General features: G+C 31.1%; 30 protein-coding genes across 35 annotated transcripts; 14 read left to right on the forward strand and 16 right to left on the reverse strand.

The window, feature by feature from the left end:
- The first annotated feature begins 8,465 nt into the window (after positions 1 to 8,465).
- Positions 8,466 to 10,217, forward strand: LOC107923327 (transcription factor TCP18). Its single transcript, XM_041080436.1, has 3 exons — positions 8,466 to 8,627; positions 8,790 to 9,937; positions 10,023 to 10,217. Exons 2-3 carry the CDS (start codon positions 8,981 to 8,983, stop codon positions 10,044 to 10,046), a joined length of 981 nt encoding a protein of 326 aa, XP_040936370.1. The 5' UTR covers positions 8,466 to 8,627; positions 8,790 to 8,980; the 3' UTR covers positions 10,047 to 10,217.
- A 16,625-nt stretch (positions 10,218 to 26,842) lies between these two features.
- LOC107923515 (CLAVATA3/ESR (CLE)-related protein 12) lies at positions 26,843 to 27,515 on the forward strand. The gene has a single exon (XM_041080437.1). It carries the CDS (start codon positions 27,074 to 27,076, stop codon positions 27,398 to 27,400), a length of 327 nt encoding a protein of 108 aa, XP_040936371.1. The 5' UTR covers positions 26,843 to 27,073; the 3' UTR covers positions 27,401 to 27,515.
- A 5,314-nt stretch (positions 27,516 to 32,829) lies between these two features.
- LOC107923660 (inositol polyphosphate multikinase beta) lies at positions 32,830 to 34,735 on the forward strand. Its single transcript, XM_016853841.2, has 2 exons — positions 32,830 to 32,982; positions 33,668 to 34,735. Exon 2 carries the CDS (start codon positions 33,702 to 33,704, stop codon positions 34,548 to 34,550), a length of 849 nt encoding a protein of 282 aa, XP_016709330.1. The 5' UTR covers positions 32,830 to 32,982; positions 33,668 to 33,701; the 3' UTR covers positions 34,551 to 34,735.
- Positions 34,736 to 55,685: 20,950 nt separating this feature from the next.
- On the forward strand, positions 55,686 to 56,807 carry LOC121209571 (uncharacterized). Its single transcript, XM_041080439.1, has one exon. It carries the CDS (start codon positions 56,024 to 56,026, stop codon positions 56,477 to 56,479), a length of 456 nt encoding a protein of 151 aa, XP_040936373.1. The 5' UTR covers positions 55,686 to 56,023; the 3' UTR covers positions 56,480 to 56,807.
- Positions 56,808 to 57,725: 918 nt separating this feature from the next.
- On the reverse strand, positions 57,726 to 58,883 carry LOC121209570 (oleosin G). Its single transcript, XM_041080438.1, has one exon. The coding sequence runs from the start codon at positions 58,416 to 58,418 to the stop codon at positions 57,912 to 57,914; it is 507 nt and encodes a 168-aa protein (XP_040936372.1). The 5' UTR covers positions 58,419 to 58,883; the 3' UTR covers positions 57,726 to 57,911.
- Positions 58,884 to 60,121: 1,238 nt separating this feature from the next.
- On the reverse strand, positions 60,122 to 64,489 carry LOC121209572 (zinc finger BED domain-containing protein DAYSLEEPER). The gene is made up of 6 exons (XM_041080440.1): positions 64,173 to 64,489; positions 64,000 to 64,073; positions 63,871 to 63,918; positions 62,509 to 62,730; positions 61,324 to 62,204; positions 60,122 to 61,247 (listed from the first exon to the last, which is right to left on the reverse strand). The coding sequence occupies exons 3-6, from the start codon at positions 63,908 to 63,910 to the stop codon at positions 60,345 to 60,347; spliced, it is 2,046 nt and encodes a 681-aa protein (XP_040936374.1). The 5' UTR covers positions 63,911 to 63,918; positions 64,000 to 64,073; positions 64,173 to 64,489; the 3' UTR covers positions 60,122 to 60,344.
- A 2,533-nt stretch (positions 64,490 to 67,022) lies between these two features.
- LOC121209573 (mitochondrial intermediate peptidase, mitochondrial) lies at positions 67,023 to 73,126 on the forward strand. Of its 2 annotated transcripts, none has more exons than XM_041080442.1 (17): positions 67,023 to 67,343; positions 67,478 to 67,559; positions 67,666 to 67,718; positions 67,830 to 67,872; positions 68,105 to 68,243; positions 68,332 to 68,386; positions 68,499 to 68,721; positions 68,998 to 69,093; positions 69,848 to 69,967; positions 70,079 to 70,204; positions 70,332 to 70,487; positions 70,978 to 71,094; positions 71,228 to 71,353; positions 71,436 to 71,503; positions 71,764 to 71,899; positions 72,012 to 72,177; positions 72,500 to 73,126. In XM_041080442.1, the coding sequence occupies exons 1-17, from the start codon at positions 67,153 to 67,155 to the stop codon at positions 72,766 to 72,768; spliced, it is 2,166 nt and encodes a 721-aa protein (XP_040936376.1). In that variant the 5' UTR covers positions 67,023 to 67,152; the 3' UTR covers positions 72,769 to 73,126. The 2 variants fall into 2 exon arrangements, with proteins under 2 accessions (XP_040936376.1, XP_040936375.1); XM_041080441.1 differs by having other exon boundaries at positions 67,024 to 67,343; positions 67,830 to 67,884.
- A 1,291-nt stretch (positions 73,127 to 74,417) lies between these two features.
- Positions 74,418 to 75,949, reverse strand: LOC121209574 (protein EXORDIUM-like 3). Its single transcript, XM_041080443.1, has one exon. The coding sequence runs from the start codon at positions 75,755 to 75,757 to the stop codon at positions 74,609 to 74,611; it is 1,149 nt and encodes a 382-aa protein (XP_040936377.1). The 5' UTR covers positions 75,758 to 75,949; the 3' UTR covers positions 74,418 to 74,608.
- Positions 75,950 to 80,289: 4,340 nt separating this feature from the next.
- LOC121209576 (40S ribosomal protein S20-2) lies at positions 80,290 to 82,441 on the forward strand. The gene is made up of 4 exons (XM_041080445.1): positions 80,290 to 80,590; positions 80,918 to 81,048; positions 81,406 to 81,519; positions 82,176 to 82,441. The coding sequence occupies exons 2-4, from the start codon at positions 80,937 to 80,939 to the stop codon at positions 82,316 to 82,318; spliced, it is 369 nt and encodes a 122-aa protein (XP_040936379.1). The 5' UTR covers positions 80,290 to 80,590; positions 80,918 to 80,936; the 3' UTR covers positions 82,319 to 82,441.
- Positions 82,442 to 86,030: 3,589 nt separating this feature from the next.
- LOC121209577 (uncharacterized) lies at positions 86,031 to 86,983 on the reverse strand. Its single transcript, XM_041080446.1, has 2 exons — positions 86,809 to 86,983; positions 86,031 to 86,723 (listed from the first exon to the last, which is right to left on the reverse strand). The coding sequence occupies exons 1-2, from the start codon at positions 86,980 to 86,982 to the stop codon at positions 86,145 to 86,147; spliced, it is 753 nt and encodes a 250-aa protein (XP_040936380.1). The 5' UTR covers position 86,983; the 3' UTR covers positions 86,031 to 86,144.
- A 3,614-nt stretch (positions 86,984 to 90,597) lies between these two features.
- LOC107903071 (probable (S)-N-methylcoclaurine 3'-hydroxylase isozyme 2) lies at positions 90,598 to 92,368 on the reverse strand. Its single transcript, XM_016829127.2, has 2 exons — positions 91,415 to 92,368; positions 90,598 to 91,322 (listed from the first exon to the last, which is right to left on the reverse strand). The coding sequence occupies exons 1-2, from the start codon at positions 91,754 to 91,756 to the stop codon at positions 90,702 to 90,704; spliced, it is 963 nt and encodes a 320-aa protein (XP_016684616.2). The 5' UTR covers positions 91,757 to 92,368; the 3' UTR covers positions 90,598 to 90,701.
- Positions 92,369 to 102,735: 10,367 nt separating this feature from the next.
- On the reverse strand, positions 102,736 to 104,377 carry LOC107944293 (labd-13Z-ene-9,15,16-triol synthase, chloroplastic). Its single transcript, XM_016878119.1, has 2 exons — positions 103,433 to 104,377; positions 102,736 to 103,353 (listed from the first exon to the last, which is right to left on the reverse strand). Exons 1-2 carry the CDS (start codon positions 104,375 to 104,377, stop codon positions 102,736 to 102,738), a joined length of 1,563 nt encoding a protein of 520 aa, XP_016733608.1.
- A 4,544-nt stretch (positions 104,378 to 108,921) lies between these two features.
- LOC107923322 (cytochrome P450 76T24) lies at positions 108,922 to 115,881 on the reverse strand. Its single transcript, XM_041080447.1, has 3 exons — positions 114,872 to 115,881; positions 114,541 to 114,797; positions 108,922 to 109,437 (listed from the first exon to the last, which is right to left on the reverse strand). Exons 1-3 carry the CDS (start codon positions 115,847 to 115,849, stop codon positions 109,074 to 109,076), a joined length of 1,599 nt encoding a protein of 532 aa, XP_040936381.1. The 5' UTR covers positions 115,850 to 115,881; the 3' UTR covers positions 108,922 to 109,073.
- Positions 115,882 to 129,800: 13,919 nt separating this feature from the next.
- Positions 129,801 to 131,495, forward strand: LOC107923035 (protein PSK SIMULATOR 1). The gene has a single exon (XM_016853244.2). The coding sequence runs from the start codon at positions 129,957 to 129,959 to the stop codon at positions 131,340 to 131,342; it is 1,386 nt and encodes a 461-aa protein (XP_016708733.1). The 5' UTR covers positions 129,801 to 129,956; the 3' UTR covers positions 131,343 to 131,495.
- A 2,475-nt stretch (positions 131,496 to 133,970) lies between these two features.
- LOC107922701 (LRR receptor-like serine/threonine-protein kinase ERL1) lies at positions 133,971 to 140,218 on the reverse strand. Its single transcript, XM_016852834.2, has 27 exons — positions 139,986 to 140,218; positions 139,728 to 139,865; positions 139,169 to 139,307; positions 138,998 to 139,069; positions 138,844 to 138,915; positions 138,698 to 138,769; positions 138,533 to 138,604; positions 138,363 to 138,434; positions 138,165 to 138,236; positions 138,007 to 138,078; positions 137,824 to 137,892; positions 137,661 to 137,732; positions 137,475 to 137,546; positions 137,330 to 137,401; positions 137,149 to 137,220; positions 137,002 to 137,073; positions 136,843 to 136,914; positions 136,677 to 136,748; positions 136,506 to 136,577; positions 136,351 to 136,422; positions 136,197 to 136,268; positions 136,035 to 136,106; positions 135,876 to 135,947; positions 135,718 to 135,791; positions 135,172 to 135,639; positions 134,713 to 135,083; positions 133,971 to 134,625 (listed from the first exon to the last, which is right to left on the reverse strand). The coding sequence occupies exons 2-27, from the start codon at positions 139,837 to 139,839 to the stop codon at positions 134,251 to 134,253; spliced, it is 2,976 nt and encodes a 991-aa protein (XP_016708323.2). The 5' UTR covers positions 139,840 to 139,865; positions 139,986 to 140,218; the 3' UTR covers positions 133,971 to 134,250.
- Positions 140,219 to 148,464: 8,246 nt separating this feature from the next.
- On the forward strand, positions 148,465 to 149,320 carry LOC107923172 (CDGSH iron-sulfur domain-containing protein NEET). Its single transcript, XM_016853390.2, has 2 exons — positions 148,465 to 148,875; positions 148,955 to 149,320. The coding sequence occupies exons 1-2, from the start codon at positions 148,631 to 148,633 to the stop codon at positions 149,055 to 149,057; spliced, it is 348 nt and encodes a 115-aa protein (XP_016708879.1). The 5' UTR covers positions 148,465 to 148,630; the 3' UTR covers positions 149,058 to 149,320.
- A 9,418-nt stretch (positions 149,321 to 158,738) lies between these two features.
- On the forward strand, positions 158,739 to 160,880 carry LOC107923878 (xyloglucan galactosyltransferase XLT2). Its single transcript, XM_016854046.2, has one exon. It carries the CDS (start codon positions 159,288 to 159,290, stop codon positions 160,689 to 160,691), a length of 1,404 nt encoding a protein of 467 aa, XP_016709535.1. The 5' UTR covers positions 158,739 to 159,287; the 3' UTR covers positions 160,692 to 160,880.
- Positions 160,881 to 163,468: 2,588 nt separating this feature from the next.
- Positions 163,469 to 167,929, forward strand: LOC107923877 (DEAD-box ATP-dependent RNA helicase 7). Its single transcript, XM_016854045.2, has 14 exons — positions 163,469 to 164,127; positions 164,422 to 164,556; positions 164,646 to 164,786; positions 164,906 to 165,017; positions 165,115 to 165,185; positions 165,327 to 165,481; positions 165,590 to 165,701; positions 165,798 to 165,899; positions 165,989 to 166,049; positions 166,125 to 166,293; positions 166,373 to 166,469; positions 166,615 to 166,709; positions 167,023 to 167,156; positions 167,397 to 167,929. Exons 1-14 carry the CDS (start codon positions 163,651 to 163,653, stop codon positions 167,621 to 167,623), a joined length of 2,088 nt encoding a protein of 695 aa, XP_016709534.1. The 5' UTR covers positions 163,469 to 163,650; the 3' UTR covers positions 167,624 to 167,929.
- Positions 167,930 to 170,078: 2,149 nt separating this feature from the next.
- Positions 170,079 to 173,589, forward strand: LOC107923876 (3-ketoacyl-CoA synthase 5). The gene has a single exon (XM_016854044.2). It carries the CDS (start codon positions 170,135 to 170,137, stop codon positions 171,632 to 171,634), a length of 1,500 nt encoding a protein of 499 aa, XP_016709533.1. The 5' UTR covers positions 170,079 to 170,134; the 3' UTR covers positions 171,635 to 173,589.
- Positions 172,488 to 173,438, reverse strand: LOC107923518 (cytosolic sulfotransferase 10). Its single transcript, XM_016853714.1, has one exon. It carries the CDS (start codon positions 173,436 to 173,438, stop codon positions 172,488 to 172,490), a length of 951 nt encoding a protein of 316 aa, XP_016709203.1.
- Positions 173,590 to 175,416: 1,827 nt separating the features above from the next.
- Positions 175,417 to 182,644, reverse strand: LOC107923875 (MADS-box protein AGL42-like). Of its 3 annotated transcripts, NM_001398438.1 has the most exons (7): positions 181,827 to 182,229; positions 177,337 to 177,421; positions 176,692 to 176,753; positions 176,491 to 176,590; positions 176,348 to 176,389; positions 175,859 to 175,900; positions 175,417 to 175,750 (listed from the first exon to the last, which is right to left on the reverse strand). In NM_001398438.1, the coding sequence occupies exons 1-7, from the start codon at positions 182,006 to 182,008 to the stop codon at positions 175,667 to 175,669; spliced, it is 597 nt and encodes a 198-aa protein (NP_001385367.1). In that variant the 5' UTR covers positions 182,009 to 182,229; the 3' UTR covers positions 175,417 to 175,666. The 3 variants fall into 3 exon arrangements, with proteins under 3 accessions (NP_001385367.1, XP_040936383.1, XP_040936384.1); XM_041080449.1 differs by lacking the exon at positions 175,859 to 175,900 and having other exon boundaries at positions 175,442 to 175,750; positions 181,827 to 182,644; XM_041080450.1 differs by lacking the exon at positions 175,417 to 175,750 and having other exon boundaries at positions 175,859 to 175,895; positions 181,827 to 182,644.
- Positions 182,645 to 184,655: 2,011 nt separating this feature from the next.
- Positions 184,656 to 187,130, reverse strand: LOC107923256 (protein HOTHEAD). Its single transcript, XM_016853470.2, has 5 exons — positions 186,832 to 187,130; positions 186,086 to 186,727; positions 185,615 to 186,012; positions 185,000 to 185,541; positions 184,656 to 184,907 (listed from the first exon to the last, which is right to left on the reverse strand). Exons 1-5 carry the CDS (start codon positions 186,911 to 186,913, stop codon positions 184,850 to 184,852), a joined length of 1,722 nt encoding a protein of 573 aa, XP_016708959.1. The 5' UTR covers positions 186,914 to 187,130; the 3' UTR covers positions 184,656 to 184,849.
- A 27,754-nt stretch (positions 187,131 to 214,884) lies between these two features.
- Positions 214,885 to 217,195, forward strand: LOC107922709 (post-GPI attachment to proteins factor 3). The gene is made up of 5 exons (XM_016852845.2): positions 214,885 to 215,282; positions 215,663 to 215,924; positions 216,018 to 216,214; positions 216,388 to 216,575; positions 216,673 to 217,195. The coding sequence occupies exons 1-5, from the start codon at positions 215,179 to 215,181 to the stop codon at positions 216,957 to 216,959; spliced, it is 1,038 nt and encodes a 345-aa protein (XP_016708334.2). The 5' UTR covers positions 214,885 to 215,178; the 3' UTR covers positions 216,960 to 217,195.
- Positions 217,196 to 218,986: 1,791 nt separating this feature from the next.
- On the reverse strand, positions 218,987 to 220,350 carry LOC107922903 (dehydration-responsive element-binding protein 1D-like). Its single transcript, NM_001327212.2, has one exon. The coding sequence runs from the start codon at positions 220,155 to 220,157 to the stop codon at positions 219,489 to 219,491; it is 669 nt and encodes a 222-aa protein (NP_001314141.1). The 5' UTR covers positions 220,158 to 220,350; the 3' UTR covers positions 218,987 to 219,488.
- Positions 220,351 to 234,421: 14,071 nt separating this feature from the next.
- On the reverse strand, positions 234,422 to 235,486 carry LOC107923000 (ethylene-responsive transcription factor ERF027-like). Its single transcript, NM_001327214.2, has one exon. It carries the CDS (start codon positions 235,413 to 235,415, stop codon positions 234,735 to 234,737), a length of 681 nt encoding a protein of 226 aa, NP_001314143.2. The 5' UTR covers positions 235,416 to 235,486; the 3' UTR covers positions 234,422 to 234,734.
- A 10,790-nt stretch (positions 235,487 to 246,276) lies between these two features.
- On the forward strand, positions 246,277 to 248,023 carry LOC107923302 (protein DETOXIFICATION 49). The gene has a single exon (XM_016853507.2). The coding sequence runs from the start codon at positions 246,339 to 246,341 to the stop codon at positions 247,938 to 247,940; it is 1,602 nt and encodes a 533-aa protein (XP_016708996.1). The 5' UTR covers positions 246,277 to 246,338; the 3' UTR covers positions 247,941 to 248,023.
- Positions 248,024 to 257,843: 9,820 nt separating this feature from the next.
- LOC107922764 (BAG family molecular chaperone regulator 1) lies at positions 257,844 to 260,552 on the reverse strand. Its single transcript, XM_016852921.2, has 4 exons — positions 259,675 to 260,552; positions 259,311 to 259,567; positions 259,070 to 259,216; positions 257,844 to 258,437 (listed from the first exon to the last, which is right to left on the reverse strand). The coding sequence occupies exons 1-4, from the start codon at positions 259,889 to 259,891 to the stop codon at positions 258,120 to 258,122; spliced, it is 939 nt and encodes a 312-aa protein (XP_016708410.2). The 5' UTR covers positions 259,892 to 260,552; the 3' UTR covers positions 257,844 to 258,119.
- An 8,101-nt stretch (positions 260,553 to 268,653) lies between these two features.
- Positions 268,654 to 274,205, forward strand: LOC107923489 (probable transcriptional regulator SLK2). Of its 3 annotated transcripts, none has more exons than XM_041080454.1 (10): positions 268,654 to 268,787; positions 269,708 to 270,471; positions 270,807 to 270,938; positions 271,151 to 271,199; positions 271,761 to 271,975; positions 272,057 to 272,125; positions 272,321 to 272,421; positions 272,735 to 272,828; positions 272,915 to 272,984; positions 273,084 to 274,205. In XM_041080454.1, the coding sequence occupies exons 2-10, from the start codon at positions 269,842 to 269,844 to the stop codon at positions 273,914 to 273,916; spliced, it is 2,193 nt and encodes a 730-aa protein (XP_040936388.1). In that variant the 5' UTR covers positions 268,654 to 268,787; positions 269,708 to 269,841; the 3' UTR covers positions 273,917 to 274,205. The 3 variants fall into 3 exon arrangements, with proteins under 3 accessions (XP_040936388.1, XP_040936387.1, XP_040936386.1); XM_041080453.1 differs by having other exon boundaries at positions 268,667 to 268,787; positions 269,476 to 270,471; XM_041080452.1 differs by having other exon boundaries at positions 268,673 to 268,787; positions 269,433 to 270,471.
- Positions 274,206 to 275,331: 1,126 nt separating this feature from the next.
- LOC107922778 (DNA-directed RNA polymerases II, IV and V subunit 6A) lies at positions 275,332 to 277,153 on the reverse strand. The gene is made up of 6 exons (XM_016852945.2): positions 276,888 to 277,153; positions 276,529 to 276,562; positions 276,266 to 276,441; positions 276,112 to 276,163; positions 275,684 to 275,751; positions 275,332 to 275,586 (listed from the first exon to the last, which is right to left on the reverse strand). The coding sequence occupies exons 1-6, from the start codon at positions 276,920 to 276,922 to the stop codon at positions 275,517 to 275,519; spliced, it is 435 nt and encodes a 144-aa protein (XP_016708434.1). The 5' UTR covers positions 276,923 to 277,153; the 3' UTR covers positions 275,332 to 275,516.
- A 3,209-nt stretch (positions 277,154 to 280,362) lies between these two features.
- On the reverse strand, positions 280,363 to 281,529 carry LOC121209578 (CEN-like protein 1). Its single transcript, XM_041080455.1, has 4 exons — positions 280,988 to 281,529; positions 280,840 to 280,901; positions 280,710 to 280,750; positions 280,363 to 280,614 (listed from the first exon to the last, which is right to left on the reverse strand). The coding sequence occupies exons 1-4, from the start codon at positions 281,186 to 281,188 to the stop codon at positions 280,397 to 280,399; spliced, it is 522 nt and encodes a 173-aa protein (XP_040936389.1). The 5' UTR covers positions 281,189 to 281,529; the 3' UTR covers positions 280,363 to 280,396.
- Positions 281,530 to 288,358: the final 6,829 nt, after the last annotated feature.

Here is a 288,358-nt window from a genome sequence, read left to right on the forward strand (position 1 = left end):
AGTATTTAATATTTATATATTTTGTCAATTTAATTTTTTTTTTTAATTAAGTTTAGACTTTAACCTTTTAAAAATAGTCGAATTTGATTATAAACCTTTTAAAAAAAATTTAGTTAATCTTTTTAACAGAAATATTAACTAAAACGTTAATTTTTTAACATGGTAGCCCACATGATAATTCACGTGTACTTTATGCTAATTTTTTTAAACTTTTTACAATTTGTTTGAATTTTAAATTTTTTATAAAATTTAAATTACTTATCGAGGTGACATATATGATAAATAGTGTTATATTAAAATGAAATGTATGTAGATTATCACATGAGCTACCATGTCAATATTGTCAAAAAATTATTGTTTTAATTAGAATTTTCATTAAAAAATTATTTGACACTTTTTTTTAAATAGATTAAAAAACTTTACAATAAGCTAGAAAGAATCAGAAGGAAGGTCTGCAAATAATTGTAAGCCTTCCTCCCCGTCAAATGCCAACTTGATAATACAACTAACTTCATCATTTTATTCTCCAGAGATATGTTCAAGCGACCAACTCTCCGCATTCTTCAAGAATTTGCGTCTGATTATATTTATACATTTTTAAAGATTAATAGTTAAATGTAATTAAAAAGAAAAATACTAAATTGATAAAAATATAATTATTAATTATACTAAAATATTAGTTTATATTGTTAAAAGAAGTTACATCTTGGGATCAATGGAATTTTCATGTGATGGAATATTGTATGGTTAAGAACCTTCTCCTTCATCTTTCCATGAATATGGTAACAAAACTAATTGCATGTTTTTCTTAATTAATCTACGAAATTGGCAAAAATATTGGCAAAAAACATAATTTTGGTCTTTGAAATTTTTTTGTCTATGTTAGTCTACGAAATTCATATTTTTTTTTCCTAAATTTAGTCCATGTAATAATGTAGTGCTAATAGTATAGTGATTATTTTATAATTTTTTGAAGTTGAATGACCAAAATATAAAATTATTAATAGTTTAGTGACTTTAGATGTAGTTTATCCAAAAAACTTTTTGGGTTGGTTATTTTGGGCAAAGGGAACTCTTTTGGGTTTGAAATAGTTAACCATTTCCCGGCAGCCCACAAACATTGCTGTCATTTTTGGAACAAAGCAAAACGATGCGTTGTGGTAAACAATAAAATAGAAAATATATTTTATGAACACAATAAAGACAAAAGTGGCCGTATATTTGATAAACTTTCTTTCCATCATTCCAACCCCAACAATGTTTGGGCAGTAATTATGGGATGGGATGGTGTGGGATTGTAATAATTATTTTTCGTCTTACATTTTTATTAATTTATTATATTATGATTTATTCGTCAACATAACACCCTATCAGAAACATTGATAATATAAAGAAAGCTAATTGCACAAAACTTCACTAAATTATGACCCTTATTCTTAATTGGTCTCTAACTTTTAAATCATTCTGATTACATCATTAAACCATTGAGATTATATCAATTAGCGTTACTAAAATCTTAATTTAACTGTCAAACGACACTTAGAATCTTATTTAACGTGACTTAAAATGAAGAATTTAAATTCATATTGTAAAAATAGATGTTTCAAAAATATGAGTTATGAGATTTTTCGAAGCTTTTATAGAAATTTTATTGTTTATTTTTTTTTCAGTTTTACTATATTTTAGTTTTTATTTTTAAAAGTTATGCAATAGCATTCTAGTTCTTTAAATGTTTTGTTTTAAATTTAGCTACATGAGATTTGACATGTAAATCGATGATTTTAATAATGAAATGATCTAATTGATATAACATTAATAGTTTAGAGATATAATTAAAATGTTTTAAAGTTTAAAGACCAACTTAGAGTGAGGGGCATAGCTTAGAAATGCTTGGTGCAATTAATTCAAAAAATAACAATTTTAAAATGCGAGACAAGATGGAGCAATACGTATGTTAGATTAATCCATGTACCGGGAGTTAAATTGCATTTTGCCCTCTCTACTATAAATGGGCAAATTAGTCAATGTATGTTAATCAAAGTGAAAATTGATCTTTCTATTAACAATTCCATCTATTTTTACTATTAAAAACTGGTCATGTATGTCAGCATAAGATACACGTGGTATAGCACATGTAATTATCTAGTTATTTTGTCCGCAATATTAATTTTTAACAGTAAAAATAGATAAAATTTTTAATAAAAATAATCAAATTACTCTTGATTCAATATATAAAAACTATTTTATTCATTTTTTAAGTAAATGAGACAAAATACAATTTTACTTCTGGATTTTTATGATTCTTTTACCCAATAAAACCATTTATCAAAACTGTCTCCCATGTTCTATGGTGGGCTGGTTGGATGAAATAACAAAGAAAAAAAATGAGTAACAATTACAAAAGTAATGGTGGTGTTTCATCCATTGTATATATGTTTGATGGTAATGCAAAAGTTACCATATTTAGCTGTAAGTTTGAAGTTTATTATGCCCAACTTGCCTAAATGTTTAGCTTGTAATGAAAATTGCATTTTGCCCTATTTACTAAAAAAATGAATAAATTAGTCTTTGTACATTAAATAAAATAAAAAACTAGTTCTTTTAGTTAAAGTTTTCATCCATATTTACGATTAAAAACTAATGTGGCTGACAGAATAACCAGTCAACTACATCTGGCGTATCATATGTACCCTATGCTGATATATAAAGATCAATTTTTAATAATAAAAATAGATAAAAATTTTAATAGAATAATTAATTTACTATTTGACCTGACGTATAAGAATTAATTCGATTTTTTTAATAAAAAAGACAAAAAATAATATAATTTCTAATACAAAAACTTTCATGATATTTTTATCCCTCTTCATATATTAGACAATAAAGCTTTGACTAAAAAATGAAAGAAAACCACATTCGAATCCCATCACATATAACAATCATATGTGGGTTTAATTATAAACTTATTATGAATTTAATTCTCATTATATATGGATGTTATTTAAATTTGTTATGATTCTATTATAAAAAAAATGTTTAAGTGTTTGAGATAAACACTCGCTTTGAATAAACTTGTCAACTATTATGCCAAAAGATAGCAATGGTATCAATCATAGGAGAAATTATTAAATAAGTTATTCCCAGAAATTAACCTATCAACTAATTAAATTAATCTATATCATATTATATTTTTTTTCATATTCACACACACATGTATTTTTTATGTCTTATAATTTTCAATGCATTTTTTTCCAAAATAACTTACAAGATTTTCGTCACCCACATAATAATAGATATAAATTCATAATTTGACTTAATTTTATCATAATTAAGTTAAATCAAATTTCTAATGAAAACTCTTAAAAATTTAAGTTAATAATACTAATAATATTTAGCTATTATAAAAATAATTAACTGAATTTTGCGTCACTTAACTTAATTAAAAAGTTAAGTAAAAATCAAATCAGGTATAATGTCAAATTTAATGCTTAATGTTTACATATTTTGTTAATTTGATCATTTCTTTTCTTTTTTTGAATTAAATTTAACCCAACCTTTTGAAAAGGGTCAAATTTGACCATCAATTATTTGAAAAAAAAGTCAAAAAATTTTTTTGTAATGGAAATACTAATTAAAATTTGAAAATTTTAAACATATCAACCTACATAATAATCTACGTGCGATTTCATTTTTTTAATTTATGAACTTTTTATAATTCTTTTTGAATTTTGATTTATTTTTATTTTTATAATTTTTAAATTATTTATTGTCATGTTATATAAAACAAACATTGTTATATCAATATGAAGTACACGTGAATTATTATATGAATTGAGATACTAATTTTATTAAAAAATTAATATTTTTATTAAAAAATTATTTGGCAATTTTTGAAATATTCATAGTGAGATCAATATTGATGACTGGACACCATTTCCTTTTGCAGCCAGAATTCAGAATCCAAGTAAAATTCATTGAACCACAACTATACATAGGCACTTCCATCATTATCTATGTTTTTTTGTTTTTGTTTTTTCAATGTGGGAGAAATAATTAATTTTTTAGTTCGCTGAGACATTAACTCTTTAAGGAAACCACACGCTAAAAATTATATTCGGAAGCGGAGATAGTAAAAAGGAAAAAAATTGCTTTAGGGCTAAAGATTGAATTAAAGAACAATTTTACTATTATATATAAGGGATTAAATGATAAATCTACAATTTGGAGGGGTAATAAGGTCATGATTTGTTCTATTTGTCTTTGTCCATGATAGAAAGAGTTATTGACAACAACTATCAATCCATCATATTTAGTAGACACTTCGATTTGTCTCATTTTAATCGACTCTAACAATAGTTTAGATTAATATAGACCACCCTATCATTGCATTTACGGGTGAGAGGATAGTAACTCAATGATTGAGACTTACATCCAGTTCTAATTTATCTATAAATACTCCTCATTAAGTATCTTTACGTATAATGTTTCTGCACCATTCACATTGTGAACTATCTTCATCTTAACAACTTTTTACACTTAAATTACGAACTATGATCATAAACCACCTTTATAATTTGTGTTAGATATATATATATGTGTTGATTGTTATATTAGAAAATAACCTAAGAAAAACCGAGATCATCATCAGTTCCATGTTATGTGGTCCTGGTAGGCTGACTCAGAGAGTGATGCATGGACCTAAGTGGAAACAAAGGTAGGCATAAATGAGAATGCATAAAAAGATAAGCAGAAGGCATAGAGCAGGAAAGGGGTTTCCATTTAATACTGGATAAGAAAAAGAATCTTTCAATTGGACGACACAGATTTTGTACTTCATTGGCTATTTCCGATTGTCTAGGGTTTTCTATGACACAACCACCCTTCTGAGTTGTAGGTGGCAACGCTAGTACAAGCAAAAGAATCTCTCTTTCTATTCACTTAACTATGCAATTTCATGCCTAATATAATAATGGTAATCATAATAATATTGTATTAATTGATGCTTCTTAGGTAGACTTGATTGTTATATTTTTAAATTATTAGTAAAGTTTAAGTTTGAGTCTCATTTGCATAGATTATATGTAGGTAAATTGATATTAGTTTTAAAAATCAATTAAATCAATAATTGACTCAGCCAATTCAACCTCTATATCCAGGTTAATACACTAATTGTTTTCTAATCTAATTGGTCTGATTGATTCGATTCAAATAAAACCGATTTGAGTTGAATTAGTTATGCAATTCAGTGTTTATCATAATTAATTCTGATGATAAATATTGATAAAGTTATAACTTATAATTAAAAAAAATCCAAAATATATTAAACATGCGTGAATTTAAAAGTCCTAAATTATTGTAACAACAATATTAACTAAACTGCCGAAATTTATTTTTTATACGTAATTATATTATTTTATGTGTTATTAGGATTGACATTACATGTTAATTGTTTTACGTTTATAACTTTTTTATATTTAATAATAAATGATCCTAAAATTTTATATGTCACATTGAAAAATATTTTTAATTTTGATTTTAAGAGATGCACACAATCTTAAAATATCTTTTAGGCTGTCAATTGACAGATTTTTTAGACGATAAAAGAACATAATTAATAAAGACTACATATACTAGATTTTGATTGGATGGGAATAAAAAGAATAATCTAGATTACTAAAGTAAGTGAGTTGTTTCTTTCATACTAAATGACATTAATATCATTTCTCTAATAATTTTGTCATAATTTAGCACTTAAAAATTAAGTAGTATTTTTAATTTATTAAGAAATCTCAAATCAATCGTTAATATTGTTCGTATTCCCATCAAAAGTAAAACAAATTTGAATGATAAGTATTTAAATCTGCATCAATAATTTGCCAGAGTGAACTAAATAGATTATGAATATATTTAAATAAGTTATTTATAAAAATAAAATAGATATCCAAGGGCTAAAATCTACATCAACTTTGAATTAATGGTAGATTGTAATTAAAATATCCTATTCGAATTAACATTTGAGTTTGTAAAAGCAAATCAAACATTTTAAGATATCCGAATCTATGCTATCTATTATCATTCTTACAAGAAAAACTCAATGGAATGTTACTAGTAAGGAAAACAATTATTTTTTATTGAAAAATATTTTTGGACAAATTTATTGACTTAATTTTCTATGATTTTTCTCTCTTGATTTAATACGTTAAAAAGTTTTAAAATTTGCTTGTTTTTTTATTTTTATAAGATTTTTAATTATAAATAATCATTGAAAGTAAAAGAAAAGTGAAAGGGGCACAAGAAGGGCCATGAAAAAGGGGCAGGTAATTTCTATCCCTTACATTACTACCAAAAGAATGAAATTTCTTAAATAAATTACCATTAAAAGCTTCTTTGAATAATTTTTAAAATTTTATCCTACCTTCATTTAATTTATTAATAAAATATTAATATAATTGATAATTTAAATTTAAATATATTTTTTATAAGGTGAAAAATAGCTTTCTATAATATCCAATTGTTGTTATAGATGTATAACAACCATCTCTTTACAATAAATAAAATCTTGTTAAATAAATGAGGTTGTTATAGAAATGATACAATGCTAATGGAATATGTTTGTATATTTATATTTTATCCATAGAATTTCAAAGTTTATGCTAACGAGATCGTGGCGTTAGCAATAAAACTCAAACACCTAGAGATTTCGAGCATATCACTATATGAAAATTATGATTTCGTGTTATTTGAAATTTTTTATTTTTCAAGTTATAACGTTTTCAATAGAATCAATAATTACATGCACTGAATTGAGTAACTATTTCATTAATCTATTACATTCAAACTATTTGCAATAAATTTGAAAGAGAACTCATACATTTACATAGAGACTTGAACACAATTCTTAAAGTTGGGAAAGCTTTAACCTTGTCACTAAGTACTTCATTAGTGTTAGAGTATTTATGGATTGGGTCATGTTTAAGTATGATGGTAACACAATTTATACTTACCCAAGCTCAACTTAACCTGAAATACAAGTTTAAAATTTTATTCGAGTTTATTCGTATTTATAAATGGTTAAACCAAGTCCATTTTAGGCTCACTCGTATTATTTTTAACTTTTTTTTAAAATATTTATATTACTTTTAATTTAACATTTAATAATTTTATTTATTTCATCAAGTATTGAAATTTTATATATAGAAAACTTAACAATTCTTTAATGTTTACATTACCATATTATATATTATTATTGATTCAATTTAATGTGATGTAAATTACACAATACATATAAAAATAACATAATATAATATATTAAAAACTTAGAGATCGGGTCAAGTCAAGTTGTACTCAACTCTTAAATATTTGATTTCAAGTCTAGACTATACTTTAATCGAGCCTAATTTTTTTTTATCTATTCTCATTATTTGAGTTTAATAATTTTATTCACACCCACGAAATTTCAAACGATCATTCGAACTTGAATGGATGCCTTGAACAAATTAACTAGTGCATATAAAATCAAACTGCATGTATATCTTCAAATAATCACTTAATAAAAAATTAAATTATTATAATACAAATAGATTAATAATGAAAATAAATAATTAAATTAGTAAAACAAAAATTATCAACTAATCAGGCTAAAACACACATATGATGACAACTAATGATAGGACTCGAAAAATTAAATAAAGTGAATCTCGAAGTTAGATATTTAGAAACCAAAACCTTTGCCATTATCTCAATTGAAAAAAAACACACACACATAAAATTTAAATATATTAAAATACATTCTTTTTTCTGGTTAAAATCTAATCACAAAGAACTAAAGAAGAAAAAGCTAAATGGATAAGCACGCGTGGGAGGAGAAGACCAACAAATACAATCTCACACCAAAAGACTTGATGGAGAAAAAAAAGAAAACTACCCTCAAGTCTCTAAATTATTAATAAATTTACATTTTAGTCATTCAATTTTAAAAATTATAAAATATTATTAAATTATAAAATATAATTAAATTATTCAAATGTTTTCATTTAAATTATTGGACTGTTAAAGTAATTATTGTATGGTATTCTATATTTATACTAGTTGCCTGACTTAAATGAAATTATTTTATAATTTTTTTAAAGTTAAATGATTAAAACATAAAATTATTAATAAATTAGTGACTTGGGTACAATTTTCCCCAAAAATATTAGCAAGTGAAAGGAGAGAGAGAGAGGGAGGGGGGGGAATTGGTACCTTCTCTTTTTGGCGAAAGCGACGTTTCGCTCAGAGATGCTTAGCTAGTCAAACCACCATTGCCCTTTCATGGCTACACCCAACTGTAAGTATCCCCACCTCACCCCCCCCCAACTCCACTCACTTCCCCACGGCAATGCCATGCCCCCCCTCTTCTTTCTTTCATTTTCAGGGTAAAGATAATGCTACTTGTTATACTAAAAAAAGATTAAGAAAAAGATGGCTCTTTGTCCCCAATAAATTCCCCCCCCTTTCTTGCCCCTTCTTTAGTTCCTCACAACTAATTCCTTTTTTTTTTCTTTTTCTTACAGTCACAGAGACAGCCCCCATAGACATAGAGAGTACATGCACATCATCAGCTTTGCTGTCCTTGTTTTTCCAAAGGGGTAAATAGACTAACTCACTTATATGATGTATATCTCTGTGTGTGTCTCTCTCAGATTATTTGGCTGCCTTTTTTAGATCCTAGCTAAAAATAGACATTGAAACACACTTTGGGTTTGTTTTGGGTTCAATTTTCTCTTACAAGACCACCTGTTTTTTTTCAGATATGGAAACTGATCTGAAACTTGGAACTAGTAGAGCTGTTTCTCAAAAACGATGTCTTTTAGATTCAAATTAAAAGGGTTGTTTTTCTATATGTGTCATTCTCAAGTTTCCTAGTCCCACTCATCTATAATAGCTCTTTTGAGGCTAGGGTTTTCAAATTTATTTTTTTAACAAAGGGGGGTATTTTCAAATGTTTCCTTCAAACAGCAATGGTAATAACAATGACCCAATCACTTATTTTGACAACTCGATTCTCCCTCTTTCCTTTTTTCATTTCCCTTCTTCTCCGTATTACAATCAATGCGAGCTATTACAACTTGTTGATGACTATGATGTTTTATGGAACCAACAACAACAACAACGCTTTGATGATGATGATGATGATCAGTTCCTTCATCAAACAACCTTGTTGACTGATAATTCAGTGTCGGAAACTATCGTCAACTTGCCTGATTGTCGTCATAATAATACCACAACCGATATTCACCAACAGCCGATGCCACGAAAGAGACCAGCTGCTTCAAAAACAGATCGGCACAGTAAGATTAACACGGCGAATGGACCGAGAGACAGGAGAATGAGGTTGTCCCTTGATGTCGCTCGAGAGTTCTTTGGTTTACAAGACATGTTGGGGTACGATAAAGCCAGTAGAACCGTGGAATGGTTGCTTATTCAAGCAAAACCGGAAATCAACAAGCTAATGAATAACAACAACAACAGCTTTGGCTTTGCTAAGAGTCCATCTTCGACATCCGAGACCGAAGTGGTGTCCGGGATCGATAAAGCAGCTGCCATTGATGGAAACATCCCTAAAGGGACACCTTCAAAGAAAGAGAAAAAAGAAAGACGACAACGTAAAACCAGTTTCCGTCCTCTCGCAAGGGATATGAGGGTAAAGGCGAGAGAAAGAGCAAAGGCAAGAACCAAAGAAAAGAACATGTCTTTAAGGTTAAACAATGAAACAAGAGACAATGATCCAAATAGGTTCGGTTCTTCTTGGAGCTCAACTTGGACCAAACAACCTGGGATTCAACATCACCACAACAACAACAACACTGTCCTTCAGGCCAACAACATAAATATCAATGGAGATCGCATGATTTGGAGCCTGAATTGTCTGCAAAACACTGGATTAATTAACCAAGAGGTAAGTCATAAGTGTCCACTTAGCCAAATATATATATATTTCGAACATGTGTTTTCCGTTAATAAACCTTTATATTTGTTTGCAGCTTACAGGCTCAGTCCTTTGGTAAACCACGGGAGGCTTAATCAACAATAATAAAAACGAAACCTATGAACAAACATGTTTCTTTGTGTGGATAAACATTAGAAACATGCTATGTATTTGCTTTGTTCATGTACTATAAACATATTTCTTTGTGGACTTTACTGTTCAATGATTGTTGTTTAATGTTTTAAGCTTTTTTCTTGTTTCTGTTTTACAAGTAATTAAATAATCTTTAGAACAGTTTGTTATTTGACAATTTTGGGTAAAAGCACAATGAAGGCTCCTATACTAAGAATTAGATTGGATTTAGCTCTCTTTATTAAAAATTTGGGCAAATTAGTCCTGCACATTATATCAAAGAGTAAATTGTCTTTTCAGTTATAAATTTTATCCATTTCTATCGTTAAAATTTGGAGTAGCTAATGGAATAACCAGACTGTTACACATGAACTAACATGAATGGAATTTTTAACAAATGACCAATTTATTTTTTGGTCTAATATACAAAGACTACTTTACTTATGTTTTGAGTAAAGAGCAAAATGTAGACCGACTCTTAATATAGGACCTCCACGATCAATTTACCAATAACTTTGCTTTCTCTCTCTTTCTAGTGGGAAGTTGAAGTGAGTACATAAGTGCATTTCTATTGAAAGAAAATGCAGCTTAACTTTTAAGAAATGATTGAAATAGATGCATGGATGATCCACTTTCCCCTTTCAATTCATGTTGGTTTTTTCAAAGGCTATACATAACCTAAGAGGATATATATTTCAACATGTCAATCATATGTTTCAATCCTTAGATAAGGTGCACAAAGCAAGATATAAAAACTATAGGGATTGCAATAGAAATGTATAATATAAAGCATGCAAGACATGTACTTTAATCACATAAATTAATTAACTAATACATAGCAAGGATCCGGAGTTCATCCATTTTGATTAAAATTAGCCTTTAAAGATGTATGATATAATTTTTTGGGTATTTTTGAAAATTAAGTGTTGAATATAAAACAAATTGATTGACAAATGTAAAATTTTTTAGTTTCGAAAATTAAAATATCCAAACAAGTTAAATATCAATAAAAAATCATAAAAGTTAAAAATATATATCTATATCCAAACTTAATAACAAAAGTAATTAATTTAAATTGTTATGATTCAATTTTAAGATAAAAATTATAAATTAATAATTCATTGAATGTATTCTCTATCTGAGTGGTTAGTAGCCCTTAATTTATTTATTATATTTCGTGTTTTTATTGAAAAATTAATTAATTTAATGATTTTTAATATCTGTTATTAAACTCATTAAAAAGAACTTAAATTAGCTGATGAGGAAAAGAACAACTTAAATCAAGCCTTGATGTAAGGTGCCCAATTGAGAAATAATGGGGGAAAACTCACCCGTTCAACGGTTCAAAAGGACTAGACTACTAAAATGTGAAAGATAAAAGAGCTTGACCAAAATAAAGATTTTCAAAATTTAGAATAATGCTACTCCTTAATGTTTGGTAACATTGATTTAATATTATAATAATATATTTAAAGTTTGAATTTGTCTTTTTTCTCTATTAATATAATATTGTGTGTTATTAAAATAATAATCGTAATTATTATATTCATAAATATTATTACTCAAATGTAGTTCAAATCTAAATTCTAAAAATTAAGTTTTTAAACATTAAATTGATTTGATAAGAAAATTTTATTAAAGTAATTTAAAATTTTAATTTGATTGAAAGGATTTTTTATATAATTCTTAAATTAATTATAAATCTCTATTCTTTTAAGTGAAAAATAATTACATTTTTAAATATGTTAAATTCCCAATTTTTAAAATACTATGTCGACAAAATTAAAAAATTCAATATTTAATAAAAGTACATTCAATTTTAATTTTTTTTACCAGCATGACTCTATCCTGTCTCCTTTTATAGTCAACGAATGGGGGCGCATGAGTTAAATTTGTTGTATTATGTGATTTTGTTGTTTTTGTTGGAAAGAAAAAGGTATCAATTCTTCCTCAAAATTTAAAAAAAAAAAAAAGTTCGAAAAAATAATGAATTGATGGATGGCAAACAGAAGTGTACTACATTGTTTACTTTTAAGGATTTGTTTGTATATAATTTGATATGCAACTCTTACTTGTTAACAAATTTATTTACCATTGAATAAAATACAAACATATAATTTAATTTTTTATTTTAATAGTTGAAAAATGATTAAAAATTAAATTTTTATAAAAATTTAATAATTATTATTATGAGGGTTATTATTATTATTATTGCGTGAGATTTGAGATTTGAAGTTAAGAGATTAACTTATAAAATTTCATCTTTTAACATTTTAACTAAAGTTTTATTTAGTTATTATATAAATTTTTACTAAATATTAAACTAAGAGAGAAAAAAATCAAGAAATCAAAAAAATTTAGATAATTTAGGAAATTAAAGTTAAAAAACCACCGTTATTTTTATTTATTTTAATTAATCTTAAAAGTTAATAAAAACGACACATAGACAGTGTCAATTCGTGTCTAATTGATTTTCCCGCTTGAATTACTAGGGAACTGAAATTTAAAGTAATGCATTGATAGCAAAAGCAAGCAATCTCCTTTTTTTTTATATGACAAAAAATTATTTAATATATGATTTTACGGTTTATAAAAATTAATTTATTTAGAGTTCATGTAATTCTTGTTATCCTTATAGCAACAATGATATCTCTAAAATTCAAATCTAAACTATTTTCTATAAATATAATATATTTTACTATTATACTCAATAATTATTTATATATATTCATTTTATTAGATCTATTAAAAAATAATTTAATGTTTAGTTTGAGTTTGTAGATAAAAAAAAAACTTTTCAGCTCGATTTCAAAAATTTAATGGAAAATCGTATAGCTAGAGTTCTCTTATCAGAAAAAATCTCAGCATTTGAAACTAGTCCCGATAAAGAGACTTATGTGAGTGACATAAAATGGTTAGAAATCTACAGAGCTATGTAGCTTAAAAAAAAAAGGCAAAGGACACCATTTAGAACCCAAAGGCCAAGGGGTACATGGCCTATGTAGCAGTGCAACAGTGAGAACAAACTTGAGACAATAGTGTTTTGCTTTTCTTTCAATACCTTATATTTTTAATAAATTTAAAATTTAATCACTATACTTTTATTTATAAATATTTAATTTTTTTACTTTTTATATTTTGAAATTTATATTTAACTGTTAAAATTATTTTGTTAAATTTAATTCATTTATTACATTATAATATTATTTTTTAGTTACATTGTTACTAAATGAGCATTAAAATTTTTATTTCAAAATATTAAAAATATTACACTAACTAAAACGTTATTAATAATTAGACCTAAATTTTGAAATCTTGAAAAATAGAAAGACTAAATTCCTAAATGTAAAGTTATAAGGACTAAATTTCAAATTTATTAAAAGTACAAGGACCCTATAACATATTTTTTTACCTTTTTCTAAAAATATCTTTAATGAAAGAAAGAAAAAAAAGGAAAATGAAAGACCTACATCAAACCCCATGTGAGCAGAAGGAAGAGAAAGAGCTAGAACCGTATATATGACCCACAAATATATTTTTACAAAAATAATTGAAATGGGTAAAGAGTTGATTGAAAGAGTAGGATAAATTGATTGATTCTATTTTTTTTTTTTGCCTTTTCTTGTATTTAGGGCTCTCAACAAATATTAAAAAGATGCACCATTTTCATGGATCTGTTAAATTATCAATGAAAATTTTATGAAACTTTGACCAAATGTTTGGAGGAGATGAGATCCACTCAACTTGGCAAATCCCAAAGAGAGGGAAAAGAAAACCTAAAGCCCCCCCAAAAAAACCCTAAACCTAAACCTAAAACACAGATCACCCACAAAGAAGAAGAAAGATAGTATATTTTTAAAGAACCCTAAGAAGCATCTTCATTTGCCTTTTGCTACAAAAGGCGTAAGGGATGGTAGTGGCAAAGTACTGGTTTTTCTTTAGATGCTTTTTTTTCTTTTCTTTTTTGCCTTCTGCATTTTAATATACATTCAGAATTTCAAATATTTCCAGTTTTTTTATTTTCTGCAGCTCCTTGTAAGAAAAAAAAACAAGAATTCAAAATGGATTAAATATGATTCTAATTGTAAATTCCAAAGTCAAAACTCACCCACCCACACTCCCATATAATATATATGTATGCCCACAGTCACCAAATTGGGGTTTCTGAAAACCCTAGCTCGACAGAGAAACAGCAAAAACCCTAGAATTATGCCATAAAAGATACATAAAAGATAAGAGATTCTGATTCACCCACCAATTTCAAAGAATACCCAAAGAGAGAGAAAGAAGAAGAAAAAACAGTACAGGAAGTGGAGGAAAAAGCTTCAAGTTCCATCATCAATGGAGGAAAAGACAAGCTATACTTTTTTTTTTGTGTGTGTGTGTGTGTGGCAAATGCTATAGGGATAATATGAAGAGAGGGAGGAATATTTGTCTGTGAGTGGTTGGAGCAATTGTAGTAGTGGAGAGATTGAGAACAATACCCCAATGAAGAGAGTGACTGATCCGACCAATTTAAAAAAAACATTATCTGTACTTGTTTGCAGAAACGCAAAGATATATAGCAATAAAAATAATACTACAATTTTAGGTGAGATAGTAAGGGTTTTTAGGGAAAAGTAAGGATCTTCACACCCTTAAAATAAAAAATTGTGCCTTTAATCCTTAAAAATTCATAAAATTTTAAGCAAATAAATAACAAATTATTATTTAGTTTTTTAAAATGATAAAATTTTAATTTAATTCTTTTAAAAACTATAAAGATATATGTCAAAACAATGGTAAAATCATATTTTAACTCTCATAAAAAAATATAACTCAATTTTGACCCTCTTGGAAAAAAAAATTAGTTTTGTCCTTGCACAAACTCTGAACATGTTGTTAAGAACATCCACAAGTCCTATTTGCCATAAAACAAATATAAAAGATATTAAAAAAATAAAAAAGGGTAAAATGTAGGATTTATCTCAAGTACCAAAATGTTCTTTTTATAAGAGTAAAAATAATACATAAATTATTAATTTTGTCTCATTTTATCCCCAAATTATGATACTAATCAATATGTACCATATTTTTATTGGATGTTGTGCATTTTTTGATAAGTAAAATGAGACTAAATTTATAATTTAAACACCACTTTTAAAAAACAAAAACTAAACACTTGGAAAAAAAACCGATATATTTAGAGTTCAATTTTATAATTTAAGGGAATGACCGTCTTTCCTTCTCTTATGTCTTTTCTTAAGAGGAGTGTGGGTGTATGTACTATGTATACCCATTATCAATGCAAGCAAAATAATTGCACTTTGTATTGTTAGTCCCTTTCTTCTTCTTGGAAGTACCTAACCCACCTATAGTGTCTCTAGCTATTTTTGTGACTTTGAAAATCATCCATTTTTGATAGTCATATCAAGTTCGATTTTGTTAAAGTCAATCTGAGTTAAATTGTAAATGAGAAATAAAATTCTCTAGACACTTATTATCTTTGTTTAAAATAAAAAAAATCATTACTTCAATTAAAAAATAACAAATTTCTGATCACTCAGTTGAACAAACTTTAACAAGGTCTTAAATTAGAGCCACAAATATGCACTTAATGAAGTTATTCAAGAAGTTGTGTCTATAATCTTACCCATTTTAATCACTTTCAATTTTTTTTTCGATAATCATATTGAGTTCGGTTATTCTAAAATCAAATTGGGCCAAACCCTAAACGAGAGAAAATCTCTTCCGGACACCTATTATTTTTATTTAAAAAAAAAACAAAATCGATACCTTATTTAAAAAAAACAGTAACTCCTTATCACTCTGTTCTAGTTGTTAAATTAGGGCCACAAATTATGCATTCAATGAACTTATTCAACAAGCTGTCTCAATCTTGTTTTTTAGAGGTTATCTGTATACATTGGAATATGGTTAATGACGCTGCGAGCTTAGATACCACATGCTAGAAAAAGGAGCATCTTTGATATTTTCATTTTTTATCATGACAACATTCAAGTGCAATTTTCTTTTGGGATTATGATTCCCTTAATGCATGTAAAAATGAATTTTGATGTTACATTTTAAAGTTGGAAAGTACGAATGGTTCCTTTTAATTTAGTCACATCTAAAAGCAATACAAGGAAAAATTACACAACTTTCAACTCAGCTACAATTTGGAATTAGGGCACAAGGATCGATTAGCTCAGTGTTATGACTCTTGCCCTAAAAAGAAGATGTGTGACCAAGTGGTTTTAGAAAACTAGGTTCTCGTTGTTTCCTGGGCACTGTCTATTCTTAATTATTATTTACAAAGATTGATTCTTTCAACATTTGTAGTTGATCATCTTAAATAATATTATTTTCAAGTTTTGCATATGAGTTATTGTATTTATTATTGCACTCAGTGTCAAATTTAGAATCTTTTTTAGAGAGAATTGGAATTGAATAAATTTATGATGTATTAATCTATATTTTTATATTTTCGAACAGATTAAACACAATTTTCTTCATTTTGAGAGTTAAAAGTGTACTTTTATTATAAATGGTAATAAAGAGTTTGATTCAATAATTATTATTTCCAAAATTAACAATGGCGAAATCAAGAACTTTTGATTGAGGGGTGAAGATAAAAATATATATTATTGGAGAATTAAACTTAATGTGTAAGTTAATACATAAATTTTGATTTGACTCAATTATACACGTAAAATTTTAATTGTAGTTCAAATATATGCACGTAGTTTTTATTTTCATTCAATTATACACATTTACAAAAATAAATACACTAAATTATTTTTATATTGAATATATAATTTTTTATATATGCAATATATAAACATAAAATGATACTATATCAATAATTATGTTAATAATTTGTGAAAATTCGATAAATTAAAAAACTTTATACAAAAATTACACTTAGAAACTAAAATTAATGTATAATTTTGAATTTATCTATTTTGTTAACATTTGAATATGGTGGCTCACCGACTGGACAACCCGCCTCGGCCCATTTCAATTACAGACGTATATTTCAAAGTCCTTTGTTTAATCGGATTTTTAAGTTCAGCAATAAGCATATTACATCCATATTTCATCTATCATAAATGTATATAAAAATGACTTCATATTGGGTTCATGATTTTAAGTAAGGGTTGAATTTAAGGGGTCAAACAAAGTCTGATTACAGAAAATTGAAAGAAAAAAAAATCAAAATAGGATAATTACGTACATTTCGTAATACGAGTTATATTTATAATTTCTCATCATATATATAACACTATTTTACTTAGTTTAAAATTTTTTTAATGAAACATTATTATAAAAATATCATTAAAACTTTTAAATATTAAATCGTAATCATTAAATAAAAGAAATCATTAGAACAAAGCTTTATTACCTTTTTTCGCTTCATGGAAGGCAAGTAGATACCATCAAACCATGGCATGTCTGTTGTCTGAAGGTGACATCTATGTATATGCTCCAACAATGAAACCCAAAAACAAGAAATAGGGTTCAATGTTTGTGAAGACAATATGTTTACATCAGTGAAAATAAAAAACAAAGGATATGTAGTCCACTACTATATATAGAAATAAGTTATTTAACTGTTGGACCATAAATGAATAATGATTTATTGGATTTGACAAATTATGATCTATGAAGAAAAAATGTATAGTCTTAGGGTCGTAAGCTAGAAAACAAAGAAAATCCTTAGTCAAAAATCTTGGAGAAAATCTACCCTTAGATATGGTACACATTTTATAATCCTTTCATACGAATAGGGTGTTTCCGACTATGGTACACGGCGCCTCCTCTTCCGGTTTGCTCTGGATTTTTTTCCTTGTTTTTTGGGTTCCTGTGCTTTGAGCTTCCATTTCTGGCCTTTTATGTTTCTCATCTGTTTTTTCCTTCTTTAACCTATTGCGTCATTCTCTATTTTTTATACAGTTACTTTAATTTTAAAAAATTATAACAGGATATTTGTTCTTTTAAAGCTTAATATAATATTTGGTACTTGAACCTGATATTTTTTCTTAATTTGATACTTAAATTTGATACTTTTTTTTTAATTTGGTACCTAAGCTTTTTTAAGTTCAATTTGATACCTAAATTTATTAAATGTTATACAAATTACGCAAAACACTAACGATTTTTTTTTTGTTATTCTATCAAAAATATTGTCCTTGTTAAAAACATAGATATTGAGCTATACTTGACGAATTAATATTAAATAAGAAAAAAATTTAAACCCCAAATTAAAAAATATTACTTTCAATTAATAAAATAAACAAATAAAAATAATAATTGAACATATATAAATATATATATCATATCATCTGTCACATGCCGGTCATACAATGATTTTTTTTTTGTTTCCTCATAAAAAAAAAACATTGTCAGTATATTGGAGTAATTTGTAAAAGTTTGATAAGTACCAAATTGAACAAAAAAAGAGATTAGGTATCAGATTAAGAAAAAGAGTTAAGTTCAGGTACCAAATTAGACCCTCTAAAAATTTAAGTATCAACTTAAAAAAAATGTCAAGTTTAGATACCAAATTAAGAGAAAATATCAAATTTAAGTACCAAATTAAAAAATATATATTAAATTTAAATACCAAATATTATATTAAACCTTTATTTAAGGTATAATAACTAAATTACTCCATTTTTTAATAAAAATACATAAGATAGGATTTAATACTTTTACCCTAAATTTGACACCCACAACCGCATTCCCCGCACACCAAGTCTTTTCTAGCAATAAATTTATGATGGAAACTCTAGATTAAGAGATTAAATGCATACAAATGGAAGATGAAATGTCAAATATGGGCGATATATTGTAGGGCTTAGGACACATCAAGCTTGAGAGCCTACGCAACCTTTTGCGTACAGTTGTAGAATCAACCGTAACTCTCTAGCCTGCACTTTGAATCAGGACAAGCCTTCTTTTTGACTGTCCGTACTATCCTTTTGTAGACCAGAGATTTGCAGAATCCAGCCAAACTACAGCTAGCACGTAGAGAAGCTCTTGGTTCGTCAGCTCGGGTTTATGTATAAAATTAATATATTTTTGATGTTTGTTTAATTCTATTGTAACACAAAATTTAAAAGTTATAAAGTATCAATTTTGTCGGAATATGATTTTATTTATGACTTAAAGTTTATTTTAAGCTCATCTATTTTTTCTTAATTTTATAGTAAACTATATTATTTGTAACTCAACTAGGCTTAAGTTTTTTTTTCCACTCAATTATAAAAATTATAAAATAATTATTTAACTAATTGCATTTTTTTTAATCCAACTTCTTTAACTATGGTTAACTTTTTTATAGAAATATGAGATGGCAGTCAAGAGTTGATATAGGGAGGGTTAGGTGCAATGGACTTAGATTTTTTGTTTCGTAATCTGTGTGGTTTGAGATCGTTTTTCACTTCAAAAATGTCTAAGTTAACCCCCAACAATTGAGGATTTAATAGAATTCTTCTAAGACACCAATGAAGAACAAACTAAAAACAACATAAAAGTTTAAAAGAACTCGAAAGATGAACAAAGCCACAGAAAAACAAGAACATTAAAGAGAATGTCTGAGTGAATATTCTTAAAAATTCTATTACTCAATAAATGAATTGCAATAAGTGGGAGAGACCTCCATTAAAATTTGAGTCTTTCCAAAATTAACGTTACATATCAAAGTACATTAATGGTTAAGATTAAAAGCTATTTATAAATTAAATCTCTAAAATTACAAAATCATATATTTTAATATTACATATCTTTGAAGATCACGTTCTATATTTGTTATGCTTTGTAGATGGGCCTTCAATCTCTCTAAGCAACGAGCCAATCCGATTGGACTAAATGATCTCCTTTAAACATGTTTGATCGCACAAGTGCCTCATAGTTGCAGGCTCCCATGCGCAACCCATGACATAGGCAGGACATTGTGTCCCTTCTCCCAAAAAAAGCAAAATTGTAATTATAACCCCTCATACATGATCATTATGAACTAATATAGGGGAAATCACACTTTGACCTCTCTAAAAAAATTTTAAAAAAATATTTAGTCCTTTAAAAAATTATAAAATCTTAAATTAATGCATGATAAAACCTATATTTTACATCTCAAATATTTATAATTAGATTTTATCCCCTCTAAAAAAACTCTAAACTCACCTCTAAATTGGCTGTTTAAAAATTAATTTAATAACAAATTTAACTCTTAATATTTACATATAATATTAAATTGGTCATAATGTTTTTTTTTAAAATAACCTTTCACTTCCCCCACTGTCATTACCAATGTTGTCTCAAAAATGTCACGTTTTTAAATATAAAATTTTATTAAGTTCCAAGAAAAAATTTACCAAATTTAAAAGTTAAAAGTAAATGTTGTTCCTTTAATTATTATTAATAATTTTACCATGACCCCTCGGTGTAAAATTTGTTACTTAGCCCCTAGAGGCAATAACCATAGGCATGAAGCGGTTAAGTAGAAGGTCAGCAAATCATAGTGAGTCAATCGAATCACACAAAATCTGCATTCCCAGCAACCTCAAATCTAAACCACCCTGCTAGCTTTAAGACTTAGACAAAATCTGTCATCTAATATATATATATAATGAAACTAGGTTCTGTTCATCTTTTGATGCATAAATTTGGAGCTTAAGGAAAAGAGAGAAGTGAATAGTAAGCTTTTGCTTATCTCCTCCCATAAATTCAAGATTTATTAAAGATTTTGGGAGTATCTTTGTCTCATTATTTTACTTCTTAATGGAATTCAATTATATTTCACTCAAAAAAGAGAGTAATCTTGTATGATAATAATGATTTTCTTTTTTTAAATATGCATATAAAATAAACTAAACGATCTATACAATTTTAATTTTATTTTATTTCCATTTATTTAAAAATTTTTGTGTAGATTTTATTTAAAAGAGGTAAAAACATTCAACTCTTTTGAAATAGAGATTAGGGTAAACTATCAAAATAGTCACTCTTATTTACCTTAGGCTACATTTTAATCACTTACATTATCATGTTGTAACATTTTAGTCACTAAGATGTTAATTGCTATTAACGGTATAACGGTAAGCTGACGTAGCACGTTAAATTATCATTTCAAACGAAAATTTTAGCTTAAATTCTACAATTGGCCTCTATATTTTTCATTTTAGGCAATTTTTTTATATTCTTTTTAACTTTTTTTTTCCATTCTCTTTTGCTTCCCCCTCTGTTCTCCTCTCTTCTTCATTTTTTAATGTAGTTTTTCTATGTTTTCCATTAAAAGAACATAAAAGAAAAAATTAAATTGCTCAAAATAAAAAAAATACAGGGACTAATTGTATAAATTAACCTAAAATTTTTGTTTAAAATGATGATTTAACATGACAATTAAGGGCTCAGTGACTAAAATGTTACAACCTGATAACATAAGTGACTAAAATATAATATTTCAAATATAAATGACTAGAATGTAAACTGAGATAAACAAAAATGATTATTTTAATAAATTACCCTAGAGATTATATGGTGAACATTTTGGGCCGCTATATGATCAAAATCCCATAAATGGGCTCGCCGCTTAGAGGGAAGCCTATCACTTGAACTATAACCAATTCTCAATATTATATAATTTTAGGTAAAAGTATTATGAGGCCCTTGTATTAATAGATAAATTACATTTTGCCCCTTTATTAAAAAACTGATAAATTAGTCTATGTCTGTTAGGTTAAAAAGTAAATTGGTCATTCTGTTAAAAATTTCATATATTTCTATTATTGAAAATTAGTCACTGTATGTCAATAAAAGTAACATATGGCAATTCCATGTGTAATTGTCTGGTTATTCCATCAAACTCGTCAATTTTTAACAATAAAAATAGATAAAATGATTTAACAAAAATAATTAATTTTCTAACATATATAAATTAATTTGCTTTATTTTTTGAATAAAGAGAACAAAATATAATTTTACTTATTTTACTTTCTGTAATATTTTTACTTGTGAAGTGATAGTTTATAGGAAACTTTTTTCATTTCATATAGTGGATTATATATAATCCCACTTGAACCTTGGTGGGGGGTTTGACTTTGATGAAGTTGGTGATCACCAACAACTCATTTTGACATTATTTCGGCCTTTAAAAGAGTTTACATTGTACTCCAAATAGTTGGCCTTTAAAACAAAATGGATGGTCAACATCAACATCAAAATAATAATAATAATAATATAAAATGGATGTTTTGCAAAGTCAAGACCTTCCCCACATGGCATGAAGTGGAGATTAGTCCTCAAAGCAAAGCATCATGGGATTTTGCCGACCACAGCTCCTCATTTTTCAAAGCCCATCCCGCACTTTGAGAGGAAATGGGTGAAGTTTTATTTTTATCAATTTATATTGATTTTCTCAAGTAGTATTTAAATTATTAAATTTATTTCATTTTATCTTAAATCACCCTATCAATCATTAAGAATGTAATAGGTAACGTATTTTTATTGGATGTTATACATTTTAAATAAGATAAAATGAAATTAGTAATTTAAATATGTTTGTTTGGTTTACTTATTTTTTCATATTTGTTTTCAGAAAACAAATTTGATCAATGTAACAAATAAACCCAATTTTCTTTTTATTGGTAAAATGTAAAGAGTAAAACATTTTACAAAAACTAACCCGTGTAAGTTGTAACCCTCTTTTTCATTTTTCATGGCATGAATTTTCTTTCATGCCATTTTCACCCCCTTATGCATTTTTTTTTATCAATTTTCTTGTAATTTGATTTATATTTTTCATGCCGTTTGCTATTTTTTGTTTTCATTTTTTATATTATCAAAAGTTTAGAACTTAGGTTAATTATGAAAAATAACTCTCGTTAATATTTATTTGTTTCACTAAAAATATTTGTTAGAAAATGATTTCAAGAAATTTTATGAAATAACTAAAAATATTTTATACGAAATCATTCAAATATTAGAAAATATCAAATTTTCTAAAAAAAATTAATACATTTTCGGTGAAAATAAAATTACACCAAACAAACATATGCTATTTTGTAGTTTAGATACCACTTTTTGATTAAAAAAATGATTTCAAGTACTTAAGTGATAAAAACGACATAGTTGGAGGCTAATTTTGTAGTTAAAGAATTATAATAGAAACAATTATTATAAGCACCAAATATAATAACCAATTTAATAACTAACTCGATTCAAACTTGCTAGAATAAATTTAAGAGGAAATCTACGTATTTATCTAAAGCAAAACTCAAATATTATTTTTTCAGAATAAAATTAGATTGACCTGCTGAATCGATTGAGATTTAATCAATTGACTTACAAATCACTACGAATCAGTTAAACTAATTATTTATATTTTAAAATTTTTTAAAATATAATTTTATTAATAATTTATTTAATTAAAAAAAATCAATTTTACTATTAATTCAATTCTAAAAATCTTTGATACTAAAATTCTGAGACCTTAACTTTACTATGCGTGACTGGGGAAGTGTAATTTTTGTGAAGTGGTGGTGTTGGTTCAGCCTCACCTGCCCACTGGCCTCGGGGTTAGTGTGACCAGTTGTATGCACTGCACACTCGACCATGATGGATCTTTGTCTTCCACTCTTTATTTATTTTCACGTGCCATAAGTGTTGAGTGTCTAATTGTAAGAGTTCTGATAATTAAACTTGTGAAAATTTCTAACTTAAATTATTTTTATTCATTCGAGTTAGATTATATTTTATCACTTTTATTTGAAGGTAAATAAATTAATTTTTATATATTATATTAAATAATAAATTGAATAATTTTTTTAAAATTTTATTAATTTTTATTGTTAAAAATTAATATAGTTGACAAAATAATTAGATAGTTACACGTGACATGCCATGTGTATCTTATTCTGACGTGTATGGACCAATTTTTAACTGAATAATAAGTTTACTCTTTCATCTAATGTATAGAGGCAAATTCACCTATTTTTTAAATAATAAATAAAATATAATTTGACTCCTAATATAAATAAGTTGATAGTAATTTTACTACTAATCGTTGTGTCCCAATTAATATTTTTTTCTAAAAAAATATTAAACTAGAGTGGATAAACAAAGCAACAAATGGACATATAAGTAACAAAAAATCAGGATGAAAACAAAGAATAAATTTCTTTACAAAATATTTGCCAAAATAAAAAATCCTCATACTTTAATATTTGTAGAATAATCCACTTTCAATTGTTATAAAATGAAAAGTCAACTTACTATATATTCTATGGCAAAGAGGTCGGGGTATACAAAGCTTTAAATATAGATTATAATTTTTAGTTAAATATTTCCCACATTTGAATGTCGGTTAATTTAATAACTTAAAATTAGGATTTCATTTTTTATTTTTTGTTCTATGTGAATATAAAGAGCTGCCATTGGTAGCTTTCCCACGGCCTTTGTAATAAGGGTCAATTATACCCAACTTCATTAAGTTTAAGTTAGTAGTAAGTATACATTTTGATCATTTAATTTTAAAAAATTATAAAATTATCACTTAAGTCATTAAATTATTTAAAAATTTTTATTCAAGTTATTGGGTTATTAAGTTTTTTTTTTAAAGTCCAACTAGCAAGCTTCGACCTCCGAGTGATGATTCGATATTTTGTAAGTGGATCAGGATCTATGAATAGATAGAAAAGCATACTTTAGATTCAAGTCGATTTTATAATTAATGTCAAATATTGAAAAACAAAGTTGTTTAGATTTTGATTTACAAATTCGTGAGGTCCAAAGTTATTTCATGGAAAAAGTTAAACTATAGAAAAGAACAAGAATGATAACTACTGATTAATGCAGGCAGTGTGAACAGGGAAGGTCATATAACAGTAATTTTTTAAAGCCCAATTACTTAGATGATAACTTTCGAATAGATTATTAACTGTTTTATAACTTTTCGAAATTAAGTGACTAAAATATAAACATACTAATAGTTTGATGACTTTGGATGTAATTTATCCTTATAACAAACAAAATTCAGTAACGTGTTTACGAAGTAAATCCAGACGGTTAATAATGCTTTGAAACAATATACACCCTGCCACAGCAGCCGCGTAACGTGTTTTAGGATAAAACATCCTTAAAGGGATATTTTTTTTTCTTTTAATTTTGGAATATTATATTTAAAATATTATATTGAATAATAACTTAATTATTCGCAACAATATATATTTTAAAATTTATTAATGTTTTTAATCTTAATTAATCATAACATTTATTTTTAATACATTAAATTACTTAAAAAATTAGAATGATTGCAAGTCCTGAAAATATACTATTTAAATTATTTAGAATTACCATTAATTAATTTAAGTTTAATAATTAAAAATATATATACTAACAATTTTTTAATATAATAGTAAAACATATTATATTTAAAAAAAACGAGATTTAAATCTCAAAGTAACTTTATTAAAAAAGATAGTGAGGATCTCAAAATATAAATAGTAAAATAGATAAGGAAAGTAAAAACAGAAAACCTTAAAAACATACCCATTTTACATTAAAAAGATACAAAATATATTCAGCCCGATTTGATGGACTCGACTGTTGTTTAATTGGGTGTCAGCAGGATTATTCTTACAATTTAAATGGCCACGATGAATTATACTTTTCATTAAAAGTATTCTATAATATATTAGTATGGGTTAATTCAGAAAACATCCTTTAATTATGATTTATACTTTAAATTGGTCCTTAACCTTTAAAATTTTCTAACTGAGTCCTCATAATATCATTATCAATAAGTTCTTTTGTCAACTATTACTTTGAGTGTTAAATCACATCTTAAATTTGCCGTTGAGTATATTCAAAACACATGTTCTTGTATGGACAACTTAGATCTGACATATTTGTTGAGGGGGTCAACTTTTTTTGAAGAAATCTTTGAAGTGTCATCCATCGGACAGTTGACAGGTCATCTAACAACAAAAGGTATTGTTCCCCATGCTCTGTTGAAAGCTAGTGTGCCACGAGCAGCTACCTTAAGGGCTTGATTTATAAAGTCAAGAGTGTCATGGTCCTACGTGGGTGTATGATAGCTCAAGTGGTACCATCTTCCTCAACAAGTGACCTATATGCCATAGGTCACGATTTGAACCTCGCCAAAGGCGAGACACTCACATACCCTTAGTGGGTGGTCGTACGTTTATGTACATCGTGGAACTCCTAACTTTGTGAACCAAACCTTTAGGGTAGCCTCTCATGGGACACTAGCTCTTGACAAGTACAGGAGAGAAACCCCTCCAAGGGACAATACCTTCAATTGTTGGGGAATCAGTTGGTTGCTTAATGAACAACACTCCAAAGGTTTCTTCGAACGGAGTCGACACCTCAAAAAATTTATTGGCACTATTTTCTTAATACATTAGTATTCAAACTAACAATATGGTAAACATACAAATACACCTAATTTAAATATACTTTACACCTGATTCAAACTTAAACTTAACACCTAAACTAAAGGCTATGCGGACAAAAGGACTCGATTGATATATGTTGATACTACAAAGACTCAATCATAGGGACTAATTTAAAATTTAAGCAACAAGTCAGGGACCCTTTTGAAGTTAACCCTAACTACTCTTATTTTCTAAAAGAATTATATGGGTTATCGAGTTTATCCAGACCCGGCCCGGGCCATTCACATTTTCCAACATATATAATTCAAGGTTTGACAATCTGTGCTTTTAATGGGCAATGTGTTCCTTGACCGTAAAGGAAGCTTCATCGGTACAAGAAATATGTAGAAATGGTCCGCATATACTGGACCTTCCATTTTCTCTCTTCTTCTTCCTCCCCCTTAATAATAATAATAAACAGCCATTGAAGCACCACCTCAAAGCTAACATCCACCCTTTTTTTTAAAAAATCTCCAATAAAAACCCTATGCAAAACCTTTCTCTTCTTCTACAACCCTAATGAATCTCCTCAACAATGGCCATCAAAGTTAGCACCCAATACCTTTTCACCACCCTTCTTTCCCTCTCCTTATTGCTTTTATTCTTCGGCTGCTCCACTTCGTTCGCCGATGACGTTAATAACGGCCGCACCACTTCGAGCAACCGGAAAATTTTGGCGGCTACCAAATTCGACTTCACCCCATTTCTACATCATCATCACAATCATCATCGATGGCATCGTCCGAGACACGTTCCGGTTGACAACATCCGACGACCCGAACCTTCCGGTGACGAGATTGATCCGCGTTACGGCGTCGAGAAACGGCTTGTTCCGACGGGTCCAAACCCATTGCACCATTGAGGTTTTTCTCCTCTTGTTTTTATTTTTTATTTTTTTGCAATGTATCATCTTAATTATTTTTTTATAAATTGTATGAATTTTAAATATACTTGTTCAAAATTCCATAAAATCTTAAATCAGATACAGTGCTGAAAAAGAAAACTATTGGATCTCTCGTTTATTTATTTTATTATTACTAATGTTTGTAATTTTGGGATACTAATTATGTGTATAATAATTACAATCTTATTTTAGCAGTTAAATTATGGTAGTTCATGGATTAGCATGCAAAATAATTTATTGCATTTTATTCTGTGCTGATAAGAAATAACGGGAGAAAGAGTAGCTGTGACGGCACGGCACATTACGGGAAGCGTAATTTTAGCGACTCTGCCCTTAAGAAATTATCTACATATTAATTAAGATTAGTTACAATAGTAGCTTTGAAAATACTTTACTACTACTCTAAATGGTTGACTTTGGATTGAGATCTATAAATATTTATATTTTAATAAATTAGTAATTAAGAAGCCAAACCATGATAATTTCATGTTTTTCACTTTTAATTACTTAAAATCTGTTTTTTTTTAAAACCCCATGTGATGGTTTGATGGTTAAGGATGTTCATTGCCTTAAGTGTGGCTTGGGTTCAATTTGTTAAGCGTCACTCATAGGTTCACTAATTATTGACTATTGGCGGGTCTCTTTGTATGTGTTGTCCGGGAAGATCTGAAATAGCGGAGGCTTGGTTCGATCAAGCCGCTGAGTATTGGAAACAGGCTATAGCGCTTACTCCTGGTAATTATATTGAAGCGCAGAATTGGTTAAAGATCACGCGGCGTTTCGAATAAGAACAAGAGCTCTCTGTTTATTTATTATTATTTTAGTTTTAGGATTCGAAATTCGAATTAGAAATTAGAGAATTCTATTTAATTCTATTTCTATTTAATTTCTATTAAATCCATTTATTTAATATTTAATTTAACTAAATAAATTACGGTACTATTTAAATTATTAAATTTGATTTTCTAGTCAATTTGAATATTTAAATTAAATAGTAAAAAATATTAATTTAATTGGAATTGTTAATTGTGTAATGGTTTGGTTTTGTTGGACCCATGGGTCAAATAAAACGGAGCATTTCTCTCTTTGGGAAAAACCAATCAAAGAATTTCATTATATCCTTTCTCAAATCGTTCTATTTCGTTTGATATTTCGTAAGGATAAGTAATACACGGATATAGCAAAATAAAGAACTCAATGATTATTCATTCACCAGAACCAGAAGTAAAAATTTTGGTAGATAGGGATCCCGTAAAAACTTCTTTCGAGGAATGGGCTAGGCTGGGCCATTTCTCAAGAACAATAGCTAAGGGACCTGATACTACCACTTGGATCTGGAACCTATATACTAATGCTCACGATTTCGATAGCCATACTAGTAATTTGGAGGAGATCTCTCGCAAAATATTTAGTGCCCATTTCGGCAAACTCTCCATCATATTTCTTTGGTTGAGCGGCATGTATTTCCATGGTGCTTATTTTTCCAATTATGAAGCATGGCTCAGCGATCCTACTCACATTAGACCTAGCGCCCAGGTGATTTGGCCAATGTGGGCTAAGAAATCTTGAATGGCGGTGTGGGTGGGGGGTTCGAAGGAATACAAATAACTTTTGGTTTTTTTTTTCAGATTTGGCCAGCATCTGGAATAACTAATCGTGTTTGTTGTTAAGATTTTGCCTCGTTATTGTAATTCACTAAAAAAAATTGATTTTATTTTTTAAATTGAAGTGTTAAGTTTTATCTAAGCTAATTTCATATATGCTGGTTGAATCGGATCAAATCAGTTGGATTGAGAATCGATCAAGATATCAGTCTAAAGAAAGTTATTAAACCAGTTGAAATGAGAAACGGTACAGACTGATTGAACCAAGCAGAAAATTAATTGAGTTGGTTGAACCGATTTTTTAAAAATTTATTTAATCGAATAGAACGAATCGATCAAACTAATTGCATTAACAAATTGAAGATTTGATGAATTAAATCACCCAAAATTGAATTGATCTTAAAACTTAAAACTATGGAAATTAGTAACACAACTTTGGATTCCAATCCTAAAGGAAGGGAAGAATACTTTATTGCTGAAAATAGTCAAATTTCATATGGTGTGTTTGTTGCACTTAAAAGGTCTTCAATTTGATGAACAAAAAAACACTTAATACCTTTTGAATTTCATCATGAGCTGGTACGGGCTAAAAATAAAAGTATCGATTCTTAAACAATGTCATTTCTGTAAAACCTTTTTCTTTTTTAATGATTGTTGAAGAGGTCTTTTATGATGAAATAATTTCTTAGCTCCTAGTCACAGCTCTTGTCTCTCCCTAAATTGAGATTTGCCTAAATCACACTACTTCTTCATTGGATGTAACCTTTTGTCATCATTTTGTCTTGGATATGATGATACGATAAGTTTTTTTTTTTTTAAATTACTAATTAGACACATTAATAATTCACATTCTATAATTTTTTATATTTACATTTTCATACTTATATTATTTTTCCTTTTTAATACAATATTAGGAGGGATAGGGAAGGCAATAAGGCGGGCGGATATTGCTAAATTATTTCATAACCAATAAATTAAAAAATATATTTTATAATCATGAAATCTATTATCATACACTCTATTTTACTATCTGTCTTACTTCATTATAGATGTATAATCTTGAAATTCACTACCATCTCTATGGATGTTGGATGTATCCATTTCCCGTTCCACCTCGCTACGCTTCAGTTTAATTGTTGCTACTTATTTTAAAATTTTTCAATCTTTTTAAAGTCAATTAATTATTCAAATATAATTCTTCAAAAAATATTTAAACAAAAAATATATGATTTTTGCTATATTGCATTATTACATTTTTATCCCTTTAATAGTTTATATATTCAAAAATAAAATGGTAAGTGTACATAATGGAGCGAGGCAAGAAATTATCATAACTGTTCTAAACCAACTATCCAAATAAAAATAAAAAATCCACCTCGCCGCTGCATCCATTTTTTAGCAAAAAATTCCATTCCATTCAAAGCAAATCGATTTGAGGTTTGCCATCCCTAAAGGGAGATAGACGTATCATAATTTAGAATCATGACAAACGAGAATTTGACAAAAATATCAACCACTACTCTATTCAAGTTAAGACTATATATATATAATGATTCAAATCATTATATTGACAAAAACAATAAACATGCTTTCTATAATGATTCAAATCATCCAAGTTTGCAACACCCGAACCTCAATTTATAAGAGATGAACAAATTATTCAATCTTTAAACAAAATTTATATTGACACGTATTTAAAGTAGTGATTAGAGCCTGATTAAATATCCAACTGATTCGAGCTCAAATACCGTGAATCCCATCTAACTATCCCAGTATTATTTAGATAAAAAAAATTAATATTAAAATCTTAAATTTCTCCTCTTAATAGTATAATTATTTAATACATTATCAGTAAAAAAAGTCACAAACAAAGTATTAGACTATAACAAGTATCTTTTAAGTTAGATGTTATATAATTTTGCTTTCACAAATGTATCATAATTCAATATATTTTTGAGATATTAGCTGAAGGAAGACATATGTAAGTCAGGCCTTAAAGTCCAAATATAGAGACTGGCCCAATTTTCAAACTTGTTTGGGTTTCAATTGGTCTAATTTTCTTTTTTTTTATTAGATTTTTTAATAAATTACAAATAATATGATTAAATTATTAGTAAGGTCACGTTTTAGTACTTAATTTTAAAATGTTATAAATTGGTCACTAAACTATTCTATAGTTTTGATTTAAGTCTCTGGGCTATAAAATAATAGTTGTATTGTCTTTCTTGTTTGCACTACATACACCAATTGAAAGCTCTCATTCTCTTTCTATTTTATAGTTTAGTTTTTTTTTCATGAAATAACTCTAAACATCACGTATATGCAAACCGAAATCCAAACAATTTTTTTTATTTTTTCTTTGACCGTCAAGTCTACTTAGATCTAAGGTGTGTTATTATTCATCGAGGGTATTGGTCTATCTTACCAATTGTCGTATTATCATTTGGAGATCATTAGTCTAACCTTAAAAAAAACTTAATAACCCAGTGGCTTAAACAAAAACTTTTGAATAGTGCAATGCCATGTTGTAACTTTTTGCACTTTTCAAAATTAAGTGACACAAAAAAAATACTAAAAATACAAACTGGTCTTAACAAAGAAGCACTCACTTGAAGAATAAACCCAAAAAAATGAACAAATATATATATATATAAATAAAAGAAAGAACAAATGAATAGAGATATCTTGGTACCGTCGGGTAGGGGGTGGCGGACGAATGAAGATGGTGGGTTGATGGCTTGGAGGACGTCGGACGCCTCCGGTAGTGGGTGAACGTCGGGGAGCAGCTGGTGTGGTGGCTACCGGCTGGTGCTGCTTTTAGTTTTAGGGACAAATGAAGGGAAGACCCGATGGTTTTATGGATTTTTTAAATTAACTTTAAAATTATAATTAAATTAACAGTTTTTTATAAATATAATTAAATTAATTATTAAATTAGAAGTTTGGGTAGGATTAATAATGGATTGGCTATAATTATAAAATTATATTTTAACCTTTAAAAAATGAGTTTATTCGGTTATTTTAATTTAAATTTTTATAATTGAAACCGAAATAATCATTTAAACTGAAATAATTAACCGAAATTTTTTATTTTATTTAATTCAATATAATTAATTTAACCGATATTTTAGGCACTCCTAATTGCCATCACCATTCCTTTCAACAATGTCAATGATGGTGGGCTATGGATTTGGCCCATGTTTCAATTTACCCCTAAGAAGGGTTGAAATATTTAATGTATTATTGTGTACAAGTCTATCGTATAATCAATGAATAATAATATAATAATTTTTTACTAGATAAAACAAAAAATAGTAGAATATTTATAAAAAAACATTATAATTAATTTAAATATAATTAATTATTAATTAATTATAACAATTATAAATCTATATTATTATTTAATTAGTGTCATAAGTCAATTAAATATTAACTCGATTAGAAAAATTATGAAATAATTATTTTTTTAACTTTACTGATTTGACATAAATGTGAATTGCCATGTGGATGACACGACAACGTATAATTAATTCAAAAAAAAATATAAAAATAAATTTTAAGTTCAATTATTAAAAGATGTGAAAAAGTTAACAAATGACTAAAATGATATTTTATAAAAGTGAAGGATAAAAAAAATATTATATCTATTACTAATTAGTTCGGTTATTAATTATATGTTATAATTTCCATAGCGAAATCATGCATTAAGTCAAATGTTCTATGAACTTATAAAGTCATCCACCTTGACTTTATAACCGTATAATGAATTTTAGGCGGTTAATGAGGACCGGCAAAGCTTGCGTTAGGTTCAAAACGTTTCAGTCACGTAGCCCAGCATTGAATTCCAAACCCAACAGTATGTTCAACTTAGATTCTCTCTGTTTCTTTAAGACAAATCTGCAAAGTGCAATCATCATTCTTCACCCTGTTTCAACTGTAAGTTCATCTTCTTCCCTTTTTCTTTTTATTTCTCTTCATCTCTTTCAATTATTGCTATTTTTCATTTATTTCTTTGAGTTCATTTTTACTCTTTTTTTTTTTGGTGGTGTTTGTTGCCTTTTATCTGTTTCTCGAGTTCCCTTGTTTGTAGAAAATGATTTTTAAAAAAAATCTTTTGTGTTGCTTTTATGGCAATAATAGTTTCAAAAAACAGAGGTGGTTTTCGATTTATTTTTTTAGAACTGAATAACATAAAAAAAAAAGTGCTTTGTTGAAATTTAAAAAAAAAATCGAAAATTGAAAATTAAAAAATTGTTTTTATTATTTTAACAAAAAATGCTTTTAAAAAAATGAAAAAGATGAAAATAATGATGAATTGGCTCTAGTTATAACCTAAGGCAAAGAATTTTTTTTTTAACAATTTTTTAAATATTAAATTTGTTACTTTAATGTAATTTTTTTTATTTTATTTCTATTTGAAAAAAGTAGTTGTTATTTTTATGTTTCCTTTATTAAAAATACTTCTTTTATTTTCTATTGATTAAAAGTCTTTTTCACTTTTAAAATAATATTTTCAAAAACCAAAGTAACTTTAAAGTTTTTTTCTGAGTTTGTGGTTTTCGGGTTAACGTAATTTTTGGCATTTGAATTTACTAATTAGTTCCGTCCTTGTTATTCTCAGGTCACCGAAACAATCGAGCCCCTATTCTATCACCATGCTTAAGGTCCCAGAGCATCAAGTCGCCGGTCGTCAAGCCATCGACGGCAAACTCGGCCCTCTCATAGACAATTCGGGCCATTTTTACAAGCCTCTACAAGACGACGACGAACGCGGCACCGGAGAACTAACCTTCTACCACTCATTCTCATCCAACACCCGTATTCCACACCACATCCGCCGATTCTTCCCTGTTTTCTACGGCACCCAACTCTTAAAAGCCTCCGATGGGTCCGGTTTACGTCCCCACCTCGTCTTACAAGACATAACTTCCGACCACCTCAACCCATCCATCTTGGACATCAAAATCGGTTCCAGAACATGGTACATCGAAGCATCAAATGATTATATCCAAAACTGCTTCCACAGAGACAAAACAACCACTACTGTCTCTCTAGGTTTTAGAATATGCGGACTACAAATATACAATGAATCGGCTTTTTGGAAACCGGAAAGGAAATTAGTCCAGAGCTTTACAGCCGATGATGTTAGATCGGTTTTAAGGATGTTTGTTTCCTCGAATGTTGGACCGGAACCGGATTTTTGCTTTGCTGATAGCGTATACGGTGGTTGTGACGGGATTTTGGAACGTTTAATGGAGCTGAAAACATGGTTTGAAGATCAAACCATGTACCATTTTTGTTCGTGTTCGGTTCTGCTCTTGTTCGATAAGGAATCGTTTTTGAAAGGAAAGACACCATTTGCTGAAGTTAAGCTTATTGATTTCGCTCATGTTGTGGACGGCAATGGTGTTATCGATCATAACTTTTTGGGCGGATTATGCTCGTTTATTAAGTTTGTTTCTCAGGTTCTTGCCGATTCAAAGGGATCCACGATGGAAGATTAGTTTTAAAGACTCGGATAAAAAATATGCATGCATGTGTACGTACGTACTTAGAGATAAACATGAGACCTCTGTAATATCAAAAGTACTCGAGGACAATTTAGAATGTAGTTAATATTTATTGTTTAAATTTATTAATATTTTTAAAAAATTTTATGATTTTATATAAATGAAATATTTTGTTTTGAGTTTTTTTTTTAATTCAAAAAATTTTGTATATAATAAATGTTAACTATGTTATAATTTAGACTTATTTGATTATTTTTAATAGTATAAAGATAAAGTTAATTCAATTAATAATCAAGGGACTAATTTAATCTAATTCCTATAACATAAGGATCTCCAAATACTTTAATTTACAAATAAATGAATAAATAGATGAATTATTAATTGCAATTTTTTTTCCTAATCCCTTAACCAACTAAATCCCTATGAATTATTTCTAGAGATGGGGATAAATATTTTTTAAGGTTAAAATTAAATTGAAAGATTTTGTAAATATTAAGGGTTAAATTTATTGATTTTTTTTAGAATTAAAACTACAATAACAAATTTTGTAAGCATCGAAAGCTAAATTTGAACATTAGAGGATTAATTTTATCATTAAACCAATAAAAAAATTATATTAACTCAAAGTGACTAAAATGGAACAAAAGGTGTAATTGAGTGAACATTATCCAATAAATTATTATACATACTACTTGAGGCAAAACAATGTAAGTCGTGCCTCAAAGTCCAAATACAGAGGCTGGTCCATATTATTGATTTGTTCATTCGGCCTATTTCTAAAACTTGATAGGCTTTTTAATTGGCCTGCTTTTCTTCTTCTTCTAAACTGTTGTTTTGTTTTTGTTTTTTAGAAAAATCTAAAAACAAAGTTCCAAGAAAAAAAAAACGAAATATCAAATAAGAAATTCGAGAAATCTTCAAGACCAAAAATCCGTGGGAATTTAGGATTTTTACACACATGTTGAATGATTTCCCTTTTTTTAATGCTTTTGGGTTTGAAAAGGTTTGGGTTTTTATTTAAAATTTTAGAAAATTTAAGTTTTTTTTATTTTTTTAATTTAGATTTATAATATGAAAAGACTAACTAATGGCTTAACAAAACAGTGGGTAAGATGTTTTGTTTACACTAAAATTCCAAATTTCTTTTAATATAAATTCGGTATAATAATAATAAAAGAGAGGCCAATTTTCTCGTCGCCGTTGCTTTGGGCAATGTCAATGATGGTGGGCTGTGGGTTTGACTGTATTTTAATTTTGCCCCACAAATTCTACAAGTCGCCCAGCTCCACTCTATGTATAATTTATAAGGTTAGTGAGGACCGGCAAAGCTTTGCGTTGATTTCATAATTGTAAATAAATCACTTTTACTATGCTCTAATACTTATCCATCTTAGGTCTTCAATATTTAAATTCGAAATTTATTATACATAATTATATGAGTATGTTTTTAAGCTTCATCATATATCATGATCATATACGGGATTTAGTCTAGTTAGTTAGTAAAATAATTTGATGTTATTATTTTTTTTGAAGTGTAATAAAATACTATACAATCAAATATCTGAATAATCACAATTTTGAATCAAGTCATTATATTATAAATAACTAAAATTAATAAATTGATTAAACTAAAATCTACCTATGACAATCTCACATGATAAGACTCAGAAATCTACATATATAATTGTACATAATAAATCTTAAATCTGAATGCTCAATATCTAAAATCTTATTATTAATATGAATTTTAAGTAGATTTGTAACAACAAAGAAATGACCTAACTCCCGCACGCCAAATGACTCTTTCATTATCAAATAACAATAACATATATAGGCACAAACAATTTGGTGATGAGATGCCTTTGCCAATTTGCCGTAGTCAATTAGGTTCTAAAAATGAAAAACATTTCCACCCCTTTGGGTGGAGAATGAGTCGACCCTTTTTACGAGGTGATAGTGACAGTATCCATCTCCATATATGAGTTGAAGGATAAAATAATAATAATCAAATTTGACTTAAAATTATAAATTAAATGGAAGGTAACCTACCACTCTACTTATGGTTTAATATCAAACTACATTCGTTTTTCACCTTAACATATATATTATATTCGGGGAATATGCTTAAGAGTTCCTTTTATTACAATGATCTGATTAAATTGATCACTTTACTATTAAATGAATTGATTTAATTTCTTTAAAATAATCAAATAATTTTAAATTAGCATAGAGTTAATGTTTAATGTTTAATAATATCATTTATTGTTTAATAGATTTAATATTTTAAAATTTTTATAGTCACGTAAATGATTTTTTTAAATTGAACTACAACTGAAAAAATAATTTCAAGATTTTTTTATACAGTATATATTAACTTTGTTATAATTTGAACTTATTTAATTCGTTTTAATAGTATAAGGATTAATTTAATCCATTTAAAAAATAAAGGGACTAATTTGATTTAATTACTATAATACAGGGACCTCCTAAGTATATTAACCTATTGTTTTTATTGTATGGCACCACCATGAAGCTACCCGTTTTAGGGTAGCACGTAGTTTATGGCTCATGCCTTTCTTTTCCTATGTTTTTCAGAAGGAGAGTTGACATTCACGTTTACTTGGGAGCATTAATTCTTCATTTGGTCTAATCTTCGGGGATCTTCATTTTTATTTGTAGGAAAAAGAAAGGATAAAGAAAACTTTATTCAGAATTACGTAAACTTTTGAAGATGATATCATAAATCAATCTAATATTAAAATAGTAGTAAATATTGACACAAAAATATTGATTTTTTATATTTTTATAAACTGAATTTTGAATTTAAAGTACACCATAAAATTCAAAGATTTAACATAATAATTTAAATCAATTTTTTTACCAATCTCATTATAGGTTCTAATCATATGTGTACTTTTTGACATAATACTTAGAACTACTGATAGTGTAACACCCCTTACCTGTATTCGTCGCCAGAATAGGGTAGGAGGCATTACCGGAGTTTACCGAATTAATTTTCCATTAATACGAGTTAAATACTATTCATTTACTAAAACATGTCATGGCGTCCTTTAGATGGGCCTCCAGAGCCCAAAACATACTTCGAGACCAAACCAGAATTAAATCGAAACCATAGGGAATTTTTCGCAAAATCCCAAAGTTTTTTTTTCTGCTCAATATAACCCCTTTATAAATATCTAACCTTCCTTGCAAATTTTAAAACCGAGACCAATCCAACCAACCAATTCATTTCAATCAATTTGATACCAAATTATACTACTATTATAATTATACTATTTAACATATTCATCATTCTTTACTTTAATGTATATTTCTTAAACAAGTCTTAGTATTTATATAATCATCAAACCTTATACATGCCATATAAATAAAAAAGAAATTTACAAAAGCTACCGGAGATAATCTGGATAGTGTGATCCTCTGTGTTGATCCGATTCTCCATATACTTCCACGTCAATCTACAAGAGACATTGATTACACTCATGTAAGTTTTATAGAAGCTTAGTAAGTTCATAGGCATAAAACATAAATCTTACCAAATATTTATACACTTATACAATATACACAATTATTAAGTTCACCTGTCAACCACAGCCATTGGTGAGTTCCCTTGTATAAACTTACTACCACTTATCTATTTCCTTTAATTCTTTTGGGCCCATTTGTCACATATCATTCTTTAACCAAATTAGGGAATGGTTACGGAAAATTGAGTACTTCACTTTCACTTTGCCATAGTATAACTATGGTCTTGCGTATGATCACTTATCACCTTTTGAAGTCATAGTCCTGCCACGGTCTTACACTGATCACATTTATCACTTGTCACTAATCAGATAAGTGTAGCTAAAACTACCACTTATCACTTATCACTTATCACTTGTCGCTTGTCGCTTGTCACTTATCACTGATCAGATAAGTGTAGCTGAGGCTACCACTTATCACTTGTCACTGATCAGAAGTACTCAAATCTGACATTCCGCTCAATTTAATCATTTATTCGATTTTCATGTTGTTATTTTATTCTCTATTTATCAATAAATATATTTCATCATACATATTACATTATATAATTCATAAAATTAACATATAATCATTAAACTTCAACCATATGAACTTACCAGGGTCGATTTGCAAAATTTGTGAAAGTTCAGGGACTAATCAGCTACTTTTTTCTTTTCCTCGACTTGCTTCGGGTTCTCGATTTGCAGTAAAAATATGAAAAACCAGCTTAAGAAAACCCTTCTATGGTGTTTTTGCTGATGAGAATGCAGAAAAATAATGAGAATTCTAGATAATTCCACTTTAGTCCTAGTTTATTAAGTAAATTTTGCAATATTCCAATTTTGCCCTTAATTCATCAATTTTCCTGCTGATTTCATGCACCTTGCCATCCAGCCCAAATAGACCTTGGGTCTATTTGCCTTTTAAACCCTCTATCTTTTATCATTTAAGCTATTTAATCATTTCCCATAATTTTACATTTGTTACAATTTAATCCTTTTTATTCAATTAACTATCGAAACTTTAAAATTTCCTAACGGAACTTTAATACTAACTTATTAACACTCCATAAATATTTATAAAAATATTTATGACTCGTTTTAAAATTTTCAAACTCTCGATATCTCATTTCTGATTCTAATTTTTTAAAATTTTTATTTCTAGTACACTATTCGCTATTTCAAAAATTTTCCTAACTTCACACTTAACTTATATTCACTAAATTATTAATATTTCTACTCATTTGTTGGATTTAGTGATCTCGAATCACTATTCCGACACCACTGAAAATTTAGGCTATTACAATTCTCCCCATCTTAAGAAATTTCGTCCTCGAAATTTGTTACCTGAAAATAGGTTCGGATATTGTGATCTCATTGATTCTTCTGTTTCCGAGGTTGCCTCCTCCACACCATGTCGATGCCACAAACTTTTACTAACGGTACCCGTTTGTTCCTTAACTCTTTAATTTCCCAAGCTAGAATTTTCACCGGTTCTTCTGAATAAGTCATGTCGGGTTGGAGCTCTATGTCTGTATAAGGGATTACATGTGATGGATCTGATCTGTACCGTCTCAACATAGACACGTGAAACATGTTATTAATCTTTTCAAGCTCCGGGGGCAAAGCCAATCTATAAGCTACCGGACCGATTCTTTCAATGATTTCATACGGCCCGATAAATCGTGGGCTGAGTTTTCCCTTTCTACCGAACCGCAAAACTTTCTTCCACGGTGACACTTTCAAGAATACACAATCACCCACATTAAACTCTATATCTCTTCTCTTTAAATTTGTATATGATTTTTGCCGATCAGAGGCAGCTTTTAAACAATCTCAAATAATACGAACTTTTTCTTCGGTTTCCTGAATCAAGTCCACTCCCACTAGTTTCCGTTCACTTAATTCAGACCAATATAATTGGAGTTCTACACTTTCTTCCATACAGAGCTTCAAATGGTGCCATTTTAATACTAGTTTGATAACTGTTATTATAAGCAAATTCGACTAAAGGTAAATACCTTTCCCAGCTGCCGCCAAACTCAAGTACACAACACCTTAACATATCTTCTAAAATCTGAATCACTCGCTCTAACTGCCCGTCTGTCTGAGGATGAAAAGCTATGCTGAAATTTAATTTAGTGTCCAAAGCCTCCTGTAATTTACTCAAAAATCTCGAAGTAAATCTCAGATCTCGATCCGGAATAATAGATATTGGAACTCCATGTAATCTCACAATCTGAGAAATATACAATTCTGCTAACTTCTCCAATGAAAAAATTTGATCTGACTGGAATAAAATGTACCGACTTTGTCAATCTATCAACGATAACCCAGATTGAATCTTTCTTTTTCGGAGTCAAGGCAATCATGATACAAAATCCAACGTAATGTGTTCCCACTTCCATTCAGGAATCATAATAGGTTGTTATAAACACGTTGGTACTTGATGCTTTGCTTTTACCTGCTGACAGATTAAACATTTTGCAACAAATTCACAAATCTCTCGCTTCATACCAGACCACCAGTACATTCTTTTTAAATCGCAATACATTTCTGTACTACCCGAATGAATAGAATACTTACTATTATGAGCTTCAGCAAGAATATCATTTTTCAATTCTGGATTATTCGAAACACAAATTCTATTACGATAACGCAACATACCACCATCATCAACGCTATATTCTGAACTCAAATTATCCTGAACCGTTTTTCGTTTCAGCACTAGTTTCGGATTATCACTCTGTAATTCACGGATCCGTTGAAGGAATGTAGATTTTGCTTTCAATTCTGCTAATACTGAGCCATCTTCATTAACAGACAAATGAACATTCATTGCTCGAAGTGCAAACAATGATGATTTTCGGCTAAGTGCATCAGCGACCACATTAGCTTTCCCCGGGTGATAATCAATAACAAGATCATAATTTTTCAATAGTTCGAGCCACCGTCTCTATCTCAAGTTCAGCTCTTTCTGTGTCATCAAATATTTCAGACTATTGTGATCGGTATACACATAACATTTTTCCCCATATAAATAATGTCTCCAGATTTTTAAAGCAAACACAATTGCGGCCAACTCCAAATCATGGGTAGGGTAATTTTTCTCGTGCGGTTTTAATTGTCGAGAAGCATATGCCACTACTTTCTCTGATTGCATTAAAACACAACCCAAACCATTTAAAGATGCATCACTATACACAACATATGGTATACCTGATTCTGGCTGAGTTAACACTGAAGCTTCTGTCAACATCTTCTTCAACAGGTCAAAACTTTGTAGTATCCCGCTAATCCCAGGAAACTTCGCACTTCTGTTACATTATTTGGAGTTTTCCAATTCACCACTGCTGACACTTTACTTGGATCTACTCGAATTCCTTCAGCTGAAACAATATGACCTAGAAATCCAAACTCATGTAGCCAAAATTCACACTTGCTGAACTTTGCATACAACTGCTTCTCTCTCAAAGTCTGTAACACACTTCTCAAGTGTTGTACATGATCAGGCTCGGTCTTCGAATAGATCAGTATATCATCAATAAATACAACCACGAATCTATCCAAATAAGGTTGAAAAATCCAATTCATCAAGTCCATTAATGCAGCAGGAGCATTAGTTAAACCAAATGGCATTACCAGAAACTCATAATGACCACACCGAGTTCTGAAGGCAGTTTTTGGCACGTCACATTCTTTAACTTTCAGCTGATAATACCGAGATCGAAGATCTATTTTTGAAAACACAGCAGCACCTTTCAATTGATCGAACAAATCATCAATGCGGAGCAAAGGATATTTGTTCTTGATTGTAACCTTATTTAATTGTCTGTAATCTATACACAATCTCAACGAACCATCTTTCTTTTTCACAAACAAAATAGGTGCACCACAAGAAGATGTACTCGGTCTAATAAACCCCTTATCTAACAATTCTTGCAACTGAGTATTTAACTCTTTTAATTCAGTCGGTGCCATTCTGTATGGTGTTACGGATATTGGAGCTGTTCCCGGGATCACATCAATCACAAACTCAACTTCGCGATCTGGTGGTAAACCCAGCAATTCCTCGGGAAACACATCAGTAAATTCATTAACAACTGGTAACTGTTTCAACTTTGATTCAGAATCACGAGTATCAAGAATATAAGCTAAATATGCTTAATTATCCTTCTGTATTAGCTTCTGAGCTGAAAAGGCTGAAATAATTCGGACATTATCTTTCATATTTCCAAACTCAGCCGAAATCATTTCTCCTGTCTGATTTTTCAAATCAATCCGTTTCTCTCAACAGTTCACAATAGCGTCATGTTTTGTTAACCAATCCATCCCCAGAATAATATCAAATTCCCGAAAAGGTAACAACATCAAATCAGCAGGGAATTCACAGCCTTTCACTTTCAGTTGACAATTACGACATATTAAATTAACCATCACACTTTAACATGATGGATTAGTGACTTGTATATCATAATTAGTGTACTCAACAGATAATTTCTTTTCAGATGCTAGCATATTGCAAATATATGAATGAGTAGACCCAGGGTCTATTAATGCATAAACAGTAACATCATAAAGATAGAAAATACCAGCAATTACATCAGGAGCCGTAGCCTCTTCCCTTGCTCAAATGGCATAGGTACGTGCTGGTGCTCTATTCTCTGATTGACTAACTGGTTCTCTCATACCTGAACGGGTAGCCCCTGTAGCACTACTCTGGCCCGAACGTCTACTTATTTGGGGAGTGGTTCTCTATATCTTTTTCTTATCCACTTCATCTTTTTGCAGTTGGAAACAATCTCAAATAAGATGATCAGTACCCTCACATTTATAACAAGCCCCCATCTTAGGCCTGCATTCACCGAAATGATGTCTTCCACAATATTGACACTTAGGCCGAGGAGTATTCTGAACACTGTTCACACTTGCTGCAGGTCTATCAAATACCCTGAAATCATATTGTCTTGATCTACCTCTACCCAATCTTCCCGGCACGGATGTAGTTCGACTAATTTCTTCTCTAGATTTCTTCACCGGTAAATCTGAAAATGACTTAGAAGCACCTCTTTTAAATGACTCTTTATTTTTCTAATCTCGTTGCATTTTTCTATTATATACTTATTTGAGCTTTTGAGCACGGTCTGACAGAACAACGAACTCCCGTATTTCATTACCCCCAATCATTATTCTAATCTCATCATTTAACCATTCTTGAAATCTGATACACATTTCTTCTTCAGTAGGTACAATGTCTCGAGCATATTTGCTGAGGTAGACAAATTCTCTTTCGTATTCAGCTACTGACTTATTTCCCTGCCGTAGATCAAGAAATTCTCTCTTTTTCTTATCTAGATATCTTTTCCCCACATATTTCTTTTTAAACTCGTTCTGGAAAAATTCCCAAGTAAGTTTCTCTGCAGGTACTACAGCTTCCACAGTTTCCCACCACATATATTCTTCTTCTTTTAACAATGAGACAGCACATCGTAGATAATCCTCCGAAGAACAAGCCATCTGTTTAAAAATTCTTACCAAACTCTGTAGCCAATACTCAGCTTTTACAGGGTCATCATCTGATCTCCCTCGAAATTCCTCAGCTCCAAACTTCCTAAACTTTTCAATCGGAGAACGTTTACTAGTTTCAATTATTGACGGAGGTGGAGGAGCAACCGGATGTACCACAGGTGGTGCAGTAGGGGGAGAAGGTGGTTGAGCCGGACTTCTTTCTTGTATATCTCCTTATACCACTGATTCATAACTCCATAAATCATATTTTTAAGTTCTCGCTCTCGCATCATAGAAATTGGAATATCACTACTTGTTCATTGTTCAGAAGTCTGCATTCTACTGTTAGCTTCCTCCTGTTCAGTGCGTTCAGGTCTATCTGACATCTTTATAATCGAAGAATATCTATAAAAATGACAAAGATTAGATCGGATCATACACATCACACTATCACAGATTTATATGGCATGTATTTCTAAACACTTTACACGTAACACATGTTCTAAGAATCGGCTAAACCGGGCTCTGATACCACTAAATGTAACACTTCTTACCCGTATTCGTCGCCAGAATAAGGTAGGAGGCATTACCGAAGTTTACCGAATTAATTTTCTATTAATACGAGTTAAATACTATTCATTTACTAAAACATGTCATGGCGTCCTTTAGATGGGCCTCCAGAGCCCAAAACATACTTCGAGGCCAAACCAGAATTAAATCGAAACCATAGGGAATTTTTCGCGAAATCCCAAAGTTTTTTTTTTCTGCTCAATATAACCCCTTTATAAATATCTAACCTTCCCTGCAAATTTTAAAACCGAGACCAATCCAACCAACCAATTCATTTCAATCAATTTGATACCAAATTATACTACTATTATAATTATACTATTTAACATATTCATCGTTCTTTACTTTAATGTATATTTCTTAAACAAGTCTTAGTGTTTATATAATCATCAAACCTTATGTAACAGCCTAATTTTCAGTGGTGTCGGAACAGTGATTCGAGATCACTAAATCCGAAAAATTAGTAGGAAATATTATTAATTTAGTGAGTATAAGTTAAATGTGAAGTTAGGAAAAATTTTGAAATAGTGAAATGTACAAAAAATATATATATTAAAATAATTAGAATTGAAAACGAGGTATCGAGACCTCGAGAATTTTAAATCGAGCCATAAATATTTTTATAAATATTTATGGAGTGTTAATAAGTTAGTATTAAAGTTTAGTCAAGAAATTTTAAAGTACTAATAGCTAATTGAACAAAAAGGACTAACTTGTATCAAATGCAAAATTGTGAGAAATGATTAAATAGCTTAAATGATAAAAGCAAAAGGGTTTAAAAGGCAAATAGACCCAAGGTCTATTTGGGCTGGACGGCAAGAGCATGAAATCACCAAGAAAATAAGGGCAAAATTGGAAAATTGTAAAATTTACTTAATAAAGCTAGGACTAAAGTGGAATTATCTAGATTTCTCTTTATTTTTCTGCATTCTCATCAGCAAAAACACCATGGAAGAGTTACCTTAAGCTGGTTTTTCTTATTTTTACTGCAAGTAAGTTCAATTCTTGATTATTTCTTGAAATTTTTGTGTTTTTGTGACTTTTACAACTAGGTCCATTTGTTGAATTCATTAGTTCTTGATTCTATGAAAGAAATTGAAAGTTTCTATGAATATGTGCTGGAAGTATATGATGATTTGATATAGAATTAGAGCTTTAAATTGTTTATATGCTGATTTTATTGAAAGAATTGAATAGAAAGTGAATGTTTGGGACCTAAATTGTAAAAGAGTTTGAAGTTAGAGTTTTATGTGGAAATTCTGAATTTCAATAGTTATGAAATAACTTATAATGTCTAGGAAAAGTATTAATTGATAAAATTAGTTTAATTGAGGGGTTAATTAAGTAAGGACTGAATTGTATGAACTGTGAAATTTGGGGCAAAATGAAAATCAACATTTTGCACTAAAACAGTTTTGAAAACACTGTAGCATCCTTAAGCTGATCGAATAAATCATCAATACGAGGCAAAGGATATTTATTTTTAATTGTTACCTTATTCAGCTGCCTGTAATCTATGCACAGCCTCAATGAACCATCATTCTTTTTCACAAATAAGACAGGTGCACCCCATGGTGACATACTCGGTCTGATAAACCCTTTGTCTAACAGTTCTTGCAACTGCGCTTTTAACTCTCTTAATTCTGCTGGAGCCATTCTATACGGTGTCACTGATATGGGAGCTGTTCTTGGAAGCACATCTATCACAAACTCAACTTCTCTATCGGGTGGTAAACCTGGTAATTCTTCAGGAAAGACATCCATGAATTCATTTACAACAGATAGTTGCTCTAAATTTGATTTAGAACTTCGAGTATCAAGAATATAGGCTAAATAAGCCTCATTTCCTTTACGCAACAATTTCTGAGCAGACATAAAGGAAATCATTCTAACCATGTCATCCAAATTCCCAGACTCAACCAAAACAATATCTCCTGTTTGACATTTCAAGCTAATTCGTTTTTCTCGACAATTCACTACCGCGTCATGTTTCATTAACCAGTCCATGCCTAAGATAATATCAAATTCACGAAAGGGTAGCAGCATCAAATCAGCGGGGAAATCACAGCCCTTAACTTTCAGTGGACAGTTATGACATATTAAATTAACTACCACACTTTGACCTAACGGATTTGTAACTTGTACATCATAATCAGTAGGCTCAACAAATAAGTTCTTTTCAGATGCTAACATAGTGCAAATATATGAATGAGTAGACCCAGGGTCTATTAAAGCATACACAGGAACATCATAAAGATAGAAAGTACCAGCAATTACATCTGGAGCTGTTGTTTCTTCTCTCGCTCGAATGGCATAAGTACGAGCAGGAGCCCTAACCTGTGATCGGCTAGCAGTATCTTTCATACCCGAACGAGTAGCCCCTGTAGCACTGCTCTGACCAGAGCGTCTTCCTTTTTGAGGAAGAATTTTCTGTTTCTCCCTCTGTTCCACTTCTTCTACTTGTAATTGGGGACAATCACGAATAAAGTGATCAGTGGCCCCACATTTATAACAAGCCCCTAACTTACTTCTACATTCACCGGGGTGACTTCTTCCACAATGTTGACACTTAGACCTTTAGGTATTTTGTACACTACCCACACTAACAGCAGGTCTGTCAGATGCTTTGTAATCAGATTGTCTTGGCCTACTTTTTCCTGATCTTTCCGGTACTGAAGTGGCTCGACTGAATTCCTCTTTAGATTTCTTCACTGGTAAAGCCGAAAATGACTTAGATGCACTTCTTTTGAAAGATTATTTACTTCTTCTATCTCGTTGCATCTTTTTATTATATACTTCTTCAAGCTTCTGAACACGATCTGATAGAACAACAAATTCTCGTATCTCAATGCCCCCTATCATCATTTTAATCTCATCATTAAGCCCTTCTTCAAATCTGATACACATTTCTTCTTCTGTGGGTATTATATCTCGAGCATATTTGCTCAGATAAACAAATTCTCTTTCATATTCAGCCACTGACTTGTTTCCCTGTCCCAAGTCGAGAAATCCTCTTTTCTTCTTATCCAGTTATCTTCTACCGACATATTTCTTCTTAAATTCATTTTGAAAAAATTCCCAAGTGATCTTCTCAGCCGGTACAACAGCTTCTATTGTTTCCCACCAGTTATAAGCTTCTTATTTCAATAATGACACGGCACATATTAAGTAATCATCTGGTGAGCACGCCATTTGCTTAAAAACCCTCATTATACTTTGTAACCAATATTCAGCTTTAACGGGGTCATCATCTGTTCTTCCCCGAAATTTTTCAGCCCCATGTTTTCTGAGCTTTTCAAATGGAGAACGTTTGCCAGATTCAGTTGTCGGAGGAGGTGGAGGAGCAACCGGGGGTACTACAGATGTTGAGATAGGGGAGGAGGTTGTGTAGTCTGATTTCTTTCTCGCACATTCTCATTATACCACTGATTCATGAATCCATAAATCATATTTTTGAGTTCTTGTTCTCGCATCAATGAAATCGGAGCTTCACTACTTGTTCATTGTTCAGAGGTTTGTACTCTGCTATTAGCTTCTTCTTGCTCAGTTTGTTCTGGTCTATCTGACATCTTTTCAAATCGAAAATAATCTATAATAAAAAAAGGATTAGATCGGATCATACACAGCACACTATCACAGATTTATATGGCATGTAATTCTAGACACTTTTCACATCATACATATTCCGAGAATCGGCTAAACCGAAGCTCTGATACTAATAAATGTAATGCCCCTTACCCGAGACCGTTACCGGAGTCGAGCACAAGGCACTACTAAACTTATTTGAGCACTTAACCAAATTTAGATCATTTATATCATACTTTTCAGACAAGCTGTCCAACTGCGTCATAGTTGCTAAATAATTCATATCTCGAGTTATAAAACTCGAAACCCAAATCCGTAAATTTTCCCCGAATTTATACTCATATATATACTTACCAATTTTTTTTATAATTTTTGGTTGGTCCAATTAGTACAGTTTATTAGTTAAATCCTCCCCTGTTTCAGGGTTTGGCTACTTTGACCCCTGTGCACTACGAACCAAATTTCTCTCTGTAAAAAATTTAAATAACCATGCTGTTTGTTTCTCTTAAAAATAGACTCAATGAGGAATCCATACATATACAGTATGACTCATAATTATTTTTTTGCAATTTTTAATGATTTTCTAAAATCAGAACAGGGGAACTCGAAGTCATTTAGACTCTGTCTCACCACAATTTAAATATCTCATAACATAAAATCCAATTTCATGCACCGTTTCCTCTATATGAAACTAGACTCATTAGGCTTTAATCTCATTTTTTCCCAGCCCTTAACTCAATTTCCACAATTTATGGTGAATTTTCAAAGTCAAACTACTACTACTTACCAAAAACTGTTTTAGTACAAATATTGTTAACTAGTTCATAACATCTTTACTTCAATTCATTCAAACTCTATACATGCCATATAAATCTTTAAACATAAAACAAAAACTACCAGAATTGATCTGAATAGTGTGCCCTGTTGTGTTGATCCGATCTACCCACTTCACTTCAAGTCAATCTACATAAAAATATTAAACACACACAAGTAAGCTTATTGAAGCTTAGTAAGCTCATAGGCATATAAACACAAATCATATCAAATATCGTACACAATCATATATCTATTAGTTTAACTATTTCATCCTCCAAATCACAATTTCATTAATAACTCATTGGAATAATTTCCATATGGCTACTCACAATTTAACTCCCTTAGGCCCATTTCTCATTTACTTCATTTTCAAATTAAGGAACAATAAGGGAATTGAGTGCTTCATTATCACATTGCCATAGTAAACTATGGACTTTCACATTGTTACGCATCACACACCGAAGCCATAGCCTTGCCATGGTCTTACACGGTTCACATATCATACCGAAGCCATATCCCAGACATGGTCTTATACGGAATCACATTACACATTATACCGATGCCATAGCCCAGCTATGGTCTTATACGGAGTCACATTATCACATTGCACCGATGCCATAGCCCAGCTATGGTCTTAAACAGGCACACTTATCACATATTTTTCGTCAATTCATCAGGGTCACAGAATAGAAGCACTCAAATCCATTGTTCCTACTAATTTGTACTTTTAGTTACACATTATTCATTAGTTAATGCAAATTGATAGTATTCATCAACAATAAAATACTTTAACAATCATAAGATTTTCATATCAAAACATTGAACTTTGCCATATGAACTTACCTGGACTAATTTGCAAAAGTCGTAGAAATTCAGGGACTATTCTTGAATTTTCTCTTTTCCACGATTCAGTTCGTTTTCTTGATCTATAATTATAAAATCATTCCTTCATTAGCATCCATTTCAATTCTATTTCACTTCACAATTTATGCTGTTCAAATTTCGAAATTGCACTTTTACCCCAAAATTTACAGTTTTCACAATTTAGTCCCTACTCAATTCACCCATCAATTGAACTAATTTTTCTCAATTAACACTTTATTTTATCATTATAAACTATTTCAAAACCTTTTATATTCTTAATTTCAACAGAAACCTTCAATTCACAACTTTTTCACAATTAGGTCCTAAATATCATTTCCTATCAAAATCACTTAATAAAACCACCTTAATATGAAATTAGAACTTAAATTTCATAATAATTCATCATAAAATTCCCTTATCCATCCAGGGTAACTTCCAATTTCACCCATAAAATCAAAAACTAATGAATTCTACATGTGGACCTAATTGTAAAAGTCATAAAAACATAAAAATTATCAAGAAAAGTAAGAATTAAACTCACATGATGTAAAAATATGAAAACCCAGCTTTCTCCAGACCTTCTATGGCGTTTTGGCTGAGAAAATATGAAGAAATGTCTAGATTTTTCAATTACATCATTATTTAACTATTAACTTTTATGCTATTTCCAATTTTGCCCCTTGTTCACATTGTTTTCTTGCTTATTTCATACCCAAACCGTCCAGCCATTAACCTTTGGGTCTAATTGCTCTTTAAATCCATCTTTTTAAATACTTAAGCTATTTACTCACAATTTAGCAAATTTTGCGCTATTTTCAATTTAGTCCTTTTTAATTAATTAGCCATCCAAACGTTAAAATTTTCTAACGAAACTTTAATACTAACTCAATGACACTCCATAAATATTTATAAAAATATTTATAGCTCGATTTTCAACTTTGAGGTCTCGATACCTCATTTTTGACTCGTTTGACCTAATAAATTCTTTTAATTCACTAATTTCACCATTTCACAAATTCTTCTAAATTCTTACTTGACTCATAAATATTAAATTACTATCTTGTTCAATCTTATTTGTCGAATTTAGTGATCTCAAATCACCATTTCCGACACCACTGAAAATTAGGCCGTTACACATGTTATATAAATTAAGGATGTGGAATGGAGAGGAGGAGGAGGAAAATATGTATGAATATTCAGCTAGCATGGCTAATTTGTATGTTTTAGGCTAATGGACTAAATTGAATAAAAGTAAAATTTTATGGGTAATTTTGTAAAAAAATGTTAGAAATGACCAATTTGCATGAATTGAATTATTTTATTATTTAAATTACAAAATTGAATGAAATTATTAATTTAGCTCAAGATCAGGGAAAAACATGTTTTAAGGATTAAATTGAAAATTGTTGAAATTATAGAAAATTCTGACATTTTATAGAATTCATAGGTTGTTATCAATTTGTGTGAGAATAACGGCTGGAAATAAGGATTAAATTGCAATAATTGTATTCTATTTTAACCTAAGGATGAAATCGTCATTAATTAAAAGTTTAGGGGTAAAATGATAATTTTGTTTAGAGCATTAGTTGAATGTATTATAACATGAAATAAATGAAAACGATGATCAAATTTCTTTATAAAGATCTGGATGACTTGAATACGAGACTTGAACGTGGAAAAGAAAAGATATTGGATTAATGAAATATCTGATAAATGAATCGGTAACTCCGGTAATGCTCCGTAACTCTATTCTGGTGACGGATTCGGGTTAGGGGCGTTACACCTTATACATGCCATATAAATCAAAAAGAAATTTACAAAAGCTACCGGAGATAATCTGGATAGTGTGATCCTCTGTGTTGATCCGATTCTCCGTATACTTCCACGTCAATCTACAAGAGACATTGATTACACTCATGTAAGTTTATAGAAGCTTAGTAAATTCATAGGCATAAAACATAAATCTTACCAAATATTTATACACTTATACAATATACACAATTATTAAGTTCACCTGTCAACCACAGCCATTGGTGAGTTCCCTTGTATAAACTTACTACCACTTATCTATTTCCTTTAATTATTTTGGGCCCATTTGTCACATATCATTCTTTAACCAAATTAGGGAATGGTTACGGAAAATTGAGTACTTCACTTTCACTTTGCCATAGTATAACTATGGTCTTGCGTATGATCACTTATCACCTTTTGAAGTCATAGTCCTGCCACGGTCTTACACTGATCACATTTATCACTTGTCACTGATCAGATAAGTGTAGCTAAAACTACCACTTATCACTTATCACTTATCACTTGTCGCTTATCGCTTGTCACTTATCACTGATCAGATAAGTGTAGCTGAGGCTACCACTTATCACTTGTCACTGATCAGAAGTACTCAAATCCGACATTCCGCTCAATTTAATCATTTATTCGATTTTCATGTTGTTATTTTATTCTCTATTTACCAATAAATATATTTCATCATACATATTACATTATATAATTCATAAAATTAACATATAATCATTAAACTTCAACCATATGAACTTACCTGGGTCGATTTGCAAAATTTGTGAAAGTTCAGGGACTAATCAGCTACTTTTTCTTTTCCTCGACTTGCTTCGGGTTCTCGATTTGCAGTAAAAATATGAAAAACCAGCTTAAGAAAACCCTTCTATGGTGTTTTTGCTGATGAGAATGCAGAAAAATAATGAGAATTCTAGATAATTTCACTTTAGTCCTAGTTTATTAAGTAAATTTTGCAATATTCCAATTTTGCCCTTAATTCATCAATTTTCCTGCTGATTTCATGCACCTTGCCGTCCAGCCCAAATAGACCTTGGGTCTATTTTCCTTTTAAACCCTCTTTCTTTTATCATTTAAGCTATTTAATCATTTCTCATAATTTTACATTTGTTACAATTTAATCCTTTTTATTCAATTAACTATCGAAACTTTAAAATTTCTTAACGAAACTTTAATACTAACTTATTAACACTCCATAAATATTTATAAAAATATTTATGGCTCGTTTTAAAATTTTCAAACTCTCGATATCTCATTTTCAATTCTAATTTTTAAAATTTTTATTTCTAGTACACTATTCGCTATTTCAAAAATTTTCCTAACTTCAAACTTAACTTATATTCACTAAATTATTAATACTTCTACTCATTTGTCAGATTTAGTGATCTCATATCACTGTTCTGACACCATTGAAAATTTAGGCTATTACAGATAGCCTTTTCTCAAACTATAAATAGGAAGATAATGCGCTTCAACACATTTAAACTCACGTCCTCCTACATTAACAATAATACCTGTACCAATCTAGTTAAGACTCAATCCACATTTAAACCATACTCTTGTTTAGTAAATATATTTTAACATAAAAAAATTCACTTATATAATAAGTGTGTTATAATCTAATTTTAATAATCCTTCTCTTTTTTTTTTCTTATGTATTAGAAAAAAGTTAGTACGAGAAATTGTATAAGGAATTTTAAATTTCTAGATAAGAATATATATATACTTAATATTTTTGACCGAATTAATATAACAAGTATTAACTTAATTGAAAAATAATTTTAAAAATTATATTTAAGAATATTTTTATTTTTTAATAATTTTTTACAAAATTAATAAAAAAACATATATATTTATAATAAGAATTGAACACAATATGTTATGCTTTTTAAATCTTTAAAATTATCATTTCAGTCAAAATTTTATTTATTTATTTTTATATGAAGTTACAAATATATTTTCACCCACATAAGGTGTCATACGTAATATAATGTAAAGGAATGGTTATAGGTTATTGTTGTATTTAAAACTTATGATTGAAAATAAAGATGTTTTGATGGTTGAAAGATGCGACATATGTGGGGTGCTTACACAACTTATGATGACACTGAACACTCCCAAAATAATAAATTAAAATTGTAAACAATGTGATTGTATTCCAGAAATGTATCTGTTGAGGGTTGCGAGAGAAATAAATGGAGAGTGGCTGTTTGGTCTTAACTGATATTTTGGAAAGTGTTTGATTTTCGATGTTGAATTTTGAGCATTTTTTAGGGGTTTAAGTTTGTTCAACGAAGAGGTCATGATAGTGTAATAATATTTTCGGACAGTCTGAATGTCATTCGAGCCATTTAAGGAAATATTTCAGTCACATTGAACTCTGTTTTGATTCGGCAAATTTAGAGTATTCTATCTCAGAAGAAATTATGGTTATTATGTTACATTCCTAGTGAACAAAATCAAGTTATTGATTGCTTAGTAAAAGAAACTTTATTCTCTAGAGTTGATTTGCAATTTTTTGAATTTCACCCTATTATGATCTAGAATTTCTTAGATTTGGACCAATCTAGGAGTTTTTTTTCGAACCTCCCCGATATAATTAATTAGTTATTCCGGTTTGTTTTAAAAAAAAGAATCTTTTCAATTAACACCATTTTTATATTTCTTATTTTATTTCTAAAAAGAAAATATAACTATTAAATATAATTTTTACTTTAATTAATAAAAGAATTTCACAATATTAAATATTATTAATTAATGATTAAAAGTTCAAATGAAATTATAATCAAACTAAAAAATGATATTTTTTAATATTTAATTTAGGGTTTACATAATTAAATTAAAATATATAAATAATTAAAAAGTTAAATGTAAAAAATAATAAAAGTTAAAAACATAATTTTAACCAAAGCTGAATAGCTAACTAGCAGTGGAGTTGTAGTAGAATACCAAGGAAGCTTAAGTTAAAATACTATACAGAATTGATAATCTTTTCAATTTTCAATTCAGTCCACCTAAATACCAATCTTTTTATTATTTCTTCCAATAATAGCATGACCACACCCAATAATTTATGTTATTAAATAACATATCCTGTGATAATAAACTACTTTATACCATAATAAATTTGGTGGGTCCAAAACAAGTGCAAAGCACACAAATTTGTTCGTTTGGATTATCAAGATAGATGGCTTGGTGAGTCAAGTGAGAGATATTCCCCACTACCCAATTTTAAATATTATAATAATAAAAGAGTATGGTTGGGCACTGATCATGCTCAATTTCATGCCAAATCAGTTGACTCAACCCCTTGCTTTTCTCACCTTAACAGAGTGAAAGACACGTTGAAATCCTCGATCTCCTACTTCGCTTCCTCAAACTGTCCATCCCAATCACATCATTCCACGTGGATTCTTAGTGCTGTTTTTGCCCTCTCCACTTTGCATTTGTGGTCGGGAGGAGGAGAATCGGAGAATTGAGAAGATATTTTTTCCTCATTATTAATTTAGGCTTTATTCACGTTTTAGCCCTTAAACTATACTAGCCTTTTCATAGAGGTATATAAACTTTTTTTTATCCCATATAGGTAATTGAACTTTGACTCTGTTAATAAATTCAGATTTATTTGGCAAAAGGCGTTAAGAAAAATTTGAGAGCCAATCCAAATTGAACATGTGTACTATATATATCCCAAATCAAATGTTCTAACAAAAATCAAAATAGATTTCGATTTTCAAAGAAAATAGGTTCAAATATAGGTTATTGGGAACCAAATTAACATGCACTAATTTTGAGGTTTGCGTAACGACTTGACCAAAAAATTGAAGAGAAAAATATTCGGATGAAAGACTAAAATGTGAATAAAGTCATTAATTTGTTATATTTAAAAGCTTAATCTACCACGTGAAATTATGTATGAGTGTATTTAAATTTCATTATGTTCTATTACCATACTTGAATTTTAGTTGGATTAGTTTAAATTATTTTATTTTTAAATTTATTTGTGCTATAATAATTTAATTTCACATTTTATGGTTGTTTATATATACACTCATATTTGTAAACTTTTAAATTTTTTTACTGAAATACTTAAAGTAATTATGTTAAGTCTTTAGTATTTAATTTAAATTGTAGGATAAATTTGATATTAGTATTATTAAGTTTGAAATTTTATAATTTTATTAATATAATAAATTTTGTGTTAATCGTAATTTTATTTAAATTTGTTATCAATTGGTCTAATGAGTGTTGTTTTTCTAAATTATGGGATGATTTGATTGACAATAGTTATTAATGTTATTAATTAATTATGAAATTTGATAAATTAAATTAAATATTAAATATTAATACCTTGCCGTGATTTATAATTTTTTGTTAAATATATGTAGTTGATTGAAAAAAAAAACATAAATATCATAGTGGGGGAAATAAATGTGAAACTCGATTTTATAAAAATAATTTTATAATCACAAGTTAATAGAAAAATAAAATATTATACGTGTAACCTAACTATTCGGTCTACGACAATGCTAAAACATGCCAAATAAAAACATAAAATGAGCAACGAAGCACCCAACCATCTCTCAAACGTCCCCTCCACGGCTCCATCTATAAGAATAAAAAAATTTAATTCAAAAAATAAAATAAGAATAAAAAATTTCAGAAATTCCACGGCTATAAACTGGTCAGCCGACCGTCATCCTTTCGCCTATATATATTTCAAAACCCCTCTAAACCCGCTAAATTTTCATTCTAAAAAAAATATATATATATATAGTTGAGGAGCATAGCATGGATTCATCGGAACATGGCTCTACCTCGCCGAAGCAGCGGTTAACTGTCGGCCTCGTCGTTTCATTCAAGGCTCTATGGGCCAAGCACGCCGGCCGAGTTTCAAAAAAGCTGAAGCCAAAGCATAATGAGTTCGGCTCACTTTCCGATTCTCCGAGATCCTTGGCTGTGAAATCTCCGGGACCGAAGCGGCTATTGACGACTCTTAGCAACAAGGCGATCAAGCTGGTGAACCGGAAAAAGGCCGGTGAGAAAACCGGGAAGGAAGAGGAGGAGATCGGAGACGGCGGAGTATGGCAAAGAGCGATCCTGATGGGAGATAAATGTCAGCCGCTAGATTTTTCAGGTGTGATCTATTACGATAGCAAAGGAAATCAAGTGGAAGAGTTGCCGTTTCGTTCCCCACGTGCTAGTCCGATGCCTGCTTACCTCACCTCAAAGAAGACTTTCTGTTAGGACACCGCTCAAGGTAGTTTGTAAACAAAAACTTTATTTTTATTTTTTTTGGTTTACGTTCATCCTTTTCTAGACTCGAAGGTAGTACGTGTTACGTTCTTATAGGTGGTTGGGTGTCAAAATTCAACTCTTTGAATTGGGCCTTAATTTTTGAATGCATTATCATGGGTATTGGAAAACAATAAATTGGGACGCCCATATGGAAATTAATATACTTGTGGATTTACTCGAGTGAGTTAAGTTTGGCTCTAGTTTCTGTTTTTCTCCTCTTGGAGTATATATGTATAGTTACCTTTATTAGAGGTAAAGTGAAATTTGAATTTGTTTACTTGACATTCCATTCAAACTCTTTGTTTTACGGGTTGAACGAAATCCAAAAAAGCATTACAAAATTAACTTCGGAATTTTCTTGATCCTTTGAGCACATAAATGAACCGGTTATCATCAATAATAATAATAATAAAGAATCCAAATAAAATATTGCATGTCATTAAGAAATGAAAAAATGTGTACCCAAACCATATATTTACCATTTCCAGTTAAACTGAGACGAGTTCCACAAATTTCATCAATTTTTTTATTTTTTATTTTGTCTTCCTAAAGGAGCTTATAAAATTTAGATTTAAGACTAACTCACAAATTAATTATCAGCAAGGAACATATATGCCACTAGTGCTTCTTCTTTTTTATAAAAATTTTGTTTAGTTGACATTTGAGTCCAAAGTTTTACGGTTTTAAAGTTTATTAAAATTGTGAGAAGAAAAACTTACATTTACATTAATATTTATATATTTGTAGATAAATTTGGTAGTTCATGTATATTTACCAATTGCCAATGAAAATGAGGCCCAAGAAATCTTCATAGATTATCTATCTCAATAATAAATCTTAATAGTCGAGTTTATTTAGATTAAATCATTATTCTTGTTGAAGCCTATGCTTGACAATGGTAGGCTCAGAAAACAATTGAATTTTAAGAAATAAATTCAAGCCTCAATTTATGCAATTTAAGGAAGTTATGAGACCAAAAAGTTATTTTTCCATTACCTCTTTTATTAGAGGAAATTTGTTTCCATATTGAAAAACAAAAGAAAAAAGAGACAAAAGTTACTATTTCTTGTCATTTTGCTGTCTCTAATAGAAAGTTCCTAATTTTTTGTCTGAATTTTGAAGATCCAATCTTGGATTTTTTTATAAGCGTTTCAATAAAACCCATCAAAAAACAACACCATTCGATCTTAAAAGATCTTTCAAATCAACAAATCTCATATATCCATTATCAAAATTTTCAGCTAATTAAAAACAAGAAACAAAATTAAAAAAAAAAAATCCAACACTCAAAATCACCATCATCACAAATCGAAAAACAAATATATATATATATAATCTTTGTATATTGAAAAAAAAGGAGGGGATGGGAGTCCATTGCTAATCATGCACCAGGAGCAGCATCCTTAACCTTGCTTTGCAAATATCCACCATATTCCATAGCATAATCCTTAACATGGCTAGCCGTGTCATAAATCCGGGTCCGAGCTGAATCAACCCGGTCCGACCCAGGTGGATGCATTCCCCTAAAGTAACGGTACATCCATGTCGACCCCGCCGCGACGGCGACTCCGAAGCCACAAGCCGACATGAACCCAACGGCGGTGAGAAACAGGAGAGTGCATATCGGGAACCAAACGGGGCTAGAAACGACGATCACCGGCATGAAAAAAACGAGCCCGAAGACGGTGGCGGTGAGAGTAAGTCCAGTGAGGATTAAGAGAGTGGTGGCGGAAACGAAGAAGAGGAGTAAGAAGCCGAGAAAGTGGGTGGTGTTGGGTGCATGGGATTGGATTTTTTGTAGGAAAGTGGAGGATGGGACGACGGTGCGGTTGGCTCTCGACGGTCGTTGTTGTTGTTGCTGGTGGGTGGGATTGTTACGTTCCGCCATGGGGGGGGGGAATGGTTGTTGTTGAGAAAGTGGAAATGGGGGTTGAAGTGTTTAAGTGTTGAAAGAGAAGGTGAGGAGAAAAAATAGGGCAATTGATGATGACAAGTGTGAGGAAGATATGTATGTGGCATGCAAGGGATACACATGGATTGCGACAGTAGTTTCTGGAGTTCTAAAGCTTTGCCGGGAGGCCACGTCACTGAATAATTTAAAATATGCTTAATTCACCATTTAGGGTCTTAACTAGGCAACTATTCTCATATTGAAGTCTAAAATTTTTCCTCCTAAATTAGGCCTTGAATTTAATACTTGTTCTTGTATGGAAGCTTGAACTAGATTACTGTTATTACATTTGGGCTTGAACTTTTTTTTATCTAAGTTAGTCCCTGATATTTTCTTGTAAACCTTAAATTTTAGACTCCAATGTGAGAACAATTGTCAAGTTCAATTTATAATATGAGAACATTGTCAAATTCAGGGGTTCCGTTTTTCTATTAATAAGAGTTTTGGGTCTCGGTTTATACGGTTTTAATGAAACAACATTAAATTTTGAAACATTAGCTAATCAATCATATCTTGTCGCACTGGAAATAATATTCTATATTGGATTTCTTATTGCTTTTGCTGTCAAATCGCCGATTATACCCTTACATACGTGGTTGTCGGATACCCACGGGGAGGCCCATTACAGTACTTGTATGCTTCTAGCCGGAAATTTATTAAAAATGGGAGCATATGGATTAGTTCATATCAATATGGAATTATTACCCCATGCGCATTAACTTTCTTGTAAACCTTAAATTTTGGACTCCAATGTGAGAACAATTGTCAAGTTCAATTTATAATATGAGAACATTGTCAAATTCAAATAGTAACTTGTAAAAAAAAAAGTTTAAACTCCAATGTAAACACAATTGTCAAGTTTAATTTAGACAAAAAAATTTAAGCCCAATATGAGAATAGTTATCAAGTTCAAACCCTAAATAGGTATTTAACCTTTTTAAATATTGATAAAACGAGATCTAATTCTTGATAATCACATTCGGGTTGATAGATGTGCTTGGTTTTCCCGGATCCTACTTATAATTTGTAATTGATTCTGTTTTTCCTATTATATTTTTTTTTTTGAATTTGTCAACCTTTCTCTACGTGTATCCTGCATTTTTATTTTTATTTTTTCTTTCATTAGTCTTAGAATTTGACAAATCTTTTTTAATTTGGTCTATAAAATTAGACTTTTTTTAAGTGTGATAATGTGGTACTTTAAGATTATACAAAGTTATCACTTAAAAATTTTAAAATATAATAATAAAAAATTATCGAGAAATTATTTCAAAAATCCAGGTTATAGTATGATTTAAAACCTGGGGGTTAAGAGTATTTGAAGTTTTAATTATACCTTTAAATTTTCTTATAAATTTTAATTAGATTAGAAAATTCTCATTAAACCTTTGAAAGCTTTAAAATTTTCAATTAAACGCTTCACAAATTTTGTTAATTTTAATTAAACCTCTGAAATTTTTGAACGTTTTAAATTAGACCTATTAAAATTTAGAAAATTCTCATTAAAAACCTCAAATTTTTTAAAACTTTAATTTAGCCCTCCAAAACTTAATGTCAAAAATCCGCCACCGTCGAGTAAGCTTCCCATGTGCGGCAATATTAAGAACAATATAAAAAACTGATACACTACAATCATCATGTAATATCAATTTGTTCATCTTTTTTCACAGGTTAGCATTCTAACAAATTTTAAGCTGTACATAAGTACATAAATTTTTATATCATACATTACAACAATAAAGAAGGAAAAATATAAATGAAAATTCAGTTCCCTCTCGTGGGATAAGCTACATTACCAACTTAACTAAGTCAGACAGTCCTTTACATTACTTGCTAAACAAGTCAATCAAAGTAACTTCAAAATCATTTTTGTTTCTTATCCATACCAGCCAAGCTAATATCCGCAGCTGCAGCGGCTGCCATTTCCATCAATCTCTCATAGTCGATCTCGGTTGACTTATATTTTAACTTGAGACCTCCTTGAGTCCATGATTTAATACAAAGGATAGCTTGTGTGCTATCATGTGGCATGCAGAATCGTTGCTTATCGATCTCGTCACCTTTACTGCAAAACAGTTCATCGGGTTTAACTGAAGTTGCTTGGACAGCTAAGAAATCTCTAGCCATCGCGGAGAGCCGAGGGTAACGCGTACTATTGACCTTCCACCATTCCAAGACATCCGTCTTTGTAGGAGCTGGTGACTCGGAAAGATACTGGGTGAGTTCGTCGGTGGCATTGCTCATGCTTGCTCTTCGTTTCTTTCGTGCGATCTCCTCAGCAAAAGAAACAGCTCCTCCATCTTCTATATCTTGAGAAGAGTATCCACTTGTCATGGATGAAAAAGGGGTGGTGTAATAATTTCTTACAAAATGGGCTCGTGCTTCTTCTAAATAGTTTTCGGAGTTGAGACTCTCAGGTATGAGTTCACATTTAATACGGGGATCGAGAATGGCTGTCATATAGATGAATATGTTGCAAACTTGGTTGTTGTAACTTCTGAGCTTTTTGGCCATGTCTTCGGCAGGATTCTTTAGCCAATCTGGTGGTTGTTGTGTTGTGATTGTATCCGAAATGTGATCCATGTAGACAATAACCATCCCGATCGTAGGTGGGGTGTTTACACCTATCTCACTAATGACTTTGTAGAAAGGCTCCAAGTAATTGTGAACAATATTGACAACATTCTTCTCTGCAGTATTCAGCAACATCCGATTACCCAACATCTCTTCGTTCTTCCTTACAACGGCATCCATCGACTTCCCGGCCTGCTTCAATGTTTAAAAATATTAAAAATAAAATTTTATCATTAGTCACCAAACTCCATACAAAAAGAAAAAGTACCTTCTGAACAATATCAAGCATTTGGTAACTGCCACTCCACCGTGCTGAAGCATCAAGCGGAAATTGCCAACTACCTTCTTTATAAGCTGTTGCTAATTGAATGAAATCCTCTGAGATATCTAAGGATGCATTTAACTCTTGTACAAATTCCCGGACCTTGGCAATAACGGGTTTCGTTGTTCTTAATGCATCATCTATAATCAAACTCAACGTACGAGCGGCACAAGGGATAAAACAGAAAGGCCCCATTTTCTGACCATCCAAGTCCTCCTTTAAAGCATGGCAAGCATGGATAGCATTTTGACTATTATCATGGGTGCATGAGAGAACTTTATTCTCAATATTGTACATCTTAAGAACCTTTACCAGCGAGTTATATATTTCGGAGCCGGTACAAGGGTAAGGTACCTGACATATATCGAGAAGCACCTTTTGGAAGGACCAGTTTTCGTCAATCCACTGACATGTGATGCTCATGTAAAATATTTGCTCATATGAACTCCAGAAATCAAGAGCAATCGAGACTTTGGAAGAAACCTGTTCCAAAGATGCTCTAACATCTTCTCTCATGCTCCTGAAAACTTCGCAGAATACTGCCTTGTACTTCTCACCTGGCCATAGTTGTATTGATGGATTCAAAAATTTAAAGGAGTTTGCTAACCACTTTTCCTCTAAAGTTGAAGGAGGTAGAGTAGCTAAAATAAGCCATTTAATAAGCAACCAGTTCAGATGATCATAATCGACCTGAGGTGCTCTTCCTTGAGGTTGAGGTTTCTTGATTACGGTGGGGGTGGTGGACGGCTGTGGTGCTGAACTAGAAACATTCTCCCCTGTCTTATCATACCCAGGATGCCGATTACTAAGGTGTCTTCCTAAATTGCCTTCACAATGAAGGTGGAACATCAGATTGATGAGATAATAATATAAATAAAAAGTAGCCATATTATCATATCCATTAACTCAAATCATGGTAAACACCCATGAGCCATCTGATTACCAAGGTGCCTACGATTATCAGATGAATAAGATAACTATAATGAGTGCCATATGATCATAGGCTAAAACAAGGCAATATGCTTGCTAAATACCATATCCATAAACCCAAACCACAGTAAAAAGCCACAATTGTTAAATGGAAGCATAAAAAGGCAAAGGGCAAAACGAAGCAATTCTGGAGTGCTTTACCTGTTGCAGTTGCAATAGAATAGCTCTGACCACAAAACTTGCACCTCCTAGTTTTCCCATCAGGAGCTGTCTCGAAATACTTGAGGTAAACCGATGTCATTGTCTTCTTCCTAGGCTTTGCCGAGGGGACAACATTTCCCTTTTCTGAAGAACCAAGTACAATATCAATTGTATCCATATTAGGAATGAGCACCATATCCATTGTGCTTTTGGGTTCCATATCTGCTACAAAGGCAACAATTAAAAGTATAAATACACTCATAACGGAAGTAGTACTTACGTTCACAAGACTTCCAAATTCCAACGTGAAATAAACCAAAAACAAGCTAAAAGCTATTAATATTTAAAAGAAATCAATAAAAATCCAACTCAAATGTGAATATTAAGTTTTTATCCTTTTCAATAACTTGAACATTCCGTTTCCCTGACCTAAGGTATCAATAAGTCTCTTATACAATGTAATATACAGAGAAAATCCTCTTCTCTTCATAGTTCTAGTTCAAAGGTCAGTCATAACACTGTGTAGGAAAAAAGGGCCCTGGTGTAGTTGAACCGAATAAAAGGAAACAATGGAGGCCCCAACACACACACTGTAAATCTACATCATTTTGACTCTTCGTTTTAAATATCCATGTCTGGTACCTGTTCAAGACGTATTTGAACATTGGTATAGAGATAAGATCCTCCAAAACTCCTCCAAATACATGGAAAAACTAAGAGAAAGTTGACGATTCTGGTGTTGAACGTATACCCATATTGGATACTCAAGTCCGGGTCCGGGTAACATAATTGTAAAAAGAATAACTCAAATAGTATTCCATTTCTCATTATCCCAGTAAACATCACTGCAACCTCCAACTAAATATGATTAAATTTAGAATCAGTTTGTAGGGTTCATATCATTTAGAATTATTATGGACCATTGAGGGACTTCATAATTATATACAATTAATTGAAGAATCCCAGCTCGTAAACTGAATTCCAAAAACAATTAGCTGAAATCCGCGAAGTGAGTGAATTACATAACGTAAACACAAAGAACAAAGCTAGAAGATGACCGTAATTGAAAGAATATCTCACACAAGGTAATAACTACTACTAAAAATTACTCATGAATGAAAGAGATGATTCTAGCTTAAATTTCATTGAATAGAAGAAGGGTATATATACACCTTAGCATGAGAGAAGCTAAAGCTTACAACCGATTAACTGATTCTTGAATTGTATAACTGAATCTAGTTACAATAGTTCTAATAGTAATTAATATCTTATCCTGAATCACATTTATAAGTTTAAAATCACCGTGAATTGATATATATATCCAGCTAAATTACTTGAAAAAGGGAAGGGATTAGAAGATACCTTTGTAACTCTTGAAGGCATTGTTTACACTCCACTCCATTTTATTCCCTACAAAAGATACAATTTGAAGTAAGTGCAGCTAACCAATAAAAAAGGCTTAAAATTTAATAAAATAAAATAAAAATTTACCCCAAAAGTCATAGACAGTGCTGAAACCAGCAGAAATTCAGCTTAATTTGATATCCAAACCTAAAATTAAAATCCTGAAAACAAATTAAAAGGAGATTAGAGCCGGTTTTAAAGAATGGGTTTTGCTTGTTTCGTAAGAAAAAAATTAAAAAATATCTGGGTTAGAAACAAACCCCGAATCAAATCTGGGTTATTGTTCTTCACTTATAGTTCGGAGCTTTGAAATTGGTGAAATAAGCAAAAATAAGAGGAGACAAGGAGAAAAGGAGGAAGAAATGGAGGGAAATAAAAGAGATCGGCGTAGATCTAAGCTGGATCTAAGCCGATGAAACCAAAGAGAGAGAAAAAAAAACAGTAACTATAAGAACAGAGCCGAGGAGCGAGTTGAGTCTACGACACGGATGACTTTTTTTACATCTAATAAAAGCAACCACTTTTATTATTTATTTATTTTATTTTTGGCTCGGCTGGTGTGTAATGATATCGAATCAATGCCATTTCTTTTTGTGATAAATAAAAAATAAAAAGAAAAAAAGGGGAAGTGGCTGGCTGGCTCGAGGTTAGGAACAGTAAGTGAAGCTTAATGGTTCGATTTGTTAAAGACCAAGCCAGGCCAGGTTGACCTCGCTGGAAGCTATTTGAAAGGTTGCGCCAGTATGGCTCAATTTGAAAAACTCTTTTAGCTTCAACCTTTTTTTCTTTTGGACAATAACAAAATGCATCACTTTTTTATATGTTTGTAAGAGGTAAAACGCCCTGTAATAACATTCAAATTGTGTTATATCTCTAGAAAAATAAAATTTATATTGGTTTTTTTTAATTTTATTTATTTTTACCGTTAAAAATTGATATAATTGACGGAATAATCAAACAATGACATATAATATGTCACGTGTACCTTACTTTAATGCAAAAGCATCAGTTTTTAATAATATAAATGGATAAAGAGATAAAAAAATGATCAATTTACTCTTTAATCTAACATACACAAATTAATTTGATATTGTTTTAATAAAGAGAGTAAAATGTAATCCAACTCATTATATAAGTATCTCTGTGGTACTTTTGCCATTTATAAGATAATATATTTTCGTTAAATATAAATATTTAAATTTAAACAAATAATATATAAATTTTTTAATTAAATTATTTAAATGGATAGTTTTTAAGAATCTATTACTAATTCATTTTAATCTTTATTTTTATGACTACTTTTTTCTAGCTAATAATATTAATCATGATATAATTTTTTTTTATTAGAATTATTAATGAAGTTTCAGGTAATGAGTTAAGTAAATATTAATTTCTGGGAGGATATTTGATTATTTAATTGTATAAATTTTATGCATTATTAGTGAATAATAATATGGTACATTATTATTAATAAAAAATAGGGAAAGACCTATAAATAAATAGTAATAACTTTATTTTAATGTAAATAAATACTAAAATTCTAAACCCCAACCCAAATACATGAACTCAAGTTGAAACCTTGAATCTTAAAGTCAAGATTCTAAACACTAAACACGGTAACCTAAACCCTGGACACGAGAGTTAATAATATTATTTATAAACGTATAATTAAGTACACAATGGAGTTGAAACTCGGTTGATTGGTGACATCTACTTTGTTAAACACTTAAATAATACTAAATGTGTCATACCCATGACGTGGGTGGAAAAAATAATATTAAAATTGTATCTATAAAAAAAACAATAATTGAGTTATAAGTAAAATGTTTATGGTTAAACATTCTTTAGGATTGGATTTGTTCATTAGACATTGATTTTTTTTTTAGATGAAGAAGCTAAATACATTTAGCCATAATAGGAATTATATATAACACCAACACTATTTCGTAGGATATTCATCTCTATTGTATTGGGAGGAACATCGTAAGTTCTCAAGCCAATAGGAACATTTCTTTTTAATGCTGCCATAGAATCTGCAGCCATATCTGTTGTACGTAAAGTAAACATCACATTCACGTGCCAATCCCTTGCTAACAACTTTTTGACGATTCATGCCAGACTCCTTTATATCTCCTCTATCTGACCATTAAGCACATTGACCGCAACCAAATAATCACTTTTCACCTGTAATTGCTTTATGCCTCTTTTCCAATATATATCTAATCTGTTCATGATTGCACATAGTTCCGCATCAAGTGGAGAGCAAACGCCTATATTCTGATTATAACTAGTAACCCATTTACCTTGATGATCCCGAAACAAACGTTTAGCAAATGCTTGACTGGTTATCAAGTGCATTGATCCATCCGTATTCAATTTGCACCAGTCGTTAAGCGGTGCTGCCAACTAGTAAAAGATATTACCGAGTCATTCTATTGATATCTCCTATTGTTCGCCAACGTGATTGACTTAGCAAAGGCTATTATTTTAGCAACCTCAATTGAAACCTCACCAAATTCTCCATTGAAGAGCAAATTGTTTCGTCGTTTTCATATTCTCCCAACTATAATTCTAAATAACTAGACATTTCATATAAAAATAGTAAAAGATGAAAACATATTGTTATCTTAACATTAAATTATTTATTAAAAGAGATATTTCAAATAACTTTCTATTTAAAAGCGTGATTGACAACCTTTAAAATAAACATGATCATTTGGATATTTATTTTTTTAAATGATAATTTAATAAAATAATTTTAACATAATGTTTTTTTTCATTAAGTTTGTATCGAATTGATTTGTGATTCACTAAAATATTTTATATAAGTATATATATAGAGATAGATGGATTTTAGAAGTATAAAAAAAACAAATTATTTAAAAAATAAATTTCAAAACAACTGCCAACTACAAATAAAATTATTGATTTATAAATAAATAAAATAAATAAAAAATCAATTGCACCATTTCTGCAACAATAGCTCAAATTTTTATCTCGTGAAATTACCATAAAAAATAAATTAATGAAAAAGAAAACAATATTTGAACCGGGCTTGGACCTATCTTTAGCCATTACTTGATATTTGTTGATCGGCTTAGGTTCAAAGCCCAATCACATTTTCCTTTTCCTTTCGTGAAAGCACCCATTTTCAGCACTCACGCGCGCCCGTTTCCGCGCCTTTAATAACAGCACAAAGCAGTGGCGGCCGGAGGGACAACGCCGCTAGTACAGCACGGAATGTGGAGCTTTATCAAGAACCGTGAGCCTAATATCCATATGAATCGTCTATTTGAGCCGTTCCTTAGTTACCGCCATTTTCGAACCCGCGCCGTCGACAGACAAAACACATCCTCCACCGGTCTTTACGGTTTTGACCACTTGAAGTCCCCTAAAGGCTTCCAACGCTTCGTCGATGAAGCCATTGAGAGGTAAAGTGTCGCTCCAATTTGCTTCACGAATAGCCTCAAAAAATTTCAAAGCCTCGTCACTTATTCGGTTGCTTTGAGATTCAAAACTTCACCGAGCTTTAAATAATCATTTTATTCTTTTGATCAATTATTAGGTTATCGGAGCTGATTGATTATATATCTGGCATGCCATCTTCAGTTGAAATAATCCGAGCCATGGACGAGATTTCGGACACTGTAGGTTCATTGCAATATTCATACATAGGATACACACAGACACACAGACATTCCTTAGTTAATATCACTTCTAAGAAATGCCTTTATTAAAACTTCGATTTCGTAGGTCTGTTCTGTTGTTGATTCCGCTGAACTCTGTAGACAAACTCATCCAGCTAGGTATTTAATTTTAATCTTGAATGAATGTATTGATTGTATGTTTGATTTAGAATAGAATTTTACTTTTATTCAGATAATTATTACTTTTTCTTTTTTTTTTTTTTGTTTCAGAGGATTTGTCGAGGAGGCTAACAAAGCATCGATGAAAATTAATGTATATCTACATGTGAGGTGACCGATGATGTTAACCATAGTAGTACTTTTTTGCCTTGTGTTTGTGATTTATTTTGAGGAAAACTACATTTTGAAAATAATTTTGTTTGTAGAGTTGTTTGGTTAAATTGGCATATTTTTCATTAACCTCTTTTTAAAACATTCATTGTGCTTGATGATTTATGTGCTATTGAATGGTAACAGCTTTGTTGCATTTTGTTGTTGCATTACAGTTTCTCAATACAAATCATACTCTTTATAATGCGGTGAAAAAGGCAGAGCAAGATGGTCATTTGCTTACTGAGGAAGCTCGTAGAGCAGCTCTCCACTTACGTATTGACTTTGAGAAGGGTGGCATTCATCTCCCTTCTGGTATGCATCCTTTTCATTTGCAATTATGTAGGAGCATAAATTTTCCCTGTTTAGGGTCTAACATGCAAATATCTGCTTCCTATTGCAGGAAAATTAGACCGAGTTAATCAGCTAAATATGGACGCTCACAAGCTATGCAGAGAGTAAGAATCCTCTGGTGCTTTTTCTACGTCTCAGTAGCATATCATATATTGTTTGAGCAGGTGGCTATTGTGTTTTGATTTATATTTTCTATATGTTATTACTTCCTCCCAGGTATGGTGAAAATATTATTAACGACCCAGGTTATGTGGATATCTTTCCAGCATCACGCATCCCAAGACAAATACAACATCTCCTTAAGCCTATCTATCGTCTGACATCTGGAGTGTCAAAGGAGTCCTTAGGCTCATATGAAGATGAACAAGAAGAGGGTTTCCGGATCATGACAGAGCCACGTACTCTATTCTCTGTTCTACAATTGACACCAGATGAACAGGTAGCTTTCATCTTTTAGATTCAAGAAGCCAGCAACTCCTTTCTGCATTTTATTGAAGTTAAAACTGGCACAGTTAGCAACATCTGCGTTCCAGCTGCTGTATTTGCGCAAATAACATCTTTCTGTTATTGCTATTTATATATATTTCTTCTAATAAGTTTAATTAGCTAAGACAGTGAGTGATCTTAAGAGAGCAGAGTAGAATTTTGAATGAGGTATCATTTAATTTTAATTTTGTGGAACTAACCAAGTCTGTCACCTCATTTACTTTCTCAGGTTAGGAAAATGGCATATTTGAAAGGGAATTCCGTCCCACATGCGAACCATGAAGTTCTTGATAAACTTATAAATTCCAGGCATGAGCTTGCTCAGGTAATTTATAATCACATAGGAGTTTGGCAAAAAGCAACTATGAAATTGGATTTTATATGGTGTGATGATTTGATACAGTAATAATTTCATGCATATGTGAATATTTTCAATTGTTGGATTGGTACTATAAGCTTTTCTAAACTTTAAAAAGTGAAGAAACCTCTGACATTGCCTCTAAAACTTGTTTAGTTTTTTCTATGTTGGTTAAAGTTCGTGAGGAAATTTGAGGCTAGTTTAGGAGGAAAATGTCAACAACTAAGCGGGAAGGTGATTTTTTTGAGCATCAAGATCAAGATATGCTTCTAGGATCAGGTTAACGTTCATGTTTCAGGATTATATTTTCTTGTCGTAGCAGCAAGTCATCCATCATTTTCCTGGCTTCTTTTTAGTAACTCAAAAACTATTTTTGATGTTCCAGTCTTTCTATTATCATATAATTACTTGGTATCTACTGGAATTTTGCCATAGTCTTTCAGCAACATAATTGTAACTAATTTTAGGATACTTGTGTGCTTGATGAGAAGGATATTTGTATGGACCCAGTTTTAAATGGTTGCAGCTATATGTCTACAAATAACTTTGAATATCTTCTTCTTTTTTCTTTTTTGAAAGCCAATATCTTGAAATGATTGGTATGGGGAAAAAAGTTGCTGAATGATTATAAATTAGTTTCTCAGTTTAGAATTGGATTTTTTTTTAAAAAATAAATTCTTATTATTTGAGTTACTAATATCTTGCTCTCTGAATGATGCAGATAATGGGCTGTAAATCCTATGCTGAATTTGTAATGCAACTAAACATGGCTTCATCACCGGAGGTGGTGGTATCCTTTTTGCTTGAGATGAGCAACATGGTCAAAGAAAAGGCAGATGAGGTATAATGGGTTTCTTATTAGAACTTGTGAGATGTGAAGGTGTTGATTCATAGGTGGTTCTAGATTCTATTTTTGTTGCATTACTCCACTACTCAGTGATTTTCCCTACAGGAGTTTAATACAATCAGAAATTTGAAGAGAGATGTATGTGGCCAAAGATGTGTAGATCTAGAACCATGGGATGAGGCATACTACACAACAATGATGAAATCTTCTGCCTATAGTTTGGACTCCGCTGTAGGTTATAAACTTTTTTATCTTTTGCTTAGAATTTGTCACAGCCGAAGTTCCATTACACTTATATTTTTTAGTGTCTCAAAGTTCTAGGTTTTCTTAAGACCGTTTGCTCCTAATATTGTGGCAGGTTGTGGCATCATATTTCTCTCTGCCACAGTGTATTGAGGGCTTGAAACTTCTGGTAAAGTCACTCTTTGGTGCAAGATTTGATAGCGTTCCCATGGCACCTGGTGAATCATGGCATCCTGATGTGCTTAAAATGTGTATCCATCATCCTGAAGAGGTATGTGTATGTATGTAGTCTAGAGTAGTTTGGGAAAGAATTTTCATATTGTGAAGAATACTGAGAAGACTGATAGTGATAGTCCCTTTAAGATATTTAATTCTGTTTTTTTTTTTTTTTATCTTTCCGAAGTTTTTCTTGCCTCGACTTTTAAATTCTTTTTTTTCACAGTAGCACTGAGTCCTAACTTTTGTTTTTCTATATTGATGTTTGTGTTGAATACATTCTTGCACTAGTTGCATTCCAGTTAACTTCTGATGCTGCAATAGTCTTGCATTTGTTTTATGGTGAGATTTAAATTTAGTAATCTACCTTTCAATTCGAGACGACCACCTGCTTCAATTTATCTTTTTTAACAGAAATACACTGGATATAAGAAACATGGATGCTTCTTTTACAAAGTTTATGCATGTTGGAAATGTTCTGCCAACTTCCCTTCATTTTTATTTATATTGCAGCATTATAATGAGGCATTTTGCATTTGCTTCAGGGTGACTTAGGGTTTCTGTACCTTGATCTATTCTCAAGGAAAGGCAAATATCCAGGTTGTGCCACTTTTGCAATTAAAGGAGGACGAAAAATATCTGAAACCGAATATCAACTCCCTGTATGTAAATAAACACTGGTTAATGTTGTTTGTATAATTTATTATATTTTTCATTTAAACTTTGTTTACAAACTCTTTTGATGTCTGAACATTAGTTTCATTTCAAAGTTAACTTAGATTGTTAGTTCTGCAGGTTATGGCCCTTGTTTTCAATTTTTCAAGGTCGCATGATTCATCAATTGTGAGGCTTAATCACGGTGAACTAGAAACTTTGTTTCATGAGTTTGGACATGCTCTTCATGCATTGCTCTCAAGAACGGTAGTTTGTTGAGACTTTACCACTAAACAAGATCAGTATAAACCTGTCATTTTCATCATAATCATTTTGGCTATCCATGTAGGATTACCAACATTTTGCAGGCACAAGAGTGGCTCTTGACTTTGCTGAGACACCTTCGAACCTATTTGAGTGAGTGCAATGCTGCAGTTTCTTCATAGCAAATTTGCATGAATGTTGGTAGAATGCACGGGGGAGTTGTATCTATTTGTGGTTCATAGTTGAATATTATATATGGTCTGTTTTAAGCTTTATATGCTCATGTTTGTTATTACCAAACTGATATTCTCGAGGGGGAGAGAGACTCCATGCATGTGTTTACTGCAATTTTATATTTTCAACATGTTTCCGGTGCCTTTATAACCACCTGACTGATTTAATAATGCTTCTAGGTACTATGCTCGGGATTACCGAGTCCTGAAAAAATTTGCTAGACATTATTCAACAGGAGAAGTAATACCTGAGAAGTTGGTAAAGTCGCTAAATGGTGCAAGAGACATGTTTGCAGCAACCGAATTGCAACGTCAGGTTTATCTAATCTTCTGAATGAATCAGGATTTAATGTTTTAAAGCACATCTAATGTATCGGCATGAACAAAAAATTGAGCAAGCTTTCTGTCTTCCATTTGGCATTTATTAGATATTTTATTCTTTGGTTGACCAAACACTTTTCGGAGAACAATTGTCTGTGCCAAGAGACACCAATTCTATTGTTGCCCATTTGAAAAGACAACACAGCAATGAGAAGCATGTTGAGGGGACACACATGCATATCCGATTCAGTCACTTTCTCACCTACGGTGCTGGTAAATTTTTAATCATAAGTTTTTGATGTACAATCGCTTTGTTCTTCGTACACGAAAGTATAAATTTGATCCCTAGTGGTATATTCTCACTCAAGCTCAGTTGCTGAATACAGCAACTTTAGATCTCAAATTAAGGCACTAGGGGCTAGGGCACCATAATTTGTGTCTTCGCATGGATGTCTAATGAAGTTACATGTTTTGCATTTCCTAGATGCATTCTTTAAGCTCGGCATGTTCCTCGGAGCAGAGTGGTTCTTCTAACCAGGATTCAAATATGCGTACACCTCTCTTAATGTATGATTTTTTTTCTTCAATTCGGTAGGTTACTACAGCTACTTGTATGCCAAATGTTTCGCGGCAACCATATGGAAAAAGCTATGCCAAGAGGACCCTCTATCACCGACAACCGGAACATTGCTTAGAACAAAACTTTTGCAATACGGAGGAGCCAAAGAACCCGCTGATTTGCTGACCGATCTAGTTGGTGATGGGATCGTAAGGTATCATAATGGAGGGATTGTTCCTGATGTCACAAGTTGTTTGGAAGAAATGAAACTCCTTGATGACAAAAATCGGCATATAGGTAAGTGACTGGAGATAGAATTCGACCAGAATATAGAGGAAAAAAAAAAGAGAATAAAAATAACAAACATGGAGGAGAACATATTGACATGATGGCTGCGAAATTGCCAGGTTTTTTTGTTAGTTTCTTATTATCATTAGAGCATTATTTGGGGGTTGTAGAACTAGAAGTTGGTAATTGATATGTGCCATGTAAGTCAAGTTTTTGTAATATGAACATTACTTTTGTACACATTCTTTAGTTTTACTTGGCAAAGTAGTACTCTTAGCTGAAGAAATATTCAAATTCCCAATTAAAAGAGATTTCAAGACTATTGTTTTAATTTTGATTTGGAATACTGGCAAGGATGCTAGCCTTTTGTGTTAATCCAATTTTAAAGAGCACTTGGCATTTAGGTGAAATTAGTTTGTACCTTGTCTTTTGTTATGGTAGTAGTATGTATATTTTTTATCATTATAATATCGGGAGAGGGTACCACATTAGATAAAGAAAAAGTTAAAACATCATTTTCATTTGTTATTAAACATATAAGCATCATTTGATTACTTATTTATTTATTACATATGTTTTCTAATATATAGATATAAAATAAAGAATAGTTAATATAAATTTAAATTTGAAAATAGAAATGAGTTAAAACCTCTTGTAAGAAATAAGTGGGTTTTTTTTCTCTTTCATTAAAATTTATAAATTGAAATTAATTTATTATTAATTCATATATTAAAATAATAATATTTCTACTAAATGTATCATAAATTTATATATTATTTGAAAAGTTTCTCATTGTAAATCAAATTTTGATTAGCTATTTATTATCACCTTCAAGAAAAGAACCTTTAATATATAGTCGTAATACAATAATTAAAAAAAAAAACTTTTGAATAAAAAATAGAAAAGGAAAAGAAAATGTACATCACCATAGCCCTCGCGGCGCAAAGTTGAATAAAGTTCCTTAGAAAAGGCATAAAAAAGTTAAAATTTGCTGAGTCGATATATTCTTTAAATATTTGGAATACTCAGCAAATTTGAAGTTCTTTTTATTATTAATATAATTTCTTTTAAATTTTATTGATATAATATCAAAAATGCCTACTTAATAATTATGTAATAAAAATAAAATAAAATTTATTAAAAAATTAATAATATTAACTATTGGTAAGATTATGTTGAAATAAATTTAAATTTAATAAAAAATTAATAACGTTAATGATTAAATTTATAATTAAAAATAAATAAAAGTGAAGACATTAGCGAATATTAAAAAGAAAGGCGGTGATACTTTGCGATTTGTTGACATCGTAGGCAATTGCAGAGTGCGGGCAGGCAGGTTGCGATTTGTACTCAAATATATTACTCTTTGTTAAGAGTTTACCATCTTAAAATGACCAAAGAGGTATTTGATATATTAAGAAAATAATAATTATTACAAAATTACATATTTAAAATAAAGTATTCAATCGGTAACATCTATTTAAGATTTTATTGCGATATCTTTCTAAATTAAACATTTGAAGAGAAAAAAAGAAGAAAATAAATATTAATCTACCATTAATTATGTCATGTAGAATTTACATTAAAAAAAACGAGTTTCTCTTTTAACTAATTTAATTGGTCAATGTTAAAAGAAAAAAAATATTTCTAAAAAAAAGAACTAAAATATTTAATTACTAATTTAATAGATTTTAAATTACCAGTACAATTTTTTAATTTCTAACGTGACAATTACATATTTATCGTTTTTCTTCTTTTTAACCATAACCAATAATTTTAAAAACATCCCGCGGTAACCCACTATAGTAAGATACAATCTTAAACCTTACCCATGCAAAAGGAAAAAAGATAAGATTACTAATCAAGAGCATTAGGGCCAGTACAGTAACTTACAACATGGTTCCAAAGCCACTGAACCAAATATCTCCGTCTGATCCCATTCATATTATACGTGGCACCATCTTTACCGTTCAATAACTGTCCCATGTAAGAACCACCACCTCCAGTTCCATAAATACCCTCGCATAAATCCGCTATTTCCACGGGAGCCACGGGATCTTGCCCCGCGTACCAAGCATTCACCAATGGGTTAGTTGCCAGCTCAGCAACCTCGTGTCCGATCACACTTATCATCCCGTCCACTCCCACGTCACCGTTGGGTGACTTTAACGGCTTCAACCCTTGCATGTACTCCGGTACGGCGAACGGGTAAGCACATATTCCCGGACAAAGCTTCGCTGAGTTACCCACCCACGCAAACGGGAGCGTGTATCCCACGATGGACGGAAATGTGAAGTAATGGAACCCGCAAACTTGGCCGCAAAAATCCTCGACGTACACGTCATCTGATGTGAGCAATAAGTAAAGCCCATTGCTGGGATTTATAGGCAACGGCTTGGTTTTGGCGGTTACCGCGCTTTTTATAACGGACTGTATCGACAAGCGAGTGAGTGACTTCCGGTGGGAGTAAAAACGGTCGTTTTTCTCTTCCCCTAAACGCACCGTACGGGAAATATTGGCTCCCGTTTGGTCGGTGTAAAGCCGTACGGTATCCCACCATCCGGCAACCGAAGGATGCTTAGCATTGACGGCGGAGAACGAACCGATGAACTCACGGATTATCTTCTTTTGGGATTTCTGCCACTTGCCGTACCAGATCGTGTGAACGGTAATGCTACCGGTGAGTACTGGACCCATGTGGTATCTTAAATGGACGAACTCCGAGGAACCCTCGTATTTCTTGGAGTCACCGAATCTTGTATCGGAGCTGTTGGGTTTTAAGTGAGGCAATGGACGATACCCAATGGCCGGAAGTGGAGCTGCTGTTAGCAGTGTAAGAAGAGTGAGGAGGGTTAGAAGTAGTGAAGGACGGTGCATTTTGAGCAAATGGGGTTTGACAGAAAGTAGTTGAGTTTTCTGGTGGCGATGAGCATATATAGAGAGAGAAATTATGTTTACTTTTGAAAAGCTACCGCAAAAATGTAATATTAGATGAGTTTGATTCATTAAGAAATATTTTTACAGGGAAGTGAGATTGTTTAGTGTGAAGAATGAAGCAACACACAATTAACGAATGAACCAACAAGACGATTACAGTTGTGGACCTTCCACCTTCCACCTTCCACCTTTTCTTTCACTATCTTACTTTAAATTCTATACTAATTTTGTACATTTTTTTTTTGTAATTATTTAGACACCCATGTAGTACCCTGAATCTATTTTTATATTCTATAAATTTTAATATAATTTTTATTATATTTATACTATCATAAACTGTTTTTTAGAGTACAAATACAGATATAATACAAGTCATATCCAAACATATATAGCAATAATCAAACTAATAAAAAACACAAAGGAATGAAAAAAGGAAAAAACTTTACACATGCTATACACACATAATTAATACATTTTGGATTACTTGATGAGCAGCACATTATTTTTAAGGGTATAGAGCGTGTAAATCACGAGAAATGTTTTAAAATTCTTCTAAAATTTTGTTACTTCCTTTTCATCAATCTGTCACGTATTTTTTTAGATAAAACATTCCAAAATTCTACATGAATGAGAGTGCAAGTAATGTGGTCATAATAACATGGGCTATAAATCTTTGAGAAAATAAATTTGTAGCCAACTGGAAGGAGAAGGAGCAATTGAGTTCATGACTTGCATGCCTCCCAGAATGGCTCCATAGACTATAAATGAGAAATATGGATAGTGAGGGAGGCTCCTTTTTTACATTTTTGCATGTACACAAATATATTATTTAAATCATGAAGAAAGGAAAATATAGTGTTGTCAGAGATGGAAATGTCAATGAAGTAGGTGGCAAAAAATCTACGGAGCTTTCCCTTTTAAGCTGGCATTCCTCATAGTCATAGGCTTTTTTATTATTATTAAGGATATGATAAAATTTATCATAATTTTTGAGAGACCAAGCCACCCACTTAGTAGAGGTTGATATTTTGTTTTTGAAGATCGATAATATATTTTATCCAATTATAGAGAAAAAAAAAAGGATAATTATGGTGAATGGAACTTCAATTTAATACGATTTTGAAATTGTCGACAAAAAAATTATTCGTTAATAGAAAATAAATTGTAATTTTTTACTTAAAAAATAAATAAATTAATCTCTTGTGTTAAATCAAAAACTAAATTGACTATTTTTATTAAAATTTTTATCAATTTGTACGGTTAAAATTAATGTAGTTGACATATGACATGTTATATGTACTTAATCTTGACATATAAAAATCAATTTATAGTAACTAAAAAATAAATAAAACTTTTAATAAAAACTTTATTTATTAATTATTTTAACAAAAAATAAAAACAAAACGCATTTCAACCCCTTATAATTTTTAACGAGATAGGTGAAATTTTCAAGGCTACAATGGTGGTGGGGCTTTGTCATAAACTGAGATAGCTGAAACATTGACAATGACATTTGGCTGTTAACACTATTTATACGGTGTTGTTTTTCAATATTATGAAATTTCTTTCGGTGCTTTTGAGAGAAATTATCCCTATTGGAAATTTGACCATCGTATTGAACTTAATACGTCCTCCAACTATTAGTTCCTTTTCAACGTTTTACATGATGGGAAGTCATTTTCACAAATATCTCTTTTTAAACATAACTATATTCCAATTTTAAGTTAAAATAAACCCTTTTAACTTTATTTAAATTTTAAAAAAATTACATGGAAACATAAATATTAATTTAAAAATAGCATATACTAGGTATGGTTTGAAATTAATTAACCCAAACATATAGAATATGTACAATATTAAAATAAAATATATATTAAATTACGAACAAAATGAAATTTAAACATATAAGTACATTATATTAGTAATACTAAATGTACTATAATTGTTTTTCAATCAAGTTGACTTGTAACACCAATTTAATTAACAACGTTATTAATATACAATTTATGGACGTAATAACTTATGCATAATACAATTAAAATGTAGTTATTATATTAAAATAAAATTTTAATCTAATAATAAAATTAATGTTTTATTAATGTAAATAACATGATTTCAAATCTAACGATAAATAAATTTTTTATTAAATACAAATATTAAAATACTTTTAAATAATATAACTTATTTTAATTATAAAATGATATATTTATAAATTTTTTAATCAAATTAATACCTAATTTACTTATCACATTAATATATCCTATACATATGTGTGTGAACAAGTCATTAGCATTTTGACTTTTACTGAAATAAACTCTTAATAATATTTACCTTAATATTTTTGTTTGAAATATCTACGAATACTGCAGTAAATAACACTTCAACTAATGCTCATTAGAGGAAAAAACAATGATTTTTTTTTTATCACGCAAAGTATGAGATTGTAGATCTTCACGAGCAAAGAGAAAAACTTATTTTTATTCATTGAAATTAAATTATATATTTTTACTATAATTAATATATAAATTTATTATTTTTATAATTTTTAAAAAATAAATATAAATTTGTATCATTTTATTTTGCTAAAAAAAATGAGTTGATACGTGAGCAGATCCCTTGGATGTTTAGCTTCATGTTGAAGCCAAATAATGATTACAGACCAAAAGAAAAGAAAAGAACCCAGAAATCAAGGAAGCTTTCCCCATTAGTAATTTTGCATTTATAACAAACAAATATATAAGAATTCACTTGACATAGAATTATATCTGACCTGACTGATATTATAAGGAAAAAAATTTCAGTTAATTACACTAAATATTTCTAAATTATAACTTTCAGTTTAAATTAAAGTTTTAGAACTCAATATTTTAATTAAGTTTTTTTATTACCAAAATTTGTTAACTTAATTATGGACAATGTTTTATTTCTTTAATTTTTCATTTTAAATTTAGTTATGAAAGATTTGATTTATCGTTTAAATTAATAATTTTAATAATAAAATAATTTAATTAGTCTAAAATTAATAATTTAAAGGTGTAATTAAAAGGTCATAATTTGCAAATAAAAAAAAATGGAATATAGGTAAATGTCATTTTGACTATGTTAGAGTGGTTGCTAAAGGGGCATATCCCCGAAATGAAAGAATGCAAGATTTTGTAAGACTCAAAAAGTGTAATAAAGTATGGAGTTAATTTACAATATAAAGTTAGTAAAACAAGAATCAAATACCACAAGTGTTGATACGTTAAAACCAATTGGTAAAGAAAAATAGTGATAAATAAAATCAAAAGGAAAATGGCAATCAGAAAAGATCATAAAGCAGGATGTGACATAACACAGTCGTTCTTTGTCACGTACTGTTCATGTGCTGATTCCTGCCTTCAATCTCGGTACGTGACGTTTTCCTTAAATCAAACTTTTCTTTTATTTTTTTGGTAAAAAATATTTTATAAGTTGTTATATTTTTTAAAAATTAAAAATTTAATTTTTATATTTTTTAAATTTTAAAATTTAAGTTGAATAGTTAATATTGTTATTTTTTATTGAATTTAAGCTTATTGAAAACATTATCTTTTAGTTAAATATTTATTGATTGAATATTTTTTTAATTTTAAAATATCACACGAATAAACTTAAATTTAACAATATTATCCACCAAAACTTAAATTTTAAAACTAAAAGAAGGAGAAGAAAAAAACTAAATTTCAAAAAAGTATTTTTTTAGTATGAAAATTTGGTCAATGTCAGAATCCCGAGCAGAGTAGAAAAATGAGACACATAACAATGAGAACACGTTGAAAATTTCATTATGCCTTGCCTGTTAATGCAAGGGTTGACAAAGGAAAATTGAAAAATTAAAAATCTTACTCGAAATGTTTGAAGGGTTTTTGAGATATAAGTTCAAGTTTGTGCTTACTTTTTATTTTAATTATAATTATTTTTATCTTTCAGGATAAAAATAAATTTTATATACAAATATTGAAAATAACTTAAAATTTCTAGATAAAGAATAATTAAAATTTATTTAATTGAAAAATTATTTTTTAAATATTTATGAAGAAAATAATTTACAATTTTACTAAATAGAAATAAAATTTAAAATTATACATGAATTTTAATCTAATATACATATTATGCACTGTTAAATTTGTTTTATGCCAATGAAAGTTTGTCTGATAAAGTGTTTGAAGATTTTCAATATATTAGGAATTTTTTTTTTAAAAAAAATTCACAGTGCTTGAAATTTTATTTGAAATAAATTTCCAAAAAAATGAAATTTAAAATAAACTAAACACCCTAATTTAATGGGCTTACCCCTGGAGCCCAAAAGGCTCGTTTGGGCCGTGAAATTTAAAACGATGCGTTCAAGAAATATCTGCATCCGACCCGCAAACCCAGTCAAGTTGAGAAAAGGGATAAATTAAAATATAGTCCCTAAACTTGAAAACCTTTTCCATATTGATCTATGAACTTTTTTAGCCCATATAATCTTGAAACTTGACAGTTTTTCTCAATTTAATCTCTAAATTTAGATTTTATTAAATTAGGATGACATGAAATAATGAGATTGCATCATTTCATTAAAAAATATATTTTATATAAAATTTTCAAGTGGTGACTAAGAAAATCTGAGAGAACTATGTCATTACACCAAAACGAAATCCAAATTCAGTGATCAAATTGAGAATATTTGCTAAATTTGGAGACTAAATTGAAAAACAATACTAAGTTTAAGAACTAATATTGTTTTTTCCCTTGAGCAAAAAACCCTAACTCCAAGCTCATCACCTCCACGTATATAAATCTTCTACAGAGCCTTCTTTCCCGTTTCGCCGTTCGTTTTTTTGAGCAAAGCGGCAGCACAGAACATAGCTTGAAACTTCCCATCTCTCACTTCTTCAGGTTTCTCTCTCACTTTTTTTTTCTTCGTATTTTTTTTATATACGAAATGCTTTCATTAAATTAGTGGCATAGATTTTTTTTTCTTTATTCTGGTTTTTCTTTGTTATTCCATAAACCAGAAGATTTTTGCTTTATATTCTTTTACTGGATTTGTAATGAATATAGTGAAGTTTTTTTTCAATCTCTTGTACTTTTGAACTCAGTTATTTGAATATTGAATCCCATGTTGTGATTTGTTTCCATCGCTTTAAGATTTTATCAACTTTGTGATTTTCTTTTAGATTGGGATATTTTATTAATTTACTGGAATTGGGTGTTCTTGAATAGAAACTAAGAGTCGAAAACGATGGCGTATGCTGCTATGAAACCGACCAAGCCTGGTTTGGAGGAATCCCAAGAGCAGGTTCACAAAATCAGGATCACTCTCTCCTCCAAGAATGTGAAAAACCTCGAGAAAGGTACAATAAAATTTTGGTTCATATGTATAGATGAAAATTTGATTTTGATTCAATTGTACACATTTAAAGAAACGAATACATACAATGATTTTCATAATGGATTTATATAATTGTTCGTGTATGTAATACATCAATGTAAAATAGTGCTAATTCGGTAATGTTTTTAGTGATTTGTGAAAATTGAATCAAATTAAAAATTCATGTATAAAATCGCAAATCAAATTTCATGTGTGACATTGCAGATCCTCGGTGTAAAATCGTATAGGAAGTACCTCAATATGATAGTACTTTCGATAGATTGATGATACCAATTCAATTAGCATTAGTTATCCTAATATTTTTCTTTTTGATTTATAGTTTGTGCTGACTTGGTCCGTGGTGCCAAGGATAAGAGACTGAGGGTTAAGGGACCAGTGAGAATGCCCACCAAGGTTCTTCACATCACCACAAGGAAGTCTCCCTGCGGTGAAGGTATTTTACTTACCTTGCATGTTGCGGTATTTTGTACCTTACTTTTATGTAGACTTTGTTTCTTATCTTGAAAGCATCCTTTGGGAACTTATAATGTTTATGATTCCCCTGCTCTATACTGCAAATCTGAATTATTCATCTGTACTCTATTATTATTTTATATTAGAAAAATCATTAAGAACTGCCTTCTCTTCGTTTTTGCATGTTTAAACACATCAAACTTGCCTTGGTACTGGAAGAATTTAATGTTTGAGCTACTTGGTGCATTTTTTTTCCCCTACATAACATGGAGTTTATATATTCATTGGTTACTAGTGAATGTGATACTGTAACTCTCAATTATATCAGTTGATTGTGGTAAAAGATTGCACTTTCCCCCCATTCACTCAAAAAATGGGCAAATTTGTCCTTGTATATCAAATTGGTGTGTCTCTTTGATCTAACGTATAGGGTCTAATTTGCTTATTTTTTGAGTGAAGGGGGTAAAATGCAATTCGACTCCTAGTGTAAGGGCTTCCACAGTACTTGTATTGATGATTGTTGGCTATGGTCGGGGTTTGATTTGCAGGCCAATAAAGTGAAGTATGCTCCAAGGTTTTCATGTATAGTGAATAACTTGTATGGACAAGTAATGATACTATTTGTGTGCTTTGTAGGAACTAACACATGGGATCGGTTTGAACTCCGTGTTCACAAGCGAGTTATTGACCTTTTCAGCTCTCCCGATGTGGTTAAACAAATTACTTCCATCACCATTGAACCCGGAGTTGAGGTCGAGGTCACCATTGCAGATTCTTAAATGTGTGCCTCATTTTGCCTTTTTCGGACCTTAACTAGTTTTAGTTGATTCAAAGGGCTTTCGTGTCACAACTGCAGATTTTGTTTTCTTTTGTTATTTAAAAGATTATGGTTGCATTCTCTATTTATGCATTATTTTGACATTGAAAAAAATCATGAAATTACCATTTTGACCTCTTCATTTTATCTACACATTAACTATCATATCTATGAACAATTAACCTATATTCATTGGTATTGCTCTAAATTAGGAAGGCGTGCATAGATATGGCAACAAGTGGTTCTGTTTTCTTCAAAACAAACCCGAAATTCTCTTCTAAACTGGGCTTCGCCCCTTCCTGTCATACCCATTCGAACGATTACACATATTTCTGCCAATAGAATTCCGACACAAATCCTCCTTCCAACCCAAATGGCAAATACCGGAAAACTGTTCCCTTGGTAATCAATATAGGTATCTAAGAATTTATTGGGCTGAAACCAAAGGAAATCATCCTACAACTCAGGGTCTTTTTGCATGGGACATGCATTAATGAAAACCCGGGGTTTTTTAGGGAATGTATATCCGGCAATAAAATTAACTACAACAATTAAACTCAAAACCTAAAGAAAAACAGGATTAATTTCCAGAAGCACAGAAAACAGGATTAATTTCCAAAAGCACAGCCTTTACTTCAGTGATGGATAAAGAGTCTTTATCATCTCCTCGCTGATGCAGCTCTAACAATTGCTGCATAAAATCACACTAATTTCATCCCTTCTCTTTCCATCATCACCGATCTTTATTCGGTTCATCATCACTGATTCTAAAACCCCATAAAACTACGACAAATGGTTCTTCGATTTGGATCCAATTCCTTGTATATCAAACGGGGCAAGAACTGGAAACAGATCACAAACATTGGGTGCTGTAAATAATCTTACAAATTCATTTAATCGTTTCCTCAACTCAATCAAATCCTTGCTTTCCTCTTCGTCCCATTCCGATGAACCACCCAAAAAGCGTGTACATTATCACTCTGATGAACGGAAGGTTTGCTATTATAGGCAAGCCTCGAGGACCAGGTGGCAAAGGTGGGTTTGTTTTGGTGAATTTCATACCCGCCACAATCACCATCCACAGCAGAAAATTGCTAGCCCCGTCGCCATAAGAAGAGCGAGGGCATGGCAATCCCATGACCAGCCTTCGTAGGCAAGAATTGCGAGCTTATCATATAAGTTGGACATATTTGTTTTTGATGATAGAATGCAAAAGAAATGGAGCTATATATAAAGCAGTATGTATAGCTCGGAAAAAAGCATTACAATCCAAACTGGCATTTATTAATTTCTTACAACCTCTTTAATGTTTAAGTTAATCACTAAATATAGTTATTTTATCGGTAATAGTTACTCCCCATTTTTTTGGTATAATTATAATTCCAATTCCAATTCCAGATATAAGTTTTATTTAAAAAAAATGTATTATTTCATAATTTTAATTTTATTAATATGATATTATTTAATATATTTTGCATAGTTTTAAATAAAAATTAAAGATAAATTTTGAATATTTTAATTTTTAATTAAATGAGAAAATAATTTATGCCAAAAGTAAGTGATGGGTATTGAATTCAAATAAATCTTATCAAACCATCATTGATAATAAGTTTTCTCCTAATTTAGTTACACCATTCACATATACAACATTCAATTCAAACATATAAATATACAAAATTTAGTTACACGAACTTATCTCAATAATTGTTCTTGTATGCAAAATCTACTAATCTGACACTTTTTCTTTTCCTCGAACTAACTCCGTATTTGGTCTATTCGGATCTAATTGAGCCAAATAAGCTTGCTACCTCCAAGCTCTTCTAACTATGATTTCTATGTAAAATAATTTTGGAAAGATGATGCCAAATATGATATTTTGTTATTTAATCATTTATCATCTTTTATTATTTTCACTTTTCAATTTAGTCCTTTTCTTTATTAGATTTTCCCATGATGACTAATTATGTTTATCTACTAACTCCACTTAATGGTCTATTTCACATATAAGGACCTCAAATTTTGAATTTCATAGCTATTTGATACTTATAGCTACTAGAACTCAACTTTTGCATTTAATGCAATTTGGTCCTTTTATCAATTAAACATGTAATCGGTAAAATTTTCCTAACGAAATTTTTATACAATATTACTATCATAATGCAGATAATGAAATAATATTAAAATAATTTTCCTTCCGGACTCGGATTTGTGGTCCCAAAACCACTATTCCGATTTCACTGAAAACGGGCTGTTACAGTAGAAATAGATGAAAATTTTAACAAAAGAACCAATTTACTCTTTTATCTAACATACAGAGATTAATTTGCCAATTTTTGAAATAAAAAAAAAAATGTAATCTAACTGCTACTGCAGAAAATTCCATAATACTTTTACCCTCCTTAATGCTTTCCTGATCATTAATGCTAACATGCAATAACCTTGTGACTAAATTGTAGCATTGTTGTTCATAATCCACTATTATAAACATATTAAAAGCTGTATAGCTTGTTTATTTTACATATATATTTAATCTATTCTAAAAATCTATTGCTAAAATAGTTATCAACTTACATGTGATGTCCAAAATAAGAGGGACATTGAAAATAAACAACTTCCAACAGTGCATTAATTACTTTTGTTAATCTCCATTAAAGATAGATTAAGCAAACCACCCCCACGTTCTTTTGTTCAAGACAAACCCAATTTAAAATTTGATCACTATATTTAATTAAAGATTAAAATAAGATTGAAACTTAAAGCTCTCTGCAAAATCTAGCTGGTCTTTCTATGTTTGAGCTGTTCTGTCATCATTTTATATAATTTACTTAATTATACGTTAACATTTTCTTTTTCTAGTTTATAATATCGATTTTAAATTAAGGTAAAAGCAAAACATAGGTTAACTTTACATTGTCATGTAATAGCATTGTCTTAAATTATGTCTTTCATATTGAGAACTATTATTCTTTAAATATATATTTACATAAGGTATCCACTTGAATTTAAATAATAGCTTAGTATCAAGGGGGAAATCAAAGGGGTCAAAATAAGAAATTTATTTACAAAAGTTTTAAATTCTATTCTTTATAACTAAGAGGGACTAAAGTTTATATTAATCCACTTAACTAAAGGGACCAAAGACCCTATTTGCCCGTAACTAATTATTCCAAAATAAGGGCATAGCCAGAGGGAATATAGGAGCTTTGGCTTTAAGAGATATTCTCAAAATTAAAACCGATTTGTTTAGCATTTGATTAAATGCAAAATTTTCATTTTTGGCTTCTTTGAAAATTAATAATTAAATTAAATATTTCAACACAAAATTTTATATTTCTTTAGGCAGGTAAATTAGAGTTGGTAAAATTAAGATATTTTTTATTATCATTTTATGATTAATTGAGATTAATCTTTTTGAGATTTATGATTGTTTCTTTTTGTAATGTGATTGAGAAGGTTCAAACCTGAATCTTTCTTTAAAATTGCTCTAATAATTTGTGAAGGGTGTTGTTTCAAGAAATTCTTTGCAATGGGCCAAAAATATAGTCATTTTTAGAATTTAATCCATTGATTATCTTTCGATCATATGAAAAATTAGCTAATATTAACTCCATCAAAACCAAAGCACAGTGCAATGTTCAATCTTTTTAATTAACACTTCGAGACAAATGATTTACTATATATTAATCGCTATATACAAATTAAAACTCTCCATAAACTAATTTTAACCTATGCTAACCCCCTTTTTTTTCCGTTTGGTTTGCAGGAAAAAGCAGTGGAACAATGAAAATCTAAGCTTTGATGCCTTTCCCTTGTGGAAACCTGACCCTGAACACATGTTCTTCCCCAGTGCATTTATCCACCTTTACAATCCATTGGCTTCTCTTCACCAAAGCATTTGGTTTGATCCTAGTGACCAGCAGCCCTTCTCCTATAGGCAACAATTGAGTTTTCGATCCACCGGACCACCACGAACCTTTAGCAAATGCGTTATAACCCACAACGACAGCTCCATTTCGTTTCGTGCCAGCCGGCACTGCTCGAACCATGCCTTCATGATTCTCTAGGTTGCAATCAATAAGCACGAAATCGGCTTCTGTGTATTGGCTTAGCAGTAGATTTCGAGCATCACCGACTACGAACTCCACACGACAAGCGTCGTAACCGAGGATTTGCTTTGATGATCGGAGTTGTTCGGTGCCGGGGAGGATGCAAATGACACGGCCGCCTGTTTGATGAGCGGCTGCTACTAGAGCTAATGTGGTATAATCGGCAGCATCGGCACATGCTGCGACCATTAGCTGCGCGTTGTTGCCCGCTGCAAGGGCGGATATGAATTCGGCTGCGTTTGGTTCTTTAGCGTTTTGGCCCTGCATACTTGAAACCAAACTCAAAATGGGGAACTCTTAGACAATTGCAAAGCAAAACTTGTATGTATGTATGAAGGAAACTTACCATTTTCAAGGTTTTGAGGTATGCTTTTGTGGCATTCTCAGCAGACCAGAAAGCCATTTTCGTTTCTTGTTTTGTTGCAGGTTTTGGATTGAAGCGACTAAAGGGTTTTACAAGCCTTTGTTCAATTGATAGAGATGTGTTGGTTAATGGAGAATGGGTTATATATATATACATATATATATATATAGGAGGAATCTAAGGAGGATGATATACTTTTGAAGTGTGCAATTTAAGTCCAACTGGCCATGTCTATTAGTTAAATTTAAAAAAAAATAAATCCAACTATTGTGTCAAATTTCAAGATAGTGGATTGTTTTGGGTTAATAACATCAATTTTGCCATTTCTAAACTTGAAATTAATTTGGGTTAATATAAAATTTGGTTAATGAGTTTAGTTTTGGTGTTTAATTTGATACTTCTATATCAATTTGATACCTAAGTTTTGTTTCAATGTTTAACTTGGTACACAGATCAAATGTTATCATGTCACCCAATGAATGTTTGACACGTGTAGTTTCGTAAAAAAATATAATTAATTGAGATAAAAAAAAACTAAATACCAAATTGAATAATAAAACAAAACTCAAGTACTTAATTGGGATAGGAAAAAATTCAAGTGTCAAATTGAAAAACCAAGTATCAAAGTGAACATTGAAACCAAATATAAGTACTAAATTAAGACAAAAAACTTGAGATACTAAATTAAACATTAAAGTCGAACTCAAATACTAAATTAATATAATAACCTAATTAGTTTTGATTTTAAAATATATATCTATTTTGCAACTATATATTAGTATCACTTACGTATTTTAACTTCTAATATATATTTTCAATTCGAAATTTGTTAAAAATTTAACATAAATAAAAGGGATCTAATATAAGCTTCGTGGAAGCAACTTGATATACAATTATTATAATAAATTCGGAAATGATCTGCACAAGTCAGTAATTAATGTTAGATAAGCTGTTGTGTCCTTTATGAAGAGACAATTTAAATTTTCAAATGAAAAAAAAAAAAAAACCCACACAGCAAAGCATTAAATTGTGTTGATAATTTCTTACAAAAAGAAAAGAAAAGAAAAAAAGACAAGGCTCCCATGTTTAACTCTGTTCACAACCCAACAAAACTCCTATTAAAAGTGATATTTTAAGAAATTTTATAATTACAACAACAATTAATAGACAACTTCTACATTGTTGTTTCTTGACATTGACGTGTTTTTGAAACTGGAATCTAAACATGAAATCTAAATGTTTTTAAAATTTGAACTTACTAATGTCTCATTAACAGTTTTTTATAATTTAATTGATTACTATCATTTATAAACAAGGAATAAAGTACTTTGAGCTGTACTTTTCCTCATAATTATTTATATAGTTTTTTTTTGTTATTTTTATATTATTGAGAACGAAAAACGAATATTATAAAGAAAAAAAATTAAAAATGCATCCATCTTCCTTTAGCATATATATTTTCTTTAGTATTATTTATTTTTATTCATATATCTTTAGCTCATAAACGAGAGTAATAATGTATTTAAATACGTTTAAACTCACGGTTTCTTAATTAATTTGAAAAAAATACGAATTAGACATAAAAAAATTTAAAGAAATAAAAAGTTAGAATAAAAATAAGATGGTTGGGAATGATTCTGCATACATATTTATTTGCAGAAAATGCATGAACCTACCCGACGCCTTAGTGTTTTTTTTTTTTTTTTGCCGACGAATGCTGTTATGTTGCTATTACAAAAATAGAGGGATCCCTAAGATGACCTTCTACCAACACGAAAACAAGCTCTTGGAATCTGATTACGAAATATTAAAGAGGAAATTGTGATAAAATATTGCAATATGAATCATAGACATGCAAATTTGTCCATTTAATGCCATCCAAAGATTGTTCCTTTTTTTTTTCTTTTGTTTTGTAATATTAAATAAACGAACAAAGACTGTAAAATTAAAACTCTGATGCAATTTGCCCCCTCAAACCCCAAACACTACAGATGTAGATCAGATCAAGATGTCCCCCCCCCCCCCCCGCCCTTCCCCCACATGGATTCATGTTATACCAAATCCATTCATATTTCCTCCCTCACTGCCATGCATTATGAGATGCTACCCAATTTGTCTGTTTCTAAAAGTTAATGTTTTATTTAGGATTTGACCTTGAAATTGTATTTTTATCGTTAATTTGGTTAAAATTTTTATATTTGCTTCTGTTAATGACGTAAGCTCTCTCTCTCTCTTTTGTCAGCTCTTGTTTTCGTGGGTAGATACTAAATTGAATAATTAATTTAATTATTGAACTGAATTTAAATAAAAAAATGAATTTTTGGATTAGACTAGATTTTTCAAAATTATTCAAAACTTGAAATTTTTTGAAACTTTGTTGCAACCCAATCCCTCCCCTGGATACCTGTAATCTTAATCAAAACTTTTAACTTCAAGGGCCACATGTATACCTATACTATATATAATTTTTTAAAAAAAATTAACTAATATTAAAGTAATGAAATATTATATAAAAGTAATATTAAGTTAAAAGCAATGAAATATTAAAATAATAGTTATTTGTAGGTGAAAATTTGACTAATATTCTAATCATAAATAATTCTATCTAATTACTTAATATTTACTATAATCTATTTTCTAACTTTTCATTTTCATTACTTTTAAAGTTAAATCAATTGTCATTTAATTAGGAAATATATTTTTAAATTATAAAAATATATTATTTAATATTTAAAAATAATAAAATAATCATGTGCAATGCAGATGATATATTGCACATGATATATGAACTAGTTAATTAAAGGCACATGAATTATTTTATAATTTTAATTAATATTATCATTTGTACAAATTAAATTATTTAAACTTACTTATTATAACTAATTATTTAAGTTCCTTCGGCTCGAAAAAGGATATCCCGTCGTTAGTAGCATCAATAAACTCTCTCCTGAAATGATAGAGAATTCATCGATCCAATTAATTTGAAGGCATTGCGATAATTAAAGTCATATTTAATTCAATCTATTCATAAGAATAAATATCATAAGCAAGCAAACACATACCAACAATTGTACAATATAAATGCAATTAAATCGTAGGAATGAACATAAGCATATTAAATGTGTCCATTGTTATGGACTGAGCTAAAACAAATTTTCTTGTTCAACAGTATGAGCTGAAACATATATATTTACAAACATTTTAAAATTAAATTCCATCATTTCCATCAACATTACCAGACATAAAAAGTGGGAGCTACTAACATGTTTTTAAACACCACCAAGGGTAAGCGACAATCATGCTCGATATTACATGAAATGGTGAAGCAATTCTTGGCAGACTTAAAACAACGAAACAAGGAAGACATTTATACCCAAAGGCCCGAAACGTTGAATTGGAGTACGTTGTTGGACTTCGATTCCACGGCCCAGGGCCAGCTTTTTCTACTGCTCCGCGTTTCGTTCCCTGTCTTCTTTGCTCCATATCTTAATCCTTCTAAAGAAAAAGTCCCTTCTTTTCTATTTTGTTTGAGCGTAGGCCACCCTGAGGGTATACGACCACCACTTCAGATCCTCCGCCACTTCATCGTCGTTTAACATAGCATATCATCTGAGGCGAAGCCTTGAAATTTTTAAGTGGTACGAAATTAAAATTTAATTTTCAATAGTACATATTTTTATAATTTTTATATGATCAAATTAAAATTTTATTATTTTAAGGGGTTAAAGTATAATTTTATTTTAATTAATTTAAATTTTTAAAATTTTAAAATATTTAAATGTACAATTTTCTATTTTAGGGGCTGAGCCCCGTACAAGTCCCTAGATACTCCACTACATATCATATAGTTTATGAATATGCAAAACCCAACATATTCATTTGTATTGCTCCAAATTAGGAAGTCGTGCAATGGGTATAGCAACAAGTGACTCCCTTTTCTTCAAAACAAGTCCAAATTTATCTTCTAAACTAAGCTTGGTCCCCTCTGGCAATCTCCATTCAAACGAGTGCACCAAAGAGCTCACGAGCAGCGCTGCCATCTTCTTCGCCATAGAAATCCCAACACACATCCTCCTTCCTGACCCAAATGGAAGATACCTGAAATTGTTGTCCCAATGGTTAATGTCGGTTTCCAAGAATCTCTCAGGTTGAAACCGAAGAGGATCATCCCACAACTCAAGGTCCCTTTGCATGGCCCATGCATTAATGAAAACCCTACAACCTTTAGGGATAGTATATCCACCAATTATGGTGGTCTCACTGGGCACGTGAGGCAGTAAAAGTGGAGCAACCGGGTGAAGACGAAGTGTCTCCTTTATGACAGCATCCAAATAGACAAGTTGAGGTATATAACACTCTTCCATCGTGTTCTGGTTTCCGACCACCATATTTAATTCCTCGATTAGTTTCGTCATTTTATCTGGATGGCGTAATAGTTCGGTCATTGTCCACTCTACAGTAGTGGGTATTGTATCTGTACCGGCGACCATCAGATCCTATGAGATATGGAGATTAGTATTGTAAAATGGAAAATATCAACAGTTTTGTGGATTTTAATATGTTACAATGTTAAGTTAAATTTATTTACCAGAAGCAAAGCCTTCACTTCATTAAGGGATAAAGAGCTATTATCATCTCCTCGCTGGTGCAGCTCCAACAATTGTTGCATAAAATCCTTGCTAATTTTTTCCTTTTCTTTTCCATCATCTCCAATGTTTCTTCGGTTATTTATCATTGATTCAAAAACCCCATAAAACCACGACAATTGCTCCTTCGCTTTGGATTCAATTCCTTGTAAATCAAATGGGGCGAGTATTGGGAAAAGATCAGAAACATTCAGTGTTGCAAATGTTATTATAAATTCATCCAATCGTTTCCTCAACTCAATCAAATCTTGCGATGGATCATCACCCCATAGCGTGCTCGTCATCACTCGTAGAGCTGTTGCTGATAATTATTCATCAATATTAACTAATGAACCAACTTTTCCATGAATTTCCGTCACCATTCGTCGAACCTCATGTCGACGAAGCACGTAGCAAGCATCCAAGCTTTGTTTACTCATGATTTCACAAACAATAAGCTTACGCAAACTGTCGTATCCAGGGCTCTTGGGTCTCCATGCGATGTTGAGTCCACCAAAGGTGCCGACCACGCCAGCTGCTGGAATATCACGGTTAGCAAAGATGGCATCCTGGACTTTGAGGACCTCATTGGCAAGTGAAGGCGAGTTTATGACTATTACAATCATTCTCCCCATCCGAAGTTTTATGATGGGACCATAGATTCGAGACAGGTCTGAAAAGAAACGGTGCAGTTGGGGTTGGATGAAAGGAAGGTTGCCTATTATAGGCAATCCTAACGGACCTGGTGGTAGAGGTGGGTTTATTTTGGTGAATTTCATACCCCGCCACAACCACCATGCACATCAGAAAATTGCTAGCCCCGTCGCCATAAGAGGAGCGAGGGCATGGCAATCCCATGACCAGCCTTCGTAGGCAAGAATTGCGAGCTTATCATATAAGTTGTACATATTTGTTTTTGATGATAGAATGCAAAAGAAATGGAGCTATATATAAAGCAACTGTATGTAGAGCTAGGAAAAAAAAGTACTACAATTCAAACTGGCATTTATTAATTTCTTACAGCCTCTTTAATGTTTAAATTAATCACCTGGTATAATATATTATAATTCCAATTCCAGATAAAAGTTCGATTTTCTTAAAAAATATATTATTTCATAATTTTAATCTTATTAATATGATATTATTTAATTTATTTTTCATAATTTTAAATAAAAATTAAAGATAAATTTTGGAATATTTTAATTTTTAATTAAACGAGGAAATAATTTATTTCAAAAGTAAGTGATATGGGTTTTGAATTCAAATAAATCTTATCAAACCATCATGATAATAAGTCTTCTCCTTTAATTGATAAGTCAATAATAGTATTCGATGACACCTTAAATCTCCAACCATTCAATGTGTAAATTAATTGCAGAAATATCCAACAACTAACTTTTACTAAACAAACAATCACAAAACAAGCGTCCATGATTTAGCCCTTCGGCAACCTTGTGACTTATAATGGCCCAACCTGGGCCAACGACCTCAACCGCGCAAGTTGTTTAAATTTGATTGCTATTTCCCTTGACGGATCCAACAAACCACTCAATTGGATGTGCCAATGTGTTCCTTGATAGATCAAATACAACAACCAATCGTATTGGTTCTTCCAATACGCCGTACAACACCGAATCAACGGATTATTTTTTACTTGTTGCCAATACAACTTTCTAAAATAATGATACCTATATCCTTAACCAGAAAAATGACAACCGCTAGAATAAAAATTTTTACTCATGATTCCAGAAATTAGATAAAAAATCAACCTAAAACTAGATCAAAACTATTTCATAAATTTAAATAACAAGAACATACAATAATATAAAGGGAAATTTATATTAAAAATAAAAAACAATAGTTTTTGTTAGGTGCTGCGCCTACCCCTTCTACTATCTTAATGTATATATATAATAATAAATAAAATAAACCCTAAAAAGTGTTCATCATTCAACTTTTTCTTAATACTCAATAAGTTCATCATAATTTTTCATAGATAATGTATAATTAATATACTTATGAAATATTAGCATAAATGTATTATTTATAAAATTGTATGCATGAAAAATATTATATAAATACTATAAAATTTCGATTTAAAACAAAAAGTAATATATATTTTTTCTTTTTTCTTTTTCTTAATGAAAACGTAATAGTTTAAATATGATCTAGTAAATATAAAGTAAATTAATATTAGAATTATTTATTATTATATAAATTCCTTTAATAAAATTAGAATTTTTATTTATAAGGTAAAAAATTTATAAAAAAAAAAACCAACAGACATTATTGTCAAAACAATTACCATTCCAGCTTACAAATGCACCAAGTCAATGTCATAAGGAAAATGCTTTTCTTCCAACCCTTTGTGCAAAAAGGAATGAACCACTCATTTCATAAAACAAATAAAAAAAATATTGTACAACTACCCCAAAATTATAAAAATAAAAAAATTTAAAGCAACGGAAAGGAACATGCATCCATGATATTAATACCCTATTTATATTATTTCAATAAAATATTATTTAACTCATATTATTTAATGGTATTTTAGTGTTTTTATTTTTAGAATAACTCAATAAAAAATTTACATACGTTGAATTTGAACTTGTGCTATTTACGTCAATAAAATATTAATATTATTTACATATTTAAATTTTATTTTACTCACATCTAATCTATTTTTTTTCATTTTAATATTGTATATATTTCATGTGTTATTATTAAAGAAAACTATTTAATATACTGTCAGTAAATTTTTTAGACTCCACAAGCAAGGTCAGGGGGTCCAAGTGTCCTATAGAGATATAGTAAAATATTAAAAATTAAATACTTAAAAAAGAAAGAAAGACACATGTAACTTTTTTAAAGCTTATGGAATAAAAAAAGTACATTATCAGTCTATCAAATACTCCTCTTATTATTAATTAGTTTCAAATCATTTGTTTCATTATTTATTATATGTTATTTTTAAACATATCTACTTGTTCTAAATACGCAATTTCCACAAGCATACGCATATATTATTTTATTAAAATGTATTCGACTATTAATAAAATATATGGTTGTGTTTGATAAATTGAAAAGTTAATCTTTTAAAAGTTAAGTACTAAATTTTATATTAAATAAAAAGTTAACATAGTTATCAATCACAATTAAAAAAGTAAAGGGAAACTACACTAGTGGTTATCCAACTATTAGTATTTTTTTAATCACTCAATTAAGAAAAATTACAAAGTGGTCACCCAACTATTAGTAAATTACTTTTTTGGCCACCTTATTATGAAAAGTTACAAAATGATCATCAACTATTCAATATTGTATTTTTTTGTTACTAATTAACTAACGGTGACAATTTTTAAAATTAACAAAATAACAACTTTAATCCTTTATATACTGTGTGAATTTAATCATAACAATAAAAAATCTAATCCTCATGTTTTTGAGTAGAGGTGATCATGGGCCGGTTCGGGCCGGGCCCAAACAAAATTTTAGGCCCGTCTACTAGGCCCCGGGCCCGGCCCGAAATATGGGCCTAAAAATTTGTCCAAGCCCAGCCCGAAATAAAATTACCAAGCCCGAGCCCGGCCCGGCCCGACCCATATTAATTTTTTTCTTATTTCATTAAATAAAAAAATTAAAAATATAATAAATCAAATATATTTAAAAACATAAAAACAAATATTAAAACAAATAAAAATGATACTAAAACAATTATTAAAACAATACACAAATTGATAATATAATAAAAAATGGTTATATTAAAATTTTAAAATGATTAAAAATAAAATAAAAAATATATTAATATATAATTCGGGCCGGGCCGAGCCTGGGCCAAAAAACTCTTACCCGAGGCCCAACCCGTTTTCTAAACGGGCATTGTTTTTTTGCCCAAACCCATTTTCGGGCCTATATTTTTACCCAAACCCTCCCATTTTCGGGCGGGCCTTCGGGCCGGGCCGGGCCGCCCAGCTCATGATCAGCTCTATTTTTGAGCCGCTGCTGTCTTTATATCAACTTTGTAGAGTTGCGTACCATTTAGGCATTCATACATATTAAACGATTTTATAATAAACAAAAAATCCTTAAGAACAAACTAAAAACCCAATTAAGCTAATTAAATTAATTCCCACATTATTGAGCATTTCTTATTAATTAAAAAATTTAATTAAGTTGGTTCATTAATGGTTTCTGTCTTTGACCACGTTCATTGTAATATTTCATATTCTAATAAAAATATTAAAAATTATAGAATTATAAAAATATTTAAATTTTATATAAACTTAAAAAAATTCAAATAAATTATAAAAAAATTTATGATAGATTAAATCGAGAAGCTTAATTTATTTAATTTTTTGGTTTTAAGGTTTAGATTTTATAATTATTTACTACCTCGTTTATGTCAATCAATTTTTTTAATTAATAATTACTTATCCTTACCAATAATTTAGAAACAAGCAGTCGACAGCAGCAACTAAGTAGTAAGCATAGAACTTTAGAAAAAGCAAAATATAAACATGAAACAACAATCTATCTCCGGTCAATTTAAGGGAAAACAATAATTTAATGCATTCCAGTCAATTATTTTATTCAAAATGTAATTGTATGTCCATTTACGCCCTAAACCATTCAACATTTCTTTATTAATTTCCATAATTTAAATTCTACTCATATTAGTTATTAATCTTTATACTTTTTAACTCAACAATAACTATTAATCTAAAATATGACATGGCAAACATGTTATCATATGTGTAATGTCACGTCAGTTTGTTATTTCCACATGTTAGTCACTTAAAATCCTTAAAATGGATTAACGTTAAACATTTACGTCAAGCTTGAAATTTTAAACTTTTGAAAAGTATAAGAACATAATATGATCCAATTGAAGAATTTGGGTTAAATCTACAATTAAACATATAGTATAGTATAATATAATATAATATAGTACTAGTAATTGTATTTAACCAAAAATTATAATTAATTAAAATTTAATTATATTAAATAAAATTATTAGTATTTATTTATAAAGTTATAATGAATGAGACTCAAATATAAACAACGCATGGAATATTATTTGATAAATTATTAATATAAATTAAATAACAAATCAACTCAATCTAAAAATACGAAAGAAAACTCATATATATTAATACATGGCGGGACAAATCTCAAAATTCCATAGCTAGATTGAATCAAATCCTGGAAGCATTCAAATATTTTAAGCTGATTTGTTACTATCAAAATGGAAAACAGTCATTGTACATAACCAAAACTTTCAAGGACTAATTTTGCTTTTTGGTACCTACATAGGAACCATTCAACTTAAAAAGACAAAATGTTGGCATGAATAACATTACAAAAGTCTAATGGTCTTATCTCCAACTTTCTGATCAACTTAATGCATACTATAGCCAATTATTTTACTCAAAATATGATATGTGCACCCTTAAATGTCATCATATTTTTTTAATCAGAAGTATTCTTCATGAAGAAACATCCAAAAAACACACATTTAAATTTGTCTTTCTTCTAAGGCTGAGCTAACTGATACGTTAAATTTGACGGCCAATTATTAAAAATGTGTTTTTATTATTAAATTTAAATAAAATTTTATTATTAAGCCATCATCTTTTCCACTATAGAAATCCCAACACACATCCTTCTAGCTGACCCAAATGGAAGATACCTAAAATTGTTGTCTCGATAACTAATGTCGGTTTCTAAGAATCTATCGAGCTGAAATTGAAGAGGATCATCCCACAAGTCAGGGTCTCTTTGCATGGTCCATACATTAATGAAAACCCTGCAACCTTTAGGGACATTATATCCTCCAATTATGGTGGTCTCACATGACAGCATCCAAGTAAACAAGTTGAGGTATATAAGAATCTTCCATCGTGTGTTCTGGTTTCCAACCACCGTATCTAATTCCTCGATGAGTTTCGGCATTTTATCTAGATGGCATAATAGTTCGATAATTATCCACTCAGTAGTGGGTATTGTATCTGTTAGAATTAAGTGACTCAAATTCTTATTTAAATAAAATATGATGGAAAATAAAATAAAAGTAAAATCCATATAGAACTAGACTTCTTTTATTTTATTTTAGAATAAGGTATTTTAAACCTTATTAAACTCCATCTATTTTATATTGATTATGATAAGGTGTTTCAATCCTACTAGAATATGGCTTTACAAGCCTATAAATAGGCATAGTTTATTCCTCTTGTATTGATTCAATTTTTTGACATAGTGAATTTTCTTCTCCTCTGCCCGTGGCTTTTCCCGAAAGGGTTTCCACGTAAAATTTGCGTATTCTTTATTTTTATTTTATTTTATTTTATTTTTTCTCAAATTGGTATCAGAGCTTCCAGGTTATTCATCTCGATCACAGTAATGGCGTCTTTGAAGTATGAAATTCTGCTGTTGGATCGCAACACCAGATTTGCGTTGTGGTAAAATAAGATGCAAGCAGTTCTTGCACAAATGGATCTGGAGGATGCCCTGCTAGGGATAGATAAGATGCCTTCGATATTAACAGATGAAAAGAAGAAGCGTAAGGATCGAAAGGCGTTAACACAATTACATCTGCATTTGTCCAACGAAATTTTACAGGATGTGATGAAAGAGAAGACTACCGCTGCATTATAGAAGAGGCTAGAACAAATATATATGTCGAAAACTCTAAGAAGCAAGTTGCATATGAAGCAGCATCTTTATGCTCATCGTTTGGAGGAAGGTGCGTCTGTACACGAACATTTAACAGTGTTTAAAGAAATTCTATCAAACTTGGAGGCCATGGAGGTTCAGTATGTTAAGGAAGATCTAGGGTTGATTCTACTTTATTCGTTACCCCCGTCTTATTCAACCTTTAGAGACACGATTTTATATAGCCGCGAGTCTCTCACAGTTGATGAGATTTATGATTCTTTAACCTCGTATGATAAGATGAAGCATCTTGTGGTTAAACCCAACTCTCAGGGAGAGGGTCTCATTGTCCGTGGGAGACAAGATCGAAATGCTGATGATGATCGTGGTAGGACACAGGAACGGAATCCTCGTGGTAAATCTAAAGGTAGATCGAAGTCTTCAAACAGAGGTAAAACTTGTAACTTCTGCAAGAAGAAAGGGCACATTAAATCTGAGTGCTATAAGCTACAAAATAAAATTAAAAGAGAGGCTGCGAATCAAAAGGGAAAACAACCAGAAAATTTCGGTGAAGCTGATGTTGTAGAAGATTACAGCGATGGTGAACTTCTAGTTACTTCTATCAATGATTCTAAAGTAAGCGAGGAATGGATACTTGATTCAGGCCGCACCTTCCACATGAGTCCTAATCGGGATTGGTTTACAACTTACGAAATAGTGTCTGAAGGTGTTGTTTTGATGGGAAATAATGCTTCGTGTAAAATCCCAGGTGTTGGAATAGTTAAAGTTAAGATGTTTGATGGAGTTGTCAGAACACTTAATGAGGTTCGACATGTTCCAGAATTGAAGAGAAATTTAATTTCGTTGAGTACTTTTGATTCAAAAGGGTACAGATATACAGCTAAAAGTGGGATTTTAAAGATTTCCAAAGGTTCCCTTGTTGTGATGAAAGGGCAAAGAAAAATTTCCAAGTTATATGTTTTGCAGGGCTCTACTGTTACTGGTGATGCAGCTGTCGCTTCCTCTTCCTTATTAGATGATAATATTACTAAACTTTGGCATATGCGCCTAGGGCATATGAGTGAGAATGACATGGTAGAATTGAGTAAAAGAGGACTTCTTGATGGACAAGGAATTTGTAAACTAAATTTCTGTGAGCACTGTGTTTTTGGGAAGCAAAAGAGAGTTCGATTCACTAGAGGAATCCATAACACGAAGAGAATATTAGAGTATATTCATTCTGATCTATGGGGGCCATCCAGAGTGCCTTCGAGAGGTGGAGCTAATTATATGCTAACCTTTATTGATGATTTTTTCAAAAAAGTTTGGGCGTTTTTCCTGAAGCAGAAAAGCGATGTGTTTTCCGCATTTAAGTATTGGAAAATTATGATTGAAAAACAGACATGAAAACAGATAAAATACCTCCACACAGACAATGGCTTAGAGTTCTGTTCTGATGAGTTTAATAGATTGTGCAAGTCAGAAGGGATCATGAGATACTTGATAGTTCGTCATACTCCACAGCAAAATGGTGTTGCAGAACGAATGAATAGAACGATTATAAGGAAGGTTCGATGTATGTTGTCAAATGCCAACTTATCGAAGTCATTTTAGGCAGAAGCAGCCTCTACTGCATGTTTTTTAATCAACCGATCTCTATCCGTTGCCATTGAAAAAAAGACTCCATAAGAGGTATGGTCTGGTAATCCTGCTAATTATTCTGATTTAAAGATTTTTGGGTGTCCTGCGTATACTCATGTTGATAATGAAAAATTGGAACCGAGATCCATTAAATGCATTTTTCTTGGTTATAAAGCTGGTGTAAAAGGGTATAAGTTATGATGTCCTGAAAATAGAAAAGTTGTGATTAGCAGAGATGTTGTTTTTGATGAAACTGCTATGCTACCTAACTTATCTCTTAAAGACTCTTCCAATAAAGAAAATCAAAAGCAGGTGGAGCATCAGATTAATACAGAGTCAACTCCTCAAGCCAGAACAAAGGTTGAGAATAGAGTTGCTTCTTCACCACAATACTCTATCGCCAAAAACAGAACTAGCAGAGAAATTAAACCTCCAAAGAAGTATGCCGAGGCTGATTTAGTTGCTTATGCTTTAAATGTCGCTGAAGATATAGATGCGAATCAAGAGCCATCTAATTATTCTGAGGCGGTTAGCTGTGAAGACTCACAAAAGTGGATGTTTGTTATGCAAGAAGAGATGGAATCACTTCACAAAAATAGAACATGGGACCTTGTGAAACTTCCTAAAGGTAAAAAGGCTGTTCGTTGTAAATGGGTGTTTAAAAATAAAGAAGGGACTCTAGGAGTTGAAGAATCTAGATATAAAGCAAGGCTTGTTGCAAAGGGTTACAGTCAAATTCCAGGAGTGGACTTCACAGATGTGTTCTCTCAGTTGTTAAGCATAGTTCGATTCGAGCTTTGCTTGGTATTGTGGCCATGCATGATTTGGAGCTTGAGCAGTTAGATGTAAAAACTGCATTTCTGCATGGAGAACTTGAGGAGGATATTACATGCAACAACCAGAGGGTTTTATAGTCTCAGAAAAAGAGAACTATGTTTGCTTGCTGAAAAAATCCCTTTACGGTTTGAAACAGTCACCAAGATAGTGGTACAAGAGGTTTGATTCCTTTATGACTTCTCATGATTTCAAAAGAAGTAGTTTTGATAGTTGTGTTTACTTTAAGAAAAACAGTGATGGTTCTTTTGTGTATCTACTTCTTTATGTTGATGACATGTTGATAGCAACAAAAAGATAAAGAAGATATAAGAAATGTCAAAACCCAACTAAGTAAAGAATTTGAGATGAAAGATTTAGGACCAGTAAAGAAGATACTTGGAATGGAGATTCTCAGAGATAGAAAAACAAGTAAATTGTACCTAAGTCAGAAGGGGTACATTGAGAAAGTTCTTTGCAAGTTCAATATGCAGAGTGCTAAGCCTGTTAGTACTCCTTTAGCAGCCCATTTCAGACTTTCATCAGTTTTGTCTTCACAATCAGATGATGAGATTGAGTACATGTCACATGTTCCATACTCTAGTGCAATGGGATCTCTCATGTATGCTATGGTTTGTTCACGTCCAGATTTATCATATGCAGTCAGTGCAGTTAGCAGATACATGGAGAATCCCGGTAAAGAACACTGGAAAGCAGTTCAGTGGATTCTAAGATACTTACGAGGTACTGCTGATGTTTGCTTACAGTTTGGAAGAACTAAAGATGGAGTCATAGGATATGTTGATGCTGATTTCGTTGGAGACCTTGATAAAAGAAGATCTCTCACAGGTTATGTCTTTACAATCGGAGGTTGTGCAATCAGTTGGAAAGCCACTTTGCAGTCTACAGTCGCTTTGTCTACCACTGAAGCTGAGTACATGGCGATTACTGAGGCTTGTAAAGAAGCTATTTGGTTGAAGGGACTCTTTAGTGAACTCAATGAAGACCTTCAAATCAGCACAGTATTTTGTGACAGTCAGAGTGCCATCTTTCTTACAAAAGATCAAATGTTTCATGAGAGAACAAAACACATTGATGTTCGGTATCATTTTGTTCGTGATATTATTGCTCGTGGTGATATTGTTGTGAGCAAAATTAGTACTCATGAAAATCCTATAGATATGATGACTAAGTCACTTCCTATAACCAAGTTTGAGCATTGCTTAGACTTGGTTGGTGTTCATTGTTGAAGTTAAACCCTTAAGGGGTTTTATGGAAGAGGTGGAGAACTTGTTTATTGAAAGTTCGCGATGAAGAACTTGTTCATTGAGAATTTGTGTCAAGGTGGAGATTGTTAGAATTAAGTGACCCAAATTCTTATTTAAATAAAATACGATGGAAAATAAAATAAAAGTAAAATCCATATAGAACTAGACTTCTTTTATTTTATTTTAGAATAAGGTTTTTTAAACCTTATTAAACTCCACCTATTTTATATTGATTAGGATAAGGTGTTTCAATCCTACTAGAATATGGCTTTACAAGCCTATAAATAGACATAGTCTATTCCTCTTGTATTGATTTAATTTTTCGACATAGTGAATTTTCTTCTCCTCTGCCCGTAGTTTTTCCCGAAAGGGTATTTCCACGTAAAATTTGTGTGTTCTTTATTTTTATTTTATTTTATTTTTTCTCAGTATCCGTACCAATGACCATAAGATCCTATGAGATATGAAGATTAATATTGCATGGTCCAAATGTAGGACTTAGTGCAAAAAATCAACTTCATTCTTATTTTTTGTCAAGTGCCAAAATGTATCATTATGCTATCAATTGTCAATGCCATGTTATTGCATTTTAATGGTGTTAATTTGGTACCTAAAAAAAATATCAAGTTGGCTTATAATTTTTAAATTTAGGTACCAATTAGATTCAAATAATTTAGATAACAATAAATATAAATTGTCAAGTTCAGATATTCATCTATATTAACTCTAATAAAAATAAATATTCTCTAAGCCTTATATTTCTATTAGTGATGGTAAACTATAATAACTCAACTTTATTATTTAAAGTCTTATTTATTTTCTCACATAGTTAATTATTTTTCCACATAGTAACAATTATTTAACATAGCATGACATATAATTTATGAATACGCAATAACCTAACATATTAATCAGTATTGCTCCAAATTAAGAAGTCGTGCAACGGGTATAGCAACAAGTGATTCTTTTTTCTTCAAAAAAATTCCAAACTTATCTTCTAAACTTAGCTTGGTCCCCTCTGGCAATCCCCATTCAAAAGAGTGCCCCAAAGAGCCCAAGAGCAGCGCTACCATCTTCTCCGCCAAAGAAACCCCAACACACATCCTCCTCCCCAAACCAAATGGAAAAAACCTGAAATTGTTGCCTCGATAGCTAATGTCGGTTTCCAAGAATCTCTCGGGCTGAAACCGAAGAGGATCGTCCCACAACTCAGGGTCCATTTGCATGACCCATGCATTAATGAAAACCTTGCAACCCTTAGGGATGATATATCCATCAATAACAGTGGTCTCACTGGGCACGTGGGGAATCAGCAATGGAGTAACCGGGTGAAGACGAAGTGTCTCCTTTATGACAGCATCCAAGTAGACAAGTTGAGGTATATGAGAATCTTCCATCATGTTCTGGTTTCCGATCACCGTATCTAATTCCTCGATGAGTTTCGTCATTTTATCTGGATGGCGTAATAGTTCGGTTATTTCCCACTCTACAATAGTGGGTATTGTATCCGTACCGGCGACCATCAGATCCTATGAGATATGGAGATTAATATTGTAAAATGGAAACTATCAACAATTTTGTGGATGTTATTAGGTTAAAGTTATTTACCAGAAGCAAAGCTTTCACTTCGTTGATGGATAAAGAGTTTTTATCATCTCCTTGGTAGTGCAGCTCCAACAATTGCTGCATAAAATCTTTGCTATTTTTTTCCTTTTCTTTTCCATCATCTTCAATTTTTCTTCGGTTCTTTATCATTGATTCAAAAACCCCATAAAACCACGACAATTGCTCCTTCGCTTTGGATTCAATTCCTTGTAAATCAAATGGGGCGAGAATTGGGAAAAGATCAGAAACATTCGGTTTTGCAAATGTTCTTATAAGTTCATCCAATCGTTTCCTCATCTCAATCAAATCTGGCGATGTATCACCCCATAGCGTGCACATTATCACTCGTAGAGCGGTTGCTGATAATTGTTGATATATGTTAACTGAGGAACCAACTTTTCCTTGAATCTCCTTCACCATTCGTCGAACCTCCTGTCGATGAAGCACGTAGCAAGCATCCAAGCTTTGTTTACTCATGATTTCGCAAATAACAAGCTTACGCAGCCGGTTGTATCCAGGACCGTTGGGTCTCCATAAGATGTTGAGTCCACCAAATGTGCCGACGACCGCGGCTGCTGGAACGTCATGGTTAGCAAAGATGGCATCCTGAACTTTGAGGACCTCGTTGGCAAGTGAAGGCGAGTTTATGACTATTGCAAACACGCTCCCCATCCGAAGTTTGAAGATGGGACCATAGATCCGAGACAGGTCTGAAAAGTAACGGTGCAATTCGGGTTTAATGAAGGGAAGGTTTCCTATTATAGGCAAGCCTAAAGGACCAGGTGGTAGAGGTGGGTTTATTTTGGTGAATTTCATACCCCACCACCACCATGCAAAGCAGAAAATTACTAGTGCCGCCGCCGTAAGAGGAGCAAATTCAGGGGCATGGCAGCCCCATGACCAGCCTTCGCAAGCAAGAACTGTGTGCTTGTTGTATAAGTTGGTCATAATTGGACCCTAACAATTGTCTTATCTCTCCAAGATTCTATGAGACTATGAACTTAATAAATACTTGTAAAATATTTTAGTCAAAATATCTATATCCAGAAAACGATATTTGCACCCTAAATTATTAATTAACAATTCTTTATTAATTTTGACACCGAGTTTAATGTATTAAAAAATTATATGCTTTCAGTTATATTTGATATTTTAACTAAAAGAGAAAAATTATTAACTCAAAACGTATAAATGTTTAGTTAAGATTGTTGCGGATCAAGTCTTAACTCGATTGGTATGAGTATTGTTGTTAATGTAGGAGGATGTAAGTTTGAGTGCTCTAAAGTGTATTGTCCTCACTGAAAAGAGTTATAGATAATTTTAGACATTATGTTAAAATAAAATTTCTCATATTAAGATGAGATAAAACCTCTAGATTATTTGAATTTATGAAAATACCTATGGTTATACAAAAATAAGTACAAATTCATAAGAAAATAGCTTATATAAAATTATAAGAGAATATTCAGTATGCTGTTAATGTATGAGTTTCATCCACCATCAATTAATAATACCATGATATATATATATATATATATATATAAAGAGTAAGCTATGGTTAATTATTTTGGAAACAAATCTTTTGAGTCAATTATTTTATTTAAAGTATATAGATTCAAAAAATAACATTACGTTTATATGCATCTTAAACTTTTCAAACAATTCTTTATTAATTTCGATAATCTAAATTATACCATTTTTGAACTTTTATGGAGGAAACATGTTTTCATATATAAGTCATGCACTTTTTTTTTTTCACATGATACTTAAAAAAAAATTATTTTTATGTACTTTTAAAGGTAATGATGAAATTGACAAAAAAAAGTTATAAATGTTGGGAGCTAAAAAATCTATTTTACATAAATAAAATTAACACAACTTTTTTGAAGTCAAAATTTTTAACTAATAATTGTAAATTATAATTATAGTTATCACAATTTTTTCCTATATTTTATGCTTAAGAATTCTATTCAAGTAACAACTCTATTTTAAAATTAGCACAACATTTTAAACTAATAGTTATAATTTATATTCTAATTAATTTTAAATCCGTAATTATCACAACTTCTATTTTATTTTAACTTTTTTAACTAATAATTTTAAATTAAATATTATAATTATTTTTAAATGTGAATTCAGTAATGTGATGAAAAATAAATGATTTTCTCATCAATTCAAAAATTTTTCTAAACTCGTGCTTTTATACATAATAAAAACATAAAATCAATAAAAATTTAAAATAAAAACAGATATAAAAAATTAGTTCCCTAAAATAATTTAAAACAATAAAAATTGCAAACAAAACTGTTGTTTTATTGTTATTTTTCCACTATTTTGTTATTGTTCCCTCACTGTTTTGTTGTGATTTCATTATTATTATGCTACTATTTTGTTGTTATTATTTGCAAGTTGTACAGCCCTTGTTTTATTATTAATTTTACTATTATTTTAGAGACATTTGATTGTTAAATTGCACATATCTTATTGCTATTTAAGTATAAAGATTTTTTAAAAAATTATTTTTAATTCATTGGAAAACATTTATTTTAGCGTTTTTAGTGTTTTTGATGTATTATATTTTTAAAAAAAAATTATATAAAGAAATTTAATACGGGCGGGTCGGGCCGAGGTTTTAGCATTTTTATCCGAACTGAAATTGGGCAAAATTTTAGGCCCATTTTTGGGTCGAGCCTATCAACTGGGCCTAAAATTTTGTTAGAGCCCGGCCCAACTCATGAATAACTCTAAACACACTCTAATAAAATATATGTTTGAATATAAACGCAACTATTGCAGTAAGATGAAAATGAAAAATGAATATTAAAGATATATAATATAAATAAAATTATGAAAAATATATTTATATTAAATAATAAAATCTAAGTTAAATTTATATTTTGTATCAAAATTATAATTAGAAATATGAAAAATATATAAATACTAAAATAACATAACATAAAGGGATAAAATGAGAATAGCCACAGAGAATCGTGAACGTACACTCGTAGAATCAACATTGCACAGTAATTAGATGCCGGTTGTCCAACAGCTTCTTCCGTTTACTTTTCAAATACAAGATTTCCATGTGGTTGAAAAACCAAATTTGCATTTCAACCCAATATTTTAAAAAAAATTTTATGTATTTGGCCTAAAATTTTTATTCCATAATTAAAGATTTTTAAAGCAAAATATTAATCTAGAGTTAAAATAATAATCCAAAATAAAAGAATTAATAATGTAAGGTTGAGATTAAAACCAAGTTTTTGCTTTTTCATTTTCCCATGTTTTCACGTTGATTTCCGTCCTCCAAAAATATATAACGGTAAACAATTTCTCCAATTTTAATTTAAAAATCATTTTATTTATAAGGAGATAGGAGACAAAGACCTTAAATATTTTTTAAAATCTTTATTGAAGAAACATCCAAAAATGCAAAAACCAATTTCCACAAAACAAACGCACACTTTCAAACTATACTTTTCTTCAAAGACACGAGCTACCAATTTGACTTACCGATGCCAATTAAATAAAAAATTTATTATGAAATCATCAAAAGTTGATCCATATGGTTCAAAGACCTTAGCGGTTGATGAGCCGCCAAACTAATGCTTTTGACACCAAAACTCCATCCATGGTGTTGCTCTCTTGATTTCCTCACATTTTAGCTACCTTCCATTTTCTCTTTCAACCCTAAGATTAGATTGAAATCCAACTTAGTCTTAGCTATGTCTTCAGGACTGAAATACTACTCTAACTACTATCTTACATAATAATGTAATAATTCAGATACTATATGCAATACAACCCCAATTTCATTTGAAATCATCCTACAATTAAGATAAATAGAAAATTTATAAAGGTTTAAGATAAAATATTTAAAGATTTGTTGAAATCCAACCAAGTCAGTTAAAATTCTTCTCCGATTATGTAAGTAAATACAGTGAGAATTTGTAATTTCTCCTAATTCAAACCTAGAACAACATCAAATCAAAGAAAAGAGATTAAAACTATAAATCAATAATATAAAAATAAATAGGATTGTACCTTTTTTGAATTGAAATTTGACTGGTGATTATTTTTCCACTAAATCCTCAAAGAGTTGTTCAGTATTCCTATTTTCTTTAATTATGCAATCTCTTCTCTTTCATCAATGTTAAATTGATTTGGGTAGCCATAAAAAGAAATTTGAGTTAAGGGAATGATTATATAGATGTTGAGAGTATGATAAAATTTGTATGTGCTTAAAAATGAATCACATAATTTTATTTTATTTTATTGGTGTCTAAAAATTATAATTTTTAGGATATCCTAATATAATTTACACTTATTTTTTAATTACTATTTAAATATAATTTTTTTTCATTAGTATTTTGTGGTTGAAAAAGAAAATTACATTTCAACCACATACATACCATAGGAAGGGTTAATATATATAAATATATCTAAATTTAATAATTTATATCTATTTGATAACTGAACTTTTTCTTTTGGAACCTAAATGTTACCTAAGTTTGAAAACTACAAGTCAATATAGTACCAGTGGCGGAGCTACTAAGAGACCCTTAAAATGGTAAAATTTTAATTTAGTCCCTTTGTAAATTAATTTAACTTTTTATAAATTATAAATATAAAGACTATACTAAAAATATTGTATCCAGTCCTTGCTTCAATACGCTTTAATCCGGTCCAATTTGTGCATATTTCACTTTCTATTAAGACCCAATATAATAAATTAAACATTTGTGGAGGACTATATTGAAAATGTTGTGTCAGCTTTGGGTCGATTATCAACACCATAAATTTCTAGCTAAGCTCGATTATATTCTTTGTGTAACCCAAGCGTATACTTTTCAATTTATAAATATCTTTTATCATGACGTAACATAATCGTATTTAGAATATTTTATATTTATAATGAAACTTAAAATATTTATATATTCATATTGTTTTTATTTTATTTTTGTTTAATTATTTTCATTTCATGTACATACGATATTTATTATGTTGCGTCTTATAATTATGCAAATAATATTTGCTTGAATATCTTGATACTGTAAAAGGCATATCTAGTTTTAAGCCTATCTACAATCTTATCTATTACAACCATAAATCTTAATTATAGTAACTTTAATTTTAATGGAATGTACCATTGGACCATAAAGGTTGTAAGTAGATTAATTTTTGCATAAGTTTCATGAATGGAATAAATTTAAGTGGATCAAATGAGTCTCATTTAATTAGTTAACATCTATGAAACATTCTGTGTGCATTCGTTACAGGCTTCGATCCATAACTCGTGACACTATTATATATGTTTCATTTAGAACATATTTATACTAAGTCTTTATCTGATACTTATATATATAAATAGATCTTATATGTCTACTGATTCATTCAGTAATTAAATTGAACTACCCATAATTTCATGAACTAATTAAAAAGTTAAAAAAGTAACAAATATTATTGTAAAGATATTTTTATATAAAATTTTACATGCGATTTAAATCTAACACACCATAATCTCTAATGGCTCAACTTTACTATTTGAACCAAAACCTTATTTATCTCTTACATTTTTTTCACCCACGTACATAGTCACCTAGCATATCATATATAGTTTATGGATATGTAAAACCGAACACATTCATTGGTATTGCTCTAAATTAGGAAGTCGTGCAATGGGTATCGCAACAAGGGATTCTGTTTTCTTCAAAACAATCCCAAATTTGTCTTCTAAACCAGGCTTGGTCCCCTCCAGTAACCCCCATTGAAACGAGTGCACCAAAGAGCCTAAGAGCAGCGCCACCATTTTCTCCGCCATTGAAACCCCAACACAAATCCTTCTTCCTGACCCAAATGGAAAATACCTGAAATTGTTGCCTCGATAGCTAATGTCGGATTCCAAGAATCTCTCAGGCTGAAACCGAAGAGGATCTTCCCACAACTTAGGATCCCTTTGCATGGCCCATGCATTAACGAAAACCCTGCAATCTTTAGGGATAGTATATGTTAAGAAATGGCTTAAAATTGGTAGTGGATTGTTGTTGTTGGTAGTGGGTTGTTGGTGGTAGTGGATTAGTGGATGGTTGTTGGTGTCCATTTTCAACCACAAATCTTTGCCAAAGTTTTGGACAATTATGTCCTTGAACTCTCTTATAAATAGAGAGGTTCATTAGCCATATTAATCATCCCAAACCAAGAGAGAGCAAAGCTTGTTCTTTGAAAGCTAGGATTTTAGCTTTCGGGTTTTCTATAGGGGTTGAGAGTTGTGAGGTTCTCGGGTTGTGTCTTGAGTGTAAAACACTTGTAATCTTCATCTTGTTATAGTGAAATTTCTTTTCGCCTCTGCCCGTGGACGTAGGCATTAAAGCCGAACCACGTAAATCCTTGTGTTCACTTTATTTTTCGTTCCGGTCAATTTACTTGTAGTCATATCGGAGTTCTCGAATCGATCCTTTCCGCAACAAATTGGTATCAGAGCGTAGTTGAAGGAGTGATAATATTTTCTGAATTGCCCTGTGACTGCAGCTTTGTCTGATCTTTCACATCAGGAAGAAAATATTATCATTCATTCAAAGGTTCCAAATTATGGCTACAAGTGTTTCATCGACTAAGTATGATGTCGAGAAATTTACCGGGAAAAATAGTTTCAGTTTATGGCGCATCAAGATGCGGGCAGTGCTGGTTCAACAAGGATTGCTAAAAGCATTGTCTGGTAAAGATAAATTACCAAGCACGCTTTCAGAAGAGCAAAAGGATGACATGCTAGAAAGAGCACATAGTGCTATTCTGCTATGTCTAGGAGATGAAGTGCTACGAGAAGTAGCGGATGAGAAAACCGCGTCCGGTTTGTGGCTCCGGTTAGAGAGCAAGTACATGACGAAGTCATTGACGAACCGGCTCTACCTCAAGCAAAGACTCTATGCCCTGAAGATGGAGGAAGGTACACCTGTTTCCCAGCACCTGGATAAATTCAATTCCATTATCATGGATTTGAATAATATCGATAACAAAATCGATGATGAGGACCAAGCAATAATTGTTTTGTGTTCTTTGCCTCCCTCGTATGAGAATTTTGTTGATACAATGATGTACGGTCGTGATGACCTGACTCTAGAGGAGGTGAAAAATGCCTTAAGTTTCAGTGAGTTGAGGAAGAAAATCACTGGTAAGGTGGTCGAAAACAATGAAGGCGAAGGCTTGGTTGCTCGAGGAAGATCCAAGGCAAAGGGTGGAAGTTCAAGTAAAAGCCATCCTAGATCGCAGTCCAAGAAGAGAATACAGTGCTACTACTGTAAGAAGTACGGGCACATGAAGGTAGATTGTCCGAAAAGGAAGGAGAAATCAGAATCACAGGAGCAACAAAATGATCGTGCGAATGTAGCTGATGCAGATTCTTCAAGTGATGCCGAGATCGTTCTTGCAGTATCCGACTCTTACGCTGGTGGGAGATGGATTCTTGATACGGGAGCTACATTTCATATAAGTACTTCGAAAGATGCATTCTCAACATACGAGAAGCATTCTGGTTCAGTACTAATGGGAAATGACCACGCATGTCAAGTCATGGGGATTGGCACAGTTCGTATAAAGATGTTTGACGGTATTGTTAGAACTCTAACTGATGTTCGGCACATTCCAGAAATGAAGAAAAATTTGATCTCTTTGAGTACGTTGGACAAGAAAGGCTTTCGGTACTCTGCTGAAGGTGGAGTTCTCAAGGTATTCTCGGGTGTTTTGACTGTGATACGTGGTAATTTGGAGCGGGGCCTTTACTTCCTCGATGGTTCCTCGGTTACAGGTGTTGCGGGAGTGTCATCATCAGATGATCTAGATTCTGACACCACAAAGTTATGGCATATGCGGCTCGGGCATATGAGCGAGAGAGGCTTATCGGTACTAAGCAAACGAGGATTATTGTCTGGGCAGTGTACAGGAAAGTTGAATTTCTGTGAGCACTGCGTCTTCGGTAAGCAGACTCGGGTAAAGTTCAGCACTGGGATTCACAAGACAAAAGGCACAGTGGATTACTTCCATTCTGACCTTTGGGGGCCTTCTCCGACAATTTCTAAAGGTGGTTACAGATATCTGCTTACCTTTATCGATGATTACTCGAGAAAGGTTTGGGTGTATTTTCTGAAGAGCAAGTATGAGGTTCTCATCAACTTCAAGCAATTTAAAGCTTTGATCGAAAATCAAACAGGAAAGAAGATCAAGCGATTCCGGACGGATAATGGCTTGGAGTTTTGCTCAGGTGAATTCAATGAGTTCTGCAAAAATGAAGGAATAGTGAGACACCGCACTGTTCGTCGAACACCACAACAAAATGGAGTTGCAGAACGCATGAATAGAACTCTCTTGGAGCGAGCTCGTTGCATGCGATCAAATGCTGGGCTCGGTGAAGAATTTTGGGCTGAAGCTGTTAATACTGCTTGTTATTTGGTTAACAGATCTCCGTCAACAGCTATTGAGCTGAAGACTCCTGAGGAAGTATGGTCTGGTTCTCCTGCTGATTACTCTGGTTTAAGAGTGTTTGGCTGCCCTGCGTATGCTCATGTAAATGAGGGAAAACTCAAACCGAGGGCGAAGAAATGCATATTTCTTGGATACGGCCAAGGGGTGAAAGGATACAGGTTGTGGTGTCCTGATCCGGTTTCGTCCAAGTTCATCATCAGCAGAGATGTGACTTTTGATGAGTCATCCATGCTTCGATCCACCACAAATTCCCGGGAAAAGGAGGAGTCAGATAGAATGGGAGATCACGGTGTTGAGAAGCAGGTGGAGTGTCAGGTGGACGCTCCAATTCCTACGGAAGGTACTTCAGTCCAGGATGATCAAGTTGAGGTGCAAGATTCCGATGAAGATGAGTCACCTCAAGAAAAACCATATAGCATTGCCACTGGAAGAACGAAGAGACAAATCAAACCAAATCCGCGTTACGCTAATCTGGTGTCTTTCGCGCTCAGTGTGGCGGAGTCCATTGGTATAGAACCTTCCAGTTATAATGAGGCTGTCACGTGTGATGAGTCGGCACAGTGGGCAATTGCTATGAGTGAGGAGATAGAATCTCTTCACAAGAACCATACTTGGGAGTTGGTTAAGCCGCCAAGTAACCAGAAGATAGTTGGTTGCAAATGGGTCTTCAAGAAAAAGGAAGGCATCCTAGGGGTTGAAGCAACTAGATTCAAGGCACGATTGGTTGCTAAAGGCTTCACTCAGAAAGAGGGGATTGACTACAATGAAGTTTTCTCCCCAGTCGTAAAGCATTCTTCCATTCGTGTATTACTTGCCATGGTGGCCAAGTCTGATCTAGAACTTGAGCAGCTTGACGTAAAAACGGCGTTCTTGCATGGTGAGCTCGAGGAAACAATCTACATGCGTCAACCAGAGGGTTTTACAGTTCCTGGTAAAGAAGACCATGTCTGTCTATTAAAGAAGTCTTTATATGGATTGAAACAATCCCCAAGGCAGTGGTACAAGCGGTTTGATAGCTTCATGATTCAGCATGGTTACACAAGATGTGACTATGATGCTTGTGTCTATCATCGGAAGCTCTCAGATGGTTCGCACATTTATTTGTTGCTGTATGTTGATGACATGTTAATTGCTTCCAAAAACATGTCGGAAATCAACAAGTTAAAGTCGCAGTTGAGTGGTGAGTTCGAGATGAAGGATCTGGGTGCTGCCAAGAAAATTTTGGGCATGGATATTCACAGAGATCGCAAGGCGGGCAAGCTTCGTGTGTCGCAGAAGAACTACATTGAAAAGGTTCTTCAACGCTTCGGCATGGATAAAGCGAAAACTGTGAGTACTCCGTTGGCACCACATTTCAAACTCTCTGCAGAGTTGTCACCACAATCTGATGAAGAAAAGCAGCAAATGTCTCACATTCCATACTCGAGTGCAGTTGGAAGCGTGATGTATGCAATGGTTTGCACTCGTCCAGACATTTCACATGCAGTTAGTGTGGTCAGCAGATACATGAGTTGTCCTGGCAAGGAACACTGGCAGGCCGTGAAATGGATTCTCAGGTACTTGAGAGGTTCTGCAGATTTATGCTTGGTATATGATCAGAGTGACTGCACTAGCAGTGTCACGGGCTATGTGGACTCTGATTATGCTGGAGATCTGGACAAAAGAAGATCTCTGACGGGTTATGTTTTCACTTATTCTGGAGGAGCCATTTGTTGGAAAGCTGTGTTACAGTCTACCGTAGCCTTATCTACGACTGAGGCGGAATATATGGCGTTAGCAGAAGCAGTGAAAGAAGCATTGTGGATGAAAGGTCTAGTAAGCAGTTTGGGTTTACAACAGGATTTCACTGTTGTATTTTGCGATAGCCAGAGTGCCATACATCTGACTAAAAATCAGATGTTTCATGAACGGACCAAACACATTGATGTCAGATATCATTTTGTTCGGGAACATGTTACGCAAGGTGACATTGTTATCAGCAAGGTTGCTACCGAGAAGAATCCTGCAGATATGTTAACTAAGGTGATCCCTGCATATAAGTTCAAGCATTGCTTGGACTTGATAGGTATTCGGGATTGATTAGCGCCAGAGAGGCGTTTGGAAGAGGTGATCCAGTTCGAGGAATTCACTATGATGTTCAGCTTGGTAAATTTCAAGCCAAGGTGGAGATTTGTTAAGAAATGGCTTAAAATTGGTAGTGGATTGTTGTTGTTGGTAGTGGGTTGTTGGTGGTAGTGGATTAGTGGATGGTTGTTGGTGTCCATTTTCAACCACAAATCTTTGCCAAAGTTTTGGACAATTATGTCCTTGAACTCTCTTATAAATAGAGAGGTTCATTAGCCATATTAATCATCCCAAACCAAGAGAGAGCAAAGCTTGTTCTTTGAAAGCTAGGATTTTAGCTTTCGGGTTTTCTATAGGGGTTGAGAGTTGTGAGGTTCTCGGGTTGTGTCTTGAGTGTAAAACACTTGTAATCTTCATCTTGTTATAGTGAAATTTCTTTTCGCCTCTGCCCGTGGACGTAGGCATTAAAGCCGAACCACGTAAATCCTTGTGTTCACTTTATTTTTCGTTCCGGTCAATTTACTTGTAGTCATATCGGAGTTCTCGAATCGATCCTTTCCGCAACAGTATATCCACCAATAATGGAGGTTTCACTGGGCACGTGAGGCAATAGCAATGGAACAACCGGGTGAAGACGAAGTGTTTCCTTTATGACAGCATCCAAATAAATCAGTTTAGGTATATGACATTCTTCCACCACGTCCTGGTTTCCAACCACCATATCTAATTCCCCAACGAGTTTTGCCATTTTATCTGGATGACGTAACAATTCTGTCATTGCCCATTCTGCAGTAGTTGGTATTGTATCCGTTCCTCCGACCATCATATCCTATGAGATATGAAGATTAATATTGTAAAATGGAAATATCGGTAGTTTTGTGATACTAAGTTAAAGTTACTTACCAGAAGCAAAGCTTTGACTTCGTTGATGGATAAAGAGCTTTTATCATTTCCTCGCTGATGTAGGTCTAACAATTGCTGCATAAAATCCTTGCTAACTTTTTCCTTTTCTCTTCCATCTTCTCCAATGTTTCTTCTGTTCTTTATCACTGATTCAAAAACCCCATAAAACCACGACAAATGATTCTTCGCTTTGGATTCAATTCCTTGTATATCAAATGGGGCAAGAACTGGGAAAAGATCAGAAACATTCGGTGCAGCAAATGTTTTTACAAATTCATCCAACCGTTTCCTCAACTCAAACAAATCCTTGCTTCGTCGTTCCTCTCCAATCAATTTTGATGGATCATCACCCCATAGCGTACTCATCATCACTCGTAGAGCAGTTGCTGATAATTGTTCATCAATGTTAACTATGGAACCGACTTTTTCGTGAATCTCCTTCACCATTCGTCGTACCTCACGTCGACGAAGCACGTAGCAAGCATCCAAGCCTTGTTTGCTCATGATTTCACGCATAACAAGCTTACGCAGTCGGTTGTAGTCGGGGCCATTGGATCTCCATGCAATGTCGAGACCACCAAAAGTGCCGGCTACGGCGGCTGCTGGACTATCACGATTAGCGAAGATGGCATCCTGGTCTTTAAGGACCTCGTTGGCAAGTGAAGGTGAGCTTATGACTATTACAATCATTCTCCCCAAGCGAAGTTTGAAGATGGGACCGTAGATTCGAGACAGGTCTAAAAAGTAACGGTGCAATTCGGGTTGGATGAAGGGAAGATTTCCTATTATAGGCAAGCCTAGAGGACCAGGTGGTAGAGGCGGGTTTATTTTGGAATTTTTCATAACCCACCACCACCATGCACAGAATAAAATTGCTAGCGCCGTCGCCATAAGAGGAGCAAATCCATGGGCATGGATGCAACCCCATGACCAGCCTTCGCAAGCAAGAACTGCTAGGTTATTGTATATGTTAGACATATTTGTTTTCGATGATCAAACGTAGGGAAAATGGAGTTATATATATATAGAGGGACTGCATGTATAGATAATATAAAATTATTCAATTTAAATTGACATTAATTACTTTTTTACAACCTCATTAATATTTAATATTGACTTTCTCCTTCTGCCATACCAAACCCCATCCAAGAAAATTTTTGAGACGTTGGATATAGACTTACAACGGATGCATTGGACGATTAATAGAGAATATAAGTTAAAAAAATTTACATCGAAATCTATTTTTTATTTAATTTATAATTAATTTTAAATCTTTATTAACTAAAAATAAAATTTTATATTCAAAATAATAGCATCCTTAAACCTCTTTAGCATGAACGTAGCTAAGGTACTAGCAGGGATTCCCCTTATTAAAATAGAAAATTTTTCATTTCAACTTTTTAAAATTTTAAAATAGTAAAGTTAAAATTACATTCTGACCCTTTAAAAATAATAAAAAATTAATTTAATCTTTTAAAAATTATAAAGATCCTATAAAAATGATAAAATTATATTTTTAATATCCTTAATCAAAAATTTGAAATCCCCCTTCATCTTCAGCCAATTCCCGTCCAATTTTTCACAAAAAAAAAAAAAGAAGCATTATATATATAATCACATTGTACAGTGCTATAAGATGTTGAAAAATTAGGGTTTCAAGGGCTTCTAGACCTATGTTCAAATAAAAAAAAGGGCCTGTAGACATTCCCTTGTTGTTTTTGAAGAGTAGACTATTCCTTTTGTGTTTTGTTTACTGATTTTGTAGTGTTATTGTGTATAAATTAATTAGGCACTGAATTGTATTCAAATTAATTAGAATAAATTTAAAAGGGACTTTTATTTACGCAATAAAACTAAAACTTGGGATATCAAGGTTAGGATCTAATTAAAGTTTTCTAAATTCTTTCTTCATTCTTACTTATAATGTGCATGTCATTATCAAATTTTTGAATGTTATGTTTGAAGATTAGGCTCTATCACAATGAAATTTCATTCATCAAAAATAAAAACATCATATTTAAAGTCCTTTAAAAAGAAACGAGTTTTTGAGTTAAATTAAACCAGTTCAAAAATAAACTTAGCCTTCAAATTTCTTTTTGCATATTTAGGTATTTTTTATGCATTTTAACAGTTCAAATATCTAATTAAGTGCCAAAAGAAAAAGGGGGTTTAATTGCTTTTTTTAAATAGGATCATATTGGGAGAACCAAAGAGGTTAAAAATATCTTATGAGGGTAACACACTTATAATAAGGTCATTGGACGAGCACACATGCATGCAAGACTTGGTATCAAATAACCCAGAATCAAAAAGTTTCCTTCCTCACAAACAGTTCTAAGGTCTAAGCATGCAATACAATAAACACATGAATTTTTTCAATAATAACCTAAGGGTGTACTAGAAATTACCAGTAAACTGGTACAAACGTAGGTGTTAGCTAGACTCTGCTAACCCACTTTGATGAAGCTCTCTACGCTTAAGTTTATATACTCATGGAACGTAGACAAGTTCAGTGGGAAAATTAGATAATTCCACTAGCACCATTGATTCTTGTTATTAAACGCACTTAATAAGTTTTAAGTCTAATCATTTACAATACTCTAGCTTTCTAACTAGGACTCAATCAAACCCCAACATGACTAACTAAGTCATCATAATATGCACTAATAGAAATAAATCTATCAAATTGAAAACTTAACAAGTTCTCCCAAAACATTTGGGGTGGGCGAATTACTAATTAACAGAAGATTCTGTCAAACTCGAGTTTGCAGATACATAGAGTTCGCTAGTTGGCGAATCCCATAGAGTATACTACTCTGCCAAAATAAATATTTTACTTACTCAATTCTACCCTTGACTTAACCAACTTATACACCAAATAATAATGTGATATTAAGTCTCCGTCAGGCAAGTTGTTACACAAAGCTTCAATTTTTAAGTAAATTAATGTAAATACACAATAAATAAATTAAAGAAAATAAATCACTTTTTAATGTTAATGTAAAAAGTAATAGAAAATTCCTTAATATCGATTATAAAAATTAAGATAAAAATTAAAAGAAATAAAACTACAACAATTAAGGAATAATTTTTATAAAACAAAATTAGTATTCAAAGTCCAATATTATTCTTTTGATTTTATGCATGTATGAATACTTGCCAAAAAAATTCTTGCAGACATGATAAAACACAACAAAAAATAATTAATCAAATCACTGGCATTTTAAAGTTTAGTAACCTTATTTTTCTATTTAATTCCTTTTTCTTTTTCTTTTTTACTTCATATCTTTCTATTTTGCACCATTTATTTTAACATAATTTATTCTCTAATTTTTCACATTAAAATAGTGAAAATGAATTCCATAAAAGAATGATCAAACAATTGTAATAAAAGTTTTTCATGTATAAGACATTGCACAACAAGTAGCTTAAAATTAATGAAAAAATTATTGAAAAATTTAAAATAAACAAAAATATTATAAAAAGATTCAATTGATTTAATCCATGGACTGATTGAACAATATACAATAACACATGCAATTAATTTGTATATGTCATAAAATGAAATGCTAATCCATGTAGAAATATTAAAATAAAGTGGAGGAAAAGTAAACAGTCAATAATATCAAATTAGTCAACATAAAAATCACAATTATGGTAACCGCCATTCAACTTAAACCACAAAATTTCAGCATGACGAACATTATAAAAGTGGAATGGTATTCTGAATCAAATTTAATGCATAACAGTCAATGATTTCATTCAAACTTACCACAATGATACTGTGTCTCTTCAACTTCTTCATTAATTTTCATCATTTAACTACTATTTTAAATATGTTGTATGGTTTAGAATGGACATAAATATGGTTATACGTGCGAATACTATGTTAGTAAACAAAGGCTGCTTAAATTACTAAAGACTATAGCCTTTACGCCCTCGCTTACGCATGTGGCTGCATGCTTTTTTATTATTCATATATTCTGATTTTTTTTTAATTATAATTGATAATAATTTAAGTTTGATTCATTTTATTAAACTCATTTGGGAGTCAAGTTTTGGACAATCTTTTCAAATACATGATTTAAAATTAAAATGAAACCTTGATAAATTTTTAAAAAATAATAATAAATATCAAAATTATATCAATAATCAATATTTCTTTAGAAATATTATTAGTTAATTAAAGTTTTTAATTTTTTTTACCCATGTGCTAGAATTAGTGTATTGAAAGTCTCTCTTAAAATTTAGAGAGTGACATCTACGTTTTGAGTCTTAATTAAGAAAGATTAGAGATAATTTATTTAATAGAAATATATATTTCCATAATTTATTAATAACTTTATGTTAGCTTGTCATTACATTTAGTACAAAACAGTAAATTAATCAACATTAAAAACACAATTAGAGTGACCATTCAACTTAAAAGACAATATATGTCAACATGAATAACATCATAAAGTTTAAGTCTATCTCCATCATCATAATTTAAGGAAAACAATCAACAAGTGTAATAAAGTCTAATAATTTATAATTATATCAATTTGTTATTTTCACATAATATTCATAAAAAGTAATATTATTTTAGCTAATGAAGTTAACGATTATTGTGTTAAATCATTGGGGAAGAAGAAGGAGGATGTATCGGGGAAAGGGCTATTTGGAAAGGGCAGAAGAGACAAGAGGGTTATGATTCGTACAAGACTTTTTGTAGGTGGATAAAAACGAGAGGAGATGGTCAATGGCGAATCTAGAGAGGGACTAGCATGGGCACCGGCCCCCTTTAAAATGTAAAATTACTATTTAAGTCCTTAAATTTTTTTAAAAATTTTAAATTAGTAAAGGTAAAATTGTACTTTGGCCCCCTTAAAATTATAAAAATTTGATTTAATCAAAAATTATAAAGATATAAACTATAAAAAATTAAAATTTCATTCGGACCTCCTAAAAGATTGTTCTGGCTTTGTTCCTAGAGATGGTGGAACACCATTTGAGGGAAATCAAAGACAACTTGGAAGATTTTCTTCAAACTTTTGATTTTTTCATACCCTAAAAAAGGGGATATATACAATGACATGTAAGAATAATCTAAGGTTATTATCGTGAATTTATGGTACGAAAGAAAAAGAAATATTCAACGAATAAAATTAAGAGAATAGTGTCTAAAAGTACAAAATGCCACTAATGTCCACCTTCAAATTGCACATATATTACTATTTGACGACTACCAAATATTCTCATTTTTTAAATTTCTTATATATTAAAAAAAAAACGTATCACAGATATATGTTAGACAGGATTATTTAACAATAATAATAATAATATAAAGTTAGAATAAAATAAGGGTCGGCAGTTAAAAAGAATATGGAAAATGAAAGTAAAGCATTTCAATTTGCAATTCTGTATGTATCCATAAGGTGACCTTCAACCAACACATGCAATTTGTGATAATGATAATAATAAACGGATATTGCAGTATGAATCATAAGCACGCAAATCAATTCATTTCCCTCTTCGATGTTCATGGATCAAATCGGGTTAATATTAATATCATGTAAAATTATTTAAGTTCGATTCAATTCAAAATATGAACTTTAAATTTTGCTCAAATCTATTCATCTCTGCTCGTACTAGAACTTTTGTTTTTTTAGAAAAGGCGATTATTTTTGTTTAATTACAATTATAGTTTACTACCATTATATTTGTTTTTCCTTTTATTAAATCTATGACTTCATATATATTTTTCATATTTGAATATATATATATACAAATAAAATAAATAATAAATCATAAACTTGAAAACGAGTCGAGTTTTAAATATTAGAATCTAAGTTTAATTCATATTTTAAACGACTTAAATTTTACTCAAACTCTTAATATTTTTACTCAAATCTTCTTAAATTTCTAAAGAATTTTTAAATTTAAACGAGTAACTCAATGTTTAAATAATTTTACTATCATAGCCAATTTAGATTTTTTTTTCCCAAAAGTCAAGAATGGATTCTTTTAGAGATGAATTACATTTTGACAGATAAATTTTTGTATTTTTAACCAAAAAAATGTTAAAATCAGATTTTGAGTGATATACTTGGAGACTTTTCTTCGACGGAAATAGCAAATTATACTTTTTATATCAACGGAAATTAATTTTTCAATTTGTAGTGACGAAGCTTCTGTCACCATCAATTTCAATGCCAATAACTTTTTTGGCAGAAAATATCTCAATGAACTTCGTACAAACTAGCAAGAAAAAAGGAACAAACATGCAGGGGCAAAGTCAAGAATTATATACTAGGGATCGAGAAAAAATTAAAAGAATTGGAGGGGCCAAAGGTAAAAAAAAAATTAAAATAACTTAAATTGAATTTTAAATTTTTTAGAAGGGCCAAATTTAAAATTGTTCAATTTAAACAAAAACTAAAAATAATTAAATTGAACAATTTACATTTAGGAGGCACTAAAATTATAATTATGACATTAAGTCGAGCGGTGATGACCTTGCACCTTGGAATAAGGTGAGAAAAGCCGTGGGATAAGGGATTGGAAAACGTTGGCAGTGTCAACAATATATATTTCAGTTTTACTTCATTTTCATTTTATTATATTTAACAAACACTTTTTCTAATTTTAATTTGGTACTTGTATGATCTACACATATATTGTCACATGGGTTATTAAGTCAATATCATTAAATTGTTAATGATCCAATAATTTTTTTTCGTTAAAAATATAATAATTTAATTAAATTTGAAAGATTAAATACAGAAATAATAAAAAATAAATAAAACTAAAGTGACAAAAAAATAAACATTAAGAATTAAATTTATCATTATGCCTAAAATTAATTGTTAATAAAACTTATAAATTTATAGGTAAACTTTTGGTACATTAATTTGCATTTTAAGATTAACTAGTAAAAATTTAAAATTTAAAAAATAAAAATAATTTCTGTAAAATTTATTGTTTTTTCTTTATTTATAAAGTTTAAAGGATTCTTGATTTTATATATTTATTAATTATAAAAATAAAATGAAGCCTTATGATCCCATATGGTCCATATCATATGCTCGTTACGGCCGTATTGTCCAAGATTTGCAGGCCAAGATGACCCAATTACCTTCCATATACTTTAATAGGGTCCAATTTGTGCATTTCACTTTCTAATATGCCCCAATATCGTATTTGCTTATTGTTTAAAAGGATTATACTAAAAATGTTGAGCCACAGATTTGGGTCGATTATCTACACTATAAAACACAAGTTTCATTTCCGTTTGTAATAATTTTTAATTTTACATATCTAACTTTCATGTCTATGTCGTGTCTTGGCTACAATAATTGTGCCAATAACATTTGCTAAAAAATCATGATACTATAAAAAAAAATCCAAAAAATGGTGTCTCCTGATTCAAATCCATTCCATAAACAAAAGGTAATACTAATTGGACTGTCCAACATATAAAAAGAATGTATTAATGAGATTTAAAAAAAAAAAGACATCATTTTTAGGTTAATTAATGCCCCCAAAAGTATATTTCATTTTGAATTCACCAGGGACACGATGTAATAATTAAAGGTGGTCTTCCTTAGAGAATCTGAAATAATTATGTAACAGGAAACATATGCATATATATATATGACTTTTAACCATCACATGATTACTATGATACCTTAAATTAAGTTTTTTAACCACTCATAACTAAACACATTACATTATATATACAATATCATGAGCAAAATCAGAAAAATTCTTTAGGGGTCGAAATAAAATTTTAATTTTTAATAGTCTGTTATTTTTATAATTTTTAAAGGATCAAATTAAATTTTCATAATTTTAGAGGGCCAAAGTATAATTTTACCTTAACTAATTTAAAATTTTAAAAATTTCTAAAATATCGAAACAATAATTTTCCATTTTAGGGGGTCAGGGCCCTTGCCAGCCCCTGAATTCGTTTCTGTATAATATTATGATTATTTTCTGTATTTAAATTTTACTGCATCTTTTTATTGATTTGTAATAATTAGTAATTACTTTTAAGAAGAAATATGGAACCAAATTTTGGGTTGGAATAACCTACCTTTTTTAAATGTTATTACTATTATTTTACTGCATCATTAGGTTACCAATTTAGCATGATGGTAGATGGGCGCATGCACGTGCGTGTGGGTGAATAATTAGGTCTACCACGTACCTACAATCATAATTACACACGTGCACATAGTTCATTGATTAAGGCGAAACCAAAGCCAAGGCAATACATACAAAAACCCTAGAATTTGAATAATTCATGTCATCGGTTTATCGGTTTAATCATTTTAATCAATTTTAAAAATAAAAAAGAAAATTAAGTTCAATCAAGTTGTATTGGTTTTTGGTTTAATCGATTCAATACCATTCTCTTTATCTATATTTCAATAGATTCTTAGTCCAATTAGTACATCAGCCAATCCGATCGGTCAATCTAGTTCAAAATCATTGGAAATCAACAAGTATTGAAAGTAATGACATGGTATATTATAAGACTAGAACCAATGTTTTCAAAAACGAACTAATAATTGAACCGGTTAGACCACTAATATTGATTCAATTTGTTCAATTAGCTGAATCATCAATTCAACTGTCCAAATTTAAAAAAAAAAAATCTAAAAAAATATAAATATAAACAAATAACAATTTTAATATATTTAACTTTTTTAGAGTGTTTTTTTTTATTTGGTTTTTTTTTTTGAGTTTTATTGGTTTAGATCAGATTTTAACTAATAATTGAGTCTAAAAGTAAAAAAAAAAATTCAATTCAATTGTTTTTTTTTTTACCAACTTAGCTAGTTCCGATTCTTGGTTCAATGTAGGTAAGTGCTTTGCTCAAAACCTTGATTTAATATTTTAGTCCAAATCGGTACACTCATCAGTTCACGGTGCAATTCAGCAGCTCCAACAACATTGGTTATGACTTTGGATACATGAATGAATATAGAGTAGGCAGTCAAGCCCTCAAAATGGGCAATTGTAATTTTTCTCCATAAATTTATATTTTAGTCCTCTTAAAATGAAAAAAAAATGTTTAGTTCTTTTAAAAAATAATGAAATTATAAATTAATATATGATAAAATTATATTTTAACCTCCTAAAAATTTATAATTTAATTCTCACTCCTCATAAAAATTTTCTAGATTCATGCTTGTTTGTTTGAATAGGAAGTTGTTAAAAATAACAACTACAAATCTAAAAAAAAGCTAATTTTCATGGACATAGACTATAAATTAAAGATAGAAGATACATTGATTCTAAAAACATAAAGAGAGAGAAAAAAAAAACATCATCTTAATGTAAAGAGATTGTTGGCAAATTTGTAGGGTAATGGGACCATTTTCTTTAAGGAATGTTGAGCAAAAGTGGAACAGTGCTCCTTCATTTCTGATCAATAAGAAGCCTTTTTTTTTTCATTACCCAATATTATTATTACTCTAAAACCTTTTTCTATTTTTGCTTCTTTTTTTTTCGTAATATTTTTCCTCTTTATTTTATTTGGAGTTAATTTGATAGTAAAAGCACTCGTAGTGGGATCTTAGTAAATGCACACCTCTAATTTGGTCCACATAAACAAGAAGCCAAACAGAGCCTTTCATTTGCTTCCAATTAAGAAAGTCTTCATGTCGGTCCTACCTGACCCATGGTTATCCTGGCCCTACCTGGATCCACTCCACCGGTTGGGTGAGTCCATTGATATGGAAATCTTCCATTTTAGCTAATTATAAATTTAGAACTAAAGACTTATCTCCTATCATTTAAATAATTATTGAGATTATTGTATTTATAAGAACTGGTAGAAAAGAAGGGTTTGGACGCAAGAAAATTTAGTTTGGGTGAGCATGGATAAAAATGAATGAGAAAAGATGCAACAATGGAAGACAATAGGACTTTTCCCTTTCAATCTCTCTTTCCACAGCATCTTTAAAATTATTGGACAAGAATCGGGCACTATATGCTTCAAGAGTTGTACATTATTATTCTTTGTTTCTTTCTTACCTAAATTTTTGCAAAGTAGGTTATTTCCCTTTCGGAATAGTTTTAGTAAAGAATTGTGCCGACAGTTATAATATACGGTTTTAAATCATTGATTTATGTATTTAATTCATTTAATTATTCAAATTCGAATTTTATTGTGTATAAATTATGGATTAATTTTTTTCTGCATTGCAACTCTCGTAATTATGACTAAAACTGTTGATGTTATTATAACTTCCATAAAAAATTAACCTTTAACAATCTCAATGACCCAACTTGGTTATTAATTAATCTCGTGCAATTAATTGGCTTAAGACATCGATTAAAACCTTACCTTTTAGAGCAATGTCTCCATTAAATGATGCATTAATTATATGGGTTAAGTGGAATCATGAGCCACGCTTCATGTATATGGATGATGATGATGGCATCACATTCACAGTCACACACCATAACAACAGGTCCTCGGTCTAAGCCTTTTATATATTCATTCATGATTTAATGTTGAGCGACAGCCGGACCGTGTGGCAGCACGGGGAGCTCGGCCTTAGCCAGCATGCTGCTGCCCATGGCATGGCGTGACTCCACATTAGCACGCATGGTTCAATAAAATAAAGCTTTTACAATTTTTTAAAAGGAAACTCTTTTTTAGCACACAATTTCCACTTCAAAACTTTATATAGCGATAGCTTCATGTCATGTGATTTAACAAAAAAATGTTTTTTAATTAAACAAATGAGATTCTAGCTGGATTCAATTTGATAAAGTGATATTTCAAGATTTTTTTCCTAATAATTTCCTTTTAGTTTTGTCTATTGTGTCTTAGTATGGCTAAAGCAATTTCTCTTTTAGGTGATGTCGTTTAAGGTGGGATTATGTGGAAAGGTTTTTAGAATATTGAATATAGAGAAGTAAAATTAGTTAGTTTCTATACGTTAAATTAAATAATGAATTAATTTTTTTTGTTAAAATATTTATCAATTTTTGCTGTCAAAATTTAGTGTTATTAACAAAATAACTAGACAATTACATGTAGCATGTTATGCATACCTTATGTTGGCATACTATAACCAATTTTCAACAATAGAAATAGATGCAAATTTTAACAAAAAGACTCATTGATTCTTTAATCTAACTTATAAGGACTAATTTATCTCTTTTTTTAGTAAAAGGAGATAAAATGTAATCTGACTCCTAATACAAAAGCTTCTGTGATACATTACAATATATGTTATTTGAGTATTAATTCAATTGATACAATTATTATTATAACATAAATAAAAATGTGAGTTTAAATATACTTAAACAAACATTATTCTTTATTCATAAATTACAAAATTCTAAATAATATAGATTATCAAACACTCTCTAAGAATAATTTATAAGTTTAGATTAAGTGTTTATTGTATATATTTATAAAAAAAATCACTTTTAAATTATATCACCGAAACATAAAATTTTTCAAAAAAGTTAAAAAAATATATAGGTGTAATTTTACTTATTAGGTCGCATCATGTGAATAGAGTCAATATTGTACAGCAGCTAGATGCTGATGTATTATTATATACAGTCCATATTGATTCATAAAACCCCCATGGTCAAAATTATAAGTCGGTAGTGAATCTAAGATCTTCCTAGAGTTTAGAGACCTAAGTACATTGCATTCATCTAAAAATACATATCAATTCCATTTTCTGATTTTATTTTTAAATCTAAACCTCTCAATCTTAGCATAAAATATATATTTAGTCAATGAAAATTGAAGAAACAAGCATATTAAAATATATGTTTGGATAATATCCATAGTAAAATGTATGGTTACACTTAAATAAATGTAATGGGGACAAAATCCAGTTTAGAATAACGAAATTGATGTTTGGATAATATCCATAATATTAAAATGTGTATTCGAGATAGAGAAAGATTTTGGTTAATTTCATTGGATTTGGATTTGGATTTTTGGCATTTAGCCATTAATGTCTGTATTTTTAGCATGTTAATAAAATTGGGGAGGCTTCCTTTCCCAATTATCCTTCGAGAGAAATGATGTCCATTCAAACAAGCATACATATCGATGATTCTTTTAAAGAATTTCATCATGTGGTGATAATCATAACCATTAATTGATGTTTATCAATATTTAACAAGGATTAATGAAGGAACATTATTGAATTAAATTTCATTTTAAATTAAGTTAATTTAGTAAATAATTCTACAAATACAAAATAATTTTGCTCAAAATTATTAAAAAAAATATAATGACAAATCTAGTCTTTAACATTAACTGTCTTTGTCAATTTAATTTCTATTTTTTAAAAACTAAATTTAGCTCTTATTTTTTAAAATTAAATTTAATCCTTAACCTTTAAAAATGAGTTGAATTTGACGATTAATCTTTTAGAATTAGTCGAATTGTTTTTTAATGAAAATATCGACTGAAACGTTACATTTTTAAACATGACAGCTCTCATGGCCACGTTATATTTTTAAATTTTATGAACTTTTTTTTTAATATTTTTATAAATTTAGATTTATTTGTTGATGCATTTTATAAGACAAATGATGATATGTTAGTATGAAGTACATATGTAATGTCAATAATTTTATTAAAAGAAGTAATTTGGCTCTTTTAATAATTAAATTTAACTAAAAAATATTAAGAATTAAACTAAAAAAATGTAAGTATTGAAGATTAAATTCGATATTAAGCCAAAAAAATTCATATTTCTAGAGCACTAATGGGGTTTCTTAATTTGGGCACTGTTAAACGTGTTTAAAGGCGAAGTAAAATAGAATTAAAGAAGCACAAGTTGGAATGTGAAAGTTAATAGAGAGAGATGAAGGGTTGATTTAGTATATATAATAAAGAAAGAAAGCAAGTGGGAAGTGATGGGGTTATAGTTATAAGAGGCACAGTAATCGAGGCATGAAAATGTAGACAAAGGCCAGTCTTCACTGCCTTTCCATTTGTACCCAAAAGCAAAGGCAATGGATCGCCCCCTTCCAAAGTAAAAAAAAGAAAAGAAAAGAAAGAAGTGTTTGTCACACGAATTTTAGAAATGGCGATTGTCAAATCTCAGGCTGTCTTCGCTTGTATTTGATGAGTGATGACCCCCACACTCACCCAAAATATTTTCACCATCCCATGTGATTGAATGAGTAAGTGGGGATCTTGTTTATAATTTTTGGCTCTTAAATTTGGTAATTAAGTTTATTCTAGTATTTTATTTTTTTATTATCTTAGTATTTAAATTATCTATTTTAATCTTTAAATTTAGATTTTATAAAGATTTGATTATATGATCATTTTTTTAAAAACATGATTGGATTGATCAGTAAGAGTGATTAATTTTTTGAGAGTTTAGTCAAAACTGTCATACTTGTTTCTATTGTATATCTTAAAAACATTGTGAAAGGTAACAATCTCAAGCAATAAACAATGTTCTAAAAATCGGACTGTTAATCAAATTAATAAAATGATCAGTTTTTTGTTTAATTGATTCAATCACTGATTTCATAATAATTATTTAAATAATTGAAAGTTTTAAAAATTATTTCATTTTTAAAAAATTACAAGTACTTTTTACCCCAATTTTTTTTATTTTGTATTGATTTTAAAGAATTTGTTCAAAAATTAATTCAATTCATTTATTTGAAATGATATATCAATTCATTTATGGATCCAATAAATCGAATCAATCTAATTCACAAATCCATATTCTTCAACTTTTACCTTAGGTTAAAACTCAAAAAGAGAGGAGATAATTTCCTTTTTTTTGGTGGTTATTTTCATTAAAATTTGTCTTTTCACTTAGGATGCTCATGGCATAGCATTCCCATGCAACAAAAAAAAAAGATTTGTAAATGATTAAAGCAAAGAAATAGTATTATTAAAAAAATCTCAAAAGTAGTGTCCTAAAAAAATATTGATTTGATAACAAGGGAGAGAGATGAAAAGAGTAGGTTTGAATTCATGGCATAATTCAATTAATTTATCTAATCATTTTAATACTACTTACATGTAAAAAAAGGAATTGCCAAATGAAGGAAAGGTTGATGAGATCAGTAATGTGCACAAAAACAAAGCCACTCATAAGAAAAAGACGATGTTATAAGAATTCCAAAAGGAAATGACCAATAATTATATGACTTTTGCCTTCTTTCTTTTTGGAAAATTAAATTAAAAACCCAACAGCATCTAACCAAAACTGTTTCTTTGCTTCCATACACACCACATAAAGTTTCTTTTTACCAAAAACCCAGATTTTTATTCCCTTTGATTTCATTAAATCATATCAATTAAATCGATAAATTCATATATAAATTATTAATAATTTTACATTATAATCATTTAATTTTAAAAAATATTATAAAATATGTATTTAAAACATTGAGATGTTAAAATTATTGTTCCGTTCGCATCACTTACACTACTTAAAAGCTTTCATTTCACTCCCCATTTACAATTCAATTTTTTTAATGAAATAGTTTTGAATATTAAATCGACTTGAATCTAATATATGTTTTTGTACTCGATGATAGGTACTGATCAACCATATCGATTATTGAATTATTACTTGAAACTAGTTTATCAAACTTTTAAAAAAAACTTAAACAATTAATAACTTAAATAAAAACTTTCAAATAATTTAATCAATTCTATTTTTGTAATTATAATTTATCTATATAAATATATTAAGATAAATATTGACACGCTTGTAGTATTGTTTAATCCTTCCACGCGCATCCAGAGCGATTGAAATTGAAACCCTATGAAGACAAATAAAAACCCTCATCAGTTCATTTATCACGCGCTGTCACCTGTCAGTGCATATTTATTTTATTGTATATCTCTTATTATTATTAATTAAAATAATTAAACTCTTTTTGCTATGTGTATAATGGCCTCAACATCCCACGAGCCTCATATCTGAAAAAAAGAAGCTTTCATCTCTTTCCATTATATCCTTTATATCTCGCTGCAAACACCACTCTTTCAATTATTTCTCTTTGAAAAATTTCATTATCTTCAAAGGGTTTAGCTTTGCTTTTTTTTTTTCATTTGTTTCAATTTGACCCCATGGCTCTTGAAACTTGGTTAATAAAAGTGAAGAAAACGATTTCTAACACTGCCAAGATATCAATTCCAAAGAACTCAAAAGCTTCAAAGCATGTTAAATCCACCGTCGGAGTTTTATCTTTTGAAATCGCCGGCCTTATGTCGAAGCTTCTTCACCTTTGGACTTCACTTTCCGATAAGAACGTAATTCGTCTTCGCGATGAATCGGTATCTCTCGAAGGAGTCCGTAAGATCGTGTCGAACGACGAGTCTTTCCTGTTGGGGCTGGCTTGTGCGGAGATCGCCGAGAATGTTAGGCTGTTGGCTAAGTATATTTCGAGGATAAGCACACGGTGTCAAGACTCGGGTCTTCAGTGTTTTGATCGGTGGTTCAATGAGTTCGCTAACTCAGGTCATGATACCCATGGTTGGGTTTTGAGTTCTAAAGAAATGGAAGCTAAAAACAAGAAGATGGATAGGTATGTGACGATCACAGCCACTTTGTATAAAGAAATGGAGGAACTATCGACCGTGGAGAACAGTTTGAGGAAGTGTTTAAAAGAATACGGATCTTCTTCTTGTCCTTCTTCTTCGATTAAAGAGCAAAAGATTATTGATTTGCAGCAAAAGCTTTTCTGGCAAAGACAAGAAGTTAAGTATTTAAAAGAGAGATCTTTATGGAATCGAAGCTTTGATATGGTTGTTTCCATGGCGGTGAGATCAATTTTCACTATCTTAGCAAGGATCAAACTTATTTTTGGGATTGGTCCTTCGATATTACCACGAAGCCTATCAGCTTCTGCAACTGTTCATCCAACTGAAAACCCTAACGGATTCATGTCAGGTCCATTAAAAAATCCTTCCGAAGAAGAAAACAAAGATTCGAGGTTCGGGTTTTTCGAGTCGAACACAAAGCTCCTCAAGCCTCCGGCGAGCACGTTAGGTGCGGCAGCTTTAGCTTTACACTATGCTAACTTGATCATCATCATTGAAAAAATGATCAAGTCACCACAACTGGTAGGCGTTGATGCAAGAGATGATCTTTACTCCATGTTACCGAACAGCATCCGGTCATCTTTAAGGGGTAGGTTAAAAGGAGTCGGGTTTTCAGCCGGTGACCCAATCCTCGCCGGAGAATGGAGAACAGCTTTAGGAAGGATCTTGGGTTGGTTATCACCATTAGCACACAACATGATCAAATGGCAAAGTGAAAGAAGCTTCGAACAACAAAACTTGTTGCCTAAAACAAATGTTCTTTTATTACAAACACTGTTCTTCGCCAACAAAGACAAGACCGAAGCAGCCATAACTGAGCTGCTGGTCGGCTTGAACTACATTTGGAGATTCGAAAGGGAAATGACAGCAAAAGCATTGTTCGAATGTAGCAACTTTAATGTGCAAAGTTGATAATTTCCCTTTCTGGGAATTTTAACTTGAGAAAATTTCTGCAAAATTTTATGTCAATGGGGGGTTTTCAGATCTTTCTAAGGGTTCCTCTGTAAATGGTATAATTAATAATATATAATATTATAGAGATGAATTTGAGTGAAATTTTGCATGGCTTTTCATCGATGGCTTATAGTGCATGTGAAAATATTCCATTTTTTTTAACTCATACTATTTGATCTTGTTTTGTTTTGTTGTTATTATTGGGACCGATCTAGATTCATTACCTTATACACTACTTTAACTATTTATTACATTTGCTTTCTTTTCCATAATGCTATTTCAATTCTTTATTAATGATAAATCATGAAATATGAAAATAAATATTCCTTTATAAATTCAACATTTCATATACTAAATAATATGTTTTTCAATTTCTTAATATTTAATGATTGAAAATGTGAATGGTATATGCACACGCTAGATTCTTCAACTTTAGGCAAACTTTATAAAAAAAAAAATTTGTGCATTTGTAATTCCACAAATTTTGGTAAAGCATTTAGGTACACTTCGTTATTAATTAATAAATATTATTATTGAAGCTCGAATGTACTTTATAAAGCTAGTTGGGTTTATTTTATTTATGTAGCAATAAAATATGGGGGAAAAAAAGGACTAGTTGGAATTTTTTAAATTATCACAAAGGATCTAGTTTAGCTTAAACTATAAAGAAAAAGTACTCCTCCATTATTCTGTTTGCCATCTCCATGGACCATTTTGTTCATGTCTTTTTGTATTTTTTTAATTAGTGCAAATATATATATATAATCTATATGTATGTACTTTGTTGATTGTACAGCTCATAGTATCACATATGGCTAATTAAGATTTAGTTTTCTCGTAAATGTTCCCACCTTTTGTCTCCCCTTTTGGCCCCTCATCATAACACACGTTTAAATTAAACATTTTAAATAAGAATATGATAAAAATTAATTAAACTATGCCGATTGAGTATTAGTTCGGTTGTGAGTTTAAGCATGTTGAAGTGTGTTTATTCTTCTATTAAAGGATTGGAATGGATTATGAATAATTCTAAGTATTATACCAACTTAAAAATTTTTAAATACTTTCACAAATACAATTTAGATTATAATAATATCTAAGTGTTAAAAAGGGAGAGATGTGATGAGCAGATACATATTAGCCCCTACCTCCTATTCCATGAATTTCTTTTTTTCTTACTTTATTAATTACTTTTGGGGTGATTTCATATGCTAAAATTTAAAAACCAGCCAACCGGCAAATATATCTTTGGACCAATTCTATGGGACATACATTTGATTGCTAACGGCCACCACTGGCTGCCCCCTGCCGGAAGTAGTGGGGCGAAGGGATTCTTTTTATTTTTTTATATGTGAATCAATACAATGCACGCAACGAAACATAAATAAATATTCACATCATGGGGGTGAGAGGGTTAAGAGTTTCAAGAAGGGATGGCAAGTTGTCAATAAGCTGTTTTTAGCATCGTGACCACATTGCTATTGGTAGTGAGGAATGTTGGTAAAAAGTTTGACAAATCTGTACTTGGTTCTTAAAAACCCCAAGGAATTTAATTATATTATTATTTTCTTAAAATCTGTTGAAAGAGTTGGAAACTCACAAATCAATGTCCAATTTGGGTGAGGATGTTCAGACAGATGACATGGACCAGATCCGAACATAATGCGATTTGTAATATGGCTCAATACCCCTTCAACCTCTCTTCTTTTCAATACATAAATACCTCTAAATTATTCCAATTTTCTATTTCTATTATCCCTGCCACCTCTTGTCTTCTATTTATAAACCATATAACTTCAATGTAATGCAATTTGATTGTTTCCCACCGACTCAACTTTTAATTAAAAGAAATTTCTCAAAAAGACAACCACAAACCCAAACATAAAAACAAAGAAGACAACCACAAACCCGAACATAAAAACACGAAGGATACCAAACAAAAATAAAGAGTCACCGGAATCACTTATTTCATTATGATTTGTCAAAACTCTGGCACATTACTTGATGTTTTTCTTTTTATATATTTTACTAGGCACATATGTTTATATTCTCAAATGTCTCTTTAACGAGAGGTACACAGAGAGTAGTGGCCCAATCCTTTTCAAGGCCAGGAATGGAGCAGTTCGGAGGTTTGGTATTGTAGCAAACTCTTCTAATCCACTTGCCACAAAAAACTATATATAGACGAATGAACGTACATGGAAGGATTTAAGCTATATCTATAGCTATAGCTACCAGGGAAATGGCAGGGCATTCCAACAAAAGAGAAATCCAGCACCCGCCTTCAGCTCCATTCCTCTGGGAGGCGATGCGAGGATTCGCCAACAAAGATAGGAAACCAGCATTATTACCCTATCATGATGGCTGCAACCATACCGATGAACTAGTGGTCTTCGAAATTGATCTCAGAACATTTGGTTTCCAAATGGCTTCTCTTGGCCAAGCAGCCATGCAACTAAAAGCAGCCATGCAACCAACATTCTAACAACTTCATGGGAGAAGTCAAACGTTAAGATTCAACCTTGCATGCCAGCATATTCTTCTGATCAATGCAGTCAGCTTGAATTTGAAAGACTACTTTCGATAGATAATGAAAAGTTGGCTTAAATTTGTTTATAAAAATACTCGGAACATTGTAATACCTGAAATACAGTAAGTACAAATTTAAGTATCTAATCCAGTTTCTTGATTATAATATATCACTGGCTCCGATTTGGCCGCATGCAAAGCTAAACAGGGTTTCTAACAAAAAGCCAAAACTCAGTTGCTCGGTCGTCCCTATGTTTATATACTTTCAGAGGATCTGGAGACGGAAAATAGCCCCTCGAAACATACAAAAGTGGGAATCCTCTCAAGACAGATAGCTTTAAAGGGTGTTCATAGAAATGACTTCTCGGAACCGAGCAAACCATTGAGCATCAGATGAGTTGGTCTCCTGTGGGACTTGCTGCCTTTGTTGCTGCTCCTTTTGTGACCGCTGCAGTCCTTCGTCCACAATAAACCGAGCATAGTCGACTGGTTTTGTTGGAGCCGAACGGAGCTTAGGCGCTGGAGCCGATGGAAGAAGGGAGACCAAAGCCCTTGCAACCTCATGCATGGTTGGTCTCTCAGACGGGAGTCGCTTAGTGCACAACAAAGCAAGTTGGAATGTCTTTCGGACATGAGTCAAGTTCATGCATGTAACTGAGACTTCTGGATCAACCGCTTCCATCACCGTATTATCATCAGCCTTAGACAGTATCTAAATAACAACGAACACCAAAAATATTAATAGGCTTGCCCCTGGCCCGAGTTTTGACAGTGGGGTAAAGCTTCAAGTTAAACTTACCAGTTGATGTAAATTCGATTCATTGTCCACAGCCTTTTTCCCGGTCAGAAGCTCTAGAAGAACAATGCCGAAACTATAAACATCTGATTTTTCATTAAGACGTGAGGTACGGGCATATTCCGGGTCAATATAGCCAATGGTTCCCAGAACATAAGTAGAGGTGTGTGTCTTTGTTGTTGGTATGCACTTGGCAATCCCGAAATCAGACAGATGAGCCTCGAAATTTTCGTCTAGAAGAATATTCGAGGACTTGACATCCCTGTGAATAATTCGAGGGCTGCAATCATGGTGAAGATAAGCAAGCCCTTGTGCTGCTCCAACAGCAATCTTCAACCTTGTTTCCCAGTCAAGCTTCACCTTTTTGGACAGCCCTGCAGCGCATTAATTGACATGAATCAGAAATTGCTAAACAGTACAATTATACAAGATCGAACAAAACCTAAAGGCATGTCAACAAACCATGTAAAAGATCCCACAATGAGCCATTCTCCATATAGTCATAGAACAGAAGGTTCCCGTACGGAGATAACGAGTAGCCATGCAAGCTGACAATGTTCCTATGTCTTATGCTGCCAATGGTTTCGAGTTCAGTCTCGAACTCCCTCAAGTTGTTCGGGAAATGGGTGTAGAGTCTCTTAATTGCAATTGGACGGGAATTTTTCAAAGTACATTTGTATACCGTGCTAGAAGCACCATAGCCTATGATGTACTTATCACTCAAATTATCAGTGAATCTCATTATATCATCAAAGGTATGAATAGCCATATCCATGTGAAGAACAACCAGCTTCGGTGGATGCGCAACAGATTTCATAGGACCCTTCATCACTTGCTTCTGTTGGTTTGACTTATAAATCGCAAGAATGGTCATAGCCACCAAAGTGATGAAGCCCAAAGTCATACAAACAACAGCAGCTCGGGAGAAAACTGCTCAAGAACATAAAGCAAGAGGAAGTGTTAATGAAAGGATATTCAAATGAGCTCAATGACATCACAAGTTGATACCTCTAGACTTTGGCATAGATGGGCGACATATTGATCCCAGCCAATCTCCACAGAGCATCGGGTTTCCTAGGAAGCTGACAGCCATATATAAACGAATTAATAAACTAATTTGAGAGGGCTTTTAAAACAAAAAAAAAAAAAAGAGTGAACTCGCATACCTATCGGATGAAAACCGGGAGAAGTTTCTTGTCGGAGGTATGACGCCGGATAAGTTATTGTACGACACATTCCTGGGGGAGTAGTTAAACATATTCAGAAACAATTCTGAAAAAAAGTAGAATGAACTAAAGTAGAAGAAAAACAGAACACAATCTTACAGGTTAGTAAGACTGAAACAATTCGTAAGCTGCTCAGGGATTTCACCTTGCAACTTGTTGTTCTTTAGTATTCTGTGAATTCAGAAAATGACTTGATGGCATTAGCTTTAAAACTAGAACACTGAACATAAATACTGCATCAAGCACAAGAAACAAACTTACAGAGAAACAATATTTTGCAGCTGACCAAACTCTACAGGAATGTTGCCAGTTATACAATTGAATGAGAGATCACTGCAAGGGCAAATGCGGATAAGTTTATTCAGAGTATCAAATAGGCAGTGAAACCGGCCTTAAAGTCGCAAAACCTTCTTACATGATTTGTATGCTTCTGAGATTCCCAAACTCGGCAGGTAGTTGTCCATCAAGTTTGTTATCACTCAAGTTCCTGCAAATGTAAAAATAAACTAAAGAACCGTACTTGTATGAAAAAAACATGGACTGGAAAAATAATACATTGGCATAGCTCACAGTGTAAGAAGATGCTCCAGTTCACCTATGGAAGCAGGTAGAGGGCCTGAAAAGTTGTTGCCGGATAGATCCCTGCAAACAAGACCGTCCCAAAAAGAAGTTCAATATAGAACAGAAACCTAAACTTATTTCTTGGAAGGGGGGGGGGGGGTAAAAGGCTAATTCACTTACAAAGTATCAAGATTAATGATATGTCCAAGTTCAACAGGTACCCGGCCTTTGAAATTGTTCAAGGATAGATTTCTGAACACCCAAAGATGATCAATCTGTTAATTAGACGATTCTTTAATGACAAATGAAAAAATATTCTGGGCTTTAACCCAATTATAAAACTTACAAATAGGTTAAGCTCTCTAAATTCTGGAAGCCTGGTGGAATAGTCCCATTTAGGCGATTACCATGCACATTGCTGCATGAAAATTTGATGAGCTGAATCAGTTTTTAACATTTTAATGAAATGCACATAAAGACTTTGAACATTCAAATGGTATCTTACAACTTATTCAGAGCAGTGCAGGAGCTGATGTTATGCGGAATGGGTCCTTCTAAATGATTGTTGGCAAGATTCCTGAGAAAGCAGTGGTAAATTAGATGGATAATAGCAAGAAATAAATAAATTTGAGGTAAAGTGATAAAAACCTACAATTCAAACAACTGCTCCAGCTTCCCGAGCTCGGAAGGGATAGAACCAACGAGTTGGTTGTCATTTAATTGTCTGCATAACGATTAACATTGTGAAAGTCCAATAAACATCTTGGATAAGTGAATGCTACCACTTACACAACGGCTACAATTGCTGAAATTTACAAGGTATGGCAACTCACAAGTAACTAAGTTTTGACATATTGCCCAGCTCTGGTGGAATTGGACCGGTCAGCTTGTTTCCATGAAGGTACCTGCCTCGGGATACCAACAATTCAGTGTACAGAAAGCATAAAAAAAAAAGTTCATTAGGCTATAAAAACGCACAATTTTCCAGTGAACGATAAATTGCCAAGTATTGGTGGAATATGCCCGACTAGTTCATTCTCACTCAAGTCCCTAGAACAAAAGAAAAGATCAGAACATGCTTAAGCTACTTAGTATAACATGTCTAAATCAGAAATTTTTGGCCAACAAAATTCTACTCAGATTTTGGAAAAACAAAATACTTACAGTACAGCAAGGGCCTGCATTAAACCGATGACCTCCGGGATATTCCCAGTGAGCTTATTTCCTTGTAGTGACCTATCATGAGAATATTAGATTTGTGTAAATAAACTATACATAATTTGCTAGACCCTGAACAAGATAATAAAAATTCCTCAAAGAAACTTACAAAGTTGCAACTTGAAGGAAACCGATATTGTACGGTATCTCCCCAGTAATCCGATTATAGGAAATGTCTCTAAAATTGCAAATAATGTAGGTTTAAAAAATAAAGTAACTTAATAATAAACCAATAATGCCAGTAAATCATAATAAACCAGCACAAAATGATAGAGGTACCCATTCAACTTACAAGATTTCAAAACTTGTACAATTACCAATGCTGTCCGGGATGCTACCGCTTAAATAGTTTCCGCGAACATCGCTGAAAGCAATTAGATTTTTGCAAGTTACAAGAAAAACAAAAAAAAAAGAATAATAATAAATAAGCTATGGCTGATCGGTACTTACAAATACCATAGGCCAGTCAATTGACATATATCAGGTGAAAGAGTTCCAATCAACATATTGCCGCGCAAGCCACTGTATAAAGCAACCAATACCACATGAATACAAGCAATAGTTCAAAAGAATCTCGGATTTAGACTTTACAGTTATGTAAGGCATCCAACATAAAAAAATCTCAATAATCATGGAACTAAAACTTACAGATACTGCAAGACTTCATTCCAGTAGATTAGCCTTGGTATCTCACCCGAAAGCCGGTTTCTTGCTAGATCACTGAGAGTTCAAAATCACATAAAAAACTTATAGCAAGCTTTCATCTTAACAAAGTCCCTGAGATTATCAAACAATGTGATAGAACATAATTAACTCACAGAGTTTTCAGGTTCGGAATCTGGGTTAAGGTCGAAGGAATAGGACCTGTTAGCTGATTGTTCTTCAGATTCCTAAATGGAAGGATCACAATTACATTGCTACAAATATCCTAATGCATTATCCGGAGAAAAAAAACCGACAAGCAAGCAGCAAAGTATACATACAAAAATTCGAGCCGCTTGAGCTTGGATATGGAGAAAGGTATGTCACCATACAAAAGATTGTCAGATAAGTCCCTGCATTATATGATAAAAATCAGACATAACCAAACAAACACCATGAAAACACAACCGAACAAACAAAGACATACAGATAAACAAGCGAACCACAGTTTCCAATCTCATCTGGAACTTGTCCTGTCAATTTGTTCCCCATCAAGTCTCTGCCATGATAGAAAAACAGAAGGTTATCAACAAGCTAATAAACAGCTAGAATAGAAAAAAAAAATCTTGAAAAAGACATACAAGGACCGCAAGCTCCTTAAATCACCAATGGCCGATGAAATCTCCCCGCCAAGAATCAAATATGACAAGTTCCTTAAACCAAACATAAAAAAAAGGCACCAATATCAACATCAGTTCAAACACATAGCACGGTAACCCAGAAATAGCATAACAAATAAAGAAAAAACTCACAGGGAAACCACAGCAAGGCTAGAATTGTCACAGAAAACACCACGCCAAGAACAAAAGTCAAAATTGTTAACATCATCCCAGTCGAGCAGTACATTTGCCACATTGCTAAATGATGCCTTTATCGACATCAACGCCTTCCCTACACCCACCATTTATACTCTATATATCAAGTACTGGTGCACAACAGTAACAAGAGCTGGAAATGTAAAGAAGTCAAAACACTTCTCTAATGTAAAGCGTCTTAGTGGCTTAAAACACACTATTTCCTCTGTCCCCATAACAGGTAATGTTAATGACAACGAATGTTGAGAAAACACTCGGACCAAGAAAGAAGGAAATCGAATTCCGAGCTTAATGCTTCCAAAATGTAAGGAATATTAGTTTACAGCACTTCTTACGTGCTCTTGAGCTTAAACACACAAGCTATAACAGCGAAAAACGTTTTCCTACAAGGAAAACAATTACCCCAAATGATTTCAGCTCTCAAACACATTGTAACAAGCTCAATAGCCACATTCACTAACTAAACCACCCAGGAAAGGAAAAATAAAAAGAGTACCTTCGTCATTGAGTGAAGAAGCATGAGAACAAAGAAGAAGAAGAAACGCTATCACCATTACTAAAGGCTCCTGCCTTTTCATTATCTTCTTCAGCAACACCCCTTCCTCCATTTCTCAAAACCTCACCCGACAACGCTCTAAAACAAAATCCAATAACGACGACGATGAGCCAAGAGACAAAGAAAAAGAAAGGTTGCTACTTTGTTTTGACAAACCAAAGAAAAAAGCTTTAAAAAAAACAGGGTTGGGTTTATTACGCAGACAGAGAGAAGGAAGAAAGAACAGGCTTTTAGCGTGAAGCCGTGAACTGCAAGGAAACAGAGATGTTATTAAGAGAGAGAAAACAAAAACAGAGTACAATACACAAAACACACTTTGTGTTTCTCTCTCCCTTTATCTATCTCTAGCTGTATCTGTCTGTCTGTCTATCTCAAAACAGACTGTGAAAGACACAAGAAACTATAAAAGACGTTGTAAACGGCGGTGAAGGGACGTTTGGCGACTTCACTTCAGATAATAAAAACTTACTACTGAGTCTTTCAGACCAAGTTTGATTTAACGGAATGGGATTTTATTCCGAGTTTTTTATTATTTTTTGGATTTTCGACGTTTGGATAATGTCTTCTAACCGTGGTACGTTGGCAATTAAACCAATTTCTTTTGGTTAAAATATAACTTTGGTCCCTCTACTTTTTAAAAATTTGTAAATACATCTCGGTACTTATATTTTCATGCATTTAATCTTTTTACTTTTCAGATTTTAAAATTTAAGTTCAATTTTTAATGCTGTTAATTTTTATTTAAATTTTTTCGAACATTTTCAAATAAAAAATTAATAATATTATAATTAACTTGAATTTAACAAAATATTTTTAATATTTAGACCTAAAATTCAAAATTCAAAAAGTAAAAATATTAAAAAATTAAATTTCAAATTTATGAAAAAATATAACAACTTATGATATAATTTTAACCATCTTTTTTTCTTTTGATCACATTGTGGCTATTTAATTTAATACTAACATATAATGCTTTTTTTAATTATATTTAATGTGAGTGAAGTCACAAAATAAAACACCTCAAACTCAGCTTGAGTGTGTATGAGTCCATGTTATTATTTTAATTATAATATTTTTATCATGTTATATAAAAATTGAGATATTTAAATTATCAATTTTTATTTTTATTTAAAATAATGTAAAATGTTTTACTAATAAAAAAATATATTGATATTGGTGAAGGATTTGATTTGAAGATTAATTACTGTTCATCTTGTTGAGGTCAACAAGCGTATTATAGCAATGGTCGAGGATTAGGATAGTGCCACGGGAGGCACTCCTTAAAAAGGAGAAATTTATAGTTTTCTACTTTTTAAAATGTATTAAATTGTAAGTTAGTACATAGCCTCTAAAAATGATAATTTTTTATTTAGTTCTCTAAAAATTTATAAAGATATTAATTAATACAATAGTGACATTACATTTTAATTTTTATAAAAATATATAATGTAATTCCAACCTCTCAAAAAAAATTATAGCTTTAATCTTATTAGTGATAATAACAATGGATGACTAGACCATGAGGGGACGAGAGGGAAAAAAAGGATCGTGAAAGTAATGAGTTAGGTGAGAGTATGGGGTAAGAAATGAGTGAACATGTTATTTCTTAAGGTGAGAGAAAGATTATATAAGTTGATCATGTGAGACACATTGTTGCCTCTACATAATACGCCATTATCTAGGTTGCAAGATATCTAAATTACAATTGAGTATTATCATATTAGTATAACCCACTTATTAGGGCTAGTTGACTTATGTGTTCTCTAAATCTAAGTAAAATCGTATCTCTCTCAAAACTAGATTAATGGAACTTAAGAGCTAGAATGGTAAAGATAGTTCAAAACGAAGGTAATTTAATAGTGATAGAACTCCTTGTATATAACAAAATAAACTTTCAAATATCAATAGTTGTTTTTTATTAAAAACATATGTCTGGTACTTAATTTTAACTAATTTACCCAAAAAAAATTTATAAATCCGATTTAAAAAATCAAACCATTAATATTGATTTCATCAAACCGCAATTAAATTTTAAAAAATAAAGATAAATATCACATTTATATATGAACATTGGTTCAATGTGCAATTCGAAACATGGATTTTGAATTTGTACAATAATATTTATGATACTTGAATTGTGATTTATATGTATATATAAAATTTTGATTTTAATTTTGATTTAATAGTACACATTTAAAAAGGCGAATAGATACATTTATTTTCATATCGGATTAATGCAATTGTTTGTATATGCAATACTTCAACTTAAAATGGTGTTAATTCAATAATATTATTAATGATTTATAAAAATAAATAAATTAAAATTTTATGTATAAAATTACACAAATTTAAAATTTATACACGACATTATATATTGAATTAAAATTTATGTACAGATTTTATTATTTATAAAGACTTATAGTAAAAACTAAAAAATAAAATAAAATGCGATTTGAATTTTGGAACGTTATGGAAGCATTAATGGAATGCCGAATTGGCCTGAAAACAAAACAAGAAAATATGAATATTTCTTCCTTAACGAATAGAGGGTAAATTTGTATGTGGAATCTGTCTTATGTTGCAAGAAATAAATTCTGAAACTAAACACACAGATAATATGCTAATGTATTGTTGGAAAGTGCATTTAAGATCCCTACACAAGTGAGCTAAAAAAAAAAAAGTTAAAGAAAATTAGGTCGGTCCAAAAGGGGGGACTTTTACCTTATTCTATATTTTCAAAATGAATAGAGTTCAATAATTTTACAATGATTGAATTTAGGGTTCAAAAAATTACTGAAGTTTACTTTACGTATGACGAATAATACAACGAAGTTGTTGGTTCACATTAATTCGATTATGGTCCTCACTATATTTTATTATTATGGCCCTCCTAACTTTGACTCCATTCATTTCTTATTCCCTTATTTAGTTGAGCAAGTAGATGGTGAACAAATTGCTTTTTAAAAATTTTCTACATTATATCACTATTTTTAAAGTGTTCAATTTATTTATTTAATAAAATTTACGTGTGGTGAAATAAAATGTTGTTTCCTAAACAGTTCATCCAGGGTTTACGATTTTTGAATTTTTTTTATATATGTTAGAGTAATATTTTAAAATTAAAAAAATTGATATTCATATAACCATTAAAATGATGTAGCAATAAACATTAATTTAGTCGAAGAATTTTAACAAAGTTAATAATTGAATTTGAATTTTAAAAATTTATAGGATGGCATACTTGCTCAAGCTGAATATAGATGGTTCGTATAAAAATATGAAACTCAAATCTATCTTGACCCATATTATAATTGTATAATATATTTTTTATTTTATTTTTATATATTATGTAATTTATATCACATAAAAATAAATATATAATAATACAAAACTGTGTAAATATTAAACAAATATTTAAATCGTCAAAATTAAAAATTTTAATAAATAAAAAATAATCTAAAATATTAAATATTAAGTTAAAAATATATTAAAAAATTAATATGAGAAAACTTAAAACAAACATAGGATAGACAATTACATACAAACAGGGTTTAACAAAATTTTAAATATTCCAAATTAAATCAAACTTAGGCCAACATAAAACATTTCATTTATAGATACTCAACCCGAATTATGAACAGGAGATTAAATTCTTAATTCAAAAAATAAATAAATAAAAATACTTGGAGCATATTTTAGTTTAAAAGTTCCCATGCATTCTCCTGCCACGTTCATTATTTATAATTAAACATTAGTTACATTAATTAATCTTTTTTGTTAATCTTTATTGGGATTGGGTCCCACTTTCTGACTTATGGTTCAAAATCTAAGATATATCCCCAGCCGTCTGATCCTGTTTTGTTTGTTTCCAAAGCTCCCTCTGCATAAAAGATTGTCCCCTGCTTTCAAAGAATAAGAACACAAAATTAGGAAATAAATAATATAAATTTTAGAGGACTGAAATTAAAATATACTTTTTTAAAAAAGTTAAAATATAAATATATTATGTATTAACTAATGATTTCGTCATTTTTATTCAGACTTTCATTTTTTAAATTTAATTATTTGACAATTTTTTATTGAATTTAATTGTGAATTATTATTTTTAAATAAATAATTAATTAATTACGAAAACTCACAAAAATTTAAAATTACTGTTAACTATCTCTTGCGTCGCGAAACAATTCAAGAAAATAGATAAAATAATAAAATAATTAATACTTCTTAATGACCGTTTTTAGGTGCATATATATTATCTTTGAGGGAGGTAGAGACGTTGAGGTAACCGAGGCACTATCCATCACATCATCAACAAACTAAAAGCCACGTGGCCAAATCATAGGTCACCTAGTAATTGTTGTGGTCTAATAAAAGCTGACAGATAGCTGAGCTGAGCCGAGCTACTACTTAGCTAAGTAGGGGTAGTATGGGTGGACTGCTGAGCCCACCGTGAGACTGCGGCTAATAAATTAAAAAGATAAAATAACAGGTTGTCCTTAAATTTGATGGTTATTTAATTTTTTATTTATTATAATATTATATTTCCATCATATTGACTATGAGTATTTTTTTTATTTTTAAAATGTTTCACTAAAAATTTTAATAAAATAATCTTAATTTTGTTAGTTTTAAAATATAAATTATAGATAAACTAAAATTTTGAAATTAAAAATATAATCCTTTTCTTATTTTGATTTTTGATTTTTTTGTCTATATTAATTTTTAAAAATTTGATAAGTCTTTTGAATTTAAATTTCACTAAAATATGATGATGTAATACTTTAAAATTGTGTTATGTCATGATTTAAAAAATAATTTATTTCTCAATTTTATATAAAAATTTAAAAATATAATATTAAAATTTCATATCATTACATATTACTGAATTTTAAATTTAAAAAGTATTGTTGAGTTTTAGAGATTAAGGTGAATAAAAAAGTTTAAAATTTAAATATTATTTTAAACGAAAGAAATAGTTTAGTGTTTATTCATAAATAAAATATTGATTTTAACGAAAGAGAACATATTTAATAACTTTTTAAAGTTACTAGTTTCTTTTATTTTTTTGTTGTTATTATTTTATAATAAAAGTTCTTCTTTTTTTTTTCTCCAACGAATTTTATTTATTAAATTTTTTATTATCACATCTTGAAATAGTAATAATTTATTTGATAGTTATGTAATATAAAAATAATTTTATTAATATATAATTTAATAGAATAATTTTAATAGTTTAATAGGTAAATTTATATTTTTAAATTAAAAAATAAATAAATTAAACTTGTAATTTTAATAGTTTTAATAATTAGACTTACTAAATTCTAAATGGGTGTAATTGAGATGAGTCGAGTCCAAATACTACGAACATCAAGCTTGACTTGAAATTTGAAGTTCGATATTTGGCTTAAGCTCAATCAAACATTTTGTATTTAAGCTCGAGCTCGGCTTGAGATATAATTGAGTTACTTGAGCTCAAACCCAATTAAACTTTTTTACCAATTTCTGTACTCATGTTTGAACTAGACTTAAAAATTAAGCTTACGATTAATGATATATATTAAAGGTAATAATAGGGTTTAATAAAAAACTGAAATGCTTGATAAGGCTTACAAGCCATTTAAGTAAAGTATTACTACGCTCGAATTCAACTTGATTAATAGCTCGTGCTTGGCTCGATAATTACCGAATTGAGCTCGAATTTTTTTCGAGTCAAACTCAAATAGTTTACGAGTACTAATGTCTCGTCTACACCTCTTAACTCAAAATGAAATTTTTTAATATTAATTAAAAATTAAAAAATTAATAATAACATATTGAAAAGACCAAGGTTGATTGAAAGAAGATTGAATTGGTCTATAGGTTGAGAACCAGTCAATATATTAATCTAGAGCAAAAAATTTTGATTAGTGATTGAACCAATTTTTATATTATATATATTCACTCTTTTTTATAAATTTTGTAACTGGATCGAAAATAATAAGTGATTCCACCACATAACTACTCAAATTTGAGAATTGAATGTTAATAAGCGGAGGCCTATCTGTTGAGCTAATTTAGTATAAAATTTGCGCATTTTGAGTTAATTATGGAAGAGTTTTCCTAACAGCATTTTATACTGATAAACTAGGTTGGTGAACGTAGAGCGCTAAGTGATAATTTTTGTGTATTTACTTAGCCGTATATAAGGTTGCAATTTTTTCAAATCAATTGAGGCATATCAGCTGTATTTTGGAATTGTTTTGATACTGCCCATTAGATTGCTTAAATGTATCAATTACTTCAGAAATAATAACATTGCAAAAGCTTAACTTTTTAATGATTGTGTACGAGCATTAGATGGAACCATATTCGTTCATTTGTATCATTTAAGATTCAAAAAAGATTTTATAGTCGTAATGGGAAAAACGTAATCACTTTAATTTATTTTGTTTATGCTTACAGTAATATCATGGTTTTACTATCATTTCCAGAAAATGCATAGCTTCTATGTTAGTATGTTTCAAGAGTTACGTATGTTTTCAGTTGTTTGACCTTGGAGTTGATTGTTGGTATTGTTGGAGTACATAATTTCTTTTAGTTGTTTATATTTGCTTCTTAATATAGTTACTAGAAATGGGTAAATCGAAGGAAGCAATTTTAGTGGGCACTATCAAAGGATTACTTGTCGAAGAGGCTCAGAAAAGAAACAAGTCATCTAATGCTTTCAATACACCTGCACTTGCTCTTGTTGCTGAAGTTATATCTGAAAAATTCAAAGTTGAATGTCGGCTTCAGCACGTGCACAATCGTCTTAAGAGGGTAAAAAATAGACGCGGTATTATTGTTAGCGTAAATAACGATTTACAATATAATGTAGCGAAAAAAATTAAACATAAATTTTAATTATTGTTTGAATCAAATATCAAAATTAATTTATTGTGACACTTAAGAAAAATTAAAAACCGTTAAAATTTTTTAAACCCTCGAAAATTTTATTAAAATTGTATTTTTTTTGTTTGTTTTTTACTTTTTTTTCGATGCCTAGGAATCTTATGTTTATCGGTATTTATAATATAATTGTGATTTTCCATCAAAACCATCAACCACACTTCTTACACATACTAAGGTGTGAAGGTGGTGAGCAACAAAATGTAGGCATGTGGGAATAACCCCACCAAACGTGGGAATATGGAACACCTTCCCACGGACCAGTTCCAACAATTATATCCAAAATTTGAAAGGACAATGAATTTGAATGGAATGACAATTAAAAGACAATTATAAGATTATAACTTGGGATAAAAAAAACGTACAAGGAAGCAATGAGGGTAATATCTTAACTTTATTCGTTCAGTAGTCGTTTTTATTGCAATAGTTTAATTATTCTCCTTGTATTTACGATTTGAAACAGAAACATCCCAAATACGAATGGGTTTTGAACAGGAAACTCGAGATGGCTTTGGTTTTTGAGGAAGAAATATCAACCGGAAGTTTTGCTTGATTCCGAGGCTGATATTACTCGGGAAAAGCATCTTCACCAGCTGGAACTGCACAATCAAGGTCGCGTCCTAGAAGGGAAAATGTTCGAGCAAGTGTCGGAAATGAACACATCAACAGTGTAATGAATGCACTCGTAAAGATCGCAGATGCCATAGGAAAACTTATTAGTGATGATGAAGTTAACGCCACACAGCTTTACGAGCAGATGATGTCGATGGAGGAGTTCAACGGGGAATCCCTTGTTGCTGCTTTTGATCATTTAATGCAACATCAGAAGGTAGCCATGAAATAAGAAACATAGGCCGATTTGGCTTCAAGTTTTCTTCAAACTTAAGAGATGAAAACCTTATAATATTTTGTTGAATCTTTTTAATGTGGTTGATCAAAGCTACTTGCTTATGTAGTTTTGCATTTTTTGTTGGATATTTTCGTTTTTATGTAAGAGCAATACGTAAATTAATTTATTATGCTTTAAGTTTTAAATACTATTATTTCAATTTATATTATTATAGACGTAGTTTGTATAAGGAAAACTAAAACTTAGAATAAAAATGGAAACTTTAGGAAAATAATAAACAAAAACAAAAATGGGTTAATATACTATTTGATACTTGAGTGTGCTTCACTGAGAGTTTTTTTTTTTTCCTTTTGTAATAATTCAATACTTGAGTTTAGTTTTACTGTTTAATTTGGTGATCGGACCAAACGACATTGGATCAATAAATATTTGACACAAGTGCTTCAGTAATAAAAATATATGTACTTAATTAGGATACAAAGAAACTCGTGTATCAAATTGAACATTAAAGTCAAATTTAGGTACTTAACTATAACTAAAAAAACTTAGGTACTACAATGAACATTGAAACCAAACTTAAACTCCAAATTGAGATAAAATAAACTAAAGTATCAAATTAAATATTGAAGCATAGTATAGGCCTTTTGGCCCAACTTGGATCGTGTTTGGGAATGAATTTTTTTTTCTTAGATGAATTTAAATTAGATAAAGAATTCATTTAAATTTAATTATAAAAATATATAAATAAAAATTTATGTTTTATTATCTTTTAAATATAATAAAATAAAATATTTGAATAACCTGAGTCGAACTCGTATCCGGGATTGAAAACATTTCTAAAATTGGGCTGCGGCCCGGCCTTGGTCATAAACAACTCTAGAGCGTAGCACAAAACAAAGCAACGTGTCGCTTGTTGGATCCACGGGAGTTGAAGGAGAGCGTGTTTGCCACAGGTTCGCACCTACTTTTCGATCCCAAAAGATAACCCCCTGTGTTCGTGTTATCTCTATTAACCAGACACACAAACGCAGTACCAAATTTCTCTCAACAATCCAAAACCCTTTCAATGGCGTCCAGTACGACCGCATTCGGTTCCGGCGTATCAACAACAGCTTTGGGGTTGAGCAGCCTCAAGCCAAGCCCCACTGTTGGCGTCGCTACCATTATTTTTCCAAAGCCTCGCCGCTCGTCGGCTATGGTAGTCAGAGTTGAGGGTCAAACCATAAACCCAGAGATAAGGAAAACGGAAGAGAAGGTGGTCGACTCAGTTGTAGTCACTGAACTCTCTAAGCCCCTCACAGCTTATTGCAGGTTGGTTGGTTCTCTCTGTTTTCGTTGTGTCTTGAGTTTCACTATATTACGAAGGTTTATTTATGTTGGTTTTTTGCAGATGTTGGAGGTCAGGTACTTTCCCTCTTTGCGATGGAGGACATGTTAAACACAACAAGGCTACAGGGGACAATGTTGGTCCTTTGCTCTTGAAGAAACAGTGACCCTTTGGTTTGGTTTTTCTCTATCATGGCTTTGGGCTTTGACGTTAAATTTGATTATCAAATCGTATGAATGAGAACCTTCTTATGTTTGTGTTTGGTTTGATTTTGTTTTGAAGTGTTTGTTTCCTCAGTTATGATTTTCTTCGTATACCATTAGCTGCAAAGCAATATTGGTATTCTTTATACCTTGTTTTCAAAGCAAACGATGAATCCATTGTGTATTAGAGTTTAACCAATTATATGGAGTGTGGATTATAACATTATTTTACTGGAGTCAGATTCAGGGCACAATGATGATGGGTACCATAGTCACGAATCCCCACATTCGTAGTATATTCACGTACTTACATATACAAACAGTTTCGTGGCTCTTGACCAAGCTTGGATCCTCTGTTTGTCCCTTCATCTCCGATTATCTGGATCAATTGCCTTACTTAAAAGTTGCTTCGCTTTGATTTATGCTATTGATTATCAGCAGATTCTGCTTCTTGATCTTTATCTTATTTTTTTATGCAATCTACTTATTAGTTATGAACCAAGCACACCACACCACAGTCGAAACAAAAGCAGAGGTAGTTCCAACAACAGTGCTCAACGGTTTGCCTATATCGATCCACCCACCTCTACTCTGATTCTGCGAAAACAACCTCATCCGCCAACTTCCGAACTAGTCCCACCGATGACCGCTCTCACTTTATACCCAATACTCATTTCAACGATCTCAGTGGAAGATAACGCTCTCACACGCAGAAAGAGCACTTTCAAACTGAGTTCATATGCATGATTTGTTAACATTAATGGAAGACAATTAATAATGGTTGCCATTAACATTAATGGGAGACAATCAATAATGACAACCACCAACTTTGGAAAAGTGGCAAGGGATAATTTTTTTTTGGTCATTGAGATAATGGACTATTTATTATTTGGTCCTTGAACCTCAACTATAAATAGGCCTTCTCATTTCTCATTTCAATTCATCCCAACCAATCTTTCTCTCTTAGTTTTCTTTTTTTCTCATTTGAGAATTCTTAAGGAATTCTATTTGTTTGTAATACTTTGAAGATAGTAAAGTTATCATCTGGTGTTAGTGCCCGAGGACGTAGGTATAATTTACCGAACCTCGTTAAAACTCTTGTGTTCTTTCTTGTCCTATTTTTCTTTCAATATTTGAGGGTATAATCGTAGTATTTAATTGTGCTATTAAATTACTATAGAAGAGATATTCTGTCTAAGGAAAGACTTGGTATTTAAGAGATTCATGTGATCCACCTCTCTTCATTGGGAATTGAACTTTGTGTGATTTTTTTAGTACAATAATTTACACGCTTCCGACCCTATTGGAACAACAAGTGGTATCAAGAGCCGAAGGTTAATCGTAGTATGCTCTGTGGTTGCAGTTTGAACTGATCTTCCACATCAGAAAAGATTTCCTTAGGTATATTGAAAGATTATGGAGAAAACGGTCGGTGTAGGAGCTTCAACATCGTCCATGTGGACAAGACCGACAATTGCAAATGCAAGACTGGCCGTGGAGATCTTTGATGGCACGGGCCATTTTGGTATGTGGCAAAGTGAGGTTCTAGATGCCCTTTTTCAGCAGGGTCTAGACATTGCCATTGATGAAGAGAAACCAGATGATGTACAGGAGAAAGATTGGAAGGCGATCAATCGGTTGGCATGTGGCACAATTCGATCATGCTTTTCTCGAGAGCAGAGGTATGCTTTTTCAAAGGAGACTTCTGCAAATAAGTTGTGGGTGGCACTTGAAGAAAATTTTTTGAAGAAAAACAGTCAAAATAAGCTACACTTGAAGAAAAGACTGTTTCGCTTCACATACGTCCCAAGTACCACAATGAATGATCACATCACCAAATTTAATCAGTTAGTCACTGATTTGCTGAATATGGATGAGACATTCAAAGATGAAAATTTGGCTTTGATGCTGTTGGGGTCACTTCCTGAGGAGTTTGAGTTCCTAAAAACTACTCTACTTCATGGCAGGAGTGATATATCTCTGAGCGAAGTCTGTGCGGCCTTATACAGTTATGAACAGAGAAAGAAGGACAAACAGAAAAACTCAATCAGAGATACAGAAGCTTTAGTAGTCTGAGGTCGTTCATACACTCGGAAGAAAACTCAAAAGGGGAGATCAAAGTCAAAGTCCAGACTCGGGAAAGATGAATGTGCTTTTTGTCATGAGAAAGGCCACTGGAAGAAAATTGTCTAAAGCTGAAGAATAAGGGAAAAGCTGCTGTAGATGCTTGTGTTGCAAAGCATGATACCAGTGACTCTGAACTATCACTGGTTGCATCATCATCGTTGTTCCATTCAGATGAGTGGATATTGGATTCGGGTTGTACCTATCATATGTCCCCTAACCGGGAGTGGTTCTCTGATTTAGTAGAACTAAATGGAGGAGTTGTTTATATGGGCAATTACAATGCCTGTAAAACTGTTGGGATAGGTTCAATCCAATTAAAGAATAAAGATGGATCAACCAGAGTTCTGACTGATGTTCGGTACGTGCCCAGTTTGAAGAAAAATCTCATCTCATTGGGAGCCTTGGAATCCAATGGTTCAGTTGTTACTATGAGAGATGGGGTTATGAAAGTGACATCTGGCGCACTTGTGATATTGAAGAGCATCAGGAAAAATAACTTGTATTACTACCAAGGTAGTACAGTTATTGGAGCAGTCGCTGCAGCTTCCGGCAACAAAGAATTGGACTCAATACAGTTGTGGCATATGAAGTTGGGACATACCAGCGAAAAATCCTTACAAATTCTGGCAAAGCAAGGATTGTTGAAAGGTGCAAAGGCTTGCAAATTAAAATTTTGCGAGTATTGTGTTCTGGGAAAGCAAAAGAGAGTGAAATTCGGTACTGCTATCCATAATACAAAAGGTATTTTGGAATATGTTCACTCAGATGTGTGGGGGCCTTCCAAGACACCTTCATTGGGAGGAAAACACTACTTTGCTACTTTTGTTGATGACTTTTCCAGAAGAGTTTGGGTGTATACCATGAGAACTAATGATGAAGTGCTTAGAGTTTTTCTTAAATGGAAAACTATGATCGAAAACCAGACTGGCAAGAAAATCAAGCGGCTTAGGACGGACAATGGAGGGGAATATAAAAGTGATCCGTTCTTCGATGTGTGCCAAGAGTATGGTATTGTTCGACACTTCACAGTTAGGGATACACCACAGCAGAATGGATTGGCAGAGCGTATGAATCGAACATTGCTGGAGAAAGTTCGATGTATGTTGTCCAATGCTGGGTTGGGCAAGCAATTTTGGGTTGAGGCTGTGACATACGCTGGCCATCTTGTTAATCGTTTGCCATCATCTGCATTAGAAAGAAAAACTCCTATGGAGGTATGGTCTGGAAAACCGGCTACAGATTATGATTCCTTACATGTGTTTGGAACCACTGCATATTACCATGTGAATGAGTCAAAGTTAGATCCGAGGGCAAAGAAAGCTCTCTTTATGGGAATCACTTCTGGAGTGAAGGGATTTCGTCTTTGGTGCTTAAGCACAAAGAAAATGATCTGTAGCAGAGATGTTACCTTTGATGAATCTGCCACATTGAAAAAGGTAGCAGATAAAGATATTCAGACGAGCAATACTCCACAGCAGGTGGAGTGTACTCCAAAACAGGTGGAGTTTGAGCAGATGGGGATTTGCCCAGTTAATAAGTCTAATTCTCCAGCCACAATGGAGGATTTAGAGGTTGAAGAGGTTCTGACCCAAGAACCACTAAGTATACCAGAACCAGTTGCAGTTGCAAGGCCACGGAGAGAAATTCGTAAACCTGCTCGATTTACTGATATGGTGGCCTATGCCCTTCCCGTTGTTGATGATATTCCTATCACTTATCAATAAGCAATGCAAAGCTTAGAAAGTGATAAATGGAAAAGCGCCATGGATGAAGAAATGCAGTCTCTCCTGAAGAACAATACTTGGGAATTGGCGCAATTACCAAAAGGTAAAAGGGCAATCGGATGCAAGTGGGTATTCGCAAAGAAAGATGGATCTCCTAGCAAGAAGGATATTCGCTACAAGGCAAGATTGGTAGCTAAAGGCTACGCTCAGAATAAGGGAATTGACTACAATAATGTATTTTCCCCTGTTGTGAAGCATTCCTCCATTAGAATTTTGTTGGCCTCGGTAGCACAGTTGAATTTAGAACTAGTTCAACTTGATGTTAAGACGGCTTTCTTGCATGGTGAGTTAGAAGAGGAGATCTATATGACTCAGCCCGAAGGATACACAGATGCTGGTGGTAGAAATTGGGTTTGTAAGCTGAACAAATCGCTATATGGATTGAAGCAATCCCCGAGCCAGTGGTACAAGCGATTTGATAGCTTTATGAGAAGGCAGAAGTACACAAGAAGCAAATATGACAATTGTGTATATTTGCAGAAGCTGCATGACGGATCTTTCATTTATCTACTCTTGTATGTTGATGATATGTTAATCGCTTCGAAGAGCCAAAATGAGATAGATAAGCTGAAGGCTCAGTTGAATCAAGAGTTCGAGATGAAAGATCTAGGTGAGGCCAAGAAGATTCTCGGCATGGAGATAAGTAGAGATAGACCGAGAGGCAAGCTCTGTTTAAATCAGAAGCAATATCTGAAAAAGGTATTACAATGTTTTGGTGTAAATGAAAACACAAAACATGTAAGTACCCCACTTGCTTCTCATTTGAAACTTAGTGCTCAATTATCTCCGAAGACTGAAGATGAAAGAGAATATATGGCGAAAGTCCCATATGCTAATGCAGTTGGGAGTTTGATGTATGCGATGGTGTGTACGAGGCCTGACATTTCACAAGCTGTTGGAGTTGTGAGCGGGTATATGCATGATCCTGGAAAAGGACATTGGCAAGCTGTGAAATGGATTCTACGGTATCTTCGAAAAACCGTAGATGTTGGTTTAATTTTTGAACAGGATGAAGCACTTGGTCAGTTTGTTGTTGGATATGTTGATTCCGACTTTGCTGGTGATTTAGATAAACGTCGTTCAACTACGGGGTATCTGTTTACTCTTGCGAAAGCCCCAGTGAGTTGGAAGTCTACCTTACAGTCTACAGTAGCTGTGTCTACTACAGAGGCAGAATATATGGCAGTTACAGAAGCTGTTAAGGAGGCTATTTGGCTTAATGGATTGTTGAAAGACTTAGGAGTTGTTCAAAGTCACATAAGTTTATATTGTGACAGTCAGAGCGCTATTCATTTAGCGAAAAAATCAAGTCTATCATTCAAGAACCAAGCATATCGACGTAAGATATCACTTTGTGCGGGAAGTCTTTGAAAAAGGAAAAATTTTACTTCAGAAGATTCCAACAGCAGATAATCCCGCAGATATGATGACCAAGGTGGTAACAACAATCAAGTTTAATCATTGTTTGAACTTGATTAACATCCTGAGAATTTGAGCACCTTCAGGTGTATGGCGCTCGAGAGCGCATTTGTAGGCACTACAAAAGATAGCTTTATCGAATTTGGGGAGTTGAAGGAAATGTGTGAAGATGTGATTATCCTAATCAAATCTTCAATGTGGAGATTGTTAACATTAAAGGAAGTCAATTAATAATGGTTGCCATTAACATTAATGGGAGACAATCAATAATGACAACCACCAACTTTGGAAAAGTGGCAAGGGATAATTTTTTTTTGGTCCTTGAGATAATGGGCTATTTATTATTTGGTCCTTGAACCTCAACTATAAATAGGCCTTCTCATTTCTCATTTCAATTCATCCCAACCAATCTTTCTCTCTTAGTTTTCTTTTTCTCCCATTTGAGAATTCTTAAGGAATTCTATTTGTTTGTAATACTTTGAAGATAGTAAAGTTATCATCTGGTGTTAGTGCCCGAGGACATAGGTATAATTTACCGAACCTCGTTAAAACTCTTGTGTTCTTTCTTGTCCTATTTTTCTTTCAATATTTGAGGGTATAATAGTAGTATTTAATTGTGCTATTAAATTACTATAGAAGGGATATTCTGTCTAAGGAAAGACTTGGTATTTAAGAGATCCATGTGATCCACCTCTCTTCCCTGGGAATTGAACTTTGTGTGATTTTTTTAGTACAATAATTTACACGCTTCCGACCCTATTGGAACAACATGATTAAATAAGAGTTAATTGCATTAGACATCCCTAAACTATGATCCTCATTCTAAATTGGTCCCAAGACTTCAAAGATTTCTAATTGCATCCTCAAACTATTGATGTTAAATCAATCAAGTCCTTTAATTGTTGAAACCATTAATTTAACTATCAAATGACATGTAATCTTATGCAAAGTAATTGAAAATTATTTTTTTAAAGAAAAGCCAAATGTTGTTGTGCAACTTTTAATATTAAAACTAAAAGTAAAGTAAAACCGAAAAAAGAGATAAATTAATGTTTTTACAATATTTGTTTTTCTTTAAATTTTTCATAAATTATGTCACATTAGATCTAACATCTCATTTATCGATTAAATTAATAATTTTAGTAACAAATGGATCTTATTGATAAACATTGATGGTTTGAAGATGTAATTAAAATGTTTTAAAGTTTGAGAACCAATTTAGAACGAGGATCATAATTTGGAAATATTTTGTACAATTAACTATTATAATAATATGATAAAATATATAAATACAAACATAAATTCAAAATTATCATATTAGCCAAAGATGATTTGGTTTAATAGTAAAATTGAGGTGTTATAAAGTATGAGTAAATTACTCTACCACTCACAATCGTCTTCCCTCCCCCCCCCCCCGACGTGATAAAATTATCCAATTAATCTCTTTAAATATTATACTAATATAAATTAATATAATGATAATATTATATTTTGATGTTCAAAATTTATTATTTATTTTTTACCACTTTAACAATATTCGAGCTTTATTTAAACAATAATTACAACCTAAAATTTTCTTAATTAAGATCCCACCAACCATATAGCAATTGGAATTTTGTATATTCGATATTTAATACACTTACAATATACGGTTGTATATATTATCAATGATTTAAGTGATAGTATATCATATTTTATATTTATTTTAACAATTTAATCATTTGTGTAACATTTATTTTTAAATATAAACACGTAAATAAATAAATTATTATTTTTTCTAAATAACTAAATGTATCATGTATTCAAATTGAATTATCCAACTCCTCCAAATTAAATTACATATGCATGATATGATATTTTATTGTTGTTAAATGATGAAGATTTATCATGTATTCATTGTATGAAATGTTACTTAAATTTACAAAAATTATAAATACTAATATCACTATCATCAAGTTACATCAAACATTATTGAAGTGTCATGATGCAACAATGACCCATTGCTCAAGCTTGTTTTTCATCCATTAGTTTCTTTTAACTTGTTAATTATTTTCAATATTTGTCTTAGATACTATTTTTGGTCATGCCATTAATACGACATTTAAAAAAAGACAATATCAATTGTATCTATCTATGTATGTATGGTAAGAATCAAAAGCTGACTAAATTATGTAACCACATTTTAATGTATTACTTTATTTATTTTATCGTGCAAAACTTTTACTTGTATTGACAAATCTGTCTTGCAAATATCTAAAGATATTATCAAATTAATAATAATCTAATAAATTTATAAATTAGACATTTTAATAAAAAATGTTAAAAATTTATTCTAATTATTCTAGACGGCTTTGGGACGTCTAACAAGCAATTTGAAAGATTATGTAAAATATCGAGTTAATTGTACGAAACGTTTATCAAAGTATGAATTATATCAATTAAGGTTTTTTTTTTAGATAATAATTGAGCATTAAATATAAAATAATTAAATGAAAAACATGTATTCAAAATTTTTAACAACTTTGATACCACGTATTGAAAAAAATATAGTGCGAATCAAATTTAAAATATTTAATCTTTTTACAAATCATTCATTTTGTAATCTAAAATATGCCACACATCAACAAGAGAGGTTGAATTAAAAACCAATCCAATTTTTTAAATTAGAAAGTATGAGGTCATACGGGGCAATTAATTAAAAATTAATGTTGATAACTAAATTAACTAGAAATATTATCGTGTTTGAAATATTTTACAAAAAATTAAGAGTATATTTCAATAATTTAATTTAAAGTAAATAATAAAAAAATTTGAGGAGAATTAGTATATGATTTACACATAATGAGACTTAAATTTAACACTCAAGATTTTAATACCCGTATTCTTCATTTTTTTCTCACATTATTTTTATTTATTTCTCATTTCATATAATCCATTTTAATAATAAATCAAGTTTTCACCATATTGCTAAGTATCAAACTCTTAACCTATTAGTTTAATTTTTTTTTATATTTACTTAAAATAGAAGTAGAATAACAAAAAAAAATTGTAATTTATTATTAACTCTAATAAAAATTAATAACAAAAATTAAATGAATATTTTGATTTTATATATTTTTATAAGTAAAAGAGAATTTAAGATTAAATGATGAATTTAAGCCTATTAACTCTTATGAATCAAATAAGAGCTATGTGTATATATATAAAAATAATTATATAGATATATAAATTCTAATATATTAAAATTCTATTATAACCTTATTTATTTTCTAAAAATGAAAAAGGTATATGTTTTAAATAAAAAATCATTTTGTGCTTTTATGGATGTTTTTAAGAATTGAATTTATATAATATATAGATTGAATAATTTTGTTAATTAGTACCTTTATAATATAAGAAGCAAAACCATGTGCAGAACATTTATGAGGTTCTGGGAGACGGCCAGTTCCCCGGTTATAATCATCCAAGTGTCAAATCAGTGATAAAATTTTGTCACAAATTTAAAGCACGCATTCACTAATCTCGATCAAATTCAAACTTTGAGATACCTTTTTTAACTGCCAAGATTTCTTTGAATTTTTTTTTTGTTTGTCGCCGTTCCCATCTTTTAGAAAAAAAAGAACGCTAAGGTCCCCAACTTTCTATTGGGACAGAGCTGAGAGAGAGGAATACATTACGTATTATCCCAACAGCTAGCCGCCGCTGCCGCTGCAAAACGGACCGCACCGAAACTCCTAGTGCCAGCTTAATCGTAACTGTAATTGGATTCTTCTTGAGGCCCACTTACGTGGCTCTACTTTCGAACCATTTGATTTAGATTAACGGTTCAAGAATTTAACAGGTGTTAAAGGTTTATTCTTGGGCCCACAATCCGATATCCACGCGGTTAACTTTGCGTCATGATTTGGACTTTTGAATCTTTGATTTTTTATGTTTATCATCGTCGTGAACCCGTGGTCATAACTCAAGAGAAGGATAGTGAATATTTATTTTGACAGGAAATTTGATTGGGTGAAAGTATGGTGAGAGTTTTTTTTTTTAACATTAGAAATTGGATTATATTTATTTTTTGATGTTAAATTTTAATAATAAAAATAAATATATTTTTAATATAAATAATTTTTTATTTTTAAATAAATGGAGAGTATTTATATAAATACATTTGAAGAAATATATATATAGCAATGGAGCTAAATTAGGGCAGTGATCGCGTTATTTATTTCATCCCATTCTTGCAGTATATCAGTAATAATATTTATTATATATATGGTGTTTTTCATCTTAATCAAAATTATAAATACATGAATATTTAATTTAAAGAAAGTTTTTTATATATAATTCGTTAAAATAATATAATTATGAATAAATATACATATAATCATAACTTGATACATATCTTAAACTAGATTTAAGCTGAGATTTATTGTTACGATTAGACTGAACTTAACCGATAATTTGATAAACAATTTAAATTTTGGATCATGTTTTTAATATTTCTTGGCACGGCAGAAAAATAAAATTATTTTTGCTCCGTTAACCTATACTGAAATACTTCCCAAGCGAAACGCTTTCCAGTTAATCTACAGGCAATAACCCATGTGAGAGTTCACTGAAGGCTCGATATCCACACTTTGTCGGTAGGCCTAAAAGCCAATAACCACAAGCCACGTGTTTTTCCCCTTCCCCCTCTCCTCGGTTGCCATAGTTGATTTCTCTTCAAAGTTGGAAACTTTCCCCTCTACATTATACAAATTAGGTTCCTACTTCCTTCCTTCCATCTCAAGGACCAAACTGCATCATCTCCTCTCACCATCTTTTCCGGCCAGGAACTTCCACAAAACGTCGCCCTCAAAAGAGATCTTAATGCCTCCGAACTCCAGCAGCGCCGCTATACACTCTCCTAAAAAAACAAACAGCTCCTCCACCTCTCTCCATCTTCAACCTTTTTCATTTCTATGGCTGCTCCTTTTCATCGTCTCACTTCAGGTAACCATTCTCTTTATGGCTCGCGCCGCCCCTTTCTACAATCGCCGAACCCATTTCCCGAACCCAGTATCCGACCCGTGCTCGTCGGGTCGTATCTTCGTTTACAACTTGCCACCTGTTTTCAACGAAGAGTTGTTGGATAATTGCCACGAGCTGGACCCATGGAATTCACGTTGCGAAGCATTGTCCAACGGTGGGTTAGGGAGGAAGGCGACGGGATTATCCGGCGTCGTACCGGAAGAGTTGATCCCGGCTTGGTACTGGACAGACCAGTTCGCCATGGAAGTTATTTACCACAACCGTATTTTGAACCACAAGTGTCGCACCATGGAACCGGATTCCGCTACGGCGTTTTATATCCCGTTTTACGCTGGACTCGCCGTCGGGAAGTACTTGTGGTCCAATTATACTACAAAAGATCGTGATAAGTACTGCGAGATGATACTAGACTGGGTCCGAGATCAACCGTATTGGAACAGTTCCGACAGATGGGATCATTTCACGACCATGGGACGCATCACATGGGATTTCCGGCGGTCCAAAAACGAGGACTGGGGTTCCCGATGTATTTACATGCCGGGCATGAGGAACATCACGCGTCTCTTGATTGAACGAAACCCCTGGGACTATTTTGACGTCGGTGTACCTTATCCTAGTGGATTCCACCCCAGGTCCGACTCCGACATCTTCCAATGGCAGCACTTCGTCCGTAACCGCCAACGCGACACCCTCTTCTGCTTTGCCGGAGCGCCGCGCGGCGCCGTGAAGAACGATTTCCGAGGCTTGCTGTTGAACCAATGTATGAACGCTTCCGGGTTATGCCGGGCCGTTGATTGCGCCGGTACCCGTTGCTCCAACGGCACATCGGCGATCCTCGAAACATTTTTGAATTCCGATTTTTGCTTGCAACCCAGAGGCGACAGTTTCACCCGCAGGTCAATTTTCGACTGCATGGTCGCCGGTTCCATCCCCGTCTTCTTCTGGCACCGAACGGCTTATCTCCAGTACCAATGGTTTTTACCGAATGATCCCAAAAGTTACTCGGTTTTTATCCACCGGGACGAGGTGAAAAATGGGACGAGCATTCAAAGCGTGCTTCAAAGTTACAGTAGAGAAGAAGTGAAGAAAATGAGGGAGAAAGTGATTGAATTCATTCCCAAGTTAATTTATGCAAAGCCTGAGAATGGTTTGGAGAGTATTAAAGATGCATTTGATGTCGCCATTGATGGAGTGTTAAAGAGAAATAAGGAGCATGAGCAGCCTGGTTACAAGTGGAAATGATGGTTTCAATGGAAATTGGAAGCTGGCGGTGAAAAAACAAATAGAAATGCAGAGAATATACAGAAATTTATATAGATTTTATTTATTTATTTTTTTCATTTTTAAAGAATGGGATAGGGGCATGACTACCCCTGACACTGTTATCTTTTTGTATATAATAATAATGGTTTGAGGGTGAAAGTTACTGAATATGTTGTGTTGAATAATAAGAGATTGGCTTTGATGATTTAGAATTTAGAAATCAGTATTAATATAGCTTGGCTCATAAATGATGTTTGAGTTTATTCGACACTTTTGTGACTTCCAATAGAGGTGAGAACAAGTTAATATAATATTTAATTAACTCAAAATTTTATCAAAATAAAGGAATTTTTATCTTAATTTATTAATATTTTATGAAAATTGAGAACACCGTGAAACTTTATGGTGATACTGAAATGAATTATAACGAGGAAAAAAAACATTAAAGGCAATTAGATTAGAAAATTAAAACATGTATATACACAAATTGTGATGCTACCTCTGCAGGCTTCACATGTGTCCTTACTAAGTGAACTTCCAATATCAGATAACTTCACAACAAACCCAAAAGATCTTCACACAAGATTACTTCTGTTAGGAGCATGTGAGATTTGACACGCAATGCCACTACAATAAAAATAAATATAACTTAATCGCTAATGAGATCCAGAAACGTAACATCTCTTATATCACTAAAGGGATGAAACAATATACACAATAAACACTAAACCTACTGCTTCTCTCAACCACACTCGTCACCTTTCTTCCATCTTTAAACATTGGCACCAGAGTGAACCGCCGTCTATTCCTCTTTGCAATTCCCACACGTCAAAACAATTAAATTTCAGTCTACTGCCATGATTATCATATGCAAGGGAAGTGTTTGGTAAATATAAAAAATGAATTGGAATGACAACCTTTTGAACATCTTTAGTGGTGGGCCTGTGAGGGGGAAATGTGGAATTAAAAAAACGCAACAGGGAATCTAATTTCTCTTTACTTGTGCACTGCTTTTTCCTGTAATAAAAAACAATAAAATATATAGTAGGCCCTGGACAATGAAAAAACATCACCTTTTGCTTTTATTTGTAATTACAATTTTCTTTTATCTTACTCACCCAAAAAAAAAGGAAAACATTTAAAATACAACATCTTTTGATGGGGGGAATCATTTATTGTTAGCCACAAATAATTGTTTATAAAGACAATAATTTGGAGTTCACTGTTTTGTTTGAAGTAACATTTGGGGGAGAAAAAGTGGTCTCAGAACTCGAGTGGATCGTCCAAGGTATTAAAACATGTGATGCTGAAAATAGATGAAGTTAAAACATAAAGCCACTAGTTGGGTAAGAATGGGATAGTAGGTAAGTCGCTTAAATGATGGATTTTTTATTCAATCACCAAACAAGCTTACAAACCCCAGAATTAATAAATAAAGAATTGGTTTACCCTTAATTGGATTTCAACTAGCTTTAATAATCTATGGACTTTCCAGAACAATCATGTAAGCTAATAGAATGGAAACGAGTAATCCAGGCCCATGAAATTGAATGCCTCACAAATCTTACCCCCAACTACAATTGTTATTTTAATAGTAAAAATAATTTTACCCCTCCTTTAATTGAAAGGTTCTGGATCTCCCGTCATTTAAATATTTGTAATTATAATACATGCCTCATCATTCTTAATATTTCATTATAACTGTAGATTATTAGTTGCAATATGTGTATATTGTTCAGTTTTTTTTTATATTATGTTATAATTAATTGGATATATATTCATATTAGAATTTATTTTTCATACTTTAAAAAAATCATTCACCTATACATTTTTCTTTTGATAAAATGATAAAATTTTTAATACTTGATTTAAGAATTTGATCAGTTTATATCTTTTACAATTTTAATTTTAATATTCTAAATGTGTAAATAATATTAAAAAATTAATTGAAATTTAAATTTAAACATCGTAAAGTTTGAAGTCAAGATAAAAGTATAAAAGTTGAGTTTAATTTTTTAATAGAAAAATAACATTGTTTTCCTTTGTAATTTTGTGGATATTTTTGGTTGAAATTATTGATTCAGTGTGGATATAAGTGATTAATTCTTTTTGAACCAAGATATTTAAAGTAAAAGGTAAAATGATTTTTCCAATCTCTCTCAAATTTGACATTGAGTTAATTGGTTAAGTTTGAGTAATTTAATTATTATTAATTTTAAAAGTGAGTAATTAAAAATAATTAATCGCCATGTTAATATTTTTTGTCAATTGTACATAATTTGGATTGGTGTAATAACAAACTTGTCCTAAAAGTTACATATTCTATCAAATTGATAATGACTTAACATTTATGTAAACGTGTAAATGGTGAGGTTAAATTTGTTAAAATTTTTAGATTATAGACTAAATTGATAAAACATGTAAACATCGAGAGCTGAATTTGTTGTTATACTAAACAAAATCATGTACAATTGACTGAAGAAATTAATGCCATGAACATGATTAATTGTCCTTAATTGCTCACTTTCAAAATTGACAGGGATTAAATTACTTTGAATTGTTTGAGAGGGATCAATTTGCTCAGTTTCAAAATTGAGAAGGATTGGAGAGGGCTTTTTACCATAGCAAAACTAAACTATCTAGATGCAAACGACATCGTTTCGCATACCACTCAAATGCAGACGTAACTCAACTCAAAGTCAAATCAAAGCCGTCCAATTTAAAGCAACATTAGGGTTTGACGGTCTAATTGAAAGATTACCACATGGCAACACTATAAAAGAAACCGCTAAACCCTAATTCTCTCCTCTCTTCCTCTGTTTCTGCCCGCCTCTCATTGCAAAATACTATATTTTGCAGCGGCAGAAGGAGCTCTCTCTCATTCTCTCTGAGACATCCTTTTAGCTTTTGATTTTAGTTTATAACAATCTTAATCCAAATGCCTTCTTTGGCTTTATCTGACCTCAAAGAGAAGAAAGAAGAGAAAATGATGAAGAAGAAGATCGCTCTCGAAACACCTGAATCCGAGAGGAAAACGAAGAAGATCAAGGAACCTAAGGTTAGAGAAGAGGAAGATGAATCGGCTGTGAAGAAGAGTAAAAAGAAGCGTAAGGCCTCGGAGCTCCAAGTAGAAGAGGAGGAGAGGAGCGAGACGAGCTCGGAGCTTGTTGAGCCGGTGGATCCAAAGGAGAAGAAAAAGAAGAAAAAGAAAGCTAAGGTCGAGGAAGAAGGAGATGGAGATGAAGATGAAGGGAAAAGTGAGGATCCTAATGCGATTTCGAGGTTTCGGATTTCGGAAGCGCTTAGGGAAAAGCTTAAGTCCAAGGGGATTGAGGCTTTGTTCCCTATTCAAGCCATGACTTTTGATATGATTCTTGATGGCACTGATTTAGTTGGACGAGCACGAACCGGTCAGGTAAAATTTTCGTAACCGTTGATATCTTATGAATGCCCAATGGACGACGGTGTTGCTATTGAAGTGATTGTCCTGTTGTTAAAGCTTACGTAGGAGATTTACCAAAATATCATACGAAGTGCTTTGTTTATATTCTCCATTTGCCTAATTTTGAAGTCCATCCGTGATTAATTAGTTATGGCTGCTAGTCTGTTGGTCTTATTGAAATTGGTTAATATAATTCAACCATTGTCGTGTGATTGATTTTAGAAGTTCTATTCTTTGTAGTCATTAGCCTTGTTTGATATTTTGTAGGGTAAGACACTGGCCTTTGTGTTGCCTATATTGGAGTCCTTAACAAATGGCCCTGGAAAATCATCAAGGACGTCTGGATATGGAAGGGCACCAAGTGTTCTAGTACTTTTACCAACCAGGGAATTGGCTAAACAGGTATTTGCCTATTTCTCTACACGTGTGATTCTTCGATAATGCCTGTCTTTTGTCTGTGAAGTTTATGATAATTACTCATTTGTTTCTAGGTTTTTGAGGACTTTGAAGTTTATGGTGAGGCAGTGGGGTTGACATCATGTTGTTTATATGGAGGTGCTCCTTACCACACCCAAGAGATGAAACTGAAGAGAGGGGTTGACATAGTTGTTGGGACTCCTGGACGTGTAAAGGTGGCCTGATGTTTTAATAATTCATGCAGTCTAGCTAGTTCTAGAGAACATTAAGTTTTATAGCTCTTAAAATGCCATGTTATTTTATGATTTTTGATGTTCTATTGCAACTGGTGCAGGATCACATAGAGAGGGGCAATATTCACTTAGGGTCATTGACATTCCGAGTTCTTGATGAAGCAGATGAAATGTTGAGAATGGGATTTGTTGATGATGTTGAACTTATATTAGGTATGTGTTTTTGTGAATGTTACGTTTCTTGGCAGGCAGTGGTCCCTATGTGTAACACTGCAGTCTGATTATGCATGTCATGGTTTTAATTTTCCAGGCAAGGTAGCGGATGCAAGTAAAGTTCAGACAGTTCTTTTTAGTGCCACCTTGCCAGACTGGGTGAAGGGTGTATGTTTCTTAACTATTAGTATTCATTTATCTTTGTTTTTAGCTCAGATATCTTCATCTAAAAGAATTGATGTTTAATTTAATACAATTCCTGTTTATTTGCCCTGTCTGATTGAAAACATTTGTTTTTCTAATTGACAGATTGCTTCAAGGTTTCTTAAACCAAGTAAGAAGACTGTTGATCTAGTTGGTAATGAGAAGATGAAGGCTAGTACCAATGTTAGGCATATTGTTTTGCCCTGTTCTAAATCTGCAAGGTCACAGTTGATCCCAGATATTATACGTTGTTATAGCAGGTTTGATGTAGTTTTAATATAACAGTATTGCTACAATTTTGATTCCATTTGATTTGTCCGAGTTGCCTTTTTTTAATTTATCCTCTTTGTTTGATGAATTTGATTCAGTGGTGGACGAACTATTATATTTACTGAGACAAAAGATTCTGCCTCTGAGCTTGCTGGCTTATTGCCTGGATCCCGGGCTTTGCATGGTGACATACAGCAGGCCCAACGTGAGGTAGAGTGTTATATGGATTGTGTATAATTGTTCATGCTCTCCTACAGCAAAACATACCATGTATGTACTATTTCTCACTGTGTTATGGGCTTGTAGGTCACTCTTAATGGGTTCCGCTCAGGGAAGTTCATGACATTAGTGGCTACCAATGTGGCAGCTAGGGGATTAGATATCAATGATGTGCAGTTAATCATCCAGGTATGTTCCAATACACTTGTTTTACTGAAGTTGCTGATTTGTTTATGCTTATACATAGAAAGTTCACATTTACCATTGATCTATTCCAGTGTGAGCCTCCACGTGATGTAGAAGCATACATTCATAGGTCTGGACGAACAGGCAGAGCAGGTATGAAACAGTTCAGCTCTTCTTTTCAATTTGGTATTTAAAATTTGATATGATACTGAGAATAATGAAATTCAGGCAATACTGGAGTTGCTGTCATGCTTTATGATCCTAAAAGGTCAAGCGTATCAAAGATAGAAAGAGAATCCGGTGTAAAATTTGAGCACATATCTGCTCCTCAGCCAGTCGATATTGCGAAATCTGCTGGTGTAGAAGCAGCAAAAATAATAACCCAAGTCTCTGACAGGTATACTTGCTACTACTGTTATTTGATCTTTTTTTTTATGTATTATCAACAGTAGGTTTTAACCTCTATGAAATTATAGTGTAATCCCTGCCTTCAAGGACGTTGCTCAGGAGCTTTTGGAAACTTCTGGCCTATCAGCACAAGATCTGCTCGCCAAAGCACTTGCCAAGGCTGCAGTGAGTCCTGTTCCACCCCTATAACAGACATTTTTATTCGCTTTATATTGTGAATGCTTTCTTGTTTGGTTGAAAGCACCTAATTATTTGACTCTTTTGTTTATGTTTTTGGTTGAAAGCACCTAATTATTGCATGGTTTTTCAGGGTTATTCTGAGATAAAGAGTAGATCCCTTCTAACGTCTATGGAGAACCATGTTACTTTACTTCTTGAAGCTGGAAAACCTATTTACACACTTTTGTAAGATCATGAAGTTCTCATTTGTTTATTTTTTAAATTGATGTAGCATGTTCAAAGAAACATAATCACTAGCGACTCAAAGGAGATTTTAATTTTTTTAGGTATCCAAAACCCTGATTAAATAACCTAGAGTACTATATGTATGAATGTCAAATGAGTTGAATCTACAGAATGCGATATTATCTCATTCAAGTCCTAAATTCTTGGACTTTGAAATTCCTCTTGTATCACCTTTCACTATCATCATCTTTTGATCCTGAGCCATCTAAATTCAATTAACACTTCCTGACCCTATCTTTTTTGCATGTATTAGATTTGTTTTTGGTGTCTTGAAAAGATTCTTGCCCGAGGAAAAGGTTCAGTCAGTGCAAGGTCTGACCCTTACTGCTGATGGAATGGGTGCAGTTTTTGATGTTGCAGAAGATGATGTGGAAACATTTCTTACTGGTATTTTTCTCCGCGATTATATTGTTGCTTATTTTTTGTTGTTACCTTGCCCGCTTGTTCATTTTGTTGTTATACTCTGTTGTAGCTTAATTTCACAAGATATAATGTATAATGCTTCTCTTATGCCGAAGTGTTTGTTTTGCTGGGCTTATTGAATGTTGGGGGTTCGATTTTCTGGCTTCTTACTGGTTTGTAATGTTGGTTGTAGTTTTACACTTTTTACTTGCTTTATGGTTTCAGGTGCTGAAAATGCAGCTAATGTTAACTTAGAGGTGTTGAAGAATGCGTTGCCACCCTTGCAACAGAGGGACATGTCAAGAGGAAGATTTGGTGGTGGACGGGGTGGTTTTGGTGATAGAAATGGTGGTGGTAGCAGGTTCTCTGGCGGCAGAGGTGGTGGCCGAGGTGGATTTTCCGATAGAAGGAATGGAGGTGGGCGAGGTCATTATAATAGTAAGAGATGGTGAGTGAACTCTTGACTAGAGCCAATGTAATAAGGGTACTCGAGGGAAATGGCACCACCTGAAGATGATGAAGAAGATAATGCTTAATATCAACCCATGCAACATTTAATCTACTTGTGTTAATCTGTATTTTTTTAATTTATTTTTTCGTTTTTAAATTATATGATAATCCCTGGGGGTTTTGCCTTCCTCCCCAGTTTTATTTCTTATGTTTTGCTAGAAATGTAAGAAAAATACATTTAATATGTAATCCTTGCCTGCGACCAAAAACATTAGCAGGAGAAAAGAATTATAAAAAATATTTAAGCATGGTGAACTGAGTATTTATGTTCGAACAGCATTGATATGATGAGAAATTCATTTTTGGCGATAGAAATAATTTGATATTAAATGGACATGAATATTGTAATTTTTGTTTCATGCACTGAGAAGGGATATACTTTACATCTCAAGGAGGTTTGTTAAAAAATTGGGAAGGTTTGAATTATTGATTTATACTGGGGACCAATTAGGTTTACAACAGCATTATGGGTTACCTAATTGAGACGATAAATTTTAGTATATAATTTAGTATATTTATAAGATAGACCTCAATAGAAAACTGAATAATTGAGTTTAGCAAATATAGTAATATGGTAAAAAACAAATTTGTTTCAATCTTTTTATGCAATTTAATGTTTATTATTTTTAGCATAATGATTTTTTGATTTTTTAATTTTACGAGAATTTTTATCTTAGTTTTCAATTTAAATTTATCTTTTTTAATATTTGAATTCATATTTTCTATTAAATTACCCTAAAAGGGAAGAAAAAGTTAGTATTTGTCAACTTTTTAACATGGTATACAGTTAAATTGTCACGTAAATGACACATAATTATTTATTTTAAATTTTAAGAAATATTTATTTATAATTTTTAATGATTTTAATGAATTTTTTATTTTTAAAAATTTAAAAATTAATTAAATGTTAATGTATCATACGTGATAATTCATTTGTATGCAATGTAAGCGAATTTAAAAAAAAAAATTCTATTTATTTTAGGATGATTCGTCATAAAAGACAAAAAATAAAAATAAATAAAGGGTTATAATAATCTTTTTACAAAATTAAAAGGTCAAATAAGTTATTATGCTTATTTTTAGATAAAATATTTGTATAGAAATTGAATTAAGTTAGCGTTTGTTATTAATTGAATCAATTTATACCTTATATTACTTTAATAAACTAAATAAGTTTAAAATTTAAATAATTATTATTTAAAAAGTAAATCACAAATCAAATTAACAAATGATTTCATTTGTAAAATGATAAATTTGACTTAATTTAATTTATTAGTATTGAGGAAACATTATTTTAATAGGATAAAGTTTTAAGATTTGCTTTCTTAATACAAGCAAGCGACTCCCCTTCCTTAGCGTGCCGTCCATTAAGGCATTCTTCCTTCTTGCGTATGTGTTATAGCTCTAAGCCCCAGTTCCTTGGTGAAAAGAGCTGTCGCCTTTAAATCATCGAGAAAAAAAAGAAGGAACCGCTCGAACGGGACCATACAACAATGGCTCATAACTGGAAAACATAACAACAATGTCTCCTAGAATCAAAATCTAATTAATTTAATTTATTTATTTTTCTAATTTTTCAAAAATATCATTTGTTAAGTCATTTTATTTCACCCACATAGAGAGTGTATATAGAACTCAAAAATTTTTAATTATTAATGCAAATAAATCTCAATATTTTTGATAAAAGGAGTTAGTGGGCATCTAGAAATCTGATCTCAGTCAGAAATTGGCATACGCTAAGCTTCCTTTCATAACGACTGGCTTGGGGTCTCTCTAAGCCACTATAAAATATTGAAAATATTAAATGGGGGTTGATACTGCTCCATCACTTTCAGCCCCATTTGTGGCATCATCCTGCTCATTTTATCTCTCGACCAACCAAATTTATTTCTCTCACAAATTCCAACCAAATAATAAAAGATATATATTTTAAGAATGCGTCGAATAACATTTTTTTATAATGCCAGACTTCAATGAGCTTTGACTTGTATGTCTCTTTGCAATCAAAAGCCTGCATTGATTCATTAGGCTAGCAAATAGTTACAGATATGTGAGTTCCAAAACATTTGTTGTTAATAAGAATTAAGAAAATAAATATATAAGAATAAGATTTATATTTTAGTTTTAATATTTATTTTGGTACATGAATTTTTATATAAGTTTAATTTTAATGTTTAATTTGATATCTAAATGAAATATATCTTAATAAAAACAACATAAATACTTAACCGGAATAAAAAAATTTGAGAACCAAATCTAACATTAAAATTAAACATAGATATTTAATTGAGATAAAGAACACTCAAATATCAAATTGAAAAGACTTAGATACTAAAATTAATATTAAAACTAAATTCAAATACCGATTTTAATATTAAAGAAATATATTAACCCTATTGTATATTACATTGAAATTTACAGTAAGCTATTACTGGGGCAAAAAATTTGATTAAATGAGCATCAACCCAACGGTTCATCACACATACTCATGCAACCCTTCCAATATAATGGCTGCCATATCTCAGCATAAATATGGGCTGCTCTTTCTGAATTTAATCAACATTCTTCCTCTATCCACCATGCTATCTTGGCCAACTTTTTTTGCTTTCATTATCGTAGCATTTGAAACTTTATTCATCCTTCAACAATGGCGGCATCCTATTTTCCACTTCCTGCTACTATCTTACTTCTTTTTCGCCATTAAAACCTACTTTCTGAAGTCAAAGCAGCCTCGTCCTGTTTATCTCGTAGACTTCTCGTGTTACAAGCCACCGAGCAAATGTAAAGTCCCTTTCTCTTCCTTCATACACCATGCCTCCATGATCGAAGCTTTCGATACTGAAAGTGTCGAATTCATGGCCAAAACTTTGGTTTCTTCGGGATTAAGCCAAGAAACTTATCTTCCACCAGCTTTACATTGTATTCCACCGAAAACGCATCATCGAGAATCCATCAATGAAGCTCAAATGGTACTCTTCCCTGTAATGGATGATCTTTTATCAAAAACAAAACTATCCCCTCACGACATCGATATACTCATCGTCAACTGTAGTGGTTTTTGCCCTTCACCTTCTCTTTCTTCCATCATCATCAATAAATACTCCATGAAAAGTGATATCAAAAGCTATAATCTCTCCGGTATGGGGTGCAGTGCAGGAACCATCGGTGTCGATTTAGCTCAAAACCTCCTCAAAACACATGAAAACAAAACCGCCATTGTTCTCAGCACTGAAATCTTATCCACCGGCTGGTATTCCGGTCACGAAAAACCCAAGCTAATCCTCAACTGCTTTTTCAGAATGGGTGGCGCCGGAATCTTACTGTCAAACAAAAAACAAGCAGAAAACACATCGAAATATAAGCTTATACACAGCTTAAGAACCCAAAGAGCTTACGATGATACAGCTTACTATGCCGCATACCGTGAAGAAGACTGTCGTGGGATACTCGGTGTCACGTTCAATAAAGATTTACTACAAGCCGTCAGTGAAACTCTTCGGTCACACATAACACTCCTCGGTTCCCAAATCTTACCATTTACTGAACAACTTTTCCATGTTATTTCGATCCTGCGTAAAAAACTCATCGATAAATCAGCAGAAATTTACACGCCGAGCTTCAAGACCGTAGTACAGCATTTCTGTTTGCCGAGTTCGGGGAAACCGTTGATAAGAGAGTTGGCTAAAGAGTTGAATCTTAATGGAAGGGATATTGAGCCTGCTTTAATGACATTACATAGGTTCGGGAACCAGTCGTCGTCTTCATGGTGGTATGAATTGGGTTACATGGAAGGGAGGGGGAGAGTGAAGAAAGGCGATAAGATTTGGGTTCTCGGATTGGGGACTGGAATTAAGTGTTGTAGTTTGGTTTTGGAGTGTTTGAGACCCATTGTTGAAGATAACAAGAAAAGCCCATGGAGTTGTTGTATTCAACAGTATCCTATTCAGGTCTAGTAATGTCTAATTCAATCATTTACATTATGTTTACTTTTTTTTTTCTTGGTATCAGGATTTATACGTTTTAGAGTATTTGAATTTACATTTTCTAATGTTATACCAATTAAGTTAAATTTATATTTTAAAAGTGACTGATTTATGTTAGTGAAAATTAACGTAACAAGTTAAAAAATTATAATGTTTTATTAAAAATAGATTTTGCTAATTTATCTGACATAATTAAAATTTTATTGATAGTTGACAAAGGAATTTTTCACTAAGAGTTTACTTCTTTTTATAAAATAATAAATATTCTCTTTGGTGCTTTCACCTCTTTATTCTTTTATGTATTAGAATATATATAAATAATGAGATTTAAAGGTGTTATAGTATTTAATTTTTTAATTTTATTACTTTAATTGTCAACAATCCAAAAGTGTGAGTGAATAGTTAAGGCATTATATTTTTGAAATTAAATTAGTGGTTAAACTTATTAGATTATGGATTTTGTGTTCAACTGAATTGATTTTTGGTCCGATTTCAATTAAATAAACTATTTAAAAATTCATAAAAATTTATAACTTTATATTTTGTACAATGGAATTCAATTATCATACGTTGAAAGAATTATTATTAATATTAGGTGTTCATTTTTTTGTAAAATTAATATTAATATTGAATCTTCACATTTAGAGCATTTTATTTAATTCATTTTGATTATTAATATGCGAAGCACAAAATTACTTAAAACATGACAGACTACTCGACAATACCTCAATACAACACCACTTCTTCATACAGAAACACCACAACACAACCAACCCTAAACTCATGAAATCAAATAGACACTCACACAAACCAGATCCAAGATTTAATATCCGAAATCCAGACCAGAACCTTCAAATTTCATGGCTGTAATCTGGTTCAACTTCTCTTTCATCTCATCAGTGAAGTGGTTCTTCCAGTCCCCAACAATCCCGCGCCTGAAATAATGCTTGTAATCAATCCCCAACCAAGGGTCGACTCCATGTTGGTTCATCTCCAAGTTTTTAAGCCTTTCCAAGCTGCACCTCCACACCACTTTCTCCACCTCTTGGTCCTTCTCGAATGGCCTGCCGAGGAAACATGCCAGCTTCTTCACTTCCCCCTTTGGGTCCTTCTTCATGTCTTCATATCTCATAAAACATATCTTTTCCGGTCTCTTTAAACTCTCTTTCCAATACCCCAAAACATGATCATGGAACGGTCCAAAAGTATGCACCCCTTTACAAAAACTCTCAAAAGCTTCACTCATCGGCCATGGTTCAACCCCCCTAGCAGCAATCACAGAGTTCATAAAATGGCAAGTTGACACAAAAGTATCCTTTGGGTCTCGAGTAATATACACAATCTTACAACCGGAGGTTTTAATGGATTCAGGTAATAAAGGGTAAGCCATATGGGTTCGAAATAGCCTAGGTGAAACCATATTTGAAAGATCAGGGTGAGGGTTTACACTGTAAACTTGAATTTCCAGCGATGGGATGAGCTCATTAGGGTGATGTTTGAGCAAAGGGTCAACGCTATCATCATCAGTACGACCAACGGGATTCATTATTGTTGGGATAATAGCTTTCATCCATGTAGTGCCTGTCTTCATGGATGAAGTCAAAATTACATCATCATCTTTAGCTTGGAAGTTTGAACTTGCAGCCATGGTGGAAGAAAGGTGATGAGGCCTATACCAGAAGCCTTTCCAATTGTAAAGATCAGCACCGTACCATGGTTGTTTAGGGAGTTCATTAATCAAAGCAGACAATTTATCTACAGAGCTTGACTCCATTAATGAACTGGTTCTACCAAGTATAAAATTTCTTTGGTTGCATATAAAAGAAAAAAGTGGCTCTATCAAAAGATGAAGTACATTATCTTCAACTTCTGGGTATCAAAATTTATTTAATATAAAATAGCCTCAACTTGTGACTTTTTTTTTATACACAGATAATATAAAAAATAAATAAATTACTAAAATAATTAGTATTCTCTTGTATATTTGCGATCTTCTTTGAAAGATACTGTTTCCACTCCATTTGTCTACTAGTTAGAGTTGAAAAATTAATAATTATCAATTTCGTAATTTTTTAAATTTAATCTCTAAAATTTCTATTTTTAACTGATATATTATCACTTAAAAATTTTAAAAATATATATATCAAATTTTTTAAAAAAATTACAAAATTTACTTTTTTTTTAAAAGTAGAAGATGTGACACAATTGACAAAAATTAAATTAATACGGACCAAAAACAATTAGAGAACGAAGTGAAAATTTTATTTTTTTGATATCTAAGAATAGATTCAGGTTAGATTAATTATTTATATAGGCTAAGTTATAGAGTAAAAATTTAAAATATAGAATTTAAAATTATTTTTTATTTTTTTGGTATTTTCTACATCTAGTTTATGATGTATGTTCGGGATTTATGGCTATCTTTCTTAATAATATTGTCTTTAATATTAGAATATGTATTCTCTTTAGGATACCTTGTTATTATACCCAACATTTATTGTTAAATTATCTTTATTTTAAAACGTAATAAAAACAAAACTATTAAATTACCAAAGATTAAATGAAAAATATAATTTCTTAATAAATGGAAAATTAATAGAGATTAACTCCTAAAATTTTGAAATAGTATTTTAGGTGAAGTTTGTTTATATTGATGTAATTATAATATACTTGAAGTGAGTACTATATAATTGCATCAGCTTCACTTATCTATTTTGGTCTATTTGTAAAATCTCTATAAATATAAACTTCATTAATTTGCTGGTCCTTCATGCTGCTTTTTATATTATATTACTGGAGAAAATATTTAAATTCTAAAGTATTTAATTATTTTGTAATTGCATGTAGTTGGGTGATCTCCACTCTAATTTACCTTGTCATTGATTATTATTACTAATTATTTGAACTAATTAATGTCATTGTAAAAGAGGACTAAATTATGTCAAATTTAAATATAAAGATTGAATTCTAAATATGAGCACAGTAGAGGGATCAAAATTACAATTAAATCATTATCTTATAATGGTTAGAAAAATATTAAATTTCAAAATTGAGCATGCTAGAGGGATCAAATTTGAAATTTTACCATTATTTTATAATGGTTAAAAATGATCAAATCCTAAAGGTAAGCATAGCAGGGGACCACAAATTTACCATAACTTATCATGAGTTTAGAGGAGACACGGCATGTGTCATGCTTGATGTGGGTATTAATAATTTATATGCTGACATGTAGCAGGATGTACTTTGGTGCTCTCTATTATTGTTTTTTTGGAAAGGATTGAATAAAATAATCTATTTTTTAAATTAATTTTTTATTTTGAATAAAAATTTAAATCTAAATAAAATTTTTAAAATTTAAGATGAAATTGATGATACACCGTTAAACTATTAGAATAAGATAACATTTCTATTTCAAATAATATTTCTCTTGTTTTTTAGTGTTCTCTTGATTGAAAATTTAAGAAATTCTTAATTGTTTATATAAAATTTTAATAAATAAATATGTATTAAATAGGTATATGTTTTGAGTTATATCGGACTTAAACAAAAATAATATGAATAATTATTATACATAAGGACTTCAACAATATTTTTCTTTTTCTATATGGAATATGAATCTCAAATCTATACTTGTCCATCTTTCAACATAGATAATTCAATCTCATTTAGACTAATATTTTCTATTGTAAAATTTTAATTCTATTTCATATTTAATAATTATTTTTATATACATACATATATATAGTACCATTATTTGTTGCAAGTGAAGTTGAATAATCAGCAAAAAACAGACATTGAATTAAGATCTGTTTTTCCCCATCGTGCTTTGTCCCATGTACTGATGTCCAGTTTCTGGGTGAGCTTCGAGGATATATATATATATATATACATCCATCCATCCATCCAAGTGATACAACCAGTAGCAATGGCGATAACGTACAAGCAAGCATTATTCCAATAGGGAATATCATTTTCATTCCATATCCAAAGACCTACCTGCTAGGAACAGCGGTTTTCGGGCAACCCGAGGAACAGTTCTGTCTCCACCTCCGCGTTCTGCTGGCTGCATGTTGTACCATTGTTCTGTTCGTTTGTTAACTATGTGTTAGATACAAGTATTTAGCCGATACAAAGACATTCCTTATATTCATAGCATCATGTGTTTGATACGAATATAAAAAAGTAGATCACCTTAGCAGATAACTTGGCATTCTCCTCTTGCATATATCTTTCCTAGATTAGGATTAACATAAGAAAAATTATTACCGGTAAAAGTATCATGGAAGCTATTGTATTAGGAGTTAAATTACATTTTGTTGTCTCTATTAAAAAATAGATAAATTAATCCATGTACTTTAGACTAAAAAGCAAGCTGGTTCTTTTATTAAAAACTTTATCAATTTTTACTGTTAAAAACTGGTCTCTATACGTCAACAAAGTACACATAGCACGCCATGCATCACTGTATCGTTATTCTGCTAGCCAAACCCGTTTTTAACAGTACAAATTGATAAATAGAAAAGACCTATTTGCTTTAAGATCTAACATATAGGAATTAATTGTCTATTTTTTTAATAGCAGAGACAAAATATAATCTAACTTCTAGCACATGGACCTCTATGAATAGATATAACTCATTGAGAAGTGAAACTGTTGCATACTTGTTTAGCCATATCATACCTTAGCTTTTAGTTGCAGTATCTGCTCCTTGAATAAATAGCCCTGCAACATACAAAAACATGACAGATTCAATATCTTAAATTCAATTAGGTTTATGTATTTCAATGATTTATCTTAAAAGTATAAATTGTTGTTGAGCTAACCTTTCTTGCCCTAATGTTTCTTAAGCTGCGTTCAAGCTGGTTTTCAACCTCTTGAAGTTCATCTATAGAACAAGAACCAAGATTTTGACCCAACATTCTCCTGAGACAACAAAATTCTTGTGTTTCAAACAGATTTCATATTTGTAATAATTGCTTAATGAAAAACCAGGTATGAAGAACACATCCAATTAAATCATTAACCTTTTAGAAACCTCAAGGAACTCAATCTTCTTGGCCATATTTTCTGCTTCAAGCCTTAGTTGCTACATGCAAAATCCCATTAATCAAATCAGAAACTCCATTATGTACTGTTATCTCTTAGTGGTAAAAGTACATTTTCCTCCCATTCTTTAAAAAAATTAACAAAATTAGTTTTTCTGTTAAAAATTTCATCCATTTCTACTGTTAAAAACTGATTTCTAGACATCATCATGTACACGAGGCATGCTACGTACATATTACTGTTTGGTTATTCCATGAGCAACATCAATTCTTAATAGTATAAATGGATAAAATTTTTAACAGAAATGATTAATTTACTTTTTGAACTGATAGACTGGAACTAATTTTTCCATTTTTTTAAGTAATTAGAACAAAATACAATCTAACACTTAATACAAATGTCTCCATCATATTTTTATCGTCTCTTAGTACATATACAAGCATGCAACAAGAGTACGATACAGCAGAAGAACTTTAAAAAACTAAGATAAATTACTACGAGACACGATAATAAAAATGTTTTTGCGAAACAATATGCAAATCAATTAAAAATTAATTAAAAAACTCATTAAGAAAATAAATTATGCCAACAAAACAATGGAAATAATATTGTTGAGGTTTAACCTGTGTGTATCTGTCAAATTCAGGGATGTTACTCTGGACATCTTTCTTGTACTGACGGTATCGTTCTATGGTGTTTTGCATGTTGCTGCATAAAGCATCAAATTTTATTTATAAATTAAATAAAATTATAATATTATTTATACATGAATGGCGACATTATAGTTTAATAAAGAAAAATGAACAAATAATAAAAGAAAATTTTAACATATAATCACATGTATAATATTATATTAATTTATTATTTTTACATAACACTTATAGAAAATCACATGTATATATAATGTAAAATTACTAGCAATATTTAACTTAACATACTGCAGCCATTTTGATAAATACCGAAATTTAAAAATTTAAAAATTACATGAATTAAAATAAATATAAAGACTAAAACTCCTTTTAGATAATCGTTTAACTCCAATACGGTGCTTTTAGCTATTTCTTTCCATCCAATCCCACCATAGGTAGCTGTTCGGAAAGTATCAGTGTGGTGAAAAATAAATTATAAATCTCATTGCACCCTCAGTTATTAACTAGTGCGTTATGACTCCAGCTTCACCGATGCAAATTGTTAATATTATCTTTGTTAAAAAGAATATTTTATAAATATCATAATTATCATTTCTTCAAATATTACAAGTTTTATTTTTTTTTATATTTTTAACTCAAATTATAATATTTATTTTTATTGTAAATAATGTGTAGAGTAAAATTATTAAAATTTTAAATATAAATACATAAATAATTTAACACCACTTAAAATTTTTATATTAATACCTTTAATAATTATTTTCTATTCTCATCTCATTCTTATATTCATATTTAAATTCAATCACATAACCAACCATTCATTTTAATTTTACAATTATGGTACTATTTTTAATCTCATTAAAAGTAAGCTCACAACCCATCTAGAAGTAACCTAAATCTAGGAACATAAAAATAAAGAAAACAAACAAAGCATGCCATCAAAGTTAGAATCACAATATTCTCAAAACAGTTCCAAGCAAGGCCAATAAATTTTCTAGTTTCATTTGTATTTGATACTTTTGAGTCTAATTAAACCCATATTCATCTATGCAGCATATGAAATTTAATTACTTGGTAGAAAACCACCCATAAACCTTATATATCTGCAAATGAACAACTACGACTTCCTCTTACAAACATTAAAAATACATATTCATTGACTAGATTTAGATTTACCATTTGACACGGAGACCAAGATATTTATCTACAGTTCTAAGTTCTCATCATCTCATTTATGGAACACGTTATAGGGTTATAGGAGGCCAAGATAATTTGTAATAACATCAACAACCTTTTAATCTAAGGACAACAACTTAGTGTCAATCCTTACTTTCCCTATGCCTCCTTATACATATAGATAGATAGATTATTGCCTACTAGAGTAGCATATCTTAGCTAATGGCCAGTGGAGCCTCTTCATCAAGGAGTACCAATGCCAATGTGTTAAAGTATTGTGGCACTTTGCTGTTAGAGAGATTTTTCCGTATTTCTTTGTTATATTTTGCTTGACATGTGATATCTTTTGTTATATATATTAATGTGTTAAAGGAGGCATGGACATGCTGAAGGAGTAGTTACAAGGTTTCAAAGAAAACCCTGACAGGAACAACTCTTGAGAAGAGATTTTGAGAACCTGAAGATAAAAGTATAATGAAGCTAATATGGTCATTGTCATTAGCACCTGGCTACTTGGAGATGAGTTTAGTGAAAAAAGAGTTGTGGAAAAAGTCATTACAATTTTACAGGTATGAGTAAAAAAAATCATTACATATCTTGAAGATCCAAGGGACTTGTCTAGTATATCTTATCAAACAAGACCAAACATGCTAATTAGGAAGAACATGATAATTAGAGTGCAGTTCAGGCTTAAGAGCAAAGAATAGCCAGGGAATTCATACAATAAGGAAAACATGATGGTGAAAGCGACAAATAAAGGAGATACAAAGAATGCAAATGATGGTGGAAAGAAGAAATATCCACCTTATGGACACTGTCAAAAGATTATTCACTTTGAAAGAGGTCTTGCAAGCAAAAGGGTCACAAGCCGAGAGTTTGCAAGAACAAAAGGGCAATAGCAAAGGAAAATTTAAAGCTGAGATTGCGGATGAAAATCAACAATAGGAGATGTGTCTTTAACCACCCCATCAGTTATTTCTAATTTTCTTGGTAAAGCAGAAAGAAAATTAAAAAATGAAAATGACTCGAAAATTAGTGGTGTCGAAAATTGTAGTTTCAAGATCTCATTTCCATAAACCGAATCTGTAAATATTAAATGGGCATATTTACAGAGTTAGTTTATTTATGAATTGAAATTTGATTAAGCGATTTAGTCGAAATTGTGAGTAATTAAGGCATAGGGACTATATTGTAGGTCTTATCACTATATATTTTTAATTGGCTAAAGACTTAGGGACTTAAATTGCAATTGATCAAGGTCCAAAATGGTAATCAAACCATTTTCATTAGATGATAGTGGACAATGACGGGCGACCCTCTATTTTGAATATTTACAATTTGATCTTATTTCTATCTAGGGTTAGCTTTAGGACTTTCTTAAGCTCATGTAAGACTCGAAAATGATTGTATATTGTACTGAATGCATGTTTTGGTTAAATTTAATAATCTAATAGTCTAAATTGATTGTAAATAATCATAATTGCTCCAATAACAAATGTGACATCTTGTAGCTCGAACCCGACGATTGGGTCAGATAGAGGTGTTACAAAAAGAAAAATAAAAAGATGTAAAATATAATTTCTTTTCATTAGTGTGCTTAATAAGAAAAAAGAAGAAAAATTGAAAGAAACAATAATTTTCTTTCCATTTATTAATCGGTAGAAATGAAGCTTTTGAAAAATGCATAATTTTAAACTAACTTTCCAATTTTATATGATGTATTTTTATGTATTATGAGGAAAAATAGTTCTCTCTCTTATTTTCTTTCTTAATCTCACTTTTCTTTCCTATCAAACTTATTCAAAATTTATTTTCTTTTCATTTTATCACTCCCTCAATCAATCATTCTATTTTTCCACCTAGTTAAACATAGGGGTGTTCAATCGGTTAACCGACCTGGACTACCATTAACTGAATTAACCGTCCCTTTTAAACCCTTAACCTTTAATCGAACCGAAAATTTTTCAAAAAAATTAAACGAACTAAACTTTTTCGATTACTTCTGTCGGTTAACCGAATTAACCGAAATGTATATATATATTTTTATTTTTAGTTAAAACAAGTATAAAACATATAAAAATTAACTGATTTAACCGACCAATTAATTCATATTTTCAAAAAATTAACCGAACCAACCGAATACTTATATATTATAATATTATTTATTAAATTCGATTAATTAGGTTAACCGACTGATTTTGAACCGAATTAACCGTTAACCGAACTTCCAAAAAATTATTAACCGACCCTCGACCGAATTAATTCGGTTAACTGAACGATTAACCGAATTCGATTGGTTAATCGAATTAATTCGATTTTACCCGAAATTTGCACACCCCTAATTAAACACACCCTTAATGTTGGTGAGCTATTAGAAATGACTATTGTTTTTAAGAGCAGAGTCTGCATGGCTTATGATCCATTAGTGTGTGAGCTTAGCATTCACTACCATGAATGAAAGAAGCTTTGTTTTAAACTAGAATCTAGTTACCTCTTATACAAAGGCTGGTGTTGCTGGTAACGCTATCCTATGGCACAAAAGGGTGACCATTTTACTAATATGCACTAATTAAGTTAAGATTGCCCTACTGAAAATCTAGTCATTGAACCAAAACTCTGTCAATGGATGGTTCCCAGCAACACTTGCTAGGCTTGCAACCGGCTGTTCAAAAACCTTTTGCAAAACCCTAAAAGACAATCAATTTATTAGAAGACACAGGTCAACAGAGTTTCAAGGGATGATGAGATGATCTACTTTCTTAAGCAAGGATAGAGAACTAAAAAATTCGTAAACAAAAAAGCAGAAACACATGAATATAATAAGGATTCAAGTACTTGATCATAGAACTTATATACAATTTTTGCTCTTAATTTTCTTTGCTAAAACCAAAAAAACAAACAAACAAAAGAAAAGATTTGCCAAATAGGGTATAATTATATTTAGTCAAAGCACCAAAACAAAATTCACCATAAGTGAACAAGATTTGAAGATTGTTCATAAAATCTTAACCGTACAAAAAATATAAAACTTAATTGGTACAGAAAGATATGATTAAGACCAAACGAGAAAAAAGGAGTCAGAAGAGACAGGCATGAAATTAATCCTATATATCAAAGCAATTATAGCCCAAAACAGCCTCTACCACTATCCTCAACTAATGAAACTTAACCCATACTTTATTGCTACAACACGAATTCATATATTCTAACTCCGGCAAAAGTTCTTGAAAATCTACGTTATGGGGAAATGAAAAAAATGAAGGGAAATCAATGAACAATGAACTTACTCGGAACTTGAGAACTCGTAGAGTTTTCCTTTATGAGAAAATATGATGACAGCTACTTCAGCATCGCATAGAACATATAGTTCATAAGCCTTCTTCAACAACCCGTTTCGTCGCTTAGAGAAGGTGACTTGCCGGCTCGTTGCATTTTCAATTCGCTTCATCTGAATTTTGCCTCTCACCATCTCCTACTTTTAAAAAAAATGCTGCAAAACCCTAAAAGCTTAAAACAGCCAAAAAAAAAACTCACCAAAGATTAAAAATAAAAGATAAAAAATACTTCAAATGGTTCTTCTAGTTGGGCTCAGATATATAAAGGAAAATTATGTATAGATATTCAATAGAAATTATATTTTAAGGAAAACCCAGATAGATTTTCCAATGGAATTCACAACTTAAGAACGTACTACAGTCAATAGAACAAAAAATTTCAGGTTAAAGGAAGAAGAAGGGAATAATCAAAGCTGTAAAAAGGGCAAAAAAGGAACAAAAAAAAGTTCAAAAAACCCTAAAAGGATTAACAGAACAAAAACGCTTAGAATCTATCTATTTTTGAAGTATCAATTTCTTTATTTTGGGACCAAAAAAAAAGAGAGAAGAAAATCTCTTTATTTTCTAACCACAAATTAACCCTAAGGTCTATTTTTCTCTTTATATCTCCAAAACTTTAAGAATGGAAACAAATTTTTTTTTAAAAAAAACCTCTCAAATCCCAAATAAAAAATAAAATAAATTGTGATCAAAAGAGATTCAAAAGACTGGGTCTGGGCATCATTTTGTTTTTGGTAAAACTAAGGAAAAAAAGAGGAAAGATTGAAAGGAGTATAGTAGCAAAATAAGTATAATACTAATGATTTAAAATTAAAATATTTTAATTTATAAATATATAAAAGGAACATCATCGTACAATGACGTGAGGTTTGGAGCAATGGTGTGTCGACACGCCAATATGTTGGTAGCAGACATGTCACGTGTCTTGTCTTGTATGGAGAGTTCAGTCATAGCTTTTACCAAATATGTATAATATTATACATATTTTTTAGTGTGTGGGGGGGTTTGCTTTAATTGAACTTCCTAATGTTTTTCTTATTTTATATTTTTTTGAATTAAAAGAGTATTTTTTGCATTAAAGGAAAACAACCGAAGTAGGTGTGGGACAATGATGTGGGAATTGTGACTTTTTATTTATTTATTTCAAGAACGTTAACATCTGTTATTATTCTATCAACTTTTATAGAATTTGAGGTTTATTCTTTGTATTTTAAAAATTGAAAGAATAAATTATATTTCTAGTAGCACAATTTTGATAAGTTTTTTTTAGTCATTCAATTATAATAAATTACAAAATAGTTATTTAATTATTTAATTTTTTTTGTCACTAATCGTTAAATAAAAATGACGTGTCAACTTTTAAAATAAGCATAATAGTAACTTTAACTCTCAACATTATACATTGGGTTAATTTAGTCTTGATTCTAAAAAATTTAACCCTCAACATTTATAAATTGTGTAATCTATTTTTTCATTTTTACTTTTCTTTATGATCTTTTCACTTAAAAAGTTAAAAATAAATAAAAAAATATCAACTAAAATTGCCCTAGAACAACCAAAAAGGAAACACTAGAAAGTCTAATATAATAATTTTCATTTTTTGTCGTTCTTTTAAAATTAGCCTTTAATGTCACAAATAAAAGTAAAATTAAAAAAAAATCAAATTAGACAAGATATAAATGTTGATGGTTATATTTTTGAAACCAAGACTAAATGGATACAATTTATAAATGTTGAGGGCTAAAAGGTACTATTATATCAATTTTATAAGTTACCAAATTATATTTAATGGGTGATGACCAACAAATAAAAAATTAAATAATAGGATGACCGAAAAAATAAAAGTCAAAAAGTTGTCTGATCATTTTATAGCTTTTTATAATTAAGTTACCAGAAAAAAGAATAGTAATAATTGGATAACTATTGGTGTACTTTAACCAAAATAAAAAAAAGTCAAAAAGTTAAAATAGATGGATAACTATTAGTTTACTTTTCAATTTTAAAATCCTAATCCAATAATTATTATTGTTGATAATTTTTATTAAAATTTGTTAACTTAACCAATTTATTTTTTGGTCAATTATATAGCACGTCGTATAAATACAGCTTAATCAATATGCTAAATTAATAAATTTTAATAAAAAATACTTATTTTACCAAAAATAATATGCGAAGATATAGGAAATTTTTATTTAAAAAAATCATCCCTATCATTAGGTGATGGGTTAAAAGTAAAGGAGATATTTTTATATGTTGAATCAAAGTATAGGAAAATCAATTAGTTGAAATAGTAGATTTTAGAGTAAAAGAACATATATTAATTACAAATATACGAAAACAAAGGAAGTTGGTGCAGTCAAATCAATACATACATTCGGTTGGTCCAAGATTCATGTTAAAAGAAAGATTAGGAAGCCCAAACTTTGACTCTCTTTACCATTAAAAACCCCAATAAGTTCTTTAAATATCAATAAAATAATTAATTAATTTATTTAATCTAACAAAACGAACTGATCAAATAGTAAATTAATTGTCTTATTGGTTCGATTTTTCATCTAATTATAAAAATATTATTAGAGAAAAAAATGCCTTAATCTATTTCTCTTGTGACGATAACTCTTTAATAAAACGATATATCTCAATTCATTAAAATTTAATTAAATTATTAATGTATTGTGGAACTTCTCCATGTTAAGCATATGGTCGTATCGGTTGAGCTTGTAAGCATTCTAACTCCTTTAATAAAGAATGTTGACTGTAAGTATAGTAGTAAGACATGTATAAATCAAACATTAATAATGGGCATCACATCAATCAAACTTATAAACAGAAATTACAGAGCTACAAGTATTTGCATCAAACAGCAAAAACTATAAAAACAGACAGCCAAAATAGCACAAATCAAGCAGGACCATGTCTTGCCTTCTATTTAAAAACCAAAATCAGCATTGCATTGCACATTCCCAAACATCCAACTATTTCTTCCGATACTTCCCGAAATATCTTTCTTGCAGTATCTTCAATCCCATGTATCTGCATCTCATGATTTATTGAACAAAACCCATGTTAATTTGAATCATACATACATACATACACACACACATTGATGTGCTAATGTTGTTTACCTTCCAAGCATCATAACAGTAGCTTGAGGATTAGTCCCAGGGGAGGAAGTAAACGTGGATCCATCAACAATCCTTAAGGCCTCCACACCGAGGACCTTGTAGTCGCGATCGACAACCTTGCCAAGGCGGCAGCCTCCGTGATAGTGCCAAATTGTCATCACAGTGTCCATGCAGAATTTTTCCAAGGAGAATGCCGAAGTAAGGTGCCTAGGTCTTTGATTAAGGGGAAGGTTAACGATCAGTTCTAGGAGAGCCTTAGCCGACAAGATTTCATAACGGAAATTCGAGAATGACTTGGAATATACAGCGTCTATAGCAATTTTCACGCCGTGCACGCACTTCATCAAGTCCTCTGGTGCCTGGAAATAGTTGAAGGTCACCTTGGGGTTGTCATGGGGATTCATGTTCCGAAGCTCAAGATAACCGGAGGAAATCGGGTCTTTCACTTTCTCAAAAATAATTCCGCCTCGTATCCTCGTGTCGAGGAGTGACTCGGGGTTCAGTATCCCTTCTTGAAACAGCTTAGTACTACTCTGCTCGGTCTACATTTTTCAACCATAGTTAAAAATTGAACTCTAAATAAACAGAGCCTTTTTTTAGTTAAAAGTAACAAACCTGGTTTAAGATAGCAGCCAAGGCTTTAGCAACACTACGAGACCAAGAGGGAGTGAAACTTATCCCACTACAAGCTTCAATATAACTGCCGAACCGGGTGATGCCAACGAACGAAACGAGTGAGAGCTCAACAGGACTCGGAGATGGAACCAACAGAAAGTTGAGCGGATTATCAACCAGTCCTTGACCCACCAGGGGTTGGTCCATCACCACTTTGATACCAAATTTCTTAAGCTGCTGAGAAGGGCCTATGCCACTTAACATCAACAACTGTGGGCTTCCAAGGGCACCTGCCGATAAGATCACCTCGCTTTTATAATCTTTTGTCAACAACGCCCAATGTTTCTTCCCCAATTCGTCTTCGAAAACAACCCCTTGAGCTCTTGTTCTTGAAAAAACTGAATCAAACACAACATATTAGATATATATGTTAGGGTTCCTACAACATAAACAAAAACAAGTTCCATTTACCTTTTGTTTCAAATATAATCTTTTCTACCGTGGCATGCAAGTAAACCTTAATCCTGTATGGATTAGCATACTCTAGTAAATCTGCTGCTGTATGTCTATGATCATCCCCATCAAAAATAGTTCCACCAATTTTAGTCCCGTAAATATGATCAAATGTAAACCCGTTATTCGGCAAAACTCCGGCTTCGAGTAGCCCATCTCGTAATGCAGATTGCCATTGTAACATAGATGGTTCGAAAGCTATCTTCTTTTCAACCCATTGGTATGAATAATTAACCAAAGCTTCATTCAAACCGGTTTGTTTCAAGAACTCAGGTTCAGCACGCGAGTAAAACCCTGCGTTAATCACCGATCCACCACCAAGCACACGCGCTCGGGCATTGTACACACCATCCTCGGAGGTGAACTCTTGAGCATACGAACTGGGGGAGACGTCTAATAAATTTGGGAAGAAATTCCCTTTGTCCGGCTTGCTAGGATTCTCGTAAGGCGACCCTCCTCTTTCCAAGACTAAAACGTTCGCACTTTCAGACAACGTCGCTGCCAAGGGACAACCTGCGGTCCCACCACCGATGATTATGTAGTCGTAAAACGACACTTCTGGCGCCATCGCTGCTTCAAGAACAAAGCTGTAATACGGAGCTGCAGCCAAAAACAATCAAACCCAATTGTTTACGTGTTACATTCAAACTTTTACGTTCATAAGATCATATACATATATATATATGTATGTATGCATAGAATACCTTTCTCTGCGAGAGAGAGGCCATGAAAATGAAAATGAGAGACATAAACAAGTGAAAGAAACATCCAAAATTCGAAACCCATGTTGTGTTCACTAAAAGATGGAACATCAATCAATCTACTCTGCTTTTAAATAATCTGTCATTTCCTCTTACTACGACCCTAACGTTCTTTAGGTACAAAGAATGCCCCAATGTTTAAGATTTCTAGTTCAACAACAATGTATTTTTTGTTCCTTGCCTTAGAACCAAAGATTCAAGCTTGTTAAAATGCTTGCAACCTGGTTAGAACCAAAGATTCAAGCTTGTTAAAATGCTTGCAACCTGGTCTGAATTTATTGTTGTAAAACCTTAACTGCCGGTGAAGATGTATTTTGGGTGTTGATCAATTTTCACTTTTTTCCTTTTTGGTGACCCTTTACTACTTTAGTGTTCACAAACGGAAAGTACAGTAATTTGGCTATGATCGAATCTCTTGATATTTTTGGTATCTTGTACACACAATCAAACGTCTTATAAATGGAAAAGAAGTTTATTTTTTTTTAAATTCAACTGAACATCCCTAAATTATTGTTCATATTTTAAATTAGCCCTTAAATTTCAAAACATTCTAATTGAATTGTTAAATGATCAATATTATATCAATTAAATCTTTTCTATCAGCTTAGTTGTCAATTTAGATATTGAATACTGATTCAAATTTACCATGAAACATATTTAAAATACGTAGATCAAACTATAAACAAGTGTGTAACTATTTTGTAAGCAATTAAATTTTCTTGATCTCCATGCAATAGGTACACATATTTACAATGTAATCCATATGTCTTAAAAATATTTCACATTTAATGTCCAAGCTATTAGTTAAGGTAATAGAATGACCCAATTGATATGACAATAATATTTCCAAAACTTATCTAGGATGTTTTAATTTTAGAAATGAATTTAAAATTAGTATCACAATTTAAGGTGTTTTGGTGCAATTAATCCAAAAGGAAAGCACTTTGTTCCATACCATTGGATAACCCGACAATATATCTAACTGCTTGAGATTAGCTACCACATTATAATGTCACGGGCCAGAGTTCAAAGCCCGTGACCGTCGAACCAAATGCATCCGATGGAGGTCTATTACTTAGATGGGGATCATTTGGCCCACGAGAGCTGGCTCGATTCAAGGAACTGTTGGAGAAGCCTGTCAGATTAAAGCCTGGTTGGCCCGATAGCGAAGATATGACAACTTAGGCAACTATGGTAACTAATCTTTAAAGATAAAAGGAATCATATCTTGTAAGATTAGATAAGATTTGATATGACAATATCTTGTAAATCCCTTAAATTAGGGGATATGGTTAATCTCGTCCGTCGATGTAATTGTGTCTTGACCGTCGGTTTTGGGGGAGCTCAAGTATAAATAGAGAGCCTCCCCCTCATTTGTACTCACTCCATTAATTGTTTCATTATTCTTTGTGAATAAGAAAATAGAGAGCATTTACTCAAACACTTTGCGAGCGTCCCTTTCTGTTGTTCTTTTTAAGCTTCTTTTGGCATAAGTTTGCTTCCGCTGTACGAGTTGGTGCCTTGGAGGAGTTCTTAAGGAATCCTCATTCGAGTAAAGGCTGATTTGGGCGAGTTTGGACGAACAAATCGCCTAAGGCCGTACGGATTGCAAGACGAAAGGTCTAGCCCCGTGACAAGTGGTATCAGAGTTATTGGTTCGAAGGCACTGTTGGGATGTCGAAAGAAGAGTTCGAACAAAGATGGGCGAGAAAGTCTTTGAGGGAGACTTTGTCGGCAGTAGAGGAACGTGTGGGTAAACTCGAGGGATCCATGGAGGACGTAAAGGAGGCACTCGATGGGTTCGAGGGTCACATAGACAACTGGAAGGAACAGTCCAGAGACAATGTAAAGATGTCTCTTAATTCGACCATGGATAAGGTAAACGAGTTGTTTGATTCACATAAAGATAAACTGTCGGACAGGAACGATGCCCTTGAGGCAATGTTGATGGCTTTGAAGGAGGAAACAATGGCCACGACGCTGGCTTTAAGCACAAGAATAGAGGAGCTCGAGGGAGTGCTGGCCTTGTGTTGAGCAACGGTGGGGGAAAGAGTGTCAAGTGCAGCACTCAGTAACGAGTATGTCTTGAAGCCGAAAGAGTTTGTGAGGACAAGGTCTACATGTGATGTGGACAATTTCTTGTGGAGGATGGAAAACTACTTCTGTGCCAAAGGCATCGTGGATGATGCGAGTAAGGTACAAACTGCTTCATTATTTCTTACTGATATTGCGCTTTTATGGTGGCAAGGTAGGACAACAGATAAAAGGCAAAGTGAGACTGGAACATGGAAAAAGTTTCAATATGAGTTGAAGGGACAATTTTACCTGGAGTTTGCTGAGGAAGAAGCTCGAGCAAAGTTGCAAGGGATAACACAACGGGGCATAGTGGGGGAATATGTTCGTGAGTTCAAGGAACTCATGCTCCAAGTTTCGGATGTGACCGAGAGAGAAGCAATGCTTGCTTTTCAAGAGGGATTGAAGCCGTGGGTCAGACAGGAGATGGAACAAAGAGGTGTCCAAAAGCTGTCGGAAGCCATGAAGGTAACAGTATCTGTGGTTAAGCTTGGTCTAGGGAAAGACAAGCTTGGATCTTCCAAGTCCGGGAAAGGGGCGTATGTGAAGGGAATCACAAGGAAGATACGAATGAGTATGACAATGGCAACGGCAACAATGGTGGTAATGGAAAACCACGAGTTGGGAAGAAGAAACCCAAGAAGAAAAAGGACAAGCTGAAATGCTTTCTCTGCGACGGTCCACATATATTGAAGAAATGTCCGATGAAATCCGCGCTTAGGAAGAAGCCGGTGGGTAAGACCTTGGGACTTGGTTCGAGCATAAGGGGTGTCGAAGCCAAGGAGGCCGAAAGCGAGAAGAAACCAGTCGAGTGCTTCTTATGTCATGGTCCGCATAGGTTGCAGAAGTGTCCGAGGAAGTCTGTTATTGATGGGAATGATCGAGCAGATACGGAGCCCAAGATGTAACACCCCTATCCCGTAACCGTCGCCGGAATAGGTAAGGGGCATTACCGGACTTGTAACTCATGTTAGAACAGTAAAATTTTAAACTTTTTCTTGAAATAAAGATCATTCATTTAAATAAGTACTAAGTACAGCCAGGGATAAAATTTAAACTTCTCTAAGTAAACATTCAAAAGATGCCATTTTTGCATGGCTTATATACATTAACCAAAATATTCTTCCGCCACTAGTCTATTCTATACATGCCATAAGATAATCCAAAACATAGCAGTACCAAGCAGTGGATAGTGATAGTGTGACAAGTTGCTGACGATCCCCGAGCAAAAGACCAAATTCAACAATCTATAAAACAGAGAAACATAACAACAGAGTAAGCTTTTATAAGCTTAGTAAATCTTAAGCAAATTAAAAAAAAACTCTTGAACTCAAATATAACCAATTTGTTTATTTGATTCATATATATATCATTTTATTTCATATCTATAGTTACCCTCATCCGTCAAGTCAAAATGTATATCTCCCAATATCCTATAATATTTCTCCATAACTGTATACCCACATATTCATATGGCATTTTCATATTTGCTTTCCACTTTACAATCATGATTTAATTCTGATGGGTCTAACACGTACAAGTATTTATCACATACCTGACCAACCAAATTAAAGTCGATCTTACGAATTCTCATATAACCTCTTTCTAGGTATACTGCCCTTTTTTGGCCGAATATACACAATTACGTAATACACAATAAGCAGATAAATTCTCACTTGATAGTGATCTCTTATAAACATAGGTACATTACATATTTTCACCTAACTTTTCACATTGACCAAATGCGCAATAATCATAGAAACAGTCTTATTGTTTTACTCACATATGCATCACATAACAACCTTGTGATTTAATTCAAATCAAGCTTAAATATAAGCTCAGAATACATACCTGTCCAACTTAACACATTGAACGTATTTATTAACAATTTTTACTGTGAAGTCATATAATCTTACGCTTTACTCGAATCATCAGCGAGACCTTTAGCTCGGATAATCCCCAAACGTAGTCATCGGGTCGTACCAGGAATATATTTCCAAGTTTCATGTACATTTAATCCCATGTTACAACATTCACATCGACTATCATATTTGTAATTCATTTGCCTCATCAAATATATACTAATACACACATTTCACAATTTGTTATTCAGCCACAATATATATACACATCTCATACATATTTCACATTAGCCATTTGGCTTTACCACATATGCATGGCTCATACATATTTCACATTAGCCTTTCGACTTTACCACATATATATATCTCATACATATTTTACATTAGCCATTCGGCTTTACCACATATATATATCTTGTACATCAATTTCATCATAACAAAATTGACTAGGTATGCTAGTCATTTACAGCTTATAGCCTCACTTTAATACGGATCCGGTACTTTGATTAAAATTTTAATTGATAGTTTATAAGCAACTCAAACAGTTTTATCAATATTTACTACTTAATCACAAATTCACTACAAGCTGTTTTTCCCGAGCAACAGTCACTAAATCATTTATAACTGGAGCTACGAAACTCCAAATCAAGTGCTGTTAATTTTTCCTGAAAATAGACTCATATATTTTTTATCCATAAAACTTTTAGAATTTTTGGTTTGGCAAATCAATACCAGATTTTTCTTAAAGTTTTCCCTTGTTTCACTGTTTGACTAGTCTAACCATTCTTCACTACGAATCAAAATTCTCATTGTACAGAATTCAAAATATATTCTTGTTTATTTCATTTGAAACTAGACTCATTAAGGAGTCTAAGCATATAAACTTCATCTTATAACCATTTTTTTACAATTTATAATGATTTTATAAAGACAGAATAGGGGATCTAGAAGTCATTTTGACCCTGTCCCACATCACTTCAAATATCTTATTATAGGCAATTCTTTTGCTTACACGGTTTCTTTTATAATAAACTAGACTCATTAAGCTTTAATTACATAATTTATTCAACTTCTAACTCATCTCCCAAAATTTATGTTGATTTTCCAAAATCATGTTACTGCCGTTGTCCTAAGCAGATTTATTACCAATTCACTCTTTCACACATACCTTGCATGCATGTTATTTAAACATGCATATCACAAATCAATCATCACATACCTATAATTTCACTTAAGCATAAACTTCGTTTCATCATTTTTAAACACAAACATTACTCAATATTATCCAGATTCACATTCGGCCATAATACACACAACATGTTAACCGATTTTCCCACTTAGCATCTAATGCACATGTATGCTCACAAATACACATCATCGAATTCTCACTAAAGACATTTCATTTCTATACACATAAATCATGCATCATAATTTAAATATTTACATAATTTCATATATCCAGTACTCACCTATATTTTGTATTAAAATTTGATATCAATGTCGCCGATTTTCATTTAATTTACCATACAATATTATGCAACATGATAGCTCAATTTTAAGTACATGAGTTCTTGTCCTGTTTGAAACGGTACAACGACTCTAGTGTATAGACGGTTTGAATATCAGACACATTTAACCTACCTAAACAAAACACTCCAGCGTGCATTTGAACATGTTAAATTCTGGCATGCATTCGGACACTTAAAAATTCAGCATACATTCGAACATGAAAATTTCACTAGCTGACAGCAAATAATTTTCAGACAATTCAGTTCCCTACATCCTTTCAACAAATGCTTATTTCCTTAGCTTCAACCAATAATAATGGGACATTACTAAAACTGAAATTTGAAAATGTAAATCCCAAATTAAACTGTTTTAACCTCCAAAAGCTAATAACTCTTCAAACATAAACCGAACAGTAATGCATGTTAATTTCAACCATCTTTATATTTTGCTTATTACCACAAAACAGGACATTGATTAACCAACATTTTACCTTAATTAGAGCAGCAGCAAATCAATTACACCAGGATTTATTGTACGATAAACTACAGCAATTACATGCTGAAACTATCAGCCTTCAACAGCAGGTTTCAACACCAACTTATACATTTATTTATCAACTCTTCTTCACTTCTAACACCAGTATTTTGGTAACAACTAACATGTATTAAACACAGTATAAACATGGAAATTTTTCAAAGTTTCATTGCAAGGACTTACTGAACAGCAGCTGAACCTACTCTTGAGCAGTTTCTTTCCCCTTCTTGCTGCCACCTTCAGCGAGTTTCTTATGGAACCAGCTCCTAAGTGAGCTCAAAATTAAACATGCAGCAGCCCTCTTCTTCCCTCTCTATTCGAACAACCCCTTCATCTAGTAATCTCCTTAGCCGAAAATTTTAACAACCCAAGGAAATTTCTTCTCCCCCCTTTCCTAGCTACGGCAATGGAGGAATAAACCAACTTTGGTTTCTCCTCCCACTAACACATTATTTTTATTACCCATACTCTTTTATTCATCTTTAATTCATTTAATACATTTTTTTATTACATATTTCTCACCACTAATAAATATAATAATATTAAATCATGTATATAATGTCCATACTTATGAGCTTGGCCGGCCACTAGCATTAAAAGTGGCAAATTGGCATGCAAACCTACTTATTTGCATCATTCAATAATTAATCACTTAAAATAAGCCACACATATATTCAAAGCTTCTCACATAAGTCCTTTTTATTTAGAAACACATTCAATTTGACAAAAATCAAAGCATTCAAATTTCACACATGCATGATCACATATTTTAGACATAAAATATTATATTCAATTATTTCTGTGACTCGATTTAGCGGTCCCGAAACCACTTCCCGACTAGGGTCAGAATAGGGCTGTTACACAAGAAGCTTGGTTCGAGCAAGGGAACAGCCGAAGCCAAGAGGGCAAAGAGGAGCAAGTCTGTCATCGAAGGGAATGATGGAGCAGACAATGAGCCCAAGAAGCTTGGTTCGAGCAAGGGTAAAGCCGAAGCCAAGAGGGCGAAAAGGAGCAAAAAGAAGCGAGTAAAGTGCTTCTTGTACCGTGGTCCACATGAGTTGTGAAACTGTCCAAAGCAAGCCGTGGTCAAAGGAAAGGTAACGTCCGAGCATAGTGAGTCGTCGAAGGGGCTTTCACCCAAGGAAGAGGTGAGTTTGTCACCGAACTTAGAGGAACAAGTTGCAATGAAAACAGTGAAGCTGGGACCAATGAGTGTAACACCCCCTACCCGTATTCCGAGCCTAGAATAGGGTACAAGGCATTACCGAACTTAATATGATCAATCATGTAAAAAAAATCAGCCATAATTTTTTTTTCTAAATTAAAAACTTTCATACATATGTTTAACGTCCTTTATATTGGCCTACGGGGCCCAAACATACATTCAGGGTCGTTCGGGACCAAACCGTAAACATATGAAACTTTTGCAACACTTCAAAAATTTTCACACTTTAGAGAGTCACATGCTCGTGTTTTCAACCCGTGTAACTCTCTGTTTATAACTTCATCACCCTTGTCAGTCGTACACTTCATATAAATAACAAGAAACGTGTATGGGCTTAATTCTCATTAAATTTCCCATATATATACACAATTTCACGTTATGTAATCATACAACATATATCAGCCATATCCCTGTAATCTAAATATATTTTCATAACAACTTATCTTGATTTCATACTATTTCATATTTAAACTTAAATAACCAAAGTATTTGAAATATCATCTTTATGCAAATAGTACACATGAGGTATATAATTCTATAATTATGAATAAACACATTTATCAAACATTTTCCATATTCATATATCAATGTCTCATATCTCCATATATCAATAACAATCATTTTCATGAATTCCGAGTTCACTTTCATAATTATTTGTCTCGTGTTCAATTTATTCCATATCGAAATTTTATACATTAAAACATTTGAATTATCAATACATATGGACAGTACATTCAAGATGAACAATCATATAATCACAAATGAATTCATTTATCAACCAAGTTCTATACTCGTATCTTATCAACTCGTACTTCCTTGTATCACATAATTCCATGTAACACTTACCAAACTTTGTCAAATTAGTAAACGTCTTACGGTATTGAGTACTTCCTTTTCTCGATGCCATAGTTCAACTATGGTCTTACACATCTTCACATAATGATGCCATAGCCCAGCTATGGTCTTACACATATTCATATATCGATGCCATAGCCCAGCTATGGTCTTACACGAATCACATATCTCACTGATGCCATATCCCAGATATGGTCTTATACAGTAGCATATATCACACCGATGCCATATCCCAGATATGGTCTTATACGGAAATCACTTGTCACTTGCCACTTGTAGCCGAAGCTACCACTATTCACTGATCAGGTAGCCGGAGCTACCATTTTTCACTGATCAGGTAGCCGGAGCTACCACTTTTCACTGATCAGGTAGCCGGAGCTACCACTTTTCACTGATCAAGTAGCAGAAGCTACCACTTTTCACTGATCAGGTAGCTGAAGCTACCACTTTTCACTTGTCATTTGTCATTGATCAGATAAGTGTAGCCGAAGCTATCACTTATCACTTTCACTTTTCCTTGATCAGATAAGTGTAGCCGAAGCTATTATTTATCACTTTAATTTATCCTTGATCAGATAAGTGTAGCCGAAGCTATCACTTATCACTTGTTGCCATTGTCCAACCATGGTCTTTTCTTTCAATTCATCTTGTCACTGAACTGAAATGCTCAATTTGATCATTTATTCAATTTTTATGCTTTTACATTATTCACGATTTTATCATCAATACATATGAAATAACACATTATGAAATTCATAAAATTAACAAATAATCACTAAAATTTAACCATATAAACTCACAAGTTCAATTTTTGTATTATAATGATAATGATAATTTCATAATAAATATTCCAACTAAAATATTATATCATTTCTAATCCAACACTTATCGATTATAATCGGGCATGTGATCAATTTATACACGAGTCATTCATATATTTTTGTATATTTTCCTCCTCCTCTCCATCCACATCCTTAGTATAAACAACACAGTTGTAGGTAATATTACCCATAATTTTCATTATCTACTTATGTGAATATTCAAGCTATCCATCTGTGTCATAGTCACTAAATTCTTTTTATCTTGAGATACATAACTCAAAATTAAGATCCATAAATTTTCCCAGAAACTAGACTCATATGTCTTCTTACCATAAAAATTTCATAATTTTTGGTTGGGCCAATTAATACAGTTTATTCATTGAAGTCTCCCCTGTTCTGCTGTCTGATAGTTCCGACCCTTCTTCACTAAAAATTAATTATCTTCTTGTACAAGATTCGAATGATGTCTTCGTTTGTTTCTCTTGAAAATAGACTCATTTAGGATTCTAAAAATATAAATTTAAGCCTCTAATTATTTTTATCCAATTTTTGATGATTTTCCAAATTTAGAACAGGGGAACCCGAAATCATTCTAACCTTGTCTCACAAAAGTTATTTTATCTCATGATTTATAATTTCATTGCTTACATAATTTCTTTTATAAGAAACTAGACTCAATAAGATTTAATTTCATATTTTATTCATCCTATAATTTTATTTCTACAATTTTTGGTGATTTTTCAAAGTTAAACTACTGCTGCTGCCCAAAACAGTTTTAGTGCAAAATATTGATTTCTATTTTACCCCAAATTTCACAATTCATACAATTCAGTCCTTCCTCAATTAACCCCTCAATTAAGATAATTTTCTCAATTATTACTTTTTCTAGACATTATAAGTTATTTCATAACTATTGAAATTCATAATTTCCACATAAAACTCTAACTTCAAACTCTTTTACAATTAGGTCCCAAACATTCACTTTGTATTCAATTCTTTCAATAAAATCAGAATATAAACAATTTAAAGTTATAATTCCATGCCAAATCATCATATACTTCCAGCACTCATCCATAACAACTTCAAAAATTAGACATGGAATCAAAAACTAATGAAATAGTAAGTTGGACCCAATTGTAAAAGTCCAAAAACATAAAAATTTCAAGGGGAAAGCAAGAATTAAACTTACATGAAGCTAGAGTATGAAAACCAACTTGAACCCTCCTCCATGGCTATTTTTCAGCTGATGAATATGAAGAGAAATGAAAAGAATTCTAGATATTCCAATTTAGTCCTATTTTTATTTAGCCAATTTTGGCAATTTTCCAATTTTGCCCTTATTTCACCCATTTCCTGATTTTTCTCAGTTATTGCCGCCCAAAATATCTCCTTTAGGCTTATTTACACTTTAGGTCCTTCCTCATTTGACAATTGAGCTATTAAATCCTTTTAGCAACTTTTACACCCTTTTCAATGTAGTCCTTTTTATTTAATTAACCACCCAAACGTCAAAATTTTCTAACTAAATTTTATTACTACCTCACCAACACTCCATAAATATTTCTAAAAATATTTATGGCTCGATTTATAAGTCGAGGTTTCGATACATCATTCTCGACCCAATTTACCTAATTAATTCTTTTAAATCACCAAATTCACTAATTCAAAAATGCTTTTATATTTACATTTGACTCATAGGTATTAATTTATTAAATTTTCAACTCACCCGTCGGATTTAGTGATCTCAAATATCTATTCCCGATACCACTGAAAATTAGGCTGTTACAATGAGGCTCGAATCGAGTGAAGCGTCGGAGTTGGCCGAGTCATCGACAAGGCTTCCACCTATGGGAGAGGTGGGTGGTGCATCGAACTTCAAGGAAAAAGAAGTGATGCATGTGGGACAGTTGGCCTTAGTAAATGCAAAGGTACATTCGGAACACTCTAATAGTGTGTTGCATACTAACTTGTGTACTTGGCGAGAACGTAGGGGCCCTTTCAAAGTTCTTGAGCAAGGAGGCCGAGAGACTGTGGGCAAAGCGAAGCCAAGTGTTGTGAATCACGAGGATTCTGTTCAAGGGAAGTTAGAATGTGGGCAAGGGAGTGATATAACTCCTTGTCGTCGAGAGGTACAAACGAGTAGGACGGCTCGAGTGAAGAAGCGACGGAAGCCGAGCCAGAAGTCCCGAAGGAAGGGAAGAGCCAAGGCAACGAGTGGGATCCAAGGCGAATCAAGTCAGTGCCATTTAGGAGTCGCAACAAGGACGTTGTGAGAATGGGTGGAGGAGAATGTCACGGGCCAAAGTTCAAAGCCCGTGACCATCGAACCAAATGCATCCGATGGAGGTCTATTACTTAGATGAGGATCATTTGGCCCACGAGAGCTGGCCCGATTCAAGGAACTGTTGGAGAAGCCTGTCAGATTGAAGCCTGGTTGGCCTGATAGCGAAGATATAGAAACTTAGGCAACTATGGTAACTAATCTTTAAAGATAAAGGGAATCATATCTTGTAAGATTAGATAGGATTTGATATTGCAATATCTTGTAAATCCCTTAAATTAGGGGATATGGTTAATCTCGTCCGTCGATGTAATTGTATCTTGACCGTCGGTTTTAGGGGAGCTTAAGTATAAATAGAGAGCCTTTTGGCATAAGTTTGCTTCCGCTGTACGAGTTGGTGCCTTGGAGGAGTTCTTAAGGAATCCTCATTCGAGTAAAGGCTGACTTGGGCGAGTTTGAACGAGCAAATCGCCTAAGGCCGCACGGATTGCAAGACGAAAGGTCTAGCCCCGTGACAATAAGACATGTTGTAAAAGGTTGTCTTAGTTCCGAGAGGGATATGATATTTGAGGCAGGTCGGTTACGGGAATAAAACCGACCTGACTTTGTACTTAAGGTAAATTGTTCTACTTTTTGAACGAGTACATGAGGTCAAATAGGACCACTTTGTGACTCATAACCACTCAACATACTATTCTCATTATTATTTATTAAAGCTTTGAGTATTTAAGGAATGACGTTTAAATTGGACTAAATTTGGAGGTCTAAATTTTTCTAATCAAATGAAGCCCTAAATTTCACCGTTGATTTTATATTAAAGCTTGAACTAGGTAAATATTTGTAAATTGGATTTGAACTTTTTTGCATTCAAGTTAATCCATGAACTTAACAATTGTTTACATATTGAGGCTTAAACTTTAAGATTTTTAAAGAAATATCAAGGGCTAACTTTGACAAAAAAAGTTCAAGCCTTCAATATGAAAATAATTGTCAAGTTTAAAATCTAAATTGAATAAAAAAATTCGAGCCTAAATATAAGAACAATTGTCAAATACAAGAAAAACTTGAAAAAAAAGGTTAAGGTCCTAAAAAATATTTAACTAAAAAAAAACTCACGAATAAAATATTTTTCCAATAACTTTAAAAAATGTAACACCCTTAAATCGTACCTGTCACCAGAGGGTTAAAGAGTATTATCATATACAAAAGAGTCATATCAAGATAATTAGGTATAACGATTTATTCTTAAGTTCAATTCAATCAGACATTGAAAACATTAAGCAAATCTCAACCACGCATTCACATTAACCATTTGGAACACATATAGTAACTTATCAAGCCATTTTCGCATGGCTACCCATATATACATCATCAAAAAGATAGTTATTTAACAACAAAAAGTCAAGTCTATACATGCCATTATCGAAAGTTAACTACTAGAGTACCAAGAAGCTTAGATAGTGTGGTCGACTTCGACTTTGAGATCCCCGAGACCGTAGCTGACGAACAAAATCTACAAAATAGGGAATTAAGGTAACGAAGTAAGCATTACTATGCTTAGTACGTTTTAAGCAATGCAAACAATTAATTTACTTATAGATCGATTATTCAAATTTTCAAGAAATCATTCCTAGATAATTTCCATTTTGGCCAAGTATCCATAAACATAATGCATATGTAGCAAATTCACCTCACTTGAATCTAAACTGAATTAAAACCAAATATTGAAATAAAAAATAAGATCATAAGAACTCGAAAAGCATCTCATTAACAAGTTTTAACCATGTTTGCAACAAAATCACAAATTCACTACAAGCTATCTTCCTGAGCAACAGTCACTAAATTATTTATAACTGGAGCTAAGAAACTCCAAATCAAGTGCCGTTAATTTTCCCTGAAAATAGACTCATATATCTTCCATCCATAAAATTTTTAGAATTTTTCATTTGACCAATCAATACCAGATTTTTTCTTGAAGTTTTCCCCTGTTTCACTGTTTGACTATTCTTACCACTCTTCACTACGAATCAAATTTCTCATTATACAGAATTCAAAATATGTTATCGTTTATTTCATTTGAAACTAGACTCATTAAGGAGTCTAAGAATATAAATTTTATCTTATAACCATTTTTGTACCGTTTATAATGATTTTCTGAAAACAGAACAGGGGACCTCGAAGTCATTTTGACTCTATTCCATGCCACTTCAAATATCTCATTATTGGCAATTCTTTTGCTTACACGTTTTCTTTTATAAGAAACTGGACTCATTAAGATTTCATGACATAATTTATTCAGCCTCTAACTCAACTCCCACAATTTATGGTGATTTTCTGAAATCACGTTACTGCTGCTGTCTCAAGCATATTTATTACACATTCTTTGCATTCATATCATGTTACACCAAATCAATCTCATGTAACCTTTCACCATAACCGAATGCACACATACACATATGAGATTTTCACATATACTTCTCATTTCGCATTCATGATTCAATTCCGATCAATCTAACATATAAAAGTATATAATACATACCTGACCAACTTAATGCATTGAACATATTCAATGGTGGTTTCCTCCGAACATTCAAAATCACAATCTTACTCAAATCACCGGCATTAAGCCTGCTAGGTTTTTAAAACCCGAGTCCAATTTCTAGCACAAAGCCTACGGGACTTTAAGCCCGGATATATTTCCAGCACGTAGCCTGCGGACCTCAAGTCCGGATATGTTTCCAGCACGTAGCCTGCGGACCTCAAGTCTGGATATGTTTCCAAGTATCATGCATACTTAGTCATATTTGAACACATTTCATTTGACTTATCACTTTAGAAGTCATTTAATACATTCGGATATAAACTCAACATGTACATCATCATATACAATTCGGCTCAAGAGTCATACCTAATATTACATATTCATTTCACCATTCAAGCTTAAACCCAAAGTGACCATTAGACTATCAATCATATACACGAATTATTTATTTCACATCCTAATTCACGTACAAACCAAAAGGTCGCAATTCACCTAATATACTTATATAGAGGCATCATCAATTATATTATAAAGGAGACTACTCAAAACTTATTTCGGATATTTTTTTGAACAGTTGCGGATAGGCTATATGATTGCTTTCCCCTTTTCCTTATCTGATCTAGCTCCTCCCTGCTCTTGAGCTTAATTTAAACAAAATGAATTTATTTAATTACTTATTCAACTATACTTCTTAGTAGTCGCATATAACAATCATACATAACTCCAATACATGTTTATATTTTATAAAATAGGCCATGACTCAATTTCATACTTATTTATTCCCTATCTAATTCGCATGCACAACAAAGATTTACATAACTTATTATGTTACCTTATACATGAATTTAACTATATATATATTCAATTGTCTCTATGACGCAAGGTGTATACATAAGGCATAAATATACATATATATATAGTGCATGCCTTGACATCATGTAAACCCTATTCAGCCCTAACTAAATAAACTTTGCCTCCATTTAAAAATTCCATTTCATGACCAATGTAGCAATTTCGTATGAGTATCACCTATGCCAACCAATGACAATTCATACTTTTAACAAGATTAACTTCTTTCATCAAAAAATTCTTCTTCAAAACTTAAAGGCTATAATCAACTTATTTCTTTGTTAACCATAACCGAATGTGCAAATTCATCCATCAAAATTCAAAGCTTTGGCATGGGATAAGTAAGAATCAAGATGATCAACCTAAAATAAGTTAAAATTTCAAAAATCTAACACAATTCACTAACCTTCTTTATGCTTCAAAATGACCGAAAGTTTTCCCCCAAATTCTTTCTTTCTAATCGGCCAAGAAAAACAAACATAAAGCTTTGTTTTCATCACCCATTTTTCTTTTTTTTTTAATTCATTAAATATAAAATATAAAGCCATTTTAAGTGATAAATAATATATTTTTATATAAAGCATCATCATGACCGGCCAATAACAACAAAAAGGGATATTTGACATGCAAGTTCAACGTTTTTATAATATGCATTAATAGACCACTTCAATTTTACCTATCACATTTCACAATTGCCTCACATGAGTCCTATTTAATAAATTTCACATATAAATGACAAAATTAAAGCATGAAATTTTCACACATGCATGTACACATACAATAAGCATAGAATATAACGGTTAATTATTTTTATGACTCGGTTTTGTGGTCCCGAAACCACTTTCTGACTAGGGTCAAATTAGGGCTGTCACAACTCTCCCCCACATAAGGAATTTTCGTCCCCGAAAATCTTACTGGTAAAATATGTTAGGATATCGATCTTTCATAGAGTCTTCCAGTTCCCAAGTAGCTTCATCAACCCCATGTTTAAGCCACAGTACCTTCACTAATGAGATTTTCTTATTTCGTAATTCTTTTACCTCACGAGCCAAAATATGAATCGGTTCATCTTCGTAACTCAAATCAGATTGAATCTCGACCTCTGATGGATTAATTATATGCGATGGATCGGATCTATAACGTCGAAGCATCGAAACATGAAAAATGTTGTGAATCTTTTCAAGCTCAGGGGGTAAAATCAATATGTATGCGACCGGCCCAACTCGTTCGGATATTTCATACGGCCTGATGAACCTCGGACTCAATTTGCCTTTACGACCAAATCTGAGCACTTTTTTCCAAGGTGAAACTTTCAAAAACACTTTGTCTCCGACCTGATATTCAATGTCTTTTTGTTTTAAATCCGCATACGACTTCTGACGATCTGAAGCTGCTTTCAGACTTTCACGGATTACTATTACTTTATGCTCAGCATCTTTAATCAAATCAACCTCGAAGATTTTACTTCCACTAAGCTCGGTCCAAAACAACGGTGTACGGAATTTACGACCATACAAAGCCTCGTAAGGTGCCATCTTAATGCTTGATTGAAAACTATTGTTGTAAGCAAATTCAATCAAAGGCAAATATCGTTCCCATGAACCATTAAACTCAAAGATGCAACATCTCAATATATCCTCGAGTATCTGAATGATCCGCTTGGATTGACCATCAATCTGGGGGTGAAAAGCAGTACTAAAATGTAACTTGGTACCCAATGCCTCTTGTAACTTCTTCCAGAATCGCGATGTGAATCTCGGATCTCTATCTGACACAATAGAAATAGGTACCCCGTGTAACCTCATAATCTGAGAAGCATACAACTCGGCTAGTTTGTCAAGTGAATAATCCGTACGTACGGGAATAAAATGAGCCGACTTTGTCAGTTTATCCACAACAACCCAGATCGCATCTCTCTTACTTGACGACAATGGCAACCCGGATACAAAATCCATCGTAATTCGATCCCATTTCCACTCGGGTATCATGATCGGCTGAAGTAATCCCGAAGGCACTTGATGTTCTGCTTTCACTTGTTGACACACCAAACACTTCGAAACAAAGTCAGAAATGTCTCGTTTCATGCCAAGCCACCAAAACTGGCGTTTCAGATCGTTGTACATTTTCGTGCTACCAAGATGGATCAACATTCGGCTATTATGGGCTTCGTTCAAAACCATCGAAATAAGTTCTGAATTTCTTGGAACACACAATCGACTTCTAAACCTCAAACAATCATTGTCATCAATTTGAAACTCTAAATCAACATTCTAAATCAATAACGGTTTGGCCCTTAATTCTGCTACTAACACATTATCGGATGAAAGGACAAGTGAACATTCATCGCTCGCAAAGCAAACAGTGAACTTGCGACTCAAAGTATCGGCAACCACGTTAGCCTTTCCAGTGTGATAGTCAATAACAAGATTATAATCTTTCAACAATTCAAGCCAACATCTTTGTCATAGATTCAAATCTTTTTGAGTCATTAAATATTTGAGGCTTTTATGATCCGAATATACATGACATCTCTCTCCGATAAGTAATGTCGCCATATTTTTAAAGCAAAAACTATGGCAACTAATTCGAGATCATGAGTCGGATAGTTTTTCTCATGCGGCTTCAATTGTCTCGATGCGTAAGCTACAACTCGACCTTCTTACATCAATACATAACCCAGCACATGTAAGGACGCATCACTGTAAATGACAAACTCTTTACCGGATTCGGGCTGCACTAACACTGGGGCTTCCGTCAAAAGTGTTTTCAGTTGGTCGAAACTTTTCTGGCACTTTTCCGACCATTCGAACTTACTATATTTCTGAAGTAGCTTCGTCATTGGTGTGGCTATCATCGAGAAACCTTTTACAAACCGTCTGTAGTAACCAGCAAGTCCCAAAAAGCTCCGAACTTTAGTAATATTTCTCGGGGGTTTCCAATCAAGTATGGCTGAAATTTTGCTCGGATCAACTTGAATACCCGATGCGGATACTACATGTCCCAAAAAGCTAACTTCTCTCAACCAGAACTCACATTTACTGAACTTAGCATATAACTGCTTATCCCGTAAAATCTGCAACACTAATCCCAGGTGTTCGGCGTGTTCAGTTTCATCGTGTGAATAAATTAAGATGTCATTTATAAACACAACTATAAACCAGTCTAAATACTGCCTGAAAATTCGGTTTCTCAAATCCATAAATACTGCAGGGGCATTAGTGAGCCCAAACGGCATCACTAAGAACTCGTAGTGACTGTATCTCGTTCTAAAAGTAGTTTTAGGTATATCTGAATCTCGAACTCGCAACTGATAATAACCCGATCTCAAATCTATCTTTGAAAACACTGAAGCTCCCTTCAGCTGATCAAACAAATCATCAATACGCGGTAACGGATATTTATTCTTTATCGTCACTTTATTCAACTGACGATAGTCGATGCACAATCTCATGGTTCCGTCCTTCTTTTTCACGAACAATACTGGTGCACCCCAATGTGAGAAACTCGGTCGAGCGAAACCTCTATCCGTCAACTCTTGCAACTGAGTTTTCAATTCTTTCAATTCCGTTGGTGCCATACGGTACGGCGCTATCGAAATTGGTGTAGTCCCAGGTACAAGTTCAATACCAAACTCTACCTCCCAAACAGGTGGTAACATTGGCAATTCCTCAGGAAAAACATCTGGATACTCACAAACCACTGATACTGATTCAAGCTTATTTTCTGATTCTTTACTATCAAGTACGTACGCAAGATACACCTTACACCCTTTTTTGACATATTTCTGAGCCAACATCGAGGATATAACTGCTGGTAACCCGTTCATATCTGTAGACTCAACTCGGATTATCTCATCATTTGCATATCTTAAATCAATAGTCTTTCTTTTGCAATTCACAACTGCATCATGAACGGTCAACCAATCCATACCGAGAATAACATCAAATTCATTAAACGGTAAAAGCATCAAATCGGCCAGAAAACAGGAACCTCAGATTATTAGGGGACATTTCCTACACACTTTGTCGACTAACACATATCGACCCAAGGGATTTGACACTAGGATTACGAACTCAATAGACTCAACAGGTAGAGTCTTACTAGATGCTAAAGTCTCACATACATATGAATGAGTAGAACCAGGGTCAATCAAAGCAATCACATCAGTATCAAAGAGAGTGAAAGTACCGGTAATAACATCAAGCGAAGAAGCATCCTCGCGTGCGCGTATCGCATAAGCTCTAGCAGGAGCACGAGCCTCGGATCTGGTTGTAGCATCTGTAGACCCTCTCTGACCGCCACTAGTATTCCCCGTATTCCTAGGTGGTCTACCTCGTGCTGTAATACTCAGTCTCTCACTCTGGTTCATATTTTGCTTGGATAATCTCGGGCAGTCTTTAATAAAATGATCGGCTGACCCGCATTTATAACAGGAGCGGTCATGAAATCTACAACTCCCCGAATGCCATTTACCACAATATTTGCACTCTGTCCTATCCCGATGATCATTTCCAACACTGGCAACTGAAGTGGCTCGTGTACTCACAGGGGGTCGATCGTGGTCTCGTCTGGAAAAACCTGAAGTATTCTTTGATCGGCCTGAATCATCTCGAAATTTCTTCGATGATTGCTGAAAAGACTTTCCTGAAGATCTTTTACGAAATTCTCCAGCTTCGACATCAGCTTTCCTTTTTTCTTTACTAAGTTCTTCGGCTTTGCAAGCTCGCTTGACAAGTATTACGAACTCTCGTATTTCAATAATGCCAACAAATATCTTTATATCTTCATTCAGCCCTTCTTCAAAATGTTTACACATAATAGTCTCAGACGATACACATTCCCGAGCATATCTACTGAGTCTGACAAACTTCCGTTCATAATCAGTAACTGACATGGAACCCTGTTTAAGCTCAAGATATTCTTTTCATTTCTGATTAATGAACCTCTGACTGATATATTTTTTTCGGAATTCAGTTTGGAAGAACTCCCACGTCACCCGTTCTCTGGGTACAACAGAAACCAATGTGTTCCACCAATAGTAAGCAGAATCACGTGGCAAGGATATAGCATATTTCAGGCATTCATCGGGTGTGCAAGATAGTTCATCAAGTACCCGAATAGTGTTGTCCAACCAAAATTCAACTTGCTCGGCATCATCACTATCTGTAGCTTTAAATTCATTAGCCCCGTGCTTTCTGATTCTGTCAACCGGTGGCTTATTTAACCTCGTCTGATCACTTACCGGAGGTATTGTAGGTGCAGGGGGCGTATTATTTGGGAGTGGGGGTTGTGGAACAGTCGTATTAGTTCGAATGTATTGGTTGAACCAATCATTCATCACACTATAAAAAGCCTGTCTAGCCTCGTCATTCTGATTGCTTGCAATAGGTTGAGAGTCTATCGGCGCTGTCCCATGTGCGGAAGCAGGCGCTACACTCTCAACATCATCAGCTACTACTCGATTGGGATCGGGATCCATTACTATACGAAAACACATTTTTAACTGTCAGAAATCGTCACACTATCATTTAACACTATATGGCATGTATAGCTAGACTCATACACGCTACGTTAGTCCTAGAATTGACTAAACCATAGCTCTGATACCAATAAAATGTAACACCCTTAACCTGTACCCGTCGCCGGAGGGTTAAAAAGTATTATCATATACAAAAGAGTTATATCAAGATAATTAGGTATAGCGATTTATTCTTAAGTTCAATTCAATCAGACATTGAAAACATTAAGCAAATCTCAACCACGCATTCACATTAACCATTTGGAACACATATAGTAACTTATCAAGCTATTTTCGCATGGCTACCCATATATACATCATAAAAAAGATAGTTATTTAACAACAAAAAGTCAAGCCTATACATGCCATTATCGAAAGTTAACTACTAGAGTACCAAGAAGCTTAATAGTGTGGTCGACTTCGACTTTGAGATCCCCGAGACCGTAGCTGATGAACAAAATCTACAAAACAGAGAATTAAGGTAACGAAGTAAGCATTACTATGCTTAGTAAGTTTTAAGCAATGCAAACAATTAATTTACTTATAGATCGATTATTCAAATTTTCAAGAAATCATTCCTAGATAATTTCCATTTTGGCCAAGTATCCATGAACATAATGCATATGTAGCAAATTCACCTCACTTGAATCTAAACTAAATTAAAACCAAATATTGAAATAAAAAATAAGATCATAAGAACTCGAAAAGCATCTCATTAACAAGTTTTAACCATGTTTGCAACAAAATCACAAATTCACTACAAGCTGTCTTCCTGAGCAACAGTCACTAAATTATTTATAACTAGAGCTAAGAAACTCCAAATCAAGTGCCGTTAATTTTCCCTGAAAATAGACTCATATATCTTCCATCCATCAAATTTTTAGAATTTTTCGTTTGACCAATCAATACTAGATTTTTTCTTGAAGTTTTCCCTTGTTTCACTATTTGACTATTCTGACCACTCTTCACTACGAATCAAATTTCTCATTATACAGAATTCAAAATATATTATCGTTTATTTCATTTGAAACTAGACTCATTAAGGAGTCTAAGAATATAAATTTTATCTTATAACCATTTTTGTACCGTTTATAATGATTTTCTGAAAACAGAACAGGGGACCTCGAAGTCATTTCGACTCTGTTCCATGCCACTTCAAATATCTCATTATTGGAAATTCTTTTGCTTACACGGTTTCTTTTATAAGAAACTAGACTCATTAAGATTTCATGACATAATTTATTCAGCCTCTAACTCAACTCCTACAATTTATGGTGATTTTCTGAAATCATGTTACTGCTGCTATCCCAAGCAGATTTATTACACATTCTTTGCATTCATATTATTTAACATGTATATCACCAAATCAATCTCATGTAACCTTTCACCATAACCGAATACACACATACACGTATGAGATTTTCACATATACTTCTCATTTCGCATTCATGATTCAATTCCGATCAATCTAACATATAAAAGTATATAATACATACCTGACCAACTTAATGCATTGAACATATTCAATGGTGGTTTCCTCCGAACATTCAAAATCACAATCTTACTTAAATCACCGATATTAAGCCTGCTAGGTTTTTAAAACCCGAGTCCAATTTCTAGCACAAACCCTGCGGGACTTTAAGCTCGGATATATTTCCAGCACATAGCCTGCGGACCTCAAGTCCTGATATGTTTCCAGCACGTAGCCTGCGGACCTCAAGTCCGGATATGTTTCCAGCATGTAACCTGCGGACCTCAAGTCCGGATATGTTTCCAAGTATCATGCATACTTAGTCATATTTGAACACATTTCGTTTGACTTATCACTTTAGAAGTCATTTAATACATTCGGATATAAACTCAACATGTACATCATCATATACAATTCGGCTCAAGAGTCATACCTAATATTACATATTCATTTCACCATTCAAGCTTAAACTATCAATCATATACACGAATTATTTATTTCACATCCTAATTCACGTACAAACCAAAAGGTCGTAATTCACCTAATATACTTATACAGAGGCATCATCAATTATATTATAAAGGAGACTACTCAAAACTTACTTCGGATATTTTTTTGAACAGTTGCGGATAGGCTATATGATTGCTTTCCCCTTTTCCTTATATGATCTAGCTCCTCCCTGCTCTTGAGCTTAATTTAAACAAAATGAATTTATTTAATTACTTATTCAACTATACTTCTTAGTAGTCGCATATAACAATCATACATAACTCCAATACATGTTTATATTTTATAAAATAGGCCATGACTCAATTTCATACTTATTTATTCCCTATCTAATTCGCATGCACAACAAAAATTTACATAACTTATTATGTTACCTTATACATGAATTTAACTATATATATATTCAATTGTCTCTATGACGCAAGGTGTATACATAAGGCATAAATATACATATATATATAGTGCATGCCTTGATATCATGTAAACCCCATTCAGCCCTAACTAAACAAACTTTGCCTCCATTTAAAAATTCCATTTCATGACCAATATAGCAATTTCGTATGAGTATCACCTATGCCAAACAATGACAATTCATATCATCAACAAATTCTTCTGCAAAACTTAAAGGCTATAATCAACTTATTTCTTTGTTAACCATAACCGAATGTGCAAATTCATCCATCAAAATTCAAAGCTTTGGCATGGGCTAAGCAAGAATCAAGATGATCAACCTAAAACAAGTTAAAATTTCAAAAATCTAACACAATTCACTAACCTTCTTTATGCTTCAAAATGACCGAAAGTTTTCCCCCAAATTCTTTCTTTCTAATCGGCCAAGAAAAACAAACATAAAGCTTTGTTTTCATCACCCATTTTTCTTTTTTTATTCATTAAATATAAAATATAAAGTCATTTTAAGTAATAAATAATATATTTTTATATAAAGCATTATCATGGCCGGCCAATAACAACAAAAAGGGATATTTGACATGCAAGTTCAACCTTTTTATAATATGCATTAATAGACCACTTCATTTTACCTATCACATTTCATAATTGCCTCACATGAGTCCTATTTAATAAATTTCACATATAAATGACAAAATTAAAGCATGAAATTTTTACACATGCATGTACACATATAATAAGCATAGAATATAACGGTTAATTATTTTTATGACTCGGTTTTATGGTCCCAAAACCACTTTCCGACAAGGGTCAAATTAGAGCTGTCACAAAAACAAAAAGAGTTGATTGAGTTTTACTCATCAGAAGAATGTGTATTGAAACACACTTAAGCATATACTATCTTCTGATTTAAGAGTTTGATGCGAGGATTTATAATTAGTAGTAAGACTTACATAAAAAAGATTACCAAAAAAAAACCATAAAAAGTGGCGGAGATTAAAGCCTCAGCAATTGAAGTTCGCCTACTATATAGAACCACCATAAAAAGAGTGGTCCAAACTCATGCAAAATCAAGGTTGCAATAACATGAAAGCCACTACTAAAAGCAATTAATGGTATCTATGGAAACTTCAAATAATAGCCTTTTAGCTACCAACTACCAAGCCAGCAATTCATAATTTCAAACACATTTATAGTTTGTATATATATAAAGCATAAGAGAAAGCCTGGAAATTACTGTCTATCTTGATTAGGGTAAATTCGGAACAAAAGTCAGAATGCTATTTATTCTTACCATTCAAAGCATATTTGGGATATTATTTCACCGTAATCGTTTGCTTTCTAACCTGTGCAGGCAGTACCATGCCTTCAACCATCATCTACTATTGGGCTTTAGCCTGCACCACTTGAACTGATTAGAAGAACAGTCATAGTTCTGCATGTTAGGGTTAAATTTAAGCCCATTAAGAATTTCCATATTAGGAGGCCTCAAGGATAAGAAATATGTACACCTGTGCAGGACAATTAAGCACTTTAGTTGATTTTGTACCTTTGATCATTGTTCCAAGATGATTATTCTTACACCGCCATTGTAATTAAAAACACTCCATGACATGTAGAATTACCACTACTAGTTGGCTCTGTACATTTGATTATTATTGGCATTCACAGCGGACAAATAATATTACGGTAAAAAACCACTTCAATCTTTTTCAATTTCGAAATTAAGCGAATTGATCTCTTTCAAAAAAATAAGAGCAATTTAACATTGGTCAATGTCAATTTTAAAAGTGAGTAATTAAAAATAATTAATTACAATATTATTATTAATGTTTTTCATCAATTGTACATGATTTAGATTGGTGTAATAATAAATTTAATCTTCAAAGTTTATATATTCTACCAATTTGGTCCTAATTTAATAAACTTATCCACAAAATTTGTGTAAATATTAAGACTAAATTTATTAATTTTTTTTAAATTAAAGCCAAAATAAAAAAATATATAATCATTAAAAACTAAATAATACTAATTAAAATTATATATAATACACGAATAACATTAACTCTGTAATTAATTTTCTGTTGCTATTTTTTCTAACCATTCAAAGCATGTTTGGGACACTATTTCATTGTAATCGTTTGCTTTCTAACCCGTGCAGGCAGTACCACGTCTTCTATTGAGCTTTTGCCTGCACCACTTGAACTGATTAGAAGAACAGTCATAGTTCTGCATGTTAGGGTTAAACTTAAGCCCATTAAGAATTTCCATATCAGGAGGCCTCAAGGATAAGAAGTATGTACACCTGTGCAGGACAATTAAGCACTTTAGTTGATTTTGTATCTTTGATCATTGTTCCAAGATGAATATTCTTACACCGCCATTGTAATTAAAAAACTCCATCACGTGTAGAATTACCACTACTAATTGGTTTTGTACATTTGATCATTATTTCCATTCACAGTGGACAAATAATATTATGGTAAAAAACCTTTCTAATCCCTTTCAATTTTAAAATTCAGCAAATTGATTTCTTTCATGAATTGATTTCTTTCAAAAAATTAAGAGTGATTTAATTTCTATTAATGCCGATTTCAAAAGTGAGCAACTAAGAACAATTAATCATAATAATAATATTAATGTTTTTCATCAATTGTACATGATTTTGATTGGTATAATAATAAATCTAATCCTCAAAGTTTACACATTCTCCTAATTTAACAAATTTATCTGCAAAATTTATGTAAATGTTGAGACTAAATTTGTTAATTTTTTTAGAATTAAGGCCAAAATAACAAAATATGTAAATATTAAAGGCTAAATAATGCTAATCAAAAGTATGTAAAATTGACTAATGATATTAACTCTGTGATTAATTATCCTTAGTTGCTCATTTTCGAAGTTAATAGAGATTAAATTAATCCAATTTTTCGATAGGGACTAATTTGCTGAATTTTGAAATTGAAATTTATTGTTATGTTTGATACTTACCTCTTACAAAACTTCCACATCTTACTTTAAAAACTGAAAACCAATTTTTATCGTGGAAGAGATGTAGCTTAAAGTAAAGCCTAAAGAGAAGATGCAGATCTTTGAAAAGCATTGGATATACCTTCAAGAGCAGAGCATCATCTGACCAAGCTATCTTTGAGTAAGTAGCTCGCTCTATATGAGCTAGTCATGGAGACTCAATTGACCTAGCTTAAAAGAATATCATATATAAACCTTTAGACTTGCGCATTTCTTAGCAATGTAGAATTACTCAACATTGCAAACTACTAACAACAAAGTCAGTTCTCAAAAGCCGCAAAAGTTGGTTTAAGGTTTCCAAATGTATGACATGAGCATTATGGCAAAAGATGCAAACAAGAGAATGGAAAAGGGATGCCAGTAAAGAAATCTAGACAGCAACCTTGTCCAAGGTTAAAGATTCATTTATGGATTTGATTGTGTTTCTCATACGCAACAGCCTACAAAAACCCTTCAAGACTAACCTTAGCTCCACTAAACAACTTTCAACAGACGATAAAAACTTCCCTAAGTGCATAAAAGAGATCATGCCTAAAATCTTACCATGCTCCATTAATATTTCACTCTTTTCCCTACCAAAAGGATCTTATCTATGAACAACCAAAGTTATCATTTGAGTCAACAAAGCATGTATTCACACCTTTTCTTTGTGAAAAAAAAAAAGGTTATTGCCATTTTCTGATTTTGCAGTTTTAGGAAATCAAATTCCACCAGCATATATCCAGTTAACTGGATAGACAGATAGAAAATTTCACGAACATACAGATTCGAATAGCAACAAATGTTTTAAATGTCAACTCTAAAGAAAATACGATTTAATATAATCGTAAACTATTTTAAACCTTTCGATGCAAAACTCTTCTAAAATCTGACCTCCAAAATAATAATGATAATAATCGGCTACGCAACTTCCATAACGGATCTGGCCTGGTGCCTGTAAGCTCAATTTAAGATCAAGAGAAATTACTTACAGAGAATATGAGCATTAATTGAGAGAGTACCAGAGTAACAAGAAGACTGCCATCGAGTTATCAAGTTCGGCGACTCAGCTTTTCCTCGGTATCCGTTTCTCACTCGTAGATCCTCGAGCCGGACTCACTCACGATAGGACGGCGAAAGATAATTTTCAATCTTTCCCAGGCAGGGAGAGAAGTTGGCTGGAAATGATGTGATTGGTATAGAGGGGAATTTTGAGTTTTTTCGCGCGTGGGATTGAGCTGGCTAAGGAGAGGCACGGTTACAGAGACGGAGACAAGGTCAGTTGCAGCACGTGTCTTTACGCCGAAGTAACTGTTTTTAAAAATGTTAAATTCTGATTTTAATCCTTCTTCTATACTTCAATTTTTGTATTTAATTCCTATAATTTAATTTGGGTACTATACTTTTAGGTATAAATAGTTATACTGATGTGATTTTTTTGGTAAAAATGTCACGGAGATCCTTGTACTAGTAGTTGAATTATATTTTACCCTTCTACTAAAAAAAGTAAATTAATTATTTTATGTTAGATCAAATAGTAAAATTGTCACTCTGTTAAAAATTTCATGTATTTTTACCCTTAAAAATTAGTCTTTGTACATTAGCATGAGGTATATATGGCATGCCACATGTAATTCTTGGTTATTTTGTCAATAACACCAGATTTTAACAATAGAAATTGATGAAAATTTTAACAAAAAATCAATTTACTTTTTAATCTAACGTATAATGATTAATTTATTCATATTTTGAGTAAAGAAAATAAAATGTAATATGAAGTCTAGTGTATGTGCCTCCATAGTAGTACTTTTATCGATTTTTTTTCTTAGAAACATCATTTTTCAACGAGGGACGGTAGCAACAAGCAAGCAGGGTCCTATCCCCTTAAAAGTAAGAAATTTATGCTTTGGTATTTTTGAAAATTGTAAATATACATGCTAATATATAATAAAATTATATTTTAATCTCTAAAAATGTTAAAACTTTTGATTTAGTGCTTCTAAAAACTATAAAGTTATAAGTTAATGTAACAGTAAATTTGCTTTTTAACTTTCAAATTTTATAGTTCAATTTCGACTCGTCCCAAAAAAAAAAATCTAATTTCACCATGTTTTCAATTTATCATGCTTATATAGATTCTTTTATGTTAGAAGGAATGATGTTAAGACAAAGCTCATATTAGTATTTTAATGAGAGTAATTAATAATATTAATTATTTGGACTAACAAATCATATTATACAATTATAAGATCAAATCTATAAAAACTAAATCTCAAATTTAAGCATTGTGGAGGGACCAAAACCAAACTTGTCCTTAAAGAAAAAAAGCCTCTGAAGGAACGACACCGTATAAAATGGTCAATGACCAGTGGCATAATCGTCAATACGGATGAAATCGAATGTGGTTTTAGGAAAAACAAGACAACATAGTATACCTACGTGTCAAGATAATGAGCTCAGCACATTCACGAGATTCTGGTCTCACGGTCACGATTCTCCATAAAACAATAAAATAGTAACTATGATAATATTAAAATAAAAATAACCCAGCTTAATTATTCTCCTCCTTTTTTCTCCCCAACATTGACTCTCACACCTGTTCTTCTTCTCCTCTTTTCTCCACTGAGTTCGTTTTTAAAACCAGCTCAACTCGGTTCTGCAAATCGAACTCACTCTCCCCTCCTCTTTCTATTCTATTCCATGGGGCAGAATCCATCGCGTCATCTCTGGAACCTCAATCACCTATCCTTTATTCTGTAGAAAAAAAATAATTCAGGACTTTTTTTTTATCTGTTGACTTTTTTCCCCTCCCCTTCCTTTTTGGCCATGAATCAAATAGCTCGAAGCCATTTGATTATGTTTCTTTTTGCTCTTTCCTTTCTTGTTCCTTCACTTGAAGCTAGTGAAGGTGATGCTGATCCGATTTACAAGTAAGTTGACTCAATTTCCATTCTTCTTTTTTTTTTTGGTTCTATTCGCAGGATTCAACAAAAAAAAATGAAGCTTGGGTCTTTAGCTTTTGAATATGTGGTAATTTCTTGATAGAAATAGATGCCCTTTTTGTTTAATTTCATGAAAAAGTTATATTGGTTGATTATTTTTGAGAAAATTTTGTTTATAATTGGTGGTATACAAATAAGAATATTCTTACAAAACAAGCAACAATTACAGATTTTTATGGTGTTTGAATTTGCTATATTTACAATATTATCTATTTGGATTTAATTTGATGACCTTAATGTCCTTTCCCGGCAATTTAACTGTTATTCTCGTTAGGTTTTTGACAATTATTCTTATGTGGTATGTTCAGGACTTGTTTAGAAGATTGTGAAATAAGTGGGTGTGTAGGGGAAATGTGTTTTCAACACTGTAAATTCTCTTCCGATGGGAAACCAATTGATGGACCATGGTATTTGCAAGAACCCCTTTATCAGAAATGGAAACAATGGGATTGTCGGTCTGATTGTCGGTACCATTGTATGATTGCTAGAGAGGAACAGAGATGGAAACTCGGTGGGAAACCGATCAAATATCACGGAAAATGGCCTTTCCAACGCGTCTACGCTATCCAGGTTAACAGAGGCGAAATGTGTCTTCTTGTTGTGTTGGTGTTTTTACGTTGTTGTTCTTGTTAGTGACGGTTTAATTTGGGTGAGTTTTTTCAGGAACCGGCAGCTGTAGCATTCTCTGCAATAAGCCTCGCGATTCAGTTTCATGGTTGGCTCTCGTTTTTTATCCTTTTGAATTATAAGTTGCCTTTAAGGCCGGATAAAAAGACTTATTATGAATACACTGGCTTGTTTCACATCTATGCCATCCTTGCAATGAATTTCTGGTTTTGGAGTGCCGTTTGTCACACTCGGTAAGTAGTCCTCTTTGTACTAATGTCACGATTTAGAGAATTTTGACAATGATTAGTCCTTTTTTCAATGCCTTTAGGAATTAATTCGAGCAATAAGGTGTTTGATCATTTGTTCAACAAAGCGTGTATAGTGTAACTCTTGTGCAATGTTCTCTAACTTAATTCACCTGTAGAGATGTCGAGTTGACAGAGAAGCTGGATTATTCATCTGCCGTTGCACTAGTTGGATTCAGTTTTATTCTAACAATCCTACGAACCTTTGATGTGAGAGACGAAGCTTCGAGAGTCATGGTTGCTGCTCCGTTGATTGCGTTTGTGATGACACATATCTTGTATCTGAACTTCTACAAGCTTGATTATGGTAATTCAGTTTATGAATCACTGAGCTCTTATCCTGAGTTATTCTCTTATTGGTTCGTTTTGGTATCCTTTTATAACAAACCCGGATTTATTTTCAGGTCTAAATACGAAAGTTTGTATGGCCATGGGTGTAGCCAACCTCCTCATTTGGGGAGTTTGGGCCGGTATAACGAGCCATCCTTCACGGTGGAAGGTCTGGTTGTTCAATGTAGGGGGAACCATCGCATTGCTATTGGAAATATACGATTTTCCACCTTATAAAGGCTTTATCGATGCTCATGCTCTCTGGCATGCAGCCAATATCCCCCTCGCATACATTTGCTGGAGCTTTGTCAGGGACGATGCCGTGTTCAGGACCTCAACACTCCTCAACAAAACGAAATGACTTTATTATCTGTCAGAAACGCGTGCACTAACCCCAAAATTGCGAAACCCTATCGAGTAACTGAACTCACCAGTGATGAAGCCATCGATGGGGGCTCTCCTCGTCTTGTCTTTTTGCGCGTTTCTGTAGAATCTGTAAGTCCAATTTTTTGGACTGTCTTTCTTTTTTTTTTTTTTGTGAAGAATCGTGTATTCACGAAGATAACACAATTTCAATGTAAATTTTTGTGTTTTGTATCTTTAAAGTAGCATGTTTTACTTGCATTGATTGTTTTAGTCAGCTTTATATAGCAGCCAAGGCATGTTTAAAGCATACTCATATCATTTTCAAATTGAATTTATTTTGTTTCGGGATTTCGATGTTCAATTTTCCTGAGACAAGTTTGAAAACTCATTTAGTCTAATTTTTTTTATAATTATGGGTAATCAAGTATAATTTGAATATTGCAGTTTTTACATGCAAATAAATAGCAACAATGAATTTCAAGCCCTTTTTAATTTTTTTAATTATATAATTGTGTAATTACAGTTTTATAACTTCAAAGAAATAGGAGGTATTTAAACTATAAGGTAAATTATATCCAATTTCACTAAATTATTAGTATGTTTATGTCTTTTAAAAATTATAAATTAGTCACTATATTATTCAAAAGTTTTCATTCAAATTATTGGATTGTTAAAATTATTTATATATGGTTTTCTCTGTTTGCATCAATTGAAATATTTTTTTTTATTTCTCTTCTATAATTCAATTTTTTTTCTTGAAATAGTTTCAAATGTCATAAATCTACAATTTAAAATTCAAATATTTTATTCTTCAATCTTCCACATGGATCGTGTTATCAATTTAGATCTAAGATTTACTCTACTAATTGTGGGAACTAATTTATCATATTGATCATCGAATTGTTTGATAGTCAATTTATTTTTTTTTTTTTGAATAATCTAGTAACTTAAATCCCTAAAGAAGCAATAACAAGAGATAAAGCCCAGAAGTAGTTGGAAGCCCATTTACAATGGTTGGGTTAAGCAAGCAGGGTGGTAAGCTAAAGTTGGCTAAACCCGATACTATTTACAGCAATATTAGCTTTAATTAATGCTGTAGCTGTTTAATTATCAATTGATTTATGTGAAATCTTATAATGGCCTTTGGATTGATGGTTAGACTTTTTCCTTTTGGCTTAAAAATGAATTTTTTCATGCGAATTGAATCTTAGGGTCTGTTTGATTGAATGAATTGATTTTCCGGAAAATCATTTCTAACTTTTCCAGTGTTTGATTGGCGGAAAACATTTTCCATTTGGAAAATGAACTCCAAAACAAGGAAAAATGGGTTACATTTTAGGAAAAATGTCTTACCCTTTCAATTTCCGTAAGACATTTTCCGTGCTCTCCTCTCTATCGCCTCATTCATTCCTTCATTCATTTCCGGTAGAAAATTGCTTCTATTTATCGATTTTTCAGTAACTTGTTTTTTTAATTATTCAATACTTATTTTTTTAACACAATTACAAATAATTTATTTGATATTAATTTTTTTCAATTTATAACGATTAATATTATGGCTTAATAATTGAGTATTATTATAAATAAATCATTGCAATATATGTAAAAATAATTTAAAATATAAAAATTTATTAATATATATCAATATATGTAAAAACAATTTTTTCGAAAAATATTTCCAGGAAATCTGCCAAACAGCCGAAAATATTTTACACAAATTCAATCAAACACCAGAAAATATTTTCCAGTAAATCATTTTACAGAAAAGTAAAACATTTTCCCGAAATCATTTTACGGAAAATATTTTACTGGCAATCAAACAGACCCTTAATTCGATTGGTATAGACATTATTATTAATATAGGAGAATATAAGATCGAGTGTATTGAAACATATTATCTTCCTATTTATAGATTTAAAGAAATGTTATAAAAAATTCTAAATATTCTATTAAAAAAGAATAAATATGATAAAAATTTATAATAAAATTTTTAAAAAAATTATTTTTTCGATAATCAAATGATTTGAATCACTCTAAAAACAGCATCTTATTCATTACTTGAGACGATACACACAGTTACACTTACGTGTCAGAATCGTGCGATCAGAATCAAAACTCTGGACCCCATTTAAGACCATCCGTACTTACTAAAATATTTGAAGTACGGACCAATAAGAAGGGAACAACAACCTATACTCTGACAATAAGCCAATCTTACTAATCTCGTCCATGTATACACACATATATATATCCTAATTATAGAATTTCCCATACCAAATCCCATCAATCGAATCATTTTTTCGAGAAATACGAGACATCTAAGTCATACAAGTAAAGAGATCTATTCATTGATAAGAAAAAGAAAAAACGTGAGCGGTGATTGGATTGATGAGAAAATAGAATCCTGGGTCGCGAACAGTGATTCGATTGATGATAAAGAAAGAGAATTCTTGGTTCAGTTCTCCACCTTAACGACAGAAAAAAGGATTGATCAAATTCTATTGAGTCTGATATATTTATACTTTTAAATAGAATAGCTCCACAGCTGCACACAATCATCGACAAACTCAAGTTCTTGTTCATCTTTTTCATATCCACTGTGAGGCGGAGACATCATCATCCCCGCCGCCATGTTTGCCAAAAACTTTTCTCTCCCAAACACTGCTTCTTCGTCCAAAAAAAACACTTCTTCCGACTCTTTAGTTCCCTCCACCGCCGTGTTTTCAGCTGTCTTTGAGCTATCTCCGGCGGAATCAACAGGTCGGAAAACTTCCGCTGCCTCCGCCGCCGCTTTCTGGATGTCTTTTGGATCGGTAGAAGCTGGTACAGGGAGTCTCCAAGCAGAGTCCGCGAAGTTCAAACAAGCCAACCTTCCTCTCAGAGCTAACGCCGCCACGTCGTGGGCACGCGCCGCCATCTCTTCTGTCGGAAAAGTCCCGAGCCAAATCCTTGACTTTTTGTAAGGTTCCCTTACTTCACAAACCCATTTTCCGGAGTTCCTCCGGCGAACTCCTCGGAACACCGGGTGTCGAGTCTCCCGGAATTTCTTCCTTCCCGCTCGCTTCTTGGGGTAACACGAAGCTAACATCACGTCTTCATCGGAAAAATTCGGCGGACGAGAAGCTCCATTTCCACTCCCACTATCTGACATCGGTGACGAAACCGACCCATAATCTAAACTCAAAGAATCCATAACAAGGAATAAAACCGTGAATTCAACTTTCAATTAAACAAATATTTGACTTTTAGCATTTGAACAAGGAGCTTGACATTGAACTTTCACTCCCAGTAGAATAAAATCAAACCCAAAGTTGTAAAATAAAAGATAAGTTTATGAATTTGAAGTGTGAAATGAAAGGGGTTTATATGTATATGAAGTTGTTGAGATCATAGGATTAGAAAGTACTCGAATTTTATACAGTTTAAAAATAAGGGGGACGAACACGGAAAGTGAAGAGGATCCAGGCTGTGGGTATTGTGGGGGCAAAGGTGGATGGGGATCCACGCTTGGGTTTCTCCTTAGCCAGCTGTACCAATTTTTCAGACAACTTCTCGATACTTCATGGAACGACACGTGTTCTATTTGACATTTTGACTTCTTTTTTTTTGTGTTCGAGAAAATTATTGTTTCTGTAGCTGTCGGAATCATAAGCGTCAGCTTCAGTATTATCTCTTACATTTCGAGCTACTCGCACCATTTATCTTTTAATTGTTCCAATGAGTGATGTAATTTTAATTTTGATTTATTTTTATAGTTGTCAATTTTTTGTACAACCTTGAATTTAAATAAGCCAATCCTATACATAATGCTATGGTAAGCAAAAGATTTGTCTCTTTGCTAAATTAAGGAAATTTTATTATTAAACTCACAAATCATTTACTAGAATATCAATTAACCACCTTGTCCTAGCCTATTACATCACTAATTAATTCATCTCTTGCAAATAAAAATTTTGTTTGTTCAAATCCACTTCATCAAGTACATAAACTCAAAATATTATTGAAATGTGTACTAAAATTGTTGATGTTCGAATCTAACAATATAGAGATGAGTGATTCATTTTGTTCAGTGCAAAGTGAATAATTGCCTTAAACAATGTTCAAGGAGAGATAATATTATAATTGAAAAAGAAAGTTGAGGGAGAATAAAGAGAGAGTTCCTTTTTCTTTTGTGGCTATGGTCTTTTGTATCTTTAGTTGTGGCCTCAATTGCCATATTCGAGCCTCTATTGGTGGGTAAAATACGATTGATCAAGTGATTTGTTATTATAGGCTTGGGTACGATAACGTTTAGACATGCTATTAATCATTTTAGATGAAATGTGTTAATTGGAATCAGAGATGACAATTAATAAGCGAGACTTGTTTTTAAGAAGTAAGTGAAACCCTCATGAGTGTTTCGAATAATTTTTGTTTGAGGTATTTATTGAGCTTTCTACTCCGTTTAAAATGTTGGGTCATCACAAAAAATTATTTTATGGCAATATTTATATATTTTTTAAAAATTATTTTAATTTTTTGGGGTAAATTATTTAAATAATCACTTTTGTTTACCTCATGTTACACTTTAGTCACTTACGTTATCTTGTAACATTTTAGTCACCGAGCCATTAATTGCCGCTAACGGTATAATAGTAAACTGACGTTGCACATTAAATCATCATTTCATACAAAATTGTGGGTTAAATTATACAGCTAGTGCCCATATTTTTTATATTTTGAGCAATTTATTTATTTTTTATTTTATATTCTTTCAACTTTCTTTTCTTTCTTTATTTTTCATTCGCTTCTGTTTCTCTATTTTCCTCCCTTCTCCAATTCTTTTAACATATCAAACAGGATGGCACAAACCCTCCCTCAGCTTATCCTCTCTTACACTCTCAACTCTTATCAAATTCAATCTCTCACTCACCATGGCACAAATCCTTACACATGCCGCCACATCCACCCTTACGCGCCACCTTACTCTATCCTTTCTCCTCTACAAACACCTCTTATCCTCCAAATTCATCATCCATCGTCCTCTCATCCCTTCCCTCTGCTTCTCCCACCGCCCTCCTACCCCTTTTTCCCACGTCATCTGATGTCTCTCTCTTGTCCCCACGCGCTTCACCTCTATCCAATGTCGCATCAAATGCTTCGGGAACTCATCTTACTCTTTGCTCAACTTAGGGTCGAACTTCAGCAATTGGCTGGCAACTGAAATGTCCTGGTTGTTTTTGGGTTGTGATTATGAGCATTGACTTATCGTTATAGATAAGCCCAGTGAAGAATGAGCTACTAAGTAGGAAAGGATCGATTGCTATATCAAAACCCTCGCTATAGTCGTCAGCAGGTTTTTTTTGTGGACTCTTTTGGGTGTTTAATGCTCAGAAAGTTTGGAAAAATGAAAAGGAAAAAAAATGGTTTAAGTTTGGGAAGGAAGACTTGGGTTTTTTATTACCTATCTTTTTGGGTTTACTTTTGTTTTCACAATAATTGATTCTTTATTAAGACTGTGTATGATACATTTCATTCCAAGATTCAAAGAGTTCTTTTCTATTGCTTACATTATTAAGGCTTCGTTTGTATTTTAAGGCTTTCTTGTTTGATATTTATTTTTTATTTGATACATTAAAAAAAATAGAGAAGGGAGGAAAACAGATAGAGAAACATAGGAAATAAAGAAAAAAATGAAAGTTAAAAAAACATAAAAGAAAAAAATTAAATTACTCAAAAGGGATCACTTGTATAATTTAACTTAAAAATTTTGTTTGAAATGATGATTTAACATACCACGTTAGCTTAAAGTTACACAGTTAATGACAATTAACAGCTTAGTAACTAAAATGTTATAACACGTAACATCTCAAATATAATTGACTAAAATATAATTTGAGATGAATAAAAACATTTAATAATTTATTTTTAAAAAAAACCATAATCACGTGATATAATACGAAGATGTTGTCTCCATCCCTTAATTATTCAATCCGCTTAGTCAAATAAAGTCTAAATAGAAAAAAGTTGGAAAACAAAAGTTTGGACGAGTGTCTGGAAAAAAATGGACGATGAATTAGAAATGAGATGAAAAGGCCAAGACATTTGAACGGAACATTTTAAGACAAGAGTGGTAAACAGATGGGGGGGTGCCAACTGGCATATAGGTAAAAGCCGTACCATACTTGCAGTGACGTCACACAATTTTTCCTAATACACGGTTGACAGTTAAATACTTTCCAACCGCCATTTTTCCACTACCAGACAGAAAAAGGAACACATACACAAAAGGTGCGCCAATGGTGATGGATTGGTGACCCGGTAGGACTATAATTTATATATTGTATTTGCCGCGTCATGGCGAGTGTACCGCGTGGCCCACAACCCATTCCCATCCGCAGTGGCTTCCTCTCAGTCTCGGATATTATCCGCGTCAAATCCTACTACTACTATTATTATTATTATTATCCCAATTTGAATTATTTATCAGATATTTCGATTTTAGTTAGTATAGAATTATTATTTTTTAAATTAAACTGCCATGTAAATTCTTGTGTTGATTTTATTAAAAAATATATAAATTAATCACGTATCAAAGTTATTGATATCAACTTAAAAAATATATAATACAAATTAATAGATTCAGTACTTATTTAAACTCGATTTATGAAGTTAAATATAATGTCTAGGTTCTTTATTAAAAATCCTAATATAAAATGCATTTTTAGATATTTTATGTTATATGGGCTCAACCGGACTGGGCTTTCAGTCTTGGACAGCCCACTTAGTCTTTAAAGTATTTGGGCAAATTGTGAATATCATGCAACCTATAGTGGAGGCAAAAACATATAATGGATTCATAGTCTCTTGGGCTTTTTAAAGGGCAAATCTATACTTCTATACTATTGTTTAAAGAATTAATTGTATGAACTTTTCCCATTTATGATTAAAATTTACAACATTTTAATTTTATATCAATTATGTCCTATTATTATTGAAACCATTAATTTAACCATTAACTAATACGTAAAATCCTATAAAACATAAATTAAAATTAAGATTATAAAGATAAATGTTGACGCATAATTTTAAAATTAAAAATAAAGTAAATCCGAAAAAAAAGAGAGTAAAAGATAAATTCTGTAGAAGTTTCAAAAATCTCAAAATTCATATTTTTTACAACTTCAACTTTTACAATATTTATTTCTCTTTAAAATTTTCCTTTTAAATTATTTCACATAAGATCGGACATCTCATTTAATGATCTAATTAACAATTTTAGTAACAGAAGGACATTATTCATATAACATCGATAGTTCGAGGATGTAATTAAAATTTTTAAAAATTTAAGGATCAATTTAAAATAAAATTCATAATTTAAGGATGTTTGGTCCAATTAATTTTTTATATGATTGATTGAATTAACCTCTCCCATCAATTAGGGCATAACTAAGTTCAAATTTAAAAAAAAAAATCATTCATTTCCTAAAGTAACAAAGATTACTAAGGAGCTATTTTTTTGTAATTTTATATTTTATATAAAATATAAAAAATTTGAGATTTAAGCTTAAGACCACACAACTTTTAATATATTAGCTTTACTATTTTGATTGAAACTTCATTTATTTGTTACATTCAGGTTTTATAAATATATTTATTAAATAATTGTTGATTTACAATGTGAGTATATCATAATCTTGTATAACTTCTGGATGAGTAAAGGGTAAGAAGTAGATCTTGTTTCATGTTCGAACAAAAATGATCAGGTTTCAATGGAAGGCATAAATCAATTAACAAATAACAGTCTCCGTACTTAAAATAAATTCGAATCCCATTACTATACTATATCGTACTATATTTAAAAATTTAACTGAATCCGTATTACAAGTCAATTGAACATTATTTCAGTTGTGAAATGACAAAAAAAAAGTCATTTCTTTGCAAAAATAAATTATTTTATTATAATTTTTTTATATATATAAAATCACATATGAATTATAATAGGATTTGAACTTAAAACATTTTATATAATTTTTTTAAAACTTTCAATTTTATCATTTTAATAAATATTTAAATTTTTTTACTTAAATATCAATAAATATATTTTTTTACGTAAAAAATTATTCACCCAGGCCATGTAATTTAATTTGTAGATGAAAAAAAAAGACCATGTTCTTGTCTCATTAGACAAATTGATTCTCCTAATAATAAAGATAGAAAAGGCAAAAAATTTAAAAAAATTAAAAAAAAACCCAATAATTCCATTCTCTAGAAAAGGACTTCTTTTTTAAACATTATCATTTGATTTTTACACTTTATGCACCTCTTCCAATTTCTATTTGTGGGGCCATTTTTCTTGATTAGGGTTTGAGACAAAAAGATGGTCCAATCTTTAAATTCGAGATTTAAGTGTTAATTGATGATTTCAGTCAATTTTAATCTTTTATCATTACATTCAACTAATATTTCAATTCATATTTGTTACCCCGATAGTATATTGTTAATTCAAGAATTGGATGCTTAGTAAAATTTTGGTGAAAGTGTTGGAGAGATATATGTATTATAAGTTAGATTATATTCTTTTTTTAAATGGTAATTTATTATTTATATGTTAGACCGAAGAATAAGTTGATCTTTTATGTTAAAAGTTTCATCAATGTCTACTATTAAAATTTAATGTGGCTAATAAAATAATTAGATAGTTACATGTGTTGTGTCACATGTACATCATGCTAACATAGGTACAAGGACCCGTTATTAACATTAAAAATAAATGAAATTGATAATAGAATGACTAATTTACCCATTTTCTGAATAGATGGGACAAAATGTAATCTTACTCCTAAAATAAGGACCTCTATGATACATTTACCTAAAGATTTCTCTTATCACTGTGATATTGTAAAGGTTAATATACCATACGGTATTGTTTTTAATGTTTAATTTAATACATTTTTTGTCCCAACAAAGTACTTACATTTTTCTTATGAGAATACGTGTCAAACATCCATTGAGCTACATAATGCCATTCGACATACGTACTAAATTTAACATTGAATCTAAACTCATATATTAAATTGAACATTAAAATTAAATTTATGTATCAAATAATATATTAACCCACCTTGTTTAATATATGATCGAATATCTCAAAACATCCAATCATAAAACACAGTTACCGACATTCAAACGAATCATAAGCTAGATTGACTGATATATATACATTATAATAATTAAATAGCCCATTATTATAATTTAATCCACTTTTAGAAAGACACAAATTCATCTTTTTCTTACCCAAAAAAAAAACATTTTTCCCTAAAAAGAATTAGCACATATTAACAATTAAATTTAAACATGATTAGGATTTTTTTAGCGTCTGTTTAGACCTCATAAAATAATTAAATAAGAAAGTAATTAATATCCTAGTAATTACATTCTCTAGTAGTTATAAAGAACTATAATTTTTTAGACGTATTTCGCTGATATAGTGTAATTACATAGTAATTTTCTATATATCATGTTTGGTAGTACAAATTGTAATTACATAATTATATAATTTATATTTTTAAAAATATATTAATAAATATAAAAATTATTATTAGGATAAAAATAATCTCTAGACAAGTAACAAAAATTAAAATCAAATAATCATATGTATTATGTTAGTCTAAAAATAGTAAAAAAGATAAACATCATACACAAATTAATCTAATTATCATGTGCATATTTGTTGGGTTATTCCCTCTTTAATATTTAACATATGCTCTTTATCATCATCATTTGGTCTTTGATCGAGTTTATCATGATTTTAATTTGAATCTACACCATTAAGATTATCAAATATCTTTTTTCCATATATTTTATGAAGTATGGATCATATCAATTCCACCTATGACTAACTTATAAAATCTATAACATGCTACTACGATCTAACATTGTTTTTTTTATGCTATACTACGGTGTTATTATTAATATAAAAAATACTTTTTTAGAATAACAAATGTATTCTAAATCATATTTTGAAGTCTTGAATGTTTAAAAGTAAAGAGTTCGCGAGCTATCTATGGTGTTTGTGCCTGACATCATTCTCTGCAAGAAAACCTTTTCTATTTACATATTAGAATCAATTTTATAATATTTGGTTTCATAGTCTAATTAGTCTATAGTTTTAATTATAAAAACTTAATTTAGAGAATAACTTATGTTAGATTGAATATTTTTTATAATATAAAAATTAAATAAATAATTATAATATATAACATTGATAAAAAAAATTATAAATTACTCAATACTTTGAAAACACTTTTTTATAAATAATATAATTTTTTATCACAATTTTAGAAAGTTTTTCTTTATATAAATAAGTTAAAATAAAGAAAACCTATAACATTTTTTTGTGAATAAATTTATTATTTTTATAATATATAGCACGAACACATAAATAAGTTATGTCCATATTTGATTATAATATTTTATAAATAAATATATTATAATACTTTCATAAAATATAAAAAAATTATAATAATTTACCCTCATAGAATTTTTTTAGAATTTAAATAATATAACTGTTTGTTATAACTTTATAAAATACACAAATTATTTTTATAATAATTTTTTTAGGATTTATGATGTATTTTTTTTGCCTGTAGCCATTCCAAATACTCATACATGTTTATGTTTATAATATATATATTTATAAATTTTATAAAATTATTTTTAAAAAAATAGATTTGAATATAATTACTCTAATTCTCACCTCCTCCTTGAAAATTGGAAAGTATAATTGAGGTGCTTCAAGTACACTAAATACGATGAGACCCACCAAATATAATAATTACCTAAACATGTCACTTTCGTGTAATTACAAACAATCACAGTTTCTCATATTATTCGATTGATTAATAGTTTGAAATCGTTCTTATTTCTATTTCGAATTTGTAAATAAAAAAAATTATGATTATGATATAGGTGGTAATCATAAATGTATTACCAATTGGGTTTTTTCTAAACAGTGCCTGAAACAGGATGTATTGAACTCATAATTCATAAGATACTTTTTATGAATGTCAACTAAGTATCGCAAGTAAATTGGTCCCGGTTGTTCAATCATTTGATAACTAGAGTCATTCTTTGATAAATGATGACTATGAGTCAGACTCAATAGAATTTGATCAATCCTTAAAAAATAAAAGTCTGAATAGACCAAAAGAGGGGGGAGGAAATAATAAAGAAAAATTTATACAAAGCTAGATATGAATCATCCACGCTCTCTTTTTTGGATTTCATTAATCGAATTTTGTTTGAACTATAATGAAATGTACGATCAACCAACATTTATCGAATTTGAAAAAGAGTCAGAAGAAATGGTTCGATCCTCTTATTTTGATTTCTCGGACCGAGAGATCCATGAATCGGCGAGTTGTAGCCTGCAATCCGAATTGAGGACGGGTTTTTAGAGTTAGCTCACACTCGCGGGATCGCGACCCTTTGTCCCGTCCATTGTAGCACGTGTGTCGCCTAGGGTATAAGGGGCATGATGGAACCCATGGACCATATTCTTCTCCAATCTGAGTTTTGCTTATGTCTCGAATGAATTCAAGAACATATTCGAAGAAATTTTGACGGCGGTTGGAATAGATTCCGAACAGCGATAACGGCGGAACCTAATAAGATAGCAATTACAACCCAAGAGGTAATAAGTACTTGGGCATGGACTTGGAAACCTGCTATTTGCCAATAGAAATGTTGGCCTACTTCCACACCAGAGATATCGAATAACCCGTTTAGTGCATTTGATATACCATTCATACCCTTATCACTTAGTTTTTGACTTTTCGGGAATATATTAGCTGATGAATTAGTAGTTGTTGTTCTTGTTTCTTTAGTAACTTTAGTCGTCCCTATACCTGTCATGTTCATTGGATTATTTACAAGTGGGATTCAAGCTCTTATTTTTGCAACTTTAGCTGCGGCTTATATAAGCGAATCCATGGAGGGTCATCATTGACTAGTTTTTGTTTTTGAAATAGTCTAGCCCTTTTTTAGCTTAGCTTGGTCCAATCCAATGTATGCGCAACTCAAGATAATCTACTTAGGGACCATAAATATACAAATACGACGATCTAGAGTAATAACAAAAAAGATTACTATATTAGAGAATTGTAATAAAAAAATTTTTAAAGTAAAAAAAATGGGCGAACGACGAGAATTGAACCCACGCATGGTGGATTCACAATCCACTGCCTTGATCCACTTGGCTACATCCGCCTCCTACAATTACTATACTCTATAGTATTTTTTTACTTGTTTAAATATTTCAAATACAAATTGCAACGATTTCTATCCGTCATCATCCTTTTTTTAATCTTATTTCCGAGATCCAATATATAGAAAATACTATACTCTATCAATAATCGAGTCGGATCTGATGTATTATAAGGGATTTGCCTTTTCTATTGATTCCTAGGGATTGGATCAAAAATAATTCTTGAATGAGGTATTCAACTCCAGGGATGAATCGAAAAAGAAATCTTTATCGGCTCTACCTCCTATTTTTTATGAAGAAAATGAATCTTTTTATCGAAGGATCAGAAAAAATGGTCCGGATCTCCTGCGAGAATGATTTGGAAGATCCAAAACCAAAAATAGTGGTATTTGCTAGCAACAACATAATGGAGGCAGTCAATTAAGATAGATTGATCCGAAATTTGATTCAAATCCAATATAGCACCTATGGGTACATAAGAAATGTATTGAATCGATTCATTAAAAAGAATCGATCCGATCGCAACTTCGAATATGGAATTCAAAGGGATCAAATAGGAAATGATACTCTGAATCATAGAACTATAATGAAATATACGATCATCCAACATTTATCGAATTTACGACTGGAGGGGGAGAGTCAGAGCCGAAAAGAGGATTCCTCACTTCTTTCTCTCATTCAAAACCTTGGTTTCAATTTTTTAAAATGAACAATTTGAAGACTTATTGATTCTAACAACTGATTGCAAAGTTAATCATTCGGACCTAAAATCTAATTACTAAATAAAATTCCAAGTTTCACCCATTGTATTATGAAGGCTCGACCATTTAATACAATTGTTGATTAAATGAGACATATTGAAATATATAAATCTAAAACATGGAACAAAAGAGAGGGCCCCAAATCTGTAATTTTGACTTGAATTATTCGCTAGGCTTTTTAAAACTTTTATTTATTTATTCTTTTTTACATTCACTATACAATTAGACCAAGAATAAAAAATAAAAAAAATCTCTTTTTATATTGTTTTTTTATATTTACAAAACTCGAATAGAGTGTATTATATAAGGGACATTAAATTTCTTACGGATAAGCAATGAGAATTTTATTCACGTTAAGTTTAGAATATGAAACTTTTTTTCGATTTTATATCAGAACTTTTATTTTATCAAGATATGATTTTTTTGACTTTTTAAGATTATGGTATATCATCATTTCAAAAACTTTTAAATTTCTTTAATAATTGTTTTTTATTTTTAAAAAAGTTTAGGAAATGATATGACACAGTGGTGGAGAGAAGGGGCAAACAAGGTCTTTGACCTCCTAAAATTAAAAAATTCTGTTTAATTCTTTATTTTTTTTTTAAAATTATATATTTAAGCATGGATAAATTATACATTTAGTTCTCCAAAAACAATAAAATTATGATTTAATCCTTCTAAAAGTTATAAAAATATAAAATACCATAATAATAAAATTATATTTTAGTTCTAAAAAGAATATATAAAAAAAAAAAATTCTACCTTCGCCTTTCACATCAATATGTTATATAATCACAACATAACAAAATCTAAACTAAAAAATTAATATAAACAAAAGTTAAATGTATAAGAAAGTATCAAAATTGAAAACAAAAATAGAATTTTGATGAATGGATTGAAGAAACGAAAAGTTTTGAATTTCATTTTCAGAAATATATTTTTCTGACAAATTTGGAGATGGAGGTGGACAGTAAGATATATGGTCTGCCACGCCATATATATATATGTTTCAAAGTCTATGCTGACTTTTTCTTTTTAAATATTTACACTTCAACAGCAATTCTAAAAAAGATCCAATATGAAAAAAAGTGTAAGATGTCTGACTTATTTGTTGGTCTTTATCAGGCAAGTTGGCCAACATGATCAGAGCATTTGAATTTTCATTTGGACTACCCCTCACATTTTAGCACTAAATAAAACAGTGGATAAACAGTAGTTCTCATAGTACAATGTTGTTTAGTCATTTTTCAACCTAAAAAAGAAATCCTATTACCTTATTTTCTAAATAAATGTGAAAAAAAATCATGCCATTAATGATAGATTGCCCCACTTATCAGTTTGTTTAATGTTACAGCCTTGCTTAACAATGACTAAGTTTATAGTAAAATGTGTTATTTTACCATTGGTGGACTTAACCCATTATGACTCATTCAATAAGTGTGGGTGGTTTGAAGGGAAGTATCGAAAGAATACGTTTCTTATTTCTACAAGGAACCCATTCTGTTTATGTTTTCAGTTGATTTGGAAGAACAAATTAAAAGCTAAAACTTTTGGAATCATTGTCTCGTGAAATGTGAAATTTACCTGTCTGAAGATATGTCGGTCGTTGCTGATTTCACACCTTACATTTTTAACTTTGATGATAATATGAGCCTCTGTCTGTGACTAAGTTGACCGTTTTCTTTTTTCTTTTTTATATTTCTCTCTGTTCCACTTTCTAGCTGCTTTCAAAATTACGAGACAACCTCTGTTTGACCCACACTCATCTTCCATTGCCCACTTATTGCTATAAAATCTTGGATTCAATAGGTTTAAATATAACTAAGTTATTTTTATATTTGAGATTAAATTAAATTTTGTATTTGGCAACTGAGTTGAATTAGGTAATTGTATTTATATTGTTAAAATCAATATTTGAATTTAACAATTATTCTCATATTAAAACTTGAACTTTAAAATTTTCAATAACTAATTTAGACAAAAATATAATTTAAATCTCAATAATGAACAATTATCAAGTTCAGGACCTTACTTGAATAAAAATATTTCAAACCTTAATATAAAAAGAATTACCAAATTCAAAATTGATATTGATTAAAAATTCAGACCCTAATATAAAAATAGTTATAAAGTTGAGACCCAACAAGTTATTTATCCCTAAAATTTTTGAATTGATGATTGTCTGATATCTTTGTTTTGCAAATCGAGGATGAGACTTGCTGGATTGGGACCCAATGATGAAATAATGATAATATGGTGAAAATAAGTTAAATTCAAACTGCAAACGAGACTACCCATGTGATCCCATGCAAGAAAATACCTTCCCTAAAAGCGTCACAAAATCTCTCTTTATCTTTCGGGATGGAGACTTCTTTCCTTGACTTTCGCCACAAATTTTGCCTTTTTAATCTCTAAATATGTTATCATTCTCCATATATGCATGATAATGATGAATAAAGTCTTAGTTATTTGATCATTTATAACAATAGATTGATATAATAAGGAAATTGTTAATATTATGTGAGTTCTTTTTTTGATTTCAATTCCGGTTTAAATTCGATAATCACTAATTTAAAATACATAGATTTAATTTTATAAATTAAATAACTTGGGCAATTAATTTTCACTTTAACTCGTAAGTTATGATGTTCTAAGAGTTATATTAAATGGTGGTTAAGAAAAAATAACTACAATATCGGTCTAAAATGTCAAGCAACAATCAAAACAAAACTCATCAACCAAAGATCCAAAGCTCCAAATTTGGAATTAAAGGTGAATGTCACCATATCATGTAAAAATAGGTTCTCACCACTCCACTCCACTCTGGAATGGCTACGAAATCCTGCCTCTCAGACCATTACCCGAGAGAGTACAAAAAAGAGTCTTTTAACTTTAGAAGAGCTGTTGCTGATTAGTTATTATAACAAAAAGAATGATGAAGAAAATGAATGAAAACAATTAGGAAAAGGCAAGGAAAGCCTCAAATCAGCTTAGTGATCTTCTCTATGAGATAAAAAGATAGAGAGATAACATGTATTCTTTCAATATATGTTTAAAATTAAAATACAGGCACTTGTCATTATCTTAATCTTGTTTTTTTTTTTAAAATTTCTCATTAACGATGTACATAAAAGGAATTCTTAAATATATTCTTTTTTATGAGTAACATAAATAATACGTACTCATTTAAATTACCATATAAATATGGCTTATGGGTTGATCTCATAATCTTGGAAATATGGTAAACACTCTTGCTTGACCAATATACCAGAGATTCTAATTAAAAAAAATAAAAAAACTATTTAGCTTAACATCTTTTTAATACCCAAAATTTGATATCTTCCAAACCCTAATATAATGTTTTTTTTTTCAAATAGATACGTAAAGGATGTTGTTTTGGTGATAAGGTGGATTTTGAATTTTTTTTTAATTACAACTATGTCACCAATTTCATCTAGCTAGAAACAATAAATACAAACATTAAAATAAATAAATAATTGCTACCTACAATTAAAATAAATCAGAAAAAATTCAAAGACTTGAGGTTAAGATTTGAAATTTCTCAGAACCTAAGTATTACCATGAAACTAACATCGCATTAGAATCAACTGATGGGAAAAAACCCTAACCTGCAATGTTCTAAATCCCAATAAAATTTTTTAAAGGTAAATATAATTGTTGATGTCCCAAACATTAAATTTGTGGACATAAGAATTTGATATATTTCAACATTTTTAAATCAATGCTATCGCGTAATTAACTCACATATTTCTTTTTTTACTTGTACTAATGCTGCAGCCCTGTCTGCAGTATTATTTTTACCAACAAAAACCAGACATGGTGGTTTAAGTGGGAACAAATACAACACACAAGTAAACAAAACCTGTTTTAAAAAAACAGTTTATGCCGTTAACAGGATAAAGCAAATATAATATATATATATAAAAGGTTTCCACTTTAACGAAAGAAAGTTGTGTCGCTTCGAGTATCAAAATCCGTGCATCTCAGTGATAGTAAGGATATGAATTATCCCAGTTTAGTATCTTTTTGCTATGGCCTATGGATTATATATGGTGATTGAAAATAATACTATAAAAAGGAAAGAGAATTGGTGGTGGTACCAACCATCATACAGAAAAGTCTGTGAGACCCCCCCCCCAAATGACTTTTAGCTTAGAAATAGGCTTTTTTTCATAGGCAATAAGGTAAGGAAAATAATACCAGAGAAAAAAAAAAGGTGAAAAACTCTAATTCTGAGGAATAGAACCTGTTGTATCAACAGAAAAAAATTATGAGTCGTCGTTGTCCACCATTGGGATTTTGAGTGAAAAACTGGCAAAAGACGTTATGATCACTTATTACACTTTAATTTTACTTAAAAAAATTAATTTGTTCAATCTTTTAGTAGAGATAGATGCAACAGGGAAGTGAAACACTATGTATAATTAGAAAAACAAAAGAAAACCCAAGCTTTATAATAGCATCAACATTGCAACAGATATGTAAAACCACTCAGATTCTTCTTATATTGGCTTCTGATTTGTTCATATGTTTTTCCAGCAATGGAACAACCCCTAAAAGAGATAAAAACCAGAAGGGACAGAGGGAAAAAAAAGGACAAATGACAGTACCTTCTGCATTTCATATTACTGAATCATCAGTAGCATCTAGACCCTAGTTTTCAAACCATGCTTCTTCTTCTACATTTCATTGTACTTTATACTCTCTCTCATTCATCACTTTTACAGTGAATTTTTCTATTTTAAGTGTAAGTCCATAGTGTATCTACATCTGAATTATCTGGTGAATCATCAGAAGGTGGTGAGTTTATCCAGTTTGGAGGGCTAACTAGCATTCCCCCTGCCATATCCACCATCAAATTGGGAAAGTTTAAAAGCTCTTCCTCGTCGATAAATTCTTGACCTGAACAGGTAATCTCCATAGCAGTAGTCGATGTGGTGTCCTCGTTTTTTGATAAGGACCCAGTATTGGTAACAGACTTGGGTAGTAGTCTAGAAGCGGCGGCACTAGCAGCGGCGGCACGAATATCAGTTGCCGATGTAGAACCCACTTTCGGATACGAATGAACCATATCCGGAAAGTTCAGTTCCGCGTCGGGACCTTTTAGGGCAAGAGCAGCCACGTCATACGCGGTGGCTGCCATTTCAGGTGTAGGGTATGTCCCTAGCCATATACGCGTCGTTTTACGCGGCTCACGTATTTCCGACACCCATTTCCCACTCCTGCTTCTTACTCCCCGATAAACCGCCGACAACTTTCTCGATGTGGGATTCCCACTTACGCCTTCTTTCGATGAGACCAATGGAGTGGATGATGGTTTCGGCGACTGCTCTTGCGGAGGAGCGTCAGGGATTGGAACAGTTGGTGGTGGTGGCTGGTCTTTCGGGGGCACATTGGTTGAAGAAGGATCAGATTCAGACATTGTTTGTGTGTAATATGGCAGAAATTTGAATCATGAGTAATGGGTTGGGGATTGGATTGGATTTATATGGTAAAAAAAATGAAGAGGACGGGGGAAAGGGCGTGGCCGCGTGGGGAAATCGCGGAACCTTTTTTTTTCTTTTTCTTTGAAGATGACTGATGATGTGATGGTTATGAATTGAAGGGAGAAGTAAGAATGAGAGAGAGGGGCTAAAACAGCGCACACGTATTGGACAAATAGGGGCTCGACAATTAAAAAAACGGATTAGCTGTAAATTAACTGTTTTGTCTTACGGTCTACGCCCTGTCCTTCTATGTTCCCCTTTTTCAATTCTACTAATATTCCTTTTTCTTTTTTACTTTTTTAATTACAAAACCTCAAAAAATTAATGTGATTAATACGACTCAAATTCGGTCCACACTTAAATTTTTAAACACCCTTTACTATCAGGTTATTATATGGGATTCATATCCCTTCTTTTTCATTCATCTCTATTTTAATCCATATAATAGAAAATATATAACAACCATTTTCCACGTCTTCAATTCTTATAGAATTTTAGATAAAATTGTATTAATAGTTACTAAATAATTGTTAACCCAACTATAAATAGTTAGTGTCTATTTATATTGTATGTATTCGTTTGGATTTCGAGGTGTTCTTTAGTTACTCTATTATTTAATTTTTTTTTGTTACTAATTCATTAACGGTGTCAACTTTAAACTTCGATATTTATACATTATGTGAACTTAATCTTAATTCTAAAAAATTGACCCTCAACATTTACACATTGTGTAATTTTGTGTATTTTGAAGTCTTATTTTTTTTTTACTCTTTCACTTAAAAAGCTAAAAAAATAAATTTATCAACTAAATTTGATAAAAAATATACTAAAAATAGAAGCGTTCAAAACTACAAGATAATAATTTTCATCTCTTCTCATTCTTTTAGAATTAATTCTCAATGTCACAAAAAAAAATTGCAAAAACAAGACCAAATTAAAAAATGTATAACTGTTGAGGGTTACATTTTTAAAAAATTAAGACTAAATATATTGATAAAATAAATAACTATTGAAGGTTAATAATGCTATTATGGCAATTTTAAAAAAAATTGAGTTATTGTTGTTGTTAATAAATTATTTGAGTTCGTGTTCGCTCATTTAAATTAAATTAATTTATTCATGAAAATAAACATATATACGAACATATAATGAATATGTTTATAAATAAAAAAATTATTTACAAATAATAAACATAAAAACCATAAATAAAATGATTGCTTGTAGTTTAGATATAAAATAATCAAACATAAATATTAATAATTATGTTATAAAAAAATAAAATAAGTACACACAATAATATTATTAATTATATAATAATAGAATAAATAAATAAATATATAGTTTGTTAAAGAGAAATAAATAAAGTAAATAAAAAACCTAAACCATCTGTGGGAAAGGAGATTCTTCAATCAAGCATAAACCATTCCTCCTATCTTGTACTATTCTGGTCATATTACGTGCACCATGATTAACTTCTCTGAAGATATGTCATATATCTTATCAGAGCGAAATTGGAGTCACCTAATATTTTTAATAATAGTCCGAATAGTTTATTTTTTAATTATTATATGATAGTTCAAGTAATTAATGATATGATTCATTCTATTGATATTTATTCTTACAAAACTACTACTATTTTTATTATTCAAACATAATTTATTGAAGTTAATCTCAGCATTGCATTGTACAATATCATCAATTTTGTTTTCAGCTTGAGTGAAATTAATCTCAACATCCATTTGACTCTAATTGAAAGCCTTGATTGATAAAATTGCTCCTTACACTCCATCTAAATTAATCTCAACATCCCTCAAAATTGCTTAATTAATATTTTTATTACTGATACAAATTAATTAAGTAATCATACATTTCACTAATCACATGTGCCCTCCAATATCATCAATTCTTTTGACCCATAATTTATTTTGGCATTTTTATGTTTTTATACAAAATAAATAAAAATTTCTCCATTTGAATCTTATATAAATTTTTACTATGTTGGGGAAGTGTCATTTGGTGTAAGAAAATTATGACGTCGACCTCCGCCATTTTCATTTGAATTAAAACTTCTGAACTACTACTTAGTGCCATTGACCCACCCTAGGGTTTAATGAAGGATGATTGGTCCCCTACCTCTTAATTTTCTCCTTATTAATAGTAAAAAGTAGACATTTATCACACATTTGTTTGTTTTTTCCTCACAGATTTGAGGAGGAAGTGGCGATACAAGACTCAAACTTTGCTCTAATAAAGGTAGTTACCATGAATACTTGTATTTCTACTGTCGCTGCTACCTACAAATATTACTATGTTTTTACGTACCTTTCATATATATTAATATTTTAAAATTAATTATTTTCAAAAAATATGAAAAATTCTATCATACGTGTGTGTATGTGTTTAGAAACTATGTGCTCTTAACATAAAGCTCTGTTTAAATACAATATACGTATGATTTGAAATTAATTAATAATAATATATGAAATAAGTAGGATATTAAAATGAAAAAATAGATTAATTTGTGAGTAAAATGGAATTTAAACATGTAAATAAGTCATATTAAAAATTAGGGGCGAAGTCAGAAAAATTTTTTAGGGGGAGCTGGATGAACTTTTAATTTTTTATGGTTTATATATTTATAATTTGTAAATGATTAAATCAATTTTTTATAATTTTATGAGGCCAAAGTGCAATTTTATCTTTACTAATTTAAAATTTTTAAAAAAATTTAAGGACTTAAAATGCAATTTTATATTTTAGGGGGGTCGGGCCCATGCCAGCCCCCCTGGCTTCTCCCCTGTTAAAAATACTAATGCTGTGTCTGGTATGAGTATTACTTTTTACACAAGTTTTAGTAATATATACGTTAGAAATAAACTATTTCAATTGGTAATATTTTTGCTTATATTGAAAATGTCTTATTCTTTACGAGAGTTTCAAGTTTTAATTTGTACTAACTATTTTTTATTTCATGTTTAACTATTGTAATACATAAGTAATAAATAAACTTTTTCCTTATATCATTACACCAATAACCAAACGAGGCCTAAATGTATTACAGTGGTTTATTACAGTATTGTCATTAATCTTTATTAGTGTCTGAGTTGACTTGTGATACCAACAACTCAGTCAATAACATTATCAATATAGATATATAATTTATAGAAATAATATAGTATGCAAAATAGAATTAAAATGTAAATAACACGAGTTCAAATTCCCATATCATTGAATAATATAATTTATTTTAATTACGAATAACATTTTCACAGTATCCCTAACTTAGTTAGTATCGGGTTGACTTGTAACACCAACTTAATCAGGAACTTAAATAATAACATAGATTAATTTATGTATATGAAAACTATTTACAAATATCAAATGAATGAGATTAAATAAATATAAAATGCTCGTCAATAAACTTTTACAAATAAAACTCATCATTTAACAAATACAAAATAAATAAGGAAAAAAAAACCATCCCATACATTAAACAACAAGATCGTTTCATAAAATTTGCTAAAAAAAAAAAAAAGATCGTTTCATAAAATCATATCAATAGTCGATTTTAATAATTAAAAATAGCAAGATATTCATTTTGTTTTAATTTTTTTTGTCAAATATTTCAAAACTTATATATTAAATAATTAAAATTAATTAACATAATGTATTTTCAATAAAATAGTTTTCTTTGTTAGATAAAATCCAGCCAGCTCAAATTTAATAAAATTAATTAATATATAATTTAAATTTATTCAAAATATATTGATTGCTATACATTATTTAATTATATGGATATAAAATAAAATATTATACAAGGAATACCAATTTTACGACTTAAAATATTACATTGTCGGTCATCCCACATTTAATAGATACATATAAATAACAATAAAGGCAATTTCCGACGAAAATAATGCAGCTCTCGATAAATCTTGGTGCTATAATAACTTTAGGTTAAAACTCTGCAGTTTTGACAGATCAATTATATTGATAAGATTGGTCCTATAAACAGAAAATGAAAAAGGGTGGTCCAATTATATTTATATATCTCTTAACCTAACCTATAACACAACCATTATGTTTTTGTTCAATCTTTTTAATTAAACTCAATTACTTAAATATTGAAAATCCCCTTATTTTTCTCTTCCATTATATCTCTAACTTTCTTAAAATTATACATAAATTTTAATTTTAATTCAATTATATACATTCGAAGAAATAAATATATAAACATAAAATAAAGTTATAGTAATAATTGTGTTAATAATTTGTAAGAATTGATTCAAACCAAAATTGAATGTATAAAATTACACAAAATCAAAGTTCATGTATAAAAATACACATTAAACTAAAATTCAAGTATAATTTTAAGATTTACCCCAAATAATTAAATATGAAAACTTTCACTTAAATTAACTTTTAGTTGAAAAAATAGTTTTCAAATCAGTTCAAAATTGATGTATATGTATAATTATAATCAGAATCAATCATTACAATGCACAAATAAATAGATTTATTATCCAAGTACATCAAGATGAAGGGGGGATAAACATATGATGAGACTTAGACCAGAATAAATCCGGACTAAGAACTCGTATATGAATTTTATAAAATGAGACCCAAAATTGAGATTTTAAAGTTTCAATGGCCTAGACCTATTTAAGGACTGGATTACTTGTCTAAGCTAAAAGCTCGACATGATATTTGAGAGGGTTTAAATCAAGATATTAGATGTGAAATATGGGTTTGTGAAAGAAAGTTGAGTTTGTTTAAAAGATGGGTTGAACTTAAATGCTAACACTCAATGCCCCAAGCCTAGCCTAACCCAAGTCTTTTTTATTATTATAATATATTGTTTTATTTTATTTTATTTATATATTATGTAAATTATATCACGTAAAATTAAATCTATAATAATATATAACACTATAATATTAACATTGAAAAAATATGTTAGGTTGTCTATATTTAAAATTCTAACCGTCAACCGAATTTAATCCTTTTGAGATTCTTTATTGCCACTCTTAAAAACATTGTTTCCAATGTTTGAACTTTTTTTTGTACAATTCTCACTTTTAATAATAAATATTCAATAATTTCAAAAAAATAAACTTAAGTATGCCCAAACATACGTCCTCCTGAACTTGCTATAATAGTATCGATACCAACTAAATAAAGATATAATTGACTTCAAAGTTTGAACTTAAATTCTCTCATCAGTACTTCAATTTATTTTATCATTACATCTAATATTTATCGATTAATATTTTAATAAAATAAAGATTAAAACTATTCAAAATTAGTATTCATAGGAATTTAATGGAATTTAAAAACCCAAGAAAATGTCTCATCGTCTTAGCAAAGAATTCATAGATGGCGAAAAGAAAGGAAAAAGAGAACCAGAAGAATTGAAAGAGCCGCACATATATAATAAAGAGATGTGTACAATACTATCAAAATCGACCCACCAAACCAATAGTTTCCTTTTTCTTGAAAATGACTCATCAATCCTTAATGGTCTCCATTAAAATCTAAGGACCCCATTCCCATAAAATATGTCCATCTTCACACTTATTCATCTCCTCATTTTGAATACCATACAAAATGAGGTGTTAAAATTATTTTATATAATATGTAATTATCATATAAATAATGTCAATAATATTTGGGAATCTTTTTTTTTAACGAATTAAATTTAAGTTGTTCGCATAATATGGATACGTGTTTATAGATCCATATATATATATCATATTTGAGCAAATATTTAGTACTTAAGCTAATAGATGAGATATTAATATATTTTGAGAATTTAATTAAGATGTTTTAGTTAGCTATATAATTAACAACGAGGACAATTAGGTTTGCATGGGCCAAGTGGCTAACTTGGCTCGGCCCATTTTGACCTTGGATTATGTTTAAAATTTTCAGATTATTTGGATTGGATAGATCAAATTAGTCTGAACCTAATTTTAAACATAAATTTAATAAAATATAAAAAATAAAAAAATACGTCTAGGCTAGACCTAACCTGATCCATAAACACACTTAGAACAACTATTTATTTTAATCTCCAAATAATCTTCCAACATATACACATAACTCAAGATTTTATATACACCTTCGGCTCCCAAAATTTAAGAAATTGTTGTTAGGCGCTTTAAAATTTATAAAAGTTTTATATATGCCCCAAAATTTTGTAATTTCTCATTCAGCCTCTTAATTTTTTTTTTGAAAATGTTTAATTAAACTCTCAAAATTTTTAAAAATTCCTATTAGGCCCTCTAAAAAATTGAAAATTTTAACTAAAACTTTTAATTTTTTAAAAAATTTAATTAGATCCACGACACTTAACACCAATATCCACTACATTGTGTAAACGTATGGTGTCATAGGTTTAAACTTTTTCATTCATAGAATTTTATTTTCTATATAAAAACTCTTTAAAAAAAAAGCTCTTATAATAATAATGTAACTTATTTTTGTATTTTTATATATAAGAAAATTTAAAAGATAAAAACATTCTCTCATAGTAATATAATTTACTTTGTAAAAATAATATTTTTTAGTCATTTTTCAATAGAATTTGTGCTCAATTGACTTATAATATTAGCTCAATTGGAGTTTGATTAACTAGCAATACCAATTCAATCACGGATCTGAATAATAATATAAATAGAAATTTTTACAGAAAATTTAAAATTCCTATAGATTCATAGTTTATGTAACAAATGGAATCTAAAATTTTATATCCATTTTTCGAAGCATATCCATCAACTATTCATAAAATATGAATACGTTGATAATGTTATATTTTGAAGATGATAGGTTTAGATTTAATATATATGTTTTTTTGATAAAAATTTAAATTTAAACCCTAAAACCCTATACCCACAGCAAGTAAATTCACGGATTAAACCCTAAACTTAAACACAAATAACTAACACCAACTAATGGGCTTACTGCTCGAGTTTTGATTTCATACTAATGTTTGATATTAGGGAGGTCATTATGAGCTTTAGGCTAGGCTTTTTCTAAAAACGGGGGCCTTACTATAACTTCAGCAATGGGCAATGGGTGTGATTATTAGGACCCCGTCTATAGCTATGTTGGGCTCATACAGTGATTGAAACTTCATGCCCGACCTCCAACTATTTTAAACCGACGTTTTACAATGCAGATACTGTAAGTTGGTAGCTGATGCATATTATTAGATACTTTTCTTCACCTTGAAAAAAAATAGCCATCTTTATAATTCAATTAGGTGAAGTTAATATATGACCAACTTTCTTCCATATCATAGCTTTTTTTGTGAAGAAAAAAATGGATGCTTTTCTTCAACATACAGACAAAACACCTACAAGAAGACCCGACCAGTTTGCATGCATGGTCTTAATCAGTGGGTAAGCCACCTTATGAAGAAGATGGGATTATGGCCACCTTATTATTCTTTGTAAGGAGAAAGAATTCATTTTTTTTTTGTGCATGCGTGCTAATAAATTGTCTTCCATATTATTGTTCAAAGTCGTATTGAAGACTTGTTCAAAACAAAAATGGTGTTGGATTATTGACTGCTTCTCTATCATTGTAAATTAGGGCAGCCGTTTCGTTTGGATTGATTTCCCATCACAATCATATCTGGTCTTTTTATAACTGAAGCTTTATTATTATTTTTTTCTAAAGTCAAGGTTATTGAGTTTTAACGGTGCTGGTTTTTTTAAATAGGTCTATTAATTCAATTAAAAATTAAATAATTAACACCCCTACATGCATGCTTATTTTCACTTCTAATATGATTTTTCTTTAGGGATCTTTCCACAGATTTTTAACTCATTTGAAAGAAGTATATAAATTGTTGTCTAGTTAGGGTCGTTTAATCCCTCAACACATATGATATTGTTTTCCATGATAGCTCTTGATTATTTTAGGAGCTTGAATATTTGAAGAAACAATACAGTGGATGCCGGAGAAGATGAAGTATATAGGTGTGCATGGTTACTAGTATTACTTGAACTAGACTGAATCGATTGATTGGATCGGTTTAATTGATCAGCCAATATATCGCTTTGGAATTGGGGGATGAACCGACCTTTGAATCAGGGGTAGACAATGACCATGGTCCCAAGAATAAAACAATATTCTATATTCTAGCTTTGTCCCTAGTCTAAACAAACCGCTCGGAATTGGTAAAAACTATAAAATTAGGATAAACAATTGACAATTGAACCAATTCTATAATTTTGTAACTATTTATTTAATTATTGTTACACGTTGTCAAACTGATCAAACACCTGCGATTAAACCCATTCTTTACAACATATAGGGCACTTGTGGTGTAAGAATCCTACTACTAAGTCTACCTAGCCTATTTTATTGAACTTGTCTCTCTTTGAGCATTTGAACTTTAAATAACAGTGTTTGAATACAAAACTTCAAATCGAGAATTTATAAAACGTGTTAATAGTCAATCAACTTTAAATGAATGATCTTTTGTATACTTTTCTTATAAGAATCGAAATACTTGATAATAGAAGTAATTGTATAATTATTAAGTGCAACAAAAGCTTCCAAGGAATCCACCGAAAGGTGGAAGACCCCCTAGCCACAGAATTAGAGTCCTCCGAAAAATGGTGGTGGGACTCCAATTAAAAAAAGTTGGTTATTTTAATGCCTTGGACTCAGTCTAAAGGTATCAAATAAATGGGAACTCAAACTTCTTTTATTTCTGGATAATCAAGTAAGGTATCATTTATCAAACTTTAAACATTTATATAGTTTTCGATCTTTCCATTTCTATAAATTTCCACACGTTTTTCAATCACTAGGGGCGTTTACTCCCTCTCTCTACCTTTACTTTTTGTGTCCAAATCTTGAGGAATTTTCATTGAGTTCCTCATTTTTTTTTGAACTTTTTATTTGGGTCCTTTAATTTTTTTTTAAACTCTCATTAAATCCCTTAAAGGTTTTTAGTTTTAACGTTTTTAATCAAGCCTCAAATTTGTTTTCGATATTTTACTTGAATTCCTCAAACCTTAATGGTGAGATCCACTATTGGATTTTCTTAATTCGATGACAAGATTCACCACTGAATTTCCTAATTTGTGTTTAAACACAAAGTTTTTTTCATCAACAATGAAAAGTAGCAAATATTTGAAGTTCTATTCATAGTTCAAACCTTTACAATGATATCCCCTCCTCAAATTGTAGTGCTAATATTGGTTAAAAAAGAGAGGATAAAATAACATTTAGTTTTTGAATTCGGTAATTTTTTTCACTTTAGTCCCTAACTTATTTTGGTCCACATTCATCTCAAAATTTGATATTTTTCTCAATTTGCTCCCTGAACTTGGTTTTCGCGAATGAATGATGGTGTGGCACTAGCACATTAACATCTGATTTTTTTTTAAAATTAATAATTTTATAATTTCTTTATTATTTTTAATAATCTTAATAATTTTTTCTTGCATTTTTTAGATTTGATATATTGTTTTTTTTAACTTTTAGGTGATGATGTCACAAAATCTCAGAGTGCCACATCCTTACTCCTTAATGGAATTCAAGTTCAATAATCAAATTGGGAAAAGTTGCCAGGTCCTAAAAGAACTAAAAAAAAGTAAGAACCAAATTGAAAAATATTATCAAGTTTGGGGATAATTCAAAAACACATAATGAGAAAAAAGAAGAGAAAAATTACATTGAAGGCCGCAAAAGGAGCAGCCAAAACGATGGGCTTAGGACTCATGCCATATTTGGGAGGGAGCCTAAAATGAACATACATAGCAAACCATATATAGCTCTTATAGACCAAACCCACTCATCTATAGAACCATCATTGTTTAACCACCAAACAATGTTCCATGGTCTTCATTTCAATCAAAACTCCAGAAAGTTTTAGGTTAAATTCTATCACTAGTCTCCTTACTTTATGAAAGTTGTGGATTTAATCTATATACTTTAATTTGGTCATTTTTAGTCCCTGTACATTTCAAGTTTTAAAATTTCAATCATTCCCAAACGATATTAAATTCATTAAGTTAAATTTTATTATTTTCAAAATCTGATGCAGAAAATATATTATCATATGTGTAATACCACGTCAGGTTGTTATTTCCACATTACTCACTAAATTTCAAAATTCAAAAAGTAAATAAACTAAAATTAACCAATTTGAAAAATACAATGACTAAAAATTGATCGAATTAAAGTACATTAACTAAATCCATAATTTTTGCATTGTATAGGGCTAACAATAGAATTTAACCAAAGGTTTACTTGACTTTTGTAAATCAACAGACACTTGAGACACAACAATCCCAAATGGGGTTTCAAGTTACCAACAAAAGCAACAACAAAACTGAACTAAATGCTTCCTTTTCCTTATTTAGAAAGGGTTAAAGGAAGTACCAATGATCTTAGAAATAAAATTGGTACAAGTTTGTTACCTCCTACGGCAAGTGTACATAATTTCAATCGACAGTCTTCGTAGGCTTGATTTTTTGGACCTTTTCATCACTGAATTCGTGTGTTAAAGTTTGACCCCAAAGACATCCCACGATAACACTTTTGACTCATTAGATTTCAAATGCTAATTGAAAATTTGGGTTAAAGTCCTTTAATCTCGAATCATTTTATATTTCTTTTTTTTTGGCCCCTTTGCATTGGCACAAGACGACGTATAGAAGCTTACAAAAAAGAAAAGTGGGTTAGTCTTATGGCCTAGTAAAATGCGTGTGAAGTTGATAAGAGTCATCCCCCCTCCCCATCAAAACCCACTATAAAAACCCTTGTAATCCCCCACTTTCTTCAATTCCACCTCCCAAAACTCTCTATTCTCGTTTCTAATACAAATAAAAAAAGAGATGTGTCAATTTACATCCTCTAATGACACTTGCACTTGCAATCCAAACGTGCCTTACCTTCTCCCTAGTAAAGCCAACGAAGGGTCCAACATGTACCCATCGTTTACCCCTAAAAGCCCAATATGGAACCAAGACGAAAAGCTTGAAAGGGCCATGCCTTCCGTGTCTCTTGCAACCGAGGAAGCCATTTCCATAGCTAAGATAGCTCTTCCCATGATACTAACGGGGCTCGTGTTATATTCGCGCTCGTTGATTTCCATGCTCTTCCTCGGTCAACTCGGTGAACTTGCTTTAGCCGGTGGTTCGCTTGCCATTGGCTTTGCCAATATCACCGGTTACTCTATCCTTTCGGGCCTTGCCATGGGAATGGAATCCATTTGTGGACAAGCTTTTGGTGCTCGAAAGTATACCCTTCTTGGCATCACGTTGCAAAGAACGGTGCTATTGCTTTTAGTTACCTCTTTACCCATTTCTCTTCTATGGATAAACATGAAGAAAATACTCACACTTTGTGGCCAAGATGAAGCTATAGCCATTGAAGCACAATCATATCTTATTTACTCCATCCTTGATCTCTTAGCTCAATCCCTTTTACACCCATTGAGAATCTATCTAAGAACCCAATCCATAACTTTACCTCTAACATGTTGTGCCATTTTATCAATTCTTCTCCACGTACCAGTCAATTACATTCTCGTATACCATCTCAAATTAGGAACCAAAGGTGTTGCTCTTAGTGGTGTATGGACCAACTTCAACCTTGTAGCCTCATTGATAATCTATATCCTTTACTTCAAAGTTCATAAAAAGACATGGGGAGGGTTTTCAATGGAGTGCTTTAAAGAATGGAAATCCCTATTGAATTTAGCCATTCCAAGCTGCATTTCAGTCTGCCTTGAATGGTGGTGGTACGAGATCATGATCCTTCTATGTGGGTTGTTGTTAAACCCCAAAGCCACCGTTGCTTCAATGGGCATTTTGATTCAAACAACAGCCTTGATCTACATATTCCCATCTTCACTAAGCTTCAGTGTATCAACAAGGGTAGGGAACGAACTCGGTGCTAACCAACCCAAAAGAGCTAAACTCGCCGCCTTTGTAGGCCTTCATTGCGGCTTCATGTTGGGGTTTTCAGCACTTGTATTTACCGTAACAGTTAGGAAAATATGGGCTACTATGTTCTCCGCCGATAAAGAGATCATAGCATTAACCTCCCTCGTTTTGCCGATAATCGGTTTATGCGAGCTCGGGAACTGCCCACAAACCACAGGCTGTGGTGTGTTACGAGGCACTGCCAGACCCAAAGTAGGAGCCAACATAAACCTCGGTTGCTTCTACTTTGTTGGCATGCCGGTTGCAATATGGCTAGCTTTCTTTTCTGGGTTTGATTTCAAGGGACTATGGCTCGGACTATTGGCTGCACAAGGCTCATGTGTGTTGACCATGATGGTGGTCTTGGTTAGAACAGATTGGGATTTGGAAGCTGCAAAGGCTAAACAACTGACCGGAACAGTACTGGTTGTCGATGACAGTGACAAAGCAGAATTCAAGGAGGAATCTATTTCATTATTAAGTGATTCAAATCATTATTGCCTCGTTTAATTAACCATTTTTATCCCCCTTTTTGTCACCTGTACTGTATATCTTAAGAACGTAAAGGGAGGGAACAAAAGGAGTTATTCAAAGTTTGTTTTCTTTTTTAATTCAATTGAATACAAAAATAAAAATAAAAAATCATTAACTATATGAATATTATAAAACCATTATCTCAAAAAAAAATGTCCATATCATTTTGTATAAACTACATCTAAGGTCATTAAATTATTAGTAAATTTATATTTTAATCATTTAATTTTAAAATATTACAAAATGATCATGAAACTATTTGAAAGTTTTTATTTTGAAATTGAGTTATCAAACATAAATTTATAAATAATTTAGTGACATTGAGTGCAGTTTATCCTAGAGGGTATAAATGAAACATTAGTACTCACAAGTTATTTGTGTTATACTCGAAAAAATTTGAATTAGATTCAATATTGAACTGAATTTAAGCTTAGTAATACTTGATTTAACCGGCTTGCGAGCCTTATCGAATTTTTCATATTTTAATATCACGTTATTATCCCTAATATATATTATTAACCTTAAGCTTAGTCATTGAGTCAAGTTCAAACTCGACTACAACAATTGACAAATGAGCTTAATCAAACTCGAGTAGCTTGATTATATCTCGAGTCAAATTTAAACTTAAAAATAGTTATTCGATCGAATTCAAATCATATTCTAAATTTTAAATTTCAAATTTTGAGTCGAACTCAAACTCAAACTTAACAATATTCAAATTCAACTCAATTATACCCTAATTTACCCTATATATTTTTTAATGTACTCTGTTTGTAGTACTGTGGACATAGTTTAGGTCCTTTGAATGTATTGCAAAAGGATGAACCAAAAACTAATAATTAATGGTTTTGGTTGAATGAATTTGAAACGCATGAAGAGGCAGTGTTCCTTGAGTTAACTGCATGATGCAGGAGCAGAGACACGGTCCAATGAGGCATGATTCATGTAAAGCTTAAAAGGACTAAATTGAAGCAAATTTTTACTATTATTTTAGTATACTCACTTAACTCCCTGTTAAAAGAATAAAATACTTTCACATCCCCTTAGCTAATATTAAAAAAAAAATAGAGTTGAACCAAAGATAGTGGCATGAAACTAGTATTAATTTCTTTTTGGATAATTTAATTGTTGGCTTAATGTATGAATTTGATACTTTTTTTAAAATAATATTTATATTATTTTTTGTTTAAAATTATACACTTTTAGTATTTAATTCGTGTTTTAGAATTCATTCGATGAAAATTTATAATTATTTAATAATATTAACAATTAATCTTTATTAAATCAATCTAAAAACTTAAATTAAACGATCATCTTCTATTTAACAAATTAAACATAAAATTAAATAAATTCATAATTAATTGTAAATTTATTCTATTAGCAAAAGCATAAAAAATTCAAAGCTAATGATATTATCAATTAATTTTTATCAAATCAACTCTCAAATTTGAATTTAACATTAAAATTTAATATTTTTATTTTTAAATACTAAAATATATAACTTTTATCAACTATAAATACTCAATTAGATAAAAATAAGATAGATACGAAAAAAAATTGTAAAACTTGAATAATATATTGAAGCAGAATCTTTGGGGTGATAAGTAAAGGAACATATTCAGATGAAGGGTGGCAGTGGCGCCACTTGCAGAATCCTTTTGTAATGGAAGTCAATCGAACTTATCAGAGTGATGCTCTCATGAGTTGGAATATTATACAAAAAAATCCCCATTTAAATAAAGCTACGTCTTCTTTTGGATAAATGTTAAAATTATCGATAAATTTTTATTTAATATATATTAATTTTGATTTTGTAAAATTTTATATACAAAATTTTAATTTAATTTAATTTTTATAAATTATTAAAAATATTATTAAATTAACACTACTTTACGTTAATATAAATTTATTTATTTATTTAAATAATACAATTAAATTAAAAATAAAAATTTTATATATACGTATAAACCTCGATTCACCAACGTATCATATGCATTTTATATCTCAATAAACTATAAGAGAAATAAATGCATATATATATATATACAAAATGGCAGTGAGTCAAGGAGACAAGACAGCCATAGTAACAAAACTGTTGGGTTGAGAGAGACCAAACCTGGTTCGGGATACTTGTTGGGTATATAACTAACTGTATATATACTTTATATAATAAATGTAAAATATAAAGTGTATAAACCGTTTGAGAAAAAGGTAGACTACTGTGGGCTAATATAGAATAGTGATGTTTGAATAATGGGGCCGTAATTCCGTGTCAACATAAATGTATTTCTTTTTGCTCTCTTTTTCGGCCTCGGGGATCTCATTCTTTCTTCTTAATCATCTCTTTCAGGGAACAAATTCTTTTATCCTCACATTAAAATAATGCATATGGATCATTTTTCCTGCAATTTATCAAGGTTTATGCCTTTTTTGGGATCGCAAACCATGCGAATTTTATATACATTGGTGAAAGAATGTAACATCGCTTCTCATTGTTATCGGATTAGAGTTATATAGGATATTACAATGATTAACAAAATAAATACATATTATTTCAATTTAAAATTTATCTTTAAATAATTATTAATATATACTCAATCAATAATCATGTTATTCATATAAAAATAAGGCTTAAATTAAAGTTCTATGACTCTAAAATAAATTTGAAAATAAGTTGAGATTAATTCAAAGCAAAACAAAAAAGTAAGGTGAAAACAGAAAACAGGAGTCACACGGTTGTTTTATTGTTTAAAAATCAATCAATTTCAAAAGTTAAAAACTGGCATGGTTGATGAAATACCAGACAGTATATCTCATGTTGATATGTAAATACAAATTTTTAACGGTAAAAATAAATGGTTTTTAACAAAATGATTGATTTACTCTTTATTTAATATACAATGATTAATTTATCCTTTTTTTAGTAGAAAGACTAAATACAATTCGACTCTTAATATAGAAGTTTCATAATACTTCTACCTAAAATTTATAATTTAAAATATTTTAAAAAAATTTATAATCCAATTTTAACCATACATTATAATATATATTTTAAATGAAAAAGAATACAATAAAAATTAAAATGTTTTTTGGACTTTAATTTTTTTTATAGCATCATTTATTCAATCCTAAACCTAGAGTGTAGTTTCATTGTTCAATGCACGTCGTAGCTTGATGACTTATCTTCTAGGGTTACACATAATATAATTACTAAATATATAACATTATTCTTTATTATATTCAAACTAAAATCAATGGAATAAAATCTAGTATATATGTAAAGATAAAAAATTTATTATGAAAAATTTCAAAATTTTATTTGGTTGTCATCAATTAATTAAAAATTAAACCTAAGTAATCATAAAACATTAATTAAGGCGATATATGAGACGTCACACATATTTAAAGGATAGTTATAAATCTGGGAAATAGTGTATGAGTTTTAGAGAATAAAAAAGAGATAAATACTAAAATTATACATAAATTTTCATACAATTTACAATTACACCGGAATTAAAATTTAATCCATACAAACACACCAAATTAAAATTAATATATAATTTAATATTTATCGCCATAAAAAATTTTCATTTTAACTTTGCCCCGCGATACCCCTATCCCTTGTCAATATATATAAAAACCAATGAGTAAATTATAAATTCCAAAAGGCTTCCATGAAATTAGCAACCAAGTTGTGTGTGCTGTGCCCCATAGTTATTCGTTTCATCGAAATAGAATCCTGTAAGTGGTATAAGATCCACATATTCCACATAAAAAAAAAAAAAGGGAGTATAGCCAAGCAAAAGTATTCTTTTCTACCTTTTCAACTGTTGAAAAGCAAAAAAGGCTGCCATGACTTATCTCTCTATATATAAATAAATAAGATAGTAGTAGATGAGGTGACATTATCTTAACACTATTGAGGGCGATAACTACAAATAAATCCCTGATCCGATGATGCATTGCTTCCATTCAAAGCACCACTTTAGAGGTTGAATTTCCAGAAAATAAAGAAAACAAAGGGTCATTTTCAGAGAATGGAGCACCGCCCAGTAAAAAAGAATATTGTATAGAGAGATAAAGGAATAATAGTAGGGGTGGGGGGGATAATGGCGACAGCAGAGACGGTGGCGCCCTTTTATGGAGACAAAGGCGAGGATGGGTATTTGGCAAACCCGGGAACGTTGGCATGGCTCCATCATCTTGCATTTGTGAGACACCTTTGGCTGCTCACTGGGCTACGAATCCGAGTCAACTTTGAACTCCCCCCTTAAAAGTAGGGATCACTTTATTTATATATTTCAAAAAGGTACTAATAACGATGAAGAATAAAAATAAAAAGTTATAATATTTTTTTATTCTACGTTCAATTGCTATTCAACTTCATACAATGAATTTAACTTAAAATAGAAGATTTTATAATGCGTAAAAGTTAAGTGATGTCGTAATTGAAACACGTTAGATCATCATTTTTTTCATTAAGTATAAGTTTGAAAATTAACTTTAAAATTAAAAAAAAACAAATTTGGGGATTAATATGAACCCAAAAATTTCAAGGATGAATATAAACAATATAAAGTTTAGATTTAGTCCCTTTTCTAGAATACTAACTTTTTTATCCATTGGTGGCTGTTGTTATCAAGTGTGAAATGTGGAAGGAAAAATGTTGGTTTTAATATGAATAGGATTAAAGCTGAGTTGGGCCAAACTTCACTCCTTATTATTTTTATAGTTGTTAGATTTAGTGAGCCTTTATGATGACACCATTTTATGCACAAAAATAGGATATAAATATTTGACAATTACACTTTTTTTGCTTTCCTTTTAAATTTCTTAAATCATGGCTTTTAACTTTATATGAATAGTGTCTTAAAGATCGAATCAGCAGCCTTTTTTTAAAGTATATCCACGAGAAAAATGAAATTAACTAACATCAATCTCAAATTAAAAGCTAAAGATAAACAACACTAAAGATACTGAAAAAGGATTTTCCTTATGGAAGAGCATGCAATTTGTAATAGCGAAAAAAGTCTGGGGTGGATGAAAATATTTATATATTTAAAAGTAATTATGGATAAAATAAGAGCAAGTTATTGATCAGAAGTCGAATGATAGTGGGTGGAGGCAAGAATAGAGTTAGTAATGGTTAAATTGAATCGGATCCAGAAATTTTATAATTTTATAATATTTTTTAATTAATAACGTCAATTCAATTCTAAAAATATTAATTAAAAGTCTCGTTTGATACCTACACAACATAAGCTCAGACTTCCTCTCGTAATAATAAAAAATATGAAAATGGGTATTTTGATATAATGATTTTGGTATTATCATACTTTCACAGATTAAGTTGGTGTTACTAAATTGGAAACACCAAATTCAATGCATAATCACTTTGAATTCCTAAAGCAAAAGAAATTATATGCTTAAAAACGTTGAAACCCTCATTATTATGGACAGAACTATGATTCAGTCAGAGCAATTAAGAAATTTTATTATAATGCAAAAAGATACACGAATGAATTAATATTTTTATAACCAAATATATTGCCTTAAATATGAGTATAACCTAAAAAGTAATATAAATAAATTGCTAGGCTTATGAAACGTCTCTTGGGCTTTGCGTGCCCAACTAAAAATCTAAACAAAACGAACAACGGGCTTAGCGAAATTCAAGAAATAGAGCAGATATCCCACATGGAATATACGAAGTGGGCATCTTGCCGTTTAAGTAGTTGTTTTCTGGCTTAATTAGAGCAGAGCCACGGACCGATTGCCTGCATTCTCTAGCCTTTTTTTTTTTGCAAGAAAATTCAATGCACAAAAATATTTTCACTTGTGGACTAAATTTTAGTTTAATTGATATTATTATTATTGTAATAATTTTGAAAATACAGACATCAAGGACATTTAAAACACGTTATTTTAAGATTTGCATCAAAGAAAAATTGTGACTTCAATTTTACTTTTACCTTTGCTTTCAAACACTAATTATATTTTCTTTTTTTAAGATATATCATTTATAATATTTTTTAATATAATATTTAAAATTATTTATAATTCCTTTTCAACTAATAAAAAAAATATAATACATTTTAACATATTAAAATTTACGTAATTTTAAAATATATGATGTTTATATTACATGTAAGTCCAACAACATTAGCGGTGATGGAACAATATAGTACAGTTCCACAACTCTCATAGTCTCAATCAATTAATTTATCTTGGGACTTCAGTCCTCAGTTACTGTCAGTAGCTTACTTTTTTTTTCTAAAAGAAAATTGATGCAATAAATCAAAATTATTAGAATAATTATTTTGATGATGATTAGTGTTGATAGTTTCTAAAAGTATTAAATTATATTTATTTATTTTATTTAAAAAATAAATAAATTATTCTTTATATGTTATATAAAATTTTATTAAAAATTTTATCAATTTTTATTATTAAAAACTAATATTATTGATAGAATAATTAAATAATAATATATAATGTGTCACGTATATTTTATTATGACATAGTAATTTATCTATTTTTAAGTAAAGAAGATAAAAAAAAAAATTCAACTCCTAAACCTCCATAATACGTTAATATAATTGTTTATTAATGGCATCACAAATTTGACAATTTAAGCACACAAAATTTTCAGAAGAATGGCAAATTAAACATACAAAATGTGTAGTGAAAAGATATATATGATTGAATTATTATTATGTGCATTAAGGGACGTATCTGCCTGATGGCCGATGCTTTATCAATTATGAGGGACAACTAATCTTTTTATTAAATAAAATAATATTTGACTAAATATATTCATATTTTGCAAGCAATTATTGATTTTTCTCTGCTACTAAACAAAAATATTGAATGCTAACTCTTTTTTTTCTTTTTAATTTAAACAACCTATAATTATTTAAATTGGATGTTAGATGACCACCTCTTTTCCATTTTTATTTTATTTATTTTAATAACTTGTAATGCTAACCAGACATGTCAACGTCGTTCAAGCTCAAATGATTTGCTTGATCTCAACTTTCTTCCTCACAATTTATTATTATACAATACTGGTAAGTTTAAAAAGATATTTGAATAATAAGCCTCCCATTAGCAACTCAACTGGTTGCCTATGAATTTACTCTCTCAAAAGAATTATTCGGAAAATGGATGACCTGATCTTTTATTGGGAATGTGGAGTCGTTTGGTCACCAAATATCACGTGGGTTAAACTATTTTATTCCGTTATAGTTAAAATAAATGATAGGATATGTCATGTCACAAACATCTTTGTGCCATTGAAAATATTGCTCCTACGAGCTCTATAATAATGACTAAATGGTAAGTCCAACACATAACACCATCCCTACCTATAAATACCTCAAAAAAATTGAAGAAAAGATAGACTTTTCAAGAATACCTAGCCTATACTTGTTCTATATTCAATCTGCAAACTCTCTCTACCTTTATTTTCCATAACTTTTGGCTCTCCGCCCCAACAAAGTGAATCAACCATCTAAAATAACCATTCTCTTTTTCTCTATACCTTTCCATTGTTGAGCACTTTATCAATTATTATTATTATTTAGGGTTTTTGTTTCTATGTTGGATTGAAAATAATTTGATGTAAAAAGGGAGAAATTTTTTATGGGAGAAGTCAGAAATATATATGATATTGTTTCTAATATCTATAGGTTTGGTATAATGGCTTAATTAGGAAGAATTTAATTATCTTAAATTTGATTTTTTTTAATATGTATATTCATTTTAAAAAATTTATATATTGAATTTAATATAATATTTATTTTAATGCTACTGTGTTTAATAGATTAAATGGTGAAATCTTATTAATTAAAAAAGATAAATCGTTAAATTTAATGTTTAATATTTATATCCTTTGTCAATTTAATTTTTATTATTTTCTTGAATTAAATTTGACCTTTAACTTTTTAAAAAGAGTAGAATTATTTTTTTAACAAAAAATGTTAACTAAAATACCATTTTCTTAAAGATGTTAGTTGAGCAACCCAACCCGCATAATAGTGCACATGCACTTCATGCTAACATAAGTCTTTTTAAAATGTTAAAAATCAAATTTAGTTTAAATAAAAGAATAAGAGTCAATTTGACAAAAATGTAAATGTTGATGCCTAAGTTTGACATTATACCATCACAAAAAATGAAAACTTTAAAATTATTTAAAATTATGTTTACCATCTTAATCAACTTTTTATTGAATGATGAATTTTATAGTATATCCTATTAAATTAACAATTTACATCAATCAGCAAACAAGTTTTTGACTAAACGACAAGGTTGAGAATTCTAAAAAATTTAAAGTCTTAAATACAAGTCTCACATTATGTAAATGTATGGATTTTTTTTAAATTTATTCAGGAGTTAGTTAATAAAAAAAAAGAGGGGATGAAGGTTAACTTGGGTTGATCTCTAAGGTTTTTATCGATTTATTGATTCTTTAATTCTATTTATATGCATTTAATAAGTTTTCAATGAAATCAAATCAATTAATAAATCTAATTTGAATATTTAATCATCTATACATATATTTCAAAGTTTAGCAGCATTTTTGGTAGGTTGGAACTAATCTAATTTTAGTAGGTCCTTCTGATTCTAACCCTTTTCCAAGCCCCAAACATAAATAAATTAGATAAAAAAAAGTAATTTCTAGTCCTTTCTCATTCAACAATACAAAAGGATACATAACAATAATAATGATGATAATCATCATCATATATCATGTTTTTTTTTTAACAAAGCAAAAGAAGGCAAATGAAAACTAAGTGACCTTACTCTTTACTCAATCTCATTTACAATGTGGTCCCTTTGCTTCTTTTACTTTATATTGAGTAGGTAAAAGGTACATTATATATAGCCTTTAAAATTAAACCAACCCATTGGACCAAATCTATCAAACATGGAAGGTTTTTATACTACATTTCTAATTTTCTGAATTTGGAATCACTTGACATTTGTAAAGAAAAACAATGATATCCCTACTTCTTAACATTCAACCCAATCATTTCCTTTTAACTTTTTTTTTTTTTTTGTGATACTTGGCTTCCTATCATTGGAAATTCCCCTTTTTGTGTCTGTTTTAATGTAGATATTGTCCCCACTATAAGCAAGGTATAAACATATGAACATTAATTTTTTTTCAAATGTTTTTAGAAGTGAAAATATATATTTGTTATCGATTAATTTACGATTATATTATTTTTAAGGAATTCAAGAAAAAAAAATTATTTTTGGGATCAAAGTGTAATTTGATCATTATTAAATTATAATTTAAACATATCTTAAAGGGTTGTATAACGATTTTTCTATTTTTAGAGAGCCAAAGCCCTTGTCTACCCCTTTAATTCATCTTTGGTCACACCGTTTAGAATAGTCTTTGATTTATTTATTTTTATTAGCAAAGTGATTAATTAAAATTAATATGGGTATTTTTTTATGAAATAGTGCTTATTTCTAATTTGTAATTAAAAATAACAAAAGAAACTAATATCACTATAAATATTAGATAAATATAACATTTTCACATATACAATAAATGATGATAATAAAACTATAGTCAAGTAGGAAGTGATTATAGTTTATTTAAAAATTAAATTTTTTGTATAATTCCATTAAATATTTAAATATTATCTATATTTTTATCAATAAGACCTTCACTAAACAAGGTTAAAATCCGCAAATTTTAAGATTTTAAATCTAAATTTTACATTATGTAAATCATATTATTATGTGTAGTTTCTTAATTTAGATTTATTTTAACTTAAATCTATCACGTATATGTAATATTCAAAAAAAAAAAATTTAAATAATGTAGAATGCAAATAAAAGAAATATGAAGAGCACAAGTAACATAAAAAACATATATAGTTGTTTGCGACCATTAAATTTAGGAGAATACAAATTGCAACGGACAAGAATAAACAAAATGTAGAATTTGACTATAGTGGAAGCCCCCGTATTTATTTCCCCATTCAGACTAATAAAATGATATGTTCAAAGCATAAGGGGGCTTTGTCCAACAAAATCTAACTACGTAAAAGAATGAAGAAGAAAACAATAAGATCACATGGCAAACACTAAAGCACATCCACACACACACAAACAATAAAAATGGCATTTGCTTTAGTCAAAGAATTCCCAAGGGAACTTCGGCGGAGAGATTGAATTATTGGCAGTTGATGTAGATGTCGAGGGGACAGGCACTAATGCTGGGAATGAATCAAATGTCTCCCATTTTGTCGTCACTACCACCCCATCCGCTGCCGACGATTGTTGCTGTTGCTGATTATAGTAGCGTTCTTGGATTGGGGCTACTCTTTGCCCGTTGGTATGCTTGTGTTGAGATTGCATTTCCATTTCACCTCCTCCATTGTTGTCAGGCATAGAGTTTTTAATCTTCAACATGTCCAATGTTTCAACATATTTTTGAACCCTTCTCACCTTCATCAACATATCCAATGATTTTGGGTTGTAAGTTTTTAGGTTTTTTGTTTTAAGAAAAAAAAAGTAATTCAATACATTTGTAAGTATAAATTTATGTCAAATCAATTGAAATGTAAAATGAAAGATAAAAGTATAATGGAAGTTTTTATATTAAAAGTAAGATAGTATTTTGTCACATCTATTAAAAAAATAGATAAATTAATCTAAATACGTTAGATCAATGAGTAAATTAGTCTTTCTATTAAATGTTTTTCATTTCTAGGATTTAAAATTGTTACATGAAGTATGCGCATCACATTAATTTTTAATAGTAAAAATTGATAAATTTTTAATAGAAAAGACTAATTTATTATTCGATCTAATATATAAAAATTAATTTTTTTATTTTTGAGTTAAAAAATAAAATAAAATCTAACATAAAATACAAGACTTTCATAATATTTTTGCCTAAAACAAATTAACATAAAATACGTAACATAATTATGTATAGTAAAACTCGAAACTAAATACATAAAAACCTAAAAAAGTTTTCGCCTAACCAACAAGCCGATGCCTAATCGGCTAAGTCGAGGGGTTTTATAAAAATAAAAAAGAAAAAGAGATTGGGATATCTTTTTTTTATAATTTACCTGCATTTTCCTCTGCAATTTAACATCACCATCAGCCATAATCCCATCTAATTTAAGCAACTGGTTCATCAACAGCTCAATCAAATTAACCACATCTTTCTCATTTACTTTCCCACCTTTTGAAATAATCGATTCATATGCTGAAACCTACAAAATAATTTCCACCATAAATCAAAACCCACAAAAAAAAACACACACACACACACACACACACAACATAATCTCCCAAAAAGAAAATTACCTGGCCAGCAAGCCTATCAACTTCAAAGCTAATTTCAGATATGGATTTAGAAGCTTTCTCCATTTTAGCATTTTTCCTCATCTCCATTAATCTCTTTTCTTGACTAATTGGGTCTTCCATTAAAACCATTTTCGATTTATCTTTAACACCCACCATATCCAAAAACACATTCGAATCCCTCTCTTTATCTTTGTATATTAGCTTTTGATCTTTATGGTGTAATCCCGTTGGTCCCGTTAACATTTTCTTTAATTCCCCTGCAAAAAAACCAAAAAAAGAAAGAAAGTGTTTTTTATAATTAATTCACTGTAATTAATAAAAAAACCATTTTTTATGATGAAAAAGAAGTGCGATTTTCTTTTACCGAATGTAGCTTGAGAATTGATGTTGATTTGATGGTAAATAGAGCCGTATTTGACTTTAACTCTAATAGTCGGCGCCGGTGGGATCGTGATTTGATCGGAATCTGGGTGTCGTTTTTGTACTAACATACCTCCGGGTCTAAGTTCCCATTCACGTGCAACCGGTTCACATCCGCCGTTAAAGGTTGCTGCCGTCGGTTTAGTCTTCATTCTCATCATTTTTTTATACTATACAACAACAACAACAACAAAAAAAAAAAGAAAAAAGAAACGAAGAAAAAAATATGTATGGAGGGTAAGGTTTTATATCTCTATATAGATTGAAAATGAACGACCTGTGTTTCAGAAATCATGGAGAAACGCATTTTTCAGACAAAGCGTAAGACTCACTGAGTCTGCTCGCAGCATTGCACGAGTAAAATTCCTAGGTTCACGCGTGTATTATATACAAAGATAAAAGCTTTAAGGAATATAAAAAGAAACTGAACTGAAACTCGTCGTCTTCGTCTTCGTGTTGTTGTTGTTTTTCACTCTCTCTCCAATGGTGTCTTACCAAAGGCAAGAAAATAAAAAGAATCCTTTGATTCTTTAGCTGTAAGAAAAAACCAGACCAAACTGAACTCCCCAGATCGTTGACTAAAACAGAGCAAAAACCTTAACCCCAGATCTCTACCAAGAGAAATGTGTTTTAAGAATCTGGGACTTTCGTCAAAGGAAATAAAGTCCCGGAAAATTTTCAAATGTCAAAACGGTGGGGGAAGAAAAATATAAGCTAAGAGAAAATAAAATCTGGGGAAAACTGGTGGAATAAAAGGAAAAAAAGATGAAAAAAAAAAACCAGTGGACAGCTAACCATGTAGTAGTTGTGTTTTTCTAACTTAAGAAACTATATATAGAGAGATGTGATTATATTAATATTTACATTTTTTACATATTTCTATATATGTAAAACTTTGAAAGGGTAAATTATATTATTAAACTATCACTAAGTTTATGTTTTGAGCACTCAAATTTAAAAAGTTTTATAAAATTATTATTGAATTATTAGATAGTTTTTATTTTTAAGTCATTAGATTATTAAATTTTTTTAAGTCTGATTAGCAAGCTCCAAATAATTATTTTGACAAATGGTAGAATAGATCGATATTTATTAACAAGTAGAATAACATATTTTATATCTAAGTCGATCTGATGACCAATTTCAAATATCAGAGAATAAAGTTTTTTTGATTTTGGTTTTTAGATTTAGACTTTCAAAGTTTTTTTTTTTTAAAAACACTAAACTGTAAAAGAAAAAAGGAGTAGAGCTTTTGATTAGTATAAGTGATGTGAACTGAGAATGCTATACAACAACAATTTTAATAATACAGTAACTTAAATGAAAACTTTTAAAAAATTCAATGACCATTTTGTAACTTTTTAAAGTTAAGCAATCAAACATAAGTTTACTAATAATTTAGTAACCTTAATTATAGTTTATCTAATTCTAAAATAGGTTTCATATTTATATTATATCATTGGAATAAAATTTTTGATCTATATTTAATAAATATTATTTTTAAATAAATAAAAAAAGATTTTTATTTATTCAACATACATTACTTGTACAAATATATGGAATTAATATAATTAAATCAAACAATTATAAATTTGTGTAAAAATAATAATAATAAATGTGTGACATTAGATAAATTTAACGTTTTGGCAAACTGTTTAACTGATCATCTTAAATTTAAAAAAAATTATTAAATATGTAGTAATATTCTTCATTAAAATTTAAAATTATTTTACTTCTCAAAATTTTAAATTAATATTAAAAACGATTATCTAATTTATGAGGATACATTTATAATTATAAATTTATAAGGACCTTTTCTCATCTTCTTACTTTTAGCAACATAAAATAAAAAATATATGTTAATAGATTTTTTTTATTTGTAAAAAATTTATAATATAATTAAAAAATTCATAAAATAATAAAAGTACTAATCCACCGCTTAACTGCGTTAAGAAATGTTCACCGAACTCTATTGCCTCTTTGGGACGTAATACTCTAGTGCGACAGGGTTTACTAATATAAGTACGGGCTTAAATGCTGATGAATGGACACATATGAGTTGAGGGATATATCGGTGAATTCGTGATAAATCCAATCATTGAACTGATAATTATGTAGGATAAGATGTTAGACACGTGTCATTTAGGCGACGATTCACGGAGAAAGACAGCCACATGCTTGTCCGTTTTGCAGGTAACTTCCTACACGTGTGGCACTCACTAGATTTACTATGAGTAATAATTATACTAATTACTGCCAGATCCAATAATGTCAACGAAAAAACAACTAAATTACTAATAAAAAAATAACAAAGTATTACGAATATAAACATAATATAGGTGTCCTAAAATATTTTCCAAATTCACTTTGATGTTGATTAAAATTTTAAACACATATATATAAATAGTGTCTATAAATTTAAGGAGGTCATTTTTTTTTAACATGTTATATCTAATTTGTTTATATCATAGGTTAAAATATATTTACAATTTAATTAATGATGTTAATATTTTGATAATTTAATTACATTATTTTAAAATTTAAATTAAATTAAAATGTGGAGCATTATTTAAAAGCAGTTCATTTGGTGCTGTTTAACCAAAAAAAAAAAAAGGGAAGAAACTTTAACGTAGCGTTTCTTAGGGGGGGTTGCCTTGTCAATGAATTGGACAAAATTTCACCAAAACTCACTTGGCTTAATCCGCAAGAGAAAAACACTACCAAATCCAAAACCAGTTTGATAGTTGTTGGTCGTAACCAGATTTGGCAATTCCTTGTTGAAGTAAAAAAACATCTCAGATTATTAGATACAATTTATCAACAGAAATAGAAAGATCGGAAGAGCCCTGGAAAAAGTGGGAAGAAGGTCCCTAAATAGAGGCATGAGGAGGATCCCATCCTCGGGTCCCTGGGTCAAACCTCGCCTTGGATTTTAAGTCGAATTATTATATAATAAGATATAAATTATAAATTATTATCACTGCATAACACATGTAATAGTAAAATATGTTATATTTTTTATTAAAAAACTCAAATTCAAACTTTAAAATCCAACAAACAATTAAAATTCACAAAAAAATATTAGAGTTCGAATTAAAAAAATTTATTACCCTTCTTTTCTTTTATCCCTTTTTACATATATTTGTATCATATTTATATATTTTATTTTATTTTATGTAAAACATAAATATGCGGCTATGATATGTCATATACATTTTAAGTTGTATATCTCATTATATTCATATTGAATAATGCATGCATGGCATATTAAATAACAATGCATAGATGTAAAATTTATTTTTTAAGTAATTAAATTTACTAATTTTTTATGTTTTATAAGTTAATTAACAAAACGTTAAGTGCCCTTGGATGCATTTAAAAAAAAATACATGTTATAATTTTCTTTCGTAAAACTAAAAATTTTCATTGCTTATATATATATATGAAAGATGCTTATATTTTATTAGCATAAACACATGGAGTTTTTTCTTTTTTCGAAATAATACATAGTTTATTGGGGCATACTTTATAGGGGACAGGAAACCGACCAAATAACATTAAAAATTCGGGGTAATGGGGATGAACAAAGCATTTGTTCCCAACATTTTTTTTTTGAGTCTTTTTTGTCCATGTGGCAAGAGAAAATTGTAATTCTATTTTTACTCCAATCCAATTTCCGATGCATTAAGATGTCACAACATTTTTTTAAAAAATTTATATTAAATAAATAAATTAGATAATGCCACTTAATTAAAAATTAGTATTTATGTAAATATATCATTCTAAAATACAATTACTAAAGAGAGAGAGAGAAACCCCAATTATTATATCTTGGTGGGAGATAGACATTTGGTATATACTTGCCATTGAAAAACGTACATCTGGTGAGAATGTATAATCGTCATGATGATCATTGATAGATTTATAAGAGCATCATAGCCGTTGATCTTTAGCAATGGTCCAACAGTGGACATGGCGCATGTCTTGTAATCCGACATTGCAATCATTTAAATATTGTCGTTAAATAGTATACGTATATAGTATGTTTCGGATTTGGTTCCTTACGATACCAGAATCTTTTCTTTTTTTTTTTGAACGGGAAAATGTCTTGTTTTTAAAGGAAAGGTATTTATTTTCACAATTTTACATGTCTGTGAAACAATATCAAATTATAAAAAATTAAATAATTGTATGAAACAGTTAAATCTAGTTCGAATATTGTGTCTTTTTAAGAGTTGTCTAGATTTAAATTTGAATATTTGATAATTATTAAATTTAAATTGTAAAATATATTTGTTATTATATAATCAGGGGCGAAGTCAGGGGTTTGCATGGGCCTCAATCCCCTAAAATTTAAAATTATATTTTAGGTCCTTAGAATTTTTTAAAAATTTTAAAGTAATAAATGTAAAATTGTACTTTGGCCCCCCTAAAATTATAAAAATTCGATTTAATCCTTTACAAGTTATAAAAATATAAACTATAAAAAATTAAAATTTCATCCGGCCCCCTTAAAAAAATTTCTAGCTTTGCCCCTGTATATAATATGATTAGATTGTTTGATAAATACAATTTTAGAATTTTAAAGGTAAAATATTTAAAAGATAATGTTAAAAGAAATAAAAAAAAAAGAATTGAAAAATTCTATATGAAAAAGTAGGTAGCTTCTTTATCTATTTGTCATTTTTCACACTCTTTCATTGAAAAAAAAATCTCATTTATTTTTATTATTGTGAATTATTAAATATGTTTAATAAATTAACTCAATAAAAATATTAAATTTTAGTTTATTTAATTTTTTAATAATTTACCAAATGTCATCAAATACTTAAAAGCAACCATTACACCAATAATTAATTGATAAAGATTAAATTTAAAATAAAAACAGTAAATATTAATATTTAAAATATAAATAAAAACTCTTAAATTTAAAGTAATTGTAAGAATTCATAGGCTTTTTATTTAGTTTTTTGTTTTTAAAAGAAAGCAAAACACAAATTTCACATGTTCAATAATCGTAATTTTCATTAATTTTATTACTTTTCAAATAATCCAAAAATAAAAAATAAAATTGGGTGGTAGGAGGTCTCTATATTATCTATTATTTTAACAATTTATTTAATTTGGAAAGTGAATATCTAACCACTAAATAATTAAATGATAAAAGAGATCTATAGAATAATAGAATTGATATATCGGTATCTTTAATTATGTGACCTAACGTTTATAATATTAAGCCAATAGTATGAAAAATAATATATATATATATATTTGGTTTAATAACAATTATCCTATAGACAGTTGGTAGAAGTTTTTAAACTCACATTTAAGTGCGACAAATATCCTATTAATACAGTAAAAATAATAATTTAATATATAAATAAAAAATATTTGTCACATTATTAATCATTTTTGAAGTTTCACGAATATATGTATAAAATAATTATTCTTAATTTAATGGTATAATATTTAGTATATTAATAAAATATTAGAAACCACATTTTATTGCTTATAAAACAGTATTTTTATAATGTTAATTCCGATTTTTTTAATGTATCAATAAAAATCCCATCTATTTATTGATTGAAGCATACTGATTTATTAGTTGAGAATGCACCAAACTGGACGGATTACCCATTTTGATTGAATCAATCCAGCTATCTTATTGGTCCAATTTTTCATCAATAATATATATAATTTTTTTTTTATAAATACCGATACAATATAATCCACCTATGATTATTCTCCATTATAGGACTAGAGACTAATACATAACAATTATGTTTGATGAAATTCAAATATGAATACTCAAATCTAAATTAACTATTAATGTTAATTTTTATCGATTAAAAAAAATCACAGTAAAAGTATCATGGAAGCTCTTATACTAGGATTTAAATTACAATTTGTCCCTTTTATTCAAAAATGGGTAAATTAATCTCTATATATTAGACAAATGAGTAAACTAGTCCTTCCAATTAAAAATTTCATTCATTTTTACTGTTAAAATTTACTTTTTATATGTAAGCACAACGTGTAATTTTTTAGTTATTTCATTAACTAAATCAATTTTTAATAATAAAAATAAATAAAATTTTAAATAAAAATAGTCAATTTACTATTTAAGCTAACATATAAAAATTAATTTAATTAAAGAGATAAAATGTAATACTTCTCGTAGTTTTACAATAAAACAATCAGTGAGGACCATGGAAAATGGGACATTGCACAGTAGGCTTTCAAATCAAAGAGGCAATTACACGGCACAGAGAAGGGGTAGTGGGGCTTGGTCAATGCCATGGCTCACAAGTCACAAGCAGCACAGACCTTATTCTTGTTCCAAGTCATGCGATTGCACCCTCTTTTCGTATCAACGATTTGACAAATCTCTGCTTCAGTTTGGCGCAATTGAAAATTTTCTTTGCTTCTTATCTAAATCCCAATTAGGTAGGCTTTGATTGACCCACGATTTTATATTAAAAATATTTCATATTGATAAAATATATTTTTAATATTCTATTTAAACTCAATTTTAAATAAATTTAAATTAACTCACGATATTACTTGTACAAGTTCTGATTCAGATCAAATTCAATACCAAGTTGATAATATGGACGAAGCGAGAAGGCTTTTTTAATCGAATTTAAATTATAAATTTTTAAGAAAAAAATTATTATTAAGATATATTTACCATTTTTATTTGGGTGTTTAAAGTTTTTTTTCATTAAATGTAGCATTTAAATTATCAATTTCGTCACTTTTTGTCAAAAAAAAGGTGTATTACATCTAATAAAAATGTTCCACATCTAAATTTTTATTGGTTGATGTTGTGATTTGGGATAAAATAAGACAAAATTAACAGTTTTGACCAAAAACTTTTAAGTATTTAAGTGAGAAATTTGATATAGTTTGAAGATTCATTCCGTATTTAAACCTATGTTTATTTATTGCGTCATTACACTAATATTCACTCAACTATGAAAAATTACAATATGGTAATCCAATAATTAGTATTTTTTTTGTTACTCAACTATTCAATTTTGTCTTTTTCTAGTTATCTAACTATTTTGAGTTTTTAGGTGTTTCTCTTTTTACGTTAGCCAGTCGATAATTCAAAAAGATAAAATTAAATAATTGAGTAACTATTTTGTAACTTTTCTTAAATACGTGACTAAAACATAAATTTACTAACAGTTGAAATATTTTATAATTTTTTATAATTAAATGATAAAAAAATCATAATTAAATAATATCTACCATAATTTACCCTTATTTATTTGTTAAGAGCAACGTGGATATTCACATGATATTCCTTTACCTAATCTCTTTCAATGATCTTTGTGTCTGGTATTTTAAATTTAACCATTTAAAAGAAGCAATGTGATTATTTACATTTTATTGTTTTAAAGAAAAAATTGTAACTTATAAACTAGTACCAAAATTTGATCAAAGTAGTACCAAAAGAGTGCAATTTGAAGTTATTCATATATAATCATCACATAAGTCACACCTTATACGAGCTTTGTTTAAAAAATTACACAACACATTCAACATTAAGTTCATTTAAATTTTTAATGGTATGACATTTGTTGATAAAATGTATAACAAAGAGGATGAAGGGTGATATTAAGGAGGTTGGTTCACCTAGTAAGGTGAAGAGCAGGAAAGAGACAAGAAGATGATTGAGAATTGAGGAAGGAGGAAGGAACAAGGAGAAATGGTACTTAAAGGTTGCTTGAAAGGTTAATTTTTTTTTTCTATTATTTGGGAGGATTTTTATAGTGGAGGTTATCTTATCTGCTAGTGTAACATAGTAGGCTACTGTAAAGAAGTTATCATTAGAGAGTACGTGCAAGATGTGCATTGTGGTCCTCATTCGGTTATGACAGTACGAGGTTGTTACACTCAAGTGAGGCCTAATGGTCATTAAAGGTCTGTTCACACGTGAGGAGTGTTCACACTTGAAGAGCAAGTGCTTGTCAAGAATATTTGCCAAGTGGGTGAGCAATTCTTTGATACGAGTGGTTTAAGCCCTTGATGAGAGAGCGAGTGGTTTGGGTCCCACGATGAGACTAAGGGATTTAGGACAACTAGTCATCAAGGTGCATTGGTGGAATCAAAGGGTTGGCTATGAGCACTTCTCAAGTAGCTTGTCATGCTAACACATGTCATAGTCTAAATAAAGTATAACAGTATTTATAAAAAAAATTAAATTTTTTTAGAGTTATTGTTTAAAAAGTTCTAAAAGTGTCAAATTAACATTTTTACTCTAATTCAAAGGACAAATTAGTTATTAACTATTGAGATAACATGACACATCATTATTTCATTAAGATAAAAAAAATGAAATTTAATGGATGAGTGACAAAATAATGTGGATGCATATTATAACTTTTGATAATTGGATGGTAAAAAGAGAAATTTAAACATAATTCAGTGACCAAACACATAATTTACCCTTCATGACACGTGGCGCTACAAAATCTACCCTATCTTTAACCCTAAATATACCTTAAAGCCCCTGCTTAAAATCGTATACTCCCAATTCATAAAACACTAGATTTCAACAACCAATAAAAGCCCGCCACATCATAATCTATTGAAATCAGATAAATTTCACGTAAGCTGTGATCAAAGAAAATCCATTTATCCAACGTCAGCCCGTAACTGATCATCACCTCAAAAGAGTTTACCCAAAATGGCATCATCCTCAGTATCTATCATCGGCCGCATTTAAATCAACGAATGAAACAATGACACGCCACCATCAAACTCGCGTCGCCACTGCTCGATCTAAACACCGACTTCGTCGTGCTATCATGAGGAAACACGTGTCCTTTGTGACAACCGACACATTCGGTCACATACCGCAAAATTACAGGTGCAGCCGGTAACTTTCTCTCTGTCATTCCCGCTAGGTATATAAACAGCGTCCTGGAAAAATCCCCTCTTTACCAACTTTCTTTTCAGTTTCTAAATTAAGTTATAAAATTAAAAAAAAAACATTTACTCCTTTTATTTATATATTTTTCCCAGCTCGTAGCTCGCGATTTTAAGGTTAGTAGATTCTCTCTTTATTTGTTTATTATTATTATTATTTACTTAAAAGTAGCTTATTCTGCTTTGATTTCTAAAACCAGTTAAGCCCACTGTTTTTCTTTTTGGAAAATTTGTTTTTATTTTAAGTGATTCATGCTTGCTATATCTTGATCTTGATATTAAGTATTTAATTAATCGTTAATCTATTGATTCTACTGGGACTGTTCATCTTTCTAATTCGAGTTTGATTATACCGTGGGATTTTCAATGTAAGTAATTTAGGACTGAAACCTGATTGGTAGCTCGTTTTGATTAATGGAACGATTTGATTGCTGTTATGTACTTCCAAAATGCAAAAACTTTAGGATTTTATTGTTCTAGTAGTTATACATTCTTGTTTTAGTGAGATGGGTCCAAAAATTAGGGTTTTTTGGGGTGTGTGGGGGAGGGGATGGTCGAGGGGATAGTTAAGGAAGTTTGTTTCGTTAAAATTATGGGGATTTATTCTTTGAATCATTTTGGTTTTCTTTTTCAGTGTTTCCAGTCCTGATTGATTTATCTGAGTGGTACTGTTTGAAAAATTGTAACTTTGGACTGTTGAAGCACATGTAATTTGAACTCTAATATTTCTTATCTGTTTTTTCTATCATACATTGTTTTTAGATATCTGCAACAAATTGTTGAGGGTGTGTTTTGTTATTATTAGAAAGTTCTGGCTCTGGATAGCTATTTAGACTCCAGTCACCAGGGGGCGGTGCCTCCGATGGTACCTTCTCGGATGGCTGGAGGGTTAACCCAATCTTCCTCAAGTTCTGGAATTTTCCTCCAAGGAAATGGGCAGTCCCAGGCTGTAGTTAACTCTCGCTTGAGCTCACCTTATGAGAACTCATCTAATTCTATTCCTGGAACTGGGGTTCCTAATCTGGGTCCTGTTTCAGATAGTGTGGTGTTGAACAGTGTGGCAAACTCTGGACCTAGTGTTGGGGCAAGTTCTTTGGTCACAGATGCAAATTCGGCATTTTCTGGAGGTCCCCACTTACAGAGAAGTGCTAGCATTAATACAGATTCATATATGCGCTTGCCAGCTTCGCCCATGTCGTTTTCTTCCAACAATATAACCATGTCAGGTTCATCAGTTGTTGATGGGTCTTCTGTAGGCCATCATGGCTCTCATCAAGACCCAAGTGTCCAACAGATGCAACAGAGTCAGCAGCTGAAACAAGGGGCCTCAAGTGCTGCATCCCGGCCACAGCCACAAACTGGGCAAGTTTCTGTTCCGTTGGGTCCACGAGTCCCAGGGCCCTTCTTGCAAGACCCTGGTAATTTATCCCAGGTGCAGAAGAAGCCTCGGCTGGATATCAAACAAGAAGACATTCTGCAGCAGCAGATGTTGCAACAACTGCTACAAAGACAGGATTCCATGCAGTTGCAAGGTCGAAACCCTCAATTACAAGCTTTGATGCAGCAGCAGAGATTTAGACAACAGCAACAAATTTTGCAGTCGTTGCCACCATTGCAGAGAGCACACTTGCAACAGCAACAGCAGCAGCAACAACAACAACAGCAGCAGCAATTGCAGTTGAGGCAGCAATTGCAGCAACAGGGGATGCAGCAAATAACTGGAATGAAACGTCCCTTTGATGGTGGTGTATGTGCTCGCCGCCTAATGCAATACTTATATCACCAACGGCAAAGGCCACCAGTGAGTTAATGTTTTTTATATACTGCATCTTGTGCCAAAGTATCTTGTATATTAATTGGTTTTATTCAAAGGTTTCAATTCTGTTACATTTTGTTTGTCGAAATCTGATTTATGTTCATATGCACAATTATTTTGTTGTTGCAGTCAACAAGTTATCTCATTATTAGCTAGTGTACGAATCTACTAGTGTTCATATGCTCAATTATCTTGTTTGCGGAAATCTGATTTATGTTCGTATGCACAATTATCTTGTTACAGTCTTAACTCATTTTCAACTTAGTAATAACTGAGATGCAAAGTTGTATGAATCCTGTTATATCTACTTGATTTTGTAGGACAATACCATTGCATACTGGAGGAAATTTGTTGCAGAATATTATTCTCCACGTGCAAAGAAAAAGTGGTGTTTATCAATGTATGATAATGTCGGGAGTCATGCACTTGGTGTTTTCCCTCAAGCAGCTATGGTCAGTATTTGTGCTTATTTCTCTCTACTTTGTAAAACAAGAAAATTTATTTTTCTCTCTCGAAGTTAGTCTTTTCTACTGAATTTTTTCTTGTTTTCTGATTTGATAACGTTGCATGCATTCTTTGATGAGCAATTCTCCATCACTTTCCTTCTTGAATTACATGCTTGTCTTCTAAATATGCAACATTCTTACTTTCATGTAAATTTCAGGATGCTTGGCAGTGTGACATTTGTGGGTCGAAGTCTGGAAGGGGGTTTGGTAAGAGATTTTATGAGCATTCCATTTGTTTTAGAGTGAATATTCTTGTTAGTTGATTTAGCAAAAGTACGCTTTAGGATTAGGGTACGTGAAACAAGCGTTCTATAGATTGTGCATGTTAGTGAATGTGTACCACACCACTGTAAACTAATTACTTTCTTTTCATTGATTTTTGGTTTTATCTTAGGACTTTTATGATTATAGAATATCATTTTTTCCTTCTCCATATATTGACATATTGGACTGAAGATGGAAATGGAATTTCTTGAACTTTTTGGGTTATGGGGTTTAGAATAATTGGTATTCCTTTTTCAGTTAAAACTGCCCTAGAATATGCCTTTTCATTATGTACCAATGACTTGAAATGAACATTTATTGAATCGTGCTTATGGATTTAACCAACTTCACCTAAAGTCTAGTGATTTTTAACGTTCTATGGACTTGTAGACTCCATTGTTGATACGCTTATTTTGTCTGACTAGTTAGAAAACATATGGCCTTGCAACTTAGCATCTGAGACACATACTGGATTTTTGACTAACTAATTACTCATGTTTACAGAGGCAACTTTTGAAGTACTTCCCAGACTTACTGAAATCAAATTTGGCAGTGGAGTAATTGATGAGCTTCTATATTTGGACATGCCCCGAGAGTGTAGATTTCCTTCTGGAATAATGATGTTGGAGTATGGAAGAGCTGTTCAGGAGAGTGTATATGAGCAGCTTCGGGTTGTTCGTGAGGGTCAGCTTCGTATCATATTCACTCAGGACTTAAAGGTCAATATAAAACCTGTTTCACATTTTGCTGCTGTTCTCGACAATCTAGGGAATAGCTTATTAACTGTTTCTGTTTTTCAGATATTGTCTTGGGAATTTTGTGCACGTAGGCATGAAGAACTTTTTCCTCGTCATTTAGTTGCACCTCAGGTACTAAAGTTTGTGCCTTATTAGCTCTAACTTATGGATGATGCCTGTGTAAACAAAAACTCACTCTGCTTCTGTTTCTTTTGCATGTAATGTTTTCTGCTATATAAATCTTTGTGCTCTTTCCTGATCATATGTCCATTTCGTTTAAGTTCTTTAAAGACACCTGATATAAACTCAAAATTATAAATTATGTAGGTAAACCAGTTAGTTCAGGTGGCACAAAAATGTCAGAGCACAATTTCTGAAAGTGGAGCTGAGGGGGTTTCTCAGCAGGACTTGCAAACAAACAGCAATATGTGAGTTAATCACATAAATGTGATTATTTTTCTTTTTATAAAATCCTGTGGACGATGTTATCCTGATTCTTCGATTGGAGCACTTGAGAAACCTTGGAAGTATGAAGTTCTTTTGATTTGTTACATGGTTCACCCTCCTCAGGTGCTATTAAGCCACAGCGACCCAACCCAGAAAAGTGGTTTTGCAGGGTCTTCAAATTATAGTGTTGATTTTAGCTTGAGCTTTTTATGTTGTAGGAGCTTCAATTGGATGTATGTATATATTTTAAGAATAGCATAGGTTATAACGAGTACATTTTTTGCTTTCTCTCAGGGTCCTAACAGCTGGACGACAGCTTGTTAAAAGTTTGGAATTACAGTCACTGAATGACTTAGGTTTTTCGAAAAGATACGTGAGGTGTTTGCAGGTACGGTTTTAACGTAGTCCATTGATATTCTGGTAAACAAATATATTTTTTAGTTTCTTTATAGTTTGTTTTGCATTATTTGTTAGATTGCTGAGGTTGTCAACAGCATGAAAGATCTGATAGATTTTTGTCGAGAAAACAAGTCTGGGGCGATTGGTAAGTCGTACAATTTGCCATTCTGACCTCTGGATTGGTAAGTCGTACAGGATAGCTTTTATTCTCATTCCCCGTTTTTTGTAAACACCATATTTGCAGAGGGCTTGAAGAACTATCCTCGACATCCCTCTTCGACCAAACTCCAAATGCAAAAACTGCAAGAAATGGAGCAGATGACAAATGTTCGGGGTCTGCCAACTGACAGGAATACCCTCAATAAGCTGATTGCATTGAATCCTGGGATAAACAATAATCCAATGAGAAACAACAACCATCAAATGGCTGCTGGTCGAGGAACTTTAAGTGGTTCGGCACAAGCAGCTTTGGCACTTTCTAACTACCAGAACCTGCTCGTTCGGCAAAATTCAATAAATTCAAACCCTAACTCACTTCATCAGGAAGCCTCATCTTCCTTCAATAACTCTAACCAGAGTCCATCTTCGAGTTTCCAAGGGCCTGCTGCCTCGTTACCAGCTCAGCAACATACATTAAGCGTCACAGCAAATAACCTAATCCAACAGAACCACATGCAGTCATCTCAAGGAAATCCAGCTTTACAACAACAAATGATCCAACAACTTCTACAGGAGATGTCTAATAACAACACGGGAGTTCAACAGCAGTCCGTGAATGGGCAGAATGAGAATGGAAGTGCGGGGAGAAACACCTCTGCTCTGGCTACAGCTACCTCTACCATGTCTGGATGTGTTGCAGGGCCTGCAGTGAGTCAAAGCAACAGTTTCAAAGCCACTTCAAATGACAATTCTTTAGCCGCCGGTGGTGACAACAGATTCAACCGAGGACAACCTGATTTGCCTCAGAATCTCCATTCACAGGACGATACAGTTCCGGATATAGCTAATGATTTCATGGATAATGGGTTTTTTAACAATGACCTTGACTATAATATTGGTTATGGCTGGAAGGCATGACTAACATAATTTTGCCCCATATCATTGACTTTCTGCTAGTTTGGATCTTTTGGGCAAATCATTGTACAAAATATTTGAAATCATTTTTTTTTTTGGCCTCTCTAATATGGTATTACTGTGCCATAACTAGCTTTTTTTGTTCTTAAGTAGGTATTTACTGATTTTTTTTCTTTTAATTTTCCCTTTCTAAGGGTTTTCAGTTTTCAAGTATTTCAAGTGTAATCTATGGAACGAACTTGAGAACAGACTGGGTATCTTTATTAATATCATGTTTACAAGTTTTTCTGTTCTTTTTCTGTTTTAGGTAAAGAGGTAAAAGGTCAGCTCTGATCTAAAATCTTTACCGACAACCCTTTCTATTAATGTTAATGGTAAATTACACCCATGATTATTAAATTATTATTAAGTTTATATTTTGGTCACTTAATTTTAAAAAGTTAAAAAATGATTACTGAATTATTTAAATGTTTTCATTTAAGTCACAAAATTATTTGGAAGTACTTATGTCACTGCACTGTTAATTTTTTTTTTTAATTTCAACTAGTGAACTTCAAGTAACATTTCAACGATTGTGGATCAATACTCATCGATAAGTAAGAGAATATACTTTAAATCTAAGTCAATTTAACAGTTTGTGTCGAAGATTAGAGAAGAAAGCTGTTTAGATTTTGATTTGTAAACTCATAATGATCAAAGCAATTCCATGAAAAAAACAGAATTGTAAAAGAGAATAGGAAGTAGAGCTTTTAATTGGTGCAAATAGTACGAACATAGAATGTCATACAATAGCGATTTTAATAACCCAGTACTAAAATAAAAACTTTTGAATTATGCAGTGACTATTTTAAAACTTTTTGAAGTTAAATAATCAAATAGTTTAGTGACCTTAACTATAATTTACCCAATATGTTAATAACCATGGAAACATGCCATATCAAACGGCAGCAGTAAAATAAGAGTAGTTAGTTGGCAATTTTAAAATCTTAAATGTTTAGGTTTGGGTTTTCAGTGCAATTAATATATACATTTTCTCATTTATGGATTTAATTTTTCAATTCAGTAGTTGCAGTCTTCACTTAGATTGAAGCTTTAAAAAATCATCAAATAATTAATTACAATCTCGACTTGGACTAAAAATTGATAAAATTTCAAAACATTTCTTTAAAAATTTGAGAAATTATAGATTAATATAATGGTAAATTACAGTTGATCCCCAACTCTTAGGTGCCACTAATGCGAATACACAAATGATTTAAGATATTATTGTGTTCTTGTATGAATGAAAATGGCTTGATTTCTTTTTTAATTAAACTAAAATTTGAAAACCACCCACAAGATGTTGGCTTATAATAATGATTTTAAGCAGCCTATTTGTAAATAGGAATAACAACCTTGGTTATATGCAAAATAGCCAATTTCTAGTCAAAACTCCCATTATAACCTACGTTAATGTCGAAAAGCACAACAGGGTTCAAAACGAGTCTACTACCACGGTTCCAAAGACATCCTTCTAGATCGTCTTTTTTACATTTACTGACTGAATCTAAGCATCACGACTCTTACATACCACACACCAAATTCGAGAAGTAAGAACACATAATCAATCGCCTCCGACTTGTCTCTTCCACGAGTCTTCCACAATCAACTCATCGACTCCCCAATCTTCATAACTGTAATGTTATACCCAAAGTTTAATCCACTAGGATAACTAAAGCGGAGGCAAGTAAATTAAAAACAAGATTCCAATTCCAAAACAAAAAATCTCACCTTCCATCGGGCAAGTAGCGTCTTATGGTAAAGGGTATTTTCCGCTCTCGAAGCTCCTTCATGGCAATCTAATATAAATGCAAAAGAATAGAGTTATAGCAAAGAAAAAACCAAATCTAGTGTTGTCGGCAGTATCACGTGTATATTGCATATGGACTGGCAGGAAGATGGCTTGTGGACCATATTCCGTGCTAATATGACAGTAGACATTAACAGAGTTAAACCCTAATTCGTCTATTTAGTCTTGATTCCATATTAAATCAAAGGCTGAAGCCTGTTTTATACATATAGGTATTCGAAACATGTCTTGTCAAGTAGGAAAACCAAGTGGCAATCTCTTAACTTTATACCAAGCTAACCTATGGTTACAGCGTTATCAAATTCTTTTTATAACTCAAAATCAAATGCAATCATTAACATAATCATACCTCAAGTGGGTCGGTCTCACCCTCCAACTCAACCATAACAGGTGCATTCATACTGCTCATCAGGACAAACAACAACAAATAAAATTATCGAATCGTACAACAAAACCGAAAACCATTCAAGGTACACGTGATTCTAAAAGGTTACTAAGCAAACCTGATTTGCAAGGCTCGGGTACCCAAGATTCTAGCACGCTCGTATTTGGTCATATACTTTGATGTTTTACGAGTAGTTTTGTCTTTAGCATCTTGGTCTACTTTGTCTTCGGTTTCGATAGGTTCTAGAGGAACATCATCGTTGTTATTGTTTTCCAAATCCTCCTCAGCTCCTTCCTGTTCACCATAAAGACAATTCAACACACAGTTCACATTCGATTTCTTACAACAAACAATGTAGCTTTTAAAAAAAAAAATCCTTACTTCAATCTCAGGCTCTGGTGGCTCATCCTCATATCTACAGCAACGATATCAACATCCCACAGTTAAGTTCTTAAGCAACAATGCATAAGAAGCACACTACGTTCCAACCAAAAAAGAAAATTTGCCCTCTGTTTGGTTGTTTGTAAACATTAGGGTTCATAAGAGAAAATTTCCCATACCCTAAATTTATTCCCAAAACAATCGAAGAGCGAAAACTAAAACAAACCCACTTCTTGGATTTGATTAGATTATCCGAATTTCAATAAAAACAGGGAAATATAATCAAATTATCGAAACGACTACATAAAAAGCAAATTAAAAGCACATAGAAAGAAACAGAGAGTGAGATAGAGAAGAACCCCATGTCCATATCATTATAGTCGTCGTCCGCCATCGTAGGGTTTGCTTGAAGAAACTATGGAGAGAGTGGATTCTCACAGGATTTTTCTCAAAAGGTCAAAACTTTTACTTCCCTGCTTCGTCTCTGTAAAGCCCTAACAAAACAAATAGAGGTTTTATGTTCTAGAATTCTCCTTAGTTATAGCTGATTTAAAGATAAGCTTTCAAAATAGTCACTTTTATTTGTCTCAAGTTACATTTTAGTTACTTATGTTTGAACTATTACGTTTTAGTCACTTATGTTATCGTATTGTAATATTTTAGTCACTAAACAATTTAATTTTTTTCTTTTATATTCTTTTAATTTTTTTTCATTTTCTTCTGCTTCTCCCTCTGTTTTCCTCCATTCTCCATTTCTTTTAACGTAATTTTTTTATGTTTTCCTTTTGGTAAAACTAGTTCACAAGCCCGCCTCACTAGAAAAAATTTAAATTGTTTAAAAAAATAAAAGTATAGGGATTAGTTTTAACAAATAAAAAATATAGAAAAACTACGTTAAAATAAATAGAGAAGGGAGGAAAACAAAGAGAGAAGCAGAAGAGAATGAAAAAAAAAGTTAAAACAACATAAAAGAAAAAAATTAAATTGCTCAAAACAAAAAAAAATGGGGATTGATTGTATAAATTAACTTAAAATTTTTGTTTAAAATGATGATTATACATGCCACGTAACATTTCAAACATAAGTGACTAAAAGGTAAACGAAAGTGACTATTTTGATAGTTTACCCTTTAAAAAATGAGTAAATTAATTTTTATGCATTAGATTAAAACGTAAATTCATCTTTTTGTTACAAATTTTATGCATTTCCTCTGTTAAAAATCGGTTTGGCTAATGAAATAATCAGATTGTTACAAGTGATATGTCACCGTGTACCTTATACTAGCCTATAATGATTAATTTTTAACAATAGAATTAGATGAAATGTTTAATAAAAGGCTCAATTTGCTCTTGGTATAAATGGAGCAAAATACAATCTGACTTTTAATACAAAAGTTTACATAATATTTTTCCTTCAACAGACCCTTAGAAAAACAACAATAACTCAACCTTAAACCTTTATTATAATGTCGTATATTATGCATAAATTATGAATTTTATTCTTATATTTTAATTTGATTAATTTTAATTTTTACATTTTTTAATTGATCAATTTTAATCTCTATATTTTTCAAAATTTTAATTTTAGTCATGAACCAAACGGTAACAAATAAATGTGTTAGATTAAAATTAGTTATTTTGTTCCGTAGTTGATTTAATCATTATTCTCCAATTTGATATTTTTAATCCTTATGCTTTTAGAATTTTAATTTTAATTCAAACCACAACCATTGAATCTATTAACCATTAAAATTTTAATTTCTATGCTATGGTGCATAAATACTAATCTTTTCAGAATCCGTGGTTATTTATGTTAACAATGTCAACTTCAATATTTAAACTTAAGTTCTCTTTTTAAGAGTACAATCCGATGTTATTTTAACCAAATCGGACCAGCCGATCGAACCAATTGATTTAGAAACTGAGATAAAAAAATCACAGTTAAACTGATTTTTAAAATTCTTAATTCTTATTTATTGTTGAACTGACGATCGAACTAAAAATTAACGGTCTGATCATTTTGACTACCAATCTAATAATTAAAAGATTGATGCAACTATCATACCGTTACATCCAATCCAACTTTAGTAAAAGGTGATATTCTTTTTTCTGATATTAAAAGATATAGTGAAAAAAAATATTAATTAGCCTAATGTCATCCGCTTGGCTGGACTTGAATAAAGAATTTTTTGTTCACTTTTTTGACTGAATCAGAATTTAAATAAAATGATTATTAAATCATTTTTATTTTAAATTAATTATTAAATATGTAAAAACATTAATAAAAAACTTAAACTCAAGTTCGAATATTTTTAAAATTCCATTGAATTATGTTATCAAAATTTTTTCAATTTCAAAATTTGGCCCAAGTCATACATCCACGAGAAATGAACCCACCAACTGTTCTAAAAAAAAAAACTTAGGTAACTCACACAATCGATCATTACACTGATCAACCCCCCAAATTCCAATCTATAAATACTAAAAACCCCAGTGAATAAATCTCAAAAAATGAAAAACCAGCAAGAAATCATGGTAAGTCTCAAATCACTTGTATCTCTCAGTTCCCGATCCGCTGCCGTAGCACTACTTGTGTTGGTGGTTTCAGTGGCAGTGCAGACCCATACTACAAATGCACAAAGCTGCCCGACCGAGCTGACGAGCCTGAACGTGTGCGCACCTTTCGTGGTGCCCGGTGCAGCTGTGGCTAACCCTAGCATTGACTGCTGTAACGCACTCCAATCGGTGCACCATGATTGCCTTTGCAGCACTCTAAGGATCGCTTCTCGACTCCCTTCTCAATGCAATCTCCCACCACTCACTTGTGCTTGAAACAAAAGCAATGGTGCTGCCTGCTTAATGGGTAGGAAAATATAATAACGCCATGGAATATCGATACCTCCCTGTTTTTTTCTTTCTTTTTTAATGGGTAATAATAAGCAATGGTGGTGGTAAAATGGAAACTAATAAGAGCAGCAGTTTCTTTTATATATTTTTCTTACAAAACAGTAACTTTTAACATTACAAATACAATAAAGTAACATAAGAGCAACTATAATATCAAATTAAATCAATGCAAAGCATAATGGATAAAGAATTAGAAGGAACGGAACATAATTCTCACGTAATCACACAACACAATTTTGTATAGTTAGACTTGAACTTAAATACTCAAATGGCTTAGGATTTTATTATATAATTTTGATTATATTATCAATTTTTCAGTTAATATATCATTTGTTAATTAATTAAATTTTAATTTAATGTTTAATTTAATATTTTTTAATCTCAATTTGATACCCATATCAAATGATACCATGCTTGCTTTAATAAAAAAGATAGAAATTTAATTTGAAAGAAAAGAAAATATAGGTATCAAACTAATCATTGAAGTCAAATTTAAGTGTTTAATTTGGTAATTGAGACAAAAAAAATTTAAGCATCAAATTGAACATCAAAATAAAACTCAAGCATTAAATAATATACTATTTCTTTTAAGAGATGTAAATATAAAAATATTTTTTATACAACTAAAGAAATATAAAATCATTTTTTGTTGTTGAAATATTAGACATTTTACACAAGCGACAATAGCAACGCATCGTATAGTAATAACCCAATACCATAACATCATTGGCGACGAAGAATGGTTTTTTTGACGCAGACAGGCAGAAACGAAACGAAACCTAGTTCTTACATAATAATAAGAGTCACCCAACCCAACAGTCGACGGCGCACTAGATTGATTCTTAACTGTAGAACTAATCTGCTAGAAACCATACGTGTCAATCCCTTAACCAAGGACAGATCAATAGATTGTTAATTGTTCCTTCATTTTATTATACTTATTGTCTATGGGGCTGCCATAGTTATCTTCTTCTTGCAGCAGTTTCTCTCTGGGCATTGAAGTAAACCGCCGCTACCGGAAGACCCAAACCGTTCTCCGCCGAGAACCTCCTGGTGTTGAAGTAATCCCTCGAAGACGGTGACTTCACCGTTCTTCTTCCTCTCTGTTTGAAAAGTATGAACACGTATCTGTGGATGCCGACCGCCGGATTTGGAGCCTCGTAGCTAACAAGTTCCCTCCCTGTCGTCGTCGTTTAAAATCGATTAAATTCAGCCCCAAATTTCCATAGGTTAAAATGCATATATATATATTGAAATTGGGTTTCCGAAATTCACCAAACGAAACATCGGTAGTACCAGGAACGTCGGTAACCATCCTGCAACAGAAAATATACGTTAATGGCTGAAATTTTTACAAATTATAAACACATATATAAATATATATACAGTTTATATTGATACAAACCAGTGCAAATGTTCTCTCAAGAAGGGGCCACTAGGGCTTGGAGCGTCGGGGTCTGTCATGATCTATACAAAGATAGCAAAAGGAAAATAAGATAGAAAAACAACTCTATACATGACTGTAGAATGCAAGGGTTTATCGTGGAACTTACTAAAGTGTAAGCGTCTCTCATGTCGTTGCCGCCGATTTCAACACGAGGCCTAGCAGAGATGACAGCAGGCATGAGCTCATGGCCATTGGCGACTTGTTTGTTGGGGTTGTACGTTACCGTCATTTGAACACTTTGGGTGAAATTGTCCACCACTTCTCCTATAACTCTCCCAACGGTAAGTGGCTCAGGGACTCTTGACATGATGAACAAGACGATGTGTATGTATGTTTTAGCTGCTTTGATGCAATAGATTTGAAAGAGTATGAAAGCCTTTTTATAGATAGAAGTAGGGATGGAAATGACGCGAGATCAGATGGTTTTTTTCTCGTTGGATCATGTTCCAATTATAAAAGTTTTAAGAAATTTTAATTAAAAATATACGAAATCAGTTAAAATTATGTGAAGAGATTTATTTATATTTGTTTAAAATTAAAATAGGATTTACATCCCTTTATATCTCTTTGTACTAATAATATTTTAATAATTTAATTGTTGAATTTATTGATAGAATTGTACTTGTTATATATGTAAATTTTGAAACTAATCTAATATCTCTATCATGTTGATCTAATATATATATATACATATCTTCATATTTATTAAATGGTAGTTAAAAATTTTTAATTTACATCAAATTTGACACGTGTGATCTATATGAATGAAATATAAAATATAAATATCTAATTGTTAAAATATTAATTATACAAAAAAAAATGTAAAAAGATATAAGATTATTTTAATTTTACATTGATTTAAATGAATTTCTCCATAGTAAATTTTTGGGGTTTAATTCAAAAAAATTTAATCGAAATCCATTCCAATTTCCTTAAATTACATATTAAGAAAGTTTAATTTTATAAAGTTAATTCGAATCAAAATTCATAAAATTTCTATCTCTAAATAAAAGGGTGAAAGGGACTTGAAAAAGGAAGCTTGGGTTTGAAGCTGAATGATTCGAAGATGCTTCACTAAATAAGAGGGAAAAAAAATGTGGATTTGGGGTTTCGAGAAAGAACAGAAATTTACAAAATCACGATATATGGAATCTAACACGTTTTTGGCTTATTTGGGTTCATTAAGAATGAAGAATATAACTTTATTTCTACTTTAATATATATATATATCTTTGGACAAATGGGAAATCAGCATTTTATATAGTGCATTATGTCATACCCTGAACCTCATTAGAAACTAGAAAATCAACCAAAAATGGAATTTATAAATTTGACGTGTATAAATGATAATGGTATTTTATTCATTTGATAAATGATAATTTATAAACTAATAATATATTATTGTTGATAAACTTATCAACATGTATTAGTAGATAATTCGATATTGATATGGGAGGCAAAAGGTTTCATTCAAAATGGTTGGCATGTAATGCTGGAAAGTACAATTTTGGCTTGTCCCTAGTTTTTTTTATCATTATTTTATTAAAATTATATTTTTAATGTTATTTTATAATTCATAGAGATTAAAAGAAATTCATGATTACAATGTAAGAAATGTTACTATAAATTTTTCAAAATTTTTATTTAAAATCTAGAAAAATACATAATAGAATTTAACACATCAATTTTACTGTTTTGTTTAAAACTTTATTCATTTTTCATCAATTTTATATTAATATATTTATTTTTTCACATTATAACCTAATCATGCGATTACGTTGAAGACATGATACCCCATACTATATGAGTAAAACATATCCTTTTAGTTTTTTTAATAACTCTTGATAACTTCTCATGTATAAATATATATCCCTTCTACGATTGACATATTAGAAGTAATTAGGCACCATATTTAAAGACATATTACACTCTTAGAGCTACACGTATCTTCAAATACATATAAAAGCAAATAAAAAATAAGTGGTGAATACATAAAAAACCGAACGAGTTGGAGAAGAGACGAAGAGTTGGATATTGAGTTAGATATAGATGTCGTGCATTATATTTCTTATATAATATATATATTTCATTTATCACATCCAAATTAGGTTAATAATTTATCTTTACATAATATTTCTTAAATACATTTTTTTTTCACCCAAATAGTAAATTTATCATAATGAATCTCGATGGTTCCATGTTAATAGAATAAAATTATTTGTCTCCTTTTCCACAGAACAGTGCAACACACACACATTATCCCTTAAACTTTTGAACAGAAACATGACATATAAAGGTTTATAACTTTATTCCCTTTCCAAATTATGAATAAGATTCAAAAGAATAAGAGACAGTAGTGATTTATTGTATTCTAAAAGGAGAAAAGCAATATGTCCACCTGTACGTAGGGAAATCATAGCAGCCAACCACATACAAGTCTTTTGTCTTTCATATACAACAAGGGTTAAACCACTCTTTGGATCCTTAATTTGGTAACTATTCTCAACTTAGGATCTGAATTTTTTTTTTGTCCAACTTAAACACTAAACTTGGTAATTGTTCCCACATTTTCTTTGTCCAAGTTCATTTCTGAACTTAGCAATTGCTTCCACATTAGGGTTTAAACTTTAGGGTTTTCAAAAAGTTTAAAATCTAATGTAAATAATTACTAAAATTAGGGCCTAACTGAAACAAAAATAAATTCGAGCCCCTAATGTAGAAATAATTGTGAAGTTGAGTGCCAAAAAGAAAGTGATTTAATCGAAGCACAAAACGAACATTGGGAAATGAATGAATGAATTCTAGACAGAGGAAAAGGAACATGAAACGGGGAACTGCCACATATCTGATATTGTTTGGCTAAGAGAATAATATAAACCTGTCTGAATTCGACACGTTGTTGAGGGATTTTCCCCAGGATAATTTTCCTTTTTCCATTTGACAGGGAATTCCTATCACTCAAAAGTTTCTTTTTTCTTTCTCCGATTCTCTTCGACTAACATTTAGCTTTTACCTGCTCCCTCGACGATCAGCATAGAACCAGGCAAATATATGCTCTTTAAACAAGTGGTTTCTTCACGACAATGGAGCATGGCTAGGGTCTGGAATTGCCTCCTGGACCTGAAAGCCTGGAAACTGCACCATCACTGTTAAAATTATAACATAAAATCATGGAAAAAGCCTGTTTTGTTTAAACGATGACTATGTCTCTAGGGACCATGCTCGTTATATTCTGAAACTAGCCACCTGAGTTAAGGTTCACCATACCGTTATGGTCTTAACACAAAGTGTACGGTGATTTAGTCCCTGGTTTTGAACTTTCAAGAGCTGTCATGTTACACTTTCATGACAGTTTCGAAAACATTGTTCATACGTGTATGGATAAAAGTTCGGATACATTATATCTTTATTTTATTAAAAATTAATTATTTTTATAAAAAAAATTTTGAACATACTTGATTATTTCATCAACCACGTTAATAAAAATAAATAAGATTTTAAATAAAAAGACCAATTTACTCTTTAATGTAATATATAATGATTAATTTACTTATTTTTAAATAAATAAAAATAAAAAAATTCATCATGCTTCTACTAAATATTAAGAGTGTATTCGTTGGTCAATTTAGACCCATGATCCACAGGATTGGACCCATAGGCTCAAAATTCTTACCCCGTGGAATTGATTGGGCCATAGCTTTCAATTTCTAAATCCCACATTTTTAGACATTATGACTGCTTCTTTGAAATTTATGTACTCATAAAATGTTAACTTATTATTTTATTGAGAAAAAAAAAATGAAAGGCTAAGGAAAGCAATGACCCCACTTCAATTGAATGCTTGATCATGAAATCCGTTGAAGTTGGGATTTTTCTTTTGACGCTATGTGTAAGCTTTTCCGTATTTAAAGTTTCGATAGGTTTTAGGGTTAATTTGCTATTTCACGTTTGAATTTAGTATTTTTTTTTTGTCTCCTTAAGTTTTAAATTTGGTAATTGTTACCATATTGGAATCTATATTTTAGGGTTTTTAAAACAAATTAAATCTCAATATGAAAATAATTGTCAAGTTTAAACCTAAAAAATGATTTAACCTTGAATTTTAGTATTTAAATTTGATAATTTTTTTAATACAATATTGAGGATAGGGGTTGAGGGTAATATAGATTTGAATCTATGCTAAATGTGTGTCTATTAAAAGGTTTAACAACTACTCATCCGCTCCATACTACTTTTTTTTTCAATTTTTAGATCTAAATATTTTTATCTACATTAATTATGGAATTTAGTAGTTTTTTTTAGGTTGGTTCCAAATTTAGGTTACGTTAAAGTATGATAATGTGAAATTTTAATGTTGTGATATGTCATATCAATTGATTTTTTTATATTTTTTTCATATTTTATATAAGTTTTTAAAATCTTTAATTAAATTTTAAAATATCACATTATCACATTTAATAAAATCTGAATTCAATGATTAAATTAATATATATATATCAAAATTTGAAATTAATATAGATAAAAAAATTCAGAGACTAAATTAAAAAAATATTAAATTTAAAGACAAACATTACTTTTATCCCTTAAAATTATCATGGCAGTATGCCGTTAACTTTAAGGTATAAAGAATATTTGTTTAACAATCACTTCATATTTTAGACATCATCGGTGTAGCTTCGATGATGATGGTGATAATAATAATAATAATAATAATAATAATAATAATAATAATAATAATAATAATTTAACGCTTAATATTTATATTTTTTATCAAAGTTAATTTGGTTATTATTATTATTTAACTTAAAATTGATGTTAGTGTGAATTTTAAAATAATTAAATTATTTTTCTTTAATAAAAATATTAACTAAAATATTATTTTTTATTGATGTTAATGTGACAAACAATGTGAGTTTATATGCACTTCATGCTAATATTACACTATTTATCTCATATATCACATCAACAAATAATTTAAAATTTATAAAATATTTAAAAATAAAAACAATTCAAAATTCAGAAAGAAAATAAAAGTTCAAAAAAAAAGTATGAAGTACAAGTTACGTAGGTTGTCATGCTTGAAATTTTAATATTTTAATTAGTATTTCCGTTAAGAAAAATAATAATTTAATTTTTTTTCAAAAGTTGATGGTGAAATTTGATTATTTTTAAGAAGATCGAAGACCAAATTTAACTAAAAAAACAAGTATTACCCAAAAAATTAGAACTCAACAACATAAAGGGTAAACTACACCCAACGTCACTAAATTATTAGAAAGTTTATGTTTTGACCACTTAACTTCAAAAAATTACAAAATAATCATTAATTTATTTGACAATCAGTACGATAGATTAGTACCCATAGACTATGAATAGAAGAACTTATCTTAGATCTAAGTCAATCTGGTAACTAATATCGTAGATTGAAAAAAATATTTTAATTTTAATTTATAAATTCATCAAATTAAAAGTTATTTCATAAAAAAATTAAATTATAAAAGAAGGATAGAATGAAATATAAGCAATATGAATAAGAAGAATACCATAGAATAGTGATTTATTACTGTACTTTGGCTTTGTAAAGGGTTTTTGTCTTTTTGGAAGTAAAATTCAACGGTGTGAAGATATTAAAGTAACCCAACAAAAGAACAAAACACTACGTGTCGGAAGATTATAAACGAGAGAGAATGAAGGGCAGACGATTTTTGCTCCTTGAAAGCATGGTTTTTTTTTTTTGGGTTCAAGACAATCAAGTGTCCTTGTTTCTTAGTTTAAGTTAGATTTTTTTAATAATTTTATTATATATTTCGATTATATTTATTTTTTATATAATATTTAAAATTATTTATAATTCTTTTTTAACTTTTAAATAAAAAAATACGTTTTAATACATTCAAATTTACGTTATTAAACTTATTCACGATCAAATCGACTTTTTATTTATGGATTTATGATCACATATGGTTCCGTCCTTGGAATAAATAATAAATGTCTCATCTGAGTGTTTTTATTTAATTTTTAATATATAATATTATTAAATATAGATATGATATACTTACGTTTTGAGAGCTTCTCTCTTATTATACTAACTTTACGGGACAACGCTCTTGATCAAGAATCACTTGGTGAGATAAAAGAATCCCATAAGTTTTCAATATCTTGCTAGCCTCCAACCATGGCAGCTCATGGTATGGTGGGGACCACACTCATAATTCTTCATTTGTTTGTATCTATATACCACATGTATTTATTCTTCTCACATGATACTACATATATCAGTTTAAGTTTCAAGGAGTAAGGATAAAAATAGAGTGGAGTGAAGGTTTAAATTTATTACGGCTCCGCATTTGCTTCGATTCACTGTATATGTATGATATTGAAAATTATTATTATTCTCATGTATGATGGATATATATCAATCTCCGCCCCAATTTAGTTTTTGATATTTATTTTTAATATTTTTAATCTTTTAAAAGTTAAATAAATATTTAAATATAAAATATATAGTTTTTTCTATAATATTTTATTACTTTTTTATTCTTTTAATAGTAATATTATAAATAAGGATAAAATGTTAATATCCATAATCGCTTTGTACCCACTGTTTAAAAGAGAACGTCCACCTTAACTTGTATCCACTTTTTTTTTTAAATATATGTTCTATTCAAAGCGAACAGTTTGATTTTTACCATCTTACCAGAAAATATGAACGAAGTACATTTCGCGATATTACCATATAAGGCATTTGGGGACTAAAGAAAGGAATAGCTCTCTGTCTACTTCTTCTCACAATCTAACCCTTCAAAAAATTCAAACTTCGACCAACTCTTATCTCATACAACTCTTTGCCAACTGTAGCCTCACATTAACAAGATATGTTTAGAAAAAACCCCCCATAGGGATAGACTTGAAACCACCACGAAAAAAGCTAAGAAAAAGAGCATTAAAAAAAAGAACCTTGGGATCTTAGAAGAAAATTAATTGGAGACGCCAAAGCAAGAAAAGGAAGGCCTAGCGAATGCTTTTTTGAAACAAGTCCAAAAAGCCATTGCATGCGAGCAGACAATCTGCAATTTTTTCTACTTCTTTATAAATGTGGTTAAGGCCTTTGTTTCCAAGCTCTTTAGGGTTTCCATTATCTATAATTGTTTTCCCCCTTCAATCATGGACCTACTTACGGCTTCTCGTTTAATTGAATCGCCATGGTTGCTACTGAATTTAACTTTTATTTTACTCTGTTCTAGCATTTTCTCCTTTGCAAATTCATGATTTATGAAAAGTGAGGGTGTTTTAAAGATTGAATTATTTGTTGGATTAATTTGAAACCAGAGAAAATTTATCCTAATATCAAATGTTTTGGTGAATTAAAAATTAAAGTAAAATATCATATAATATTGGAAGATATAGTCATCAATTTCAAAAGAATTAGTTTTTATAAACATTAAAATAAATATAAAAATTACTTATAGGATAATTT

Source organism: Gossypium hirsutum, chromosome A11 (assembly GCF_007990345.1).
Source record: "Gossypium hirsutum isolate 1008001.06 chromosome A11, Gossypium_hirsutum_v2.1, whole genome shotgun sequence".
In the NCBI taxonomy this organism is placed as follows: domain Eukaryota; kingdom Viridiplantae; phylum Streptophyta; class Magnoliopsida; order Malvales; family Malvaceae; genus Gossypium; species Gossypium hirsutum.

Coding starts and splice junctions, on each gene's coding strand:
- LOC121209573 (XM_041080441.1), top strand. CDS start 67,153: ATGTGGAGCTTTATCAAGAACCGTGAGCCTAATATCCATATGAATCGT. Junction 67,344..67,477: donor GTCGATGAAGCCATTGAGAG/GTAAAGTGTCGC, acceptor ATCAATTATTAG/GTTATCGGAGCTGATTGATT. Junction 68,722..68,997: donor AATTGACACCAGATGAACAG/GTAGCTTTCATC, acceptor TTACTTTCTCAG/GTTAGGAAAATGGCATATTT.
- LOC107923172 (XM_016853390.2), top strand. CDS start 148,631: ATGGCGTCCAGTACGACCGCATTCGGTTCCGGCGTATCAACAACAGCT. Junction 148,876..148,954: donor CCCCTCACAGCTTATTGCAG/GTTGGTTGGTTC, acceptor GGTTTTTTGCAG/ATGTTGGAGGTCAGGTACTT.
- LOC121209572 (XM_041080440.1), bottom strand. CDS start 63,910: ATGGAGTGGAGTGTAAACAATGCCTTCAAGAGTTACAAAG. Junction 62,731..63,870: donor TGCCTTCAAGAGTTACAAAG/GTATCTTCTAAT, acceptor CCTTTGTAGCAG/ATATGGAACCCAAAAGCACA. Junction 61,248..61,323: donor TGCTTGATATTGTTCAGAAG/GTACTTTTTCTT, acceptor ACATTGAAGCAG/GCCGGGAAGTCGATGGATGC.
- LOC107923875 (NM_001398438.1), bottom strand. CDS start 182,008: ATGGTGAGAGGCAAAATTCAGATGAAGCGAATTGAAAATGCAACGAGC. Junction 176,591..176,691: donor TTCCTTGAGGTTTCTAAAAG/GTTAATGATTTA, acceptor TTGTTGTCTCAG/GAGAATGTTGGGTCAAAATC. Junction 175,751..175,858: donor ATGCCAAGTTATCTGCTAAG/GTGATCTACTTT, acceptor ACAAACGAACAG/AACAATGGTACAACATGCAG.
- LOC121209578 (XM_041080455.1), bottom strand. CDS start 281,188: ATGTCAAGAGTCCCTGAGCCACTTACCGTTGGGAGAGTTATAGGAGAA. Junction 280,751..280,839: donor TTGAGAGAACATTTGCACTG/GTTTGTATCAAT, acceptor TTTCTGTTGCAG/GATGGTTACCGACGTTCCTG. Junction 280,615..280,709: donor TACTACCGATGTTTCGTTTG/GTGAATTTCGGA, acceptor CGACGACGACAG/GGAGGGAACTTGTTAGCTAC.
- LOC107923302 (XM_016853507.2), top strand. CDS start 246,339: ATGTGTCAATTTACATCCTCTAATGACACTTGCACTTGCAATCCAAAC.
- LOC121209574 (XM_041080443.1), bottom strand. CDS start 75,757: ATGAATCAAACTCATCTAATATTACATTTTTGCGGTAGCTTTTCAAAA.
- LOC107922701 (XM_016852834.2), bottom strand. CDS start 139,839: ATGGAGGAAGGGGTGTTGCTGAAGAAGATAATGAAAAGGCAGGAGCCT. Junction 137,547..137,660: donor ATGCAGGCCCTTGCTGTACT/GTAAGTATTTTG, acceptor CTTTTGTTCTAG/GGACTTGAGTGAGAATGAAC. Junction 136,915..137,001: donor TGCACTGCTCTGAATAAGTT/GTAAGATACCAT, acceptor ATTTTCATGCAG/CAATGTGCATGGTAATCGCC.
- LOC107903071 (XM_016829127.2), bottom strand. CDS start 91,756: ATGACGAGCACGCTATGGGGTGATGATCCATCGCAAGATTTGATTGAG. Junction 91,323..91,414: donor AAGTGAAGGCTTTGCTTCTG/GTAAATAAATTT, acceptor CATATCTCATAG/GATCTGATGGTCGCCGGTAC.
- LOC107922903 (NM_001327212.2), bottom strand. CDS start 220,157: ATGGATTCTTTGAGTTTAGATTATGGGTCGGTTTCGTCACCGATGTCA.
- LOC121209570 (XM_041080438.1), bottom strand. CDS start 58,418: ATGGCGGAACGTAACAATCCCACCCACCAGCAACAACAACAACGACCG.
- LOC107944293 (XM_016878119.1), bottom strand. CDS start 104,377: ATGACCAACTTATACAACAAGCACACAGTTCTTGCTTGCGAAGGCTGG. Junction 103,354..103,432: donor AAGTGAAAGCTTTGCTTCTG/GTAAATAACTTT, acceptor CATATCTCATAG/GATCTGATGGTCGCCGGTAC.
- LOC121209571 (XM_041080439.1), top strand. CDS start 56,024: ATGGATTCATCGGAACATGGCTCTACCTCGCCGAAGCAGCGGTTAACT.
- LOC107923878 (XM_016854046.2), top strand. CDS start 159,288: ATGCCTCCGAACTCCAGCAGCGCCGCTATACACTCTCCTAAAAAAACA.
- LOC107923256 (XM_016853470.2), bottom strand. CDS start 186,913: ATGGGTTTCGAATTTTGGATGTTTCTTTCACTTGTTTATGTCTCTCAT. Junction 186,728..186,831: donor CCTCTCTCTCGCAGAGAAAG/GTATTCTATGCA, acceptor TTTTGGCTGCAG/CTCCGTATTACAGCTTTGTT. Junction 186,013..186,085: donor GATTATATTTGAAACAAAAG/GTAAATGGAACT, acceptor TGTTTGATTCAG/TTTTTTCAAGAACAAGAGCT.
- LOC107923489 (XM_041080453.1), top strand. CDS start 269,533: ATGGTACCTTCTCGGATGGCTGGAGGGTTAACCCAATCTTCCTCAAGT. Junction 270,939..271,150: donor TTTTCCCTCAAGCAGCTATG/GTCAGTATTTGT, acceptor TGTAAATTTCAG/GATGCTTGGCAGTGTGACAT. Junction 272,422..272,734: donor TTGCAAACAAACAGCAATAT/GTGAGTTAATCA, acceptor GCTTTCTCTCAG/GGTCCTAACAGCTGGACGAC.
- LOC107923876 (XM_016854044.2), top strand. CDS start 170,135: ATGAGCATCAACCCAACGGTTCATCACACATACTCATGCAACCCTTCC.
- LOC107923000 (NM_001327214.2), bottom strand. CDS start 235,415: ATGTCTGAATCTGATCCTTCTTCAACCAATGTGCCCCCGAAAGACCAG.
- LOC107922778 (XM_016852945.2), bottom strand. CDS start 276,922: ATGGCGGACGACGACTATAATGATATGGACATGGG. Junction 276,442..276,528: donor CACCAGAGCCTGAGATTGAA/GTAAGGATTTTT, acceptor TATGGTGAACAG/GAAGGAGCTGAGGAGGATTT. Junction 276,164..276,265: donor ACCCGAGCCTTGCAAATCAG/GTTTGCTTAGTA, acceptor CCTGATGAGCAG/TATGAATGCACCTGTTATGG.
- LOC107922709 (XM_016852845.2), top strand. CDS start 215,179: ATGAATCAAATAGCTCGAAGCCATTTGATTATGTTTCTTTTTGCTCTT. Junction 215,925..216,017: donor AACGCGTCTACGCTATCCAG/GTTAACAGAGGC, acceptor GAGTTTTTTCAG/GAACCGGCAGCTGTAGCATT. Junction 216,576..216,672: donor CTTCTACAAGCTTGATTATG/GTAATTCAGTTT, acceptor ATTTATTTTCAG/GTCTAAATACGAAAGTTTGT.
- LOC107922764 (XM_016852921.2), bottom strand. CDS start 259,891: ATGATGAGAATGAAGACTAAACCGACGGCAGCAACCTTTAACGGCGGA. Junction 259,568..259,674: donor CAATTCTCAAGCTACATTCG/GTAAAAGAAAAT, acceptor GTTTTTTTGCAG/GGGAATTAAAGAAAATGTTA. Junction 259,217..259,310: donor TTGATAGGCTTGCTGGCCAG/GTAATTTTCTTT, acceptor ATTATTTTGTAG/GTTTCAGCATATGAATCGAT.
- LOC107923322 (XM_041080447.1), bottom strand. CDS start 115,849: ATGTCTAACATATACAATAACCTAGCAGTTCTTGCTTGCGAAGGCTGG. Junction 114,798..114,871: donor AAGTCAAAGCTTTGCTTCTG/GTAAGTAACTTT, acceptor CATATCTCATAG/GATATGATGGTCGGAGGAAC. Junction 109,438..114,540: donor GAAACCTCCATTATTGGTGG/ATATACTGTTGC, acceptor CCATTTCTTAAC/ATATACTATCCCTAAAGATT.
- LOC121209577 (XM_041080446.1), bottom strand. CDS start 86,982: ATGTATATATATATAACCCATTCTCCATTAACCAACACATCTCTATCA. Junction 86,724..86,808: donor ACCTCAAAACCTTGAAAATG/GTAAGTTTCCTT, acceptor TCAAGTATGCAG/GGCCAAAACGCTAAAGAACC.
- LOC107923515 (XM_041080437.1), top strand. CDS start 27,074: ATGGCCATCAAAGTTAGCACCCAATACCTTTTCACCACCCTTCTTTCC.
- LOC107923877 (XM_016854045.2), top strand. CDS start 163,651: ATGCCTTCTTTGGCTTTATCTGACCTCAAAGAGAAGAAAGAAGAGAAA. Junction 164,128..164,421: donor GACGAGCACGAACCGGTCAG/GTAAAATTTTCG, acceptor GATATTTTGTAG/GGTAAGACACTGGCCTTTGT. Junction 164,557..164,645: donor CCAGGGAATTGGCTAAACAG/GTATTTGCCTAT, acceptor ATTTGTTTCTAG/GTTTTTGAGGACTTTGAAGT.
- LOC107923660 (XM_016853841.2), top strand. CDS start 33,702: ATGCTTAAGGTCCCAGAGCATCAAGTCGCCGGTCGTCAAGCCATCGAC.
- LOC107923518 (XM_016853714.1), bottom strand. CDS start 173,438: ATGGAGTCAAGCTCTGTAGATAAATTGTCTGCTTTGATTAATGAACTC.
- LOC107923035 (XM_016853244.2), top strand. CDS start 129,957: ATGGCTCTTGAAACTTGGTTAATAAAAGTGAAGAAAACGATTTCTAAC.
- LOC107923327 (XM_041080436.1), top strand. CDS start 8,981: ATGTTTCCTTCAAACAGCAATGGTAATAACAATGACCCAATCACTTAT. Junction 9,938..10,022: donor CTGGATTAATTAACCAAGAG/GTAAGTCATAAG, acceptor ATTTGTTTGCAG/CTTACAGGCTCAGTCCTTTG.
- LOC121209576 (XM_041080445.1), top strand. CDS start 80,937: ATGGCGTATGCTGCTATGAAACCGACCAAGCCTGGTTTGGAGGAATCC. Junction 81,049..81,405: donor TGTGAAAAACCTCGAGAAAG/GTACAATAAAAT, acceptor TTTGATTTATAG/TTTGTGCTGACTTGGTCCGT. Junction 81,520..82,175: donor GAAGTCTCCCTGCGGTGAAG/GTATTTTACTTA, acceptor TGTGCTTTGTAG/GAACTAACACATGGGATCGG.